This window comes from Pyrus communis, chromosome 8, assembly GCF_041283825.1.
Source record: "Pyrus communis isolate YQ-2024b chromosome 8, ASM4128382v1, whole genome shotgun sequence".
NCBI lineage: Eukaryota > Viridiplantae > Streptophyta > Magnoliopsida > Rosales > Rosaceae > Pyrus > Pyrus communis.
In genome coordinates, this window is record NC_142572.1 from 7,697,356 (window position 1) to 7,941,270 (window position 243,915).

Genomic DNA, 243,915 nt, shown 5'->3' on the forward strand with positions numbered 1-243,915 from the left:
CATGAATCTACACCGATTATCCTTGCATAATTGATAGATAGATAACAAGTGTTGTGAAATTTTTGGAACATGGAGAACATTTTTCAAGGCAAGTGTGGTATTAGAAACAGATAACCTTGATGTGCCAATATGAGAAATATTCAAACTTATACCACTTGCTGTGGTTATAGTGTCATTCCCTTGATATGGAGTAGCTAATTCCAAATTGGCTAACTCAGAGGTCATATGAGAAGTGGCGCCAGTGTCTGCAATCCAGAATTGTTGCTCAGGCGCAGAAGGTTGAGAATGAGCATGCATAGCTGTGAGATTTGGTGCAGGAGATTTGCCTTGGTATGCAAAGTTGCCTTGGTGATAGCACTGCAGAGCCGAATGTCCAAATTTCCAGCAAATTTGGCATTGAGTTGAGACATTGACACTAGAATTGGAAGTATGTCTTTGAAAACAGTCAGCAACAACATGTCCCTTCTTGTTACAGATTTGGCAGATAGGGATTTCAGAGGGATGTTCTGCACAAGTGGATTGATAGGGTTTTGGTGCACCAAGAATTCTAGGACTCCTATTTGGTGGAGGATTGTAGGATCTTAGACCATAGTGAAACGATATGCCTCATCTTTTGCCACGAAAATTGTTCCCTTCGTAACTACCATAATGATAAGAACCCTGATAGGAATTGGTATATCCTGGAGCATTTGACATTCCTCCATGACTGTGAAACTGTTGGCTGGAGATGCCAGAAGTAGAACCAACTTCATTAGATTGTGATGATTCTTGATCAAGAACCAATGCTTTCATTTTGCTTGACTGAGTACCAGCAACCATTGCAGTCCCAAATGGCAAAGAGGATGAGGAGTCAAAGAACTGCCCAATTATAGCTTCTTCTGCAATCAATTGTGGCCTGAAATCTTTGAGAGAAATACCATTTTCTCTGCCCCTTCTGACACAACGGAAAGTATTGAATTCTACAGGAAGTCATTTCAGCGCCAGAATTATGATATCATCACCTTTAAATATGACCCCTGCAGATGCAAGATGATCCTGTGCATCTTTGATCTTTTGTATATAAACAGAGACAGATTCAGACCCTTTCTTGATGTTTTGAAGCTCAGTTTTCATCTGAAAGATTGTGGCTTTGGTAACTGCAGAAAATCTTTCAGTGAGGTTCACCCACATCTCATAAGAACTTTGACTTCCAATTACACATGACATTGCTGTAGTAGACAACGTTGCAATCATTAGTTACATAAGTGCACGATCGTGCATCTTCCAAACCAAGTAATCATCTTTCTCAACTCCTTCAGCATCAAAATCATCATCAAATCTTGGAGGACAGTTTCTTGATCCATTAGCAAACCCCATGATGCCATGACTCTCGAAGAGTAACTTGATTTGGAAACTCCAAGTGAGATAATTAGAGTCATCAAGCTTCACCGTAACCGAAGTAGAAACCGTGGAAACAAGACTTGTGATAAGAGATTGAACAATCTTCAATTGATCAGCAGTCACCATTGTTGAAATTTTCACAAAAGCCTTTTATCAAACACTTAGAGGGGAGACAAAGAAGAACAAATTCTTGAGGATCTTGGAGAGTAGAGAAAACCCAATTTGCAGAATCACACAGAAGCTTTGCAAAATAGAGGATCAGAAGAAGAAATGAATGCTGTCAGTTGAGGTGCAGAAGCGCCAGATCACGATCTAGGTGATGATACCATGTAAACATTAAGGAAGCTTCAATGAATATGTTCTTGAGAATTACACAGAATGTAGAAGAAGAAGAGAGAGAGATCGAAAGAGAGAGAGAAAAGTATTGATTTCTTGTTAAGTTGTTATGATTACAATTTCAGTTATATATTCTCACTTTCCTTGGCTAATCTTCCACCTCCTTATCTCAACTATAATTCTAACAGCTTTTAACTACTTCTAACAGCTTATCTCTTTAATCTAGTGACAAGTGTCATTTAGTTTGACCCTTGATCTTCTCTTCACTTGGATAGCTGTTTTCTTCTTCACTTGGATCCTTATATATAACACCACATGGCATAACTAAAACCCCTTCAATACACATGTTATAGTTTGTTTGGACTTGTAATATCACGTGACATATTGACATGACATGATTGGAATTTTAAATTTGAATGGTAAGTCTTTCAATACCCATGCTATATTTATGTGGATTTGTAATATCACATGGCACATGTCGACTTGGCATGCCTAAAACTTTAAACTTGATAGTACACATGTTATAGTTTTTGTGGACTTATTATAACATCATGTGACATGTCGACATGGCATGATTGAAACCCTAAATATGAATGGTAAGTCTTTCAGTACACATTTGTGTGGACTTTGCATGGTCAAACGACTCTATATCTGAATGGTAAATCTTTCAATACATGTGTTATAATTTGTCTAGTCTCATAATATCACCAAGCAGAGTCACGCAAAATAATGTTTTCAAACTGTGATCACACACTGAAATAAGAATGGTCGACATATTCTAGAACATTTCCGCCATATGCAAAATGATGAAGGTCAAAACATAGTATTGTAATGGGAAAATCTGCAGTCAATATCAACTGGCCATGTAACCCTTAACATTGTGTACAGTTTGGTTACGAGACTATTGTGAATAGGGTTTTCGAACTTTTCAAACCACCACCCTGGCCATGTGGTCTGCTCGAACAACTTATATATATATACATCTCATCTTCTCATTTGCAGAAAGCAGGAAGTTATTGATTCCCAATTCATTCTTCTGAAACTATTTCTTTCTTATTTGTTATAAAAAATCAACATTTTTTCAGCTATGTCGATACATTCCATGTACATATGGCATATTTAAATACGAAAATTTTGGTATGAATAATAAACTATGAACACAGAGAGATGAGAGAGATTAAGAGCTAGGTCTTTTATTGAATGTCGAGCAGAGAATTGGTTTCTCCAATGATAATACGTGTGTGAAAAGAATAGTGTCGTCAATCCGTACGAGGGTCATCTCCCTTCTCCCTCCTTCCTTCCCTTCCCGTTTTGATTCTTTCACACACTTAACATAATCATGTTAGCATTAAAGGCATCTCCTTTTCTTAAAACGCAGGAGCATTCAATCCATAATTATACATTAATTCATTGAATTAAAAAAAAAATATATATATTTATATATATATAGTATTTCGATCATATACTATCAGGTGCAGCTGACAGTATGATTCTCCATGAATAATGTGAAATTTTTTAATGACCACTCTCACATGCCAATCCCACATTAGCTCTCCCATATTTAAAATTTTCGATTTGTCAGAAATCCTGGAAAACGAAACTTGTCCTTTCTTGGCAATTAGAAGGCAATTTCGCTACTATTATTATTATAATAGTTTAATTAGGATGAATTATATTCCACATTGTTTACCTAATACTTAAGTAAATGTCAAACAAAAAGGTCATAGTAATTTTATTTGACATGCATTGCGAGTGCTGAGATGGCGAGAAGATAATAGTAGAAGGGGAGCTTCTTAATATTATTATTTTAGTTACATGGAGTCTATTCTACTTATCACCCTGCCGACAAAACTAACCCTTCTGTTATTGATTACTTGAAATAAAGAGTATTTTTTATGGTGTTTTGCTTATGGAACAACCGAACAAGTAACAAGAGCCACAAGGGTCTCTTACTAAGAAGCTGCCCATATAGATGGGAAAGCAGGACTAATATCAATTTTGTTGGTCTGGATGTGAGTTGTATTCAATATTCATCATCATGGGACGATGTGATGTCTTCAAAATAAGCATGCAGATAATGAAATACATGATGTCATATGCTTATATTGTTTATTTTGTTTTTCATTCTGGAAGCCACTATGGTCTAGCGTGATCTATTGACACTTATAATTAAGAGGTTTTAGACTTAACTCTTACCATTGTATATAAAATATAAGGGAAATTAATGAAAAATGTTTGAAAACTTTGAGTTTTAATGATAAGGACAAAATAAAGGGTAAAGTGAATAGTACTAGGATTGACTTTTTAGTGTAAAAATGTGGTTTTTTGTTAAAGTGAACAATACCGTGAATTTTTTGTTAAAACTCCCAATATATATATTCCAAAAAAAAAAAAAAAAAAAAAAAAAATCTACTTTTGGAAACTTACAACTTTGATTGCCAAAGAACAAGCATCTTTTCAGTCAATATGGTCTGTAAACTACATCTATAGGAGAATAACTACATCTATCGACTTCTTAGACTCAAGTAGCTGGCTCCTTTGGCAAAAGCGGATCCACCTAGGGATAATGTGGTCAGGTGATCCTCCAAACTCAAAAATTCTCCATCGAAGAACTAGGTGTTACTCTTTGGAAATTTGAATGCCTTTCAAAGCTGCCCTCCAACTGTTCGACAAATTACCTCTCTGGCACTGGGCAAGGTAGCTGATAGCCTCATGCCTTTGTATGCTTTGAGATGGGCATCTTTCGATAAGTGCGTACTCGGCATATGTTTGTATCTGTCAGTATGCTCGCGCAAAAGTTATTGATATCAGTCTACTTACTTGTTTGGAAGCTGTTGGCATCTGTCGATAGAAGTGCAATATGACCTCAGGCCTACCAAAGCTCATTGAAATGCCAATTTTTATGTTATACCGTCCACAAAAATTTGTGAGCTACGCACACTTATTCTTATTGACCTTCCCAATAATTTGTGAGCTACGTCTACTTATTCTTATTAACCCTCCCAATAATATTTCTCAAATCTGCCACTATCCTTTGGTTAATAATATTTGACTTTTTACACATAAGAATTCAATTCATACTTATTTATAAATCACATGGGCACTTAACAGTCATTTCAGAAAAGGATAAATGGATCCTTCCAAGTAAGGAAACACGTATGTAGTTTCTTTTTTGTTATGCAAATGATTCAACTACCAACCACAATATATGAATGAAGATTCATTGCTCCTTCTTCTCTTCTCTCTCTCTATAAACTATATATATTTTAATAATTATTAAATAGTATCTGAAGAACTCAAATCCTCACTATCTCTTAACTGGCATGCACCGTACCAATTGGGTCTCTCTTCCCGTACCTTGCATATCGGTGAAATGAACACATCTAATAAAGAAGTCCCGCATTAAAAGGATGTAGGTCGAGCCCTGAGGAGGTAGGGACCAATTTGGTCGAGGCCAAAGTGTCATTGACCAAAATAGTTAGAGATCCCAAATTGTTGGTTTAATATATAAACGATACCACGTTTTTATCGGCCGACTGTTTGACAACATAAGATATTTTTATTGTAAGAGATCGATTGATTAATATGAACCTCAAGAGTGGTTGATCGTTTGTCATTCCTTTGTCTTGGAGGCTCTCCAGCCGTGGAGGAACTTGGAGTTGTAACCCTTTCTTCCAGTGTATGTGAAGAGATTGACAAAATCATATTTTCGGCCATAGGTTGGTCCAAAGAACGAGAGTCGCTAACTTGACCACTGACTATATGTTGATTGTTTTTTAGCCGTTTGAACATAAACATTTGCCTGACAATATAAGTCCGAGAAAATAATGTAAAAGTATAATAACATAGAGAAGAGAAAGAGATTGGGTTAGGAAGGATGGGCATGGGGCATATACGAAAGTGCAGTGAAGGTTTTCAAAGGTGGGAGTGCGTTGGATAATGAAGAGGCAAGATCCATGTGGGCTCGTAAGGTCTAAATATATGAGAATCAAATCCCCTGTTTTTGGTATCAACGAGAAAGTTCGAGGAAAAGGTCCATGGCATCAAAATTCAATCAAAATCCATACAATCCACTGTATAATATATAATAAATTATATAAACAAATATTTGGATCACGTAATTGTAACAAATGTTTGGTGGCTGTGTTTTGTGGGAACTAAATAATAATAATATTCCAGCTAGCAACTATATAAGTTTCTAACCTTGATGAGGTATGCATAATGCATGCACAGCTTCAAGATAGTGACTTTTAGCATGTCATATACTCCTCAGTTTGTCTATCCATCCATCCCACTTTCTATCCCAATTTCTGGAGATGTAGACAGGAGAGGCATTTTGAACCTAAAATATTACATGTACCTGGCATTCCAGTTTCTACCCCTATGGAATATAACGCGTCATTCACATTTGGATCCCATGCTAATCAATGCTTCGTATAAGCGTCATGCGGTCAGACGCGACTAAGGCTATACACATCATTAACATGTATATCCAATACTTATTCAGTTGCGAAGCCACTTAAGGAATCAAGTAGTCCTAAGCCTCTTACGCTTGAAACTCCCTTATTTTCTTCAGTCTTTATACCTTTTCTTAAGTTCTACCCTCAAATCCTAGTCGGCCAAGTGAGTAGTGATTTTAACTCTCCTTATCTTAGACAATCGATTAATCTATGAGCGTTGGATGACTTAGATTATTTGGATTATTACTTTTATTGTGGTCCCGTGAATTCAAACTAACAAATGCTACGTAGCATGAAAGTAAATCAATCTATATAATGCTTTGATGTGTATTAGAAGTTAAGAAAATGAAGGTTTATATTCCGTAAAAGGCAACCGTGATGTGAAATCTTGACTCCACAACTCTGCTGATCAGCGATACTTGATAGCATCATGACCCGTATGAAACTGAACTCAGGCTTGCAATTAAAGCTCTCTACCTTATTACATAATGTGAACTTGGCTGGAGGTTTTTGAGGCGTTGGATGAAGTTATAAATGACCACGGACAACCGTCGATCTTGCCAAACCTCTACTACCCCTAATATATAGTTAGAGTGGTGAAGGGCGTTTATATATACACCCGAAGCAATCTTATAAACTCAATTCTTCTCAGCTCTCTCAAAATTATTTGTATATATAATAAAAAACCTAGTTAAAGACTGACTATAGTAAGCACCAAGAAACTAAGTGCACTGCCAGGCGCGCAGGCTTGACAAAAACGACTTTGCTCCCTGATTTTGATTTTGTTTATCATTTCTTCCAATCATTGTAAAATCTCATGAGTGAATGTGATGATCCAGTCAAAGGTCTAATGCTTAATTTTCCTTAAATTAATGACATAACAAGTGACTATAATTAACGGTTAAGAGAGATGTTGAACAATTCAATTCACTGTTTTAGGACATAGGTATAACATGCGCATAGCTTAATCAAGGATAATTATGTTTATGTTAACCAACGTCATATGCTATCCATTTGCATATATAATCCAACTTCTAGTTATATTGCTACATGCACCACTGTAACATCATCAGTAATGGAATGTTTACTAATTACTTCGAATTAACAAGTCATGAATAATACAAATCAGAATATGTGAACGACGCAATGGGTCTAATATCAACTACCTCCCATTATCTAATTCCTAATTCTTTGTGTATTAGATTACGGTAAATAAATATGTCATTACATAAATTACGAGGAATTTTCCATAGAACACTGTCATTAACAGATTGCACAGTCGATTAACAAATTTTACAAACAGATCATACATTTACATTGACCAACAGTCTGCGGAATAGTTTTAAATAAATAAATAAATCAACTGATATCTAGATTCGTTCGTAGAACTAAGTAAATGAGTCTCGTTTTAAGGTGATACATGCCATAATTGACTTCGTGATCTCTCTAATTCAATCATATAAAGCATTTGATGGACGGACTTGCAATCGGTGGCAAATGTTGCACGCTCAAAGATGTCATTTTTTAGGAAATAGAGCAAAAATTTAGTAAGAAAGCTTGGAAAGGCTGGAACGCTTAGAGATGTTTCCCATAAGAAAATTTGGATGCATGAGGAAGTTGGACGAGAAATCCGGGCTATTTATATAAGATTTTTTTGGAATCATCTCATCATTGGATTCAGACCATTTCATCTCAAGATCTATGCGTCTGGCGGCCGGAATCACTTGGTAAACACAAAAAGTAGCTCATCATTTCTCGTGCACATAGCAATGTCTACCATCGTTGTTGTCTCTATGGAATAATTTTTGAGATCACGCGTTTGAATCTGATACGTCTCCACTACTTTGCAACGGTAACGAGACTGGATTGCCACATGTCAAAAGAATCTTTAACGATATGTATTTGGATTTAGCTCCAAAGACATGTTTTTTGGATAACTATCCATCCTAAAGCGGAACGCCATTTCAGATACATAGTTATTGGCAATTGTGGGATCATGATTTTTCAGGAGCAGAGTAAGACGGATCGAAATACAATACCTCAAGAGTCCTATCATAGACTCAACAACTTTGATTGAGTTGCTCAAACGGACCAGCAATGCCACCACATCCTACTGTAGTTTGAAAAGATAGGCGAAGTATGCTGACTTTGCTTACATTGACCATTCTTGTTTCCCCAAGACACGAAAACCTAATTCGATTGGGGATCCAACAGGTTTTCGATACTCTTGGAGTTTCTTACAATATATGGATTGACATTCGTTGAAACTATCACACTCCTAAGAAGACACAATATCTAATCTTATATATCCTGTTGGATTCTCCCGATTTAATATGATTATATATCCTAAAGGGTCTCCCTACTGGTATAAATATTCTCATATAGGGTTCATCTTGAAAAACGCTTTGATAACGCATACATTATTCTCTTGCTCATTACTTGAGTCACATATTGCTTACTAACTTTATTGTCGAAAAGCCTTTGACTAGTACCCCACCGATACCAAAGGTTAATCATGGTTGTTTGTTATTTTATAGGTAGTTGAATTTGCCCTGCTCCTCCATCTGCTGAAGTACGCAAAATTTGATTTTAATACAGACCACCCAATGCTCGTAGCATTTAATTCTACGTAGCATGGGAGTATAATCAATCTATATAATGCTTTGGTGTATATTAGAAATAAATGAGAGACTTTGGATGCGGTCTCTAATCACCAATGTTCTTTAACTGAAACCTTATTAATTTTCAGTTTTTTATCAAAGTCCATTGACTTTATACACATCGGCATATTAACATTACTATTACTGTTGAAAACACTGAAGTTAATTATCTAGGTAGTAGATAATTGTTCTCATTCAAATTTCGTACTAGAGATTACCCATAATTTGAATGAGTAATACTTGTACCCATACTTTGTTCTGTTTGATTTAATAAATTATGTGCCACAATTTTTGTTTTTGAAAGTGACGAGTATGATCATATGATGATTTACATGTGTTTGGGTACATTTTTCGGATTCGCACATACTCCATGCTTGGGTACATATTCCAAGCTTGGTTTAGGGTTTATGAAATAACTTGTACCCATTGATTATACCAAAAGATAAATTGTACCCATCGATTTTATTGACGAGTTTACAAATTTACAATGTAATCAGATATTTATGTTCTGACTTTTTAATGGTAGAGTTTAGATATTAGAGATTTTTTATGAAACCTTGAGACACCAAAGTACTCTTCTAGCTTTCTAATATTAGAGATATGTAATGAAGTTCTGTCACTGATCAAACCTAAGAAAAAAAACCTAAACATTTTAAATTATTTAGTAAATATCAAGTGCACGCGTATTAGAGCATCCCCAATGGAGGCTTTATCCTCCATGAGGCTATAACATTTCTAGCCTTAGCGAGAAATTTCATCCCCAATGAGCCAGAAAATAGGGCTAGATCCACCACTGGGGCTAGCAACTTCCTTTTTAGGTAGCATAAAATCGGTTTACATCTAGCCCAAAAAAACAGTGGGTCCCACAAAAAAAAGTAGCAACCATGTGAGCAAAATTTAATCACTTTCCCTCCACTTGCGAATACACTTATACTCTCCTTTTATTATTTTTAAATTCTTTTTTCTTACTTATTTTTCTTGCAATTTGGCTAATTAATGATTGTTTTAAATTCCATAAGAATTAAAATTTCAAATTGATTTAATGTTCATGGGCATTGATGGGTGAAATTTTCAAATATTTTTTTTTTCAAAATTGTATGATACTAATTTACCAATTGGTGCTAGGTAAATTGTTGTGTTATACTCTCCTTTTATTATTTTTAAATTCTTTTTTCTTACTTATTTTTCTTGCAATTTGGCTAATTAATGATTGTTTTAAATTCCATAAGAATTAAAATTTCAAATTGATTTAATGTTCATGGGCATTGATGGGTGAAATTTTCAAATATTTTTTTTTTCAAAATTGTATGATACTAATTTACCAATTGGTGCTAGGTAAATTGTTGTGTTATACGTGAAAATCAAATTATTTCAAAAGGCGAAGTGAGGGCTTGTTTCTTTCAACGGATGAGATTGAGATAAGGGAATCTAATCCAACGAACGATTCATAAGTGATGAAATCTAACTTTGTCACAATTTGAACTTTTTAGCTTGAAGGGTTCACAAAAAAAATTAAGATAGCAAGTCCAAAAATCAACTTAAGAAAAGCTAACACACAAAAAAAAAAAAAAAAAAAAAATCATCGCTTAATCAAATTACAACATAAATAAATATATATAGTCCCATATAGAGCCCGAAAGATATAGCCCCTCATTGGGAGAGATTCTTTTATAAAGCCCCAAAGATTCCTCGGAGCTCTAAAATAGACTATATTCACCACTTTTCCAGCCCCATATAGAGCCCCTCACTGGGGATGCTTATCCCTCTAGTTTTAACCCAATAAAAATAACTATATGGGAACAAATTAAACTTAAAATTATGGATGCAAATAAAAGATTACAAAAAATTATGGGTACAAAATTACAAATAAAAGTTTAAAATATGGGTACCAAAAAAAAAATATATGGATACAAATTAAAACTAAAAAGAAAATTTATACAGATTAAAAAAAAGATTGCAAATTAAAAAATGAGTAAAAATTAAAAATAGAAATATATGATAGGAAAGAGGGGGCAACTCCCATTGAGTTCTTAGGTTTTTTTTTTTTTTTTTTTTTTTTTTTTTTTGTTTAATAGGTTTGTCAAAATTGAAGGAGTTCAATATTGCTTAATAAATTGACCTATATTTATTTGTTCACTATTACTATGTTACATAAGAAATTTAAAAAGAGGTTATGATAATTTTTTTGTTATTAAAACAATGACGTGGAGAAAAACCAAAGAACTTTAATAAAAGATTGAAAAGAAATAACGTTTCAATCAATGTAATAGAAAAATAAGAAATAAGAATGTATTGCTCTGTATAAGTCTTTTACATTCAATAAAAGACCCCTCATGATGTGAAATCTTGAGTGAGTTCACTACTGCGCTCATCAATGGTATATGATAGCATCTTGCACCCACATGCAAATGAGGGTTGCAAAGCTCTAAAATGACGACGGACAATCATGCATCAATCTAGCCAAACCTTTACTTTGTGGCAACTACCCCTGATATATAGATCAGGCGGTGAAGTGCATTTATTTATATAGCCGAAGCGATCTTATATTTAATTCTTCTCAGCTCTCTCAGAATTATTTGTATTAAAAAAAAAAAAAAAAAAAAAAAAAAAAAAAACTTTTTAAAGACTGAATATAGTAAGCACCAAGAAACTAGGTGCATTGCCAGGCACACATTCTTGACAAAAACGACTTTGCTCCCCCGATTTTAATTTTGTTTATCATTTTCTTCCAATCGTTGTGAAATCTCATGAGTGAAAGTGACGATCCAGTCAAAAGTCTAATGCTTAATTTTCCTTAAGTTAATGACATAACAAGTGGCTATAATTAACGATTAAGAGAGATATTGAACAATTCAATTCACTGTTTTATGACATGAGGCATGGCATGCGCATTGCTTAATTAAGGATAATTACGCTTATGTTAACCAACGTCATCTGCTATCCATTTGCACATATAATCCAACTTCTAATTATATTACAAATGCACCACTGTAACATCAGCAATAATCGAATGTTTACTTACTTGAAATGAAGAAGTCATGAATCATACAAGTTAGAATATGTGAAGGAAGCAACGGGTATGAGACCAACTACCTCCCATTATCTAATTCCTGATTCTTCGTGTATTAGATTACGGTAAGTAAATATGTCATTATAGCAATTACGAGGAATTTGCCATAGAACACTGTCATTAACAGATTACACAATCGATTAACAAATTTTACAAACACGGATCATACATTTATATTGATCAACAGTCCACGAAATAATTTTAAACAAATAAATAATCAATCGATGTCTACATTCATTAGTGGAACTAAGCAAATGTGTCTCATTTTAAGGTGATACATATCATGATTAACTTCGTGATCTCTCTAATCCAATCATATATAGCATTTGAATGAATGTACAATAATGTTGTTACAGCAAGACGCGTGAAAAGTAGATCCAGTGCAACTAAAATGGCAGCTGCAGGACTTTTATTCAGTGTGGGCAATTTATAACGCTTTTCTCGAACAATTTGTAAATCTGTTAAATCAACACATAACCTTTCAGACGGCGCCCCTTACGTCTCCTGAGTGCAAAACGCCCGGAATGGTGCAGCACTGACACCATCTCAAGTTTAGCATATGATAATTGTCGTCTCCATTTGATACTGCGAGAGAGTGGCTATTGAGATGTTCGCTCACTCAAGGCACTGATTAGAGATTCATATACTTTGATGCCCTTCAAGAATATGGTATCCTTTAGGTGCTGCAAAACAGAGACGGAGTCAGGAAAAGATATTCATGATAAGTTCGTGCTAAAGGGATTGGTAAAAACATCAAACCTCATTATGGTCATGAAGTAAGATGGGAGTATTCGTCATTGGGGAGAAACCAAGCGTTGGAATGCCTTGCTGCCTCATGTATTGTGCATCGGTAGTTGATGACAAAATTTCAGGCTTTGCAAGTTTCCCTCCAGCTGATTCGATAGCTTGTTTGAAAACTGACCACCAAGGATTTGAATCATCGGTTGCTGTCGCTGATTCGATAGCTTGTTTGAAAACTGACCACCTTAAAGTAGAAAATGCATTTTTATCTTTGTATGACCCACCGTATGAAGCATTGAAGAGTTTTTGTAGTCATATTTAACCCTCTGAAAAATATATGCATTTGATCAGTACTGTTAATACCATAATGTGGACATTTTCTAATCAACTCTTTGAACCATTCCCACGCCTCATGAAACTCTTCATTTGGTTTTTGGGCAAAAGATAAAATTTGAGTTCTCATGTCAAGAGTCTTTGAAGCTGGATAATACTTGCTTAAGAATTTTTGATTGAGTTGGTTCCAAGTGCTAATGCTTCCAAATGGAAGTGTGTGGAGCCATCTCCTTGCTTGGTCTTTTAATGTGTAAGGAAATAATCGAAGTTTAATAGATTCGGTTGAAAATCCTCTCACCAAAATATTCTTGCAACCCATTAAAAATTTTGCAATGTGCATGTTAGGATTGTCGGTTGAGAACCCATGAAATGTAGGTAGAATATTCAACATGTGCTGCTTTATTTCAAATGTAGACCCTTCCTCCACTTCCGGATAAGGAATGCAACTTGATATGTTAGTGGCATGAGCTGTTAATGAATCCCCTAAAGGTTGACCAGACTTTGGAATAACAAAAGCTATTGTTTCCTTACTGTGTAGATCCCCAGAAAATAAAGACTGCAGAAAAATCCCCTGCAATGAAGGAATCCCCTGCAAATTTTGCTCCCTGCGTCTCCTTAAAATCTGCTCAAGTTCCAGATCAAATGGAATCATTTTTTGCACTACTAAACGGGTGCTGACCATGCACATATTGTTGTAATCTGCACTGTAGTATTGCTGTAATCCGTAAAAAAAAAATAAAAACGAAAAAAAAAAATTAATTTTTTTAATGTATATATACAGCAATAACTAACTGAAAATATGATTAGAACGAATTATTTTAAATAATCCTCGACAGCGGCGCCAATTTCTTGATAAGGATTTACCACACACACAAACGGGCTAAAAACTCCTATAATACTTGCAACAATGACAAGGTTATTGTAGTATAAACGGATCTTGCAAGATCGTTCTCCACAGGGATTATTAAATAATTCGAAACAAATCAAATTCCAACTAATTATTGTAAAATAGATATTTGAGATAATTGAGGAATTTGTCACCTTCTAGGTAATCATGAAGGATAATATTCCAAGAGCCCCTTGATGATTTATCTCCAGAAGTCTTTGGCCAAAGCAAGGAACAGAAGATGCATTAGGGCTATCATATTCATGCTTAGAGTTTGACAAATGTTCCATGCTCTAAAATATAAGATCGGAATATAGTAGACAAAGGAACTAAATTGCATTGTAACCATAACTAATGTTCTAAATATGTGTTGTATGAATTCAAACACATTATGCCAAATCTAGGTAGTCGAAAACCATTGCTAGATGTTACTATTTGGTTTGTGGATAATCCTACAAGGTTGAATTTTGAAGGGTTTCTAATTATGTAAAATATTGTTAAAAAATTATGTAAAATTAGATTAATCAAATTATCCACTGCTAGCTTTAATGGAATTAGAATGATATCGAAGGATAAAATTGGTGAATGTTGAATTTAATATAAATGGTTTATATTAAATGTTTTTTATGCATTAGGTTTATAGTAAATGTTTTTTATTTTAATTAACTGGTTTGGGCCTTCTATTTATTTTAGGTTACTCATTGAATCATCAAGGATACAAGTGTTTGGATTTTTCCACGAGACGAGTTTATTGGTCTCACCATGTCCTATTCGATGAGGACTCATTTCCTTTTAAGGAACTTACATTTCACAAGGAAACGAACTCCACACAAGGTAATTTATCTAACCTTGACCTCTTATTTACTTTTGATCTTCACCATTCTCATTTATCTACCCAATCAACAAATAATCCTAGTCTACCCAAGCCTAGCATTATCCCTATTCCCCACCTAGAATCCCAATCACACTCAGTCTCTCCACTGCCTGTATCAAATATAATCCCAAATATCTCTCCCATGCCTATCCCTTCACCGTTTCATATTGAACCAACCTCTAGCCTTCCCAGCCCTAGTGCGCCAAGTCCTAATGAACTATGCCATAGTGAACCATGTCCTAGTGACCCAATCCCAAATCAGCAAGAGTCTGTGCCTGTGAACCAAGAAACACAACATGTTTCCTAGTCATTTACATCCCAACAAAATGCATCGGTGTCTCTCCCAGCACATCCTATGATGATGAGGTCCAAAGCAGGGATTCGAAAGCCTAATCCTAAGGATGCATTACATGTTATTACTGACAAAAAAATGGTTGAACCCACTTGTTTTAGTCAGGCAATCAAGCACCAAGAATGGCAGAATGCAATGGCTTTGGAATTTAGTGCTCTGCAACGGTGTGGTACTTGGAGTCTTGTGCCTTATCATCCCAACATGAATCTCCTTCCTAACAAGTGGGTATTCAAGATAAAAAGAAGGGCAGATGGTTTGATAAAGAGGCATAAGGTCAGGTTAATGGCCCATAGGTTCCATAAAAAAACCAGGAATTGATTACAAGGAGACCTTCAGTCCAGTTGTAAAGCATAGCACAATTCGTCTCGTACTTAGCTTGGTAGTTTCGAAGAAATGGCATGAAAGGCAGTTGGATGTACAAAATGTTTTCTTGCACGGATACCTCACAGAGGAGGTTCATATGAAGCAACCTATGGGGTTTATTGACAAACAGTATCCACATCATGTTTGTAAGTTGCAGCGGAGTTTATATGGTTTAAAACAAGTGTTGAGAGCTTGGTTTCGGCGATTCTCTGATTTTTTTTTCTTGAATTGGGTTTTCAAGAATCTAAGTGTGATTATCTATGTTGATGATATATTGCTCACAGGGAACAATACGCATCAAATGGCTCGGTTAGTAAAGAAGTTGGGCACCTTGTTTTCTATGAAGGACTTGGGCCCTCTAAATTATTTTCTTGGTGTGGAAGTAACTCATTGTGGTGATAGTATGCATCTTACACAATCCAAGTATGCCCTCGATCTTCTCGAACGTACTAAGTTTACTAATGCTAAGCCAATCTTGACACCAGTTACTTCCGGACAGAAACTAAATGCATTTGGGGGTGAACCATTTGGCAATCCTGAGTTATATCGAAGTGTTGTACGTGCCCTTCAATATTTGACGATTACGTGACCTGATCTCTTGTATGCAGTGAACCAGGTGTGCCAGTTTATGCATTCACCTAACACCACTCATTGGATGGTAATCAAGAGAATTTTGCATTACTTGAAGGCTACATATGATTAAGGCTTGGTTTATAGACCTGGAGGTGTTCAACTGACCACATTTTCTTATGCGGATTATGCAAGGAATCAAGACACGGGTCATTCAACCGGAGGATTCTACATCTATTTGGGTAAAAATTTAATATCGTGGAGTTCAAAGAAACAGAAAACCGTTTCCAGGTCGAGTACGAAAGCTGAATACGAACAGCTTGCATACACGGCTACTGAATTATCTTGGTTACGTTCTTTGTTCAGAGACATGCATTTGAATCTTTTAAAACCCCATATGTGACAGCCCGTCCCAAAAACGTTTTAACGCACGTGTGAAAAGACTATTTTGCCCTTAGTTCGCTTCTTTTACGCCTATTGGTTGTTTTGTGTTGTGTTGGCATGTGTTGGGCCACACACTCACACTCTCATTCTCCCTAACCCTCTGTCCCTTTCCCTGTGATTGTCCCGAGCCCCATTCCTTCCCTTTTTCTTCGAAAACGTACGGACACACACACAAGCACACTAAATCTCCACAGATCGAAGGAACTGAGTACACATTCGAGCTCGTGAGGCTCGTGGGAGTCCAGTCGTACCATTTTCAGGTGAGAACTCCATCGTTTTCACGTTGATTCGACGACGTCCGATTTGGGTACTATTCATGCAAACGTGATTTCTCACGTTTTAAGGAAAATGAAGCTTGTAGGTAGCTTGGTGGAGTCCCAAGGAGACTCGGAGTAGTTCGTTTGAAGGAATTAGACGTCGGGATCGTTGGGTTCGAAGTTGGCCGGAGTTGGATCGATTTTGCAGGTGAGATTCCATGGTTTTTAACCCTTAAAAGTTGTATGGTTGTGTTCCCCTAGTCCTAGGCTTCATTTTGGTGCCAAAATTATGAAATTTGGATGAAAAATGGGCGAGATATCGAAGTTTAAAGTTTTCGCGATTTTCCGGCGCCGGCGACGGTGCCGGAGGTTCGCCGGGGAAGGAGACGGAATATTCCGTCAAGTCTGACGGAATATTCCTGACGCCGTTAACGGAATCCGTTAGAACTAACAGAATATTCCCTACGGCGTCAGTTGACGCCGTCAGCGTGCCAGGCACGTGCCTGCGCGTGCGGCGGTGAAAATTTTTTCTAAAAATTTGGGTGTGATCCTGAGGTTGTGTAGAGCACGTTGGTATATTCATTTGTCCAATTTGAGCAACGTATGAGAAGTTATTACGAGAAGTTGGTTATCTGCTTTAAAATTAACGTTTTTATAGTTGTTTCGCATATAGGTGATACGTATCCCGAGGACGAGCGTGGTCACTCGAGGCAGGGGGGCTACGACCCTTCCACATACCAGTGAGTGGGCTTTTGGTTTTCCGTATATACCTATATACTTATATTTTCCCAGAAATATATTTGAATTATTGTTTGCCATATGCCATGCATTACATTATCATTGGTTGTGCATTGTTAGTACATTATTAGTTGCATATATATACATATGCATATTGGGTGCTGTGGACGCACAGGTAAGTGCCAGGTGAGTGTTATTCACGTTTATGTTTCAGTAGTGGTTTGAGATGCTTAGAGAGCTCATAACCTGCACCCCCGGTGTTAGTGCTCCCGCCCAGTGTAGGGCACAGTCCTTCACGTGATGTTCACCTCCCGCACCACACGCTCAGCTTGGATCCAAGTTAGGTGCACAGTCCTGTCGTACAGACCACTTTAGGTGGTTCCGACTCGTAGGTGACCCGCGATTATTCGCACAGCCTTCACGTGATCGTAGCACTAGAGCGTTTATATGTATTACACCCAGGCCTGTCGTACAGACCACTTTAGGTGGTTCTGACTCGTGGGCAGGTTCAGTTATTGAGTTTGAGATTTGAGCTCTACATGCAGCCGTACAGGTCACGTTAGGTGACTCCGGCTACCAGATTATATGTTATTGTTATGATTTATACCTGAGCACTTGCATTTCATTCTGAGGTTCCGACATGGCATATTCTTGAGCATGATTGGCATATCTGTATATACGTATATATGTGTATTTTCTGGGAAGTATACAGGTTTTACGGCGAGGGGTTAGAATGTATTTTACTAAATGGTTTTCGAAAAGCTTTGTTTTTGCCCACTCACGCTTTTGTTTTGCGCCCCTCCAGGTTCTAGTTGTCTAGCGGGTCCGGTGGTTTCCCAGAGGGCTTTCCCGGCATTTCTGACAGACGATCACCAGCGTAGGGTCACCTTCGGGTGTATTGTTGTCAAATCATTTTTCTTTTGGACTGCTGTAGGCTTGCTGCTCTGAACTTAGTGTCTCACCTACGCTAGCACTTGTTTTATCACCTTATGTTGCTAGTTGTTTTTATTTATTCATACTATTTGTATTACTATTTTATTAGCTTCCGCACTGTGCACGTGGCTACGTCACTTCCACGTGACGGCCAGCACGCCCTGATCTCGGTCGGGGTGTGTCACCAAATATGGTGTGATAATGCTTCATCCATTGCACTAGCATCCAATCCAGTTTTTCATTCTAGAACCAAGCATTTAGAAGTGGATTATCATCATTTCAAGGAGAAGGTCATTAGAGGAGAACTTCTAGTTAATTTTATTTGTTCCCAAGATCAAACCACTGATTTATTCACGAAAGGGTTGTCTTCATCATGATTTAAATTGCTAGTATCCAAGCTTCCAGTTGTGCAAAGACCTGTTAGCTTGCGGGGGGATGTTAGACCAAGTTGGACTTCCCATTTACATTCAAACTCTCAAGTTTATTGTGTGCGTGATTCTTCTTTATCTCAAAGGGAATTTGATAAGTCTAGGAATATTTTGAATGTTTCTTAGCTAAGTTTATTATGCTGTTGTAAAGTTTGAATTTCAAACTAGCGTGTAAATATGGTATTTCAAACCCACTGATGTAATCTCTATGACCTTAGAAATACAATCAACCCTCGATTGAAAGGGTGTGCAAACACAACTGAAAACCTAGCCTACTAAAGTTTTATAGCCCGAAGCCCTGTGGCAAATGAGAGGGGAAGGAAAACCCAAGGAAGGGTTTCCTAGAGGTTGTAGCATAGTGTGGAAAATGAGGATTAAATTGTAATTCTAATGGCTTATGGATTTTTTTATATATAAGCCTAAAGGGTCTTTTGACCCAAATAAATCTTACACATTTGGAAATCAAATTTAGAGAGAAGGGAATTAGGTTTTCCAATTTAGAGAAAATGAAAAACAAAATGCAACACAAACACACCCTTGCCACCACACCTATTAGAGAAGGACCTAGTAGAGGGCTAATACTTGGAAGCCTTGATAATGAATTCGTCTTCATATGAAATCTAAAGGTTCGAATTCAAAACTTCATTTAAGTTTGTGCACATGTTCTTAAAATTATTTTACATAAACACAAGCACGTCAATTAACCTAGATCAATATTAACCCTTAATTTATTAAGATTAAACATAATACAACGTTCGACTAACTATGCATGTACATTGAATTATGTATGCTTATGTCACCTTGCCATCCTGCCTCACACATGTACTAAAGTAGTCCACAACCCACCACCTCCAACTAATTAGCCCTTTGGCCATAGTAAATAAGTAACCAGTAGTTGATCTTCTTTTATCCAAATCTCCAGCATAGTCGAAATCAATATATTCAACCACAAAATTCCCAAAATTACTATCACTTTACTGAAAACATAAGCCGACATCTCTAGTACCATGTAGATATCTTAGAATTCATTTAGCTGCTTGCTAATGTTCTTTTCCTGGATTGTGCATATAGTGACTAACCAAACCAATGACATGAGCGGTATTTGGTCGAGAACATTACCATAGTATACATTAAGCCACCAACCAATCATAATGTGGAATATTCTTCATTTGCAACTTCTTTTCATTGGTTCTTGGAGATCACAAAGCGCTCAACTTAAAATGAAGAGTCATTGGACTACTCACATGTTTGGTGCCATCATTAATACCAAAATGTCGAAGCACTTTACGCAACTATTGTTTTTATTTGAGATACACCAAGCATTTCTCTCGAATATGAATAATTTCCGTACTGAGTATATTTTTCACTTCATCAAGATCTTTCATCTCAAACTTGTCATTCATTTGTGTTTAACTTGTCAAATCATGCAACAAGGGCCAACATAATACAAATAGATGAATGCTTCACAATTGAAGAAAATACTCATTAAAATCAATATCTTCCTTTTGTGCATATTTTTCGCTACCACCTGTGCTTTGAATCTCACATTGTTATCTTCTGGACGACCTTTCTTCTTAGTATACACCCTTTTACAGCCAATAGCTTTCTTGCCGGAAAGTAATTGAACTCACTCTCATGTTTTGTTCATCACGACATAATTCATTCATCATCCATGGCTTTAACCTACTCAATATTTTTTGAGTTGTTCATGGCTTCCTTATAATTTTCTGGAATTTTTGCATTATTAAAAGGAAGGGCATAAACGACATAATCAATATATTTTGCTGATCTCTTTATGTTTCTTGTCAGTTGTTGGGTACAAGTATCTTCTTCATCTTCTTAACCTTCATTTACTTCTTATTCAATCAAAACACACATTGGAGTAGTGGAACAATCTTTTTCAAATTTCACCTCCTAAAAATTTCTCTTAGGAGCTTGAGTTGTATCCATTATTGTTTTTTAGTTGCTATGTAACATAGAAATTTCATCAAAAGTCACATCTCAATTGATTACTGAGTTTCTTCAAATTTGGAAACCACAAGTGATAACCTTTTCCAACGCTGTTAAAGCCCACAAAAATCGCCTTTTTGACTCTTGGGTCAAGCTTACTTTGAGTCACAAGAGAATAAAATAGGACAATAAAAATATGAAGCAAATCATAATCAAAAGTTGGTTTTCCAATCCACTTCTCAATAGGTATCTTACCCTCAATTGCAACTGAAGATAAATGATTGAAAATATGACAAGCATAAGAAACTGCTTTGCCGAAAATGCCTTGCTTAAACCAAATTGAGCCAACTTACAAATTTTGCAAGTAAACGTTATGTTCAACTTTTCACCAACTTCATTTTGTTGGGGAGTTCTTTATACAGGGAAATGCCTTATTATGCCTATTTCTCTATAAACTTTGGAAAATGGATCAGATGTGTAAACACCACCTTATACGACCTCAAAGATTTAGTTGTCTAACTAGTTTGGTTTTCAATCATTTTCTCCCAATTTAAGAAAATAGTTAACACATTATGTTTATGCTTCATTATATAAACTCAGGCTCTTCTAGAGTGGTCATCAACAAAAGTTACAAAGCGGTGCTTAACATTCAATGATGTAGTCTTGGTAGAACTCCAAATATTTGAAAGCACATAATCTAGGATTCCCCTAGTTTGATGCACAATAGTACCAATTTTAACTCTGGTTTGCTTTCCCAAAACACAATGCTCGAAGCCAAGCTTGCAAGTTTTGGGTCATTTCAACAATCTCTATTTCACAAACGCTTGAAGAGCTTTTTCACAAGCATGCCTAAGTTTCATATACCATAACATGCTAATGACATAATCTAGTTTTTTTTTTATTTTTTATTATTTAAATGGTTGCTGCTCCACCTAAAACTGTTTTGTCTGTAGGAAATATATATTATGCTTTTGGATTACCTTCATAACCAAAGTACCATTAGTAACTTTCATAACACCATTTAACATAGTCACATTAAACTCATTGGTTTCCAAATGACCTAAAGAAAATATACTTTCTTCAAAACAAAAACACACCACACATTAAACAACTCTTTAACAATGCCATTATGGTGTTTTCAACTTAACTGTTCATGCTCCCTTTTTATCATAAGGATAATCATTACCCAATAAAACAATTCCAATATTTACAAATTGTAGATTACTAAACCAATCTCGATTTGATGAGAACAACTAGAATCCAAAATTAATACATCACCACAAGCAGAATTAACAATCAAAGCATTGATTTATCATCACTAAGTGCAACATCAGCATTGGTGTTTTTGTTATTCTTTTGCAACTTAGGGCAATCCTTTTTTCAAAGTCCCCTTTTATGAAAAAAATGCACATTCATCTTTGTTTAATTGTCTCTATGTTAAAACCCAAGCAAAAATGCCCTCTACTTCCCTTGTGTTCTTTTCTTTCTTTTTCCTTTTTTTTTTTTTTTTTTTTTTTTTTTTACCATTTTATCATTTTACTAACAGTTTACGACTGGAAATGCCCTTCGATTCCTTTGTATTCTGATTTTTTTTTACCATTTTACCCTTTCATTCCGCTTGTTCGTCATTGGTTTTCCTTTTGCTTTGTTGTTGCGTTGAGTCTGACCTCTGGCTAGATCTCTTTTAGCATGTTCTTGGGTTTTTAAACCCACACACAAGGTTTTTGGCACAAAAAAAAAAAAGAAGGGTAAAGTACAAAAAACTACCTCAACTATTGATGTCACAACACTTTCATACCTCATCTTACGAATTTGTGCCAATGTTAGACCTCTGTCAATTTTTCTGTTAATTTTTCTGTTAAATGCTAACGTGGCCCAACACGTGTCCCACTCACTAATCCAATTGAATTAAAAAATAATAAAATATATTTTTAATAATTAAATATTCAAAATTAAAAAAAAAAAAAAATATATATATATATATATATATATATAAAATCTCTCTCACTCTCTCCTCTCTCTCCCCCCTTTCTCGCCTCTCTCCTCTGCAACCCAAAACCCGTTCCCACCCGTCCTCCACCACCCATTTCTCCATCATCACCATTGCCGTCACCTCAACCACCACGAATTGCTGCCGCGCTGTCATCAAGTCATCCGCAAGCTCTGAAATCGACATGGTGCAAAACAAACAGAGCATAGACATGCCGAAGCAGAAGAAAGTCGTGATCTTGTGGGACTTGGACAATAAACCCCCTCGCAAGCCGCCGTACCAGGCGACGATGACGCTGAAACAGCTAGCCCAATGCTTCGGTGAGGTTTTTAGTTTTGGGTTTGGGGAAGACGGGAGGGGGAAGAAAGGGTGAGGGGTGGATCTGGTTTTGGGGAATGGCGTCGGTTTTGAATAAAAAGGTAAATCAATGGTGGCAAAAGCAGAAGATGAAGAAGGCTGAGAACGAGGGCTTCGTGGCGAAGAAAATGAGGGAGACCCAGTCCGAAGTAGGAGAGTACGCATTGGGGAGAAGATCATGCTATACGAATCCCGATCCGGGTCGGATGTCACTGGACTGATGAACTAATGAACTGGACTGATGAACTGATGAACTAGATTGTTTTTTTTTTCTTTTCCTCTTCTTTTTTTTCTGGGTTGCGGGGAAGAATTGGACAGTTTTTTTTTTTTTTTCCTTTTCTGCTTCTTCTTCTTCCTTTTTCTTCTTCCTTCTTCTGGGTTGCGGGGATGAACTGATGAACTGGCCTATTTTTTTTTTTTTTTTTTTCCTCTTCTTCTTTTTCTGGGTTGTGGGGACGAATTGGACCATTTTTTATTTGTTTTATTTTTTATGCAAACGATAGCGTTTTAGTGGATTAAATTGCTAGTTGTTGGATGGTGGGGGAGGGAGGGGATCGGTAGGGATTGAACTCGCACCAAGATGCATAAGTATCTTTGTTTTTCTCCACTACGGTAAAGTGTCATTTGCTGGTATAAATTGTCTCAATGAGTATTTTGATTAGTTTGAACTAAACATATATTATTTCAAAATACTATTGAAATAGTTCACATTTTTGTATGACTACTGACAGCCCTGTAAGGCTATTTGTATATATGACTTACATTCGCGATTGAGTTTAAAATGCTCCTAATTTATTTCGATTCATAAATTATATTTTTATATTTCGTTTGACCTTGCTCAGAATACAATGAGATCAAAATTAAAAATTAAAAATTAAAATTGAAAATCCCACTTACAATGCTGCTAATATGTCATAAAAATTAGGAGACAAATAAAAAACATGGGCTAGGCCGAGTCGCTGACACTAAGCCTAAAGATGGTCCGGCCCGAGAAAAAGTTACACGGCTTCCGGTGCAGAAGACCAGAGAATTGGGCCAGTCCCACTTTGCTAAGCATTCGGAATCATGGCTATTGCAGCAGCAGCGACGGCGACAATGGCACTGGCGGCAAGGCCAGCCTCGAATTTGTTGCTAACAACACGCAGGGCGAGGTGGGTCTTCACCCCTTTTGCGGTTTCTTCTTCTTTCTCTTCTTCTTCTTCAAAGCCTTCAAGAGCACTCATTCTCTACTCCAAGCCCGGATGCTGTTTGTGCGATGGCCTCAAAGAAAAACTTCAGGCCGCTTTCTTACTTTCCGGTCCTGAGTCCCTCCACGATGTTGATTTTCAGGTAAACCCATCAAGGTTTTTTTTTATCTTTACTAACATTTACAATCTGAAGTTTTTTGTTTTTCTCTGTTTGGTAATGGAGTTTTCAGTGTTGGTTTTGTTCAGGTTAGGGATATTACAAGCAATCCAGAGTGGGAAAGTGCTTATCAGTTTGAGATACCAGTGTTGGCCAGAGTGTTATCTGATGGCACTGAGGTTTGTTTCTTCTATTTAGTTTGTTGGGTTGGCCTTAATTTGAAGATTAATTTGTGCAATGTGCTGGTTTTGCATTGGAAAATCTCACAAATTCAGTAACATATTTGCTCTGCTAAGTCACTTGGAACTTTTACTGCATTATTGTTTAAATAGAATACCGGGGGTATTATTCAGGTTGAGCAATGTTACTCAATTACATAGTAACATTGAACTTCCGTTCATGAACCTACGTTGGAGGCTTGGAACTAACTCGTTTTCTGTGAAGAATGCATTAAATGCAAAACATGCATATGAAGCTGTCGTACTGAGTTTATGTGTGCTTTCCGTGAATTTTAGAATAAACAAGGAAACTGCAAAATGAAATCACACAAGGAATGCAATTTAGGCAAACTATCGTGGCCGGGCCAGACCTTAAGCAACTATGCTTTGGTATTTTACAAACCTATGACAGGTTTGGTTTCAGAAATCCCAGTTGGAGTTTAGCTCATGCCAAATAAGGGTTGAGGTACCTGTTAAGCCTGATAGGCTGATTCATATCGTAACATGAGGCCTACTTCCAAAGTAGACTTCTTTCCTTCCGTACGTATTTTGTTATTAGTTTAATTTCTTGTCTTAATATCATTGTTCAACTTATCTTATTTTATTTAGTAATATAATTCAAAATGTCTTATCAACAAATATGTTATGATAATGCTCCCTTTTATTGGATTACTGTATCCTTTATAGTTTATATTGCATTTTTGCTTTCATAATAGTTTTCCAATATCCTGGCGCAATTTCTTAAAGTTTGATGGCCATCATGACACCAAAGACAGAGTTAATATCCTCCTATTGACCGTGAATGGTTGAATCACATCTTTGTTGACGAAGCTATTTTACGGATGGCCTCCATAATGCAGTCATTTGAGAAACAATAAATATGGCATTCAAATAAGATGATTTTAATGCCTGTATGTCTGTGATGCGATGAATCTCATAAATTATCTATTATGGGGATTATAATTTTTCAGAATCATATGGCTGAAAGGAATGGACATCCCATAAAATTTTCTGTATTATCAAGTGAACCATTTCATATGATAGTCTGTTGTGTCATAGATTGTGAGCTAGCCCTTATAATTGAGGCAAAGTCTCCATTTCAGTTTGGTTCAATCCTAAGCTGAGTGATTTGTAACTGTAATTTGTAAATGCTACCTAGGGTTTGTTGTCGATTATATTATTTTTGGTTGTTTTGGAACTTTGTTCTGATGAACTTTTTTTGTGCAAAAATATCATTCAATACCAGCAGATTAATTAGATGCTGAAACCAATTATCCTTCTTTGAGATTGATTAAAATTGGCATAGGCATCATATGCACATGCAACAATTAGATAACGTGTTCCATTACCCTTTGATATTTTTTTTTTTACTTTTGAATCGATGTGTACATGCCCTTATCTTTCCATAACTTTTTTGTAGTTGGTCGTCCCAGAGGACATATACCTTTTGTAATCAATTCTAAAGACATTATTTTCAAATATCATTCTTCGTTTTTGCTTTCTTGCTTTTCTCTTTTCCTGCTGCTTTGAACTGTCTTGTGACACATATGATTCTGACTCTAAATGCCTGCTGACGGATACAGAACCCCTTTGCTATCTGGTGTCTCAGATTTTTTTTCCCTTCTCTTTGTCGTAAGATCCATGATCAAATTTTCTCAGTCATAGTTATATGATTAGAGTTTGCATTTTTCCCTCTGCTGTTGTGCATGATTGCAATGATATGGCTTTAGTTGTTAATCTCTTTTCAAGATATATAAATTTTTTGCTTTGCCAAGTATCAAGCAATTACTTTGCTTTAGATAGTGGATTGACTATCAAATCAACACCCAACTCAATAATAGATGGAATTGCGTCTATGAGGTGGCCTATCTTGCTTGAATCATCGCAAGTTTACTTATCCCATTCGTTTCCTTTTAGCATGGCTTAGATATTTTGTAGAGATAGTACAAGACTTGCGCTTGTTTCCTCACTCTGCAATTTGATGATTAGCATGTTAACATTATTTTTCTGAAACAATCTAGAATTTTTTGGTTTCGCAGGTCACATTTGTAGTTTCATCTGACTAAATATTGTTTTCCCGTTCAGGAAACTCTACCCAGATTATCTCCCCGTCTTGGAGTGGAGCTTGTTCAGAAGAAAATATCTGCTGCCTTGAAATATTAGTGGGGTTTTGGAGCCCCTTCGTAAAAGTGCGAGTTATTTTTCGTTGAATGTACATCTTTGATCGTTTAAAACTTGTGAGAACTTTTTATCAACGTCGAGTGAATGGTCAGAAAATGTTTCTTTGACTCTCCTTTCCTGATGCCTTTTGTTGTCTTTACATTTGTTTCTGTCAATGAAAAATGCACTTCAATTCCATCACTGCGTATGCAAAGATGGACACTTTTTCCCTTTTTTATCTTCCTCTGTCGATAATTGGTCCCCGATGGTCTATGGAAGGAGAGTTTAGACTAACGCACAATCAACAGCAATGTGATATTTCTAAAAAGCAAAAAAAAAAAAAAAAAAAACACAAAAGAAAAAAAGATAAAAAAAAGCATGTCATATGTTTTTTGTATTTGTGTTGCGTTGGTATGAAATTATCTTGCATTTAAACCACGACCTGTTAACTGAATGTGTCAAGATATATGAATACATTCGCACAATTATTATTTGGTGTCACTAGCTTGTTAAAACTTGTTTCGCAAATAAACACTAACCTAACCCTTTAAGGAACATGCACTTATTGTGTCAATATAGATCCGCCACGATACAACTCAACCCAAATTCTTAATTTTTTTTGCAGAATCATGTCGCTTGTAAATCATTATACGTCTATTTCCATCATCTATAAAAAGAAATAAGAAGAATGTCACTACGTTTCAAAGTTGAATGATTTTTAAAGAACCAGACCAATTTTCAAAGTCTCTGGCTTTTGTTGAAGCAGACGGCTCTGTAGTTGTTAGTTCGATAATACGTAGCAATTGCAGGGTCCTGCCTTACGTGCCCCATTTTGCATTGCAATTAAAGAAAAGGAAAGAAAGCAACTATATTTAACAACGATTTCCCAACTTTGATCTACCACTTTAATGCATTATTGACATTATTGAACCAATAAACTACAATTCATGCAAAGGTTTTCCACACTTTAATTAGTCTCTCTTGCTTTCTCCTAAGAAGACAGATTTCTATCACTTTAATTTCCTTTACATGATCCTCCATTTTCTATATCTTTTTCTAGGGCATTACAAGGTGAGATCATAATCATCATCTTTAAATGAAAGTGATGTATTTATTTTTTCTGAGGAAAAGATAGGTCTAATTCAGATAAAATTCATCTAAATTATGTAAATTGAAGATTCTACTTGAGTCCATAAAGGAAATCAACATTGCTTTACTCAACTTAACTAAACATAGATCTGCATAATTAGGTATCCAGTTAACCGACGTTTTTTCAATTAATATATACCACCCAAATAATTTGACATAAAAAAACTTGTAAAGAAAGTATTATACTTTAATACATGATATTATATATATATATAAGGATTAGGTATATATCTAAAAAACCCCAACATTTTAGTGACATTCCAAATTTGTCTCAAACTTTTTAAACATTCAAAGTAAGTACCCAACCTATTGAAAATGTCACATCCTTTAAGCGCTAGTGAATTTTTCAAACATAAATTATATTCAAAACCCACCAACTAGGTATATGATGGTGTTAAGCCCCAGTGAATTTTTCAAACATTGGTTATATTCAAAACCCATCAACTAGATATATCATGGTCAACATTAATATATTAGTTGTCTGAAAATCTAAATTGCAAACATCGATTATAAAATATGGAACTCAATGATCAAACAGGTATTGAATTGAATTGAAAATGGACCCAAATTGAAAGTAGATCAGAAGAGAAATCTTCTACCATAGAATAGGGTTAAAAATTCAAAGAGTGTTTCAAGGAACTTGTTTTTGCTTACGTGATTTCCTCATTCGTCAATTCTTGGCTCATAAAGTTTCAAGTTCTTCTTTGTGGGAAATAAAGATGGTGGTGGCCACATCATGACAATCCATAACCTTCTTCTCGATGTTGGCAGCTTGAGTTGTAGGTTGGTAGTTTTGTGTTTCGAGGTGATGGCCTAATGGGGTGGTGGTGATCGTTAGTTGGTGGAGGCTATGCTTCCATGACCTTTTATTGATTTTGGAAACACAGTAAGCCTTAGTTAATTTAGCAAATTTTTAATTGGGACTTAACAGATATAACATTTTCAATAGGTTAGGTACTTGTTTGAAATGTTTAAAAAGGTTGAGACCAATTTAGAATGACACTAAAAGGTTTGACGATTTTAGGTACTTAATAAAAATAAAAATAAAACTTTTTAAAGAAATAATAAAACGTACGATGGATTTATTTTTGGTCAAGTTGCTAGTATAAATAAGAAGGAAAATTGAACAAACATCCTAAAGGGAGCAATCATTGATAATATATTGCATAATTATAGTTATCAACTCAACTTTGCTAGTCGCACTTGAAAAAGATGGTGAAAAGGAGGAATTATACGTAAAAGCCCTAGGTCTTGGACATGTTGCAGAACACAAGAAGGTCGATCGATGATGAAGTTTCAATCACAGAAAATGGAAAAGTAGTGATTATAGTAATGGCTGCTGATATTCTTTGACCAACTACATTTCATCCCTAATACAGTAATACTAATGCATGCTTTTTCAAGTTTGAAGTTAATTATGACTAACTTTTTTTTCCTGAATCTGATGAGGGATTAGTTGTTCCCAACACTTCTCAACTTGATTAGTAGCTACAAGCATCAATGATCTAGCTTCTAAATATCTCTTAAGCTTGTTTCTGCTACTTTAACTTCCCTTTCTTTTTTAAAATGAGGTAATTGGTATTCAGATTTTTCAAAAACTAGTTTAAGTGGAACTTGCTTTATGGCACACGGTTGTTTAATTTTGCCTTAAAATTTAGCAGTTTGGACCTATTATAACACATTATAGTCATGTATGAATTGTATTCCTTATGATGAGTCAATTCTCTTTCTTTAAGCGCAGACGTGAGTTATGCCAATTGGTTAAGACATTGTGTGACACATTTTGACTCGATATGTCCATTAGGACTCCGAATCGAGCTGTGCTGGCCGATACCTGGAAGGTGACAAAGCCATAAAGTGTAGTGATATGGAAAAATGTGAGTAAATTTAAACCTAAAAGTGCCTAAGTATAAGAGTGCATTGTGAGCGGGAATGAACCCATTTCACACGTAATGTCAGAGCATAAGTACAGTACAATAAGATAGGGTGAGAATTATACCAGCAAAGGTAATCATCTGCTCCAAGATTTGCCAAGAATCCTCGTCGATGAGAAAGCTCAGCTACTAAAACCTAGAGAGGTGAAAAACAAGAGTGAGTGGGCCTGAAAATAAAGTTTTATAAAAACCTTTCTGAAAACATTGTAACCCCTTGCCATAAAACAAGTATAGTTTCTAAAATATACTTAATACGTATAGTATAAAAATACTTACCATAGCCTGCAAAATCTCAAGAATTCATTACGGCAGAGTATCTCGTAACTAAGGGCAGGATATCCAAAATGACAAAATCTCAACAGTAATATAAGTAAAATCAGGTGCTCAAAAAATTTATTCTAGCACACTAGTTGAAGTCGCCTAATGTGACCTATACGACTGAACTGATGCTCATCAATCCATGCTAGCACATGAGTCGGAGTTGCCTAATGCAACTTGTATGATAGGACTGGGTGTAATCATAATATATGCTCTAGTGCTACAATCACGTGAAAACTGGCGCTATTCGCAGTCACCTACGAATCGGAGTTGCTTAATGCAACCTGTACGACACGACTGGCACCAAATTGGATCCAAGGCGAGGGTGCGGTGCGAAGGTGAACATACACGTGAAACACTGGCCCTGGCCCTGGGCGAGCACTAACATCGGGGTGCAGCAATGATGAGCAGCCTACATAAATATAAGCATGCCATAATGATTCAATACTTTTAGTCAACATAATAAACTTACCTGCGCATCCCGTAGGATTTGGCATATTTCATAAATTCCATTTCGCTAATTCTTATAAACTTTAGTCTAATCCAGGGGTATATAAGAAATTATTTTTCAAATGCATAAATGGAAATCATATATATATAAGGAAAAGACCCACTCATATGAAGTCCGCGCTACAACTCCCTAGCATGAATATTAAGGCGTCTCGAACAATCGTCCCCTAGAACAATGATCAAATCATGTCTTAGAATTCTTATCAATAGAACATCTAACTTACATAAAACACATCCTCAAGGATGTTCTAGAATGATTTGTAACCCATTGACCAAAAATCAATCATTGGTCAAAGGTCGACGGTAGGGTCCACACCCCTACGTAACTCAATCTGGAAGATCCGCGTCTCTGATTTTCAATTTGTGACTTCCCAAGGGTTTCAATAAGCTTCTAGAACAACATCCTAAAGTTTCGAAATGATCTAACAGTCGGATCTCCGCCAATTGCTAAAATTAAGTGGCGGTCAACGTTTTATTTTATGAACTTACAAATCCAATTCGAGAAGATCCATACATTAGACTCCTAATCCGTAAGTTCCTACTGTCCTCAAATATTATGTACTATAATGTATTAAATTTTGGTGACGATCCAACGGTCGGATCGTCGATTGTTATAATAAGTGGCGGACCTTAACGAAATTATACCCAAACAATGGAATTCCGTCAATCAGATGTCAAATATGGAATCAGGGCATCCAAATTAGCCTAGGATGGGCAGCTCAGGTCTCGACCCACGCGCTACCACACATGGTGATTGGCCATCTCGACTCGCCAGAAAAATAAACTATTTCCAAAAATTACCAAAATTTTCAAAAATGAAGATCTCAATGAGTAGACAAAGTTTTGTACCTGTGGCCAAGTCCAATTTGGCCGGGAAAAGCTCTAATTTCCCTTGAACTCAACTGAAACCCTAGAAATAGGTGGCTTTGATCCGTCACCTCCGGTGCTCTGCGGCCCCTATAGTTGTTTGAGCTTTGTTCCAGGCCTCAAGGGGAGTCTAATGGTGGTGGTGATTCACATGATACCATTCAGAAATGGTGGGATTTATCGTTGTTTGGGCTTTGTTCCAGGCCTCAAGGGGAGTTTGAAGAATTTGGTCTCATTGCCGAGGTAGATGAGCATGTCTCCCCACTATGAATTTGTCAGACTATGGAAGAAAACTCGAATTACAAAGGTTGGTCGGGTAGACCATCAATTCGAAGTGTGAGTATTAACGATTTTTAATCATCACTTGACAGAATTCCTAAAATCCAAGTACAACCCTAAGGTTCGGCCCTTTGCCTTTGGGAATAGGTTAGAGGTTTCCTAGATAAGGTGTTTGGTTGGATAAATTCCTAATCGGTAAGCTTTAGTAACTAAGTTCTCTCAATGAAGTAAGACTTGTTCGAAAAGTCGCAAGGGAAAACTGGTATAGTACGAGAAAGTGGATCGATGGTGTACTCCACTTCACCATTTGGTGATATCTAAGGTAAAATTTGGAGAAATGATGCCAAAGATATGAGTTCTCGAAACGTACTATACTACTTCCTTTCACTACGATGCAAACTAAAAGGTCTTCACAGCTTTCTCTATATTCAAATCGCTCTTATAGCGAAAATTAACTCGTGCTTTAATTGTAGTGTTTGTCGGGCGGCAGTGACCACAAGGATGAATGGTCAAAATGTTCTGGTTACCTGGATGGGTAAAATAGTTAATAGAACTATGAGTTTAAACTATCCTCCAAAAGAGCTTGCTCCTAAGTGTCTACAATTTAGTTTCTTCGGCTCAAGTAGTCACTATTAATCAGTCTATCAGTCGTGCCACTAATTAACACATATACGATATTTTGATATTGTTCTCTACCCTGAAATTGTGAACCGACGTTCTGGCATAAGGGTATCATTCCTAGATAATAACATGTTTTCGGTATCAGAAATCATACCACCTCAATACTGGTTGACAACTTCTGCATATCGGACAACATCGTTAATTAGTAGTGCCACCGTAGGGTGATTATAGGTTAGAGCATGCTCAGGTAGATGGTCTCAAATGATTGGTAATGAATTGATCCTGAAAAGTGGTTTCAGTAATTCTAGGGAAGATGCTTACTACTTTGGGGATTTCTACTGACCATAGATATAACAATTCGTACTCCTGCGCCTATGCTCATCAAAATGACAAGTATAGCACCAAAAGATATTCAGGAAACTAGTATGGGTGGGAACGTCCAAAAACCGGAAAAGGAATTTGCTAATAATCTACTTTAGAACGGACTTAAACGGAAGTCGATTTTCCTCCTGAAGATCCAAAATGATCACTAGTGTGTTTGAAAAGATTAGTGTTATCGAGGACAAAAAGTGACTATCCCTCAGATGTTCTTCCGTCAAGTACTACCACTTTAGCACCACATTGTCGCTTATGACATTTCGGAAATTTCAACGAAAAGTAAAACTTCGTAGGAATCCAAGTAAGTGGTATACTAACAGGTACTGTAGAGGAATCAAAGCCATTTCTGGTTTCATATCTCGAAAGGGTTGGTAAAAATGACTAGATGATAGTATAATTGGTAGGTATATTCCCCCCGTGATGCACAACTATCAATATAGTAGCCCAGCTTCAAGGCCATCAACTTATCTTAAATCAGGATTTTCCTTGGCAGGGAGGTTCTTCGTTTAAATCTAGAGGCGTCCGCCAAAACATTATTCTCTAATGTTAATAAGTCGCCCAATCCGCCCAAAACTTAGGAAAACCAAACATGTTTTTCGTAGTTGATGAGGTTGCAAAATTCAACATTTAGGCTCAAGAATCAAGAATGCTTACATCATGCATATGATGAATGTAATACTGCCCAAACTTATGCTCTGATACCAAACTGACACACCCTGACCTGAAATGTCCATTAGGACTCCAAATCGAGCTGTGCTGGCCGACACTTAGAAGGTGATGAAGTCATAAAATACAGTGATTTGGAAAAATATGAGTAAATTTAAACCTAAAAGTGCCTAAGTATAAGAGTGCGTTGTGAGTAGGAATGAACCCATATCATACGTGATGTCAGAGTATAAGTACAGTACAATAGGATAGGGTGAGAATTATACCATCGAACGTAATCCTCGTCGATAAGAAAGCATAGCTACTAAAACCTAGAGAGGCTAAAAACAAGGGTGAGTGGGCCAGAAAATAAAGTTTTATAAAAACCTTTCTAAAAACATTGTAACCCCTTGCCATAAAACAAGTATAGTTTCCAAAATATTTTTACTGCGTATAGTATAAAAATACTCATCGTAGCCTGCAAAATCTCAATAATTCATTATGGCACAATATCTTGTAACCAAGGGCAAGATATCCAAAATCACAAAATCTCAACAGTAATATAAGTACAATAAGGTGCTCAAACAATCTATGCTAGCACATGAGTCAGAGTCGCCTAATGCGACCTGTACAACTGAACCAATGCTCATCAATCTATGCTAGCACACGAGTCGGAGTTGCCTAATGCAGCCTGACTGATAGAACTGAATGTAATTATCATATGCGCTCTAGTGATATAATCACGTGAAGACTGGTGCTATTCGTGGTCACCTATGAGTCAGAGTTGCCTAATGCAACTTGTACGACAGGACTAGCACCTACTTGGATCCAAGGCGAGTGTACAGTGCGAAGGTGAACATACACGTGAAAGACTTGCCTTGGCCTTGGGCGAGCACTAACACCTGGGTGCAGTAATGATGAGGAGACTACATAAATATAAGCATGCCATAACGATTTAATAATTTTAGTCAACGTAATAAACTTACGTTGTCTAATCCAGGGGTATGTAAGAAATTCTTTTTCAAATGCATAAATGGAAACTAGCAATCACACACACACACACACACACACACACATACTATAAAAAGGAAAAGACCCACTCACCTAAAGTTCGCGCTACAACTCCCTAGAACGAATATTAAGGCGTCACGAACAATCGTTCCCTAGAACAATGATCAAATCATGTCTTAGAATTCTTATCGATAAACCATCTAACTTACATAAAACACATACCCAAGGATGTTCTAAAATGATTTGTAACCTATTGACCAAAAATCAATCATCGGTCAAAGGTCGACGATAGGGTTCACAACCTTATGTAACTCGATCCGGAAGATTCGCATCTCTGATTTTCAATCCGTAACTTCCCAATGGCTTTTTCAATAAGCTTCTAGAACAACATCCTAAAGTTTCAAAACGATCCAACGGTTGAACCTCTGCCAATCGCTAAAATTAAGTAGCGGTCAACGTTTTATTTTATGAACTTACAAATCCAATTTGAGAAGATCCATACGTTACATTCCTAATCCGTAAGTTCCTACTATCCTCAAATATTATGTACTATAATGTATTAAAATTTGGTGACGATCCAACGGTCGGATCGTCGATTGCTATAATATTCAAGTGGTGCACCTTAACAAAATTATACCCAAACAATGGAATTACATTAATCAGATGTCAAATATGGAATCAGAGCATCCAAATTATCCTAGGATGGGCAAGTCGGGTCTCGACCCACGTGTCGCCGCATGCGGCGGTCGGCCGCCCTGACTCGCTGGAAAAATAAACTATTTCCAAAAATTACCAAATTTTATAGAAATGAAGATCTCAATTAGTAGAGAAAGTTTTATACTTGTGGTCAAGTCCAATTTGGTCAGGAAAAGCTCTAATTTCCCTCGAACTCGTCGGAAACCTTAAAAATTGGTGGCTTCGATCTGTCACCTCCAGTGCTCCGCAGGCCCTATAGTTGTTTGGGCTTTGTTCTAGGCCTCAAGGGGAGTCTAATGGTGCTGGTGATTGAGATGATACCAGAGGAAGATCTATTAAAGGACCTAGGTGGTCCCGGGACCACCCAAAAACCGGATAAGTGGATGTGAGAACCTCCGATGACCACCCAAGTCCGGGCAAATAAGGGAGAAGAGGGGTAACTGATGCACTCTTTTCTGGAATTCAACAAACCATAAGGAGAACAAGAAAAAGACTGATTATTCTTTTTTAAATGACTTGGCTAGACGAAGTCGTTTTACCTAAGCCATTTAAGTGAAATGGTGCAGTTTGTTATGGGTTTGAAAACAACCTCTAAGTCACGTGGGAGGCTGAGCTTCGTAGGGGCTAGACTTTCAAAAGAGCTCACTTTACCAATTGTTCTTATAACCCTTTAATTGCTTCCCATTGGGCCACTCCCCAATCCTTATCCCACCCAACTAAAGGCACCACCAGCTAACAATAATCACCTCTCTAGTCTTCACAAACCATGAATATCATGACACATTTTCAGGCATGACACTTTATGATAAACAAATTTAGTCTTTGTTGCTCGTAATGTTGTTGGTACAAAAATTATGAATGAAAATTTGTAGTTTATGGTTTGTTGATGCATAAAATAGGTGATGACTTTGGAACAACGTAAAGTGTCAAGTTTGCGACATTCGCTCGATTGCTCTGGTCACCTAGTGATGATGATGATGTGTAAAGAGATAAAGATAGGGAAGCAAACACAAGATGTACGTGGTTCACCCTAAGTTTGGCTACGTCCACGAAGTAGAGGAGTTCTCATTAACAGTGAAAGGTTTACATAAATACATAGGTTCAAACATCATCATCATTAGTGAGTTTTAATGACTAGTTTAAGTACAATGATGACATTATGGATTAATTGTAGGAGAATGGTCTCCTTTTATAGTTGAAGAGAGTCTTTAGCTTTTATCCGCGGTCGTTGTGGGACTCGATGAGCTTTATCCGCAGATCGGTTTGGAAGATGTGTTGAAATTTATAAAATTGTAAAATTAGGAATGGGTTGTCACAATCCTTCTTTTGTTGTCAAGTATAAATTGGAGTGATTTAGAATATCGTTTTGCTAAAGAAAGATTCTCCCTCTTTAACAGGAATCTGCCTAAAGAAAGATATCCTTTATTTGATAAGAATCTACCTAAACAAACATATCCATGTAAGCCTTTGCTTGACATACAGACAAGCATTACCAAACATTTCTATTCAAAAGGGGGGGGGGGTGAAATTGGATTTCTCCTTGCAAATTTATCACATTGATCAGAATTCAGAATGGATCAGGGACTGTCATATGCATTATTTTGCACAGGAATGTTGTTTTGCCCATTTGGGTAACTGAAGGGACCATTGGGAACAGCAACAAAATCATGTGGCAGACCTAATGTAGTTGGTAATTTTGAACTTCTCCAATGAAATGAGAGCTTCCAAATTCATACCATCTTAGCTGAATCTCAAATTTGATGGAAAAAAAACATCATAATTTACTGAATGTTTTAGTGGTTCCCTAAACATTAAGCCAGCACTTTCAGGGTATTGCGAATTTAGTTTAATTTGAGTAATATAAACCGTGTGATTATGACCATACAAGTATTTGCACCAGTAGTGTTCCACTGCCTCCTCGATCTTCTCTGCTACTTGTTTTCTTGTCCAAGTCTGCCAAGGGCGGAGCCAGGATTTTTTTTTTGATGGGCTAGCTGAAAATAGTAACATAAAATCATATGTTTATTTATTTATTTATTTTTTGCTTATATAAAATTATCAATATAAAAGAACAACAATATAATATAAATTGTTCTCAAAATCATAACCCTAACCTATAAATTCAAAGACCATATAAATAATTAACCTACTAATTAAATCAAGAATAAGTAAATAAAGAGATTAAGAACATACCAAAGGTGACATTCATTGGAAAATTGCAACGGAAAGTCAAGAATTATGGAGATAGGGATTTAATTGTGGATTTAAAGAACTTATGTTTCTTTTCTTGAGTAAGAAGCACATAGGCTCAATTACATAGGGTAAATGGTCTTTTTCCTTAAAGAGTAGGATAAAGGGGATTGGAGATAGAACTAATTTACAATTTTTAGCATAAAACGTATTATTTACTACCTCTCTTCTACTAAATATACATTAAAAAATAATTTGTATTGAAATTGAGTAGGCTATAAGCATGAGTTTACAAAAGAATAGATCTATTCACAAATTCATTTTTACTTCCAACACAGCCTAATTAATATTTTGTTAGTGATCATCTTCAATTCATTAGATCCGAACAACCGACAATTCAAAAAGGTGTACAAGAAGTAAAAATGAGTGAATGGATAGCACTACCTTTACAGAACACCTCCTTGGGCTACAAATCTAGCACCTTAGCCTTTTGGATGGCTACGCCATTGAAGTCTGCTGTCTGTCCCTTACTGGATAACATGAGCATAACAAACTCACTGACTTGTTGGGCCAGTACATTGCTGCAATGGTGTCCTCTTGCGCTAATGTATGATTCAATTTCAAATTAGTAAATTCTATGCATGACCAAATTGACTAAAGCAATACATTATGCCCCTTGAATCTAAGATCGAATCTCCTCCCTGATCTAGATTGTATTAGAATATCTCCCTCCCCTAGTTTTGATTGGTGAGTTAAACACAATGTTTCTTTCGCCTTGCTGCCTTAGTCTTTCGACTTTAGGACTAATTCAGTCTTCTTTAATAAATAGATATTCAGTGGGTGACTAAAGGTGGTACTCTTAAATACCCAATAATAAATAATGAAGGAGCATTACCTGTCCTCATCATGCATGCTGAATGGGTAGCAATTATGCATGCACAGAAGTTTATGATGATATATGGCTCTTTTCACAGCCACTAATAATTGGAAACCTTATAAAAAAAGTTAGGTGCATGTATACATCATCTTAATTATTCATGTTATCCAAACCAGATTTACGTTCATCTTATATCTTTGCTTAGCCCACAATTTAAGCAAAACCGTGTAACATTGACTAAATATGCAAAACCTAGTACCAATACACATTTACCCAAATTTTCAGTTAATGTTTAAGATGAGATCGACTCCTCTCCACTTAGCTGGCTAATGGCTATTTCCAGTGGACTTCTCTTCACAATGCATAACATCAGAAATCACATTTTCAAAACTTGTACAGGGTAGATAAACAGAGAATATTTGCCCTCCTTTGTGTATGTGTCTGAGTACCTAGTTAATCAGTTTAGTTGGGACTGTTTTGATAACTGTTTCGTTTTGTAGTTTTGGTTGAAACTAAAAACAATTATCAAACAAGATTTTAATTTTCAAAGAAAAAATAAAACTAACATAACAAAAAGTTAACGCTTTTTTCTTCAAGACTACGTAGAACACAATGATACGGGAAATGAATGACTAAGATTGAAAATAAAACCTCTAAACAGTTGTAGAAATCAAATCTAACGGCTAAAACATCCGTAACATGAATGATATGTAGCATTGAAGCCATGCCCAAAATAAAATAAAATAAAATAAAATCTAATAACTAAAATAGTTATAGTACACGAAACTTTTCAAAATTCTTTTTAATTTGTAATATATTGTTATGTGATATCTCTATTATGTAGTCAAAATAATACACAGTTCAAACCCCTTCTCCAGAGAGGGGGAAAAGGTTAAGAAAAAGTAAGAATTTTATGATTATAACTGCATGTAATTAATTATATTGCATTTAGTTGTTTACATAGTGATGTTATAATTACATCATGATCGATTAAGATTGTTATTCCATTTGTTAGGCAACCCAGCTGTGAGAGATGTATGTATCAAAGCTAATAGGTTCTTCAACCCTTATTGTTTTAGTGATTTAATGGTCATGTGTGATGCATAAAACTGGATAATATTCCTAATTAATTTATTGTTTATATCCAATAGATGTGATATTAGAGGTGATAATCTGGCTGGATCGGGTGTTCCACCTTTTAGATAAATTTTTAAGTCATTTAAAGGCATACAAACACCCAATCCCAAGGCTTCAATCTCTCACCCCTAAAGCCAAACACTCTCTATAGGACTTACTTTACATGCATATATAGTCACTTCAATACGAAACTCTCCAATAAATTTTAATCGATCATGAAGTAATTATAACATCAATGTCATCGTGATCAATAAGCTGTGAAAAATATACAACTGTTTCTTGATTGTATTTACTACTAATTAGAATTTATTTTTAAGAAAATCTATATCCCATCAAATGTTTCCAAATTATATCACAATTGAAGGAAAATAAAATCAACCATACAAAAAGAGGAACAAAAACCAAAAAAAGGGATCGTAAATGATGAGCAAAGAAACCATATATTAGTGTTTCAAGACAGGGCCATGCACGCAATCCACAAAGGTTGCAAGATAATACCCCTTTTCTTGAAGTGGGTTTGTTATCCTAACATAATTAATGTTTTTTTCCTCTATAAGAAGGAGCTTGCATTGCACCTCTTAGTTCCATCCCTAATTAAACTGTTCCATCTCTTGCACAAAGAAAAAATAATTGGGTTAAGTTAAATTGTTAGAGAGAGAGATGGGAGATGATGAGCAGAACAACTCAGGTGGGAGGTTTGGTGTGATGATGAAGAAGCTGAAACCTTATTTGCTGGTGGTGAGCTTGCAATTTGGGAGTGCAGGGATGTACATAATCAGCATGGCCACTCTCAATCATGGCATGAATCGATATGTTCTCATCGTCTATCGCAATGCTACTGCAGCACTTGTCCTCGCTCCTTTTGCCTTGGTTCTTGAAAGGTTACTAGCTAAAACTCCCATAAGATTAATTAATTAATCGCATGTAAGTAATAACCTTGAATAACCTTTAATCAATTAACTAATTAATTCTCGGTATAGTAATGATATTTTTTTTTTTTTTCAGGAAAACGAGGCCGAAAATGACAATTTCTACCTTTTTGCACATTATGGTGCTGGGATTTCTGGAGTAAAGATACTCTCATAGTCTCACTCACACGCATATACTATACTACATAGATGACTAACACAACACATATTAACTCTATGATTGACCATCAAGTGAATTTAACCTTTGTCACAAATGTAATCAATATATGGTGCATATAATATTTATGACAAAAACAAGCACTTGATTGTGCAGGCCAGTCATTGATCAGGGATTTACGTACTTGGGGATGAAATACACATCGGCCTCATTTGCATCTGCCATCATGAATGCCGTTCCGTCTGTCACCTTTGTAATCGCAGTTATTTTTAGGTAAGAATCAATTAATCAAATAGGTAGAATTCTCTCCAACGAAATGGTCTTCGAGCTTATAACTTCATAATATATAGTCTTAATCCATTCCTAGGTCATTGTATGACAAAATAAGTATATGTCGGTTACATCCCCTTCCATCTGTAGCTAGCTAGCATGTAAATCTATTTGCATGCATAAATTAATTAATAACTTATATAAACCTGAAACACATATGCACGCAGGGTCGAAACTGTAAAAATCAAAGAGGTGCGAAGTCAAGCCAAGGTGATAGGAACCCTAGTAACCTTTGCTGGTGCTTTGCTGATGACACTGTACAAAGGCCCTGTCATTGACCTCCTGTGGTCGCACAAAACCAGCAGCCACCATGAAAGTAGCAGCACCACTATAACCTCCAACCAACACTGGATAGCCGGGACACTCTTTATCCTCCTGGGTAGTGTTGCCTGGTCCTGTTTCTACGTATTGCAAGTAAGTATTAATTGAATTATGTTCCATGCATGCATGTGAGCTTGAATATATTAACAGTGAACTTAACTAACTTATATATTAATCCAGTCTATAACAGTGAAGAAATACCCAGCAAACATCTCACTTTCCTGCTTTATATGCTTGGCGGGAGCGTTGCAAGGCTCAGTTGTAGCATTTACTGTAGAGCGTTGCCCTAGTGCATGGGCGGTTGGATGGGATTCAAGGCTCCTTGCACCTCTCTACACGGTAATTATTACCACACAACTTAATACGAATTCAACCCTGACAAGAATTTTCATTTTAATTAGATGGTTTTAAGTTTAATCGAATTGGGGAAATGAAACTAATAAAGAAGCCTTTTCAATGGTTTAGGGACTAATTAGCTCTGGGATTACATATTACGTGCAAGGCTTGGTTATGAAGACTAGAGGCCCGGTTTTTGTAACGGCTTTTAACCCTCTCTGCATGATTATCGTGTCCATTCTGGGTTCCATTATTCTAGCTGAGAAACTTCACCTTGGCAGGTAAACATAAAGAGCTAATGTCGTATTTCCCCAGCAATTTTTCTCTTAATTCTAAATTCTAATCATCTCGTGTTACGCGATATTTCTTGGCAATATTTACGCATTATTCCTATATTTATTTTAATTATAAATTTTCTCCTAATGTGACAAATTCTGATTAAAAAGTATTGACAATGAGGAATAATGGAATGTACAATATGTTCTGATGTTGTACATCTTGTGACATAACTTTTGTTTGGAACAAATACTGCCTACTTTTACTAGAAGGTATCTTCGTGATGTAATCAATCAACTTTCAGCATGCATTTGATATGTATCATTCTTATCTTTTTGTAAATAGTACATCATACATTTTAATTCCCACTAATTTTTTTTTTTTTTTTTTTTAATTTAAACTTGACATATAGTATCATTGGAGGCATGGCCATCGCATTTGGCCTTTATTCTGTGGTGTGGGGTAAAAGCAAGGATTATGGCACTAACCCAGCTGTGCAATCCAATACTACTGTGAAGGATGAAGCTCAGGAGTTACCAATTATTAATGCAAACGCTATCAGTGGTGCAAAATTGGTGATTGATAAAAATAGCATCGACCAGCCATCCCAAATGCAATTAAAGACTGTCCAAATATAATGCTGATCAAGAACTTTTTATTTATCGTTTGAATTTTATCGGATGCTCTTGAAGGAACAAGTACTTTATATGTATAAAGAATCTGATAATGCCTCTGTATTATATTCCCATTTGATTGTAATTATGTAGTAAGTCTCTTTTCTCTAGCTCTTAGCTATAGCTTTATGTAGTAGTATGAATTGACACAAAGAACGGTGTCAACAAGCCACAATAAGAATATATCCCATGGGTCTATTCTTCCTTCTATATTGCCCAATGTTCTCCAATTGTTTATTCTTCTGCTTTTGGCATTTTTTAAGATCTGGAATGATGCTATGAAATACTCTATTTACTAATAGCATTACTTCTATGTAATCTGTTTTTATTGTTCGATCTTGTGTATTTACCAAAACCCATCTCCGTATGACGTACTTGTAATTAGTCCAAATCTTTGTATTTAGCAACTGTTTATCAATGACATCTACTATTGTTTGGAAGAAAGCATTACTTCTATAGGTGAACCACTTACACAGCTACATATATGAGTGAAATTTATATATACATTTTATAAGTAGAGAGCATGGGTGATATTACATTTTATCGAATGATATTTTTGTAATGTATAATATTATTGTAATAATAGTGTCGTTTGATTTTATTAATTATAACTTTACCTTTATCATATACCATTGGACTATAAATTATGAGGATTATAGTGTAATCTTACATTTCTTGTAATTTAGAGATTAAATGCTAGCATCATGTTGTAACAGGAATTAAAGTGAAGGTTGAAGAAATTTGAGATTTTACCATAAAACCAATTAGTAATATGAGGGTGTTGGGCTTGACATGTGGCCCCATCACCTTTGGAGAATATTCAAGTAAAGCACGTATACTACACAAATTGGGTGACGTGGAGCCATGAATGGAGCTACCTTGGGCCAGGGCGGGACGGATGCCCTCACTCAGTTTATTTTGTTGGAAAAAAAAAATGTACATGCTTGTGACATAAGTAAGGTCTGTCACTAGTTTATTTGCTTGTGACATTAGCCTTAGCTCTTCTAGTTGCTATTGCCAACATTGAAAGAGCATTTTTGGCCATGGGAGATCAATGGATGAATGATAACAGTCTTATAGAGAGAGGTTTGATGGTATTGGTACCAATGGCCGATCTAGGATTCGAATCTTGGGGGTTCGTTGGGTTAAAGGTTCAAGTTTTTTTATACGGAAACGGATCGCAAAGTGCACAAGAGATTTTCAGTTATTCACTGAGGCATATTCTCGAACACTGGGTGGACTTGTTGTTGTGAGTCATACCATGATGTGCATATGTCAACAGATATTGACATATATGGAAGCAAATAGATGAGTGATATCGATAGAATTCATTGAATGTTGTCGACGCATCATGTTGAAATATGCTTAGTAGGTATTTCATCAAACACTTGGTAGGTACACAAAGGACCTGTACAAAACATTCGGAGGGTCCTCAGAAGATCTTCACACACACACACACACACACACATTAACCTTTCTGCACGCGCTCACGCATATGTGAGAGGCACACGCACACACACTAGCCTTTCCGCACGCGCTCACGCGCATGTGAGAGGCTTTTTTGAATCACGGGTGCTACGCACCCTAGCTATGTTGTATGGAAAATCTTATGGATTATTATATAAGTATTTTGTTTATTAAATTCTTAGCTTTTTACTTTGTGACTTTATTGTTTGAAGATATCCCCATCTATATAGATCCCTAGCTTCGTCCTTGCATAGAGCGTGTGTGACCGTTGGGTTTCATACATGTATGAATATTCAAGTCAAGCACGTGGACAACACAAGTAGAGTCATGGAGCGTAAGTGACCATTGGGCTTCACATATGACCAACTGTTTATGCACAATTAGGATTTAGGGTGACCTGTGTACAAACAGTTAACCTATTCGTATAAACAATCGGTGCCATCAAAATTCAACTTACTTACAAAATGTTCATTGCCTCAATTTTTTTATGTTGTCTTTATTATTAATAAAAATTCTTCAAGTATTTTTGGTTGAAAAAAAATTCTGTGAGGTCCTTTTCATTAACTTTTTTTGTAAATGAAATTATGAAACTGGTGCACATGCATGCAAACATATAAATTTGATTCAGGATAATTGTCACGTCACTTTACAAATTCGTTTGTACACGTTATTAGTTGCAGCGGTCGGTGACTTTTTTCGCATATCTGATTAGATGACATTTTTGTGCTTCCGTTTACGATACGACACTTATTTTATGGCTGATTAAAACGGACTTGCAAATCCAAAATTTCCCAACTTACCTCTTTCCAAGCTCGATGAAGAAACTCGAAACAGTGAGGCAATCATATTCAAACCATGGAGCAATATAGTTAGTAGAAGTAGAATTGGTAGAGGACTCTTCAGATAGAAAATATCAGTACTGCGAACACAAACTTACAAACGGTGAGTGAGGATTGTCATGGCTACCGCCGAGGTTTTCTAATTAAAAAAAAATGATTTTGCTAATCTTGTAAAAAAATTGACGACCGTGTTTGTTAGTTTTTTTTCTTCTTCTATTACAATCAATATTACAACTCTAAGCTACCTGAAGAAGAAAGTGTTATCCCAACAGAACAATTTTACATTTATACTCTTTTGTTTCTTCCCCTATGACCATGTGCAATTGTCTGGGTTAATACCTAAAAGTTGCCCAAAAAATTTTAGACTCTAACTCAGAAATAGCTTTTCTTCTTCAATAATTACACTGACCTCATTTGTACACATATACATCGCATGAAAGTCATGGAAAACCCTTACAAATCTGAAACATATGAAAATTAGGCAAACTTGTAGGAAAGTGAAATTTATATGGATCTTTGAACAAATATATAGGTATTTATAGAGCTTTGGGTGAATTTTGATTTAAATAATTTTTTTTTAATTTTTTTAGCCGTCAGGTTTAATTTTGGGCCATTAAATCTTCTTTTTTTTACTGTTAGATTTGATCATATTAAATTTTAGCTGTTAGGATTACTGTATTTATAAATTAGACTTAAAAATAATAATTTGAATGATCGAATCATGTGAGCCGTCAGATGCAAAACTAGCCATTGGCCTTGGTTTGGTTTAGGTGGACGATAAAGCTGCCAGAGGTGGGTCCCACTCACTGCAATTATGTCGTGTGTGCAAGAATGAGGGGCGCATCATATTGCAGAAGTTGTCGAGACAAAGAGAGGAAGAAAGTTTAAACCTCAAATTTTAGATTTTAACCCAACATTGCAAATGTCACAACAACTAGCTAGTTCCACATTATAAAGCTTCATCTCACACATATTAATGACGTTACCCTTAGAAATTTTAAAGTTGGACAGGAAAAAACACAACCACACAAAAAAAGAGTCGGCCAAATACATATGTTGTTTTTTGTTTTTTGTTTTCTTTTTGCAATAATTATTAACCACAACCAATTCTCCTTTCAAAAACCAAAGATTTTAGGGTGGGATTCCACCAACCTGATTTAAATTTTGCGTGGAATCCAAACACGAAACCACCATCTTTATATGTTTGGACTTTATCTCCCCAAGTGTTTTACACTCATCCAGGAAAAATAATGGCAATAGTACTGTGCGTTTAATATATATATATATACACACACACACCCACACATATACATATATGAGTTATTGTGTTAATTAGCCTATGGTGAGGGTGAATATGGGTATAAATTAGGTCTAGTGTATGAAACTCACCAATTTAATTATTTCTCTCAAAGATTACTTCTACAAAAAATCATCTGAATTTCAAACCATTTAAACGTTGGATTAAATAGTATAATAGTGTTTCTCTTGAAAAACTATATTCCTCTATTTTATTCACTAGGATGTCTTAGTGGTTTTGAATTTGTCTAATTTTTTACAAAGATAATCCATGAATGATGTACTAAAATATATATGTTTTAAATCATTGAAAAAAAAAAATTGCAGAATAAGGCCCACAAGGTGTCGTTCAAATAAAATTATTATAGAAAAAAACCCTCAAATGTAAGGGGACTATACATATAAAAGTAGTTAAAATGGAAATACAGTGTGAGTTACATATTATATTATATATCTAAAAAATGCATATTGCACCTAATCGGTTGATTAATTTTTTTTTTCTTTTCCCATTCTGGTACATCATATAACCGGTAAGCTTGGCCACGAAGTACATGTTATGGCGATCTATAGTTTTGTGCGTTAATAAAAAAAAATGTAGTTTCGAAAAATATGCATGTACATTATTCAGAAATTCTCTCAAAAAAATACGATGAAATATTTGAACACATATGAGATTTAAATATTTATATTTGAAATATTTAATTTGTTTTAATTTTTCGATAATGATTAAATACACATATTTTATGTGAGTTTTACATGTAATATTAAAAAAAGTGTGACAAATACATGTACTAACGTGAAAATGTATATTATGTATAGGGCGTTTGGTTTAAACCAGCAAAGGGCTTTTCCATACCTTAATTATCTACAAAAGCGATGGAAGTATTAAATTAACAATTTTGTGTAGTTTGCACTAAATTAATCAAGGAAAGAATCAATAGTGGCGTATTTATAAGCCAAAACATGCCTGAATGTGGAGAATAGGTTTTCGATTATTATCCTCAAATTGTGGCCATACAAAATAAAGAATCATTAGTGTCTTTCTGATTGGCAAAGTTATATTATAGTATGAAAAGCCAGCCTCTACAAGAAATTTAGCTGAGTACCTTAACCACGTTTTAGGGATTGCTATAGGAGACATTATATAAAGACGATCGACAGATAGTGCGTAACCTTGACAAAATTTACCGTCCATGTCAATCCCACTAACATTACTTGATATGAATGAGACTTACTAATGGGAGAAACTTTATGGTATGATAACTGCCATACTACAACATACATGTTATTATTCATGCTTGTTATAACACATGTATTCATAAAATATCAATTTTATTGTTTACTCAAATTATAACACGTAAATTAATAACACACCACGTCAAGGGTGGATGGAAGTAGGGATCAAGGTGATCCCAGGACCACTCGGTGTCCGGAAAATATACATGTGAAGGTCCCCCAAGGACACTCTAAGTGTTTGGTATGGGTCATTGCCTACTAAATGTTTGATGTGTAATGCATGCTAGGCATACCTCCATAGGTTGTGTCGACAACACCAACAAATTCTCTTTATCACTCATCAGATTGTTTCGGTAGATGCCGTTATCTGTTGACATGTGCACAATATGGTTTGGTTGTCGACAACAAGCCCGTCAATAGTTCGACGAAATACGTTAATGAATAAATTTTTTCTTCGTGCTTTGTACTCTGTTTCTATCTCAAAAACTTGTATTTAACACCAAAACCACCCAAGATTGAAATCTTTGATCCACCACTACACCACGTCACACTCAAATTTTCTCCCATTTATTGAATTTGATCATCCCATAGTGAAAAAGTGCCCAAGTATGGTGAGTTAACTTGGCCATGGGTTAAGTACCTTAATATATTAAAGTGGTGTCCACTCTTCATAGCACCCGCTTCTACTATACCCAAGCACCACGTAAGTTTAGCCTCTTGCATGTATCATGCTGCACTCAACCTATATATGATTTGGTGGTCAATGAATCAAATCCCCACTTTAATAAATTAAGTATGGAAAGAAAAGGAAAAGCATTATTTTCATACAGATCCACTTAATTAAACTCCTCTCTCTCTCTCTCTCTCAAGTTTTGTTTGATTCCCACCCAATTGAGGATTGCTTGTATGTGGGTGTGCTTGGTTAATGGATAAGAGTATCGACACATTAGACACGCACAGAGAGAGAGAGAGAGAGAGAGAGAGAGAGAGAGAGAGAGAGAGAGATTGTATTTGTGTTTGAGTGGTTTAGACATGTACGTATCATTTTGAAAAGTGGCCGGGCTGCTGTCGCTTTATTTTTGCTTTTGAGGCTTATAAGAGGGACATTTCTCAGTTTAGTTTTCGCATCCTCTCACAAATTAATTAGTGGAGTGTGTAAGAGGTAGTAGAGAGAGCAACGCTACTACTAGTACTAGTAATAGCTAGCCAGTGCATAGAAAATTAATCATGGAAGAGTCTAAGTTGAGTTTATTTCTCATCAAGATAAAGCCTTACTTGGCTATGATCTCCCTTCAGTTTGGATACTCAGGCATGTACATCATTAGTATGGTCTCATTGAAGCATGGCATGAGTCACTTCGTTCTCTCCGTTTACCGTCACGTTGTTGCCTTCTGTGTCATTGCACCCTTCGCCTTTTTTCTTGAAAGGTCATCTCTCTCTACCATTTATTACCTCATATATTTCAAAAATGTATGCATTTATGCATATATAGATAGGCGTTTTGCTACTAAAATTACTTGTTATGAAAATGATACGTACGTTGTTACAACATGTAATATGACAATATAAATCGTACGGTATTATTACAAAATTTTACATGCGATTAATGGTTTAAATTTCTAGTTTAACATGTAATATGCCAACTTAGTGGCAAGTACCTGCATGTTAATGCCTGTATACATATTATATTTCCTTTTTTTGCCCTACTATTTTGACCACATTGTTTTGACCACATTGTTTTTACCTCTCTTTTACAGGAAAATAAGGCCAAGAATGACTCTCCCGATATTCCTCCGAATAGTTCTGCTTGGTTTTCTTGAGTAACACTCTCTAACTTTTTTATATTTTTCTTCCGAATGGCAATATATAATATGGTTGAAAGTATATATAGGTTAAGGGGTGAAACAAATAAATTTTCAGATTATTGCATGTACAATCATCATATACTAATATGATTAACATATGAATATATACAGGCCAGTTCTTGATCAAAACTTATACTTTCTGGGAATGAAGTACACCTCAGCAACATTTGCATCTGCTGTTGTCAATGTCCTTCCGGCCATTACCTTCATAATGGCACTTTGTTTCAGGTAAAGTTAATACTCACTCCTGAACTTATGCATGCATGATTAATGTTTTTAGTGCGCTTATGCAAATTAAACAAATAAAAAGGTTTGAGGTATGTTTGGGAGACAACACATTGGAAGGCACTACGGGGATTGGCATATACTGTTCCAATCACATCGTGCCACTTCATGTGTCTAGAGACTTTTTTCTTCCTCTTATTTTCGCTGAAATCATGGTGGACATGATGCTATCATAATCAGTTCACATATATAATATGAAAGAAGAAATATGGATTACTATGGAAAAGTTTTGTGAGACATGACGTAAGTCCTCACACGTGGCACTTGCATTAAAGAGGAAAAAAGTATAATTAATAATTAAAAGTAAGTTTGCTAATACGGGCAGCCAAGTTGGTTAAAGTAGTATACTCTTTCTTATCAATACATAAGTTTGAATCATTCTTCGTAGTTTATAGCATCTCTAATCTATTGAAGAATGACTCAAATCTTATATGAATCAAGCTTCATATTTGAGTTTCCGGGCAAAGTGAGACCCAAATTAAATGTGGGTTTCAACATGAAATTTGTGTCCAAGGTGGAACCCAACCAACAAGGATAAATTTTATTCAACCAAGAAAAATAAGACTTGAGCTTTGAGTCCAATCCTCTCGAATGCACAATTTTGAGTTTTGACTCAAATCTTACAACTCAAAATATAAATATATAGATCCAAGGATATAAGTCTTTGCATTGGAGGAGAAAATCAAAATACTAAAAAACACCACCCTTTTATTATGACAGAATATAAAGAATATAAGTATAACATTTGAGTCTTTGCATTAGATGCTCTTAGAATAGATTATAATATCATTTTGTCAAAATAAAAGCAATAATAAACCTGCTACTAATTAAATAGCTCATGATTGAGTGATACTTCTTCTTGCTCATAAATAGAAAAATGTAAACCAAGAAATTCGGATTCTCCACTTGTGGAGTCCAATGCTAGTTTGCTGTATAAAGTAGTGGTAAAATGGGTATAATTTATGTTTCCTAGTGGTAAAATGGATTAAGAGATTAATCCAGTGTTTACTCTGAATGACATAAGATGCTGCTCTCTTTCCTTCTGGTGCATTTTTCGTCCTTATCTGTCCACGAATAATTCCTCTCTATTTCCCATCCCACAAATTCATATTAATTTTGAGGAAAATCAGGATAAGACTAATAGGTCGGTCTCCCAAGAGAATTAGAGAAAATTCATTTGATAACAGAATGTCCAAATGTTATTTGATCGAAAATTATATGATATGCTCTTATAAACATTGCATGATACATTGACACTATCATATACAATCTTTCTAAGTTTACAGCATCTATATAATCTCATTCGATCGGTTGATATTAATATATATTTGATCTAATTAAAATCCTATTTTTCTTATGGAATTATGATATGTACAAATACAAAATAATAAAAAAGTTTACCTCACCGTTGTCCTAATTTTAACTATTGTCGTTTGATTAACTAGGCTAGAGACTGTGAACGTTAAGAAGCTACATAGCCTAGCGAAGGTGATTGGAACCGTAATCACAGTGGGAGGAGCAATGATCATGACATTGTACAAAGGCCCCATTGTGGATATCATACGAGGACACTCACACAGCCACAACAGCAGCACCACCGACTCCGGCGAACAGCATTGGGTTGCTGGCCCCTTGATGCTCATAGGCAGCTGCGGTGGTTGGGCAAGTTTCTTCATTCTTCAAGTGAGTACCTAGCTATTCACAATTAATATTTCTCACCTAGCTATTTTTACAGATATAGGTAATATTTTGTTGCCAAATAATGAGAAATCCTCTCTTGCGATTTTGGGAATTAGGATTATTGATTAGGTTGACTATTGTTTGAATTTTAAGTTCAAATTAACAATCTGACTAAGTATTTTTCGATCAATATAAGTTTGGCAAGAAAACTTTAATTGGCATGTGAAGTACTTATCAAATTATCAGTATAATGTCACGCATCAACATAAAAATACTAATCTATTTAAACTAAAAAATTTGACATCATTGCAAACATATTCTCTATTTTGCCGGGCCTAAAAGGGCGTTTTTGTAGTGCTTGAAGATTTCTTATATATTAATGTATATGATAATTAAGTTAATCCAAGCTTTTATGTGTTGCAATCAGTCATTTACGTTGAAGAAATACCCGGCAGAGCTCTCTCTCACGGCTTGGATATGCTTGATGGGTATGTTGGAAGGTGGAGTAATAACATTTGCAGTGGAACGCAAACTGAGTGTTTGGGTTATAGGTTGGGACTCAAGGCTTCTTGCTTCCGTTTACTCTGTGAGTACACATACCACACTGTATTCCCATATTCACAAACGAGCCTTTGTAACATATAATAAAATCATCTCACACGTTATATATTAATCTTGTGAATCATAATTAGGGAGTGGTTTGTTCTGGGATTGCATATTATGTGCAAGGAGTTGTGATTAGGGAACGAGGCCCCGTTTTTGTGACCGCTTTCAGCCCCCTCTGCATGATCATCACCGCTGGTCTAGGGGCTGTCGTTTTAGCTGAGCAAGTCCACCTCGGAAGGTATATAACGCTAAAATTTCTCTATAAATTGAATAAAACTATTTGTATCGTCTCAATTGATGATGTGTTGTACCATCTCTCTAATTAAATGAAAGACTGGTGAGTTTCTCTGCTAAAAGTACTAAAAATTATATATGACAGGTCATGTGGATAATTGTCACCTTAGATGCATATAAGTTATTTACTGAATCTCGCACGTACAGATGTACTATTAATAGCTAATAGTTGTTCAAGCATGCATAACTCTAGAAAACAAAGCAATCATCACATTTGTTTCACTTATTTTACTTATTTTGCCGGTTGTCTCCTTTGTTCTCTGTCTCAGTATAATTGGAGCCATTTGCATAGTGTTCGGGCTCTACACTGTGGTCTGGGGCAAAAGCAAGGACCCTCTAGCCTCAAGCGCACCGTTGAAAGATGAGAAAACTCGTAACCTTGAGCTGCCAGTGAGTGCCGATCCTCACAATAGCACAAATGAACGTACCTGATGACAAGATTTCATTACCAGGATTCCCAAAACCAAAGGAATCGACCATATCGATATACATATCGGTGTTCCAATTTATGTTCCTGCCAAGCCGCCGTGTTACAGTTACGAAAGGACCATGAAAGATTATGCACAAATCTTTTTTGGAACCTCCTTAATTATGTCATGTTGTATTTTGGCTATGTGCATGTGTTAATTTTTTTGACGTATGTTTTGATCGTATGCACCTTGAGAGTGAATGAAGTGATCAATGTAATATTTTAGCCAGTTATATATGTATGTTTGTCTTAGCCCTCCATGTTCTTCATGTTTTTCCTTTTCTCTTTTACAAATTTTTTGGTTCATTGGGTTTTATTAAATCCACAATTTTACTGGTGTGTAGTGTAAACTAAATACTTCTACTGCTTTAAGCTCCCCGTGAATTCATCCAAAGAAATTGAACGCTTGCTTGCGCACTTTTGGTGGAGGGATCAAAAACCTCAAATAGGGTTCCACTAGGTAGGCTTCAATGAACAACTCTTTTTCAACCTTGCCCATATGGTGGAAAAAATTGGTTGGAAGGTCATGTTATTCCCGGAGTCGGTCTTACCTCGAATTTTGAAAGCTAAATATTTTCCTAATACTTTAAGAGGTAAGTACTTAAGTGGGCTGAATTCCAATTTTCTCAAATGGCCAACTGGTAGGGTAGCTTGTAGCTCTTGGTGGGCTGTGGTTTATGGTGGTCAATTGTTGAAAAATGGTCTTATTTGGAGGGTTGGCTCAGGTGCTAATATTAGTTTTTGGTTTTATGCCTGGCTTGATGATGGCATTCTCGTTGATAAGGCCTTGATTCCTTTGGATGTTTATGCTAAAGCTTTAAAGGTTATAGACTTTTGCTATGGTAATTGTTGGAATGTTTCTGCCTTGAGAGCTGTTCTTCCGAAGGAATATGTTTGGAAGATTTCTGCAATTCCAATTGGTCTCAACGATGGAGATAGTGATTGTATTATTTTTGGAAGCATTCAAATGATGGAAATTTTAGTGTTAAATCAGCTTATCTTGCAAGTATTGATGATGAAGTTTTTGACGATCGGAGTTGGAGTGATATATGGAAGCTTAAGCTACCTCCTCAAGTGCTTCATTTTTTATGGCTGACTCTGCATGGGAGATTGCTTTTCAATGAGCAGAGAGCTAAGAGAGGTATGACTGATAATTCCTATTGTGACTTTTGTGATGGTTGTGTTGAATCTATTGATCATATTCTTCAACGGTGTGATCGTGCAAAGTTAGTGTGGAATGAATTGGGTATGCATTCAATTGTTCTGTCATCGGTTGATATTGACTTTCATGATTGGATGAGAGTGAATCTTTTTTTGAGAAGATTGCTTTGCCATAATCTGCGTTGGTGGGGTGTTTTTGCCTTTGCTTGTTGGTGGTTATGGGAATGGAGGAATGTAAGCAATTTTGCGTCTAATTTCATTTTCCCAAGTGAACCTCATATTTTCCTTTTTAAAGCTGCTAAAGAGTGGTTTGAGCTGAAAAATTTTGGTGCTAAGCCTATGAAGAGTAGGATTTTTTTAGCCTGGGATCTGTTAGGATATATTAGTGTTATGTGATTATGACACTTGTCATCAGATTGTGCATTTAGTTAGTTAGTTTGTTACATATATTTGGCTACTATATAAGTCCAAGTGTGATGACTTCCTGTGTAAGAAATATACACATTAATACTTTCATCCTTCTCTCTCTATCTCTTCTTACTTTCTCTCTCTAAGTTCTTGATAATTCTCTCTGATATATCTGTATACATATTAACATGGTATCAGAGCTGGATCAGCTCGCGCTATGCTATTCGATCCTTCTGTTGCTTCCGCTTCTACAATTTGATTTAGCTTCTCCAATTACCGATCTTCTTCTTCCTCAATTTCTACTCGCGATCGTGTTCTTTCTCTGTACGATTGCCGCTCTTTCTCCTCTATCAATTTCTAGGGTTTGCTGCGACTTGGGATCTTTGAAGCTGTGTTGAAGATCAGCTGCACACCAGGTGTTTGTTTTGTTGTCTCAGTGGCAATTCTTCTTCGAAATTGCAAATATGGTATCTGCATCACAACTTCAGATTCTTCAATCTCCAATTACTGCTCTCATTTCCACAATTTCTACTTCTGTGAGTATTAAGCTTGATGATACGAATTACTTGAATTGGCACTTTCAAATGCAATTGTTGTTAGAAGGTCATGGAATTATGCAATTTGTTGATGGCTCTAATCTCTGTCCACCTCGATTTATTGCTAATTCGAGTGAATCTGGTGTAGTCCCTGGTGAGTCTTCTCAAATTGAGAATGATGCATATGTTGTTTGGAAAATGCATGATCGCGCATTAATGCAACTGATTACTGCGACTTTATCACCTGCTGCCCTTTCTTGTGCTATTGGTAGTTCTAGTGCATGTGATCTTTGGAATAGATTGAAAGAACAATTCTCTACTGTTTCAAGAGCCAGCATATTTCAGATGAAATCTAATCTGCAAACCATTAAGAAAGGTTCAGATTCTGTGTCTCAATATTTGCAGCGAATTAAGGAGGCTCGCGATTACTTGTCTGCTGCTGGAGTTTACTTTGCTGATGAGGATATTGTCATATTGGCACTCAATGGCTTACCTCCTGAGTACAATATTTTTCGATGTGTTATTCGAGGCCGGGAGAGTGTAATTTCTCTTAAAGACTTTAGGTCTCAGTTACTAGCAGAAGAACTAATTGTGGAGAGCAATGTCTCATCTCAGTTTTTGTCTGCCATGGTTGCTAATACCAATACCATTTCTGTACCTAAGTCTCCCTCTTATCCTACTCAATCTACTCCTGGTTCTATGCACTATACTTCATCTGCTGGATCATCTAATGGGCCTACTGGTGGTTTTCGACAGTTTAACAATAATAAGCAGAAGGGTAAAGGAAAGTTTCATCAAGGGTATAGGTATCCTGCACCAAGACAACAGTTCTTTAATTTGAATCATGTCCCTACTTCAGGTGTTCTTGGTCCATCTCCAACTGTGCCTTTTGCTCATTCTGTTTTGTGTCAGTTGTGTAATGCATATGGTCATACTGCACCATTTTGCCATTCCAAGACAGTGGATAAATCTGGTTGCCAGATTTGTGGGAAGCACAACCACACGACTTGGTTTTGTTTTTACAATGATAAGGGGCCTTCATACATTGGTCCACAGCAACCATCCTTGGCTCATTCTTCCTATGCTCCTTCAGCACCTCAGTTCTCATCTCAGCCTGCAATGCAAGCCATGCATACTATGATTCCATCGTCTTCTCAAGCATCTTCATCTCAGCCTTCTAATCAACTTTGGCTTGTTGATTCTGGGGCCACGAATCACATGACCACTGATCTCAGTAACTTGACTTTAGCCTCTCCATATCCAACAAATGAGACAGTTCAAACTGCTAATGGAGAAGGTTTGAGCGTATCCCATGTTGGCATCACTGTTATTCATACTCCAGTACATCCTATTCAATTAAAGTCTGTTTTATATGTGCCTAAGTTGTCTCAGAATCTATTATCCGTACATAGACTTTGTCTTGATAACAACTGCTGGTTGATTTTTTATGCCTTTTGTTTTTGGATTCAGGACAAGGCCACAGGGAGGATTCTTTACAAAGGGATGTGCAGTAATGGACTTTACCCCATCCCATCCCTTGCCAAACATCCTGCTTCTTATTCACCAAGTAATATCAAGGCCTCTGCATATCTGGGACAGCTTATCAGTTCATCTCTTTGGCATAGTAGGTTAGGTCACCCTACCAATAACATTGTTTCCACTATGCTAAGTAAAGCTAATATTAGGTGTTCCAAGGATGATGTACCAATAGTCTGTAATAGTTGCCTAGAAGGGAAATTTACTAAACTGCCTTTTCAATCTAGTACTCATCAATCTCAAATACCTTTTGAAGTTGTTCACAGTGACCTTTGGGGTCCTGCACCATGTAATTCAATTGATGGTTTCAAATTCTATGTAACTATCATTGATAAATGTACTAGATTCTGTTGGGTGTTCCCACTTATAAATAAATCTGATTTTTTTGATACTTTTGTCTCCTTTTATGCATTTGTTCAAGCTCAGTTTTCTGCAACCATCAAGATTTTACAATCTGATGGTGGGGGAGAGTATATAAATCATAAACTACAAGCTTTTCTCAAAGTCAAAGGGGTGGTACATCACATTTCCTGTCCATACACTCCTGAGCAAAACGGCTTAGCCGAAAGAAAACATAGGCATCTTATCGAAACCACTGTTACCCTGCTGCAATATGCCCAGCTTCCCTGTCAGTTTTGGTCTTTTGCTTGTCAGGCTGCTGCCTATTTAATCAATTGGATGCCTGCACCAATTTTAAAACACAAGTCTCCTTTTGAGTTACTCTTTGGTACATCTCCTGTCATTACTCATCTTAGAGTTTTTGGGTGTTCGTGTTTTCCTTTACTAAAGCCCTATAACACTTCCAAATTACAACCTAAAACTACTGAGTGCGTGTTTCTGGGGTATGCCTCTAAATATAAGGGCTTCATTTGTTATGATGTCTTGAAGGGTAGGATATATATATCTAGGCATGTTGTGTTTGATGAATCCATTTTTCCGTATCAATCATTGCTAGCTCAGTCTGCCAAGTGTGCCATATCCTGTGACTCATCCCCTGCATCTTCCATTGTTTCTCCTTCAATGCTCTTAGTAGTGGAACCCACACCCTCTCTCATACCTTATCCACCACTTTCCACTCCTATAACCCCCTTGACTCCCACAGATACTTCCTCTCCTCCATCCATTACTGTCTCAGCAAGCTCATCATCATTACTCCCTGTGGATCCTGAGTTTAGTCCTAATCAACTCCAACCAGTGTTGCCTATTGCTCCTTTAAATATGCATCCTATGCAAACTCGGAGTAAGAATGGTATTATTAAGAAGAAAGTATTTCTCAGCACTCTCAGTGATTCCAGTTATGTGGATTTGTCAAAGTGTGAGCCTGCAACTTATAAATCTGCTCTTAAGGTCCCTGTTTGGTATAAGGCCATGCAAGAAGAGATTGAAGCACTGCATTCGCAGGGCACTTGGAGTTTGGTTCCATTACCTTTTCAGAAAAACTTAGTGGGCTGCAAATGGATTTTCAAGCTTAAGAAGAATTCTGATGGTTCTATTTCCAGGCATAAAGCTAGGCTAGTAGCCAAGGGCTTTAGTCAAGAACCGGGACTGGATTATGGGGAAACTTTTAGCCCTGTCATCAAACCTACTACTATTCGATTAGTTCTTGCTTTGGCTTCGCATTTTAAATGGCAGTTAAGGCAGCTCGATGTTAAAAATGCGTTCTTACATGGCTTGTTGCACGAAGAGGTATATATGGCTCAGCCTCCGGGGTTTGCAGATTCCAATCATCCTGAGTTAGTATGTAAGTTGCACAAATCTTTATATGGGTTGAAACAGGCCCCACGGGCATGGAATGAAAGGTTCACCACTTTTCTGCCTTCTCTTGGTTTTGCTTCCACTTATGCTGATTCTTCTCTATTTGTTAAGCATATTGGTACTGAGATTGTGATTTTACTCCTCTACGTTGATGACATCATTGTCACTGGAAGTGCTTCTTCTATCATTCAACAAGTAATTGATTCTCTTACAGTTGAATTTGATATTAAAGATCTGGGACATTTGCACTACTTCCTTGGCATCCAAATTGATAGAACTGGTACAGGTTTTTTCTTGTCTCAGACCAAGTATATACAAGAGTTATTACAGAAAGTAGAAATGGTTGACTGCAAGCCTTGTGATACACCATGTTTGCCTTACAATCGCTTACTCAAGGATGATGGTTCTCCTTTTCACAATCCTGCAGCATATCGAAGTATAGTAGGTGCATTGCAGTATCTCACTTTCACCAGGCCGGACATTGCATTTTCTGTTCATCAAGTGTGTCAGTTTATGCAGGCCCCTATGGTTTCTCACTACACTGCCGTTAAGCGCATATTGCGCTACTTAAAGGGTACTATGACCTTTGGTATCTCCTACTCTGCTAGTGACTTACAGTTAAAAGCTTTTAGTGATGCAGATTGGGCTGGTGACCCTAATGGTCGTAGGTCTACCACGGGCTTAATTATGTTTCTAGGTGGCAATCCCATTTCCTGGTCCTCCAAAAAGCAGAATACCGTGTCACGATCCTCTACAGAAGCTGAGTATCGAGCTATGTCTTCCACTTCTGCTGAACTTGATTGGATACAACAGCTTCTTGAGTTTCTGCACATCAAACTTCCAGCAGCTCCAGTTCTCTTTTGTGACAATTTGTCTGCCATAGCCCTGTCATTCAATCCTGTTCAACATCAGCGTACGAAACACATTGAGATCGATGTTCATTTTGTGCGTGAACGGGTTGCCCAACATCGTCTCTTGGTTCAGTTTGTCTCTTCCAGGGAGCAGTTTGCAGATATATTAACCAAAGGCCTTAGTTCTCCTTTGTTTCGGTCTCATTGTACCAATCTCATGCTTGGTTCATCCAACCATGAGATTGAGGGGGAATGTTAGGATATATTAGTGTTATGTGATTATGACACTTGTCATCAGATTGTGCATTTAGTTAGTTAGTTTGTTACATATATTTGGCTACTATATAAGTCCAAGTGTGATGACTTCCTGTGTAAGAAATATGCACATTAATACTTTCATCCTTCTCTCTCTATCTCTTCTTACTTTCTCTCTCTAAGTTCTTGATAATTCTCTCTGATATATCTGTATACATATTAACAGGATCCTCCTCCTCCTAATTATGTCAAGTTGAATGTGGATGGCAGTAGGAAGAGTGGTTTGCTGGTGGGATTTTATGTGCTGCTGTAGGTGTGTGGATTGCTGGTTTGACTATGAATATTGGTGTGGGGAATGTGCTTAATGGTGAGTTATGGGGTCTTTTTCATGGTTTGTCTCTTGCTTGGAGATTGGGTTATAGAAAAGTGCTTGTTGAATTGGACTCCGATGCGGCTGTTACTTTAGTAATGGATTTTAATTCCTCTATGCAACCTTTTGCTCATCTCATTACCGCTTGCCGGGAGTTAATGCGCAGGGATTGGATTTGCTTGGTTTGTCATGTTTATCGTGAGAAGAATATGGCAGATTTAGGCCATAAGTTTGACATTGGTCTTCATGTTTTTTATGAGCCTCCTCCTCTTGTGGATAGATTGATCTTTGAGGATGCTGTTGGGTTTCGTCATACTCGTTTTGTTAATAGTTAGTTGTTTTTCTTGGGTCTTTTGACCCCCAATTTTACCAAAAAAAAAGTGGAGCAGCAGTTTGGTGACTATGAGTGCTGGGGATGGATCAGGTTTATTCCTTTGGTGGGGCATTTAGGATTTGATTTTCCAGATACATTCAATTTTATGTATACCTACTGTTTAGGAAGACAAATACTTTATACCTATAAAGCAGATTTATTCTACTTAATACATACCAAAAAACTGAAGAAGAAAATAATCGTGAGAGCCTGCAATTATATATGCATAAACGAGAATCATAAGAGTCGTGGAAGAAAGAAGAAGTGATTTGGTGGAGGAGGAAGAAAAAGATGGAATAGAAGAACTAGAAGACCACGCACAAGAGACTGGCTGTACGGGAGTAACTATTTGGAAGAACAGATAATATTATTTAAAACTAATCCTACAATTAAGATGAAGTGGACAATGAATCACTGGATCTAACCTAATAATTAAGTAAAACTGGACTATATCTAATAATTGCTTACAAAAATTGGACCTATATCAAGTTTCCCCTTCTAACAATTATACACATTATTTTTTTTCGATGCAAGCTTTAATGGGGACGGGAGAGTCGAATTCATAACCTTGGCTGCAGGGGGCAACAGTGTACCCCTCATTTGGTAACAATGTGAAGACAAGTTCTTTGTTATAGGTATGAGTGGTTTGGTATGGGATACCATACTGAAACTAGTATCCCGAATCCCAAACCAAAATTTCGGGAATCCCGAAAAAATTTCGGGATTTTGGGACAAATCGGGAATCCCAAATTGAAATATGAAATTATGAATTGTTCTTCAAATATATAATTCAAGAACACATTCATGAACTAGGAATTTAATTTCATTCACACTACCATTTAATTGAACACTGGCATGCTTGACTGTTTTTATCATAGTCAAAATTCAAATTAATTAAACCCTTTTTGCAATATGTTGAGAGACAAAAGAATCAAGCCTTCTAAAATCATCAGCCATGACAGCAGCAATAATAAAATCCACATAAATATCAAACAAAACATGAAAAATATGCAAGGTGTAGGGCATTCCATGTTGCAGAGCATGAATTAGAAACTACTAGCATTAATTATAAAAGAATAATATATATATAATAATTAATATTATATATTTTTGGTTCGGTATGGGATTCCCGAAATATCGAGAAGCCAATCCCGAATCCCATACCGAAATTTTGGGATCGGTTCGGGATAGCATTCCGAAAATTTCGGGAATTTCGGTTTGGGAAATTTTTGGTTTGGGATCGGGATTTTTTCGGTTCGGTTCGGGATTTTTGGGAATTTTTTCCACCCCTAGTTATAGGTGGTGGTATGCCTTTTGAGAATTTGATGTCTCACTGTCTTTGAGAATTCATCTTTACAAACAATGAACTAGTATCGATGCTCTTCGGAGTCTCTGTAATTTCAAAACATTCCTTCCGTTCGTTATAGACGAACATTATATCCGACCTTTGGATTGGTGTCGAAGGCACACATGCCGTGGCGGTTTCTGTAGCTTTTCGAGCAGAAAAGTTGCTGTGCCGACCCTGTATTCTTGAATCCACTATGCTCTCAATTTCCATTCTCTCAAATTTAGAAGCCACCCATTGAGATAAGTGCGAAGGTCAGGTGCTACATCTCTTACTATTGCTGATGTACCAGTTATGAGCTCTAGAAAAATAATCCTAAAACTGGATATATCGCTCTTACGCTCAGCTTTCCAGTGTAGTAATATCTGCACAAAATAAGAAATAAAACAATCCATACTTTAATACAAGACGTAATGGTTTTATCCCTTGTACAACATGCATTAATACAGACTGTATAACATCATTTGGGCACAACACCTGAGAGAAGATTAAAGGGAAGTTCCAACAAAATATATAGTCATTCAACTGACAAAACTCAGAATCCATGTATGTTTGCAAATCGAACAAAATGTACAAAATATCAAAATATAAAAATAAAAAAAATAAAAAAAACAGATAGGAAGGGACTTGTGCACAATAATTAGAATTGAAGTAGCTAATATGAAGATCCCAGACTACGTCCCCTATACACCTGGAATTTTTCTAACTTTTCCCTATATAGATTATATTAGGAGCTCCAATTAGAGATGATCTGACGAGTTTTGTTTTTTTATTTGAAGCAAGGATTCATTACCAAGGCACAAAGGCCAGCCAATAACAAAGAAAGCCACAGAAGGCTTACAGAAGTAAGAAACCAACAGCGCACATGAGGCACGGGATTACATAAGACGCTGCCACAACTGGCGAACACGTCGTCCCCAAAAAAGCAACAACCTTAACTAACAACTGGAGGGGCAAGGCAAGCCATCTTTGTTCAAAATTCTAACAAATGAAGATGGGGGCATGTCGATCCACACAGGGTTGCACATCTCTGGAATATAATTCTTCGCAATGAAGTCCGCCGCATAATTTGCTGATCTTGGAACCCAAGACCAGGAGCAAGCATGAAAAGTCTTCCCAATTACAGATTGGGAAGATTTCCCAAGCACAGCTCAAAGAACTGTCATTCAGACTTGGAATGACTTGTTTCGAATCCGATTCTACCACCACCCGAGGGATATTCAAACTCTTCGCCAGATTGCACCCCTCCAAGACCGCCTAAGATTCAGCCACAGTCGCGCTAGATTTCTGGGACCAAAAGAACAAATGAACATGTAATTTATTTGAACCCCAATGTTAAAGTTTTTAAACATAGTAGAAATTTACATTGTAAGCTTGCTTTGGGAGTGTCGTCTGCCATGCTTTGTTTGCAGCGCTTCCTAGTTCAGCTGGTGGAAGGAGTGACATCGGCCATTCACACTCACCGGGATATCGGTAGGGCATAAGCTTGCTTTGGAGTTAGGTAGCTCCACTGTTGCATATAAAAGTTGCATATTATAACAATTTGAAAGGAAAGAAAACGTAGTCCCACATTGACAAATTCAAGCTCCAACAAGCGCGTTATAAGTGATAGCGTAAATACAAAACCAGGAATAACATCATGCACGTCAAATGGAATAATTAAAAAATCAAAGATGGGCCTTGGGCCTTGGGGATCTTGGGAGATGAAAGAAATAGAGTAGTCGCACTAATTTTATTTAATTATTTTTGAATTTCGTGCAAACGGCAAAGAAATGGTTAAATACAATTACAAGTCGTAGACTAACGGATGCGATCATACCAACTCACATGCACCGGATCCCATCAGAACTCCGAAGTTAAGCGAGTTTGGGCGAGAGTAGTACTAGGATGGGTGACCTCCTGGGAAGTCCTCGTGTTGCATCCCCCAATCTTTTTTTTTTTTTTTTTTTTGTTTTGGTTTTTTGTTTTTTGGGAAGCGCGTCGTATATAACCGAGCCTCGATCTTATACGACGAGCCTCGATCTTGGGAGATAAAAGAAATAGAGTAGTCGTACTAATTTTATTTAATTATTTTTGAATTTCGTGCAAACGGCAAAGAAATGGTTAAATACAATTACAAGTCGTAGACTAACGGATGCGATCATACCAACTCACATGCACCGGATCCCATCAGAACTCCGAAGTTAAGCGAGTTTGGGCGAGAGTAGTACTAGGATGGGTGACCTCCTGGGAAGTCCTCGTGTTGCATCCCCCAATCTTTTTTTTTTTTTTTTTTTTGTTTTGGTTTTTTGTTTTTTGGGAAGCGCGTCGTATATAACCGAGCCTCGATCTTATACGACGAGCCTCGATCTTGGGAGATAAAAGAAATAGAGTAGTCGTACTAATTTTATTTAATTATTTTTGAATTTCGTGCAAACGGCAAAGAAATGGTTAAATACAATTACAAGTCGTAGACTAACGGATGCGATCATACCAACTCACATGCACCGGATCCCATCAGAACTCCGAAGTTAAGCGAGTTTGGGCGAGAGTAGTACTAGGATGGGTGACCTCCTGGGAAGTCCTCGTGTTGCATCCCCCAATCTTTTTTTTTTTTTTTTTTTTGTTTTGGTTTTTTGTTTTTTGGGAAGCGCGTCGTATATAACCGAGCCTCGATCTTATACGACGAGCCTCGATCTTGGGAGATAAAAGAAATAGAGTAGTCGTACTAATTTTATTTAATTATTTTTGAATTTCGTGCAAACGGCAAAGAAATGGTTAAATACAATTACAAGTCGTAGACTAACGGATGCGATCATACCAACTCACATGCACCGGATCCCATCAGAACTCCGAAGTTAAGCGAGTTTGGGCGAGAGTAGTACTAGGATGGGTGACCTCCTGGGAAGTCCTCGTGTTGCATCCCCCAATCTTTTTTTTTTTTTTTTTTTTGTTTTGGTTTTTTGTTTTTTGGGAAGCGCGTCGTATATAACCGAGCCTCGATCTTATACGACGAGCCTCGATCTTGGGAGATAAAAGAAATAGAGTAGTCGTACTAATTTTATTTAATTATTTTTGAATTTCGTGCAAACGGCAAAGAAATGGTTAAATACAATTACAAGTCGTAGACTAACGGATGCGATCATACCAACTCACATGCACCGGATCCCATCAGAACTCCGAAGTTAAGCGAGTTTGGGCGAGAGTAGTACTAGGATGGGTGACCTCCTGGGAAGTCCTCGTGTTGCATCCCCCAATCTTTTTTTTTTTTTTTTTTTGTTTTGGTTTTTTGTTTTTTGGGAAGCGCGTCGTATATAACCGAGCCTCGATCTTATACGACGAGCCTCGATCTTGGGAGATAAAAGAAATAGAGTAGTCGTACTAATTTTATTTAATTATTTTTGAATTTCGTGCAAACGGCAAAGAAATGGTTAAATACAATTACAAGTCGTAGACTAACGGATGCGATCATACCAACTCACATGCACCGGATCCCATCAGAACTCCGAAGTTAAGCGAGTTTGGGCGAGAGTAGTACTAGGATGGGTGACCTCCTGGGAAGTCCTCGTGTTGCATCCCCCAATCTTTTTTTTTTTTTTTTTTTTGTTTTGGTTTTTTGTTTTTTGGGAAGCGCGTCGTATATAACCGAGCCTCGATCTTATACGACGAGCCTCGATCTTGGGAGATAAAAGAAATAGAGTAGTCGTACTAATTTTATTTAATTATTTTTGAATTTCGTGCAAACGGCAAAGAAATGGTTAAATACAATTACAAGTCGTAGACTAACGGATGCGATCATACCAACTCACATGCACCGGATCCCATCAGAACTCCGAAGTTAAGCGAGTTTGGGCGAGAGTAGTACTAGGATGGGTGACCTCCTGGGAAGTCCTCGTGTTGCATCCCCCAATCTTTTTTTTTTTTTTTTTTTTGTTTTGGTTTTTTGTTTTTTGGGAAGCGCGTCGTATATAACCGAGCCTCGATCTTATACGACGAGCCTCGATCTTGGGAGATAAAAGAAATAGAGTAGTCGTACTAATTTTATTTAATTATTTTTGAATTTCGTGCAAACGGCAAAGAAATGGTTAAATACAATTACAAGTCGTAGACTAACGGATGCGATCATACCAACTCACATGCACCGGATCCCATCAGAACTCCGAAGTTAAGCGAGTTTGGGCGAGAGTAGTACTAGGATGGGTGACCTCCTGGGAAGTCCTCGTGTTGCATCCCCCAATCTTTTTTTTTTTTTTTTTTTTGTTTTGGTTTTTTGTTTTTTGGGAAGCGCGTCGTATATAACCGAGCCTCGATCTTATACGACGAGCCTCGATCTTGGGAGATAAAAGAAATAGAGTAGTCGTACTAATTTTATTTAATTATTTTTGAATTTCGTGCAAACGGCAAAGAAATGGTTAAATACAATTACAAGTCGTAGACTAACGGATGCGATCATACCAACTCACATGCACCGGATCCCATCAGAACTCCGAAGTTAAGCGAGTTTGGGCGAGAGTAGTACTAGGATGGGTGACCTCCTGGGAAGTCCTCGTGTTGCATCCCCCAATCTTTTTTTTTTTTTTTTTTTTGTTTTGGTTTTTTGTTTTTTGGGAAGCGCGTCGTATATAACCGAGCCTCGATCTTATACGACGAGCCTCGATCTTGGGAGATAAAAGAAATAGAGTAGTCGTACTAATTTTATTTAATTATTTTTGAATTTCGTGCAAACGGCAAAGAAATGGTTAAATACAATTACAAGTCGTAGACTAACGGATGCGATCATACCAACTCACATGCACCGGATCCCATCAGAACTCCGAAGTTAAGCGAGTTTGGGCGAGAGTAGTACTAGGATGGGTGACCTCCTGGGAAGTCCTCGTGTTGCATCCCCCAATCTTTTTTTTTTTTTTTTTTTGTTTTGGTTTTTTGTTTTTTGGGAAGCGCGTCGTATATAACCGAGCCTCGATCTTATACGACGAGCCTCGATCTTGGGAGATAAAAGAAATAGAGTAGTCGTACTAATTTTATTTAATTATTTTTGAATTTCGTGCAAACGGCAAAGAAATGGTTAAATACAATTACAAGTCGTAGACTAACGGATGCGATCATACCAACTCACATGCACCGGATCCCATCAGAACTCCGAAGTTAAGCGAGTTTGGGCGAGAGTAGTACTAGGATGGGTGACCTCCTGGGAAGTCCTCGTGTTGCATCCCCCAATCTTTTTTTTTTTTTTTTTTTTGTTTTGGTTTTTTGTTTTTTGGGAAGCGCGTCGTATATAACCGAGCCTCGATCTTATACGACGAGCCTCGATCTTGGGAGATAAAAGAAATAGAGTAGTCGTACTAATTTTATTTAATTATTTTTGAATTTCGTGCAAACGGCAAAGAAATGGTTAAATACAATTACAAGTCGTAGACTAACGGATGCGATCATACCAACTCACATGCACCGGATCCCATCAGAACTCCGAAGTTAAGCGAGTTTGGGCGAGAGTAGTACTAGGATGGGTGACCTCCTGGGAAGTCCTCGTGTTGCATCCCCCAATCTTTTTTTTTTTTTTTTTTTTGTTTTGGTTTTTTGTTTTTTGGGAAGCGCGTCGTATATAACCGAGCCTCGATCTTATACGACGAGCCTCGATCTTGGGAGATGAAAGAAATAGAGTAGTCGTACTAATTTTATTTAATTATTTTTGAATTTCGTGCAAACGGCAAAGAAATGGTTAAATACAATTACAAGTCGTAGACTAACGGATGCGATCATACCAACTCACATGCACCGGATCCCATCAGAACTCCGAAGTTAAGCGAGTTTGGGCGAGAGTAGTACTAGGATGGGTGACCTCCTGGGAAGTCCTCGTGTTGCATCCCCCAATCTTTTTTTTTTTTTTTTTTTTTGTTTTGGTTTTTTGTTTTTTGGGAAGCGCGTCGTATATAACCGAGCCTCGATCTTATACGACGAGCCTCGATCTTGGGAGATGAAAGAAATAGAGTAGTCGTACTAATTTTATTTAATTATTTTTGAATTTCGTGCAAACGGCAAAGAAATGGTTAAATACAATTACAAGTCGTAGACTAACGGATGCGATCATACCAACTCACATGCACCGGATCCCATCAGAACTCCGAAGTTAAGCGAGTTTGGGCGAGAGTAGTACTAGGATGGGTGACCTCCTGGGAAGTCCTCGTGTTGCATCCCCCAATCTTTTTTTTTTTTTTTTTTTTGTTTTGGTTTTTTGTTTTTTGGGAAGCGCGTCGTATATAACCGAGCCTCGATCTTATACGACGAGCCTCGATCTTGGGAGATAAAAGAAATAGAGTAGTCGTACTAATTTTATTTAATTATTTTTGAATTTCGTGCAAACGGCAAAGAAATGGTTAAATACAATTACAAGTCGTAGACTAACGGATGCGATCATACCAACTCACATGCACCGGATCCCATCAGAACTCCGAAGTTAAGCGAGTTTGGGCGAGAGTAGTACTAGGATGGGTGACCTCCTGGGAAGTCCTCGTGTTGCATCCCCCAATCTTTTTTTTTTTTTTTTTTTTGTTTTTGGTTTTTTGTTTTTTGGGAAGCGCGTCGTATATAACCGAGCCTCGATCTTATACGACGAGCCTCGATCTTGGGAGATAAAAGAAAATAGAGTAGTCGTACTAATTTTATTTAATTATTTTTGAATTTCGTGCAAACGGCAAAGAAATGGTTAAATACAATTACAAGTCGTAGACTAACGGATGCGATCATACCAACTCACATGCACCGGATCCCATCAGAACTCCGAAGTTAAGCGAGTTTGGGCGAGAGTAGTACTAGGATGGGTGACCTCCTGGGAAGTCCTCGTGTTGCATCCCCCAATCTTTTTTTTTTTTTTTTTTTTTGTTTTGGTTTTTTGTTTTTTGGGAAGCGCGTCGTATATAACCGAGCCTCGATCTTATACGACGAGCCTCGATCTTGGGAGATAAAAGAAATAGAGTAGTCGTACTAATTTTATTTAATTATTTTTGAATTTCGTGCAAACGGCAAAGAAATGGTTAAATACAATTACAAGTCGTAGACTAACGGATGCGATCATACCAACTCACATGCACCGGATCCCATCAGAACTCCGAAGTTAAGCGAGTTTGGGCGAGAGTAGTACTAGGATGGGTGACCTCCTGGGAAGTCCTCGTGTTGCATCCCCCAATCTTTTTTTTTTTTTTTTTTTTGTTTTGGTTTTTTGTTTTTTGGGAAGCGCGTCGTATATAACCGAGCCTCGATCTTATACGACGAGCCTCGATCTTGGGAGATAAAAGAAATAGAGTAGTCGTACTAATTTTATTTAATTATTTTTGAATTTCGTGCAAACGGCAAAGAAATGGTTAAATACAATTACAAGTCGTAGACTAACGGATGCGATCATACCAACTCACATGCACCGGATCCCATCAGAACTCCGAAGTTAAGCGAGTTTGGGCGAGAGTAGTACTAGGATGGGTGACCTCCTGGGAAGTCCTCGTGTTGCATCCCCCAATCTTTTTTTTTTTTTTTTTTTTGTTTGGTTTTTTGTTTTTTGGGAAGCGCGTCGTATATAACCGAGCCTCGATCTTATACGACGAGCCTCGATCTTGGGAGATAAAAGAAATAGAGTAGTCGTACTAATTTTATTTAATTATTTTTGAATTTCGTGCAAACGGCAAAGAAATGGTTAAATACAATTACAAGTCGTAGACTAACGGATGCGATCATACCAACTCACATGCACCGGATCCCATCAGAACTCCGAAGTTAAGCGAGTTTGGGCGAGAGTAGTACTAGGATGGGTGACCTCCTGGGAAGTCCTCGTGTTGCATCCCCCAATCTTTTTTTTTTTTTTTTTTTTTGTTTTGGTTTTTTGTTTTTTGGGAAGCGCGTCGTATATAACCGAGCCTCGATCTTATACGACGAGCCTCGATCTTGGGAGATAAAGAAATAGAGTAGTCGTACTAATTTTATTTAATTATTTTTGAATTTCGTGCAAACGGCAAAGAAATGGTTAAATACAATTACAAGTCGTAGACTAACGGATGCGATCATACCAACTCACATGCACCGGATCCCATCAGAACTCCGAAGTTAAGCGAGTTTGGGCGAGAGTAGTACTAGGATGGGTGACCTCCTGGGAAGTCCTCGTGTTGCATCCCCCAATCTTTTTTTTTTTTTTTTTTTTGTTTTGGTTTTTTGTTTTTGGGAAGCGCGTCGTATATAACCGAGCCTCGATCTTATACGACGAGCCTCGATCTTGGGAGATGAAAGAAATAGAGTAGTCGTACTAATTTTATTTAATTATTTTTGAATTTCGTGCAAACGGCAAAGAAATGGTTAAATACAATTACAAGTCGTAGACTAACGGATGCGATCATACCAACTCACATGCACCGGATCCCATCAGAACTCCGAAGTTAAGCGAGTTTGGGCGAGAGTAGTACTAGGATGGGTGACCTCCTGGGAAGTCCTCGTGTTGCATCCCCCAATCTTTTTTTTTTTTTTTTTTTTGTTTTGGTTTTTTGTTTTTTGGGAAGCGCGTCGTATATAACCGAGCCTCGATCTTATACGACGAGCCTCGATCTTGGGAGATGAAAGAAATAGAGTAGTCGTACTAATTTTATTTAATTATTTTTGAATTTCGTGCAAACGGCAAAGAAATGGTTAAATACAATTACAAGTCGTAGACTAACGGATGCGATCATACCAACTCACATGCACCGGATCCCATCAGAACTCCGAAGTTAAGCGAGTTTGGGCGAGAGTAGTACTAGGATGGGTGACCTCCTGGGAAGTCCTCGTGTTGCATCCCCCAATCTTTTTTTTTTTTTTTTTTTTGTTTTGGTTTTTTGTTTTTTGGGAAGCGCGTCGTATATAACCGAGCCTCGATCTTATACGACGAGCCTCGATCTTGGGAGATAAAAGAAATAGAGTAGTCGTACTAATTTTATTTAATTATTTTTGAATTTCGTGCAAACGGCAAAGAAATGGTTAAATACAATTACAAGTCGTAGACTAACGGATGCGATCATACCAACTCACATGCACCGGATCCCATCAGAACTCCGAAGTTAAGCGAGTTTGGGCGAGAGTAGTACTAGGATGGGTGACCTCCTGGGAAGTCCTCGTGTTGCATCCCCCAATCTTTTTTTTTTTTTTTTTTTTGTTTTGGTTTTTTGTTTTTTGGGAAGCGCGTCGTATATAACCGAGCCTCGATCTTATACGACGAGCCTCGATCTTGGGAGATAAAAGAAATAGAGTAGTCGTACTAATTTTATTTAATTATTTTTGAATTTCGTGCAAACGGCAAAGAAATGGTTAAATACAATTACAAGTCGTAGACTAACGGATGCGATCATACCAACTCACATGCACCGGATCCCATCAGAACTCCGAAGTTAAGCGAGTTTGGGCGAGAGTAGTACTAGGATGGGTGACCTCCTGGGAAGTCCTCGTGTTGCATCCCCCAATCTTTTTTTTTTTTTTTTTTTGTTTTGGTTTTTTGTTTTTTGGGAAGCGCGTCGTATATAACCGAGCCTCGATCTTATACGACGAGCCTCGATCTTGGGAGATAAAAGAAATAGAGTAGTCGTACTAATTTTATTTAATTATTTTTGAATTTCGTGCAAACGGCAAAGAAATGGTTAAATACAATTACAAGTCGTAGACTAACGGATGCGATCATACCAACTCACATGCACCGGATCCCATCAGAACTCCGAAGTTAAGCGAGTTTGGGCGAGAGTAGTACTAGGATGGGTGACCTCCTGGGAAGTCCTCGTGTTGCATCCCCCAATCTTTTTTTTTTTTTTTTTTTTGTTTTGGTTTTTTGTTTTTTGGGAAGCGCGTCGTATATAACCGAGCCTCGATCTTATACGACGAGCCTCGATCTTGGGAGATAAAAGAAATAGAGTAGTCGTACTAATTTTATTTAATTATTTTTGAATTTCGTGCAAACGGCAAAGAAATGGTTAAATACAATTACAAGTCGTAGACTAACGGATGCGATCATACCAACTCACATGCACCGGATCCCATCAGAACTCCGAAGTTAAGCGAGTTTGGGCGAGAGTAGTACTAGGATGGGTGACCTCCTGGGAAGTCCTCGTGTTGCATCCCCCAATCTTTTTTTTTTTTTTTTTTTTGTTTTGGTTTTTTGTTTTTTGGGAAGCGCGTCGTATATAACCGAGCCTCGATCTTATACGACGAGCCTCGATCTTGGGAGATAAAAGAAATAGAGTAGTCGTACTAATTTTATTTAATTATTTTTGAATTTCGTGCAAACGGCAAAGAAATGGTTAAATACAATTACAAGTCGTAGACTAACGGATGCGATCATACCAACTCACATGCACCGGATCCCATCAGAACTCCGAAGTTAAGCGAGTTTGGGCGAGAGTAGTACTAGGATGGGTGACCTCCTGGGAAGTCCTCGTGTTGCATCCCCCAATCTTTTTTTTTTTTTTTTTTTTGTTTTGGTTTTTTGTTTTTTGGGAAGCGCGTCGTATATAACCGAGCCTCGATCTTATACGACGAGCCTCGATCTTGGGAGATAAAAGAAATAGAGTAGTCGTACTAATTTTATTTAATTATTTTTGAATTTCGTGCAAACGGCAAAGAAATGGTTAAATACAATTACAAGTCGTAGACTAACGGATGCGATCATACCAACTCACATGCACCGGATCCCATCAGAACTCCGAAGTTAAGCGAGTTTGGGCGAGAGTAGTACTAGGATGGGTGACCTCCTGGGAAGTCCTCGTGTTGCATCCCCCAATCTTTTTTTTTTTTTTTTTTTTGTTTTGGTTTTTTGTTTTTTGGGAAGCGCGTCGTATATAACCGAGCCTCGATCTTATACGACGAGCCTCGATCTTGGGAGATAAAAGAAATAGAGTAGTCGTACTAATTTTATTTAATTATTTTTGAATTTCGTGCAAACGGCAAAGAAATGGTTAAATACAATTACAAGTCGTAGACTAACGGATGCGATCATACCAACTCACATGCACCGGATCCCATCAGAACTCCGAAGTTAAGCGAGTTTGGGCGAGAGTAGTACTAGGATGGGTGACCTCCTGGGAAGTCCTCGTGTTGCATCCCCCAATCTTTTTTTTTTTTTTTTTTTTGTTTTGGTTTTTTGTTTTTTGGGAAGCGCGTCGTATATAACCGAGCCTCGATCTTATACGACGAGCCTCGATCTTGGGAGATAAAAGAAATAGAGTAGTCGTACTAATTTTATTTAATTATTTTTGAATTTCGTGCAAACGGCAAAGAAATGGTTAAATACAATTACAAGTCGTAGACTAACGGATGCGATCATACCAACTCACATGCACCGGATCCCATCAGAACTCCGAAGTTAAGCGAGTTTGGGCGAGAGTAGTACTAGGATGGGTGACCTCCTGGGAAGTCCTCGTGTTGCATCCCCCAATCTTTTTTTTTTTTTTTTTTTTGTTTTGGTTTTTTGTTTTTTGGGAAGCGCGTCGTATATAACCGAGCCTCGATCTTATACGACGAGCCTCGATCTTGGGAGATAAAAGAAATAGAGTAGTCGTACTAATTTTATTTAATTATTTTTGAATTTCGTGCAAACGGCAAAGAAATGGTTAAATACAATTACAAGTCGTAGACTAACGGATGCGATCATACCAACTCACATGCACCGGATCCCATCAGAACTCCGAAGTTAAGCGAGTTTGGGCGAGAGTAGTACTAGGATGGGTGACCTCCTGGGAAGTCCTCGTGTTGCATCCCCCAATCTTTTTTTTTTTTTTTTTTTTGTTTTGGTTTTTTGTTTTTTGGGAAGCGCGTCGTATATAACCGAGCCTCGATCTTATACGACGAGCCTCGATCTTGGGAGATAAAAGAAATAGAGTAGTCGTACTAATTTTATTTAATTATTTTTGAATTTCGTGCAAACGGCAAAGAAATGGTTAAATACAATTACAAGTCGTAGACTAACGGATGCGATCATACCAACTCACATGCACCGGATCCCATCAGAACTCCGAAGTTAAGCGAGTTTGGGCGAGAGTAGTACTAGGATGGGTGACCTCCTGGGAAGTCCTCGTGTTGCATCCCCCAATCTTTTTTTTTTTTTTTTTTTTGTTTTGGTTTTTTGTTTTTTGGGAAGCGCGTCGTATATAACCGAGCCTCGATCTTATACACGAGCCTCGATCTTGGGAGATAAAAGAAATAGAGTAGTCGTACTAATTTTATTTAATTATTTTTGAATTTCGTGCAAACGGCAAAGAAATGGTTAAATACAATTACAAGTCGTAGACTAACGGATGCGATCATACCAACTCACATGCACCGGATCCCATCAGAACTCCGAAGTTAAGCGAGTTTGGGCGAGAGTAGTACTAGGATGGGTGACCTCCTGGGAAGTCCTCGTGTTGCATCCCCCAATCTTTTTTTTTTTTTTTTTTTTGTTTTGGTTTTTTGTTTTTTGGGAAGCGCGTCGTATATAACCGAGCCTCGATCTTATACGACGAGCCTCGATCTTGGGAGATAAAAGAAATAGAGTAGTCGTACTAATTTTATTTAATTATTTTTGAATTTCGTGCAAACGGCAAAGAAATGGTTAAATACAATTACAAGTCGTAGACTAACGGATGCGATCATACCAACTCACATGCACCGGATCCCATCAGAACTCCGAAGTTAAGCGAGTTTGGGCGAGAGTAGTACTAGGATGGGTGACCTCCTGGGAAGTCCTCGTGTTGCATCCCCCAATCTTTTTTTTTTTTTTTTTTTTGTTTTGGTTTTTTGTTTTTTGGGAAGCGCGTCGTATATAACCGAGCCTCGATCTTATACGACGAGCCTCGATCTTGGGAGATAAAAGAAATAGAGTAGTCGTACTAATTTTATTTAATTATTTTTGAATTTCGTGCAAACGGCAAAGAAATGGTTAAATACAATTACAAGTCGTAGACTAACGGATGCGATCATACCAACTCACATGCACCGGATCCCATCAGAACTCCGAAGTTAAGCGAGTTTGGGCGAGAGTAGTACTAGGATGGGTGACCTCCTGGGAAGTCCTCGTGTTGCATCCCCCAATCTTTTTTTTTTTTTTTTTTTTGTTTTGGTTTTTTGTTTTTTGGGAAGCGCGTCGTATATAACCGAGCCTCGATCTTATACGACGAGCCTCGATCTTGGGAGATAAAAGAAATAGAGTAGTCGTACTAATTTTATTTAATTATTTTTGAATTTCGTGCAAACGGCAAAGAAATGGTTAAATACAATTACAAGTCGTAGACTAACGGATGCGATCATACCAACTCACATGCACCGGATCCCATCAGAACTCCGAAGTTAAGCGAGTTTGGGCGAGAGTAGTACTAGGATGGGTGACCTCCTGGGAAGTCCTCGTGTTGCATCCCCCAATCTTTTTTTTTTTTTTTTTTTTGTTTTGGTTTTTTGTTTTTTGGGAAGCGCGTCGTATATAACCGAGCCTCGATCTTGGGAGATAAAAGAAATAGAGTAGTCGTACTAATTTTATTTAATTATTTTTGAATTTCGTGCAAACGGCAAAGAAATGGTTAAATACAATTACAAGTCGTAGACTAACGGATGCGATCATACCAACTCACATGCACCGGATCCCATCAGAACTCCGAAGTTAAGCGAGTTTGGGCGAGAGTAGTACTAGGATGGGTGACCTCCTGGGAAGTCCTCGTGTTGCATCCCCCAATCTTTTTTTTTTTTTTTTTTTTGTTTTGGTTTTTTGTTTTTTGGGAAGCGCGTCGTATATAACCGAGCCTCGATCTTATACGACGAGCCTCGATCTTGGGAGATAAAAGAAATAGAGTAGTCGTACTAATTTTATTTAATTATTTTTGAATTTCGTGCAAACGGCAAAGAAATGGTTAAATACAATTACAAGTCGTAGACTAACGGATGCGATCATACCAACTCACATGCACCGGATCCCATCAGAACTCCGAAGTTAAGCGAGTTTGGGCGAGAGTAGTACTAGGATGGGTGACCTCCTGGGAAGTCCTCGTGTTGCATCCCCCAATCTTTTTTTTTTTTTTTTTTTTGTTTTGGTTTTTTGTTTTTTGGGAAGCGCGTCGTATATAACCGAGCCTCGATCTTATACGACGAGCCTCGATCTTGGGAGATAAAAGAAATAGAGTAGTCGTACTAATTTTATTTAATTATTTTTGAATTTCGTGCAAACGGCAAAGAAATGGTTAAATACAATTACAAGTCGTAGACTAACGGATGCGATCATACCAACTCACATGCACCGGATCCCATCAGAACTCCGAAGTTAAGCGAGTTTGGGCGAGAGTAGTACTAGGATGGGTGACCTCCTGGGAAGTCCTCGTGTTGCATCCCCCAATCTTTTTTTTTTTTTTTTTTTTGTTTTGGTTTTTTGTTTTTTGGGAAGCGCGTCGTATATAACCGAGCCTCGATCTTATACGACGAGCCTCGATCTTGGGAGATAAAAGAAATAGAGTAGTCGTACTAATTTTATTTAATTATTTTTGAATTTCGTGCAAACGGCAAAGAAATGGTTAAATACAATTACAAGTCGTAGACTAACGGATGCGATCATACCAACTCACATGCACCGGATCCCATCAGAACTCCGAAGTTAAGCGAGTTTGGGCGAGAGTAGTACTAGGATGGGTGACCTCCTGGGAAGTCCTCGTGTTGCATCCCCCAATCTTTTTTTTTTTTTTTTTTTTGTTTTGGTTTTTTGTTTTTTGGGAAGCGCGTCGTATATAACCGAGCCTCGATCTTATACGACGAGCCTCGATCTTGGGAGATAAAAGAAATAGAGTAGTCGTACTAATTTTATTTAATTATTTTTGAATTTCGTGCAAACGGCAAAGAAATGGTTAAATACAATTACAAGTCGTAGACTAACGGATGCGATCATACCAACTCACATGCACCGGATCCCATCAGAACTCCGAAGTTAAGCGAGTTTGGGCGAGAGTAGTACTAGGATGGGTGACCTCCTGGGAAGTCCTCGTGTTGCATCCCCCAATCTTTTTTTTTTTTTTTTTTTTGTTTTGGTTTTTTGTTTTTTGGGAAGCGCGTCGTATATAACCGAGCCTCGATCTTATACGACGAGCCTCGATCTTGGGAGATAAAAGAAATAGAGTAGTCGTACTAATTTTATTTAATTATTTTTGAATTTCGTGCAAACGGCAAAGAAATGGTTAAATACAATTACAAGTCGTAGACTAACGGATGCGATCATACCAACTCACATGCACCGGATCCCATCAGAACTCCGAAGTTAAGCGAGTTTGGGCGAGAGTAGTACTAGGATGGGTGACCTCCTGGGAAGTCCTCGTGTTGCATCCCCCAATCTTTTTTTTTTTTTTTTTTTTGTTTTGGTTTTTTGTTTTTTGGGAAGCGCGTCGTATATAACCGAGCCTCGATCTTATACGACGAGCCTCGATCTTGGGAGATAAAAGAAATAGAGTAGTCGTACTAATTTTATTTAATTATTTTTGAATTTCGTGCAAACGGCAAAGAAATGGTTAAATACAATTACAAGTCGTAGACTAACGGATGCGATCATACCAACTCACATGCACCGGATCCCATCAGAACTCCGAAGTTAAGCGAGTTTGGGCGAGAGTAGTACTAGGATGGGTGACCTCCTGGGAAGTCCTCGTGTTGCATCCCCCAATCTTTTTTTTTTTTTTTTTTTTGTTTTGGTTTTTTGTTTTTTGGGAAGCGCGTCGTATATAACCGAGCCTCGATCTTATACGACGAGCCTCGATCTTGGGAGATAAAAGAAATAGAGTAGTCGTACTAATTTTATTTAATTATTTTTGAATTTCGTGCAAACGGCAAAGAAATGGTTAAATACAATTACAAGTCGTAGACTAACGGATGCGATCATACCAACTCACATGCACCGGATCCCATCAGAACTCCGAAGTTAAGCGAGTTTGGGCGAGAGTAGTACTAGGATGGGTGACCTCCTGGGAAGTCCTCGTGTTGCATCCCCCAATCTTTTTTTTTTTTTTTTTTTTGTTTTGGTTTTTTGTTTTTTGGGAAGCGCGTCGTATATAACCGAGCCTCGATCTTATACGACGAGCCTCGATCTTGGGAGATAAAAGAAATAGAGTAGTCGTACTAATTTTATTTAATTATTTTTGAATTTATTTAATTATTTTTGAATTTCGTGCAAACGGCAAAGAAATGGTTAAATACAATTACAAGTCGTAGACTAACGGATGCGATCATACCAACTCACATGCACCGGATCCCATCAGAACTCCGAAGTTAAGCGAGTTTGGGCGAGAGTAGTACTAGGATGGGTGACCTCCTGGGAAGTCCTCGTGTTGCATCCCCCAATCTTTTTTTTTTTTTTTTTTTGTTTTGGTTTTTTGTTTTTTGGGAAGCGCGTCGTATATAACCGAGCCTCGATCTTATACGACGAGCCTCGATCTTGGGAGATAAAAGAAATAGAGTAGTCGTACTAATTTTATTTAATTATTTTTGAATTTCGTGCAAACGGCAAAGAAATGGTTAAATACAATTACAAGTCGTAGACTAACGGATGCGATCATACCAACTCACATGCACCGGATCCCATCAGAACTCCGAAGTTAAGCGAGTTTGGGCGAGAGTAGTACTAGGATGGGTGACCTCCTGGGAAGTCCTCGTGTTGCATCCCCCAATCTTTTTTTTTTTTTTTTTTTTGTTTTGGTTTTTTGTTTTTTGGGAAGCGCGTCGTATATAACCGAGCCTCGATCTTATACGACGAGCCTCGATCTTGGGAGATAAAAGAAATAGAGTAGTCGTACTAATTTTATTTAATTATTTTTGAATTTCGTGCAAACGGCAAAGAAATGGTTAAATACAATTACAAGTCGTAGACTAACGGATGCGATCATACCAACTCACATGCACCGGATCCCATCAGAACTCCGAAGTTAAGCGAGTTTGGGCGAGAGTAGTACTAGGATGGGTGACCTCCTGGGAAGTCCTCGTGTTGCATCCCCCAATCTTTTTTTTTTTTTTTTTTTTGTTTTGGTTTTTTGTTTTTTGGGAAGCGCGTCGTATATAACCGAGCCTCGATCTTATACGACGAGCCTCGATCTTGGGAGATAAAAGAAATAGAGTAGTCGTACTAATTTTATTTAATTATTTTTGAATTTCGTGCAAACGGCAAAGAAATGGTTAAATACAATTACAAGTCGTAGACTAACGGATGCGATCATACCAACTCACATGCACCGGATCCCATCAGAACTCCGAAGTTAAGCGAGTTTGGGCGAGAGTAGTACTAGGATGGGTGACCTCCTGGGAAGTCCTCGTGTTGCATCCCCCAATCTTTTTTTTTTTTTTTTTTTTGTTTTGGTTTTTTGTTTTTTGGGAAGCGCGTCGTATATAACCGAGCCTCGATCTTATACGACGAGCCTCGATCTTGGGAGATAAAAGAAATAGAGTAGTCGTACTAATTTTATTTAATTATTTTTGAATTTCGTGCAAACGGCAAAGAAATGGTTAAATACAATTACAAGTCGTAGACTAACGGATGCGATCATACCAACTCACATGCACCGGATCCCATCAGAACTCCGAAGTTAAGCGAGTTTGGGCGAGAGTAGTACTAGGATGGGTGACCTCCTGGGAAGTCCTCGTGTTGCATCCCCCAATCTTTTTTTTTTTTTTTTTTTTTGTTTTGGTTTTTTGTTTTTTGGGAAGCGCGTCGTATATAACCGAGCCTCGATCTTATACGACGAGCCTCGATCTTGGGAGATAAAAGAAATAGAGTAGTCGTACTAATTTTATTTAATTATTTTTGAATTTCGTGCAAACGGCAAAGAAATGGTTAAATACAATTACAAGTCGTAGACTAACGGATGCGATCATACCAACTCACATGCACCGGATCCCATCAGAACTCCGAAGTTAAGCGAGTTTGGGCGAGAGTAGTACTAGGATGGGTGACCTCCTGGGAAGTCCTCGTGTTGCATCCCCCAATCTTTTTTTTTTTTTTTTTTTTGTTTTGGTTTTTTGTTTTTTGGGAAGCGCGTCGTATATAACCGAGCCTCGATCTTATACGACGAGCCTCGATCTTGGGAGATAAAAGAAATAGAGTAGTCGTACTAATTTTATTTAATTATTTTTGAATTTCGTGCAAACGGCAAAGAAATGGTTAAATACAATTACAAGTCGTAGACTAACGGATGCGATCATACCAACTCACATGCACCGGATCCCATCAGAACTCCGAAGTTAAGCGAGTTTGGGCGAGAGTAGTACTAGGATGGGTGACCTCCTGGGAAGTCCTCGTGTTGCATCCCCCAATCTTTTTTTTTTTTTTTTTTTTTGTTTTGGTTTTTTGTTTTTTGGGAAGCGCGTCGTATATAACCGAGCCTCGATCTTATACGACGAGCCTCGATCTTGGGAGATAAAAGAAATAGAGTAGTCGTACTAATTTTATTTAATTATTTTTGAATTTCGTGCAAACGGCAAAGAAATGGTTAAATACAATTACAAGTCGTAGACTAACGGATGCGATCATACCAACTCACATGCACCGGATCCCATCAGAACTCCGAAGTTAAGCGAGTTTGGGCGAGAGTAGTACTAGGATGGGTGACCTCCTGGGAAGTCCTCGTGTTGCATCCCCCAATCTTTTTTTTTTTTTTTTTTTTGTTTTGGTTTTTTGTTTTTTGGGAAGCGCGTCGTATATAACCGAGCCTCGATCTTATACGACGAGCCTCGATCTTGGGAGATAAAAGAAATAGAGTAGTCGTACTAATTTTATTTAATTATTTTTGAATTTCGTGCAAACGGCAAAGAAATGGTTAAATACAATTACAAGTCGTAGACTAACGGATGCGATCATACCAACTCACATGCACCGGATCCCATCAGAACTCCGAAGTTAAGCGAGTTTGGGCGAGAGTAGTACTAGGATGGGTGACCTCCTGGAAGTCCTCGTGTTGCATCCCCCAATCTTTTTTTTTTTTTTTTTTTTGTTTTGGTTTTTTGTTTTTTGGGAAGCGCGTCGTATATAACCGAGCCTCGATCTTATACGACGAGCCTCGATCTTGGGAGATAAAAGAAATAGAGTAGTCGTACTAATTTTATTTAATTATTTTTGAATTTCGTGCAAACGGCAAAGAAATGGTTAAATACAATTACAAGTCGTAGACTAACGGATGCGATCATACCAACTCACATGCACCGGATCCCATCAGAACTCCGAAGTTAAGCGAGTTTGGGCGAGAGTAGTACTAGGATGGGTGACCTCCTGGGAAGTCCTCGTGTTGCATCCCCCAATCTTTTTTTTTTTTTTTTTTTTGTTTTGGTTTTTTGTTTTTTGGGAAGCGCGTCGTATATAACCGAGCCTCGATCTTATACGACGAGCCTCGATCTTGGGAGATAAAAGAAATAGAGTAGTCGTACTAATTTTATTTAATTATTTTTGAATTTCGTGCAAACGGCAAAGAAATGGTTAAATACAATTACAAGTCGTAGACTAACGGATGCGATCATACCAACTCACATGCACCGGATCCCATCAGAACTCCGAAGTTAAGCGAGTTTGGGCGAGAGTAGTACTAGGATGGGTGACCTCCTGGGAAGTCCTCGTGTTGCATCCCCCAATCTTTTTTTTTTTTTTTTTTTTGTTTTGGTTTTTTGTTTTTTGGGAAGCGCGTCGTATATAACCGAGCCTCGATCTTATACGACGAGCCTCGATCTTGGGAGATAAAAGAAATAGAGTAGTCGTACTAATTTTATTTAATTATTTTTGAATTTCGTGCAAACGGCAAAGAAATGGTTAAATACAATTACAAGTCGTAGACTAACGGATGCGATCATACCAACTCACATGCACCGGATCCCATCAGAACTCCGAAGTTAAGCGAGTTTGGGCGAGAGTAGTACTAGGATGGGTGACCTCCTGGGAAGTCCTCGTGTTGCATCCCCCAATCTTTTTTTTTTTTTTTTTTTTGTTTTGGTTTTTTGTTTTTTGGGAAGCGCGTCGTATATAACCGAGCCTCGATCTTATACGACGAGCCTCGATCTTGGGAGATAAAAGAAATAGAGTAGTCGTACTAATTTTATTTAATTATTTTTGAATTTCGTGCAAACGGCAAAGAAATGGTTAAATACAATTACAAGTCGTAGACTAACGGATGCGATCATACCAACTCACATGCACCGGATCCCATCAGAACTCCGAAGTTAAGCGAGTTTGGGCGAGAGTAGTACTAGGATGGGTGACCTCCTGGGAAGTCCTCGTGTTGCATCCCCCAATCTTTTTTTTTTTTTTTTTTTTGTTTTGGTTTTTTGTTTTTTGGGAAGCGCGTCGTATATAACCGAGCCTCGATCTTATACGACGAGCCTCGATCTTGGGAGATAAAAGAAATAGAGTAGTCGTACTAATTTTATTTAATTATTTTTGAATTTCGTGCAAACGGCAAAGAAATGGTTAAATACAATTACAAGTCGTAGACTAACGGATGCGATCATACCAACTCACATGCACCGGATCCCATCAGAACTCCGAAGTTAAGCGAGTTTGGGCGAGAGTAGTACTAGGATGGGTGACCTCCTGGGAAGTCCTCGTGTTGCATCCCCCAATCTTTTTTTTTTTTTTTTTTTTGTTTTGGTTTTTTGTTTTTTGGGAAGCGCGTCGTATATAACCGAGCCTCGATCTTATACGACGAGCCTCGATCTTGGGAGATAAAAGAAATAGAGTAGTCGTACTAATTTTATTTAATTATTTTTGAATTTCGTGCAAACGGCAAAGAAATGGTTAAATACAATTACAAGTCGTAGACTAACGGATGCGATCATACCAACTCACATGCACCGGATCCCATCAGAACTCCGAAGTTAAGCGAGTTTGGGCGAGAGTAGTACTAGGATGGGTGACCTCCTGGGAAGTCCTCGTGTTGCATCCCCCAATCTTTTTTTTTTTTTTTTTTTTGTTTTGGTTTTTTGTTTTTTGGGAAGCGCGTCGTATATAACCGAGCCTCGATCTTATACGACGAGCCTCGATCTTGGGAGATAAAAGAAATAGAGTAGTCGTACTAATTTTATTTAATTATTTTTGAATTTCGTGCAAACGGCAAAGAAATGGTTAAATACAATTACAAGTCGTAGACTAACGGATGCGATCATACCAACTCACATGCACCGGATCCCATCAGAACTCCGAAGTTAAGCGAGTTTGGGCGAGAGTAGTACTAGGATGGGTGACCTCCTGGGAAGTCCTCGTGTTGCATCCCCCAATCTTTTTTTTTTTTTTTTTTTTGTTTTGGTTTTTTGTTTTTTGGGAAGCGCGTCGTATATAACCGAGCCTCGATCTTATACGACGAGCCTCGATCTTGGGAGATAAAAGAAATAGAGTAGTCGTACTAATTTTATTTAATTATTTTTGAATTTCGTGCAAACGGCAAAGAAATGGTTAAATACAATTACAAGTCGTAGACTAACGGATGCGATCATACCAACTCACATGCACCGGATCCCATCAGAACTCCGAAGTTAAGCGAGTTTGGGCGAGAGTAGTACTAGGATGGGTGACCTCCTGGGAAGTCCTCGTGTTGCATCCCCCAATCTTTTTTTTTTTTTTTTTTTTGTTTTGGTTTTTTGTTTTTTGGGAAGCGCGTCGTATATAACCGAGCCTCGATCTTATACGACGAGCCTCGATCTTGGGAGATAAAAGAAATAGAGTAGTCGTACTAATTTTATTTAATTATTTTTGAATTTCGTGCAAACGGCAAAGAAATGGTTAAATACAATTACAAGTCGTAGACTAACGGATGCGATCATACCAACTCACATGCACCGGATCCCATCAGAACTCCGAAGTTAAGCGAGTTTGGGCGAGAGTAGTACTAGGATGGGTGACCTCCTGGGAAGTCCTCGTGTTGCATCCCCCAATCTTTTTTTTTTTTTTTTTTTTGTTTTGGTTTTTTGTTTTTTGGGAAGCGCGTCGTATATAACCGAGCCTCGATCTTATACGACGAGCCTCGATCTTGGGAGATAAAAGAAATAGAGTAGTCGTACTAATTTTATTTAATTATTTTTGAATTTCGTGCAAACGGCAAAGAAATGGTTAAATACAATTACAAGTCGTAGACTAACGGATGCGATCATACCAACTCACATGCACCGGATCCCATCAGAACTCCGAAGTTAAGCGAGTTTGGGCGAGAGTAGTACTAGGATGGGTGACCTCCTGGGAAGTCCTCGTGTTGCATCCCCCAATCTTTTTTTTTTTTTTTTTTTTGTTTTGGTTTTTTGTTTTTTGGGAAGCGCGTCGTATATAACCGAGCCTCGATCTTATACGACGAGCCTCGATCTTGGGAGATAAAAGAAATAGAGTAGTCGTACTAATTTTATTTAATTATTTTTGAATTTCGTGCAAACGGCAAAGAAATGGTTAAATACAATTACAAGTCGTAGACTAACGGATGCGATCATACCAACTCACATGCACCGGATCCCATCAGAACTCCGAAGTTAAGCGAGTTTGGGCGAGAGTAGTACTAGGATGGGTGACCTCCTGGGAAGTCCTCGTGTTGCATCCCCCAATCTTTTTTTTTTTTTTTTTTTTGTTTTGGTTTTTTGTTTTTTGGGAAGCGCGTCGTATATAACCGAGCCTCGATCTTATACGACGAGCCTCGATCTTGGGAGATAAAAGAAATAGAGTAGTCGTACTAATTTTATTTAATTATTTTTGAATTTCGTGCAAACGGCAAAGAAATGGTTAAATACAATTACAAGTCGTAGACTAACGGATGCGATCATACCAACTCACATGCACCGGATCCCATCAGAACTCCGAAGTTAAGCGAGTTTGGGCGAGAGTAGTACTAGGATGGGTGACCTCCTGGGAAGTCCTCGTGTTGCATCCCCCAATCTTTTTTTTTTTTTTTTTTTGTTTTGGTTTTTTGTTTTTTGGGAAGCGCGTCGTATATAACCGAGCCTCGATCTTATACGACGAGCCTCGATCTTGGGAGATAAAAGAAATAGAGTAGTCGTACTAATTTTATTTAATTATTTTTGAATTTCGTGCAAACGGCAAAGAAATGGTTAAATACAATTACAAGTCGTAGACTAACGGATGCGATCATACCAACTCACATGCACCGGATCCCATCAGAACTCCGAAGTTAAGCGAGTTTGGGCGAGAGTAGTACTAGGATGGGTGACCTCCTGGGAAGTCCTCGTGTTGCATCCCCCAATCTTTTTTTTTTTTTTTTTTTGTTTTGGTTTTTTGTTTTTTGGGAAGCGCGTCGTATATAACCGAGCCTCGATCTTATACGACGAGCCTCGATCTTGGGAGATAAAAGAAATAGAGTAGTCGTACTAATTTTATTTAATTATTTTTGAATTTCGTGCAAACGGCAAAGAAATGGTTAAATACAATTACAAGTCGTAGACTAACGGATGCGATCATACCAACTCACATGCACCGGATCCCATCAGAACTCCGAAGTTAAGCGAGTTTGGGCGAGAGTAGTACTAGGATGGGTGACCTCCTGGGAAGTCCTCGTGTTGCATCCCCCAATCTTTTTTTTTTTTTTTTTTTTGTTTTGGTTTTTTGTTTTTTGGGAAGCGCGTCGTATATAACCGAGCCTCGATCTTATACGACGAGCCTCGATCTTGGGAGATAAAAGAAATAGAGTAGTCGTACTAATTTTATTTAATTATTTTTGAATTTCGTGCAAACGGCAAAGAAATGGTTAAATACAATTACAAGTCGTAGACTAACGGATGCGATCATACCAACTCACATGCACCGGATCCCATCAGAACTCCGAAGTTAAGCGAGTTTGGGCGAGAGTAGTACTAGGATGGGTGACCTCCTGGGAAGTCCTCGTGTTGCATCCCCCAATCTTTTTTTTTTTTTTTTTTTGTTTTGGTTTTTTGTTTTTTGGGAAGCGCGTCGTATATAACCGAGCCTCGATCTTATACGACGAGCCTCGATCTTGGGAGATAAAAGAAATAGAGTAGTCGTACTAATTTTATTTAATTATTTTTGAATTTCGTGCAAACGGCAAAGAAATGGTTAAATACAATTACAAGTCGTAGACTAACGGATGCGATCATACCAACTCACATGCACCGGATCCCATCAGAACTCCGAAGTTAAGCGAGTTTGGGCGAGAGTAGTACTAGGATGGGTGACCTCCTGGGAAGTCCTCGTGTTGCATCCCCCAATCTTTTTTTTTTTTTTTTTTTTGTTTTGGTTTTTTGTTTTTTGGGAAGCGCGTCGTATATAACCGAGCCTCGATCTTATACGACGAGCCTCGATCTTGGGAGATAAAAGAAATAGAGTAGTCGTACTAATTTTATTTAATTATTTTTGAATTTCGTGCAAACGGCAAAGAAATGGTTAAATACAATTACAAGTCGTAGACTAACGGATGCGATCATACCAACTCACATGCACCGGATCCCATCAGAACTCCGAAGTTAAGCGAGTTTGGGCGAGAGTAGTACTAGGATGGGTGACCTCCTGGGAAGTCCTCGTGTTGCATCCCCCAATCTTTTTTTTTTTTTTTTTTTTGTTTTGGTTTTTTGTTTTTTGGGAAGCGCGTCGTATATAACCGAGCCTCGATCTTATACGACGAGCCTCGATCTTGGGAGATAAAAGAAATAGAGTAGTCGTACTAATTTTATTTAATTATTTTTGAATTTCGTGCAAACGGCAAAGAAATGGTTAAATACAATTACAAGTCGTAGACTAACGGATGCGATCATACCAACTCACATGCACCGGATCCCATCAGAACTCCGAAGTTAAGCGAGTTTGGGCGAGAGTAGTACTAGGATGGGTGACCTCCTGGGAAGTCCTCGTGTTGCATCCCCCAATCTTTTTTTTTTTTTTTTTTTGTTTTGGTTTTTTGTTTTTTGGGAAGCGCGTCGTATATAACCGAGCCTCGATCTTATACGACGAGCCTCGATCTTGGGAGATAAAAGAAATAGAGTAGTCGTACTAATTTTATTTAATTATTTTTGAATTTCGTGCAAACGGCAAAGAAATGGTTAAATACAATTACAAGTCGTAGACTAACGGATGCGATCATACCAACTCACATGCACCGGATCCCATCAGAACTCCGAAGTTAAGCGAGTTTGGGCGAGAGTAGTACTAGGATGGGTGACCTCCTGGGAAGTCCTCGTGTTGCATCCCCCAATCTTTTTTTTTTTTTTTTTTTTGTTTTGGTTTTTTGTTTTTTGGGAAGCGCGTCGTATATAACCGAGCCTCGATCTTATACGACGAGCCTCGATCTTGGGAGATAAAAGAAATAGAGTAGTCGTACTAATTTTATTTAATTATTTTTGAATTTCGTGCAAACGGCAAAGAAATGGTTAAATACAATTACAAGTCGTAGACAAACGGATGCGATCATACCAACTCACATGCACCGGATCCCATCAGAACTCCGAAGTTAAGCGAGTTTGGGCGAGAGTAGTACTAGGATGGGTGACCTCCTGGGAAGTCCTCGTGTTGCATCCCCCAATCTTTTTTTCTTTTTCTTTTTTTTTTTGGTTTTTTGTTTTTTGGGAAGCGCGTCGTATATAACCGAGCCTCGACCTTATACGACGAGCCTCGATCTTGGGAGATAAAAGAAATAGAGTAGTCGTACTAATTTTATTTAATTATTTTTGAATTTCGTGCAAACGGCAAAGAAATGGTTAAATACAATTACAATTCGTAGACTAACGGATGCGATCATACCAACTCACATGCACCGGATCCCATCAGAACTCCGAAGTTAAGCGAGTTTGGGCGAGAGTAGTACTAGGATGGGTGACCTCCTGGGAAGTCCTCGTGTTGCATCCCCCAATCTTTTTTTTTTTTTTTTTTTTGTTTTGGTTTTTTGTTTTTTGGGAAGCGCGTCGTATATAACCGAGCCTCGATCTTATACGACGAGCCTCGATCTTGGGAGATAAAAGAAATAGAGTAGTCGTACTAATTTTATTTAATTATTTTTGAATTTCGTGCAAACGGCAAAGAAATGGTTAAATACAATTACAAGTCGTAGACTAACGGATGCGATCATACCAACTCACATGCACCGGATCCCATCAGAACTCCGAAGTTAAGCGAGTTTGGGCGAGAGTAGTACTAGGATGGGTGACCTCCTGGGAAGTCCTCGTGTTGCATCCCCCAATCTTTTTTTTTTTTTTTTTTTTGTTTTGGTTTTTTGTTTTTTGGGAAGCGCGTCGTATATAACCGAGCCTCGATCTTATACGACGAGCCTCGATCTTGGGAGATAAAAGAAATAGAGTAGTCGTACTAATTTTATTTAATTATTTTTGAATTTCGTGCAAACGGCAAAGAAATGGTTAAATACAATTACAAGTCGTAGACTAACGGATGCGATCATACCAACTCACATGCACCGGATCCCATCAGAACTCCGAAGTTAAGCGAGTTTGGGCGAGAGTAGTACTAGGATGGGTGACCTCCTGGGAAGTCCTCGTGTTGCATCCCCCAATCTTTTTTTTTTTTTTTTTTTTGTTTTGGTTTTTTGTTTTTTGGGAAGCGCGTCGTATATAACCGAGCCTCGATCTTATACGACGAGCCTCGATCTTGGGAGATAAAAGAAATAGAGTAGTCGTACTAATTTTATTTAATTATTTTTGAATTTCGTGCAAACGGCAAAGAAATGGTTAAATACAATTACAAGTCGTAGACTAACGGATGCGATCATACCAACTCACATGCACCGGATCCCATCAGAACTCCGAAGTTAAGCGAGTTTGGGCGAGAGTAGTACTAGGATGGGTGACCTCCTGGGAAGTCCTCGTGTTGCATCCCCCAATCTTTTTTTTTTTTTTTTTTTGTTTTGGTTTTTTGTTTTTTGGGAAGCGCGTCGTATATAACCGAGCCTCGATCTTATACGACGAGCCTCGATCTTGGGAGATAAAAGAAATAGAGTAGTCGTACTAATTTTATTTAATTATTTTTGAATTTCGTGCAAACGGCAAAGAAATGGTTAAATACAATTACAAGTCGTAGACTAACGGATGCGATCATACCAACTCACATGCACCGGATCCCATCAGAACTCCGAAGTTAAGCGAGTTTGGGCGAGAGTAGTACTAGGATGGGTGACCTCCTGGGAAGTCCTCGTGTTGCAACCCCCAATCTTTTTTTTTTTTTTTTTTTTGTTTTGGTTTTTTGTTTTTTGGGAAGCGCGTCGTATATAACCGAGCCTCGATCTTATACGACGAGCCTCGATCTTGGGAGATAAAAGAAATAGAGTAGTCGTACTAATTTTATTTAATTATTTTTGAATTTCGTGCAAACGGCAAAGAAATGGTTAAATACAATTACAAGTCGTAGACTAACGGATGCGATCATACCAACTCACATGCACCGGATCCCATCAGAACTCCGAAGTTAAGCGAGTTTGGGCGAGAGTAGTACTAGGATGGGTGACCTCCTGGGAAGTCCTCGTGTTGCATCCCCCAATCTTTTTTTTTTTTTTTTTTTTGTTTTGGTTTTTTGTTTTTTGGGAAGCGCGTCGTATATAACCGAGCCTCGATCTTATACGACGAGCCTCGATCTTGGGAGATAAAAGAAATAGAGTAGTCGTACTAATTTTATTTAATTATTTTTGAATTTCGTGCAAACGGCAAAGAAATGGTTAAATACAATTACAAGTCGTAGACTAACGGATGCGATCATACCAACTCACATGCACCGGATCCCATCAGAACTCCGAAGTTAAGCGAGTTTGGGCGAGAGTAGTACTAGGATGGGTGACCTCCTGGGAAGTCCTCGTGTTGCATCCCCCAATCTTTTTTTTTTTTTTTTTTTTTGTTTTGGTTTTTTGTTTTTTGGGAAGCGCGTCGTATATAACCGAGCCTCGATCTTATACGACGAGCCTCGATCTTGGGAGATAAAAGAAATAGAGTAGTCGTACTAATTTTATTTAATTATTTTTGAATTTCGTGCCAACGGCAAAGAAATGGTTAAATACAATTACAAGTCGTAGACTAACGGATGCGATCATACCAACTCACATGCACCGGATCCCATCAGAACTCCGAAGTTAAGCGAGTTTGGGCGAGAGTAGTACTAGGATGGGTGACCTCCTGGGAAGTCCTCGTGTTGCATCCCCCAATCTTTTTTTTTTTTTTTTTTTTGTTTTGGTTTTTGTTTTTTGGGAAGCGCGTCGTATATAACCGAGCCTCGATCTTATACGACGAGCCTCGATCTTGGGAGATAAAAGAAATAGAGTAGTCGTACTAATTTTATTTAATTATTTTTGAATTTCGTGCAAACGGCAAAGAAATGGTTAAATACAATTACAAGTCGTAGACTAACGGATGCGATCATACCAACTCACATGCACCGGATCCCATCAGAACTCCGAAGTTAAGCGAGTCCGGGCGAGAGTAGTACTAGGATGGGTGACCTCCTGGGAAGTCCTCGTGTTGCATCCCCCAATCTTTTTTTTTTTTTTTTTTTTGTTTTGGTTTTTTGTTTTTTGGGAAGCGCGTCGTATATAACCGAGCCTCGATCTTATACGACGAGCCTCGATCTTGGGAGATAAAAGAAATAGAGTAGTCGTACTAATTTTATTTAATTATTTTTGAATTTCGTGCAAACGGCAAAGAAATGGTTAAATACAATTACAAGTCGTAGACTAACGGATGCGATCATACCAACTCACATGCACCGGATCCCATCAGAACTCCGAAGTTAAGCGAGTTTGGGCGAGAGTAGTACTAGGATGGGTGACCTCCTGGGAAGTCCTCGTGTTGCATCCCCCAATCTTTTTTTTTTTTTTTTTTTTGTTTTGGTTTTTTGTTTTTTGGGAAGCGCGTCGTATATAACCGAGCCTCGATCTTATACGACGAGCCTCGATCTTGGGAGATAAAAGAAATAGAGTAGTCGTACTAATTTTATTTAATTATTTTTGAATTTCGTGCAAACGGCAAAGAAATGGTTAAATACAATTACAAGTCGTAGACTAACGGATGCGATCATACCAACTCACGTGCACCGGATCCCATCAGAACTCCGAAGTTAAGCGAGTTTGGGCGAGAGTAGTACTAGGATGGGTGACCTCCTGGGAAGTCCTCGTGTTGCATCCCCCAATCTTTTTTTTTTTTTTTTTTTTGTTTTGGTTTTTTGTTTTTTGGGAAGCGCGTCGTATATAACCGAGCCTCGATCTTATACGACGAGCCTCGATCTTGGGAGATAAAAGAAATAGAGTAGTCGTACTAATTTTATTTAATTATTTTTGAATTTCGTGCAAACGGCAAAGAAATGGTTAAATACAATTACAAGTCGTAGACTAACGGATGCGATCATACCAACTCACATGCACCGGATCCCATCAGAACTCCGAAGTTAAGCGAGTTTGGGCGAGAGTAGTACTAGGATGGGTGACCTCCTGGGAAGTCCTCGTGTTGCATCCCCCAATCTTTTTTTTTTTTTTTTTTTTGTTTTGGTTTTTTGTTTTTTGGGAAGCGCGTCGTATATAACCGAGCCTCGATCTTATACGACGAGCCTCGATCTTGGGAGATAAAAGAAATAGAGTAGTCGTACTAATTTTATTTAATTATTTTTGAATTTCGTGCAAACGGCAAAGAAATGGTTAAATACAATTACAAGTCGTAGACTAACGGATGCGATCATACCAACTCACATGCACCGGATCCCATCAGAACTCCGAAGTTAAGCGAGTTTGGGCGAGAGTAGTACTAGGATGGGTGACCTCCTGGGAAGTCCTCGTGTTGCATCCCCCAATCTTTTTTTTTTTTTTTTTTTTGTTTTGGTTTTTTGTTTTTTGGGAAGCGCGTCGTATATAACCGAGCCTCGATCTTATACGACGAGCCTCGATCTTGGGAGATAAAAGAAATAGAGTAGTCGTACTAATTTTATTTAATTATTTTTGAATTTCGTGCAAACGGCAAAGAAATGGTTAAATACAATTACAAGTCGCAGACTAACGGATGCGATCATACCAACTCACATGCACCGGATCCCATCAGAACTCCGAAGTTAAGCGAGTTTGGGCGAGAGTAGTACTAGGATGGGTGACCTCCTGGGAAGTCCTCGTGTTGCATCCCCCAATCTTTTTTTTTTTTTTTTTTTTGTTTTGGTTTTTTGTTTTTTGGGAAGCGCGTCGTATATAACCGAGCCTCGATCTTATACGACGAGCCTCGATCTTGGGAGATAAAATAAATAGAGTAGTCGTACTAATTTTATTTAATTATTTTTGAATTTCGTGCAAACGGCAAAGAAATGGTTAAATACAATTACAAGTCGTAGACTAACGGATGCGATCATACCAACTCACATGCACCGGATCCCATCAGAACTCCGAAGTTAAGCGAGTTTGGGCGAGAGTAGTACTAGGATGGGTGACCTCCTGGGAAGTCCTCGTGTTGCATCCCCCAATCTTTTTTTTTTTTTTTTTTTGTTTTGGTTTTTTGTTTTTTGGGAAGCGCGTCGTATATAACCGAGCCTCGATCTTATACGACGAGCCTCGATCTTGGGAGATAAAAGAAATAGAGTAGTCGTACTAATTTTATTTAATTATTTTTGAATTTCGTGCAAACGGCAAAGAAATGGTTAAATACAATTACAAGTCGTAGACTAACGGATGCGATCATACCAACTCACGTGCACCGGATCCCATCAGAACTCCGAAGTTAAGCGAGTTTGGGCGAGAGTAGTACTAGGATGGGTGACCTCCTGGGAAGTCCTCGTGTTGCATCCCCCAATCTTTTTTTTTTTTTTTTTTTTGTTTTGGTTTTTTGTTTTTTGGGAAGCGCGTCGTATATAACCGAGCCTCGATCTTATACGACGAGCCTCGATCTTGGGAGATAAAAGAAATAGAGTAGTCGTACTAATTTTATTTAATTATTTTTGAATTTCGTGCAAACGGCAAAGAAATGGTTAAATACAATTACAAGTCGTAGACTAACGGATGCGATCATACCAACTCACATGCACCGGATCCCATCAGAACTCCGAAGTTAAGCGAGTTTGGGCGAGAGTAGTACTAGGATGGGTGACCTCCTGGGAAGTCCTCGTGTTGCATCCCCCAATCTTTTTTTTTTTTTTTTTTTTTGTTTTGGTTTTTTGTTTTTTGGGAAGCGCGTCGTATATAACCGAGCCTCGATCTTATACGACGAGCCTCGATCTTGGGAGATAAAAGAAATAGAGTAGTCGTACTAATTTTATTTAATTATTTTTGAATTTCGTGCAAACGGCAAAGAAATGGTTAAATACAATTACAAGTCGTAGACTAACGGATGCGATCATACCAACTCACGTGCACCGGATCCCATCAGAACTCCGAAGTTAAGCGAGTTTGGGCGAGAGTAGTACTAGGATGGGTGACCTCCTGGGAAGTCCTCGTGTTGCATCCCCCAATCTTTTTTTTTTTTTTTTTTTTGTTTTGGTTTTTTGTTTTTTGGGAAGCGCGTCGTATATAACCGAGCCTCGATCTTATACGACGAGCCTCGATCTTGGGAGATAAAAGAAATAGAGTAGTCGTACTAATTTTATTTAATTATTTTTGAATTTCGTGCAAACGGCAAAGAAATGGTTAAATACAATTACAAGTCGTAGACTAACGGATGCGATCATACCAACTCACATGCACCGGATCCCATCAGAACTCCGAAGTTAAGCGAGTTTGGGCGAGAGTAGTACTAGGATGGGTGACCTCCTGGGAAGTCCTCGTGTTGCATCCCCCAATCTTTTTTTTTTTTTTTTTTTTGTTTTGGTTTTTTGTTTTTTGGGAAGCGCGTCGTATATAACCGAGCCTCGATCTTATACGACGAGCCTCGATCTTGGGAGATAAAAGAAATAGAGTAGTCGTACTAATTTTATTTAATTATTTTTGAATTTCGTGCAAACGGCAAAGAAATGGTTAAATACAATTACAAGTCGTAGACTAACGGATGCGATCATACCAACTCACGTGCACCGGATCCCATCAGAACTCCGAAGTTAAGCGAGTTTGGGCGAGAGTAGTACTAGGATGGGTGACCTCCTGGGAAGTCCTCGTGTTGCATCCCCCAATCTTTTTTTTTTTTTTTTTTTTGTTTTGGTTTTTTGTTTTTTGGGAAGCGCGTCGTATATAACCGAGCCTCGATCTTATACGACGAGCCTCGATCTTATACGACGAGCCTCGATCTTGGGAGATAAAAGAAATAGAGTAGTCGTACTAATTTTATTTAATTATTTTTGAATTTCGTGCAAACGGCAAAGAAATGGTTAAATACAATTACAAGTCGTAGACTAACGGATGCGATCATACCAACTCACATGCACCGGATCCCATCAGAACTCCGAAGTTAAGCGAGTTTGGGCGAGAGTAGTACTAGGATGGGTGACCTCCTGGGAAGTCCTCGTGTTGCATCCCCCAATCTTTTTTTTTTTTTTTTTTTTGTTTTGGTTTTTTGTTTTTTGGGAAGCGCGTCGTATATAACCGAGCCTCGATCTTATACGACGAGCCTCGATCTTGGGAGATAAAAGAAATAGAGTAGTCGTACTAATTTTATTTAATTATTTTTGAATTTCGTGCAAACGGCAAAGAAATGGTTAAATACAATTACAAGTCGTAGACTAACGGATGCGATCATACCAACTCACATGCACCGGATCCCATCAGAACTCCAAAGTTAAGCGAGTTTGGGCGAGAGTAGTACTAGGATGGGTGACCTCCTGGGAAGTCCTCGTGTTGCATCCCCCAATCTTTTTTTTTTTTTTTTTTTTGTTTTGGTTTTTTGTTTTTTGGGAAGCGCGTCGTATATAACCGAGCCTCGATCTTATACGACGAGCCTCGATCTTGGGAGATAAAAGAAATAGAGTAGTCGTACTAATTTTATTTAATTATTTTTGAATTTCGTGCAAACGGCAAAGAAATGGTTAAATACAATTACAAGTCGTAGACTAACGGATGCGATCATACCAACTCACATGCACCGGATCCCATCAGAACTCCGAAGTTAAGCGAGTTTGGGCGAGAGTAGTACTAGGATGGGTGACCTCCTGGGAAGTCCTCGTGTTGCATCCCCCAATCTTTTTTTTTTTTTTTTTTTTGTTTTGGTTTTTTGTTTTTTGGGAAGCGCGTCGTATATAACCGAGCCTCGATCTTATACGACGAGCCTCGATCTTATACGACGAGCCTCGATCTTGGGAGATAAAAGAAATAGAGTAGTCGTACTAATTTTATTTAATTATTTTTGAATTTCGTGCAAACGGCAAAGAAATGGTTAAATACAATTACAAGTCGTAGACTAACGGATGCGATCATACCAACTCACATGCACCGGATCCCATCAGAACTCCGAAGTTAAGCGAGTTTGGGCGAGAGTAGTACTAGGATGGGTGACCTCCTGGGAAGTCCTCGTGTTGCATCCCCCAATCTTTTTTTTTTTTTTTTTTTTTGTTTTGGTTTTTTGTTTTTTGGGAAGCGCGTCGTATATAACCGAGCCGCGATCTTATACGACGAGCCTCGATCTTGGGAGATAAAAGAAATAGAGTAGTCGTACTAATTTTATTTAATTATTTTTGAATTTCGTGCAAACGGCAAAGAAATGGTTAAATACAATTACAAGTCGTAGACTAACGGATGCGATCATACCAACTCACATGCACCGGATCCCATCAGAACTCCGAAGTTAAGCGAGTTTGGGCGAGAGTAGTACTAGGATGGGTGACCTCATGGGAAGTCCTCGTGTTGCATCCCCCAATCTTTTTTTTTTTTTTTTTTTTTGTTTTGGTTTTTTGTTTTTTGGGAAGCGCGTCGTATATAACCGAGCCTCGATCTTATACGACGAGCCTCGATCTTGGGAGATAAAAGAAATAGAGTAGTCGTACTAATTTTATTTAATTATTTTTGAATTTCGTGCAAACGGCAAAGAAATGGTTAAATACAATTACAAGTCGTAGACTAACGGATGCGATCATACCAACTCACATGCACCGGATCCCATCAGAACTCCGAAGTTAAGCGAGTTTCGGCGAGAGTAGTACTAGGATGGGTGACCTCCTGGGAAGTCCTCGTGTTGCATCCCCCAATCTTTTTTTCTTTTTTTTTTTTTTTTGGTTTTTTGTTTTTTGGGAAGCGTGTCGTATATAACCGAGCCTCGATCTTATACGACGAGCATCGATCTTGGGAGATGAAAGAAATAGAGTAGTCGTACTAATTTTATTTAATTATTTTTTAATTTCGTGCAAACGGCAAAGAAATGGTTAAATACAATTACAAGTCGTAGACTAACGGATGCGATCATACCAACTCACATGCACCGGATCCCATCAGAACTCCGAAGTTAAGCGAGTTTGGGCGAGAGTAGTACTAGGATGGGTGACCTCCTGGGAAGTCCTCGTGTTGCATCCCCCAATCTTTTTTTCTTTTTTTTTTTTTTTTGGTTTTTTGTTTTTTGGGAAGCGCGTCGTATATAACCGAGCCTCGATCTTATACGACGAGCCTCGATCTTGGGAGATGAAAGAAATAGAGTAGTCGTACTAATTTTATTTAATTATTTTTGAATTTCGTGCAAACGGCAAAGAAATGGTTAAATACAATTACAAGTCGTAGACTAACGGATGCGATCATACCAACTCACATGCACCGGATCCCATCAGAACTCCGAAGTTAAGCGAGTTTGGGCGAGAGTAGTACTAGGATGGGTGACCTCCTGGGAAGTCCTCGTGTTGCATCCCCCAATCTTTTTTTCTTTTTTTTTTTTTTTTGGTTTTTTGTTTTTTGGGAAGCGCGTCGTATATAACCGAGCCTCGATCTTATACGACGAGCCTCGATCTTGGGAGATAAAAGAAATAGAGTAGTCGTACTAATTTTATTTAATTATTTTTGAATTTCGTGCAAACGGCAAAGAAATGGTTAAATACAATTACAAGTCGTAGACTAACGGATGCGATCATACCAACTCACATGCACCGGATCCCATCAGAACTCCGAAGTTAAGCGAGTTTGGGCGAGAGTAGTACTAGGATGGGTGACCTCCTGGGAAGTCCTCGTGTTGCATCCCCCAATCTTTTTTTCTTTTTTTTTTTTTTTTGGTTTTTTGTTTTTTGGGAAGCGCGTCGTATATAACCGAGCCTCGATCTTATACGACGAGCCTCGATCTTGGGAGATAAAAGAAATAGAGTAGTCGTACTAATTTTATTTAATTATTTTTGAATTTCGTGCAAACGGCAAAGAAATGGTTAAATACAATTACAAGTCGTAGACTAACGGATGCGATCGTACCAACTCAAATGCACCGGATCCCATCAGAACTCCGAAGTTAAGCGAGTTTGGGCGAGAGTAGTACTAGGATGGGTGACCTCCTGGGAAGTCCTCGTGTTGCATCCCCCAATCTTTTTTTTTTTTTTTTTTTTGTTTTGGTTTTTTGTTTTTTGGGAAGCGCGTCGTATATAACCGAGCCTCGATCTTATACGACGAGCCTCGATCTTGGGAGATAAAAGAAATAGAGTAGTCGTACTAATTTTATTTAATTATTTTTGAATTTCGTGCAAACGGCAAAGAAATGGTTAAATACAATTACAAGTCGTAGACTAACGGATGCGATCATACCAACTCACATGCACCGGATCCCATCAGAACTCCGAAGTTAAGCGAGTTTGGGCGAGAGTAGTACTAGGATGGGTGACCTCCTGGGAAGTCCTCGTGTTGCATCCCCCAATCTTTTTTTTTTTTTTTTTTTTTGTTTTGGTTTTTTGTTTTTTGGGAAGCGCGTCGTATATAACCGAGCCTCGATCTTATACGACGAGCCTCGATCTTGGGAGATAAAAGAAATAGAGTAGTCGTACTAATTTTATTTAATTATTTTTGAATTTCGTGCAAACGGCAAAGAAATGGTTAAATACAATTACAAGTCGTAGACTAACGGATGCGATCGTACCAACTCAAATGCACCGGATCCCATCAGAACTCCGAAGTTAAGCGAGTTTGGGCGAGAGTAGTACTAGGATGGGTGACCTCCTGGGAAGTCCTCGTGTTGCATCCCCCAATCTTTTTTTCTTTTTTTTTTTTTTTTGGTTTTTTGTTTTTTGGGAAGCGCGTCGTATATAACCGAGCCTCGATCTTATACGACGAGCCTCGATCTTGGGAGATGAAAGAAATAGAGTAGTCGTACTAATTTTATTTAATTATTTTTGAATTTCGTGCAAACGGCAAAGAAATGGTTAAATACAATTACAAGTCGTAGACTAACGGATGCGATCATACCAACTCACATGCACCGGATCCCATCAGAACTCCGAAGTTAAGCGAGTTTGGGCGAGAGTAGTACTAGGATGGGTGACCTCCTGGGAAGTCCTCGTGTTGCATCCCCCAATCTTTTTTTCTTTTTTTTTTTTTTTTGGTTTTTTGTTTTTTGGGAAGCGCGTCGTATATAACCGAGCCTCGATCTTATACGACGAGCCTCGATCTTGGGAGATGAAAGAAATAGAGTAGTCGTACTAATTTTATTTAATTATTTTTGAATTTCGTGCAAACGGCAAAGAAATGGTTAAATACAATTACAAGTCGTAGACTAACGGATGCGATCATACCAACTCACATGCACCGGATCCCATCAGAACTCCGAAGTTAAGCGAGTTTGGGCGAGAGTAGTACTAGGATGGGTGACCTCCTGGGAAGTCCTCGTGTTGCATCCCCCAATCTTTTTTTCTTTTTTTTTTTTGTTTTGGTTTTTTGTTTTTTGGGAAGCGCGTCGTATATAACCGAGCCTCGATCTTATACGACGAGCCTCGATCTTGGGAGATAAAAGAAATAGAGTAGTCGTACTAATTTTATTTAATTATTTTTGAATTTCGTGCAAACGGCAAAGAAATGGTTAAATACAATTACAAGTCGTAGACTAACGGATGCGATCATACCAACTCACATGCACCGGATCCCATCAGAACTCCGAAGTTAAGCGAGTTTGGGCGAGAGTAGTACTAGGATGGGTGACCTCCTGGGAAGTCCTCGTGTTGCATCCCCCAATCTTTTTTTTTTTTTTTTTTTTGTTTTGGTTTTTTGTTTTTTGGGAAGCGCGTCGTATATAACCGAGCCTCGATCTTATACGACGAGCCTCGATCTTGGGAGATAAAAGAAATAGAGTAGTCGTACTAATTTTATTTAATTATTTTTGAATTTCGTGCAAACGGCAAAGAAATGGTTAAATACAATTACAAGTCGTAGACTAACGGATGCGATCATACCAACTCACATGCACCGGATCCCATCAGAACTCCGAAGTTAAGCGAGTTTGGGCGAGAGTAGTACTAGGATGGGTGACCTCCTGGGAAGTCCTCGTGTTGCATCCCCCAATCTTTTTTTCTTTTTTTTTTTTTTTTGGTTTTTTGTTTTTTGGGAAGCGCGTCGTATATAACCGAGCCTCGATCTTATACGACGAGCCTCGATCTTGGGAGATAAAAGAAATAAAGTAGTCGTACTAATTTTATTTAATTATTTTTGAATTTCGTGCAAACGGCAAAGAAATGGTTAAATACAATTACAAGTCGTAGACTAACGGATGCGATCATACCAACTCACATGCACCGGATCCCATCAGAACTCCGAAGTTAAGCGAGTTTGGGCGAGAGTAGTACTAGGATGGGTGACCTCCTGGGAAGTCCTCGTGTTGCATCCCCCAATCTTTTTTTCTTTTTTTTTTTTTTTTGGTTTTTTGTTTTTTGGGAAGCGCGTCGTATATAACCGAGCCTCGATCTTATACGACGAGCCTCGATCTTGGGAGATGAAAGAAATAGAGTAGTCGTACTAATTTTATTTAATTATTTTTGAATTTAGTGCAAACGGCAAAGAAATGGTTAAATACAATTACAAGTCGTAGACTAACGGATGCGATCATACCAACTCACATGCACCGGATCCCATCAGAACTCCGAAGTTAAGCAAGTTTGGGCGAGAGTAGTACTAGGATGGGTGACCTCCTGGGAAGTCCTCGTGTTGCATCCCCCAATCTTTTTTTCTTTTTTTTTTTTTTTTGGTTTTTTGTTTTTTGGGAAGAGCGTCGTATATAACCGAGCCTCGATCTTGGGAGATGAAAGAAATAGAGTAGTCGTACTAATTTTATTTAATTATTTTTGAATTTCGTGCAAACGGCAAAGAAATGGTTAAATACAATTACAAGTCGTAGACTAACGGATGCGATCATTCCAACTCACATGCACCGGATCCCATCAGAACTCCGAAGTTAAGCGAGTTTGGGCGAGAGTAGTACTAGGATGGATGACCTCCTGGGAAGTCCTCGTGTTGCATCCCCCAATCTTTTTTTCTTATTTTTTTTTTTTGGTTTTTTGTTTTTTGGGAAGCGCGTCGTATATAACCGAGCCTCGATCTTGGGAGATGAAAGAAATAGAGTAGTCGTACTAATTTTATTTAATTATTTTTGAATTTCGTGCAAACGGCAAAGAAATGGTTAAATACAATTACAAGTCGTAGACTACCGGATGCGATCATACCAACTCACATGCACCGGATCCCATCAGAACTCCGAAGTTAAGCGAGTTTGGGCGAGAGTAGTACTAGGATGGGTGACCTCCTGGGAAGTCCTCGTGTTGCATCCCCCAATCTTTTTTTCTTTTTTTTTTTTTTTTGGTTTTTTGTTTTTTGGGAAGCGCGTCGTATATAACCGAGCCTCGATCTTATACGACGAGCCTCGATCTTGGGAGATGAAAGAAATAGAGTAGTCGTACTAATTTTATTTAATTATTTTTGAATTTCGTGCAAACGGCAAAGAAATGGTTAAATACAATTACAAGTCGTAGACAAACGGATGCGATCATACCAACTCACATGCACCGGATCCCATCAGAACTCCGAAGTTAAGCGAGTTTGGGCGAGAGTAGTACTAGGATGGGTGACCTCCTGGGAAGTCCTCGTGTTGCATCCCCCAATCTTTTTTTCTTTTTCTTTTTTTTTTGGTTTTTTGTTTTTTGGGAAGCGCGTCGTATATAACCGAGCCTCGACCTTATACGACGAGCCTCGATCTTGGGAGATAAAAGAAATAGAGTAGTCGTACTAATTTTATTTAATTATTTTTGAATTTCGTGCAAACGGCAAAGAAATGGTTAAATACAATTACAATTCGTAGACTAACGGATGCGATCATACCAACTCACATGCACCGGATCCCATCAGAACTCCGAAGTTAAGCGAGTTTGGGCGAGAGTAGTACTAGGATGGGTAACCTCCCCAATCTTTTTTTCTTTTTTTTTTTTTTTGGTTTTTTGTTTTTTGGGAAGCGCGTCGTATATAACCGAGCCTCGATCTTATACGACGAGCCTCGATCTTGGGAGATAAAAGAAATAGAGTAGTCGTACTAATTTTATTTAATTATTTTTGAATTTCGTGCAAACGGCAAAGAAATGGTTAAATACAATTACAAGTCGTAGACTAACGGATGCGATCATACCAACTCACATGCACCGGAACCCATCAGAACTCCGAAGTTAAGCGAGTTTGGGCGAGAGTAGTACTAGGATGGGTGACCTCCTGGGAAGTCCTCGTGTTGCATCCCCCAATCTTTTTTTTTTTTTTTTTTTTTTTGGTTTTTTGTTTTTTGGGAAGCGCGTCGTATATAACCGAGTCTCGATCTTATACGACGAGCCTCGATCTTGGGAGATAAAAGAAATAGAGTAGTCGTACTAATTTTATTCAATTATTTTTGAATTTCGTGCAAACGGCAAAGAAATGGTTAAATACAATTACAAGTCGTAGACTAACGGATGCGATCATACCAACTCACATGCACCGGATCCCATCAGAACTCCGAAGTTAAGCGAGTTTGGGCGAGAGTAGTACTAGGATGGGTGACCTCCTGGGAAGTCCTCGTGTTGCATCCACCAATCTTTTTTTTTTTTTTTTTTTTTTTTGGTTTTTTGTTTTTTGGGAAGCGCGTCGTATATAACCGAGCCTCGATCTTATACGACGAGCCTCGATCTTGGGAGATAAAAGAAATAGAGTAGTCGTACTAATTTTATTTAATTATTTTTGAATTTCGTGCAAACGGCAAAGAAATGGTTAAATACAATTACAAGTCGTAGACTAACGGATGCGATCATACCAACTCACATGCACCGGATCCCATCAGAACTCCGAAGTTAAGCGAGTTTGGGCGAGAGTAGTACTAGGATGGGTGACCTCCTGGGAAGTCCTCGTGTTGCATCCCCCAATCTTTTTTTCTTTTTTTTTTTTTTTTGGTTTTTTGTTTTTTGGGAAGCGCGTCGTATATAACCGAGCCTCGATCTTATACGACGAGCCTCGATCTTGGGAGATAAAAGAAATAGAGTAGTCGTACTAATTTTATTTAATTATTTTTGAATTTCGTGCAAACGGCAAAGAAATGGTTAAATACAATTACAAGTCGTAGAAAAACGGATGCGATCATACCAACTCACATGCACCGGATCCCATCAGAACTCCGAAGTTAAGCGAGTTTGGGCGAGAGTAGTACTAGGATGGGTGACCTCCTGGGAAGTCCTCGTGTTGCATCCCCCAATCTTTTTTTCTTTTTCTTTTTTTTTTGGTTTTTTGTTTTTTGGGAAGCGCGTCGTATATAACCGAGCCTCGACCTTATACGACGAGCCTCGATCTTGGGAGATAAAAGAAATAGAGTAGTCGTACTAATTTTATTTAATTATTTTTGAATTTCGTGCAAACGGCAAAGAAATGGTTAAATACAATTACAATTCGTAGACTAACGGATGCGATCATACCAACTCACATGCACCGGATCCCATCAGAACTCCGAAGTTAAGCGAGTTTGGGCGAGAGTAGTACTAGGATGGGTAACCTCCCCAATCTTTTTTTCTTTTTTTTTTTTTTTGGTTTTTTGTTTTTTGGGAAGCGCGTCGTATATAACCGAGCCTCGATCTTATACGACGAGCCTCGATCTTGGGAGATAAAAGAAATAGAGTAGTCGTACTAATTTTATTTAATTATTTTTGAATTTCGTGCAAACGGCAAAGAAATGGTTAAATACAATTACAAGTCGTAGACTAACGGATGCGATCATACCAACTCACATGCACCGGAACCCATCAGAACTCCGAAGTTAAGCGAGTTTGGGCGAGAGTAGTACTAGGATGGGTGACCTCCTGGGAAGTCCTCGTGTTGCATCCCCCAATCTTTTTTTCTTTTTTTTTTTTTTTTGGTTTTTTGTTTTTTGGGAAGCGCGTCGTATATAACCGAGTCTCGATCTTATACGACGAGCCTCGATCTTGGGAGATAAAAGAAATAGAGTAGTCGTACTAATTTTATTCAATTATTTTTGAATTTCGTGCAAACGGCAAAGAAATGGTTAAATACAATTACAAGTCGTAGACTAACGGATGCGATCATACCAACTCACATGCACCGGATCCCATCAGAACTCCGAAGTTAAGCGAGTTTGGGCGAGAGTAGTACTAGGATGGGTGACCTCCTGGGAAGTCCTCGTGTTGCATCCACCAATCTTTTTTTCTTTTTTTTTTTTTTTTGGTTTTTTGTTTTTTGGGAAGCGCGTCGTATATAACCGAGCCTCGATCTTATACGACGAGCCTCGATCTTGGGAGATAAAAGAAATAGAGTAGTCGTACTAATTTTATTTAATTATTTTTGAATTTCGTGCAAACGGCAAAGAAATGGTTAAATACAATTACAAGTCGTAGACTAACGGATGCGATCATACCAACTCACATGCACCGGATCCCATCAGAACTCCGAAGTTAAGCGAGTTTGGGCGAGAGTAGTACTAGGATGGGTGACCTCCTGGGAAGTCCTCGTGTTGCATCCCCCAATCTTTTTTTCTTTTTTTTTTTTTTTTGGTTTTTTGTTTTTTGGGAAGCGCGTCGTATATAACCGAGCCTCGATCTTATACGACGAGCCTCGATCTTGGGAGATAAAAGAAATAGAGTAGTCGTACTAATTTTATTTAATTATTTTTGAATTTCGTGCAAACGGCAAAGAAATGGTTAAATACAATTACAAGTCGTAGACTAACGGATGCGATCATACCAACTCACATGCACCGGATCCCATCAGAACTCCGAAGTTAAGCGAGTTTGGGCGAGAGTAGTACTAGGATGGGTGACCTCCTGGGAAGTCCTCGTGTTGCATCCCCCAATCTTTTTCTCTTTTTTTTTTTTTTTTTGGTTTTTTGTTTTTTGGGAAGCGCGTCGTATATAACCGAGTCTCGATCTTATACGACGAGCCTCGATCTTGGGAGATAAAAGAAATAGAGTAGTCGTACTAATTTTATTCAATTATTTTTGAATTTCGTGCAAACGGCAAAGAAAAGGTTAAATACAATTACAAGTCGTAGACTAACGGATGCGATCATACCAACTCACATGCACCGGATCCCATCAGAACTCCGAAGTTAAGCGAGTTTGGGCGAGAGTAGTACTAGGATGGGTGACCTCCTGGGAAGTCCTCGTGTTGCATCCACCAATCTTTTTTTCTTTTTTTTTTTTTTTTTGGTTTTTTGTTTTTTGGGAAGCGCGTCGTATATAACCGAGCCTCGATCTTATACGACGAGCCTCGATCTTGGGAGATAAAAGAAATAGAGTAGTCGTACTAATTTTATTTAATTATTTTTGAATTTCGTGCAAACGGCAAAGAAATGGTTAAATACAATTACAAGTCGTAGACTAACGGATGCGATCATACCAACTCACATGCACCGGATCCCATCAGAACTCCGAAGTTAAGCGAGTTTGGGCGAGAGTAGTACTAGGATGGGTGACCTCCTGGGAAGTCCTCGTGTTGCATCCCCCAATCTTTTTTTCTTTTTTTTTTTTTTTTGGTTTTTTGTTTTTTGGGAAGCGCGTCGTATATAACCGAGTCTCGATCTTATACGACGAGCCTCGATCTTGGGAGATAAAAGAAATAGAGTAGTCGTACTAATTTTATTCAATTATTTTTGAATTTCGTGCAAACGGCAAAGAAATGGTTAAATACAATTACAAGTCGTAGACTAACGGATGCGATCATACCAACTCACATGCACCGGATCCCATCAGAACTCCGAAGTTAAGCGAGTTTGGGCGAGAGTAGTACTAGGATGGGTGACCTCCTGGGAAGTCCTCGTGTTGCATCCACCAATCTTTTTTTCTTTTTTTTTTTTTTTGGTTTTTTGTTTTTTGGGAAGCGCGTCGTATATAACCGAGCCTCGATCTTATACGACGAGCCTCGATCTTGGGATATAAAAGAAATAGAGTAGTCGTACTAATTTTATTTAATTATTTTTGAATTTCGTGCAAACGGCAAAGAAATGGTTAAATACAATTACAAGTCGTAGACTAACGGATGCGATCATACCAACTCACATGCACCGGATCCCATCAGAACTCCGAAGTTAAGCGAGTTTGGGCGAGAGTAGTACTAGGATGGGTGACCTCCTGGGAAGTCCTCGTGTTGCATCCCCCAATCTTTTTTTCTTTTTTTTTTTTTTTTGGTTTTTTGTTTTTTGGGAAGCGCGTCGTATATAACCGAGCCTCGATCTTATACGACGAGCCTCGATCTTGGGAGATGAAAGAAATAGAGTAGTCGTACTAATTTTATTTAATTATTTTTGAATTTCGTGCAAACGGCAAAGAAATGGTTAAATACAATTACAAGTCGTAGACTAACGGATGCGATCATACCAACTCACATGCACCGGATCCCATCAGAACTCCGAAGTTAAGCGAGTTTGGGCGAGAGTAGTACTAGGATGGGTGACCTCCTGGGAAGTCCTCGTGTTGCATCCCCCAATCTTTTTTTCTTTTTTTTTTTTTTTTGGTTTTTTGTTTTTTGGGAAGCGCGTCGTATATAACCGAGCCTCGATCTTATACGACGAGCCTCGATCTTGGGAGATAAAAGAAATAGAGTAGTCGTACTAATTTTATTTAATTATTTTTGAATTTGGTGCAAACGGCAAAGAAATGGTTAAATACAATTACAAGTCGTAGACTAACGGATGCGATCATACCAACTCACATGCACCGGATCCCATCAGAACTCCGAAGTTAAGCGAGTTTGGGCGAGAGTAGTACTAGGATGGGAGACCTCCTGGGCAGTCCTCGTGTTGCATCCCCCAATCTTTTTTTCTTTTTTTTTTTTTTTTGGTTTTTTGTTTTTTGGGAAGCGCGTCGTATATAACCGAGCCTCGATCTTATACGACGAGCCTCGATCTTGGGAGATGAAAGAAATAGAGTAGTCGTACTAATTTTATTTAATTATTTTTGAATTTCGTGCAAACGGCAAAGAAATGGTTAAATACAATTACAAGTCGTAGACTAACGGATGCGATCATACCAACTCACATGCACCGGATCCCATCAGAACTCCGAAGTTAAGCGAGTTTGGGCGAGAGTAGTACTAGGATGGGTGACCTCCTGGGAAGTCCTCGTGTTGCATCCCCCAATCTTTTTTTCTTTTTTTTTTTTTTTTGGTTTTTTGTTTTTTGGGAAGCGCGTCGTATATAACCGAGCCTCGATCTTATACGACGAGCCTCGATCTTGGGAGATAAAAGAAATAGAGTAGTCGTACTAATTTTATTTAATTATTTTTGAATTTGGTGCAAACGGCAAAGAAATGGTTAAATACAATTACAAGTCGTAGACTAACGGATGCGATCATACCAACTCACATGCACCGGATCCCATCAGAACTCCGAAGTTAAGCGAGTTTGGGCGAGAGTAGTACTAGGATGGGTGACCTCCTGGGCAGTCCTCGTGTTGCATCCCCCAATCTTTTTTTCTTTTTTTTTTTTTTTTGGTTTTTTGTTTTTTGGGAAGCGCGTCGTATATAACCGAGCCTCGATCTTATACGACGAGCCTCGATCTTGGGAGATGAAAGAAATAGAGTAGTCGTACTAATTTTATTTAATTATTTTTGAATTTCGTGCAAACGGCAAAGAAATGGTTAAATACAATTACAAGTCGTAGACTAACGGATGCGATCATACCAACTCACATGCACCGGATCCCATCCGAACTCCGAAGATAAGCGAGTTTGGGCGAGAGTAGTACTAGGATGGGTGACCTCCTGGGAAGTCCTCGTGTTGCATCCCCCAATCTTTTTTTTTTTTTTTTTTTTTTTTGGTTTTTTGTTTTTTGGGAAGCGCGTCGTATATAACCGAGCCTCGATCTTATACGACGAGCCTCGATCTTAGGAGATGGAAGAAATAGAGTAGTCGTACTAATTTTATTTAATTATTTTTGAATTTCGTGCAAACGGCAAAGAAATGGTTAAATACAATTACAAGTCGTAGACTAACGGATGCGATCATACCAACTCACATGCACCGGATCCCATCAGAACTCCGAAGTTAAGCGAGTTTGGGCGAGAGTAGTACTAGGATGGGTGACCTCCTGGGAAGTCCTCGTGTTGCATCCCCCAATCTTTTTTTCTTTTTTTTTTTTTTTTGGTTTTTTGTTTTTTGGGAAGCGCGTCGTATATAACCGAGCCTCGATCTTATACGACGAGCCTCGATCTTGGGAGATGAAAGAAATAGAGTAGTCGTACTAATTTTATTTAATTATTTTTGAATTTCGTGCAAACGGCAAAGAAATGGTTAAATACAATTACAAGTCGTAGACTAACGGATGCGATCATACCAACTCACATGCACCGGATCCCATCAGAACTCCGAAGTTAAGCGAGTTTGGGCGAGAGTAGTACTAGGATGGGTGACCTCCTGGGAAGTCCTCGTGTTGCATCCCCCAATCTTTTTTTCTTTTTTTTTTTTTTTTTGGTTTTTTGTTTTTTGGGAAGCGCGTCGTATATAACCGAGCCTCGATCTTATACGACGAGCCTCGATCTTGGGAGATAAAAGAAATAGAGTAGTCGTACTAATTTTATTTAGTTATTTTTGAATTTCGTGCAAACGGCAAAGAAATTGTTAAATACAATTACAAGTCGTAGACTAACGGATGCGATCATACCAACTCACATGCACCGGATCCCATCCGAACTCCGAAGATAAGCGAGTTTGGGCGAGAGTAGTACTAGGATGGGTGACCTCCTGGGAAGTCCTCGTGTTGCATCCCCCAATCTTTTTTTTTTTTTTTTTTTTTTTTGGTTTTTTGTTTTTTGGGAAGCGCGTCGTATATAACCGAGCCTCGATCTTATACGACGAGCCTCGATCTTAGGAGATGAAAGAAATAGAGTAGTCGTACTAATTTTATTTAATTATTTTTGAATTTCGTGCAAACGGCAAAGAAATGGTTAAATACAATTACAAGTCGTAGACTAACGGATGCGATCATACCAACTCACATGCACCGGATCCCATCAGAACTCCGAAGTTAAGCGAGTTTGGGCGAGAGTAGTACTAGGATGGGTGACCTCCTGGGAAGTCCTCGTGTTGCATCCCCCAATCTTTTTTTCTTTTTTTTTTTTTTTTGGTTTTTTGTTTTTTGGGAAGCGCGTCGTATATAACCGAGCCTCGATCTTATACGACGAGCCTCGATCTTGGGAGATAAAAGAAATAGAGTAGTCGTACTAATTTTATTTAATTATTTTTGAATTTCGTGCAAACGGCAAAGAAATGGTTAAATACAATTACAAGTCGTAGACTAACGGATGCGATCATACCAACTCACATGCACCGGATCCCATCAGAACTCCGAAGTTAAGCGAGTTTGGGCGAGAGTAGTACTAGGATGGGTGACCTCCTGGGAAGTCCTCGTGTTGCATCCCCCAATCTTTTTTTCTTTTTTTTTTTTTTTTGGTTTTTTGTTTTTTGGGAAGCGCGTCGTATATAACCGAGCCTCGATCTTATACGACGAGCCTCGATCTTGGGAGATAAAAGAAATAGAGTAGTCGTACTAATTTTATTTAATTATTTTTGAATTTCGTGCAAACGGCAAAGAAATGGTTAAATACAATTACAAGTCGTAGACTAACGGATGCGATCGTACCAACTCAAATGCACCGGATCCCATCAGAACTCCGAAGTTAAGCGAGTTTGGGCGAGAGTAGTACTAGGATGGGTGACCTCCTGGGAAGTCCTCGTGTTGCATCCCCCAATCTTTTTTTCTTTTTTTTTTTTTTTTGGTTTTTTGTTTTTTGGGAAGCGCGTCGTATATAACCGAGCCTCGATCTTATACGACGAGCCTCGATCTTGGGAGATGAAAGAAATAGAGTAGTCGTACTAATTTTATTTAATTATTTTTGAATTTCGTGCAAACGGCAAAGAAATGGTTAAATACAATTACAAGTCGTAGACTAACGGATGCGATCATACCAACTCACATGCACCGGATCCCATCAGAACTCCGAAGTTAAGCGAGTTTGGGCGAGAGTAGTACTAGGATGGGTGACCTCCTGGGAAGTCCTCGTGTTGCATCCCCCAATCTTTTTTTCTTTTTTTTTTTTTTTTGGTTTTTTGTTTTTTGGGAAGCGCGTCGTATATAACCGAGCCTCGATCTTATACGACGAGCCTCGATCTTGGGAGATGAAAGAAATAGAGTAGTCGTACTAATTTTATTTAATTATTTTTGAATTTCGTGCAAACGGCAAAGAAATGGTTAAATACAATTACAAGTCGTAGACTAACGGATGCGATCATACCAACTCACATGCACCGGATCCCATCAGAACTCCGAAGTTAAGCGAGTTTGGGCGAGAGTAGTACTAGGATGGGTGACCTCCTGGGAAGTCCTCGTGTTGCATCCCCCAATCTTTTTTTCTTTTTTTTTTTTGTTTTGGTTTTTTGTTTTTTGGGAAGCGCGTCGTATATAACCGAGCCTCGATCTTATACGACGAGCCTCGATCTTGGGAGATAAAAGAAATAGAGTAGTCGTACTAATTTTATTTAATTATTTTTGAATTTCGTGCAAACGGCAAAGAAATGGTTAAATACAATTACAAGTCGTAGACTAACGGATGCGATCGTACCAACTCACATGCACCGGATCCCATCAGAACTCCGAAGTTAAGCGAGTTTGGGCGAGAGTAGTACTAGGATGGGTGACCTCCTGGGAAGTCCTCGTGTTGCATCCCCCAATCTTTTTTTTTTTTTTTTTTTTGTTTTGGTTTTTTGTTTTTTGGGAAGCGCGTCGTATATAACCGAGCCTCGATCTTATACGACGAGCCTCGATCTTGGGAGATAAAAGAAATAGAGTAGTCGTACTAATTTTATTTAATTATTTTTGAATTTCGTGCAAACGGCAAAGAAATGGTTAAATACAATTACAAGTCGTAGACTAACGGATGCGATCATACCAACTCACATGCACCGGATCCCATCAGAACTCCGAAGTTAAGCGAGTTTGGGCGAGAGTAGTACTAGGATGGGTGACCTCCTGGGAAGTCCTCGTGTTGCATCCCCCAATCTTTTTTTCTTTTTTTTTTTTTTTTGGTTTTTTGTTTTTTGGGAAGCGCGTCGTATATAACCGAGCCTCGATCTTATACGACGAGCCTCGATCTTGGGAGATAAAAGAAATAAAGTAGTCGTACTAATTTTATTTAATTATTTTTGAATTTCGTGCAAACGGCAAAGAAATGGTTAAATACAATTACAAGTCGTAGACTAACGGATGCGATCATACCAACTCACATGCACCGGATCCCATCAGAACTCCGAAGTTAAGCGAGTTTGGGCGAGAGTAGTACTAGGATGGGTGACCTCCTGGGAAGTCCTCGTGTTGCATCCCCCAATCTTTTTTTCTTTTTTTTTTTTTTTTGGTTTTTTGTTTTTTGGGAAGCGCGTCGTATATAACCGAGCCTCGATCTTATACGACGAGCCTCGATCTTGGGAGATGAAAGAAATAGAGTAGTCGTACTAATTTTATTTAATTATTTTTGAATTTCGTGCAAACGGCAAAGAAATGGTTAAATACAATTACAAGTCGTAGACTAACGGATGCGATCATACCAACTCACATGCACCGGATCCCATCAGAACTCCGAAGTTAAGCAAGTTTGGGCGAGAGTAGTACTAGGATGGGTGACCTCCTGGGAAGTCCTCGTGTTGCATCCCCCAATCTTTTTTTCTTTTTTTTTTTTTTTTGGTTTTTTGTTTTTTGGGAAGCGCGTCGTATATAACCGAGCCTCGATCTTGGGAGATGAAAGAAATAGAGTAGTCGTACTAATTTTATTTAATTATTTTTGAATTTCGTGCAAACGGCAAAGAAATGGTTAAATACAATTACAAGTCGTAGACTAACGGATGCGATCATTCCAACTCACATGCACCGGATCCCATCAGAACTCCGAAGTTAAGCGAGTTTGGGCGAGAGTAGTACTAGGATGGATGACCTCCTGGGAAGTCCTCGTGTTGCATCCCCCAATCTTTTTTTCTTATTTTTTTTTTTTGGTTTTTTGTTTTTTGGGAAGCGCGTCGTATATAACCGAGCCTCGATCTTGGGAGATGAAAGAAATAGAGTAGTCGTACTAATTTTATTTAATTATGTTTGAATTTCGTGCAAACGGCAAAGAAATGGTTAAATACAATTACAAGTCGTAGACTACCGGATGCGATCATACCAACTCACATGCACCGGATCCCATCAGAACTCCGAAGTTAAGCGAGTTTGGGCGAGAGTAGTACTAGGATGGGTGACCTCCTGGGAAGTCCTCGTGTTGCATCCCCCAATCTTTTTTTCTTTTTTTTTTTTTTTTGGTTTTTTGTTTTTTGGGAAGCGCGTCGTATATAACCGAGCCTCGATCTTATACGACGAGCCTCGATCTTGGGAGATGAAAGAAATAGAGTAGTCGTACTAATTTTATTTAATTATTTTTGAATTTCGTGCAAACGGCAAAGAAATGGTTAAATACAATTACAAGTCGTAGACAAACGGATGCGATCATACCAACTCACATGCACCGGATCCCATCAGAACTCCGAAGTTAAGCGAGTTTGGGCGAGAGTAGTACTAGGATGGGTGACCTCCTGGGAAGTCCTCGTGTTGCATCCCCCAATCTTTTTTTCTTTTTCTTTTTTTTTTGGTTTTTTGTTTTTTGGGAAGCGCGTCGTATATAACCGAGCCTCGACCTTATACGACGAGCCTCGATCTTGGGAGATAAAAGAAATAGAGTAGTCGTACTAATTTTATTTAATTATTTTTGAATTTCGTGCAAACGGCAAAGAAATGGTTAAATACAATTACAATTCGTAGACTAACGGATGCGATCATACCAACTCACATGCACCGGATCCCATCAGAACTCCGAAGTTAAGCGAGTTTGGGCGAGAGTAGTACTAGGATGGGTAACCTCCCCAATCTTTTTTTCTTTTTTTTTTTTTTTGGTTTTTTGTTTTTTGGGAAGCGCGTCGTATATAACCGAGCCTCGATCTTATACGACGAGCCTCGATCTTGGGAGATAAAAGAAATAGAGTAGTCGTACTAATTTTATTTAATTATTTTTGAATTTCGTGCAAACGGCAAAGAAATGGTTAAATACAATTACAAGTCGTAGACTAACGGATGCGATCATACCAACTCACATGCACCGGAACCCATCAGAACTCCGAAGTTAAGCGAGTTTGGGCGAGAGTAGTACTAGGATGGGTGACCTCCTGGGAAGTCCTCGTGTTGCATCCCCCAATCTTTTTTTCTTTTTTTTTTTTTTTTGGTTTTTTGTTTTTTGGGAAGCGCGTCGTATATAACCGAGTCTCGATCTTATACGACGAGCCTCGATCTTGGGAGATAAAAGAAATAGAGTAGTCGTACTAATTTTATTCAATTATTTTTGAATTTCGTGCAAACGGCAAAGAAATGGTTAAATACAATTACAAGTCGTAGACTAACGGATGCGATCATACCAACTCACATGCACCGGATCCCATCAGAACTCCGAAGTTAAGCGAGTTTGGGCGAGAGTAGTACTAGGATGGGTGACCTCCTGGGAAGTCCTCGTGTTGCATCCACCAATCTTTTTTTCTTTTTTTTTTTTTTTTGGTTTTTTGTTTTTTGGGAAGCGCGTCGTATATAACCGAGCCTCGATCTTATACGACGAGCCTCGATCTTGGGAGATAAAAGAAATAGAGTAGTCGTACTAATTTTATTTAATTATTTTTGAATTTCGTGCAAACGGCAAAGAAATGGTTAAATACAATTACAAGTCGTAGACTAACGGATGCGATCATACCAACTCACATGCACCGGATCCCATCAGAACTCCGAAGTTAAGCGAGTTTGGGCGAGAGTAGTACTAGGATGGGTGACCTCCTGGGAAGTCCTCGTGTTGCATCCCCCAATCTTTTTTTCTTTTTTTTTTTTTTTTGGTTTTTTGTTTTTTGGGAAGCGCGTCGTATATAACCGAGCCTCGATCTTATACGACGAGCCTCGATCTTGGGAGATAAAAGAAATAGAGTAGTCGTACTAATTTTATTTAATTATTTTTGAATTTCGTGCAAACGGCAAAGAAATGGTTAAATACAATTACAAGTCGTAGAAAAACGGATGCGATCATACCAACTCACATGCACCGGATCCCATCAGAACTCCGAAGTTAAGCGAGTTTGGGCGAGAGTAGTACTAGGATGGGTGACCTCCTGGGAAGTCCTCGTGTTGCATCCCCCAATCTTTTTTTCTTTTTCTTTTTTTTTTGGTTTTTTGTTTTTTGGGAAGCGCGTCGTATATAACCGAGCCTCGACCTTATACGACGAGCCTCGATCTTGGGAGATAAAAGAAATAGAGTAGTCGTACTAATTTTATTTAATTATTTTTGAATTTCGTGCAAACGGCAAAGAAATGGTTAAATACAATTACAATTCGTAGACTAACGGATGCGATCATACCAACTCACATGCACCGGATCCCATCAGAACTCCGAAGTTAAGCGAGTTTGGGCGAGAGTAGTACTAGGATGGGTAACCTCCCCAATCTTTTTTTCTTTTTTTTTTTTTTTGGTTTTTTGTTTTTTGGGAAGCGCGTCGTATATAACCGAGCCTCGATCTTATACGACGAGCCTCGATCTTGGGAGATAAAAGAAATAGAGTAGTCGTACTAATTTTATTTAATTATTTTTGAATTTCGTGCAAACGGCAAAGAAATGGTTAAATACAATTACAAGTCGTAGACTAACGGATGCGATCATACCAACTCACATGCACCGGAACCCATCAGAACTCCGAAGTTAAGCGAGTTTGGCCGAGAGTAGTACTAGGATGGGTGACCTCCTGGGAAGTCCTCGTGTTGCATCCCCCAATCTTTTTTTCTTTTTTTTTTTTTTTTGGTTTTTTGTTTTTTGGGAAGCGCGTCGTATATAACCGAGTCTCGATCTTATACGACGAGCCTCGATCTTGGGAGATAAAAGAAATAGAGTAGTCGTACTAATTTTATTCAATTATTTTTGAATTTCGTGCAAACGGCAAAGAAATGGTTAAATACAATTACAAGTCGTAGACTAACGGATGCGATCATACCAACTCACATGCACCGGATCCCATCAGAACTCCGAAGTTAAGCGAGTTTGGGCGAGAGTAGTACTAGGATGGGTGACCTCCTGGGAAGTCCTCGTGTTGCATCCACCAATCTTTTTTTCTTTTTTTTTTTTTTTTGGTTTTTTGTTTTTTGGGAAGCGCGTCGTATATAACCGAGCCTCGATCTTATACGACGAGCCTCGATCTTGGGAGATAAAAGAAATAGAGTAGTCGTACTAATTTTATTTAATTATTTTTGAATTTCGTGCAAACGGCAAAGAAATGGTTAAATACAATTACAAGTCGTAGACTAACGGATGCGATCATACCAACTCACATGCACCGGATCCCATCAGAACTCCGAAGTTAAGCGAGTTTGGGCGAGAGTAGTACTAGGATGGGTGACCTCCTGGGAAGTCCTCGTGTTGCATCCCCCAATCTTTTTTTCTTTTTTTTTTTTTTTTGGTTTTTTGTTTTTTGGGAAGCGCGTCGTATATAACCGAGCCTCGATCTTATACGACGAGCCTCGATCTTGGGAGATAAAAGAAATAGAGTAGTCGTACTAATTTTATTTAATTATTTTTGAATTTCGTGCAAACGGCAAAGAAATGGTTAAATACAATTACAAGTCGTAGACTAACGGATGCGATCATACCAACTCACATGCACCGGATCCCATCAGAACTCCGAAGTTAAGCGAGTTTGGGCGAGAGTAGTACTAGGATGGGTGACCTCCTGGGAAGTCCTCGTGTTGCATCCCCCAATCTTTTTCTCTTTTTTTTTTTTTTTTTGGTTTTTTGTTTTTTGGGAAGCGCGTCGTATATAACCGAGTCTCGATCTTATACGACGAGCCTCGATCTTGGGAGATAAAAGAAATAGAGTAGTCGTACTAATTTTATTCAATTATTTTTGAATTTCGTGCAAACGGCAAAGAAATGGTTAAATACAATTACAAGTCGTAGACTAACGGATGCGATCATACCAACTCACATGCACCGGATCCCATCAGAACTCCGAAGTTAAGCGAGTTTGGGCGAGAGTAGTACTAGGATGGGTGACCTCCTGGGAAGTCCTCGTGTTGCATCCACCAATCTTTTTTTCTTTTTTTTTTTTTTTTTGGTTTTTTGTTTTTTGGGAAGCGCGTCGTATATAACCGAGCCTCGATCTTATACGACGAGCCTCGATCTTGGGAGATAAAAGAAATAGAGTAGTCGTACTAATTTTATTTAATTATTTTTGAATTTCGTGCAAACGGCAAAGAAATGGTTAAATACAATTACAAGTCGTAGACTAACGGATGCGATCATACCAACTCACATGCACCGGATCCCATCAGAACTCCGAAGTTAAGCGAGTTTGGGCGAGAGTAGTACTAGGATGGGTGACCTCCTGGGAAGTCCTCGTGTTGCATCCCCCAATCTTTTTTTCTTTTTTTTTTTTTTTTGGTTTTTTGTTTTTTGGGAAGCGCGTCGTATATAACCGAGCCTCGATCTTATACGACGAGCCTCGATCTTAGGAGATGAAAGAAATAGAGTAGTCGTACTAATTTTATTTAATTATTTTTGAATTTCGTGCAAACGGCAAAGAAATGGTTAAATACAATTACAAGTCGTAGACTAACGGATGCGATCATACCAACTCACATGCACCGGATCCCATCAGAACTCCGAAGTTAAGCGAGTTTGGGCGAGAGTAGTACTAGGATGGGTGACCTCCTGGGAAGTCCTCGTGTTGCATCCCCCAATCTTTTTTTCTTTTTTTTTTTTTTTTGGTTTTTTGTTTTTTGGGAAGCGCGTCGTATATAACCGAGTCTCGATCTTATACGACGAGCCTCGATCTTGGGAGATAAAAGAAATAGAGTAGTCGTACTAATTTTATTCAATTATTTTTGAATTTCGTGCAAACGGCAAAGAAATGGTTAAATACAATTACAAGTCGTAGACTAACGGATGCGATCATACCAACTCACATGCACCGGATCCCATCAGAACTCCGAAGTTAAGCGAGTTTGGGCGAGAGTAGTACTAGGATGGGTGACCTCCTGGGAAGTCCTCGTGTTGCATCCACCAATCTTTTTTTCTTTTTTTTTTTTTTTGGTTTTTTGTTTTTTGGGAAGCGCGTCGTATATAACCGAGCCTCGATCTTATACGACGAGCCTCGATCTTGGGATATAAAAGAAATAGAGTAGTCGTACTAATTTTATTTAATTATTTTTGAATTTCGTGCAAACGGCAAAGAAATGGTTAAATACAATTACAAGTCGTAGACTAACGGATGCGATCATACCAACTCACATGCACCGGATCCCATCAGAACTCCGAAGTTAAGCGAGTTTGGGCGAGAGTAGTACTAGGATGGGTGACCTCCTGGGAAGTCCTCGTGTTGCATCCCCCAATCTTTTTTTCTTTTTTTTTTTTTTTTGGTTTTTTGTTTTTTGGGAAGCGCGTCGTATATAACCGAGCCTCGATCTTATACGACGAGCCTCGATCTTGGGAGATGAAAGAAATAGAGTAGTCGTACTAATTTTATTTAATTATTTTTGAATTTCGTGCAAACGGCAAAGAAATGGTTAAATACAATTACAAGTCGTAGACTAACGGATGCGATCATACCAACTCACATGCACCGGATCCCATCAGAACTCCGAAGTTAAGCGAGTTTGGGCGAGAGTAGTACTAGGATGGGTGACCTCCTGGGAAGTCCTCGTGTTGCATCCCCCAATCTTTTTTTCTTTTTTTTTTTTTTTTGGTTTTTTGTTTTTTGGGAAGCGCGTCGTATATAACCGAGCCTCGATCTTATACGACGAGCCTCGATCTTGGGAGATAAAAGAAATAGAGTAGTCGTACTAATTTTATTTAATTATTTTTGAATTTGGTGCAAACGGCAAAGAAATGGTTAAATACAATTACAAGTCGTAGACTAACGGATGCGATCATACCAACTCACATGCACCGGATCCCATCAGAACTCCGAAGTTAAGCGAGTTTGGGCGAGAGTAGTACTAGGATGGGAGACCTCCTGGGCAGTCCTCGTGTTGCATCCCCCAATCTTTTTTTCTTTTTTTTTTTTTTTTGGTTTTTTGTTTTTTGGGAAGCGCGTCGTATATAACCGAGCCTCGATCTTATACGACGAGCCTCGATCTTGGGAGATGAAAGAAATAGAGTAGTCGTACTAATTTTATTTAATTATTTTTGAATTTCGTGCAAACGGCAAAGAAATGGTTAAATACAATTACAAGTCGTAGACTAACGGATGCGATCATACCAACTCACATGCACCGGATCCCATCCGAACTCCGAAGATAAGCGAGTTTGGGCGAGAGTAGTACTAGGATGGGTGACCTCCTGGGAAGTCCTCGTGTTGCATCCCCCAATCTTTTTTTTTTTTTTTTTTTTTTTTGGTTTTTTGTTTTTTGGGAAGCGCGTCGTATATAACCGAGCCTCGATCTTATACGACGAGCCTCGATCTTAGGAGATGAAAGAAATAGAGTAGTCGTACTAATTTTATTTAATTATTTTTGAATTTCGTGCAAACGGCAAAGAAATGGTTAAATACAATTACAAGTCGTAGACTAACGGATGCGATCATACCAACTCACATGCACCGGATCCCATCAGAACTCCGAAGTTAAGCGAGTTTGGGCGAGAGTAGTACTAGGATGGGTGACCTCCTGGGAAGTCCTCGTGTTGCATCCCCCAATCTTTTTTTCTTTTTTTTTTTTTTTTGGTTTTTTGTTTTTTGGGAAGCGCGTCGTATATAACCGAGCCTCGATCTTATACGACGAGCCTCGATCTTAGGAGATGAAAGAAATAGAGTAGTCGTACTAATTTTATTTAATTATTTTTGAATTTCGTGCAAACGGCAAAGAAATGGTTAAATACAATTACAAGTCGTAGACTAACGGATGCGATCATACCAACTCACATGCACCGGATCCCATCAGAACTCCGAAGTTAAGCGAGTTTGGGCGAGAGTAGTACTAGGATGGGTGACCTCCTGGGAAGTCCTCGTGTTGCATCCCCCAATCTTTTTTTCTTTTTTTTTTTTTTTTGGTTCATTGTTTTTTGGGAAGCGCGTCGTATATAACCGAGTCTCGATCTTATACGACGAGCCTCGATCTTGGGAGATAAAAGAAATAGAGTAGTCGTACTAATTTTATTCAATTATTTTTGAATTTCGTGCAAACGGCAAAGAAATGGTTAAATACAATTACAAGTCGTAGACTAACGGATGCGATCATACCAACTCACATGCACCGGATCCCATCAGAACTCCGAAGTTAAGCGAGTTTGGGCGAGAGTAGTACTAGGATGGGTGACCTCCTGGGAAGTCCTCGTGTTGCATCCACCAATCTTTTTTTCTTTTTTTTTTTTTTTTGGTTTTTTGTTTTTTGGGAAGCGCGTCGTATATAACCGAGCCTCGATCTTATACGACGAGCCTCGATCTTGGGATATAAAAGAAATAGAGTAGTCGTACTAATTTTATTTAATTATTTTTGAATTTCGTGCAAACGGCAAAGAAATGGTTAAATACAATTACAAGTCGTAGACTAACGGATGCGATCATACCAACTCACATGCACCGGATCCCATCAGAACTCCGAAGTTAAGCGAGTTTGGGCGAGAGTAGTACTAGGATGGGTGACCTCCTGGGAAGTCCTCGTGTTGCATCCCCCAATCTTTTTTTCTTTTTTTTTTTTTTTTGGTTTTTTGTTTTTTGGGAAGCGCGTCGTATATAACCGAGCCTCGATCTTATACGACGAGCCTCGATCTTGGGAGATGAAAGAAATAGAGTAGTCGTACTAATTTTATTTAATTATTTTTGAATTTCGTGCAAACGGCAAAGAAATGGTTAAATACAATTACAAGTCGTAGACTAACGGATGCGATCATACCAACTCACATGCACCGGATCCCATCAGAACTCCGAAGTTAAGCGAGTTTGGGCGAGAGTAGTACTAGGATGGGTGACCTCCTGGGAAGTCCTCGTGTTGCATCCCCCAATCTTTTTTTCTTTTTTTTTTTTTTTTGGTTTTTTGTTTTTTGGGAAGCGCGTCGTATATAACCGAGCCTCGATCTTATACGACGAGCCTCGATCTTGGGAGATGAAAGAAATAGAGTAGTCGTACTAATTTTATTTAATTATTTTTGAATTTCGTGCAAACGGCAAAGAAATGGTTAAATACAATTACAAGTCGTAGACTAACGGATGCGATCATACCAACTCACATGCACCGGATCCCATCAGAACTCCGAAGTTAAGCGAGTTTGGGCGAGAGTAGTACTAGGATGGGTGACCTCCTGGGAAGTCCTCGTGTTGCATCCCCCAATCTTTTTTTCTTTTTTTTTTTTTTTTTGGTTTTTTGTTTTTTGGGAAGCGCGTCGTATATAACCGAGCCTCGATCTTATACGACGAGCCTCGATCTTGGGAGATAAAAGAAATAGAGTAGTCGTACTAATTTTATTTAGTTATTTTTGAAATTCGTGCAAACGGCAAAGAAATTGTTAAATACAATTACAAGTCGTAGACTAACGGATGCGATCATACCAACTCACATGCACCGGATCCCATCCGAACTCCGAAGATAAGCGAGTTTGGGCGAGAGTAGTACTAGGATGGGTGACCTCCTGGGAAGTCCTCGTGTTGCATCCCCCAATCTTTTTTTTTTTTTTTTTTTTTTTTGGTTTTTTGTTTTTTGGGAAGCGCGTCGTATATAACCGAGCCTCGATCTTATACGACGAGCCTCGATCTTAGGAGATGAAAGAAATAGAGTAGTCGTACTAATTTTATTTAATTATTTTTGAATTTCGTGCAAACGGCAAAGAAATGGTTAAATACAATTACAAGTCGTAGACTAACGGATGCGATCATACCAACTCACATGCACCGGATCCCATCAGAACTCCGAAGTTAAGCGAGTTTGGACGAGAGTAGTACTAGGATGGGTGACCTCCTGGGAAGTCCTCGTGTTGCATCCCCCAATCTTTTTTTCTTTTTTTTTTTTTTTTGGTTTTTTGTTTTTTGGGAAGCGCATCGTATATAACCGAGCCTCGATCTTATACGACGAGCCTCGATCTTGGGAGATGAAAGAAATAGAGTAGTCGTACTAATTTTATTTAATTATTTTTAAATTTCGTGCAAACGGCAAAGAAATGGTTAAATACAATTACAAGTCGTAGACTAACGGATGCGATCATACCAACTCACATGCACCGGATCCCATCAGAACTCCGAAGTTAAGCGAGTTTGGGCGAGAGTAGTACTAGGATGGGTGACCTCCTGGGAAGTCCTCGTGTTGCATCCCCCAATCTTTTTTTCTTTTTTTTTTTTTTTTTGGTTTTTTGTTTTTTGGGAAGCGCGTCGTATATAACCGAGCCTCGATCTTATACGACGAGCCTCGATCTTGGGAGATAAAAGAAATAGAGTAGTCGTACTAATTTTATTTAATTATTTTTGAATTTCGTGCAAACGTCAAAGAAATTGTTAAATACAATTACAAGTCGTAGACTAACGGATGCGATCATACCAACTCACATGCACCGGATCCCATCAGAACTCCGAAGTTAAGCGAGTTTGGGCGAGAGTAGTACTAGGATGGGTGACCTCCTGGGAAGTCCTCGTGTTGCATCCCCCAATCTTTTTTTTTTTTTTTTTTTTTTTTGGTTTTTTGTTTTTTGGGAAGCGCGTCGTATATAACCGAGCCTCGATCTTATACGACGAGCCTCGATCTTGGGAGATGAAAGAAATAGAGTAGTCGTACTAATTTTGTTTAATTATTTTTGAATTTCGTGCAAACGGCAAAGAAATGGTTAAATACAATTACAAGTCGTAGACTAACGGATGCGATCATACCAACTCACATGCACCGGATCCCATCAGAACTCCGAAGTTAAGCGAGTTTGGGCGAGAGTAGTACTAGGATGGGTGACCTCCTGGGAAGTCCTCGTGTTGCATCCCCCAATCTTTTTTTTTTTTTTTTTTTTTTTTGGTTTTTTGTTTTTTGGGAAGCGCGTCGTATATAACCGAGCCTCGATCTTATACGACGAGCCTCGATCTTGGGAGATGAAAGAAATAGAGTAGTCGTACTAATTTTGTTTAATTATTTTTGAATTTCGTGCAAACGGCAAAGAAATGGTTAAATACAATTACAAGTCGTAGACTAACGGATGCGATCATACCAACTCACATGCACCGGATCCCATCAGAACTCCGAAGTTAAGCGAGTTTGGGCGAGAGTAGTACTAGGATGGGTGACCTCCTGGGAAGTCCTCGTGTTGCATCCCCCAATCTTTTTTTCTTTTTTTTTTTTTTTTGGTTTTTTGTTTTTTGGGAAGCGCGTCGTATATAAACGAGCCTCGATCTTGGGAGTTGAAAGAAATAGAGTAGTCGTACTAATTTTATTTAATTATTTTTGAATTTCGTGCAAACGGCAAAGAAATTGTTAAATACAATTACAAGTCGTAGACTAACGGATGCGATCATACCAACTCACATGCACCGGATCCCATCAGAACTCCGAAGTTAAGCGAGTTTGGGCGAGAGTAGTACTAGGATGGGTGACCTCCTGGGAAGTCCTCGTGTTGCATCCCCCAATCTTTTTTTTTTTTTTTTTTTTGTTTTGGTTTTTTGTTTTTTGGGAAGCGCGTCGTATATAACCGAGCCTCGATCTTATACGACGAGCCTCGATCTTGGGAGATAAAAGAAATAGAGTAGTCGTACTAATTTTATTTAATTATTTTTGAATTTCGTGCAAACGGCAAAGAAATGGTTAAATACAATTACAAGTCGTAGACTAACGGATGCGATCATACCAACTCACATGCACCGGATCCCATCAGAACTCCGAAGTTAAGCGAGTTTGGGCGAGAGTAGTACTAGGATGGGTGACCTCCTGGGAAGTCCTCGTGTTGCATCCCCCAATCTTTTTTTTTTTTTTTTTTTTGTTTTGGTTTTTTGTTTTTTGGGAAGCGCGTCGTATATAACCGAGCCTCGATCTTATACGACGAGCCTCGATCTTGGGAGATAAAAGAAATAGAGTAGTCGTACTAATTTTATTTAATTATTTTTGAATTTCGTGCAAACGGCAAAGAAATGGTTAAATACAATTACAAGTCGTAGACTAACGGATGCGATCATACCAACTCACATGCACCGGATCCCATCAGAACTCCGAAGTTAAGCGAGTTTGGGCGAGAGTAGTACTAGGATGGGTGACCTCCTGGGAAGTCCTCGTGTTGCATCCCCCAATCTTTTTTTTTTTTTTTTTTTTTTTTGGTTTTTTGTTTTTTGGGAAGCGCGTCGTATATAACCGAGCCTCGATCTTATACGACGAGCCTCGATCTTGGGAGATGAAAGAAATAGAGTAGTCGTACTAATTTTGTTTAATTATTTTTGAATTTCGTGCAAACGGCAAAGAAATGGTTAAATACAATTACAAGTCGTAGACTAACGGATGCGATCATACCAACTCACATGCACCGGATCCCATCAGAACTCCGAAGTTAAGCGAGTTTGGGCGAGAGTAGTACTAGGATGGGTGACCTCCTGGGAAGTCCTCGTGTTGCATCCCCCAATCTTTTTTTTTTTTTTTTTTTTTTTTGGTTTTTTGTTTTTTGGGAAGCGCGTCGTATATAACCGAGCCTCGATCTTATACGACGAGCCTCGATCTTGGGAGATGAAAGAAATAGAGTAGTCGTACTAATTTTGTTTAATTATTTTTGAATTTCGTGCAAACGGCAAAGAAATGGTTAAATACAATTACAAGTCGTAGACTAACGGATGCGATCATACCAACTCACATGCACCGGATCCCATCAGAACTCCGAAGTTAAGCGAGTTTGGGCGAGAGTAGTACTAGGATGGGTGACCTCCTGGGAAGTCCTCGTGTTGCATCCCCCAATCTTTTTTTCTTTTTTTTTTTTTTTTGGTTTTTTGTTTTTTGGGAAGCGCGTCGTATATAAACGAGCCTCGATCTTGGGAGTTGAAAGAAATAGAGTAGTCGTACTAATTTTATTTAATTATTTTTGAATTTCGTGCAAACGGCAAAGAAATGGTTAAATACAATTACAAGTCGTAGACTAACGGATGCGATCATACCAACTCACATGCACCGGATCCCATCAGAACTCCGAAGTTAAGCGAGTTTGCGCGAGAGTAGTACTAGGATGGGTGACCTCCTGGGAAGTCCTCGTGTTGCATCCCCCAATCTTTTTTTCTTTTTTGTTTTTTTTTGGTTTTTGTTTTTTGGGAAGCGCGTCGTATATAACCGAGCCTCGATCTTATACGACGAGCCTCGATCTTGGGAGATGAAAGAAATAGAGTAGTCGTACTAATTTTATTTAATTATTTTTGAATTTCGTGCAAACGGCAAAGAAATGGTTAAATACAATTACAAGTCGTAGACTAACGGATGCGATCATACCAACTCACATGCACCGGATCCCATCAGAACTCCGAAGTTAAGCGAGTTTGGGCGAGAGTAGTACTAGGATGGGTGACCTCTTGGGAAGTCCTCGTGTTGCATCCCCCAATCTTTTTTTCTTTTTTGTTTTTTTTTGGTTTTTGTTTTTTGGGAAGCGCGTCGTATATAACCGAGCCTCGATCTTATACGACGAGCCTCGATCTTGGGAGATGAAAGAAATAGAGTAGTCGTACTAATTTTATTTAATTATTTTTGAATTTCGTGCAAACGGCAAAGAAATGGTTAAATACAATTACAAGTCGTAGACTAACGGATGCGATCATACCAACTCACATGCACCGGATCCCATCAGAACTCCGAAGTTAAGCGAGTTTGCGCGAGAGTAGTACTAGGATAGGTGACCTCCTGGGAAGTCCTCGTGTTGCATCCCCCAATCTTTTTTTCTTTTTTTTTTTTTTTTGGTTTTTTGTTTTTTGGGAAGCGCGTCGTATATTACCGAGCCTCGATCTTATACGACGAGCCTCGATCTTGGGAGATAAAAGAAATAGAGTAGTCGTACTAATTTTATTTAATTATTTTTGAATTTCGTGCAAACGGCAAAGAAATGGTTAAATACAATTACAAGTCGGAGACTAACGGATGCGATCATACCAACTCACATGCACCGGATCCCATCAGAACTCCGAAGTTAAGCGAGTTTGGGCGAGCGTAGTACTAGGATGGGTGACCTCCTGGGAAGTCCTCGTGTTGCATCCCCCAATCTTTTTTTCTTTTTTTTTTTTTTTTGGTTTTTTGTTTTTTGGGAAGCGCGTCGTATATAACCGAGCCTCGATCTTATACGACGAGCCTCGATCTTGGGAGATAAAAGAAATAGAGTAGTCGTACTAATTTTATTTAATTATTTTTGAATTTCGTGCAAACGGCAAAGAAATGGTTAAATACAATTACAAGTCGTAGACTAACGGATGCGATCATACCAACTCACATGCACCGGATCCCATCAGAACTCCGAAGTTAAGCGAGTTTGGGCGAGAGTAGTACTAGGATGGGTGACCTCCTGGGAAGTCCTCGTGTTGCATCCCCCAATCTTTTTTTCTTTTTTTTTTTTTTTTGGTTTTTTCTTTTTTGGGAAACGCGTCGTATATAACCGAGCCTCGATCTTATACGACGAGCCTCGATCTTGGGAGATGAAAGAAATAGAGTAGTCGTACTAATTTTATTTAATTATTTTTGAATTTCGTGCAAACGGCAAAGAAATGGTTAAATACAATTACAAGTCGTAGACTAACGGATGCGATCATACCAACTCACATGCACCGGATCCCATCAGAACTCCGAAGTTAAGCGAGTTTGGGCGAGCGTAGTACTAGGATGGGTGACCTCCTGGGAAGTCCTCGTGTTGCATCCCCCAATCTTTTTTTCTTTTTTGTTTTTTTTTGGTTTTTGTTTTTTGGGAAGCGCGTCGTATATAACCGAGCCTCGATCTTGGGAGATGAAAGAAATAGAGTAGTCGTACTAATTTTATTTAATTATTTTTGAATTTCGTGCAAACGGCAAAGAAATGGTTAAATACAATTACAAGTCGTAGACTAACGGATGCGATCATACCAACTCACATGCACCGGATCCCATCAGAACTCCGAAGTTAAGCGAGTTTGCGCGAGAGTAGTACTAGGATGGGTGACCTCCTGGGAAGTCCTCGTGTTGCATCCCCCAATATTTTTTTTTTTTTTTTTTTTGTTTTGGTTTTTTGTTTTTTGGGAAGCGCGTCGTATATAACCGAGCCTCGATCTTATACGACGAGCCTCGATCTTATACGACGAGCCTCGATCTTGGGAGATAAAAGAAATAGAGTAGTCGTACTAATTTTATTTAATTATTTTTGAATTTCGTGCAAACGGCAAAGAAATGGTTAAATACAATTACAAGTCGTAGACTAACGGATGCGATCATACCAACTCACATGCACCGGATCCCATCAGAACTCCGAAGTTAAGCGAGTTTGGGCGAGAGTAGTACTAGGATGGGTGACCTCCTGGGAAGTCCTCGTGTTGCATGCCCCAATCTTTTTTTTTTTTTTTTTTTTTTTTGGTTTTTTGTTTTTTGGGAAGCGCGTCGTATATAACCGAGCCTCGATCTTATACGACGAGCCTCGATCTTGGGAGATAAAAGAAATAGAGTAGTCGTACTAATTTTATTTAATTATTTTTGAATTTCGTGCAAACGGCAAAGAAATGGTTAAATACAATTACAAGTCGTAGACTAACGGATGCGATCATACCAACTCACATGCACCGGATCCCATCAGAACTCCGAAGTTAAGCGAGTTTGGGCGAGAGTAGTACTAGGATGGGTGACCTCCTGGGAAGTCCTCGTGTTGCATCCCCCAATCTTTTTTTTTTTTTTTTTTTTGTTTTGGTTTTTTGTTTTTTGGGAAGCGCGTCGTATATAACCGAGCCTCGATCTTATACGACGAGCCTCGATCTTGGGAGATAAAAGAAATAGAGTAGTCGTACTAATTTTATTTAATTATTTTTGAATTTCGTGCAAACGGCAAAGAAATGGTTAAATACAATTACAAGTCGTAGACTAACGGATGCGATCATACCAACTCACATGCACCGGATCCCATCAGAACTCCGAAGTTAAGCGAGTTTGGGCGAGAGTAGTACTAGGATGGGTGACCTCCTGGGAAGTCCTCGTGTTGCATCCCCCAATCTTTTTTTTTTTTTTTTTTTTGTTTTGGTTTTTTGTTTTTTGGGAAGCGCGTCGTATATAACCGAGCCTCGATCTTATACGACGAGCCTCGATCTTGGGAGATAAAAGAAATAGAGTAGTCGTACTAATTTTATTTAATTATTTTTGAATTTCGTGCAAACGGCAAAGAAATGGTTAAATACAATTACAAGTCGTAGACTAACGGATGCGATCATACCAACTCACATGCACCGGATCCCATCAGAACTCCGAAGTTAAGCGAGTTTGGGCGAGAGTAGTACTAGGATGGGTGACCTCCTGGGAAGTCCTCGTGTTGCATCCCCCAATCTTTTTTTTTTTTTTTTTTTTGTTTTGGTTTTTTGTTTTTTGGGAAGCGCGTCGTATATAACCGAGCCTCGATCTTATACGACGAGCCTCGATCTTGGGAGATAAAAGAAATAGAGTAGTCGTACTAATTTTATTTAATTATTTTTGAATTTCGTGCAAACGGCAAAGAAATGGTTAAATACAATTACAAGTCGTAGACTAACGGATGCGATCATACCAACTCACATGCACCGGATCCCATCAGAACTCCGAAGTTAAGCGAGTTTGGGCGAGAGTTGTACTAGGATGGGTGACCTCCTGGGAAGTCCTCGTGTTGCATCCCCCAATCTTTTTTTTTTTTTTTTTTTTGTTTTGGTTTTTTGTTTTTTGGGAAGCGCGTCGTATATAACCGAGCCTCGATCTTATACGACGAGCCTCGATCTTGGGAGATAAAAGAAATAGAGTAGTCGTACTAATTTTATTTAATTATTTTTGAATTTCGTGCAAACGGCAAAGAAATGGTTAAATACAATTACAAGTCGTAGACTAACGGATGCGATCATACCAACTCACATGCACCGGATCCCATCAGAACTCCGAAGTTAAGCGAGTTTGGGCGAGAGTAGTACTAGGATGGGTGACCTCCTGGGAAGTCCTCGTGTTGCATCCCCCAATCTTTTTTTTTTTTTTTTTTTTGTTTTGGTTTTTTGTTTTTTGGGAAGCGCGTCGTATATAACCGAGCCTCGATCTTATACGACGAGCCTCGATCTTGGGAGATAAAAGAAATAGAGTAGTCGTACTAATTTTATTTAATTATTTTTGAATTTCGTGCAAACGGCAAAGAAATGGTTAAATACAATTACAAGTCGTAGACTAACGGATGCGATCATACCAACTCACATGCACCGGATCCCATCAGAACTCCGAAGTTAAGCGAGTTTGGGCGAGAGTAGTACTAGGATGGGTGACCTCCTGGGAAGTCCTCGTGTTGCATCCCCCAATCTTTTTTTTTTTTTTTTTTTTGTTTTGGTTTTTTGTTTTTTGGGAAGCGCGTCGTATATAACCGAGCCTCGATCTTATACGACGAGCCTCGATCTTGGGAGATAAAAGAAATAGAGTAGTCGTACTAATTTTATTTAATTATTTTTGAATTTCGTGCAAACGGCAAAGAAATGGTTAAATACAATTACAAGTCGTAGACTAACGGATGCGATCATACCAACTCACATGCACCGGATCCCATCAGAACTCCGAAGTTAAGCGAGTTTGGGCGAGGGTAGTACTAGGATGGGTGACCTCCTGGGAAGTCCTCGTGTTGCATCCCCCAATCTTTTTTTTTTTTTTTTTTTTGTTTTGGTTTTTTGTTTTTTGGGAAGCGCGTCGTATATAACCGAGCCTCGATCTTATACGACGAGCCTCGATCTTGGGAGATAAAAGAAATAGAGTAGTCGTACTAATTTTATTTAATTATTTTTGAATTTCGTGCAAACGGCAAAGAAATGGTTAAATACAATTACAAGTCGTAGACTAACGGATGCGATCATACCAACTCACATGCACCGGATCCCATCAGAACTCCGAAGTTAAGCGAGTTTGGGCGAGAGTAGTACTAGGATGGGTGACCTCCTGGGAAGTCCTCGTGTTGCATCCCCCAATCTTTTTTTTTTTTTTTTTTTTGTTTTGGTTTTTTGTTTTTTGGGAAGCGCGTCGTATATAACCGAGCCTCGATCTTATACGACGAGCCTCGATCTTGGGAGATAAAAAAAATAGAGTAGTCGTACTAATTTTATTTAATTATTTTTGAATTTCGTGCAAACGGCAAAGAAATGGTTAAATACAATTACAAGTCGTAGACTAACGGATGCGATCATACCAACTCACATGCACCGGATCCCATCAGAACTCCGAAGTTAAGCGAGTTTGGGCGAGAGTAGTACTAGGATGGGTGACCTCCTGGGAAGTCCTCGTGTTGCATCCCCCAATCTTTTTTTTTTTTTTTTTTTTGTTTTGGTTTTTTGTTTTTTGGGAAGCGCGTCGTATATAACCGAGCCTCGATCTTATACGACGAGCCTCGATCTTGGGAGATAAAAGAAATAGAGTAGTCGTACTAATTTTATTTAATTATTTTTGAATTTCGTGCAAACGGCAAAGAAATGGTTAAATACAATTACAAGTCGTAGACTAACGGATGCGATCATACCAACTCACATGCACCGGATCCCATCAGAACTCCGAAGTTAAGCGAGTTTGGGCGAGAGTAGTACTAGGATGGGTGACCTCCGGGGAAGTCCTCGTGTTGCATCCCCCAATCTTTTTTTTTTTTTTTTTTTTGTTTTGGTTTTTTGTTTTTTGGGAAGCGCGTCGTATATAACCGAGCCTCGATCTTATACGACGAGCCTCGATCTTGGGAGATAAAAGAAATAGAGTAGTCGTACTAATTTTATTTAATTATTTTTGAATTTCGTGCAAACGGCAAAGAAATGGTTAAATACAATTACAAGTCGTAGACTAACGGATGCGATCATACCAACTCACATGCACCGGATCCCATCAGAACTCCGAAGTTAAGCGAGTTTGGGCGAGAGTAGTACTAGGATGGGTGACCTCCTGGGAAGTCCTCGTGTTGCATCCCCCAATCTTTTTTTTTTTTTTTTTTTTGTTTTGGTTTTTTGTTTTTTGGGAAGCGCGTCGTATATAACCGAGCCTCGATCTTATACGACGAGCCTCGATCTTGGGAGATAAAAGAAATAGAGTAGTCGTACTAATTTTATTTAATTATTTTTGAATTTCGTGCAAACGGCAAAGAAATGGTTAAATACAATTACAAGTCGTAGACTAACGGATGCGATCATACCAACTCACATGCACCGGATCCCATCAGAACTCCGAAGTTAAGCGAGTTTGGGCGAGAGTAGTACTAGGATGGGTGACCTCCTGGGAAGTCCTCGTGTTGCATCCCCCAATCTTTTTTTTTTTTTTTTTTTTTTTTGGTTTTTTGTTTTTTGGGAAGCGCGTCGTATATAACCGAGCCTCGATCTTATACGACGAGCCTCGATCTTGGGAGATAAAAGAAATAGAGTAGTCGTACTAATTTTATTTAATTATTTTTGAATTTCGTGCAAACGGCAAAGAAATGGTTAAATACAATTACAAGTCGTAGACTAACGGATGCGATCATACCAACTCACGTGCACCGGATCCCATCAGAACTCCGAAGTTAAGCGAGTTTGGGCGAGAGTAGTACTAGGATGGGTGACCTCCTGGGAAGTCCTCGTGTTGCATCCCCCAATCTTTTTTTTTTTTTTTTTTTTGTTTTGGTTTTTTGTTTTTTGGGAAGCGCGTCGTATATAACCGAGCCTCGATCTTATACGACGAGCCTCGATCTTGGGAGATAAAAGAAATAGAGTAGTCGTACTAATTTTATTTAATTATTTTTGAATTTCGTGCAAACGGCAAAGAAATGGTTAAATACAATTACAAGTCGTAGACTAACGGATGCGATCATACCAACTCACATGCACCGGATCCCATCAGAACTCCGAAGTTAAGCGAGTTTGGGCGAGAGTAGTACTAGGATGGGTGACCTCCTGGGAAGTCCTCGTGTTGCATCCCCCAATCTTTTTTTTTTTTTTTTTTTTGTTTTGGTTTTTTGTTTTTTGGGAAGCGCGTCGTATATAACCGAGCCTCGATCTTATACGACGAGCCTCGATCTTGGGAGATAAAAGAAATAGAGTAGTCGTACTAATTTTATTTAATTATTTTTGAATTTCGTGCAAACGGCAAAGAAATGGTTAAATACAATTACAAGTCGTAGACTAACGGATGCGATCATACCAACTCACATGCACCGGATCCCATCAGAACTCCGAAGTTAAGCGAGTTTGGGCGAGAGTAGTACTAGGATGGGTGACCTCCTGGGAAGTCCTCGTGTTGCATCCCCCAATCTTTTTTTTTTTTTTTTTTTTGTTTTGGTTTTTTGTTTTTTGGGAAGCGCGTCGTATATAACCGAGCCTCGATCTTATACGACGAGCCTCGATCTTGGGAGATAAAAGAAATAGAGTAGTCGTACTAATTTTATTTAATTATTTTTGAATTTCGTGCAAACGGCAAAGAAATGGTTAAATACAATTACAAGTCGTAGACTAACGGATGCGATCATACCAACTCACATGCACCGGATCCCATCAGAACTCCGAAGTTAAGCGAGTTTGGGCGAGAGTAGTACTAGGATGGGTGACCTCCTGGGAAGTCCTCGTGTTGCATCCCCCAATCTTTTTTTTTTTTTTTTTTTTGTTTTGGTTTTTTGTTTTTTGGGAAGCGCGTCGTATATAACCGAGCCTCGATCTTATACGACGAGCCTCGATCTTGGGAGATAAAAGAAATAGAGTAGTCGTACTAATTTTATTTAATTATTTTTGAATTTCGTGCAAACGGCAAAGAAATGGTTAAATACAATTACAAGTCGTAGACTAACGGATGCGATCATACCAACTCACATGCACCGGATCCCATCAGAACTCCGAAGTTAAGCGAGTTTGGGCGAGAGTAGTACTAGGATGGGTGACCTCCTGGGAAGTCCTCGTGTTGCATCCCCCAATCTTTTTTTTTTTTTTTTTTTTGTTTTGGTTTTTTGTTTTTTGGGAAGCGCGTCGTATATAACCGAGCCTCGATCTTATACGACGAGCCTCGATCTTGGGAGATAAAAGAAATAGAGTAGTCGTACTAATTTTATTTAATTATTTTTGAATTTCGTGCAAACGGCAAAGAAATGGTTAAATACAATTACAAGTCGTAGACTAACGGATGCGATCATACCAACTCACGTGCACCGGATCCCATCAGAACTCCGAAGTTAAGCGAGTTTGGGCGAGAGTAGTACTAGGATGGGTGACCTCCTGGGAAGTCCTCGTGTTGCATCCCCCAATCTTTTTTTTTTTTTTTTTTTTGTTTTGGTTTTTTGTTTTTTGGGAAGCGCGTCGTATATAACCGAGCCTCGATCTTATACGACGAGCCTCGATCTTGGGAGATAAAAGAAATAGAGTAGTCGTACTAATTTTATTTAATTATTTTTGAATTTCGTGCAAACGGCAAAGAAATGGTTAAATACAATTACAAGTCGTAGACTAACGGATGCGATCATACCAACTCACGTGCACCGGATCCCATCAGAACTCCGAAGTTAAGCGAGTTTGGGCGAGAGTAGTACTAGGATGGGTGACCTCCTGGGAAGTCCTCGTGTTGCATCCCCCAATCTTTTTTTTTTTTTTTTTTTTGTTTTGGTTTTTTGTTTTTTGGGAAGCGCGTCGTATATAACCGAGCCTCGATCTTATACGACGAGCCTCGATCTTATACGACGAGCCTCGATCTTGGGAGATAAAAGAAATAGAGTAGTCGTACTAATTTTATTTAATTATTTTTGAATTTCGTGCAAACGGCAAAGAAATGGTTAAATACAATTACAAGTCGTAGACTAACGGATGCGATCATACCAACTCACGTGCACCGGATCCCATCAGAACTCCGAAGTTAAGCGAGTTTGGGCGAGAGTAGTACTAGGATGGGTGACCTCCTGGGAAGTCCTTGTGTTGCATCCCCCAATCTTTTTTTTTTTTTTTTTTTTGTTTTGGTTTTTGGTTTTTTGGGAAGCGCGTCGTATATAACCGAGCCTCGATCTTATACGACGAGCCTCGATCTTGGGAGATAAAAGAAATAGAGTAGTCGTACTAATTTTATTTAATTATTTTTGAATTTCGCGCAAACGGCAAAGAAATGGTTAAATACAATTACAAGTCGTAGACTAACGGATGCGATCCTACCAACTCACATGCACCGGATCCCATCAGAACTCCGAAGTTAAGCGAGTTTGGGCGAGAGTAGTACTAGGATGGGTGACCTCCTGGGAAGTCCTCGTGTTGCATCCCCCAATCTTTTTTTCTTTTTTTTTTTTTTTTGGTTTTTTGTTTTTTGGGAAGCGCGTCGTATATAACCGAGCCTCGATCTTATACGACGAGCCTCGATCTTGGGAGATGAAAGAAATAGAGTAGTCGTACTAATTTTATTTAATTATTTTTGAATTTCGTGCAAACGGCAAAGAAATGGTTAAATACAATTACAAGTCGTAGACTAACGGATGCGATCATACCAACTCACATGCACCGGATCCCATCAGAACTCCGAAGTTAAGCGAGTTTGGGCGAGAGTAGTACTAGGATGGGTGACCTCCTGGGAAGTCCTCGTGTTGCATCCCCCAATCTTTTTTTCTTTTTTTTTTTTTTTTGGTTTTTTGTTTTTTGGGAAGCGCGTCGTATATAACCGAGCCTCGATCTTATACGACGAGCCTCGATCTTGGGAGATAAAAGAAATAGAGTAGTCGTACTAATTTTATTTAATTATTTTTGAATTTCGTGCAAACGGCAAAGAAATGGTTAAATACAATTACAAGTCGTAGACTAACGGATGCGATCATACCAACTCACATGCACCGGATCCCATCAGAACTCCGAAGTTAAGCGAGTTTGGGCGAGAGTAGTACTAGGATGGGTGACCTCCTGGGAAGTCCTCGTGTTGCATCCCCCAATCTTTTTTTCTTTTTTTTTTTTTTTTGGTTTTTTGTTTTTTGGGAAGCGCGTCGTATATAACCGAGCCTCGATCTTATACGACGAGCCTCGATCTTGGGAGATAAAAGAAATAGAGTAGTCGTACTAATTTTATTTAATTATTTTTGAATTTCGTGCAAACGGCAAAGAAATGGTTAAATACAATTACAAGTCGTAGACTAACGGATGCGATCATACCAACTCACATGCACCGGATCCCATCAGAACTCCGAAGTTAAGCGAGTTTGGGCGAGAGTAGTACTAGGATGGGTGACCTCCTGGGAAGTCCTCGTGTTGCATCCCCCAATCTTTTTTTCTTTTTTTTTTTTTTTTGGTTTTTTGTTTTTTGGGAAGCGCGTCGTATATAACCGAGCCTCGATCTTATACGACGAGCCTCGATCTTGGGAGATGAAAGAAATAGAGTAGTCGTACTAATTTTATTTAATTATTTTTGAATTTCGTGCAAACGGCAAAGAAATGGTTAAATACAATTACAAGTCGTAGACTAACGGATGCGATCATACCAACTCACATGCACCGGATCCCATCAGAACTCCGAAGTTAAGCGAGTTTGGGCGAGAGTAGTACTAGGATGGGTGACCTCCTGGGAAGTCCTCGTGTTGCATCCCCCAATCTTTTTTACTTTTTTTTTTTTTTTTGGTTTTTTGTTTTTTGGGAAGCGCGTCGTATATAACCGAGCCTCGATCTTATACGACGAGCCTCGATCTTGGGAGATGAAAGAAATAGAGTAGTCGTACTAATTTTATTTAATTATTTTTGAATTTCGTGCAAACGGCAAAGAAATGGTTAAATACAATTACAAGTCGTAGACTAACGGATGCGATCATACCAACTCACATGCACCGGATCCCATCAGAACTCCGAAGTTAAGCGAGTTTGGGCGAGAGTAGTACTAGGATGGGTGACCTCCTGGGAAGTCCTCGTGTTGCATCCCCCAATCTTTTTTTCTTTTTCTTTTTTTTTTGGTTTTTTTTTTTTTGGGAAGCGCGTCGTATATAACCGAGCCTCGATCTTATACGACGAGCCTCGATCTTGGGAGATAAAAGAAATAGAGTAGTCGTACTAATTTTATTTAATTATTTTTGAATTTCGTGCAAACGGCAAAGAAATGGTTAAATACAATTACAAGTCGTAGACTAACGGATGCGATCATACCAACTCACATGCACCGGATCCCATCAGAACTCCGAAGTTAAGCGAGTTTGGGCGAGAGTAGTACTAGGATGGGTGACCTCCTGGGAAGTCCTCGTGTTGCATCCCCCAATCTTTTTTTTTTTTTTTTTTTTGTTTTGGTTTTTTGTTTTTTGGGAAGCGCGTCGTATATAACCGAGCCTCGATCTTATACGACGAGCCTCGATCTTATACGACGAGCCTCGATCTTGGGAGATAAAAGAAATAGAGTAGTCGTACTAATTTTATTTAATTATTTTTGAATTTCGTGCAAACGGCAAAGAAATGGTTAAATACAATTACAAGTCGTAGACTAACGGATGCGATCATACCAACTCACATGCACCGGATCCCATCAGAACTCCGAAGTTAAGCGAGTTTGGGCGAGAGTAGTACTAGGATGGGTGACCTCCTGGGAAGTCCTCGTGTTGCATCCCCCAATCTTTTTTTTTGTTTTTTTTTTTGTTTTGGTTTTTTGTTTTTTGGGAAGCGCGTCGTATATAACCGAGCCTCGATCTTATACGACGAGCCTCGATCTTGGGAGATAAAAGAAATAGAGTAGTCGTACTAATTTTATTTAATTATTTTTGAATTTCGTGCAAACGGCAAAGAAATGGTTAAATACAATTACAAGTCGTAGACTAACGGATGCGATCATACCAACTCACATGCACCGGATCCCATCAGAACTCCGAAGTTAAGCGAGTTTGGGCGAGAGTAGTACTAGGATGGGTGACCTCCTGGGAAGTCCTCGTGTTGCATCCCCCAATCTTTTTTTTTTTTTTTTTTTTGTTTTGGTTTTTTGTTTTTTGGGAAGCGCGTCGTATATAACCGAGCCTCGATCTTATACGACGAGCCTCGATCTTGGGAGATAAAAGAAATAGAGTAGTCGTACTAATTTTATTTAATTATTTTTGAATTTCGTGCAAACGGCAAAGAAATGGTTAAATACAATTACAAGTCGTAGACTAACGGATGCGATCATACCAACTCACATGCACCGGATCCCATCAGAACTCCGAAGTTAAGCGAGTTTGGGCGAGAGTAGTACTAGGATGGGTGACCTCCTGGGAAGTCCTCGTGTTGCATCCCCCAATCTTTTTTTTTTTTTTTTTTTTTGTTTTGGTTTTTTGTTTTTTGGGAAGCGCGTCGTATATAACCGAGCCGCGATCTTATACGACGACCCTCGATCTTGGGAGATAAAAGAAATAGAGTAGTCGTACTAATTTTATTTAATTATTTTTGAATTTCGTGCAAACGGCAAAGAAATGGTTAAATACAATTACAAGTCGTAGACTAACGGATGCGATCATACCAACTCACATGCACCGGATCCCATCAGAACTCCGAAGTTAAGCGAGTTTGGGCGAGAGTAGTACTAGGATGGGTGACCTCATGGGAAGTCCTCGTGTTGCATCCCCCAATCTTTTTTTTTTTTTTTTTTTTGTTTTGGTTTTTTGTTTTTTGGGAAGCGCGTCGTATATAACCGAGCCTCGATCTTATACGACGAGCCTCGATCTTGGGAGATAAAAGAAATAGAGTAGTCGTACTAATTTTATTTAATTATTTTTGAATTTCGTGCAAACGGCAAAGAAATGGTTAAATACAATTACAAGTCGTAGACTAACGGATGCGATCATACCAACTCACATGCACCGGATCCCATCAGAACTCCGAAGTTAAGCGAGTTTCGGCGAGAGTAGTACTAGGATGGGTGACCTCCTGGGAAGTCCTCGTGTTGCATCCCCCAATCTTTTTTTCTTTTTTTTTTTTTTTTGGTTTTTTGTTTTTTGGGAAGCGTGTCGTATATAACCGAGCCTCGATCTTATACGACGAGCATCGATCTTGGGAGATGAAAGAAATAGAGTAGTCGTACTAATTTTATTTAATTATTTTTGAATTTCGTGCAAACGGCAAAGAAATGGTTAAATACAATTACAAGTCGTAGACTAACGGATGCGATCATACCAACTGACATGCACCGGATCCCATCAGAACTCCGAAGTTAAGCGAGTTTGGGCGAGAGTAGTACTAGGATGGGTGACCTCCTGGGAAGTCCTCGTGTTGCATCCCCCAATCTTTTTTTCTTTTTTTTTTTTTTTTGGTTTTTTGTTTTTTGGGAAGCGCGTCGTATATAACCGAGCCTCGATCTTATACGACGAGCCTCGATCTTGGGAGATGAAAGAAATAGAGTAGTCGTACTAATTTTATTTAATTATTTTTGAATTTCGTGCAAACGGCAAAGAAATGGTTAAATACAATTACAAGTCGTAGACTAACGGATGCGATCATACCAACTCACATGCACCGGATCCCATCAGAACTCCGAAGTTAAGCGAGTTTGGGCGAGAGTAGTACTAGGATGGGTGACCTCCTGGGAAGTCCTCGTGTTGCATCCCCCAATCTTTTTTTCTTTTTTTTTTTTTTTTGGTTTTTTGTTTTTTGGGAAGCGCGTCGTATATAACCGAGCCTCGATCTTATACGACGAGCCTCGATCTTGGGAGATAAAAGAAATAGAGTAGTCGTACTAATTTTATTTAATTATTTTTGAATTTCGTGCAAACGGCAAAGAAATGGTTAAATACAATTACAAGTCGTAGACTAACGGATGCGATCATACCAACTCACATGCACCGGATCCCATCAGAACTCCGAAGTTAAGCGAGTTTGGGCGAGAGTAGTACTTGGATGGGTGACCTCCTGGGAAGTCCTCGTGTTGCATCCCCCAATCTTTTTTTCTTTTTTTTTTTTTTTTGGTTTTTTGTTTTTTGGGAAGCGCGTCGTATATAACCGAGCCTCGATCTTATACGACGAGCCTCGATCTTGGGAGATAAAAGAAATAGAGTAGTCGTACTAATTTTATTTAATTATTTTTGAATTTCGTGCAAACGGCAAAGAAATGGTTAAATACAATTACAAGTCGTAGACTAACGGATGCGATCGTACCAACTCAAATGCACCGGATCCCATCAGAACTCCGAAGTTAAGCGAGTTTGGGCGAGAGTAGTACTAGGATGGGTGACCTCCTGGGAAGTCCTCGTGTTGCATCCCCCAATCTTTTTTTCTTTTTTTTTTTTTTTTGGTTTTTTGTTTTTTGGGAACCGCGTCGTATATAACCGAGCCTCGATCTTATACGACGAGCCTCGATCTTGGGAGATGAAAGAAATAGAGTAGTCGTACTAATTTTATTTAATTATTTTTGAATTTCGTGCAAACGGCAAAGAAATGGTTAAATACAATTACAAGTCGTAGACTAACGGATGCGATCATACCAACTCACATGCACCGGATCCCATCAGAACTCCGAAGTTAAGCGAGTTTGGGCGAGAGTAGTACTAGGATGGGTGACCTCCTGGGAAGTCCTCGTGTTGCATCCCCCAATCTTTTTTTCTTTTTTTTTTTTTTTTGGTTTTTTGTTTTTTGGGAAGCGCGTCGTATATAACCGAGCCTCGATCTTATACGACGAGCCTCGATCTTGGGAGATAAAAGAAATAGAGTAGTCGTACTAATTTTATTTAATTATTTTTGAATTTCGTGCAAACGGCAAAGAAATGGTTAAATACAATTACAAGTCGTAGACTAACGGATGCGATCATTCCAACTCACATGCACCGGATCCCATCAGAACTCCGAAGTTAAGCGAGTTTGGGCGAGAGTAGTACTAGGATGGATGACCTCCTGGGAAGTCCTCGTGTTGCATCCCCCAATCTTTTTTTCTTTTTTTTTTTTTTTTGGTTTTTTGTTTTTTGGGAAGCGCGTCGTATATAACCGAGCCTCGATCTTGGGAGATGAAAGAAATAGAGTAGTCGTACTAATTTTATTTAATTATTTTTGAATTTCGTGCAAACGGCAAAGAAATGGTTAAATACAATTACAAGTCGTAGACTAACGGATGCGATCATTCCAACTCACATGCACCGGATCCCATCAGAACTCCGAAGTTAAGCGAGTTTGGGCGAGAGTAGTACTAGGATGGATGACCTCCTGGGAAGTCCTCGTGTTGCATCCCCCAATCTTTTTTTCTTATTTTTTTTTTTTGGTTTTTTGTTTTTTGGGAAGCGCGTCGTATATAACCGAGCCTCGATCTTGGGAGATGAAAGAAATAGAGTAGTCGTACTAATTTTATTTAATTATTTTTGAATTTCGTGCAAACGGCAAAGAAATGGTTAAATACAATTACAAGTCGTAGACTACCGGATGCGATCATACCAACTCACATGCACCGGATCCCATCAGAACTCCGAAGTTAAGCGAGTTTGGGCGAGAGTAGTACTAGGATGGGTGACCTCCTGGGAAGTCCTCGTGTTGCATCCCCCAATCTTTTTTTCTTTTTTTTTTTTTTTTGGTTTTTTGTTTTTTGGGAAGCGCGTCGTATATAACCGAGCCTCGATCTTATACGACGAGCCTCGATCTTGGGAGATGAAAGAAATAGAGTAGTCGTACTAATTTTATTTAATTATTTTTGAATTTCGTGCAAACGGCAAAGAAATGGTTAAATACAATTACAAGTCGTAGACAAACGGATGCGATCATACCAACTCACATGCACCGGATCCCATCAGAACTCCGAAGTTAAGCGAGTTTGGGCGAGAGTAGTACTAGGATGGGTGACCTCCTGGGAAGTCCTCGTGTTGCATCCCCCAATCTTTTTTTCTTTTTCTTTTTTTTTTGGTTTTTTGTTTTTTGGGAAGCGCGTCGTATATAACCGAGCCTCGACCTTATACGACGAGCCTCGATCTTGGGAGATAAAAGAAATAGAGTAGTCGTACTAATTTTACTTAATTATTTTTGAATTTCGTGCAAACGGCAAAGAAATGGTTAAATACAATTACAATTCGTAGACTAACGGATGCGATCATACCAACTCACATGCACCGGATCCCATCAGAACTCCGAAGTTAAGCGAGTTTGGGCGAGAGTAGTACTAGGATGGGTAACCTCCCCAATCTTTTTTTCTTTTTTTTTTTTTTTGGTTTTTTGTTTTTTGGGAAGCGCGTCGTATATAACCGAGCCTCGATCTTATACGACGAGCCTCGATCTTGGGAGATAAAAGAAATAGAGTAGTCGTACTAATTTTATTTAATTATTTTTGAATTTCGTGCAAACGGCAAAGAAATGGTTAAATACAATTACAAGTCGTAGACTAACGGATGCGATCATACCAACTCACATGCACCGGAACCCATCAGAACTCCGAAGTTAAGCGAGTTTGGGCGAGAGTAGTACTAGGATGGGTGACCTCCTGGGAAGTCCTCGTGTTGCATCCCCCAATCTTTTTTTCTTTTTTTTTTTTTTTTGGTTTTTTGTTTTTTGGGAAGCGCGTCGTATATAACCGAGTCTCGATCTTATACGACGAGCCTCGATCTTGGGAGATAAAAGAAATAGAGTAGTCGTACTAATTTTATTCAATTATTTTTGAATTTCGTGCAAACGGCAAAGAAATGGTTAAATACAATTACAAGTCGTAGACTAACGGATGCGATCATACCAACTCACATGCACCGGGTCCCATCAGAACTCCGAAGTTAAGCGAGTTTGGGCGAGAGTAGTACTAGGATGGGTGACCTCCTGGGAAGTCCTCGTGTTGCATCCACCAATCTTTTTTTCTTTTTTTTTTTTTTTTGGTTTTTTGTTTTTTGGGAAGCGCGTCGTATATAACCGAGCCTCGATCTTATACGACGAGCCTCGATCTTGGGAGATAAAAGAAATAGAGTAGTCGTACTAATTTTATTTAATTATTTTTGAATTTCGTGCAAACGGCAAAGAAATGGTTAAATACAATTACAAGTCGTAGACTAACGGATGCGATCATACCAACTCACATGCACCGGATCCCATCAGAACTCCGAAGTTAAGCGAGTTTGGGCGAGAGTAGTACTAGGATGGGTGACCTCCTGGGAAGTCCTCGTGTTGCATCCCCCAATCTTTTTTTCTTTTTTTTTTTTTTTTGGTTTTTTGTTTTTTGGGAAGCGCGTCGTATATAACCGAGCCTCGATCTTATACGACGAGCCTCGATCTTGGGAGATAAAAGAAATAGAGTAGTCGTACTAATTTTATTTAATTATTTTTGAATTTCGTGCAAACGGCAAAGAAATGGTTAAATACAATTACAAGTCGTAGACTAACGGATGCGATCATACCAACTCACATGCACCGAATCCCATCAGAACTCCGAAGTTAAGCGAGTTTGGGCGAGAGTAGTACTAGGATGGGTGACCTCCTGGGAAGTCCTCGTGTTGCATCCCCCAATCTTTTTCTCTTTTTTTTTTTTTTTTTGGTTTTTTGTTTTTTGGGAAGCGCGTCGTATATAACCGAGTCTCGATCTTATACGACGAGCCTCGATCTTGGGAGATAAAAGAAATAGAGTAGTCGTACTAATTTTATTCAATTATTTTTGAATTTCGTGCAAACGGCAAAGAAATGGTTAAATACAATTACAAGTCGTAGACTAACGGATGCGATCATACCAACTCACATGCACCGGATCCCATCAGAACTCCGAAGTTAAGCGAGTTTGGGCGAGAGTAGTACTAGGATGGGTGACCTCCTGGGAAGTCCTCGTGTTGCATCCACCAATCTTTTTTTCTTTTTTTTTTTTTTTTTGGTTTTTTGTTTTTTGGGAAGCGCGTCGTATATAACCGAGCCTCGATCTTATACGACGAGCCTCGATCTTGGGAGATAAAAGAAATAGAGTAGTCGTACTAATTTTATTTAATTATTTTTGAATTTCGTGCAAACGGCAAAGAAATGGTTAAATACAATTACAAGTCGTAGACTAACGGATGCGATCATACCAACTCACATGCACCGGATCCCATCAGAACTCCGAAGTTAAGCGAGTTTGGGCGAGAGTAGTACTAGGATGGGTGACCTCCTGGGAAGTCCTCGTGTTGCATCCCCCAATCTTTTTTTCTTTTTTTTTTTTTTTTGGTTTTTTGTTTTTTGGGAAGCGCGTCGTATATAACCGAGCCTCGATCTTATACGACGAGCCTCGATCTTAAGATATGAAAGAAATAGAGTAATCGTACTAATTTTATTTAATTATTTTTGAATTTCGTGCAAACGGCAAAGAAATGGTTAAATACAATTACAAGTCGTAGACTAACGGATGCGATCATACCAACTCACATGCACCGGATCCCATCAGAACTCCGAAGTTAAGCGAGTTTGGGCGAGAGTAGTACTGGGATGGGTGACCTCCTGGGAAGTCCTCGTGTTGCATCCCCCAATCTTTTTTTCTTTTTTTTTTTTTTTTGGTTTTTTGTTTTTTGGGAAGCGCGTCGTATATAACCGAGTCTCGATCTTATACGACGAGCCTCGATCTTGGGAGATAAAAGAAATAGAGTAGTCGTACTAATTTTATTCAATTATTTTTGAATTTCGTGCAAACGGCAAAGAAATGGTTAAATACAATTACAAGTCGTAGACTAACGGATGCGATCATACCAACTCACATGCACCGGATCCCATCAGAACTCCGAAGTTAAGCGAGTTTGGGCGAGAGTAGTACTAGGATGGGTGACCTCCTGGGAAGTCCTCGTGTTGCATCCACCAATCTTTTTTTCTTTTTTTTTTTTTTTTGGTTTTTTGTTTTTTGGGAAGCGCGTCGTATATAACCGAGCCTCGATCTTATACGACGAGCCTCGATCTTGGGATATAAAAGAAATAGAGTAGTCGTACTAATTTTATTTAATTATTTTTGAATTTCGTGCAAACGGCAAAGAAATGGTTAAATACAATTACAAGTCGTAGACTAACGGATGCGATCATACCAACTCACATGCACCGGATCCCATCAGAACTCCGAAGTTAAGCGAGTTTGGGCGAGAGTAGTACTAGGATGGGTGACCTCCTGGGAAGTCCTCGTGTTGCATCCCCCAATCTTTTTTTCTTTTTTTTTTTTTTTTGGTTTTTTGTTTTTTGGGAAGCGCGTCGTATATAACCGAGCCTCGATCTTATACGACGAGCCTCGATCTTGGGAGATGAAAGAAATAGAGTAGTCGTACTAATTTTATTTAATTATTTTTGAATTTCGTGCAAACGGCAAAGAAATGGTTAAATACAATTACAAGTCGTAGACTAACGGATGCGATCATACCAACTCACATGCACCGGATCCCATCAGAACTCCGAAGTTAAGCGAGTTTGGGCGAGAGTAGTACTAGGATGGGTGACCTCCTGGGAAGTCCTCGTGTTGCATCCCCCAATCTTTTTTTTTTTTTTTTTTTTTTTTGGTTTTTTGTTTTTTGGGAAGCGCGTCGTATATAACCGAGCCTCGATCTTATACGACGAGCCTCGATCTTATACGACGAGCCTCGATCTTGGGAGATAAAAGAAATAGAGTAGTCGTACTAATTTTATTTAATTATTTTTGAATTTGGTGCAAACGGCAAAGAAATGGTTAAATACAATTACAAGTCGTAGACTAACGGATGCGATCATACCAACTCACATGCACCGGATCCCATCAGAACTCCGAAGTTAAGCGAGTTTGGGCGAGAGTAGTACTAGGATGGGAGACCTCCTGGGCAGTCCTCGTGTTGCATCCCCCAATCTTTTTTTCTTTTTTTTTTTTTTTTGGTTTTTTGTTTTTTGGGAAGCGCGTCGTATATAACCGAGCCTCGATCTTATACGACGAGCCTCGATCTTGGGAGATGAAAGAAATAGAGTAGTCGTACTAATTTTATTTAATTATTTTTGAATTTCGTGCAAACGGCAAAGAAATGGTTAAATACAATTACAAGTCGTAGACTAACGGATGCGATCATACCAACTCACATGCACCGGATCCCATCCGAACTCCGAAGATAAGCGAGTTTGGGCGAGAGTAGTACTAGGATGGGTGACCTCCTGGGAAGTCCTCGTGTTGCATCCCCCAATCTTTTTTTTTTTTTTTTTTTTTTTTGGTTTTTTGTTTTTTGGGAAGCGCGTCGTATATAACCGAGCCTCGATCTTATACGACGAGCCTCGATCTTAGGAGATGAAAGAAATAGAGTAGTCGTACTAATTTTATTTAATTATTTTTGAATTTCGTGCAAACGGCAAAGAAATGGTTAAATACAATTACAAGTCGTAGACTAACGGATGCGATCATACCAACTCACATGCACCGGATCCCATCAGAACTCCGAAGTTAAGCGAGTTTGGGCGAGAGTAGTACTAGGATGGGTGACCTCCTGGGAAGTCCTCGTGTTGCATCCCCCAATCTTTTTTTCTTTTTTTTTTTTTTTTGGTTTTTTGTTTTTTGGGAAGCGCGTCGTATATAACCGAGCCTCGATCTTATACGACGAGCCTCGATCTTAGGAGATGAAAGAAATAGAGTAGTCGTACTAATTTTATTTAATTATTTTTGAATTTCGTGCAAACGGCAAAGAAATGGTTAAATACAATTACAAGTCGTAGACTAACGGATGCGATCATACCAACTCACATGCACCGGATCCCATCAGAACTCCGAAGTTAAGCGAGTTTGGGCGAGAGTAGTACTAGGATGGGTGACCTCCTGGGAAGTCCTCGTGTTGCATCCCCCAATCTTTTTTTCTTTTTTTTTTTTTTTTGGTTCATTGTTTTTTGGGAAGCGCGTCGTATATAACCGAGTCTCGATCTTATACGACGAGCCTCGATCTTGGGAGATAAAAGAAATAGAGTAGTCGTACTAATTTTATTCAATTATTTTTGAATTTCGTGCAAACGGCAAAGAAATGGTTAAATACAATTACAAGTCGTAGACTAACGGATGCGATCATACCAACTCACATGCACCGGATCCCATCAGAACTCCGAAGTTAAGCGAGTTTGGGCGAGAGTAGTACTAGGATGGGTGACCTCCTGGGAAGTCCTCGTGTTGCATCCACCAATCTTTTTTTCTTTTTTTTTTTTTTTTGGTTTTTTGTTTTTTGGGAAGCGCGTCGTATATAACCGAGCCTCGATCTTATACGACGAGCCTCGATCTTGGGAGATGAAAGAAATAGAGTAGTCGTACTAATTTTATTTAATTATTTTTGAATTTCGTGCAAACGGCAAAGAAATGGTTAAATACAATTACAAGTCGTAGACTAACGGATGCGATCATACCAACTCACATGCACCGGATCCCATCCGAACTCCGAAGATAAGCGAGTTTGGGCGAGAGTAGTACTAGGATGGGTGACCTCCTGGGAAGTCCTCGTGTTGCATCCCCCAATCTTTTTTTTTTTTTTTTTTTTTTTTTGGTTTTTTGTTTTTTGGGAAGCGCGTCGTATATAACCGAGCCTCGATCTTATACGACGAGCCTCGATCTTAGGAGATGAAAGAAATAGAGTAGTCGTACTAATTTTATTTAATTATTTTTGAATTTCGTGCAAACGGCAAAGAAATGGTTAAATACAATTACAAGTCGTAGACTAACGGATGCGATCATACCAACTCACATGCACCGGATCCCATCAGAACTCCGAAGTTAAGCGAGTTTGGGCGAGAGTAGTACTAGGATGGGTGACCTCCTGGGAAGTCCTCGTGTTGCATCCCCCAATCTTTTTTTCTTTTTTTTTTTTTTTTGGTTTTTTGTTTTTTGGGAAGCGCGTCGTATATAACCGAGCCTCGATCTTATACGACGAGCCTCGATCTTGGGAGATAAAAGAAATAGAGTAGTCGTACTAATTTTATTTAATTATTTTTGAATTTGGTGCAAACGGCAAAGAAATGGTTAAATACAATTACAAGTCGTAGACTAACGGATGCGATCATACCAACTCACATGCACCGGATCCCGTCAGAACTCCGAAGTTAAGCGAGTTTGGGCGAGAGTAGTACTAGGATGGGTGACCTCCTGGGCAGTCCTCGTGTTGCATCCCCCAATCTTTTTTTCTTTTTTTTTTTTTTTTGGTTTTTTGTTTTTTGGGAAGCGCGTAGTATATAACCGAGCCTCGATCTTATACGACGAGCCTCGATCTTGGGAGATGAAAGAAATAGAGTAGTCGTACTAATTTTATTTAATTATTTTTGAATTTCGTGCAAACGGCAAAGAAATGGTTAAATACAATTACAAGTCGTAGACTAACGGATGCGATCATACCAACTCACATGCACCGGATCCCATCCGAACTCCGAAGATAAGCGAGTTTGGGCGAGAGTAGTACTAGGATGGGTGACCTCCTGGGAAGTCCTCGTGTTGCATCCCCCAATCTTTTTTTTTTTTTTTTTTTTTTTTGGTTTTTTGTTTTTTGGGAAGCGCGTCGTATATAACCGAGCCTCGATCTTATACGACGAGCCTCGATCTTAGGAGATGAAAGAAATAGAGTAGTCGTACTAATTTTATTTAATTATTTTTGAATTTCGTGCAAACGGCAAAGAAATGGTTAAATACAATTACAAGTCGTAGACTAACGGATGCGATCATACCAACTCACATGCACCGGATCCCATCAGAACTCCGAAGTTAAGCGAGTTTGGGCGAGAGTAGTACTAGGATGGGTGACCTCCTGGGAAGTCCTCGTGTTGCATCCCCCAATCTTTTTTTCTTTTTTTTTTTTTTTTGGTTTTTTGTTTTTTGGGAAGCGCGTCGTATATAACCGAGCCTCGATCTTATACGACGAGCCTCGATCTTGGGAGATGAAAGAAATAGAGTAGTCGTACTAATTTTATTTAATTATTTTTAAATTTCGTGCAAACGGCAAAGAAATGGTTAAATACAATTACAAGTCGTAGACTAACGGATGCGATCATACCAACTCACATGCACCGGATCCCATCAGAACTCCGAAGTTAAGCGAGTTTGGGCGAGAGTAGTACTAGGATGGGTGACCTCCTGGGAAGTCCTCGTGTTGCATCCCCCAATCTTTTTTTCTTTTTTTTTTTTTTTTGGTTTTTTGTTTTTTGGGAAGCGCGTCGTATATAACCGAGCCTCGATCTTATACGACGAGCCTCGATCTTGGGAGATGAAAGAAATAGAGTAGTCGTACTAATTTTATTTAATTATTTTTGAATTTCGTGCAAACGGCAAAGAAATGGTTAAATACAATTACAAGTCGTAGACTAACGGATGCGATCATACCAACTCACATGCACCGGATCCCATCAGAACTCCGAAGTTAAGCGAGTTTGGGCGAGAGTAGTACTAGGATGGGTGACCTCCTGGGCAGTCCTCGTGTTGCATCCCCCAATCTTTTTTTCTTTTTTTTTTTTTTTTGGTTTTTTGTTTTTTGGGAAGCGCGTAGTATATAACCGAGCCTCGATCTTATACGACGAGCCTCGATCTTGGGAGATGAAAGAAATAGAGTAGTCGTACTAATTTTATTTAATTATTTTTGAATTTCGTGCAAACGGCAAAGAAATGGTTAAATACAATTACAAGTCGTAGACTAACGGATGCGATCATACCAACTCACATGCACCGGATCCCATCCGAACTCCGAAGATAAGCGAGTTTGGGCGAGAGTAGTACTAGGATGGGTGACCTCCTGGGAAGTCCTCGTGTTGCATCCCCCAATCTTTTTTTTTTTTTTTTTTTTTTTTGGTTTTTTGTTTTTTGGGAAGCGCGTCGTATATAACCGAGCCTCGATCTTATACGACGAGCCTCGATCTTAGGAGATGAAAGAAATAGAGTAGTCGTACTAATTTTATTTAATTATTTTTGAATTTCGTGCAAACGGCAAAGAAATGGTTAAATACAATTACAAGTCGTAGACTAACGGATGCGATCATACCAACTCACATGCACCGGATCCCATCAGAACTCCGAAGTTAAGCGAGTTTGGGCGAGAGTAGTACTAGGATGGGTGACCTCCTGGGAAGTCCTCGTGTTGCATCCCCCAATCTTTTTTTCTTTTTTTTTTTTTTTTGGTTTTTTGTTTTTTGGGAAGCGCGTCGTATATAACCGAGCCTCGATCTTATACGACGAGCCTCGATCTTGGGAGATGAAAGAAATAGAGTAGTCGTACTAATTTTATTTAATTATTTTTAAATTTCGTGCAAACGGCAAAGAAATGGTTAAATACAATTACAAGTCGTAGACTAACGGATGCGATCATACCAACTCACATGCACCGGATCCCATCAGAACTCCGAAGTTAAGCGAGTTTGGGCGAGAGTAGTACTAGGATGGGTGACCTCCTGGGAAGTCCTCGTGTTGCATCCCCCAATCTTTTTTTCTTTTTTTTTTTTTTTTGGTTTTTTGTTTTTTGGGAAGCGCGTCGTATATAACCGAGCCTCGATCTTATACGACGAGCCTCGATCTTGGGAGATGAAAGAAATAGAGTAGTCGTACTAATTTTATTTAATTATTTTTGAATTTCGTGCAAACGGCAAAGAAATGGTTAAATACAATTACAAGTCGTAGACTAACGGATGCGATCATACCAACTCACATGCACCGGATCCCATCAGAACTCCGAAGTTAAGCGAGTTTGGGCGAGAGTAGTACTAGGATGGGTGACCTCCTGGGAAGTCCTCGTGTTGCATCCCCCAATCTTTTTTTCTTTTTTTTTTTTTTTTTGGTTTTTTGTTTTTTGGGAAGCGCGTCGTATATAACCGAGCCTCGATCTTATACGACGAGCCTCGATCTTGGGAGATAAAAGAAATAGAGTAGTCGTACTAATTTTATTTAATTATTTTTGAATTTCGTGCAAACGGCAAAGAAATTGTTAAATACAATTACAAGTCGTAGACTAACGGATGCGATCATACCAACTCACATGCACCGGATCCCATCCGAACTCCGAAGATAAGCGAGTTTGGGCGAGAGTAGTACTAGGATGGGTGACCTCCTGGGAAGTCCTCGTGTTGCATCCCCCAATCTTTTTTTTTTTTTTTTTTTTTTTTGGTTTTTTGTTTTTTGGGAAGCGCGTCGTATATAACCGAGCCTCGATCTTATACGACGAGCCTCGATCTTAGGAGATGAAAGAAATAGAGTAGTCGTACTAATTTTATTTAATTATTTTTGAATTTCGTGCAAACGGCAAAGAAATGGTTAAATACAATTACAAGTCGTAGACTAACGGATGCGATCATACCAACTCACATGCACCGGATCCCATCAGAACTCCGAAGTTAAGCGAGTTTGGGCGAGAGTAGTACTAGGATGGGTGACCTCCTGGGAAGTCCTCGTGTTGCATCCCCCAATCTTTTTTTCTTTTTTTTTTTTTTTTGGTTTTTTGTTTTTTGGGAAGCGCATCGTATATAACCGAGCCTCGATCTTATACGACGAGCCTCGATCTTGGGAGATGAAAGAAATAGAGTAGTCGTACTAATTTTATTTAATTATTTTTAAATTTCGTGCAAACGGCAAAGAAATGGTTAAATACAATTACAAGTCGTAGACTAACGGATGCGATCATACCAACTCACATGCACCGGATCCCATCAGAACTCCGAAGTTAAGCGAGTTTGGGCGAGAGTAGTACTAGGATGGGTGACCTCCTGGGAAGTCCTCGTGTTGCATCCCCCAATCTTTTTTTCTTTTTTTTTTTTTTTTGGTTTTTTGTTTTTTGGGAAGCGCGTCGTATATAACCGAGCCTCGATCTTATACGACGAGCCTCGATCTTGGGAGATGAAAGAAATAGAGTAGTCGTACTAATTTTATTTAATTATTTTTGAATTTCGTGCAAACGGCAAAGAAATGGTTAAATACAATTACAAGTCGTAGACTAACGGATGCGATCATACCAACTCACATGCACCGGATCCCATCAGAACTCTGAAGTTAAGCGAGTTTGGGCGAGAGTAGTACTAGGATGGGTGACCTCCTGGGAAGTCCTCGTGTTGCATCCCCCAATCTTTTTTTCTTTTTTTTTTTTTTTTTGGTTTTTTGTTTTTTGGGAAGCGCGTCGTATATAACCGAGCCTCGATCTTATACGACGAGCCTCGATCTTGGGAGATAAAAGAAATAGAGTAGTCGTACTAATTTTATTTAATTATTTTTGAATTTCGTGCAAACGGCAAAGAAATTGTTAAATACAATTACAAGTCGTAGACTAACGGATGCGATCATACCAACTCACATGCACCGGATCCCATCAGAACTCCGAAGTTAAGCGAGTTTGGGCGAGAGTAGTACTAGGATGGGTGACCTCCTGGGAAGTCCTCGTGTTGCATCCCCCAATCTTTTTTTTTTTTTTTTTTTTTTTTGGTTTTTTGTTTTTTGGGAAGCGCGTCGTATATAACCGAGCCTCGATCTTATACGACGAGCCTCGATCTTGGGAGATGAAAGAAATAGAGTAGTCGTACTAATTTTGTTTAATTATTTTTGAATTTCGTGCAAACGGCAAAGAAATGGTTAAATACAATTACAAGTCGTAGACTAACGGATGCGATCATACCAACTCACATGCACCGGATCCCATCAGAACTCCGAAGTTAAGCGAGTTTGGGCGAGAGTAGTACTAGGATGGGTGACCTCCTGGGAAGTCCTCGTGTTGCATCCCCCAATCTTTTTTTTTTTTTTTTTTTTTTTTTGGTTTTTTGTTTTTTGGGAAGCGCGTCGTATATAACCGAGCCTCGATCTTATACGACGAGCCTCGATCTTGGGAGATGAAAGAAATAGAGTAGTCGTACTAATTTTGTTTAATTATTTTTGAATTTCGTGCAAACGGCAAAGAAATGGTTAAATACAATTACAAGTCGTAGACTAACGGATGCGATCATACCAACTCACATGCACCGGATCCCATCAGAACTCCGAAGTTAAGCGAGTTTGGGCGAGAGTAGTACTAGGATGGGTGACCTCCTGGGAAGTCCTCGTGTTGCATCCCCCAATCTTTTTTTCTTTTTTTTTTTTTTTTGGTTTTTTGTTTTTTGGGAAGCGCGTCGTATATAAACGAGCCTCGATCTTGGGAGTTGAAAGAAATAGAGTAGTCGTACTAATTTTATTTAATTATTTTTGAATTTCGTGCAAACGGCAAAGAAATGGTTAAATACAATTACAAGTCGTAGACTAACGGATGCGATCATACCAACTCACATGCACGGGATCCCATCAGAACTCCGAAGTTAAGCGAGTTTGGGCGAGAGTAGTACTAGGATGGGTGACCTCCTGGGAAGTCCTCGTGTTGCATCCCCCAATCTTTTTTTTTTTTTTTTTTTTTTTTGGTTTTTTGTTTTTTGGGAAGCGCGTCGTATATAACCGAGCCTCGATCTTATACGACGAGCCTCGATCTTGGGAGATGAAAGAAATAGAGTAGTCGTACTAATTTTGTTTAATTATTTTTGAATTTCGTGCAAACGGCAAAGAAATGGTTAAATACAATTACAAGTCGTAGACTAACGGATGCGATCATACCAACTCACATGCACCGGATCCCATCAGAACTCCGAAGTTAAGCGAGTTTGGGCGAGAGTAGTACTAGGATGGGTGACCTCCTGGGACGTCCTCGTGTTGCATCCCCCAATCTTTTTTTCTTTTTTTTTTTTTTTTGGTTTTTTGTTTTTTGGGAAGTGCGTCGTATATAACCGAGCCTCGATCTTATACGACGAGCCTCGATCTTGGGAGATGAAAGAAATAGAGTAGTCGTACTAATTTTATTTAATTATTTTTGAATTTCGTGCAAACGGCAAAGAAATGGTTAAATACAATTACAAGTCGTAGACTAACGGATGCGATCATACCAACTCACATGCACCGGATCCCATCAGAACTCCGAAGTTAAGCGAGTTTGGGCGAGAGTAGTACTAGGATGGGTGACCTCCTGGGAAGTCCTCGTGTTGCATCCCCCATTCTTTTTTTCTTTTTTTTTTTTTTTGGTTTTTTGTTTTTTGCGAAGCGCGTCGTATATAACCGAGCCTCGATCTTATACGACGAGCCTCGATCTTTGGAGATGAAAGAAATAGAGTAGTCGTACTAATTTTATTTAATTATTTTTGAATTTCGTGCAAACGGCAAAGAAATGGTTAAATACAATTACAAGTCGTAGACTAACGGATGCGATCATACCAACTCACATGCACCGGATCCCATCAGAACTCCGAAGTTAAGCGAGTTTGCGCGAGAGTAGTACTAGGATGGGTGACCTCCTGGGAAGTCCTCGTGTTGCATCCCCCAATCTTTTTTTCTTTTTTGTTTTTTTTTGGTTTTTGTTTTTTGGGAAGCGCGTCGTATATAACCGAGCCTCGATCTTATACGACGAGCCTCGATCTTGGGAGATGAAAGAAATAGAGTAGTCGTACTAATTTTATTTAATTATTTTTGAATTTCGTGCAAACGGCAAAGAAATGGTTAAATACAATTACAAGTCGTAGACTAACGGATGCGATCATACCAACTCACATGCACCGGATCCCATCAGAACTCCGAAGTTAAGCGAGTTTGGGCGAGAGTAGTACTAGGATGGGTGACCTCTTGGGAAGTCCTCGTGTTGCATCCCCCAATCTTTTTTTCTTTTTTGTTTTTTTTTGGTTTTTGTTTTTTGGGAAGCGCGTCGTATATAACCGAGCCTCGATCTTATACGACGAGCCTCGATCTTGGGAGATGAAAGAAATAGAGTAGTCGTACTAATTTTATTTAATTATTTTTGAATTTCGTGCAAACGGCAAAGAAATGGTTAAATACAATTACAAGTCGTAGACTAACGGATGCGATCATACCAACTCACATGCACCGGATCCCATCAGAACTCCGAAGTTAAGCGAGTTTGCGCGAGAGTAGTACTAGGATAGGTGACCTCCTGGGAAGTCCTCGTGTTGCATCACCCAATCTTTTTTTCTTTTTTTTTTTTTTTTGGTTTTTTGTTTTTTGGGAAGCGCGTCGTATATTACCGAGCCTCGATCTTATACGACGAGCCTCGATCTTGGGAGATAAAAGAAATAGAGTAGTCGTACTAATTTTATTTAATTATTTTTGAATTTCGTGCAAACGGCAAAGAAATGGTTAAATACAATTACAAGTCGTAGACTAACGGATGCGATCATACCAACTCACATGCACCGGATCCCATCAGAACTCCGAAGTTAAGCGAGTTTGGGCGAGCGTAGTACTAGGATGGGTGACCTCCTGGGAAGTCCTCGTGTTGCATCCCCCAATCTTTTTTTCTTTTTTTTTTTTTTTTGGTTTTTTGTTTTTTGGGAAGCGCGTCGTATATAACCGAGCCTCGATCTTATACGACGAGCCTCGATCTTGGGAGATAAAAGAAATAGAGTAGTCGTACTAATTTTATTTAATTATTTTTGAATTTCGTGCAAACGGCAAAGAAATGGTTAAATACAATTACAAGTCGTAGACTAACGGATGCGATCATACCAACTCACATGCACCGGATCCCATCAGAACTCCGAAGTTAAGCGAGTTTGGGCGAGAGTAGTACTAGGATGGGTGACCTCCTGGGAAGTCCTCGTGTTGCATCCCCCAATCTTTTTTTCTTTTTTTTTTTTTTTTGGTTTTTTCTTTTTTGGGAAACGCGTCGTATATAACCGAGCCTCGATCTTATACGACGAGCCTCGATCTTGGGAGATGAAAGAAATAGAGTAGTCGTACTAATTTTATTTAATTATTTTTGAATTTCGTGCAAACGGCAAAGAAATGGTTAAATACAATTACAAGTCGTAGACTAACGGATGCGATCATACCAACTCACATGCACCGGATCCCATCAGAACTCCGAAGTTAAGCGAGTTTGGGCGAGCGTAGTACTAGGATGGGTGACCTCCTGGGAAGTCCTCGTGTTGCATCCCCCAATCTTTTTTTCTTTTTTGTTTTTTTTTGGTTTTTGTTTTTTGGGAAGCGCGTCGTATATAACCGAGCCTCGATCTTGGGAGATGAAAGAAATAGAGTAGTCGTACTAATTTTATTTAATTATTTTTGAATTTCGTGCAAACGGCAAAGAAATGGTTAAATACAATTACAAGTCGTAGACTAACGGATGCGATCATACCAACTCACATGCACCGGATCCCATCAGAACTCCGAAGTTAAGCGAGTTTGCGCGAGAGTAGTACTAGGATGGGTGACCTCCTGGGAAGTCCTCGTGTTGCATCCCCCAATCTTTTTTTCTTTTTTTTTTTTTTTTGGTTTTTTGTTTTTTGGGAAGCGCGTCGTATATAACCGAGCCTCGATCTTATACGACGAGCCTCGATCTTGGGAGATAAAAGAAATAGAGTAGTCGTACTAATTTTATTTAATTATTTTTGAATTTCGTGCAAACGGCAAAGAAATGGTTAAATACAATTACAAGTCGTAGACTAACGGATGCGATCATACCAACTCACATGCACCGGATCCCATCAGAACTCCGAAGTTAAGCGAGTTTGGGCGAGAGTAGTACTAGGATGGGTGACCTCCTGGGAAGTCCTCGTGTTGCATCCCCCAATCTTTTTTTCTTTTTTTTTTTTTTTGGTTTTTTGTTTTTTGCGAAGCGCGTCGTATATAACCGAGCCTCGATCTTATACGACGAGCCTCGATCTTTGGAGATGAAAGAAATAGAGTAGTCGTACTAATTTTATTTAATTATTTTTGAATTTCGTGCAAACGGCAAAGAAATGGTTAAATACAATTACAAGTCGTAGACTAACGGATGCGATCATACCAACTCACATGCACCGGATCCCATCAGAACTCCGAAGTTAAGCGAGTTTGCGCGAGAGTAGTACTAGGATGGGTGACCTCCTGGGAAGTCCTCGTGTTGCATCCCCCAATCTTTTTTTCTTTTTTGTTTTTTTTTGGTTTTTGTTTTTTGGGAAGCGCGTCGTATATAACCGAGCCTCGATCTTATACGACGAGCCTCGATCTTGGGAGATGAAAGAAATAGAGTAGTCGTACTAATTTTATTTAATTATTTTTGAATTTCGTGCAAACGGCAAAGAAATGGTTAAATACAATTACAAGTCGTAGACTAACGGATGCGATCATACCAACTCACATGCACCGGATCCCATCAGAACTCCGAAGTTAAGCGAGTTTGGGCGAGAGTAGTACTAGGATGGGTGACCTCTTGGGAAGTCCTCGTGTTGCATCCCCCAATCTTTTTTTCTTTTTTGTTTTTTTTTGGTTTTTGTTTTTTGGGAAGCGCGTCGTATATAACCGAGCCTCGATCTTATACGACGAGCCTCGATCTTGGGAGATGAAAGAAATAGAGTAGTCGTACTAATTTTATTTAATTATTTTTGAATTTCGTGCAAACGGCAAAGAAATGGTTAAATACAATTACAAGTCGTAGACTAACGGATGCGATCATACCAACTCACATGCACCGGATCCCATCAGAACTCCGAAGTTAAGCGAGTTTGCGCGAGAGTAGTACTAGGATAGGTGACCTCCTGGGAAGTCCTCGTGTTGCATCACCCAATCTTTTTTTCTTTTTTTTTTTTTTTTGGTTTTTTGTTTTTTGGGAAGCGCGTCGTATATTACCGAGCCTCGATCTTATACGACGAGCCTCGATCTTGGGAGATAAAAGAAATAGAGTAGTCGTACTAATTTTATTTAATTATTTTTGAATTTCGTGCAAACGGCAAAGAAATGGTTAAATACAATTACAAGTCGTAGACTAACGGATGCGATCATACCAACTCACATGCACCGGATCCCATCAGAACTCCGAAGTTAAGCGAGTTTGGGCGAGCGTAGTACTAGGATGGGTGACCTCCTGGGAAGTCCTCGTGTTGCATCCCCCAATCTTTTTTTCTTTTTTTTTTTTTTTTGGTTTTTTGTTTTTTGGGAAGCGCGTCGTATATAACCGAGCCTCGATCTTATACGACGAGCCTCGATCTTGGGAGATAAAAGAAATAGAGTAGTCGTACTAATTTTATTTAATTATTTTTGAATTTCGTGCAAACGGCAAAGAAATGGTTAAATACAATTACAAGTCGTAGACTAACGGATGCGATCATACCAACTCACATGCACCGGATCCCATCAGAACTCCGAAGTTAAGCGAGTTTGGGCGAGAGTAGTACTAGGATGGGTGACCTCCTGGGAAGTCCTCGTGTTGCATCCCCCAATCTTTTTTTCTTTTTTTTTTTTTTTTGGTTTGTTCTTTTTTGGGAAACGCGTCGTATATAACCGAGCCTCGATCTTATACGACGAGCCTCGATCTTGGGAGATGAAAGAAATAGAGTAGTCGTACTAATTTTATTTAATTATTTTTGAATTTCGTGCAAACGGCAAAGAAATGGTTAAATACAATTACAAGTCGTAGACTAACGGATGCGATCATACCAACTCACATGCACCGGATCCCATCAGAACTCCGAAGTTAAGCGAGTTTGGGCGAGCGTAGTACTAGGATGGGTGACCTCCTGGGAAGTCCTCGTGTTGCATCCCCCAATCTTTTTTTCTTTTTTGTTTTTTTTTGGTTTTTGTTTTTTGGGAAGCGCGTCGTATATAACCGAGCCTCGATCTTGGGAGATGAAAGAAATAGAGTAGTCGTACTAATTTTATTTAATTATTTTTGAATTTCGTGCAAACGGCAAAGAAATGGTTAAATACAATTACAAGTCGTAGACTAACGGATGCGATCATACCAACTCACATGCACCGGATCCCATCAGAACTCCGAAGTTAAGCGAGTTTGCGCGAGAGTAGTACTAGGATGGGTGACCTCCTGGGAAGTCCTCGTGTTGCATCCCCCAATCTTTTTTTCTTTTTTTTTTTTTTTTGGTTTTTTGTTTTTTGGGAAGCGCGTCGTATATAACCGAGCCTCGATCTTATACGACGAGCCTCGATCTTGGGAGATAAAAGAAATAGAGTAGTCGTACTAATTTTATTTAATTATTTTTGAATTTCGTGCAAACGGCAAAGAAATGGTTAAATACAATTACAAGTCGTAGACTAACGGATGCGATCATACCAACTCACATGCACCGGATCCCATCAGAACTCCGAAGTTAAGCGAGTTTGGGCGAGCGTAGTACTAGGATGGGTGACCTCCTGGGAAGTCCTCGTGTTGCATCCCCCAATCTTTTTTTCTTTTTTTTTTTTTTTTGGTTTTTTGTTTTTTGGGAAGCGCGTCGTATATAACCGAGCCTCGATCTTATACGACGAGCCTCGATCTTGGGAGATAAAAGAAATAGAGTAGTCGTACTAATTTTATTTAATTATTTTTGAATTTCGTGCAAACGGCAAAGAAATGGTTAAATACAATTACAAGTCGTAGACTAACAGATGCGATCATACCAACTCACATGCACCGGATCCCATCAGAACTCCGAAGTTAAGCGAGTTTGGGCGAGAGTAGTACTAGGATGGGTGACCTCCTGGGAAGTCCTCGTGTTGCATCCCCCAATCTTTTTTTTTTTTTTTTTTTTTTTTGGTTTTTTCTTTTTTGGGAAACGCGTCGTATATAACCGAGCCTCGATCTTATACGACGAGCCTCGATCTTGGGAGATGAAAGAAATAGAGTAGTCGTACTAATTTTATTTAATTATTTTTGAATTTCGTGCAAACGGCAAAGAAATGGTTAAATACAATTACAAGTCGTAGACTAACGGATGCGATCATACCAACTCACATGCACCGGATCCCATCAGAACTCCGAAGTTAAGCGAGTTTGGGCGAGAGTAGTACTAGGATGGGTGACCTCCTGGGAAGTCCTCGTGTTGCATCCCCCAATCTTTTTTTTTTTTTTTTTTTTTTTGGTTTTTTGTTTTTTGCGAAGCGCGTCGTATATAACCGAGCCTCGATCTTATACGACGAGTTTCGATCTTGGGAGATGAAAGAAATAGAGTAGTCGTACTAATTTTATTTAATTATTTTTGAATTTCCTGCAAACGGCAAAGAAATCGTTAAATACAATTACAAGTCGTAGACTAACCGATGCGATCATACCAACTCACATGCACCGGATCCCATCAGAACTCCGAAGTTAAGCGAGTTTGGTCGAGAGTAGTACTAGGATGGGTGACCTCCTGGGAAGTCCTCGTGTTGCATCCCCCAATCTTTTTTTTTTTTTTTTTTTTTTTGGTTTTTTGTTTTTTGGGAAGCGCGTCGTATATAACCGAGCCTCGATCTTGGGAGATGAAAGAAATAGAGTAGTCGTACTAATTTTATTTATTTATTTTTGAATTTCGTGCAAACGGCAAAGAAATGGTTAAATACAATTACAAGTCGTAGACTAACGGATGCGATCATACCAACTCACATGCACCGGATCCCATCAGAACTCCGAAGTTAAGCGAGTTTGGGCGAGAGTAGTACTAGGATGGGTGACCTCCTGGGAAGTCCTCGTGTTGCATCCCCCAATCTTTTTTTCTTTTGTTTTTTTTTTTGGTTTTTTGTTTTTTGGGAAGCGCGTCGTATATAACCGAGCCTCGATCTTATACGACGAGCCTCGATCTTGGGAGATGAAAGAAATAGAGTAGTCGTACTAATTTTATTTAATTATTTTTGAATTTCGTGCAAACGGCAAAGAAATGGTTAAATAGAATTACAAGTCGTAGACTAACGGATGCGATCATACCAACTCACATGCAACGGATCCCATCAGAACTCCGAAGTTAAGCGAGTTTGGGCGAGAGTAGTACTAGGATGGGTGACTTCCTGGGAAGTCCTCGTGTTGCATCCCCCAATCTTTTTTTCTTTTTTTTTTTTTTTGGTTTTTTGTTTTTTGGGAAGCGCGTCGTATATAACCGAGCCTCGATCTTATACGACGAGCCTCGATCTTGGGAGATGAAAGAAATAGAGTAGTCGTACTAATTTTATTTATTTATTTTTGAATTTCGTGCAAACGGCAAAGAAATGGTTAAATACAATTACAAGTCGTAGACTAACGGATGCGATCATACCAACTCACATGCACCGGATCCCATCAGAACTCCGAAGTTAAGCGAGTTTGGGCAAGAGTAGTACTAGGATGGGTGACCTCCTGGGAAGTCCTCGTGTTGCATCCCCCAATCTTTTTTTTTTTTTTTTTCTTTTTTGGTTTTTTGTTTTTTGGGAAGCGCGTCGTATATAACCGAGCCTCGATCTTATACCACGAGCCTCGATCTTGGGAGATGAAAGAAATAGAGTAGTCGTACTAATTTTATTTATTTATTTTTGAATTTCGTGCAAACGGCAAAAAAATGGTTAAATACAATTACAAGTCGTAGACTAACGGATGCGATCATACCAACTCACATGCACCGGATCCCATCAGAACTCCGAAGTTAAACGAGTTTGGGCGAGAGTAGTACTAGGATGGGTGACCTCCTGGGAAGTCCTCGTGTTGCATCCCCCAATCTTTTTTTCTTTTTTTTTTTTCTTGGTTTTTTGTTTTTTGGGAAGCGCGTCGTATATAACCGAGCCTCGATCTTATACGACGAGCCCCGATCTTGGGAGATGAAAGAAATAGAGTAGTCGTACTAATTTTATTTATTTATTTTTGAATTTCATGCAAACGGCAAAGAAATGGTTAAATACAATTACAAGTCGTAGACTAACGGATGCGATCATACGAACTCACATGCACCGGATCCCATCAGAACTCCGAAGTTAAGCGAGTTTGGGCGAGAGTACTACTAGGATGCGTGACCTCCTGGGAAGTCCTCGTGTTGCATCCCCGAATCTTTTTTTCTTTTTTTTTTTTTTTTGGTTTTTTGTTTTTTGGGAAGCGCGTCGTATATAACCGACCCTCGATCTTATACGACGAGCCTCGATCTTGGGAGATGAAAGAAATAGAGTAGTCGTACTAATTTTATTTATTTATTTTTGAATTTCGTGCAAACGGCAAAGAAATGGTTAAATACAATTACAAGTCGTAGACTAACGGATGCGATCATACCAACTCACATGCACCGGATCCCATCAGAACTCCGAAGTTAAGCGAGTTTGGGCGAGAGTAGTACTAGGATGGGTGACCTCCTGGGAAGTCCTCGTGTTGCATCCCCCAATCTTTTTTTTTTTTTTTTTTTTTTTTGGTTTTTTGTTTTTTGGGAAGCGCGTCGTATATAATCGAGCCTCGATCTTATACGACGAGCCTCGATCTTGGGAGATGAAAGAAATAGAGTAGTCGTACTAATTTTATTTATTTATTTTTGAATTTCGTACAAACGGCAAAGAAATGGTTAAATACAATTACAAGTCGTAGACTAACGGATGCGATCGTACCAACTCACATGCACCGGATCCCATCAGAACTCCGAAGTTAAGCGAGTTTGGGCGAGAGTAGTACTAGGATGGGTGACCTCCTGGGAAGTCCTCGTGTTGCATCCCCCAATCTTTTTTTCTTTTTTTTTTTTTCTTGGTTTTTTGTTTTTTGGGAAGCGCGTCGTATATAACCGAGCCTCGATCTTATACGACGAGCCTCGATCTTGGGAGATGAAAGAAATATAGTAGTCGTACTAATTTTATTTATTTATTTTTGAATTTCGTGCAAACGGCAAAGAAATGGTTAAATACAATTACAAGTCGTAGACTAACGGATGCGATCATACCAACTCACATGCACCAGATCCCATCAGAACTCCGAAGTTAAGCGAGTTTGGGCGAGAGTAGTACTAGGATGGGTGACCTCCTGGGAAGTCCTCGTGTTGCATCCCCCAATCTTTTTTTCTTTTTTTTTTTTTTTTGGTTTTTTGTTTTTTGGGAAGCGCGTCGTATATAACCGAGCCTCGATCTTATACGACGAGCCTCGATCTTGGGAGATGAAAGAAATAGAGTAGTCGTACTAATTTTATTTATTTATTTTTGAATTTCGTGCAAACGGCAAAGAAATGGTTAAATACAATTACAAGTCGTAGACTAACGGATGCGATCATACCAACTCACATGTACCGGATCCCATCAGAACTCCGAAGTTAAGCGAGTTTGGGCGAGAGTAGTACTAGGATGGGTGACCTCCTTGGAAGTCCTCGTGTTGCATCCCCCAATCTTTTTTTCTTTTTTTTTTTTTTTTGGTTTTTTGTTTTTTGGGAAGCGCGTCGTATATAACCGAGCCTCGATCTTATACGACGAGCCTCGATCTTGGGAGATGAAAGAAATAGAGTAGTCGTACTAATTTTATTTATTTATTTTTGAATTTCGTGCAAACGGCAAAGAAATGGTTAAATACAATTACAAGTCGTAGACTAACGGATGCGATCGTACCAACTCACATGCACCGGATCCCATCAGAACTCCGAAGTTAAGCGAGTTTGGGCGAGAGTAGTACTAGGATGGGTGACCTCCTGGGAAGTCCTCGTGTTGCATCCCCCAATCTTTTTTTCTTTTTTTTTTTTTCTTGGTTTTTTGTTTTTTGGGAAGCGCGTCGTATATAACCGAGCCTCGATCTTATACGACGAGCCTCGATCTTGGGAGATGAAAGAAATAGAGTAGTCGTACTAATTTTATTTATTTATTTTTGAATTTCGTGCAAACGGCAAAGAAATGGTTAAATACAATTACAAGTCGTAGACTAACGGATGCGATCATACCAACTCACATGCACCGGATCCCATCAGAACTCCGAAGTTAAGCGAGTTTGGGCGAGAGTAGTACTAGGATGGGTGACCTCCTGGGAAGTCCTCGTGTTGCATCCCCCAATCTTTTTTTCTTTTTTTTTTTTTTTTGGTTTTTTGTTTTTTGGGAAGCGCGTCGTATATAACCGAGCCTCGATCTTATACGACGAGCCTCGATCTTGGGAGATGAAAGAAATAGAGTAGTCGTACTAATTTTATTTATTTATTTTTGAATTTCGTGCAAACGGCAAAGAAATGGTTAAATACAATTACAAGTCGTAGACTAACGGATGCGATCATACCAACTCACATGCACCAGATCCCATCAGAACTCCGAAGTTAAGCGAGTTTGGGCGAGATTGCTTCTTTTACTTTGCCATGCGAGTAAGAACAAGGACAAAGAAAAAGACAGGGAAAGAGCATGATATGAGATACTTTTGCTTTTGACCTTGATGATATGAGATACCTTTGCTTTGAAGAAGCGGTGAATGAATCAGCACATGCTTCAATCCGCCGTTTCCTCCTGGGTCATATGTACTCCAGGCATCTGGTATCATCTTTGGGGAAGAAGAAAGAATTGAGTATTTTGAAAGGCTTTGCTGGGAGTGCACCCTCAGAGGTGAGGGAGAGTTGGGCATTTTCTTCAGGTTTGCCCTGCCATAAAAGACGAAGGTCGACATATATAGAGATAATATCAAGTGGTGGTACTTTTTACCCTTGTCGACAAACGTTTTGATCCCGCAATTCCGGCTTTTTGAAATAGTGGCGCCTCTTCGATCTTTGAATACGCCTCTTCGATTTCTGAGCAGGCGCCCCTTCGATTTCTGAACGACGCCCCTTCTCTTTCTGAACGACACGTGGTAGTGAAGATGCGGCTCCTTTTGACAAAGCTGCACGCGTTTTCTGAAAAGCAGAGAAAGCGTCGCCGAACTTTGCGCTTGTCGGCTAAAGACGTGTAGTTGCGATGATGGCCTCCACGTGTTTTCAGCTTTGTCAGAAATCTTTTGACAAAGTTGAACGCGTTTTCTGAAAAGCCGAGGGAGCGTCGCCTAACTTTCGCCGGAAAATCCGGCTCTTTGAATCGGTGGACGCGTCGCCTTGGCATTTTATAGAGCTATCGATCACCGCCAACATACACACTCTGAAGATTTCCCATTCCTGAAACTCGACTCCGGCCCTTTGTGAAATTTTTAACTCCATCCACCCCTTCTCTTTGAACACTTTTGAAAAAAAATGGCAAACTCATCGAACCTTAGCTTAGATTTGAGTCTCAGCAGCGATCCGGTTGCGCCCCGTCAAGGTAATGTATGGCGCCCTTCTTTTTTATCTTCTAACGGTCCTCTTTCAGGTGAAGACTCTGTGATGCAGGACGCCACAACAGCTACAATAGTAGCTAAAAACCTCCTCACTCCAAAAGATAGTAGGCTGCTGTCAGGACGGTCCGATGAGTTGGCCGTTCAAGAGTCCCTCGCACTTAGTGTTCAGTGTGCGAGCTCTGTGTCCAACATGGGCCTACGCCTGCTTGCCCGCTCCCGTCAGGTGGAATCGTTGATGGCAGAGGTGGAAAGACTTAAGCAAGAGATCCAGCAGCTTAAGTACGAGAATAGAAGTTTGCATGTGCTTGCAAATAACTATTCGTCGGGGATGAAGAGGAAGCTTGATGAGCTGCAAGAATCTGAGGGTCGAATTCACAGTGACCGTCAAAGGCTTGCGTCTTATCTCCAGAGGCACCTTTTTCCTGGGTCATCCAGCGCTTGGCCAAGTATTGAGGCCTGGAATGCTCTAGCTCCGATGCCTCCCGCTCCGATGCCTTCCGCTTCGATGCCTCCCGCTTCTATGCCTCCCGCTTCTGCGCCTTCCGCTTCTGCGCCTCGTAGTGGGACTTCACGCAAACAACCTTTGTGAAGCTCCACCTTTCTCCATGTTTAGTATCTTTCTTTTTTTCTTTTTCTTTTTCTTTTTTTTTTTTTTTTTTTTTTTTTTTTTTTGTTTTTATTAGCATAAATAAAATCAAACGGCATGGAATTGGTCCTTGAATGGAAGGTGATACTTGAAGTGAACCGGCATTGGTTTGAATTCTAGTGTAGGTGCCTGATTAAAAAAAAATAGCAAGTTAGTATAAAATCTAATGGAATTTGGAAAAAAATACTTACTTGTTTTGTCCGACAAGAACTCAATGACAAATACCACTCCTTTGAAAGTTTCAGGGATATTGGACTTGGCCAGATTGCAAGTGATGGTTATTACTTGTCCAATGTCATCAAATTTAACTTCTTTGGATTTTGTGGTTTCAAGAACGTCCTCTTTGATGGATTCATGACATTCCCTACTTGTCACCTTTGGAAGGGCTTCCAAGATGTCTTTTTCACCTTCTTCTTCCTTGGAAGTCATGAATCTGCAAGGAATAGGGTTAAAAATAATGAAATTTGGAACAACCATACCTGTATTAGATGGCATAGGAGCAATAGGAGCCTCCGGTAAAGGTGTTTCCACCCTTTCCGTGGGTTGGGTGTATTCCTCTTCCTTGTGATTTGATTTTGATGGTTGAGGGTCCGTTCCAACCTCCTTGTCACTTCTCAACATGATTTCCTTGGCAGTTTCAAAATCTCTCTTCTGATTTGCAATGGTTGAACTAGGGAGTTCGCCTTGGTCGCAAAATTGTCCTTCGAACTCCGTTATCTGCCCGATTTGCTTTTCCAGAGTAGTAAGTAATTGAAAAATCGTATCATTATCATTTGAATTACCTACATTACTTTGGGCAGGTTGTGGTGGCTGCATAGGCGTTGAATAGAACTCCTCATACGGCTGCCAATATCCTTCTTGTTGAGCCTCATTGTCTTGATTTTGTAAGCCCTGCACCAAACAAATTAATTCATCAAGCTTTTGGTTATAATTTATTGACGAACTTAAATTTGGTTGGGCATATTGAATATGAGGTTGTGGTGGCTGCCAATATCCTCCTTGTTGAGCATTTTGAGGTTCCCACCACATAGAGTTTGAATGATCACTCCAATCCGAATTGTAAGTATTGGAAAACACGTTATTCCTTGATTGAAGATTAAATATATCAACTCTTTGCATTTGGGACCTTTCCATGAGTTGTGACAAAAGAGAAGCATTATTAAGTGCCATCTTGTTCTTAACAAACAAAACACAAATAAAAAAAAACTAAATCTAAAAGACAATACAGAAACAAACAATCCAAGGGATTAGCAAATTTTCTAATCCCCGGCAACGGCGCCAAAATTTGATGCGTGGTTTATACGCACACAAATTAAACCCTCTTTTTATCAATTGTAGTATAGGTGCAAGTAGGGATCGTTCTGGACCGGGGATTAGGAGGGATTGTTAATCACTTGGATTTGACTTAAAAACGTAAAAACATAATATAAAACACTAAACTAGACTCAAAGAATGTAAAACTAAACTTTAAAACACTAAAACAAATCAAAAGACTCAAAATGCTTTTAAAAACACAAACTAAAATGCTATACTAAACTCGAAGAATTCAAAACTAAAAATAAGAAAGATTAAGACTAAGACTTAAACGAAATATGGGGGGATTGATTTTGGACGAATTTAAACTAAAATGGATAGATTGTAAAGAAAACAAATTGTAAATATGAAATTGACGGAAATGAATGGATGGTATGGCTAGCTAAGGGGTTCATCTCCATACATGTTACACTTGCATAATAAAATGATTTCCAATTGCACTTCAATAAACCATGAATTCTCAACACCCCGGGTTAATTAGGTCCGCTTAAATTAACCGTCAAGTTTTCCTTAAGTTAATGAATTGGATGATTGCATACGACAACCCAAAGCATTCCTCACAAGTTCCCTACATGAATTGCATAATAGAGAAACAAGCAAGAATCATTAAGCATCATGAAAACTATAAGTGTTGACGAGGCATTCGTTACTATGATTGCATGAAACTTATGCCAAGAATTCGTTTAACGCGATTGTTTATAAGCAACCTCCACTACTTGTGAATATAAGTTCATAACGATTAGGTGAAACTCACTTATATTCTAGCGTCATATTCATGCATGAAAATTAAGCGCGCATTCTTAATAAACATACATAAATAAGTTATCAATCAAACGGTTAAACAAATTGAATCCACAACTTATGAAACGCAATTAGAAGTAATCAAATCAAAATGCAAGCATAAACATATATTTCGAATCCCCCCCTAGCTAAAGGGGGGTTTAGTTCCTCATACAAAACAAAGAGAATTGAATTTAAACTTTGAAATCAAAGAAACACCTAAACATTCCAACAACTCACACTTGAATTGTATGAACGTTTAGGCCCTCTTATCTTCCTCGTTGTTGTAGCACAAGGTCTAAGGTGAGGTTTGGGGGATTATGGAAATGGATGAGGAGTGGTGTTTGGATTATAAGGGAATGGATGGGAAGCTCACGGCTAGGGAAGGGAGAATGTGTTTGTAATGTGTTGTGTATGAAATGAGATGTCCATGAATGAATGAATGCAAGGGTATTTATAGGAGTAGTGGAGGGAACATATGGCTATGTCATTTGTAGGTGAAGTAGGTGGATGTTGTAGGTGAAGTAGGTGGATGTTGTAGGTGAAGTGGATGTTGTAGGTGAAGTAGGTGGATGTTGTAGGTGAAGTAGGTGGATGATATGTTAAGTGATAAGTGATAAGTGATATGATATGTGGTTATGATATGATAAGTGGTTAAGTGGTGATGATAAGTGATAAGTGATTAAGTGATATGATATGTGGTGATGATAAGTGATAAGTGCATGTGAGTTAACTAATGAAGGAAATGCATGTGCAATGACAATGTGTTAGAATGGATGTGTGTTATGCATGGCATGATTGGGATTAGGAAAGGTTTAAATGTCCTAAAACTAAAGAGAACAAGGTTCCAACACTTTGGCTCCAATTAGGTCTTCAATTTCGTCCAACACTTTGGCTCCAAGCATAAGCTATCCATCCTTAGCCCAAAAGTGCTCCAAAAGTCTCCAAAATGCATCTTTTTGCTCCTTTAGCCCTTTGGACCTATAAACACACGAAAATAGCTTAAAGTACTAAAATAACTAAAGAAACATAACGTAAATGCACGAGAACAAGCCATTTAAGTCGCATGAATATGCTCCTATCAAAGCGCGTCGTATATAACCGAGCCTCGATCTTATACGACGAGCCTCGATCTTGGGAGATGAAAGAAATAGAGTAGTCGTACTAATTTTATTTATTTATTTTTGAATTTCGTGCAAACGGCAAAGAAATGGTTAAATACAATTACAAGTCGTAGACTAACGGATGCGATCATACCAACTCACATGCACCGGATCCCATCAGAACTCCGAAGTGAAGCGAGTTTGGGCGAGAGTAGTACTAGGATGGGTGACCTCCTGGGAAGTCCTCGTGTTGCATCCCCCAATCTTTTTTTCTTTTTTTTTTTTTTTTTGGTTTTTTGTTTTTTGGGAAGCGCGTCGTATATAACCGAGCCTCGATCTTATACGACGAGCCTCGATCTTGGGAGATGAAAGAAATAGAGTAGTCGTACTAATTTTATTTATTTATTTTTGAATTTTGTGCAAACGGCAAAGAAATGGTTAAATACAATTACAAGTCGTAGACTAACGGATGCGATCATACCAACTCACATGCACCGGATCCCATCAGAACTCCGAAGTTAAGCGAGTTTGGGCGAGAGTAGTACTAGGATGGGTGACCTCCTGGGAAGTCCTCGTGTTGCATCCCCCAATCTTTTTTTCTTTTTTTTTTTTTTTGGTTTTTTGTTTTTTGGGAAGCGCGTCGTATATAACCGAGCCTCGATCTTATACGACGAGCCTCGATCTTGGGAGATGAAAGAAATAGAGTAGTCGTACTAATTTTATTTATTTATTTTTGAATTTCGTGGAAACGGCAAAGAAATGGTTAAATACAATTACAAGTCGTAGACTAACGGATGCGATCATACCAACACACATGCACCGGATCCCATCAGAACTCCGAAGTTAAGCGAGTTTGGGCGAGAGTAGTACTAGGATGGGTGACCTCCTGGGAAGTCCTCGTGTTGCATCCCCCAATCTTTTTTTCTTTTTTTTTTTTTTTGGTTTTTTGTTTTTTGGGAAGCGCGTCGTATATAACCGAGCCTCGATCTTATACGACGAGCCTCGATCTTGGGAGATGAAAGAAATAGAGTAGTCCTACTAATTTTATTTATTTATTTTTGAATTTCGTGCAAACGGCAAAGAAATGGTTAAATACAATTACAAGTCGTAGACTAACGGATGCGATCATACCAACTCACATGCACCGGATCCCATCAGAAGTCCGAAGTTAAGCGAGTTAGGGCGAGAGTAGTACTAGGATGGGTGACCTCCTGGGAAGCCCTCGTGTTGCATCCCCCGATCTTTTTTTCTTTTTTTTTTTTTTTGGTTTTTTGTTTTTTGGGAAGCGCGTCGTATATAACCGAGCCTCGATCTTATACGACGAGCCTCGATCTTATACGACGAGCCTCGATCTTGGGAGATGAAAGAAATAGAGTAGTCGTACTAATTTTATTTATTTATTTTTGAATTTTGTGCAAACGGCAAAGAAATGGTTAAATACAATTACAAGTCGTAGACTAACGGATGCGATCATACCAACTCACATGCACCGGATCCCATCAGAACTCCGAAGTTAAGCGAGTTTGGGCGAGAGTAGTACTAGGATGGGTGACCTCCTGGGAAGTCCTCGTGTTGCATCCCCCAATCTTTTTTTCTTTTTTTTTTTTTTTGGTTTTTTGTTTTTTGGGAAGCGCGTCGTATATAACCGAGCATCGATCTTATACGACGAGCCTCGATCTTGGGAGATGAAAGAAATAGAGTAGTCGTACTATTTTTATTTATTTATTTTTGAATTTCGTGCAAACGGCAAAGAAATGGTTAAATACAATTACAAGTCGTAGACTAACGGATGCGATCATACCAACTCACATGCACCGGATCCCATCAGAACTCCGGAGTTAAGCGAGTTTGGGCGAGAGTAGTACTAGGATGGGTGACCTCCTGGGAAGTCCTCGTGTTGCATCCCCCAATCTTTTTTTCTTTTTTTTGTTTTTTTGGTTTTTTGTTTTTTGGGAAGCGCGTCGTATATAACCGAGCCTCGATCTTATACGACGAGCCTCGATCTTGGGAGATGAAAGAAATAGAGTAGTCGTACTAATTTTATTTATTTATTTTTGAATTTCGTGCAAACGGCAAAGAAATGGTTAAAGACAATTACAAGTCGTAGACTAACGAATGCGATCATACCAACTCACATGCACCGGATCCCATCAGAACTCTGAAGTTAAGCGAGTTTGGGCGAGAGTAGTACTAGGATGGGTGACCTCCTGGGATGTCCTCGTGTTGCATCCCCCAATCTTTTTTTCTTTTTTTTTTTTTTTGGTTTTTTGTTTTTTGGGAAGCGCGTCGTATATAACCGAGCATCGATCTTATACGACGAGCCTCGATCTTGGGAGATGAAAGAAATAGAGTAGTCGTACTATTTTTATTTATTTATTTTTGAATTTCGTGCAAACGGCAAAGAAATGGTTAAATACAATTACAAGTCGTAGACTAACGGATGCGATCATACCAACTCACATGCACCGGATCCTATCAGAACTCCGGAGTTAAGCGAGTTTGGGCGAGAGTAGTACTAGGATGGGTGACCTCCTGGGAAGTCCTCGTGTTGCATCCCCCAATCTTTTTTTCTTTTTTTTTTTTTTTGGTTTTTTGTTTTTTGGGAAGCGCGTCGTATATAACCGAGCCTCGATCTTATACGACGAGCCTCGATCTTGGGAGATGAAAGAAATAGAGTAGTCGTACTAATTTTATTTATTTATTTTTGAATTTCGTGCAAACGGCAAAGAAATGGTTAAAGACAATTACAAGTCGTAGACTAACGAATGCGATCATACCAACGCACATGCACCGGATCCCATCAGAACTCTGAAGTTAAGCGAGTTTGGGCGAGAGTAGTACTAGGATGGGTGACCTCCTGGGATGTCCTCGTGTTGCATCCCCCAATCTTTTTTTCTTTTTTTTTTTTTTTGGTTTTTTGTTTTTTGGGAAGCGCGTCGTATATAACCGAGCCTCGATCTTATACGACGAGCCTCGATCTTGGGAGATGAAAGAAATAGAGTAGTCATACTAATTTTATTTATTTATTTTTGAATTTCGTGCAAACGGCAAAGAAATGGTTAAATACAATTACAAGTCGTAGACTAACGGATGCGATCATACCAACTCACATGCACCGGATCCCATCAGAACTCCGAAGTTAAGCGAGTTTGGGCGAGAGTAGTACTAGGATGGGTGACCTCCTGGGAAGTCCTCGTGTTGCATCCGCCAATCTTTTTTTTTTTTTTTTTTTTTTTGGGTTTTTGTTTTTTGGGAAGCGCGTCGTATATATGTTGGAAGTATGCCCACAAAGCCACTCATTTGATGTAATAGCTTTTTGGAATACTTATTGTGTTATACTTTTATATGTTTAATAGAGGGCAAAGCTTATTGTTAATCACTATTTATAGTATCTTGTGTTTAAGCAATAAGGGAATCCAAGGAATGTATTTGATCTAAGAGACAAGTGATTTAAGTTAGTTAAATTAACGAGACCTTTCTCTTATGTTCCTTCCTAAAACGTTCCTAGCCATAGGATTGCCAATTGGGCATTGACAATCCGCTAAGGTTAGTATGTGTTATGTCGACTCAAGCGTGAGTATGAACTAGTCTCAAGTCATTTGGTGTTGGACACTAAGGCAAACACATAGGTGCTCGAAAGAGTAATCGAGTACACTGAACAACGATCAAACGAGAGTTCGAACATACATGTCATGTGAGAACTCAATAGTTGCAATATGCAAAGTAGTCCTTTGACCTGAGGCATCATTGATGTCTAATGGTTAGGTCCTTGATCTTTGATTATGTCAACGGCATTCCATTGGAGTGTCCACGGCATTGTTGGGGTCAAGCTATCTAGTCATGTAGGCATATGAATGTACAACAAGGGATCTCTAACCTTCAATGATGGAAGGAGAATACTCTAAGATATGATTCGAGAGTCTTTGGCCAAAGCATATGAATATGACTAAGGAAGATGTTCCAAATCTTATTCAATTGAATCATATAGAGAAGTATCACATTGGATAGTAGACATGAAACAAACTATCACTTAAACAATGTGATTAAGAGTATTGTATTAGAGAATGACCGTATTGCATTGTAGTTGTAACTGGATAGGTTCTCCAACCACTTCTACTTAGCTTGGGTAACCATGACATGCTGCTAGGCGTCACCCATGGTTTGTGGAAGCCCTAAAGATTAGCAAACACTAATTTTAAGGGAGAATTGAAATGTGGTTTCAATTCACAATCGATCGTTAAGAGTAACATCGCCCACTACCTCGCTAATTGGAACCTAATGGATCGTACACCGAGTAAGGATATAAGTGAAGAAATTATATGAAATGGATCAGCAATTAAATGGTTTAATTGAAGAATGGTCAAGATTAATTAAATAGTTAATTAATTATACGAAACGTTCGTATTAGGCGTTTAAGTTAGTTTTGGGCTTCGGGGCGCAAAAACGTTTTGGTCCACAAGGCCCATTATGTTTAAGTTGTATGACAACTAAAACAAAATGGGCAATTAAGCCCAATAACAACATATGGCCGGCCATAAGGGTGGAGGGTAGTGAACTTGGCTTAATTGCAAGTTTGCCACTCCATTGTGAGGTGGTATAAAGACATCTTTATAACCATTTCATCCTAAGGGGTTTTCTAAGGGAATTTGGGTGAAACCTATTCTCTCATTTTCTACATAGAGGCCGGCCACCTTAGGGGAAGAACATCTAGCAATCTTTCTTCCCTAAGTCATCCATTTCATCTTCACACAACATCTTTGGTGTGGAGACTTAGAGACACCAAACTTTTGGTGTTTTGGAGAACAAATCCTCAAATCCTCAAAGAAGAAAAAGGAGCACTAAAAGGGAGGAAATCACAAGGAAGATCCAAGGAGCAAGGAGGTGACTTGAAGGCCCTCCACTTGGGTGAATCCCTTGTGCAATCAAGGATGAGCTTCAAGGGTAAAGAATCTCTAAATTCTTATTCTCTTTAATATTGTTAAAGAGTCTTATGGTTCACCGTATACTAGGCTTTGAAAGTCATGGGTTTTATGAATTGTTTTTGAATGCATGCCTACTTTAAAGTGTTATTAGTATGCCTATGTATTCAAATGTTCATGCATGTTCTTAGCTAGGACAAGATTTTTCCTTCAATATAACCGAGCCTCGATCTCATACGACGAGCCTCGATCTTGGGAGATGAAAGAAATAGAGTAGTCGTACTAATTTTATTTATTTATTTTTGAATTTCGTGCAAACGGCAAAGAAATGGTTAAATACAATTACAAGTCGTAGACTAACGGATGCGATCATACCAACTCACATGCACCGGATCCCATCAGAACTCCGAAGTTAAGCGAGTTTGGGCGAGAGTAGTACTAGGATGGGTGACCTCCTGGGAAGTCCTCGTGTTGCATCCCCCAATCTTTTTTTCTTTTTTTTTTTTTTTGGTTTTTTGTTTTTTGGGAAGCGCGTCGTATATAACCGAGCCTCGATCTTATACGACGAGCCTCGATCTTGGGAGATGAAAGAAATAGAGTAGTCGTACTAATTTTATTTATTTATTTTTGAATTTCGTGCAAACGGCAAAGAAATGGTTAAATACAATTACAAGTCGTAGACCAACGGATGCGATCATACCAACTCACATGCACCGGATCCCATAAGAACTCCAAAGTTAAGCGAGTTTGGGCAAGTGTAGTACTAGGATGGGAGACCTCCTGGGAAGTCCTCGTGTTGCATCCCCTAATCTTTTTTTTTTTTTTTTTTTTTTTGATTTTTTTTTTGTTTTTTGGGAAGAGCGTCGTATATAACCGAGCCTCGTGTTTGGGTGATGAAAGAAATAGAGTAGTAGTACTAATTTTATTTCTTTTTTTTTAATTTCGTGCAAATCGAATTACAAGTCGTAGACTAACGGATGCGATCATACCAACTCACATGCACCAGATCCCATAAGAACTCCAAACTTAAGCGAGTTTCGGCGAGAGTAGTACTAGGATGGGAGACCTCCTGGGAAGTCCTCGTGTTGCATCCCCCAATCTTTTTTTTGTTTTTTGGGAAGAGCGTCGTATATAACCGAGCCTCGTGTTTGGGAGATGAAAGAAATAGAGTAGTAGTACTAATTTTATTTCTTTTTTTTTAATTTCGTGCAAACGGCAAAGAAATGGTTAAATACAATTACAAGTCGTAGACTAACGGATATGATCATACCAACTCACATGCACCGGATCCCATCAGAACTCCGAAGTTAAGCAAGTTTGGGCGAGAGTAGTACTAGGATGGGTGACCTCCTGGGAAGTTCTCGTGCCGCATTCCCCAATCTTTTTTTTTTTTTTTTTTTTTTGGGAAGCGCGTCGTATATAACTGAGCCTCGTGTTTGGGAGATGAAAGAAATAGAGTAGTCGTAAAAATTTTATTTCTTTTTTTTGAATTTCGTGCAAATCGAATTACAAGTCGTAGACCAACGGATGCGATCATACCAACTCACATGCACCGGATCCCATAAGAACTCCAAAGTTAAGCGAGTTTGGGTAAGTGTAGTACTAGGATGGGAGACCTCCTGGGAATTCCTCGTGTTGCATCCCCCAATCTTTTTTTTTTTTTTTTTTTTTTTTGTTTTTTTTTTGTTTTTTGGGAAGAGCGTCGTATATAACCGAGCCTCGTGTTTGGGAGATGAAAGAAATAGAGTAGTAGTACTAATTTTATTTCTTTTTTTTTTAATTTCGTGCAAACGGCAAAGAAATGGTTAAATACGATCATACCAACTCACATGCATCCAAAGTTTGGGCGAGAGTAGTACTAGGATGGGTGACCTCCTGGGAAGTTCTCGTGTTGCAACCCCCAATCTTTTTTTTTTTTTTTTTGTTTTTTGGGAAGCGCTTCGCATATAACCGAGCCTCGCGTTTGGGAGATGAAAGAAATAGAGTAGTAGTACTAAATTTATTTCTTTTTTTTGAATTTCGTGCAAATCGAATTACAAGTCGTAGACTAACGGATGCGATCATACCAACTCACATGCACCAGATCCCATCAGAACTCCAAACTTAAGCGAGTTTGGGCGACAGTAGTACTAGGATGGGAGATCTCCTGGGAAGTCCTCGTGTTGCATCCCCCAATCTTTTTTTTTTTTTTGGGAAGAGCGTCGTATATAACCGAGCCTCGTGTTTGGGAGATGAAAGAAATAGAGTAGTAGTACTAATTTTATTTCTTTTTTTTGAATTTCGTGCAAACGGCAAAGAAATGGTTAAATACAATTACAAGTCGTAGACTAACGGATGCGATCATAGCAACTCACATGCACCGGATCCCATCAGAACTCTGAAGTTAAGCAAGTTTGGGCGAGAGTAGTACTAGGATGGGTGACTTCCTTGGAAGTCCTCGTGTTGCATTCCCCAATCTTTTTTTTTTTTTTTTTTGTTTTTAGGGAAGCGCGTCGTATATAACCGAGCCTCGTGTTTGGGAGATGAAAGAAATAGAGTAGTAGTACTAATTTTATTTCTTTTTTTTGAATTTCGTGCAAATCGAATTACAAGTCGTAGACTAACGGATGCGATCATACCAACTCACATGCACCAGATCCCATAAGAACTCCAAACTTAAGCGAGTTTGGGCGAGAGTAGTACTAGGATGGGAGACCTCCTGGGAAGTCCTCGTGTTGCATCCCCCAATCTTTTTTTTTTTGTTTTTTTTTTGTTTTTTTTTTGTTTTTTGGGAAGAGCGTCGTATATAACCGAGCCTCGTGTTTGGGAGATGAAAGAAATAGAGTAGTAGTACTAATTTTATCTCTTTATTTTTAATTTCGTGCAAACGGCAAAGAAGTGGTTAAATACAATTACAAGTCGTAGACTAACGGATACGATCATACCAACTCACATGCACCGGATCCCATCAGAACTCCGAAGTTAAGCAAGTTTGGGCGAGAGTAGTACTAGGATGGGTGACCTCCTGGGAAGTCCTCGTGCTGCATTCCCCAATCTTGTTTTTTTTTTGTTTTTTTTGATTTTTGGGAAGCGCGTCGTATATAACCGAGCCTCGTGTTTGGGAGATGAAAGAAATAGAGTAGTCGTACTAGTTTTATTTCTTTTCTTTGAATTCCGTGCAAACGGCAAGGAAATGGTTAAATACGATTACAAGTCGCAGACTAAACGATGCGATCATACCAACTCACATGCACCGGATCCCATAAGAACTCTGAAGTTAAGCAAGTTTGGGCAAGAGTAGTACTAGGATGGGAGACCTCCTAGGAAGTCCTCGTGTTGCATCCCCCAATCTTTTTTTTTTTTTTTTTTTTTGCTTTGTTTTTTTTTTTTTTTGGGATGCGCGTCGTATATAACCGAGCCTCGTGCTTGGGAGATGAAAGAAATAGAGTAGTAGTACTAATTTTATTTCTTTTTTTTTAATTTCGTGCAAACGGCAAAGAAATGGTTAAATAGAATTACAAGTCGTAGACTAACGGATACGATCATACCAACTCACATGCACCGGATCCCATAAGAACTCTGAAGTTAAGCAAGTTTGGGCGAGGGTGGTACTAGAATGGGTGACCTCCTGGGAAGTTCTCGTGTTGCATCCCCCAATCTTTTTTTTTTTTTGGGAAGCGCGTCGCATATAACCGAGCCTCGTGTTTTGGAGATGAAAGAAATAGAGTAGTAGTACTAATTTTATTTCTCTTTTTTGAATTTCGTGCAAATCGAATTACAAGTCGTAGACTAACGGATGCGATCATACCAACTCACATGCACCGGATTCCATCAGAACTCCAAACTTAAGCGAGTTTGGGCGAGAGTAGTAATAGGATGGGAGACCTCCTGGGAAGTCCTCGTGTTGCATCCCCCAATCTTTTTTTTCTTTTTTTGTTTTTTTTTTTTTTTTTGGGAAGAGCGTCGTATATAACCGAGCCTTGTGTTTGGGAGATGAAAGAAATAGAGTAGTAGTACTAATTTTATTTCTTTTTTTTGAATTTCGTGAAAACGGCAAAGAAATGGTTAAATACAATTACAAGCGGTAGACTAACGGATACGATCATACCAACTCACATGCACCGGATCCCATCAGAACTCCGAAGTTAAGCAAGTTTGGGCGAGAGTAGTACTAGGATGGGTGACCTCCTGGGAAGTTCTCGTGTTGCAACCCCCAATCTTTTTTTTTTTTTTTTTTTTTTTGGGAAGCGGTTCGCATATAACCGAGCCTCGCGTTTGGGAGATGAAAGAAATAGAGTAGTAGTACTAAATTTATTTCTTTTTTTTGAATTTCGTGCAAATTGAATTACAAGTCGTAGACTAACGGATGCGATCATACCAACTCACATGCACCAGATCCCATCAGAACTCCAAACTTAAGCGAGTTTGGGCGAGAGTAGTACTAGGATGGGAGATCTCCTGGGAAGTCCTCGTGTTGCATCCCCCAATCTTTTTTTTTTTTTTTGGGAAGAGCGTCGTATATAACCGAGCCTCGTGTTTGGGAGATGAAAGAAATAGAGTAGTAGTACTAATTTTATTTCTTTTTTTTGAATTTCGTGCAAACGGCAAAGAAATGGTTAAATACAATTACAAGTCGTAGACTAACGGATGCGATCATAGCAACTCACATGCACCGGATCCCATCAGAACTCTGAAGTTAAGCAAGTTTGGGCGAGAGTAGTACTAGGATGGGTGACCTCCTTGGAAGTCCTCGTGTTGCATTCCCCAGTCTTTTTTTTTTTTTGTTTTTTTGTTTTTTGGGAAGCGCGTCGTATATAACCGAGCCTCGTGTTTGGGAGATGAAAGAAATAGAGTAGTAGTACTAATTTTATTTCTTTTTTTTGAATTTTGAGCAAATCGAATTACAAGTCGTAGACTAACGGATGCGATCATACCTACTCACATGCACCGGATCCCATAAGAACTCCAAAGTTAAGCGAGTTTGGGCAAGAGTAGTACTAGGATGGGAGACCTCCTAGGAAGTCCTCGTGTTGCATCCCCGAATGTTTTTTTTGTTTTTTGTTTTTTGGGAAGCGCGTCGTATATAACCCCGCCTCGTGTTTGGGAGATGAAAGAAATAGAGTAGTAGTACTAATTTTATTTCTTTTTTTTGAATTTCGTGCAAACGGCAAAGAAATGGTTAAATACAATTACAAGTCGTAGACTAACGGATACGATCATACCAACTCACATGCACCGGATCCCATCAGAACTCCGAAGTTAAGCAAGTTTGGGCGAGAGTAGTACTAGGATGGGTGACCTCCTGGGAAGTCCTCGTGCTGCATTCCCCAATCTTTTTTTTTTTTGTTTTTTTTGTTTTTTGGGAAGCGCGTCGTATATAACCGAGCCTCGTGTTTGGGAGATGAAAGAAATAGAGTAGTCGTACTAGTTTTATTTCTTTTCTTTGAATTCCGTGCAAACGGCAAAGAAATGGTTAAATACGATTACAAGTCGCAGACTAAAGGATGCGATCATACCAACTCACATCCACCGGATGCCAACAGAACTCTGAAGTTAAGCGAGTTTGGGCAAGAGAAGTACTAGGATGGGAGACCTCCTGGGAAGTCCTCGTGTTGCATCCCCTAATCTTTTTTTTTTTTTTGTTTTTTGGGAAGCGCGTCGTATATAACCGAGCCTCGTGTTTGGGAGATGAAAGAAATAGAGTAGTCGTACTAGTTTTATTTCTTTTCTTTGAATTCCGTGCAAACGGCAAAGAAATGGTTAAATACGATTACAAGTCGCAGACTAAAGGATGCGATCATACCAACTCACATCCACCGGATGCCAACAGAACTCTGAAGTTAAGCGAGTTTGGGCAAGAGAAGTACTAGGATGGGAGACCTCCTGGGAAGTCCTCGTGTTGCATCCCCTAATCTTTTTTTTTTTTTTGTTTTTTGGGAAGCGCGTCGTATATAACCGAGCCTCGTGTTTGGGAGATGAAAGAAATAGAGTAGTAGTACTAATTTTATTTCTTTTTTTTGAATTTCGTGCAAATCGAATTACAAGTCGTAGACTAACGGATGCGATCATACCAACTCACATGCACCAGATCCCATAAGAACTCCAAACTTAAGCGAGTTTGGGCGAGAGTAGTACTAGGATGGGAGACCTCCTGGGAAGTCCTCATGTTGCATCCCCCAATCTTTTTTTTTTTTTTTTTTTTGTTTTTTTTTTGTTTTTTGGGAAGAGCGTCGTATATAACCGAGCCTCGTGTTTGGGAGATGAAAGAAATAGAGTAGTAGTACTAATTTTATTTCTTTTATTTTAATTTCGTGCAAACGGCAAAGAAGTGGTTAAATACAATTACAAGTCGTAGCCTAACGGATACGATCATACCAACTCACATGCACCGGATCCCATAAGAACTCCGAAGTTAAGCAAGTTTGGGCGAGAGTAGTACTAGGATGGGTGACCTCCTGGGAAGTCCTCGTGCTGCATTCCCCAATCTTTTTTTTTTTTGTTTTTTTTGTTTTTTGGGAAGCGCGTCGTATATAACCGAGCCTCGTGTTTGGGAGATGAAAGAAATAAAGTAGTCGTACTAGTTTTATTTCTTTTCTTTGAATTCCGTGCAAACGGCAAAGAAATGGTTAAATACGATTACAAGTCGCAGACTAAAGGATGCGATCATACCAACTCACATCCACCGGATCCCAACAGAACTCTGAAGTTAAGCGAGTTTGGGCAAGAGAAGTACTAGGATGGGAGACCTCCTGGGAAGTCCACGTGTTGCATCCCCCAATCTTTTTTTTTTTTTTTTTTTTTGCTTTGTTTTTTTTTTTTTTGGGATGCGCGTCGTACATAACCGAGCCTCGTGCTTGGGAGATGAAAGAAATAGAGTAGTAGTACTAATTTTATTTCTTTTTTTTTCATTTCGTGCAATCGGCAAAGAAATGGTTAAATACAATTACAAGTCGTAGACGAACGGATACGATCATACCAACTCACATGCACCGGATCCCATCAGAACTCTGAAGTTAAGCAAGTTTGGGCGAGGGTGGTACTAGAATGGGTGACCTCCTGGGAAGTTCTCGTGTTGCATCCCCCAATCTTTTTTTTTTTTGGGAAGCGCGTCGCATATAACCGAGCCTCGTGTTTGGGAGATGAAAGAAATAGAGTAGCAGTACTAATTTTATTTCTCTTTTTTGAATTTCGTGCAAATCGAATTACAAGTCGTAGACTAACGGATGCGATCATACCAACTCACATGCACCGGATCCCATCAGAACTCCAAACTAAAACGAGTTTGGGCGAGAGTAGTACTAGGATGGGAGACCTCCTGGGAAGTCCTCGTGTTGCATCCCCCAATCTTTTTTTTCTTTTTTTGTTTTTTTTTTGTTTTTTGGGAAGAGCGTCGTATATAACCGAGCCTCGTGTTTGGGAGATGAAAGAAATAGACTAGTAGTACTAATTTTATTTCTTTTTTTTGAATTTCGTGCAAACGCCAAAGAAATGGTTATATACAATTACAAGTCGTAGACTAACGGATGCGATTATACCAACTCACATGCACCGGATCCCATCAGAACTCCGAAGTTAGGCGAGTTTGGGCGAGAGTAGTACTAGGATGGGTGACCTCCTGGGAAGTCCTCGTGTTGCATCCCCCAATCTTTTTTTTTTTTTTTTTGGAAGCGCGTCGTATATAACCGAGCGTCTTGTTTGGGAGATGAAAGAAATAGAGTAGTAGTACTAATTTTATTTCTTTTTTTTGAATTTCGTGCAAACGGCAAAGAAATGGTTAAATAGAATTACAAGTCGAAGACTAACGGATGCGATCATACCAACTCACATGCACCGTATCCCATCAGAACTCCGAAGTTAAGCGAGTTTGGGCAAGAGTAGTACTAGGATAGGTGACCTCCTGGGAAGTCCTCGTGTTGCATCCCCCAATCATTTTTTTTTTGTTTTTTGGGAAGCGCGTCGCATATAACCGAGCCTCGTGTTTGGGAGATGAAAGAAATAGAGTAGTAGTACTAATTTTATTTCTTTTTTTTGAATTTCGTGCAAATCGAATTACAAGTCGTAGACTAACGGATGCGATCATACCAACTCACATGCACCGGATCCCATCAGAACTCCAAAGTTAAGCGAGTTTGGGCGAGAGTAGTACTAGGATGGGAGACCTTCTGGGAACTCCTCGTGTTGCATCCCCCAATCTTTTTTTTTTTTGTTTTTTGGGAAGCGCGTCGCATATAACCGAGCCTCGTGTTTGGGAGATGAAAGAAATAGAGTAGTAGTACTAATTTTATTTCTTTTTTTTGAATTTCGTGCAAACGGGAAAGAAATGGTTATATACAATTACAAGTCGTAGACTAACGGATGCGATTATACCAACTCACATGCACCGGATCCAATCAGAACTCCGAAGTTAGGCGAGTTTGGGCGAGAGTAGTACTAGGATGGGTGACCTCCTGGGAAGTCCTCGTGTTGCATCCCCCAATGTTTTTGTTTTTTTTTGTTTTTTGGGAAGCGCGTCATATATAACCGAGCCTCATGTTTGGGAGATGAAAGAAATAGAGTAGTAGTACTAATTTTATTTCTTTTTTTTGAATTTCGTGCAAATCGAATTACAAGTCGTAGACTAACGGATGCGATCATACCAACTCACATGCACCGGATCCCATCAGAACTCCGAAGTTAAGCGAGTTTGGGCGAGAGTAGTACTAGTATGGGAGACCTCCTGGGAAGTCCTCGTGTTGCATCCCCCAATCTTTTTTTTCTTTTTTTGTTTTTTTTTTGTTTTTTGGGAAGAGCGTCGTATATAACCGAGCCTCGTGTTCGGGAGATGAAAGAAATAGAGTAGTAGTACTAATTTTATTTCTTTTTTTTGAATTTCGTGCAAACGGCAAAGAAATGGTTATATACAATTACAAGTCGTAGACTAGCGGATGCGATTATACCAACTCACATGCATTGGATCCCATCAGAACTCCGAAGTTAGGCGAGTTTGGGCGAGAGTAGTACTAGGATGGGTGACCTCCTGGGAAGTCCTCGTGTTGCATCCCCTAATCTTTTTTTTTTTTTTGTTTTTTGGGAAGCGCGTCGCATATAGCCGAGCCTCGTGTTTGGGAGATGAAAGAAATAGAGTAGTAGTACTAATTTTATTTCTTTTTTTTGAATTTCGTGCAAATCGAATTACAAGTCGTAGACTAACGGATGCGATCATACCAACTCACATGCACCGGATCCCATCAGAACTCCAAAGTTAAGCGAGTTTGGGCGAGAGTAGTGCTAGGATGGGAGACCTCCCTGGAAGTCGTCGTGTTGCATCCCCCAATCTTTTTTTTCTTTTTTTTTTGTTTTTTTTTTTTGTTTTTTTGGAAGCGCGTCGTATATAACCAAGCCTCGTGTTTGGGAGATGAAAGAAATAGAGTAGTAGTACTAATTTTATTTCTTTTTTTTGAATTTCGTGCAAACGGCAAAGAAATGGTTAAATACAATTACAAGTCGTAGACTAACGGATGCGAACATACCAACTCACATGCACCGGATCTCATCAGAACTTCAAAGGTAAGCGAGTTTGGGCGAGAGTAGTACTAGGATGGGTGACCTCCTGGGAAGTCCTCGTGTTGCATCCCGCTATCTTTTTTTTTTTTTTTTTTTTTTGTTTTTTGGGAAATGCGTCGTATATACCAGAGCCTTGTGTTTGGGAGATGAAAGAAATAGAGTAGTAGTACTAATTTTATTTCTTTTTTTTGAATTTCGTGCAAACGGCAAAGAAATGGTTAAATACAATTACAAGTCGTAGACTAACGGATGCGATCATACCAACTCAGATGCACCGAATCCCAGCAGAACTCCGAAGTTAAGCTAGTTTGGGCGAGAGTAGTACTAGGATGGGTGACCTCCTGGGAAGTCGTCGTGTTGCATCTCCCAATCTTTTTTTTTTTTTTTTTTTTTTTGGGAAGCGCGTCGTATATAACCGAGCCTCGTGTTTGGGAGATGAAAGAAATAGAGTAGTAGTACTAATTTTATTTCTTTTTTTTGAATTTCGTGCAAATCGAATTACAAGTCGTAGACTAACGGATGCGATCATACCAACTCACATGCACCAGATCCCATAAGAACTCCAAACTTAAGCGAGTTTGGGCGAGAGTAGTACTAGGATGGGAGACCTCCTGGGAAGTCCTCATGTTGCATCCACCAATCTTTTTTTTTTTTTTTTTTTTGTTTTTTTTTTGTTTTTTGGGAAGAGCGTCGTATATAACCGAGCCTCGTGTTTGGGAGATGAAAGAAATAGAGTAGTAGTACTAATTTTATTTCTTTTTTTTTAATTTCGTGCAAACGGCAAAGAAGTGGTTAAATACAATTACAAGTCGTAGCCTAACGGATACGATCATACCAACTCACATGCACCGGATCCCATAAGAACTCCGAAGTTAAGCAAGTTTGGGCGAGAGTAGTACTAGGATGGGTGACCTCCTGGGAAGTCCTCGTGCTGCATTCCCCAATCTTTTTTTTTTTTGTTTTTTTTGTTTTTTGGGAAGCGCGCCGTATATAACCGAGCCTCGTGTTTGGGAGATGAAAGAAATAGAGTAGTCGTACTAGTTTTATTTCTTTTCTTTGAATTCCGTGCAAACGGCAAAGAAATGGTTAAATACGATTACAAGTCGCAGACTAAAGGATGCGATCATACCAACTCACATCCACCGGATCCCAACAGAACTCTGAAGTTAAGCGAGTTTGGGCAAGAGAAGTACTAGGATGGGAGACCACCTGGGAAGTCCACGTGTTGCATCCCCCAATCTTTTTTTTTTTTTTTTTTTTTGCTTTGTTTTTTTTTTTTTTTGGGATGCGCGTCGTACATAACCGAGCCTCGTGCTTGGGAGATGAAAGAAATAGAGTAGTAGTACTAATTTTATTTCTTTTTTTTTAATTTCGTGCAATCGGCAAAGAAATGGTTAAATACAATTACAAGTCGTAGACGAACGGATACGATCATACCAACTCACATGCACCGGATCCCATCAGAACTCTGAAGTTAAGCAAGTTTGGGTGAGGGTGGTACTAGAATGGGTGACCTCCTGGGAAGTTCTCGTGTTGCATCCCCCAATCTTTTTTTTTTTTGGGAAGCGCGTCGCATATAACCGAGCCTCGTGTTTGGGAGATGAAAGAAATAGAGTAGCAGTACTAATTTTATTTCTCTTTTTTGAATTTCGTGCAAATCGAATTACAAGTCGTAGACTAACGGATGCGATCATACCAACTCACATGCACCGGATCCCATCAGAACTCCAAACTTAAGCGAGTTTGGGCGAGAGTAGTACTAGGATGGGAGACCTCCTGGGAAGTCCTCGTGTTGCATCCCCCAATCTTTTTTTTCTTTTTTTGTTTTTTTTTTGTTTTTTGGGAAGAGCGTCGTATATAACCGAGCCTCGTGTTTGGGAGATGAAAGAAATAGACTAGTAGTACTAATTTTATTTCTTTTTTTTGAATTTCGTGCAAACGCCAAAGAAATGGTTATATACAATTACAAGTCGTAGACTAACGGATGCGATTATACCAACTCACATGCACCGGATCCCATCAGAACTCCGAAGTTAGGCGAGTTTAGGCGAGAGTAGTACTAGGATGGGTGACCTCCTGGGAAGTCCTCGTGTTGCATCCCCCAATCTTTTTTTTTTTTTTTTTTGGAAGCGCGTCGTATATAACCGAGCGTCTTGTTTGGGAGATGAAAGAAATAGAGTAGTAGTACTTATTTTATTTCTTTTTTTTGAATTTCGTGCAAACGGCAAAGAAATGGTTAAATAGAATTACAAGTCGTAGACTAACAGATGCGGTCATACCAACTCACATGCATCGGATCCCATCAGAACTCCGAAGTTAAGCGAGTTTAGGCGAGAGTAGTACTAGGATGGGTGACCTCCTGGGAAGTCCTTGTGTTGTATCCCCCAATCCTTTTTTTTTTTTTGTTTTTTGGGAAGCGCGTCGTATATAACCGAGCCTCGTGTTTGGGAGATGAAAGAAATGGAGTAGTAGTACTAATTTTATTTCTTTTTTTTTAATTTCGTGCAAACGGCAAAGAAATGGTTAAATACAATTACAAGTCGTAGACTAACGGATGAGATCATACCAACTCACATGCACCGGATCCCATCAGAACTCCGAAGTTAAGCTAGTTTGGGCGAGAGTAGTACTAGAATGGGTGACCTTTTGGGAAGTCCCGGTGTTGCATCCCCCAATCTTTTTTTTTTTGTTTTTTGGGAAGCGCGTCGTATATATTCGAGCGGCCGATCCTCGTGTTTGGGAGATGAAAGAAATAGAGTAGTAGTACTAATTTTATTTCTTTTTTTTGAATTTCGTGCAAACGGCAAAGAAATGGTTATATACAATTACAAGTCATAGACTAACGGATGCGATCATACCAACTCACATGCACCGGATCCCATCAGAACTCCGAAGTTAAGCGAGTCTGGGCGAGAGTAGTACTAGGATGGGTGACCTCCTGGGTAGTCCTTGTGTTGCATCCCCCAATCTTTTTTTTTTTTTTTTTTGTTGTTTTTTTTGTTTTTTGGGAAGCGCGTCGTATATAACCAAGCCTCTTGTTTGGGAGATGGAAGAAATAGAGTACTAATTTTATTTCATTTTTTTTGAATTTCGTGGAAACGGCAAAGAAATGGTTATATACAATTACAAGTCGTAGACTAACGGATGCGATCATACCAACTCACATGCACCAGATTCCATCAGAACTCCGAAGTTAAGCGAGTTTGGGCAAGAGTAGTACTAGGATGTGTGACCTCCTGTGAAGTCCTCGTGTTTCATCCCCCAATCTTACTTTTTTTTTTTTTTTTTTTTTTTTGTCTTTTGGAAGGCGCATCGTATATAACCGAGCCTCGTGTTTGGGAGATGAAAGAAATAGAGTATTAATTTTATTTCATTTTTTTTGAATTTTGTGCAAACGGCAAAGAAATGGTTATATACAATTACAAGTCGTAGACTAACGGATGCGATCATACCAACTCACATGCACCGGATCAAAACAGAACTCCGAAGTTACGCGAGTGTAGTACTTGGATGGGTGACTTCCTGGGAAGTCCTCGTGTTGCATGCCCCCACCTATTTGTTTTTTTGTGACACGCATCGTATATAACCGAGCCTTGTGTCTGGGAGATGAAAGAAATAGTGTATTACTTTTATTTTATCTTTTTAAATTTCGTAATATTTTTGAATTTCGTGGGCAAAGAAATGGTTATATACAATTACAAGTCATAGACTAACGGATGCGATCAAACCAACTCAAAAGCATTGGATCCCATCAGAACTCTGAAGTTAAGTGAGTTTGGGTGAGAGTAGTACTAGGATGGGTGACCCTTTAGGAAGTTCTTGTGTTGCATCCCCGCACTTCTTTTTTTATTTATTTTTTTTTTTTTTTGGGACACACGTCGTATATGACCGAGCCTCATGTCCGGGAGATGAAAGAAATAAAGTATTAATTTTATTTTATCTTTTTAAATTTCGTAATATTTTTGAATTTCGTGCCAACGGCAACGAAATGGTTATATACAATTACAAGGCGTAGACCAACGGATGCGATCATACCAACTCACATGTACCGGATCCCATCAGAACTCTGAAGTTAAATGAGTTTGGGCGAGAGTAGTACTAGGATGGGTTACCTCTTGGGAAGTCCTCGTGTTGCATCCTCCCACCTATTTTTTTTTATTTTTTATTTTTTTGCAACACGCGTCATTTATAACCGAGCCTCGTGTCTGGGAGATGAAAGAAATGGAGTATTAATTTTATTTTATCTTTTTAAATTTCGTAATATTTTTGAATTTCGTGCAGAGGACAAGGAAATGGTTATATACAATTACAAGTCGTAGACTAACGGATGCGATCAAACCAACTCACATGCACCGGATCCCATCAGAACTTCGTAGTTAAGCAAGTTTAGGAGAGAGTATTACTAGGATGGGGGACCTCCTGGGAAGTCCTCGTGTTGCATCCTGTTACTGGAGATGGCCAAAGAATATGTTATATACAATTACAAATCGTAGATTAACAGATGCGATCATACCAACTCATGTGCACTGGATCCCATCAGAACTCTAAAGTTAAGCGAGTTTGGGCGAGAGTAGTACGAGGATAGGTGACCTCCTGGGAAGTCCTCGTGTTGCATCCCCCCAACCTATTTTTTTTTTTTTTTTTTTTTTTTTTTGGGATGCACGTCGTTCATAACCAAGTCTCGTGTCTGGGAGATGAAAGAAATAGAGTATTTATTTTATTTTATCTTTTTAAATTTCAAGGGATCATGTTGATTAATATTTTTGAATTTTGTGCGGACGTTTGGAGCCGATATGGTTTGCACAAGCTTAAAAGTTACGGGATGATGGGCAAAGAAATGGTTATATATAATTACAAGTTGTAGAGTAACGGATGCGATCATACCAACTCACATGCACCGGATCCCATCAGAACTCCGAAGTTAAGCGAGTTTGGACGAGAGTAATACTAGAATGTGTGACCTCCTGGGATGTCCTCGTGTTGCATCCCCCCACATTTTTTTTTTCAAATTCTTTTATTTGCTACACAAGTAGTTTATAACCGAGTCTCGTGTCTGGGAGATGAAAGAAATAGAGTATTAATTTTACTTTATCTTTTGAAAGTTGTCTTCTAAGTTGCTAGAAGATTTGATGCAAACGCAAAGAAAAGATGAGAGGGAAACAAAAGCTCTTCCAAAACTTTCCACTCACGTGAGTATTATGAGCATGGCCCCCATAGATTAAATTTTGTGCACAAAACAAGAATTATATTAGCGGCAGCTGCTCTACGACACCAAAGATTGAAAAAGATCATTATTTCAAAAAGAAATAACGTGGAGATGACTCACAAAATTTGCATGCAAAAAGAAGATTGTGTTCGTCCCACAAGTAAACAAAGACATGCAACAACTCTCATTGACTTTGTTCTAAAAGCATTGCCACATCCTCAAATAGATAGCCATCTTCCTGACTCAATGAAAAAAAAAAAAATCCTATTTGGACTTGGAAAGATAAGAGAAGGAAAAGGCTTGCTGACAACTCCCCAAATCAAATGGGAAAGACACTCAGGTGGCAACTTTAAAATGCCACAGCTCTCCAACATAAAATCATGTGGTTTCCTTTGAAAGAAAGTCCAACTATAAAAGCTTGACAAAAGCATTTATATAAAAAAAAAAATGTTGCTCTGCCGCTTTCTTTTATCAAACAATATGACAGCAAAGACTTGCTGTGTTGTTGTGCAAAGATAAAAGGCGACAACAAAGTGACAGGTATGACGACAAAATGAAATGGGTTTAAAGACAAAGTAAAGTAAGGCAAATCAAAGAAAGAAAGGTCGCCCATCACATGGGAGTCTAGGTCTCACCCTAAATGCACTGGGCTTTGATTATTAAAAGAAAAGACATGGGTCATTCTTGTCAAAACCCATCAATTCATTTTTCGCTAATCATCATCTTTTGGTTCAAATAAATCAAATGGGCACCTTGCTTTTGCCAAAGTCTTAAGCCAAGTCTCCAAAACCCCAAATCGATGACAACAGCACCGCTCTCATCTCCTTTGCAGCCTCATTGCCGCATCAAATAGAAGACAACTTCGAACCACTTCAAAATCCGTAGACGTGAACCACCTCAAAGTACCAAGCTCGATGGACTTACATTACGTCAAATTTAATTTCAAATTCCCAAACTGGTCAAATGGCACAAAGCCGCTCTAAATTCAGATGGCACGAAGCACATCAAGTTTCAAATGGCACGAAGTCGAAGAAAAGTCTCAAATGGCATAAAGTCATATCAAATATCAAATAGCACAAAGCTGCATCAAATTTCAAACTTTCTCCAACAGTTTAAAGTCCTTGCCCGCACGAGCTAAAACTGCATAAGGAATCAAAAGCTCCAACGGCTCAAAGTCCTCGCCCGCACAAGCTAAAACTGCACAAGGCATCAAATTCTTCAACTGTTTAAAGTCCTCGCCCGCACGAGCTAAAACTGCACAAGGCATCAAAAGCTCCAACGGCTCAAAGTCCTTGTCCACACGAGCTAAAATTGCACAAGGCATCAAACCCCAACAAATACATCAGGAACTACGAGTGACTTAATCCCTCAACGAGGGTACGTAGGCAATCTAAGGCTCGACCTAGGTGTAGTCGCAAAATGAAATAAACACCCAAATCCCCAAATTACGATTTATTCAAGTTGGAATCAAAGGGTATTCCTTTCCCAAAAGAAGAGTTGTAATTAATAGGCGCGTAGCCTAGAATGGGTCGAACTCGAATTAATAAAAACCCTCTTCGGAAAAATGAATGAGGGTGAAATTGTGTCGAGTGAATTATTTGTTTACATATTGTGTACAATTTTTGCTCAACATGATTTTTGGCACGCCTAGTGGGACCCATTCACCTTTTCATCTGTCTATGAATAAATGAAATCTTATGTGCTACTTATTTTTTTTTCGCAGGAAACGAGATGGCACCACAAGTTATTGTTTACTTCCATGAGCTTCCGACAACTCATACCAAGGCAAGATGTGTAAGGCGCACTGGTTACCGAATGTCATTCATCATTGATCAAGCACTAGCCTCACTCAATATCCAAAAGCCGAATCATGGAGTCGAAGCCAACAAGGCAACTGCCAAAGTCGCAAAGACTGTGTAGAAGAAGACTCCATCACAGAACACCACCAAAAATGTGAAGAAACGAGTTGCTAAAGTTCTTAGGAAGAAGTGAAGATGCTACCATGGAAGCTACTGAAGGCATCCCAAACGTAGTTGCTAAGGCTCCACTTGCATTAACCAAAGCTGTGAAGACCAAAAAGCAAAGAGTCATCAAGACTAACGCATTTGCAGTTGATAAAACTTGCACCACAACTAAAATCATGATTGGCTTAATTTCAATCACGTTAATCAATGCGGAGCCTGCAAGGGTGGTTTCTTTTAAAGAAGAAAAGAAAGTTTCAAGAAAAAATACCACAAGGCGTATACAACCTGCCAAGAAAGACAATACCGTCTCAAATATCAAATCACAAGCCCGGTACATTGAAGGTAAAGTCAAGGTTGCTAACACACACTGCCTATGGAGGCACTCCAAAGTGACAAATATGTCAAGTCCAAGAAGACGAATCCGAAAATAGACGACAATGAGGAAATGAGAGTTCAAGCCCACATATTACAGGGGGCATCTTCAAAATCTCAAGTCAAGTTTAAAAACCAAGTCTTGGGGCTTCACGCTAGCTCGAAATCACAGGGGGCATTCCCCGATCTCCAAGCCAAGTCACGACCATGTATTGGTCATATTAAATAATCAATGGCTCAAGCAAGACAACATTAGCCCTGTTCCAAGGCATTTGCCTCAAACAACATCCCTAAATGGTTGAAGAGCAAAAATGAAGATGTGGAGTCTATGTCAATCATGGTAATTGGCACATCAAGTCTAGAAGAGCAGCTTCAAGAAATGCAAAGGACGCTAGCTGAATAAGACGTCGAAATTGCAGCATTAACTGCACAGCTAGCCGTTAAGGCTAACATTGTTGGTGGTAGTGAGACGAAAAAAGAAGAAAGTTCCTCAAATCAAATCACACGACAAGAAATCAAGGAAATATTTGATGAGAACATTCGTAATTCCATATATCCATAACTCCACCAATCTTAGGGTACCAAAGACCATACCCTGCAAACTACGATGCCATGCCATTCCCCAAAAGTTATCAAGGACCAAGCTTCGAAAAATTTGATGGCATAAATGGCACCCCACAAGAACATCTAGCTCATTTCTACTCAGCCTGTGGAGAGACATCACAATGCGATGCCTTGCTAATAAGGCAATTTATGCAGTCCCTAAGGTACCGTTTGGTACGTAGGACGGGACGGAACAAAGTGGGACAAGGCGTTCCTTCCCACGTTTGGTGCGCCTAAAACTAGTGGAACGAGCTGTTCCACGGGACAAGTTTTGGGTGAATTTTCGTTCCACCTCACCCTCCTGGAACGACTCGTTCCACATCCGTGGAACACAAAATTATAACATCTCCGTATCCTTCTTCTTCCTCCTTGTTTCCATCCGAGGGCATCTTTGCTCCCGCTCCGTTCCGTTCCGTTGGTCCCGTCCCGTCCCGTCCCTTCCCATTTCGTTCCGTCTCGTCCCGTCTGCATACCAAACGATACCTAAAAGGACCAGCTTTCACTTGGTACACACAATTGCCTCCAAGTTCTATCCATACATGGGACGATATGCAGAAGTCATTTCTTGCACACTTTGTCAGCTCCAAAAGAAAATGCTCCGTAGTGGATTTGGCTAATTGCATGCAAAGGCATAACGAAAGCGTAAATGATTTCATCGCAAGATGGAGAAGCCTAAAACTACAACGCACAGAGAATTTGACCGAGGTGATGGCAGTACTAATGTGCTCACATAACCTTATACCCGAGATCGGAACTTTTGTTGCTGTTGCAGAGCCTCACACATTTGATGAGCTAGTCTCGATGGCATGCAATGTTGAAAAGCAAATTGCTTGAAAGTGATTTGGGTCTCGAGCGTGGTCAGAAATTGAAGAGACCGACAAAGGAATTGAAGAAGAGTGAGCTCTTTAGGTAAATCCCTATAAGGTGGTCTAAAAAAATGCACTTTAAACTACGTATGACTTGATCCTTCAAAATGGGTACATAGGCAGCCTAGCATTAAAAGCTGGGTGCAGTCATAAAAACAAAAACAAAAATCCTGAAAAGTAAGGGATGAGCTATGTTTGACTTGATCCTTTCATAAGGTACGTAGGCAATCTGATCTCCAATATTAGATATAGCCATGAATCATGAAAAATACATTTTCCCACCAATTGTATTTCACGTGGATAAAGTACTACATACTAATGTTCTTAGAATTCCTAGGCCACTCGAGTGACTTGAAAAAGAAAAATCACTACTGGGATGTCAAGTCACTGTTGATTCAAAACATAGAATAAAGCCAGAGAAGAGAAAAATTTTCAAGCCTCGCATGTGTCAAAACCGTTTCCACGCACGATGCTTAAGGGGGCAACTGTTGAGCCATATTTAAAGAGGCCCAGAAGAAAAACAGCCCAAGTTCATTCCGAAAAGTAAGATTGGGCTGGCTCCTTTAAAAGTCTATAGTTGTTTGCAATCCATTAAATAAATAAGAATAAAAGATGGTGGGATAAAATCACTTTCTGAAACTTCAAGAAGTGGGTTGCTTCCAGAACAATCCCATAGTCCCACGTCTTCAACTAGATCAACGTAGTGGCTCTTCCAAACCGCTCCACTTCGTGAAAATGGCAAGCAACTGCTCCATGTCTTCTCTCTATAAAAGGATGTGATCCAAAAGCAAGGGGGAAGAAAAAAGAAAAGAGGAGGAGGTACTCTGCAGGAATTGAGAGGGAAAAGAAGCAACAAAATACTACTTTCACGGAGGAGATCGACAAAAAAAAAGAGGACGATAGAGAAGAGCACAGAGGAAAAAAAACAGGAAGAAGAGCAGGACAGGGAGAAGACAGCAGAGAAGCACAGACGGCAAAGAAGAACAAAGCAAGAAAGCAAGGGAGAAACATAAAGAAACAGAAAGAAAAAAAAGAAACAACAAAGGGCAGCAAGGTATAAATTTATTTTAAATTTGTTCTTTATTGTTTTCTTTCCTCTCGACTTTTGCAGGAGAGAATGAAGAAAATTTGCTTTCTTCTTCATCTTTCACCAAAGCCAAAAATGGAGACTAGGCCCACCGGCTCACCATGGCAGCATCAACAAACAGTCGACAGAAGTTCTGAAAACAGAACCGTCCTTGCCACTGCCGTCAACTCCTTGAATTTCTTCGGGGTGGTCTAAACCACCCCGTGAAGCTCCAATCAAGTCTACGTGATCGGCTCCCAGCCGCTGCCGTCAACTCCATGAATTTCTTCGGGGTGGTCCAAACCAACCCGTGAAGTTCCAATCAAGTCTACATGATCCGCTCCTTGCCGCTGTCATCAACTCCATGAATTTCTTGTGGGTGGTCTAAACCACCCCATGAAGTTCCAACCAAGTCTAAGTGATCCATGCTCGCCGGTCCGCAAGTGCTGCTTCAAAGTGCCAAGCTTCGTCCCTGTGGAAAAGGCAGGAAGGAAGCAATATACCAAGATGCAACTCGAGAGAAAAGAAATTGTCCTCTTTGTAAATTCTTGTCTTCAGTGTTTTCTTTGCTACTCAAGGGTACAAGACATGGAGGCTACCCTTTTATATAAGAGTTCCACCAAAAGCTTTGTGTGCTAGGGATTCCCATTAGAACTCCAATGTTAATCAAGTTTGGCCGAGAGTTGTACTAGGATTGTTGACCTCCTGGGAAGTCCTCGTGTTGCATCCCCCCACCTCTTTTTTATTTTTATAACTCTTTTTTGCGTATTTTAGTGGCTTATTTGTGGCGCGCGTCGTTTATAACCGGGTCTCATGCTTTGGGAGATGAAAGAAAAGAATGGGAAAGACTATTAATTCTATTTTTTGAATTTCGTGGGATTGTCTTGATTAATATTTTTGAATTTCATGTGATCATTTTGAGCCGGTGTGATTTGCACTTGCATAAGGTTATGGGGTCATGGCCAAAGAAATGGGTATATAAAAGTACAAGTCATAGACTAATGGATGCAATCATACCAACTCACATGCACCGAATCCCATAAGAACTTCAAAGTTAACCGAGTTTGGGTGGAGAGTAGTACTAGGATAGGTGACCTCTTGGGACGTCCTCGTGTTGCATCCCCCAACCTCTTTTTTATTTTTCGTAATTCTTTTTTGCATATTTCTAACAACTTATTTGTGGCGCGCGTCATTTATAACCAAGTCTCATGCTTGGGAGATGAAAGAAAAGAATGGGAATGACACGCCCCGATTCCGGTGTCCGAAGGACAACGGGATGGCCAGGTGTTGGCCGACACCCGAGGGTGACGCAAGCCAATTTAAGAATGCATATGCCGAGAACATGTGAAACATGCATAAAAATTTTGTGCATAACTGCGCAAAGTTTATGAAAACTGAATAGTATAATATGTAATAGCTTTTCCAAAAACTCTAGCATGCCATAAAACTTCATTAAACATATATTATATGTAGTGTGCTTAGTAGTGGTATCAAAATTGCCTGAAGGCCTTGATTCGCCCATACGCCCTACATCACCCGACCAAAGCCGTATATAGATATCATTCACCCATAAGCTCCTACATCACCCGACCAAAGCCATATATAGATATCATTTGCCAGTAGGCACATAGTATGAGTAACCACTGAATAAGCACATAAAAATCATCGAACATAATCTTTCCAAATTATATCTCATCAGAGCTTAATAGCTTAAACATCATATCATAAATCATATTCATAAATATCTCAGTAAACATAAATCCATTAAAGCACGATATTTCATGAAGCGTAAATCAAATTTATTCATAAATGTTTCATAAAACATAGCTAATTGAGGTTTTCCTTCTTCGTGCTAGAATATGTTTAGTATAATGGCACAAGTAAGGGTGTCGAATCCACAGGGACTAATTGGACCTATATAATCACTTGTTTTGCAAGAACTTTTTACTAGAGAAATAAAACTAATCAATGTAGGCAGATTTGTTGTTGTAACTTGAAAGCATAAGGAAATGAAGTAAACACAAATAAATGAATCAACAACTAATAAAATGAGATAGTACCAATGGAGATGAAGCTAGGGATTCGATTTTACCATTGCTAACCCAAGGCCATGTTTGTTAAATCAGTTTATACTCAGTCATCTACCTATTTCTTGAGTTTGTTTCACTTAGATATGATCAACCATATGATGTGTGGATTTGATCAAATGTCTCTAATCATGAGCCTAATTGTGATGTGTAACTTTGGTTCCTAATCAAGAATATGTAGTGCACAAGAAACTTTCACAAAACCAAAGGGAACACTCAGCAGGATGTTTGCAAAACATTCCCTTCATTCATTCACATATCCACCAAGATTATGCATGATGTGTGCTTTAATCTTGGCTAAACAACCTGTGGTTAATTCAAATGATGATCAAGCATTAAAATCAACACACTAAGTCACAATTAAATCGGAGAATGAAACAAGAAATAGATAAATTAAATGAGAATTCTGAATTAACTACATGGCAATCTTGCAAGGCTACATCGAATCCCTAGAGAGAGATTAGTTACACTTCATGTTTACAAAAGGTTTGACATAAAAATATATAACATGAGTGAACATAGGATTAAGAAGAAAGAACCCTTGAAGCAAAACTGATGTTGAAATCCCTTAAGAGTTGCCTTCGGTGTTGGTGCTCCAAGTGTGTTGTAAATGAAGGTGGAGCGGCTAAGGTTGAATGGTTTCTGCAAATGGGAGAGTGTATGGAATGGAATGAAACCGAGAAGAGATTGTGTAGAAATGGAATGGGAGCTTGCGGCAAAGGGGAAGATTGGATGTGTTTGTGGTGTCTTGTGTATGAAAATGAGATGTGATTTTTGTGTATGAATGCATGGGTTTTTATAGGGGGAATGGGAGAATATGTGGGTGATTGTTTAAGAGTGAATGTGGTTGTTATGATTGAGAGTGCATGTGGATGAAATAATGATGGAAAAAGAGCTAGGTTGTTGGTGTGTGAATGCATGTGTTGAATTTGTGATGCAATGATGAAAGAGTAAGTGCATGTGTGTGTGAATGGTGGTGCAATGATGAAAGAGTAAGTGCATGTGTGTGTGAATAGTGGTGCAATGATGAAATGATGAAGTAGGAAGGTGGAAATGCATGTGGCTAAGGGTTGTTGATTGGGCTAGAGGTTTTGCATGGCTCAAAGGATTGTTTGATTGGGCTAGGCCCTTTGTTTTATGTCCAAAGTGCATGCTTTCAAATTCGTCTAACACTTTGGCTCCAAGCATATGCTATCCGTTCCAAGCCCAATTTTGCTCCAAAATGCTCCAAAATGCATCTTTTTGCTTCCTTAGCCATATGAACCTAAAAACACACGAAAATGGCTTAAACTACTAAAACAACTATGAATTAACAACATAGATGCACGAAAACAAGCTAAGTAAGTCGCCTAAATATGCTCCTATCAAATTCCCCCATACTTAGCTTTTGCTAGTCCTCGAGCAAAACAAAATAATAACAAATAAACAAAACGACACTAAACAAGTAAAACCAACCTAAACCTTCCAACAACCGTCTTAGGGATGTCCAATGCACATGACAAGTTAAAAATCATTATTCTCACAGATTTTAGCCATCTTTACACTTAAGTACATTCTTAATCATAGTCACCACATACTAGTTCACAATTAAGCAATTAAAACACATTTCAAATGTAGTAACATGCTTTAGAGAATTTACTCAATTCCTTACTAGAATGCACTCTATTTTCACACAGATTTTCTGACTACACACCCTACACTAGTTATATGTGAGAGATTGATGTAAACATGAAAGACTAGTATCTCACATATGTTATAACAAAGAAAGCATTTTCTGGATTTACAATAATGACATGAATATGATCTCATGAATGGAATGCTACTACTTAGAATGAGAACCAGTGATTCCATAAGCTCATATCAAATCCAAACTCCACATTATTGAACACATAACGATCAAGATAGAAGTCAAAGGGGTGTAACGGGGCTAGGGTATTGGTTAACAATGAAAGGTGAAGGATAAACAAACATTCTTAAAGCAATAGTGAGCAAAGTATTGAATTAGGCACTTAGAATTCCCTTTAGAGCGCGGAAAACAACTTTTAGACTAATAGGGGAAATTCAAACAACTCTTATTTTTCTTTTCTTTTTTTTTTTTTTTCAATTTTTTTTTTTTTTTTTTTTTTTTAGCCGTGCCTATGGCACAACAACTCTCATCAATAATCCTTCCCCCACACTTATTTTCTGCAACATATTAATCAAAAAGGAATTCATTTTCCGTCATGCTTACTATGCTTTAAGAACAAAGGCATGGATGGTCCTATTCTAGGCTAGGTAAGGATAACATGGGTTAACAAAGAACATAGGCTAAACAAGGCTCAAAGGGGTTAAAACTTACAACAAATACGAAATATGGGAAGTAAGGCTATTTGGCTATGGTGGCAACTACACAACTTTATCTTGATATATGTTATGCAATTCAATGCTTTGAATGAAATGGATATAAGTTCTAGCATTTAGTTCTAGCATGATACAATTGCATTCTAAGTAGCAACCAAGCAAGGAATAATGAGATCATGCAACAACTTTAGAAAACAAAGAATCACAGAAAATAACTCTCCAAAGAATGTTTAGGCTCAAGTCTCACAAGGTTGTAGCGTTTGTTTGAGTTCCTTCCTTCAAGCATGTTACAAAAACAAATTTTTCTTTTATGATTGCATGTGAAGTCATACATTATAACCATAACCAAGCATATACCAAGAGTAAATCAAACTTTCATCCATGTTTATAACTCTTTTTAACCGTCATGCAATTACAAACCAAATCCTTATCATTGTGTTGGAAGGTACCCTAAGACACAAACACACAAAAACGACTCAAAACACTCTTTTTAGGCTTTTCAAAACATTTTTTTCAAATTTTTATGTGATTTTCGGAGTTATAAAACAAAACACACTAAAACACTCTAAAACAATTTAAAAACACCTTAAAACAGCAAGGAACAACATTTGAAGTTATGGGTGATAAAATCCCACGAATTTGCATTAACAACATTAGTTACCCCCCCACACTTAAATCAAACATTGTCCTCAATGCTTTAAGCATAGATTCACACAAAACATAAGTAAACACACAAAAAACACTTAAACATACTAAACATGGCAAAATGTAATTAACAAAGAGAAGAGTTTAGGGACGCAAATCTGGTTATGGAGTGTAAATTCCCTCTTCTCCTTGGTGATTGCATTGAGGCATTGATCTTGGTGATTCCACAGGCTTTCTCTTGAACTGGTTTCCGCCCATCGTTGATTTTCCTTTGTGCTACATAATCTTGAACTGGGCAGCAGGATTCTTTTGGTCTTCCCCGAAGGTCTGAGCTTACCCCTTTTATCTGTTTCTTTGTTCAATCTTTGCAGGAGTGGTCCCTTCTCTGGAAGTGTATCAACCGTTGAAGATGACTACTCGAGAGCAATGCTAGGTAAGCAATCAGGAATAGATTCCAGGCAGTTGGCTCCAGAACAGAAGACTGACTCCAAGTGCTGGCTGATTGCTTCTTTCACTTTGCCATGCGAGTAAGAACAAGGACAAAGAAAAAGACAGGGAAATAGCATGATATGAGATACTTTTGCTTTTGACCTTGATGATATGAGATACCTTTGCTTTTGAAGAAGCGGTGAATGAATCAGCACACTTCAATCCGCCGTTTCCTCCTGGGTCATCTGTACTCCAGGCATCCGGTATCATCTTTGGGGAAGAAGAAAGAATTGAGTATTTCGAAAGGCTTTGCTGGGAGTGCGCCCTCAGAGGTGAGGGAGAGTTGGGCATTTTCTTCAGGTTTTCCTTGCCATAAAAGATGAAGGTCGACATATATAGAGATAATAACAAGTGGTGGTACCATTCTTTTACCCTTGTCGACAGACGTTTTGATCCCGCAAATCCGGCTTTTTGAAATATTGGCGCCTCTTCGATTTCTGAGCAGGCGCCCCTTCGATTTCTGAACGACGCCCCTTCGCTTTCTGAATGACACGTGGTAGTGCAGATGCGGCTCCTTTTGACAAAGCTGCACGCGTCTTCTGAAAAGCAGAGAAAGCGTTGCCGAACTTTGCGCCTGTCGGCTAAAGATGTGTAGTTGTGATGATGGCCTCCACGTGTTTTCTGAAAAGAAGAAATCTTTTGACAAAGTTGAACACGTCTTCTGAAAAGCCGAGAAAACGTCGCCAAAATTACGCCGGAAATTCCGGCTTTTTGAATCGGTGGACGCGTCGCCTTGGCTTTTTATAGAGGTATCGATCACCGCCAACAAACACACACTGAAGATTTCCCATTCTTGAAAATCGACTCCGGCCCTTTGAAATTTAACTCCATCCCTTCTCTTTGAACACTTTTGAAAAATGGCAAACCCATCGAACCTCAGCTTGGAATTGAGCCTTAGCAGTGATACGGGCGCGCCGCGTCAAGGTAACGTATGGCGCCCTTCTTTCTTATCTTCTAACGGTCTTCTTACAGGTGAAGACTCCGTGATGCAGGACGCCACAACAGCTACAATAGTAGCTAGGAACCTCCTCACTCCAAAAGATAGTAGGCTGCTGTCAGGACGGTCCGATGAGTTGGCCGTTCAAGAGTCCCTCGCACTTAGTGTTCAGTGTGCGAGTTCTGTGTCCAACATGGGCCAACGCCTGCTTGCCCGCTCCCGTCAGGTGGAATCATTGATGGCAGAGGTGGAAAGTCTTAAACAAGAGATCCAGCAGCTTAAGTACGAGAATAGAAGTTTGCATGTGCTTGCAAATAACTATTCTTCGGGCATGAAGAGGAAGCTTGATGAGCTGCAAGAATCTGAGGGTCGAATTCACAGTGACCGTCAAAGGCTTGCGGCTTATCTCCAGAGGCACCTTTTTCCTGGGTCATCCAGCGCTTGGCCAAGTATTGAGGCCTGGAATGCTCTAGCTCCGATGCCTTCCGCTCCGATGGCTTCTGCTCCGATGCCTCCCGCTTCTATGCCTCCCGTTTCTATGCCTTCCGCTCCGACGCCTCGTAGTGGGGCTTCACGTAAACAACCTTTGTGAAGCTCCATCTTTCTCCATGTTTATTTTTATTCTTTTTTTTTTTCCACACCATTTTTTTTTTTTTTTATAATTTTTTTTTTTAATCAAATCAAACGGCATGGAATTGATCTTTGGATGGAGGGTGATACTTGAAATGATCCAGTAATGGTTTAAATTCTAGAGTGGATGCCTGAATCATTAACAACATATTAGTATAAAAGAAAATTGAAATTCGGGGAGGCGGCTTACCTTTGTGCTCCGACATGAACTTACAAATAAACACCCCCTCGAAAGTTATGACATGTCCCGTGTCATAAAACCCTTTTTCAAAGCAACCCAATAGTTTGTCTACAAACATAGCCCTCATATACATTCGTGTAAGCAAAAACACACTTAACCACAACTAACACAAGGCAAGTAGGCAAAGAATATGGAATGGTGACAACATAAACACAAAATGAGGAAAGAACACAAACCACACTAGGTTGCCTCCTAGTAAGCGCTTTATTTAATGTCTAGGCAAGACATGGTAGCTTGTTCATGATGTTGTAAACTCAAGAAAATCTACAACTTGATAAACTTGCTCTTCCTCCACTTTCTCCAAATATGGTTTCAATCGCTGCCCATTGACTTTAAAAGAGGTGTCATTCTTCATGTTCTCTATCTCCACAGCTCCGTGGGGAAATGTTTGCAGCACCTTAAATGGTCCCACCCACCTAGACTTCAATTTACCTGGAAAAAGTCTCAAACGTGAGTCATACAACAGTACTTTCATACCTTGGTGAAACTCCTTCCGTAGGATGGCCTTGTCATGATAGAGCTTAGTCCGTTCCTTGTAGATTTTGGCATTCTCATATGCTTCATTTCTGAGTTCTTCCAACTCATTAAGTTGGAGCTTCCTTGCTATTCCAGCATCCTTGTAATCAAAGTTGAACTTCTTGATGGCCCAATATGCACGGTGTTCAAGCTCCATTGGCAAATGACAAGCTTTCCCAAACACAAGGCGATAAGGACTCATGCCAATGGGGGTCTTATATGTTGTTCTATATGCCCATAGTGCATCATTCAACCTTAGTGACCAATCCTTCCTTGTAGGGCTTACGGTCTTCATCAAAATGTTCTTGATCTCCCTATTGCTAATCTCCACTTGTCCTGAGGTTTGAGGATGGTACGGGGTTGCCACTTTGTGGTTGATGTTGTACTTCTTCATCAAGGATTCAAAGGGTTTGTTGCAGAAATGGCTGCCACCATCACTAATAATAGCTCTTGGGGTTCCAAACCTACAAAAAATCACATCTTTAAGAAAATTCAAAACAACCTTAAGATCATTAGTTATTGTAGCAATGGCTTCAACCCATTTGGATACATAATCTACTGCCACTAATATGTATAAGTAACCAAAAGAGGATGGAAATGGTCCCATGAAATCGATTCCCCAAACATCAAAGAGCTCTACCACCAAAATGTTGTTCAATGGCATCTCATTTCTTCGGCTAATGTTCCCCATTTTCTGGCACCTATCACACTTAGAACAAAAATCAAAAGCATCTTTGAATAAAGTAGGCCAAAAGAAACCAGATTGTAAAACCTTTAGAGATGTCTTTTTGGCACCAAAATGTCCTCCACATGCCAATGTATGGCTGAACATTAGAATGCTTTGTTGCTCACTCTCTAGGACACACCTCCTAATGATTTGGTCAGGGCAATATTTAAACAAATATGGTTCGTCCCAAACGTAGTGCTTTACCATGGCAAGGAACTTCTTTCTTTCCTGAAAAGAAAGGTCATTTCTAATTATACCACAAACAAGATAATTAACAAAATCAGCATACCATGGTTCTTTTTCTTGAATAACAAGGAGTTGTTCATCTGGAAATGATTCATTTAGAGGCAAAGGTTGTCCAACTCCATGGTTTTCATTGAGCCGTGACAAATGGTCAGCCACAACATTATCACTTCCCTTCTTATCTCGAATTTCCAAGTCAAACTCTTGTAGTAAGAGTATCCATCTAATTAAGCGTGGCTTAGCATCTTTTTTTGTCATCAAGTACCTAAGGGCTGCATGATCAGAAAACACAATAACTTTAGATCCAACAAGATATGACCGAAACTTCTCTAAGGCAAAAAAAATAGCAAGCAACTCCTTTTCAGTTGTGGAATAGTTAAGTTGAGCATCATTTAGAGTCCGGCTTGCATGATCACGTGTGGGAGCTTGTTCACCCTTTGCCCTAAAACTGCACCAATAGCATAGTCAGAGGCATCACACATTAGTTCAAAAGGTAAAGACCAATCTGGTGCCATAATAATAGGGGCCGAGGTTAATTCATGTTTCAAAGTATTAAATGCATCCATACAAGCTTTATCAAAATGAAATACAACATCTTTAGCTAACAGATTGCATAATGGACGAGTGATCATTGAAAAGTTCTTAATGAAACGACGATAAAAACCCGCATGTCCCAAAAAACTTCTTACTCCCTTCACGGTTGTGGGAGCTGCCATATTGGTGATGATGTCAATTTTGGCTTTGTCCACCTCCATTCCTTGGCTAGAGATTACATGCCCCAACACAATTCCTTGTTTCACCATAAATTGGCACTTTTCCCAATTGAGAACCAAATTTGTTTCCTGACATCTTTGAAGTACTAAAGAGAGATGGTTAAGACATTCATCAAAAGAGGAACCAAACACTGAAAAGTCATCCATAAATACCTCAATGAATCTTTCTACCATGTCAGAAAAGATTGCCAACATGCATCTTTGGAATGTTGCTGGAGCATTGCAAAGTCCAAAAGGCATTCTTCTATATGCAAATGTGCCAAACGGGCAAGTAAAGGTAGTTTTCTCTTGATCCTCCGGAGCAATTGCAATTTGATTGTAACCTGAGTAACCATCAAGAAAACAATAGTGTGAGTAACCTGCCAATCTCTCAAGCATTTGATCTATGAAAGGCATAGGAAAGTAATCTTTTCTAGTGCTAGAATTCAACTTCCTGTAATCGGTGCAAACACGCCAACTAGCCGTGGGTTTTGTGGGCACAAGCTCTTTGTTTTCATTCTTCATCACTGTGATTCCCACCTTCTTAGGTACCACCTGAATAGCACTCACCCATTTGCTATCAGAAATGGGATATATGATCCCCACATCTAACAACTTCAACACTTCATTCCTCACAACTTCCTTCATGTGTGGATTGAGCCTCCTTTGTGGTTCACGGGTTGACTTTGCTCCTTCTTCCAAAAGAATCCTATGCATGCACATGGTAGGGCTTATTCCCTTGATATCTGCAATAGACCAACCAATAACTGATTTGAACTCTTTTAACACCTTAATTAGTTTATCTTCTTCATTTGGGGTGAGGTCAGAAGTTATGATAACTGGAAGAGTTTCAAATTCAGCTAGATATGCATACTTTAGATGTGGTGGAAGTGGTTTAAGTTCAAGTTTTGGTGCCTTAACAGTGGAAGGGGTTAAATGTGACCTCGATGGTTTTAAAGGCTCTAAAAGAGGTAAAATATTCAAAGGATACGGTGCCAATGCTTTCAAGGCAGCTACCTCTTCCATGAGTGCATCTTCTTCATCAAACTCATCTTAAGATTGACTCAAAACAGTTTGTAATGGTTCATTAGATTGTGCCTGCAAGAACTTAGAGAAAACAAGCGAATCAAGCACATCAATGGCATAACAATCAAGAGATGAAGAAGGATGTGAAAGAGACTCAAACACTTTGAATTGAACGGTCTCTCCTAGCACTGTCATAGTGAGGAGTCCATTTTGCACATCAATGATGGTCTTGGCCGTGGCCATAAACGGTCTCCCAAGCAAAATAGGCAATTCTCGGTCATGTATAGGAGCTTCTTCCATGTCCAACACTACAAAATCCGCAGGCAAGATTAGTTTATCAATTTGAACTACAATATCCTCTACTATACCTCTTAGATATTTCACGGATCTGTCCGCAAGTTGTAATGAGATGGTGGTGGCTTTCAATTCCCCCAAACCTAGTTGAAGGTATACGGAATAAGGCATTAAGTTGATGCTAGCACCTAAGTCAAGCATCGCCTTCTCTACCTTCTTGTCTCCTATGGTGATGTTGATAGAAAAACTTCCTGGATCCTTGAGCTTTGGTGGAAGTTTTCTTTGCAACACGGCACTTACATTCTCGGACACCACTACCTTCTCATGTGGTCCATACTTCCTTTTGTAGTTGTTTAACTCTTTGAAGAACTTCCCATAAGCTGGCATGTTCCTAATGACATCAAGCAAAGGTAAGTTAACATTCACCTTACTTAGAATATCAAAAATCTCCTTAAATGACTTATCCTGCTTGCTCTTGGCAAGTCTTCCAGGGAATGGTATTGGTGGAGTGTAAGGTTTCTCGGCCTTGTGAAGATTTGGTGTTTCAAACGAGGGAGTAGCATGACTTGGTTCCTCATTTGGTTTCTCATTTTCTCCTTGAGTAACCCCTGCATTCACATAATCAGATTCATTAGTAACTTCATTGCCAACTCTATTATTGATAACCTTACCACTTTTAAGTGTAGTGATTGCTTTGGCTTGCTCTTGGTTCCTTTGGAGTATCACAGGTTGGCTTGGAAACTTTCCAACCTCTCTTTGGCTCAAGGCATCTGCAATCTGCCCCAATTGTGTCTCCATTTTGGTTAGAGCCGCCGAATGCTGTTGGAGAGTGCTATTGGTGGTTTGTTGGAATTGCAAGGTATTTTGGGCTAACAATTTAACCGTATCCTCAAGAGTAGGTTTTGGTTGGAAGTTTTGGAATTGATTGTTGTTCTTCCACGAAAGATTGGGATGATCTCTCCAACTTGGGTTATATGTATTGGAATACACATCATTCCTTGGCCTTTGATTGTAAGAATTCATGAGGTTCACTTGCTCTTGGACATACTCGGGGTAAGCCTCCCTAGATGGACATTGATGAGTAAGGTGGCTTGGTATGTTGCAAATGGCACACACTTCACTTGCTTTTGGCACCATGTTGAGCACGGATTCAAGCTTCTTTTCTAGGTTAGCTACCTGCAAAGAAAGATCATGATTAGAGCTTGTTTCATATACTCCAACTCTCTTACCCCTTACATCTTTGTGTTGAGCATTAGATCCCAACATCTCATAAATGTTATATGACTCTTGAGCATTCTTTTTCTTCAAAGCTCCACCTGCTGCATTATCAACAGTTGATTGACATGTTTGGGTTAGTCCATCGTAGAAAATTTGCATTTGTAAGTGAAGAGGTAACCCATGGTGTGGACATTGCAACAAAAGGCCTTTAAAGCGCTCCCAACACTCATTGAAAGGTTCTCCATCATCTTGTTTGAAGTTGAAGATTTGTCCCCTTAATGTGGCTGTCTTTTGAGTGGAAAAGAACTTTTCCAAAAACTTCTTAGCCACGGCATCCCATGTGGTGAGTGAACCAGGTACTAGAGTCATTAACCAACCCTTGGCCCTATCTTTCAAGGTGTAAGGGAACACTCTCATCCTCAGATTTGCTTCACTTACTCCCTGTAAAGGTAAACCACTCACAACATTGTAAAATTCTTTAATATGAGCTAAAGGATCTTCATTAGGTAAGCCATAAAAAGAAGGAAACATATGGAAATGTGAAGATTTAAGATCATAGTTTCTAGCTTCTGTGGGCAGCAAGATGCATGAAGGTGAATTTGGTATGATTGGTTGAGCAAAATCCTCCAAAGCTCGAAGATCATCTTGGTCGCCCGCCATCTCTTCTTCTCTTTCCCAATTAAAGTGCTCCGATCCTTCACTTGTTGGACTAGACGGTTTCCCTTCCTCTTCTTCACGGACAATGGAGGAACTTGTTGGCACAAAGCTTTCCAAAGTGTTGCCCTTTAACCGTTCAATTCTTTGGCCTAATTCAGCAAGTCTATTTGACATATACTACCTGAAACAAGATAAAACAAGTTTGAATAAAAATCAGAAATCTACTTAAAATGAAAAGAACAAGGTTTAATATCAAAACAAGCAATTATAAGGGACTGAAATCAGTCCCCGGCAACGGCGCCATTTTAATTGAGGTTTTCCTTCTTCGTGCTAGAATATGTTTAGTATAATGGCACAAGTAAGGGTGTCGAATCCACAGGGACTAATTGGACCTATATAATCACTTGTTTTGCAAGAACTTTTTACTAGAGAAATAAAACTAATCAATGTAGGCAGATTTGTTGTTGTAACTTGAAAGCATAAGGAAATGAAGTAAACACAAATAAATGAATCAACAACTAATAAAATGAGATAGTACCAATGGAGATGAAGCTAGGGATTCGATTTTACCATTGCTAACCCAAGGCCATGTTTGTTAAATCAGTTTATACTCAGTCATCTACCTATTTCTTGAGTTTGTTTCACTTAGATATGATCAACCATATGATGTGTGGATTTGATCAAATGTCTCTAATCATGAGCCTAATTGTGATGTGTAACTTTGGTTCCTAATCAAGAATATGTAGTGCACAAGAAACTTTCACAAAACCAAAGGGAACACTCAGCAGGATGTTTGCAAAACATTCCCTTCATTCATTCACATATCCACCAAGATTATGCATGATGTGTGCTTTAATCTTGGCTAAACAACCTGTGGTTAATTCAAATGATGATCAAGCATTAAAATCAACACACTAAGTCACAATTAAATCGGAGAATGAAACAAGAAATAGATAAATTAAATGAGAATTCTGAATTAACTACATGGCAATCTTGCAAGGCTACATCGAATCCCTAGAGAGAGATTAGTTACACTTCATGTTTACAAAAGGTTTGACATAAAAATATATAACATGAGTGAACATAGGATTAAGAAGAAAGAACCCTTGAAGCAAAACTGATGTTGAAATCCCTTAAGAGTTGCCTTCGGTGTTGGTTCTCCAAGTGTGTTGTAAATGAAGGTGGAGCGGCTAAGGTTGAATGGTTTCTGCAAATGGGAGAGTGTATGGAATGGAATGAAACCGAGAAGAGATTGTGTAGAAATGGAATGGGAGCTTGCGGCAAAGGGGAAGATTGGATGTGTTTGTGGTGTCTTGTGTATGAAAATGAGATGTGATTTTTGTGTATGAATGCATGGGTTTTTATAGGGGGAATGGGAGAATATGTGGGTGATTGTTTAAGAGTGAATGTGGTTGTTATGATTGAGAGTGCATGTGGATGAAATAATGATGGAAAAAGAGCTAGGTTGTTGGTGTGTGAATGCATGTGTTGAATTTGTGATGCAATGATGAAAGAGTAAGTGCATGTGTGTGTGAATGGTGGTGCAATGATGAAAGAGTAAGTGCATGTGTGTGTGAATGGTGGTGCAATGATGAAATGATGAAGTAGGAAGGTGGAAATGCATGTGGCTAAGGGTTGTTGATTGGGCTAGAGGTTTTGCATGGCTCAAAGGATTGTTTGATTGGGCTAGGCCCTTTGTTTTATGTCCAAAGTGCATACAAGGCTTTCAAATTCGTCCAACACTTTGGCTCCAAGCATATGCTATCCGTTCCAAGCCCAATTTTGCTCCAAAATGCTCCAAAATGCATCTTTTTGCTTCCTTAGCCATATGAACCTAAAAACACACGAAAATGGCTTAAACTACTAAAACAACTATGAATTAACAACATAGATGCACGAAAACAAGCTAAGTAAGTCGCCTAAATATGCTCCTATCAATAGCCATTAAAGCATGTTTTTCATGTATGCATCTCTAATAGTAAAATCATGCATTTTAGAAGGGGTCCACTCATAGATACTCCGTCGTCGAAGAGCCTTGCGAATTAAGGGAGGACGGAAACGCCACTAACAAATGCACCTAAGCTCATAAAGGGACCAATTAATAAAACTATACTAAAATGATTGAATTTCGGAAAAAGGGACGTCATAAATGGATTTAGGACGTCGAAAAACCTAAGGGGAGAACCTCAGTTACCCCCATGGGCTGCCACACACAGAGTTGGGTCGCCGGAAAGTTGGCCAGAAAAGTTGCCTGGGACGAAGCACAGTACCTCTAATGGAAGCACGTATCATCTATGCGTAAGCCAAGACTGGCGCCCACGCACTGACTGGGAACTAGGATCCGGCCAAGTCGGGTCAATCCAGTTGCAGGCCATACGTCAGTCGGTTTTTGGGCAAACCTTGAAACGCTCATAACTTCCTCAATACTTAACCAAATCAAGTGATTCAAAAATGAAAGTCATAGTTCTCAACGAGATAAAAAGAATGGTACCTTGCAGGATGGCTAACTCACTGTGATTTGGCTGAAAAACGCCTAAAAAATGGTGGTGCTCACTGGAAAACTAGGGAAGCTTTCCCCGTGACATTCCTATGTCCAAATATCACCAAAACTTCTCAAAACTAGTTCCAAACATACATTAAGACATGATCCACAACTTTTAGACGAGGTTCGAAGGCTTACCTTCGCCGGAGGACGTGGAAACTCATCGAAAAACTTAACGAACAATGAATGTACTGTGCAGTGAGTTTGGAAAGGTTTGAAGGCTTCTCCTTCGATTCTGAGTTCACCAGGGTGATGGGGATGCTATTGTCGTTGTTGTATTGTTTATTTGTGTGGAAAGCCCTCGGAGAGGATGGTTTGAGAGAGAGCCGAGAGTGTAGATAGGGAGAAAGAGATAAGAGTGTTGTGAGAAAGAAAGAAAGTGTTTTTTAGAAATGGAATGAGGAATGAAGTCACGGGGAGGTAAAAAGGGAGGAAACATGTGGGCCCTAGGTGGTCATAAAACAAGGTCACTAAGGACAAAACACGAAAATATCCTAAAAACTTTCGACATTTTGTTACATAAAATCTTCGTTATAACTCCAAATTTGAATTTGTTCATGCCTACGCGTTCGTGGCAATGAGTACAATAAAGACAAATTAATAAAAATTGAAATACGCATTTCGACGAGACGGTCAACAAAAGTCAACTCAAGGGTAAATTGGTAATTCAAAAGTCTGACAATATAAAAATACAACAAATTAGGGATGGGGTTTCACATGGAAAGACTATTAATTCTATTTTTTCAATTTCGTGGGATCGTCTTCATTACTATTTTCGAATTTCCTGTGTTTGTTTTAGGCCGGTGTGATTTGCACATGCATAAAGTTTATGGGGCCATGGCCGAAGAAATAGTTATATACAATTTCAAGTCATAGACTAACTAATGCAATCACACCAACTCACATGCACCGAATACCATCAGAACTCCGAAGTCAAGTGAGTTTGGGCGAGAGTAGTTCTCAGATGAGTGACCTCCTCAGAAGTCCTTGTGTTGCATGCCCCCACCTCTTTTTTATTTTTCATAATTTTATTTATGGTGCTCATCGTTTCTTACCGAGTTTCATGCATGGAAGATGAAAGAAAAGAATGGGAAAGACTATTAATTTTATTTTTTAATTTTTGTGGGATCGTCTAGATTAATATTTTTGAATTTGTGTGATCATTTTAGGCCGTTGTTATTTGCACATGTATAAAAGTTACAGGGTCCGGGCCAAAGAAATGATCCTATACAATTACAAGTCATAGACTAACGGATGCGATCATACCAACTCACGTGCACCGGATCCCTTCAGAAGTCCGAAGTTAATCGAGTTTGGGCGAGAGTAGTACTAGGATGGGTGATCTCCTTGGAAGTCTTTGTGTTGCATCCTCCCACCTCTTTTTTATTTTTTGTAATTCTTGTTTGTGTATTTCTAGTGGCTTATTTGTTGTGTGCGTCATTTATAACCAAGTCTCATACTTGAGAGATGAAAGAAAAGAATGGGAAAGACTCTGAATTTCTATTTTTGAATTTCATGTGATTGTTTTTATTTATATTTTTGAATTTTGCTTGATCGTTTTGGGGCCTGTGTGGTTGACATGTGACTAAGGTTGCAAAGTCATGGTTCAAAGAAATGGTTTTATACAATTACAAGTCATAGACTAACAGATGCGATCATACCAGGTCACATGCACTGGATCCCATCAGAACTCCAACGTCAAGCGAGTTTGGGTGAGAGCAGTACTAGGATGCGTGACCTTCTCAGAAATCTTCGTGTTGCATCCTCCCACGTCTTTTTTACTTTTCATAATTCTTTTATGTGTATTTCTAGAGGCTTATTTGTGGTGCGCATCGTGGATAACCGAGTCTCATGCTTGGGGGGTATTTCTAGCTGCTTACTTATGGTGCACGTCGTTTATAACCGAGTCTCATGCTTGGAAGATGAAAGAAAACGATGGGAAAGACTATTAATTCTATTTTTTGAATTTCAAGTGATAATTTTGGGCCGGTGTGATTTGCACATGCATAAGGTTACAGGGTCATGGTTAAGAGAAATGGTTATATACAATTACAAGTTGTAGATTAACAGTTGGATCATACCAACTCACATGCACAGGATCCCATCAGAATTTCGAAGTCAAGCTAGTTTGGGCAAGAGTAGTACTAAGATGGGTGACTTCCTTGGAAGTCCTCGTGTTGCGTGCCCCCACCTCTTTTTTATTTTACATAATTGTTTTTCGCGTATAGTACTAGGATGGGTGATCTCCTTGGAAGTCTTCGTGTTGCATCCTCCCACCTCCTTTTTATTTTATTTTTCATAATTCTTTTTTGCATATTTCTAGCGGCTTATTTGTTGCGTGGGTCGTTTATAACCGAGTTTCGTAATTGAGAGATGAAAGAAAAGAATGGGAAATACTCTAAATTCCTATTTTTGAATTTCATGTAATCGTTTGGGGGCCGGTGTGATTTGCATGTGCCTGAGGTTGTAGGGTCATGGTTTAAAGAAATGGTTATATACAATTACAAGTCATACACTAACGGATGCAATTGTACCAGCCCATATACCTCAAATCCCATAAGAACTTCGAAGTCAAGTGAGTTTGGACGAGAGTTGCACTAGGATGGCTAACCTCCTAGGAAGTCCTCGTGTTGCATCCCCCCCCCCCCCCCAACCTCTTTTTAATGTTTCATAGTTCCTTTTTTTTTTGCGTCTTTCTTGCTTCGTATTTGTGGAGTACGTCGTTTATAACCAAGTCTCATGCTTAGGAGATGAAGGAAAAGAATGGAAAGGACTCTGAATTCCTATTTTTGAATTTTGTGCGATTGTTTTGATTAATATTTTTGAATTTCACATGGTCGTTTGGGGGCCGGTATGATTTACGCATGCAAAAGGTTCCGGGGTCATGGTTCATAGAAATGGTTATACACAATTACAGGTCATAGACTAACGGATGCAATCATACCAACTCACTTGCTCGTGTTGCCTCTTGGGAAGTGCTCGTGTTGCCTCCCCTACCTCTTTTTTATTTTTCATGATTCTTTTTTGCATATTTCTAGCAACTTATTTGTGATGCGGGTCATTTATAATTGAGTCTCGTGCTTGGAAGATGAAATAAAAGAATGGGAAAGACCACTTATTCCTATTTTTGAATTTCGTGTGATCGTTTTGATTAATATTTTTGAATTTCGCGTGTTCATTTAGGGGCCGGTGTGATTTGCACATGCATAAGGTAACGGGGTCATGGTTAAAAGAAATGGTTATATATTATTACAAGTCATAGACTAACGGATGAGATCATACCAACTCACTTGCATCTGATCGTATCAGAACTCCGAAGTTAAACAAGTTTGGGAGAGAGTACTACTAGGATGGGTGACCTCTTGGGAAGTCTTCATGTTGCATTCTCCCACCTCTTTTTAATTTTTCATAATTATTTTTTGCGTATTTTTAGCAGCTTATTTGTCACGCACGTTGTTGATGACTGAGTCTCATGCTTAGGAGATGAAAGAAAAAAAATGAGAAAACAATTAATTCCTATTTTTTAATTTCTGTGATTGTTTTGATTAATATTTTTGAATTTCGCTTGAACGTTTAGGGGCCAGTATGATTTGCACATGCATAAGGTTACAAGGCCATGGTTAAAAGAAATGGTTATATACATTTACAAGTAATAGACTAACAGATGTGATCATGCCAATTTATATGCATCGGATCCCAACAGAACTTCAAAGTTAATTGAGTTTGGGCAAGAGCGGTACTATGATGGGTGACCTTCGGGGAAGTCCTTGTGTTGCATTCCCCCATGTCTTTTTTATTTTTCATAATCATTTTTTTGCGTATTTTTAGCGGCTTATTTGTGACACCCGTTGTTTATAACCGTTTTTGCTTATTTTTAGCAGCTTATTTGTGACATGTGTCATTTATAACTGAGTCTCGTGCTTGGGAGACAGAAGAAAAGAATGGGAAAGACTATTAATTCCTATTTTTAAATTTCATGTGATCATTTTGATTAGTATTTTTGAATTTCGTGTGTTTTATAACCAAGTCTCATGCTTGGGAGATGAAGTAAAAGAATGGAAAAGACTATTAATTCCTATTTTTGAATTTCGTGTGATCGTTTTGATTAATATTTTTGAATTTCGCATGGTCGTTTAGGGGCCAATGTAATTTGCTCATGCACAAGGTTACAGGGTCATCTGAAGCTAACGTTGGGTTAGAAGGGAGTCAAGGATGGAGCCAATGGAGGCTCACTGGGGGCATATGCCCCCCACTCAAGTGATTTGCTTGTTAAGTTGCATACTATAATTATATAATACACACGCATTATTTTTGAAGAAAATATATGTACCTAGTATCCAACATAGTTTCATACTGCGTATACTCCATATCAAATATTATATGAGCAAAAGTGCTCTTGTTCTGTCATTCAAACTGAAAAACCTCACTCTTGCGTAATTATGTATTAACATTTTTCTTATCACTTTGCCACTTTCCACTACTACACTAAAATTTGTAACATTGGAATTGTGATACATTATCATTTGAAATCGTCCCTATTTTCATATTGGTTATAAGTCATACTATAATAAGGTTTTCTTAATTGATTTTTGGGTTGCCCCCACTAAAAGAAATTTCTAGCTCCATCCCTGCAGGGAGTCATCTGAAACTAACATTGGCCAGGATCCCGCAACTAGAAAAGGATCTTTAGCTCCCTCGGAGATGGTTATGGATGATGATGATGATGGAGAGGTGAAGGCATCTGAATGGGTTAGAAGGGATGTTAGAACCAATCAAATGTTAAGTATATATTATACAACAATTGCATAGTTTATTTCAAATAGAAATTTCACAAGGATACAATATATATATATATATATATATATATATATATATATATATATATCTTACAATATAAACAATTAATAAAATTGAATTAATAAACCACAAAACACTGACTTGGTTAGGAAGATAGAGGCTTGCAGTAGCAATCTCCTAAGACAGAAATACGCCCATACACCAGTGCAGTAGTTCAAATGGACGTCTATCTTGCAAGATACAACTATCTAACCCAAGTTCTTGCACACGAACTTGGATTCTTGGCGAATTGATTGAGCGTTTCTCTGTGAAATATGGAGGAAGGAAAATAAAATTGATGATCGGTTTCTGATTTTATTGCCATATATATAATGGCATAAATTGAACAAATACAACCGTTCATGCTTATCAGTTTTTAAAAAATAAAAACCGAATGTAACTAAATGTAACTGTTCAATCAGTTTTATCCTTTCGGAAAAAACTGAATCCAAAAAATAAAAAACGTAACTTGTGCTTTTCGTCCATCCGAGCCCAAGAGCCCCAAGGCCCAAGGCCCATCTTTGACATTTAATATATACACCCAAACCCTCCAAGTCTAAGGCCCAAGGTCCATGGCTTTGGCCCAATTCAATTCAAACTATAAGTGAGTTCACTCACTTATAAAGGTGATGTCAAAGAAGGTTTGGGCGATGTGGGACTCCAAGTCCCACATAAAACACAAATTCCAACAATACCCCACATTTTCTATTCAAACTTTAGCAATACGCCACATTTGAATTGAAAATAAGATACTAGCTAAATTAGTAATGTCTTTCTAGAGAACTTAGATATGATACGCATCGGGATAGGTGTCTTTTGGACTTGAACCTTCTCTAGTGAGTACTTATCGGTTTTACCTAATGAAGCAGTGAATTTACTATCTTGAACTGATCATTCTTAGTAGTAAAATCGAAACAATAAGTATCACACATATCACATCTGAACACACGTCAATTCATACGGTTGTGTTCATTTTGGTCCTGAACATATCCTGATTTCATGAGACCTTTAGAGAATTGTAGCCATACCAATTCTCAAAGATGTGATCCCACATCAATCTCATATAGGTAATGCTAATAAAGAATATGTTGTTCTATTCATCTTAATCATAAGATATTAGCATTATTAAGAATAGTTATTCACCATTTTCGTCTTACAGGCAACACACAGTTTTCCATCATAAGAATAAGTAAAGATATTGTGTTGTTTACTTTGAGTTTTCCTCATCTAGTTTGCCTATTGAACCTAGACCATGGGATCTCCAATTAGCTAGGTTAGGTTTTCGTCAAGTTATAGCTCATTGAGTTGGCTTTAAACCCATTCCCCTCGATGTAAATGCCACTTGATCCTTGGATAGGCCTTTTGTCAAAGGATCGGCAATATTCTCCTTAGATTTAATATAATCAATGGAAATAGTTCCATTCTTGAGTAGTTGTCTAATGGTTTTATGTCGTCGCCTTATATGTCTTGACTTCCCATTATATTCAGCGTTTTTGGCTCAACCTTGTGCAACCATGCTGTCACAATGTATACATATTGCAGTCACAAGCTTGGGCCATAATGGAATATCTTCCAGAAAATGTTTAAGCCATTTAGCTTCATCAGCAGCTATATCTAAGGCTATAAACTCTAATTCCATTGTCGAACGTGCTATACATGTTTGCTTGGATGATTTCCATAACACAGCTGCTCCACCAAGTGTAAGTACATATCCACTTTTGGATTTACTGTCTGTGCTCCCTGAAATCCAATTTGCATCACTATATCCTTCTAATACTGGGGGATATTAAGTGTAATGCAAACCATAGTTCATTGTATGCTTTAAGTATCTTAATACCCTTATTAAAGCATTCCAATGATCTCTTCCAGGATTACTTGAATACCTACTTAGTCGGCTTATTGAATAAGCAAGATCAGGTCTTGTACAATTCATAATGTACATCAAGCAACCTATAACTTGGGTATACTCCAATTGAGATACACTCTCTTCTTCGTTTTTAGTAAGTTTATGAATAGGATCAAAAGGAGTTACTGCAGGTTTACAATCATAATGTCCAAACCTTTTTAGAACTTTTTCCACATAATGTGATTGAGATAAGACATATCCATCTGAATTCTTAGAATTCGAACTTCAAGAATCACATCAGCTAATCCCATATCTTTCATATCAAAACTAGAATTTAGCATTTTCTTTGTGGAGTTAATCACATCTTTGTTTGTTCCCATTATAAGCATGTCATCAACATATAGACATACAATAACACAAGCATTTTTCGTTTTCTTAACTTAAATGCATTTTTCTGATCCTTCTTGTGGCGGCAGTCCTTTGCCCTATGACCTGTCTTTCCACAAACCCAGCAACCTCTTTTGATTTTCTTGAAGGTTTTCCCTTTCACAGCAGTCATTGCTTTCTTTGCAGCATCCTTGCCTTTGTTTTTCTGATGGTGCCTTGCCTTGTGTGCGTCACCTCCTTCCACAACATTGGCTTTTGCCTCCAGCAATGAGACATCATACTTCTCATTTTTGCGATGATCCTCCTCCACACGCAGTTTGAGAATCAACCGATCCATGCTCATGTCTTCAGTTAGATGCTTCAAATAAATCTTGAAGTCCTTCCAATTCGAAGGCAGTTTCTCTATGATAGAGCCAACCACAAAACCTTCTTTCAAACCAAGGTTTTCTTCATCTAACTCATGAAGAATCACTTGGAGTTCTTCAACTTGCTTGACAACAGACTTGGTGTCACTCATCTTGTATATACACCCAAACCCTCCAAGTTTAAGGCCCAAGGTTCATGCCTTTGGCCCAATTCAATTCAAATTATAAGTGAGTTCACTCACTTATAAAGGTGATGTTCAAAGAAGGTTTGGGCGATGTGGGACTCCAAGTCCCACATAAAACACAAATTCCAACAAGGGAGTCATCAAACTAAAGTGCAACTCAAGCTCATTCTAATTAATCATCCGCATGTAGAAGTAGGAGAGAAAGGCCGAGCAAAGTTTTGGATGGCTTGGGCAAAATTGCTAGTGTACTAGAGAATATGGTGGAGGGTCATGATTCTAAACTGCACAAGTTGGCTGATGGGTTGAAGGAGAAAGGCGTAAATGATGACCATAAGTTTGAGGGAGAAGAGCTCAAAGAGGTTGGGTTTTCAATTGGAGATCGGATTACCTTCCCTTGTTTACGGATCTGGCAAAAGTGTGTGTAGTCGAGAACACTAGATGAAAGTGAAGATAAGTTCAAGTATGTGAGGACACTCCATGAAGATCGATCGTCGAGCTCATGACTTTTTTTTTATCGTAGAGCTCATGACTTAGATGTAGTTGCTTTTTATATTCTCTAGTTGAATTTTAAGAATTAAAATTTGGATTTTGTTCTATTTTCTAGTTGGTTTTTTAAGAATTTAACTTTGTTATGGAATTTTAATTTGGACTTTGTTATATTCCAAAAATCGTACCTTTTGGATGAACATATAGATGTATCTTCATATGATTTTCTTATTATCAAATTTGCGGTTCTTTTATTTGCTTTGATTAATTATACGTGATATTGAATAAATGAAAATTAAAAAAACAAATAAAATTTTTAAGTCCAATTTAGTCATGTACCAAATAGTCGACTGGATTTAAGTCCAATCCAATCTCATCCAACTTAGTGTTTCACCAAACAATGGAGTGAGATTCAAAGCCTAACCAATCCATGTCAATCCAATCTTATTCTAAGGTTCAATCTCATCTAGCCCACCAAACGGATCTTCATTGGGGGCAAATCGGGGATGTCCCAGATGGAAGGGCAAGCAAACTCAATCCGCTCCCCTCCATTGTCATCCCTAATCATACAAGTCGAGTTTTCTAAGACGAACCGTTCATGTAAAATTCAATTTGGATTTATCGCAATCTTCTTTCCTTTTTTTCTCAGATCATATATGGATTCTGCCTATATTCTAAATTCCAGATCTTAACATACGCAGCTGAAGAACAAATATAATATCTGATTCCTCAGTGTAAAAGATAGTTGCAAGACCAACAAACAGGAGAGGTTCAAAATACTAACAAAGTCTACTTCCATAAAATAAAAAATATTCAAAAAAAAAATATTAACCAGTATATACATTGTGTAGTTTACATGCACACCGGCACACGTACGTACGTACGTTAAAACTACTTTCTTACTGGAGTTGGAGGGAGCGTGTTGTTATTTATGAGAAAAGAGCTGCCTCTTGATCTGCTCGAAAAAGATGTAGTTGATGCCTTCTTACTCTTAGAAATCGCGGCCTTCGGATGTGTGTACGATCTGTAAGAACCCAAGCCACCGCCATAGCTCTCGCTTCCTTTTAGTGCCTGTCTTTGATTATATGGAGACTCTTTCTTTGCAAGATCTTGAATGCTCTTTACCTTTGATAAACATGTAAAGGATTGGCACTTGCCTTCAAAATACTTTGAAAGTCCTCTACTGTACATGTATAATAAGAAATTTAGCTGAAAATTAACAAAATCCTTTGAAAGAGGATATTCTAAACTATTCAGATATGGGAGGAGAGATTTAAATTTGGATTTCAGAGCTCGATTATACTGTCCGAACCAACTGATCTAATCTATGTTCTGCCTACTTAATCAAATGTTTCATTCTTTCATGCATTGTGTGGAAAATGGAAGATTATGGTACTAATTAAATTAGATGTTTCTTTTCTTTTTTCATAACACAATATAAACTTTATCGTGGATATATATACTAATATACCTGAATGCTAAAACTATCCAACATCCAAAACAATGCAAAACTATCCAACATCCAAAACCTAAAACTAAATATCGTGCGTGGTTATAAATTAATGGAAAAGAAATTATAAATATAGTCATGATGAGAATTGAGATGGGCTTTCTTTTTCTCTTCTTACTTGATGGGTAGCTGAGTCATGAGATCTGTCAAGTCGAGCAACGATCCATGAGAATGAAAGGAAGAAGAACATGATGATGATGTTGATGGTGAAGATGCATCATCTACTAAGTCCGATGAAGATGTCGATGATCTATTCGAAATCGACGTCAAGGATGTTGTGTCGTACATATCATCATGATCATCATGATCTCCTTCCATCACCCAGCTATCTTCCCTTTTTGTGTAGTTGTCATAATTTGTGATCGAGCTTCCACCCTGAAGCATTTGTTCGTCACTACCTGCACCCATAGATTTTGAGGAAGAAAAAGAGGAGGAGAAGAAGAAGAGCAAAAGAAACTTACGGATAATAAGTTCGAAGAAGTTTCGTGTAAATGTAATTAATTTTGAGCTAATTGGCACATTCCTTTGGGGAAGATATACATACAAAAGAATATATAACACATGTACATAAAGAGTTTAGTGGATCAGATTGCTTGCTTCCTATAAATGTGTATAACTATGACAGGCAATTACATGGAAATTCTATGATTTTTACGTAAAGAAGCAACACATACACTGGTTTTTAATCTAAAAAATTGGAAAGGATGGTATTTCAGACTTTTTGCGAATAACGTATCTTAATAGAATAAAGTTTATAATCAGAATCGTGTGATTTCTTAATCTTCATTTGAAAATTATCTCTACAAAGAACCATTCTAATCAATTATTTTTTATGCATCCAAATATAAAACAAATCTACAGTACGAATATCAAATAACATATTCATGAACCGTCCATTTATTTGAAACATTTGAATGACCAAATGATCTCTTATTTAAATTTTGTGAATAAATATTAAATGAAGATTAAGAAATTGAACTGTTCTGATGGTAGAACATGCAATTGAAGTATTATTAAATAAAAATACACTATTGGTAACGAGTGGGACATGAATTCAAGTATTATTAAAAAAAAAAAAAAAAACTAAACATGCAATTGACAATTTTTCTTACATTTTAAATTATGGGTGCAATTATCGACCACAGCTAATCTAGACAACATGCAAGAATCCATGCACTCGACTGTTTCTCAATTCTTTTTTTTTTTTTTTAAATAAAATTTAAAAACTTGGTTTTTGAAATTATACCTAGGTTGTTTCCCTTTCATACATTGCCTTATCTTAAGATTCTTCATTATCTTCTCATACATGGTTTGAAATATTGACTTATAATTATGGTACGAACAAAAGAGGATAAGTTCTATATCCTTTAAGCCACCCATCCACCCACCCACATACGTAACTGAGTCACCATTAATTGGACAATAGTGTCTAATTTAATAATGTAATTTTCAATGATTGTAACTTCTAAGAGTGGGTCAAAAATGAAGGTCGTTCTAGATGTACCAACATTAGGACACATTGCTTGGATAGGTATGGACTTACTCCAACATATCCCCAAAACCTACTTCTTTATTCAGAGAAAATATATATATATATATATATAATATAAATAAACTTGGAGGACTTAAATACTCATTTCTGTTGCAGTTCTAATTAAGTTAAAAATGTAATTACATAAATCCTAGAAAATCCTTATAGGATTCAATCATATCTTTTAGGTAGTATCATATTTAAGCTGTAATACCTCTTGAGTAAAAAATTTACCTTCTTACTACTATAAATAGATGCACAATGAGATGAGATAATACAACATTAGAATGACACCAAATTCTCTCTCCCTCTTACTTGCCGAACTCCTCTCTCTCCCGCTTAATAATTTTTTAGTTAAATAGGCACACAACACGTTATCAGCACGATTTTGTCTGACGCTAAGGAACTGAAGGTTCATGGAGGAGGTTCTTGTACACATTTAAAGGCTCAGTTTAGTTTTTTGCCAATCAGGTTCTCCTAAAACACAAATGTGATATTTCATACACCATGTTGCATGAAAACATTCCCCATCATGCATGAAGTCTCAATCTATTATTTATTTTTTAACAATTATATATTTTGTGTGTGTGTGTATATGTTCATGCATACGCAATTGATATTTTCTATATAGATTTTTGTGAGTAAAAAAGACGAAAGAAAATAAAAGCATGAATTTTTGGATTCTAAAAACCCTAAAACCCAAAAAAAAGAATCAGGTCGAGCCGTGCCGTGCTGGCCTGCAGCCAAGCATCGCTGAGCAGTGTCGCACCGAGCCCGTTCGCCACGACGACATCATTTTAAAGTCCGGATCATGGCAGCATCCCCCCAGCTTTGCTGCGCGCGTGCCACAGAGCATGCTTGATGCTTGGGTCCCCCTCTGATTAGCCTGACGTCCTCGGCCCGCGTTCGAGTACCAAGCCTGCAGCTTTTGGATAGCCCACTTCTAGCCTTCTGTGCTATTGGGCCTTTGTTTTTCCTCGGCCCGTGACTACAGCACGCCTGCTGCTGGCTTTGCAGAAAATTGGGCTGCTTGCAGTAGCCTGCACCGAGCCCACAATGCCTAGCCTTTGCTGTAGGCCGTGCCTTGACAACAGCCAACAATCCTTATTAGGCTGGAAGTTTATTATTAATTTTTTTTTTACCAAAGGCTAACGTTTTCGGCCCCGTTGCTTCTTAACCACACGCAATTATTTTGGGGTGTGCTCAGTTAAAGCCTTATCAGGTCATAGTTTCTTAATTGCTTGGCCCGAAGCCTACCAACGCTAATATGTTTATTTTTTCTTCAACAATCGATTCTATATGGTCTCGATTTATTGAATATTAATTTAAGTGACCAACAATCCATTACTTCGACAAAAGTCTAAAATTATTGGCCCACATTCCACCTTTTGGAATTACAATTCAATATTTTATTTATTTTCTTTTGACGTCTTTCATAGTCCCGAAGCTGCTCACACTTGGGTTCCTGAAGCAACTACAAATTCACCACATTTGAATAGGATATTGTATTATGAGTTCTTACAGGTACCCCTTTTTATGAACCCGAAGTTCATAATAAACTCAAACCTATAGTTTCGAACTTTGCGCCTTTGAAAATGCAAATTTTCAATCAAAACATACACCATGAATCCTGAATGCTCTATAGAACCCCGAATGCTCTAACTGTATGTTTATCAATCTTTGATTTTCCATAAGACTAACCATGATCTTATTCCCACCATTGCAGCGACATGTTGAACTTGAATAAACTCGACTATATCGCTCTGGAAGTATTCGAAGAAACTCCCTGAAGTGTGCTCAAGACGTGAAGATCAATCTCACTGCCAAAAGTCTTAGACCCACCTTTCAAAAGGCTACGGACTTTCCAGTAGGCAAATCTGACAACGCCATTGCCATGATCTTCATCCGAAGACATATGCACGATGTACTGCAAACTGAGTACCTTGTTGAAAAGGATCCCAACACTCTTTAGCTCGCTCTGGCAAGCACTTTGATCACCAGAAATATATTGTTGCCTAAATCAAGACATGACTAGCAGCAATTATGCTACCAAGACTTTGAGGCTGTGAATGAATACAACTTTGAAGTTTGTTGAATCTGATCACTGCTCAAGTTCTATAGATAAAACTTCACTAAACAGGATCTCCTGGAGAAGACCTATTCAACCTTCCATAACACCAATATTGGCATACAGTAACAATATTAGGCACAAAGGTTTTTCAAATTTTCAGATTTGATTTTCGTTTTATTTATCGCTCAAAATCAAAACCAATAGTTGATGAAAAATCACTAAACTCGACCCACTGACTCAAACACTATGCTTGAAGCGCAAGCAATCACTTCTCAAAGCCACAAACAAGGACGCCTTCATGGCTGCAGCAAAGGACGCAAATTCCCAGCCATAGGCCCAAGGCAGAAGCCCAATCAAGGGACGAAATTTGGCCTCGAAGCTCTATTCCCTCACCCCTAATGCTTCTAACTTTAAGAACAAGGGCAAAAGCTAGTTGTAGTTAATTCAGATTCCATTGAATTGAACATGTGTTGTTGGAAATGTGCCCTAAAGCCAACCATATGATGATACTTTATGGACATTTCACATGTTAAACTAATCTAGTATAATATAAAGATAAAAGATTATTGTTTAAAGCCATGTCATATAAATGTTATATGCTTAAACGATAAGTCCAAGGAATATGTAATTGGGAGAATGTGATCTAAAGAAGTTAGATTCATGAGACCATTCTTTTTCATATACATATCCTAAACGTTCCTGATCATAAGATTGCCAATTGGGCATTGACAGTCTGTTAAGATCAGTATGTGTTACGTCTTCTCTTAGAGATAGTGACTGGTCTCAAGTCATTCGTGCGATTGACACCAAGACAAGCATGTAGGTGCTCAATAGAGAATGAGTTCACTAAATGCGATCAACAAGGAGTTCTCATACTCATGTCACATGAGAACTCATGGTTGGGATAATGCAAAGTAATCCTTTGACCCGAGGCATCATAATTGTCTTGTGGTTAGGTCCTTGATTTTTGACTACGTCAAAGTCACTCCGTCAAAGGGTGTCCACGACATAGTTGGGGTTAAGCCACTTAGCCATGGAGGCAAGTGAATGCGCAACAAACGATCTCTAACCTTCAAATCGTTTGAGGGAGAATACTCTATGATATGATTAAGAATCTCTGGCCAAAGTATGAATGAGATTTAGGAAGTTGTTCCAAATCACATTCAAGGTAATCATATAAATAAAATCAATCACATTGGATAGTAAACATGAATAAACTATCAAACCAAACAATGTGGTCAAGAGTATTGTATTAGAGAAAGACTGTATTGCATTGTAATACCAAACTGAATAGGTTTTCCAACCTCTTCTGATTAGCTTAAGTACCCATGACATATTGCTAGGTGTCACTCATGGTTTGTGGAAGCCCTAAAGGTGTATAATCGCTAAACGGAGAATTGAAAATAAGTTTCAATTCACAATCGATTTGAAGAGTTATAATCGTCCACTGCCTCGCTAAAAGAAACCTAATGGATCGCACATCGTGTAAGGTAATGTTTGAAGGATTTAATGGAGATGAGTAAGGATAATTAAATGGTTTAATTATTTATGGCTAAGATTAATTAATATGTTAATTAATCAAACAAATAAGTTAGTTATAGACCTCGGGTTAGTTTTGGGCCACAAGGCCCAATAGGATTTGAATGTCAAGCCCATTAACATAAATTGTATGACAACTTATTAACTAAAAACCCAAAAGGGCCCAAACAGCCCATAGCCTTAAGGAGGCCGGCCATATAGAGAAGGAAAGGGTTAGTGGTTCTTTTAGTCACTTAATTGAAGGAACTATATAAAGGACTTTATAACCTTTTCATCATTAGGGTTTTCTAAGGGAAGAAAAGAGAACAACTCTCTCTCTCTTTTCTCTCTAGAACAGCAAGCCACCATGGGAAAATTTACTAGCATCTAATTTTTCCATGGTCACTCATCTTCTTCCTCAACCATCCTTGGTGTCCAAACTTAGAAGTCTCCAACTTTGGTGACTTTTGGAGAACCCAATTCTTCCATTCATATCCAAGAAGACATGGAGCCAAGAAGCAAAGTTCCTCCATCCAAATCCATGGAGCCAAGGAGCAAGGTGACAAAGGAAGAAGGCCCTCACATGGGTGATTTACCTTTGCTAAGAAAAGAGGTGTTTCAAAGGTATAAAGTTTCTTAACTCACTTTGTTTTAAGTTGAGTCTTGATTCACCACAACTATTAGGCCTTGAATTTCATGGGTAAAGTTTTGTTTTTGAGTGCATACAAACATGATTCTGCCTTTTAATTGTTAATAGCATGCATAGATGTTTCTCAAATGAACTAGTTTTCACAAATATTTCCTTATGTGTTATCGCCATGGATCAAGAGCACATTGGTCACACGTCTTCCAAGCTTCTCCTAAGGTCATTGCCAAGTATAATTCATGTCATGTGAAAGTGGAGACTAATTTTGCACAAGTGGAAAATCCCGAAGATACCACCACCACCATAAAGATTTTAGATTTTCAAGAGGCATCCGCTCCTATAGAAGATTAAACTTTATTTTTCGTGACATGTAGGGTTAGGATTCCACTAGTTACCAAAGCCACAAGCTTTGGCCAAACTCCCTTTTTAAATTTTCTTGTCACTTAATTTTCGAACAGTTTTCTATGTACTTGGATTATTTGTTTGATGTTTTGTTTTGAATTTTTTATATTAAATTTATATATATATTATTTCTCGAATGATTATTTGAATGAATGAAATTATATTTATGTATGTGTTGAGTTCAATTAATTTATTTCTAGGTATGTCTTGTGGAGAAGTTAGTTGTCTGGTAGATAGTGCAACTACGCACACCATATTGCATGAGCAACACTGTTTCACTAACTTTGTACATGAAAATGCACCTCTGACAACCCTCTTAGGCTCATCCAACCTAATTGAATAATACATAGACCTTCTATTCTCCCCATTCCTAAGCATGCTCCTTGAGGAAGTTGAACCCTACCCTCAATTACAAAGATTATTCAAACGACCCGCCCCTAAGTTTCTTCAAATGATTCAAGGGGATTGTTATGGACGTATCCAACCAACATACTGACCATTCAGATACTTTATGGTATTGATTGATGTATCGACATGTTGGTCACACATCTATTTATTGTCCACACATAATAGTGCCTTTGCAAAACTCTTAGCTCAATCATAAAGCTTAGGGCTCACTACCCTGATTATCTGATTAAGTTGATTCGACTAGATAATGCTAGAGAGTATACGTCGCGGTCTTCCGACAATTATTGCATCTCAGTTGGATTGAAGTTGAACAGTACCCTTATTTTCACACCCAAAGTGGCCTGACAAAAGAGTTCATAAAGCTCCTTCAAGTGATCACTCAGACCTTGGTCATGCAAACCAACATGCCAGTATCTGCTAAAGGCCATGCAATATTGCATGCAACCATGTCGGTCCGCCTGAGGCCCATTGTTACATAATCCTATTGATGCGACAATTAACTTAACACACAAGTTAAACCCTCTTTTGACAATTGTAGTATATAGGTAAGTAGAGATCGTTCTTAAACCGGAGATTAGGAGGGATTGCTAAACACTTTAAGCTGACTCAAATAAATAAAACTAAACTTTAAAACACTTAACTTAACTTAAAAGACTCAAAACAAGTTCACAAGACTCAAAATGAACTAAGAACACTGCCTAAAAACACAAATTGGGCGGATTTGACTCTAAACACAATTTTGGATGAATTTTGGTTTTAACTTGACTCAAAACACTTGAAAACACACTCTAAAACATATCCTAGCTAGTTAGACACTCTAAAATAAAGGGGGATTTGGTTTTGGACGAAAATAAAGTAAACAAAACAAAAACTTGAACTAGGCAAATTTGCACGAATTTGGTGGAAATAAATGGATGATGGGCTAGCTAGGAGGTCTTTCTCCACACATGACACACTTGCATACAAAACAATCTCCAATTGCTTGTTCAATGAACCATGAACCTCAACACCCCAAGTTAATTAGGTACGCTTAAATTAACCCTCAGATTTTCCTTAAGTCATTGAATTGAATGGAATTAGCTCATTGCAATCAAATTATTCCTCAAAAGTTCTCTACATGAAAGCACATAAAGAGAAACAATTAAAGATCATTAAATTCTATGAAAATCATAAGTGTTGACGAGGCATTTGTAACTATGAAAGCGCATGATACTTATGCCAAGAATTTACTTAACATGATTATGACTAACAACCTTTACTACTTCTGAATATAAGTTCACAACGATTAGGTGAAGCTCCCTTATATCCTAGCATCAGATTTATGCATGCAAATTAAGTGTGCACTCTCAAACCACATACACAAACAAGTTTTAATTCAAATAGATAAGTAAATTGAATTCACAATTCATGAAATCACAATTGGAAGTAATCAAATCATAATGAAAATATAGCCATGGTTTCAAAATTCCCCCTAGCTAAGAGGGGATTAGTTCCTCATACTCACAAAGCAAAGATTCTTGAATTTAAACATTGAAAAACACAAGAAAGATTACACCTAAAACGTTCCAACAACTCCAAGTCGAATGGCATGCACATCTAGGGCTTTCCTCCTTCTTCCTTGTTGCGGCACAAGGTGTGGGTGATGGTTTTGGGGGTTATGAACAATGTATTCTTGCTTAGGATGGTTGATTAGGGTGAAAGGGTGCGGCAGATTGTGTATGGAGGTGTAGGGATTGAATGAATGATGGAGAAATAGGGTGGAAGGTTGGGGCAAGGGTTTTCTGAATAGCATAAAGGGTTGATGCGAATTTGTGGCTGAAAATATGAATATATAGTTCGGCCAACCCTAGGGTTAATTAGATTAGGGTTACAACTTAGCAGATTTTTAAGGATTAGGGCCCTAGGTTTCGGCACAAGTCATAAATCCACTTAGGAAGAGGTTTGGCCTAATTAATTTCGGAAAAGGATTTGTATAACCCAAATCCACAAGGAATAAGGCCTAATAAATCAGAATCCATAAGGGAAAAGGCCTAGAGGGGTGCAGCAACAATTGGAGGGAAAGGAAAGTGGCTTGCAAGGCAAGTCAAGGCATTCTAGAAGGAAATAGACGCCACATTTGTAGGGTTTCTAGAAACAATATACTTTGTGGCTGATTTGGCCCTTCTAGAAGAGAATACTTCAAGAAATCGGTTCTAGAAATATACATTTAGGTCCCCTTGCAACTAAGATTAAGGCATGATAAGGTTAGGATAGGATAAGATAAGATTGGATAAGGTTGGATAAGGTTTTGGATAATGTTTCCTCTTTTGAGCTGATTCCTTACCCTCTTTGTCTTGACTTTAATTTCTTCCTCTACTTATCAGATTCCTAGCGTTTTGAACTCCAAATTCGTCCATCCATCTTGGCCCATACATGTGTTATCCATTTAGTGCCCAAAACTGCTCCAAAATGCACCAAAATGCACTTTCTTGGTACTTTAACCCTTTGGACACTTTAACCCTTTGGACCTACAAACACACGAAAATGACTTGAAATACTACATTAACTAAGAAATAACAACACAAATGCACAAGAACAAGCTAACTAAGTCACATAAATATGCTCCTATCACCTATTCATCTGGTCCTTAGAGAATAATGAAAATATATGTCGGTTATAATTTACCATCCTTTATTCACTACTTAGAGAACTTAACAGATGATCTTTTTACCACACGTTTTGCGGATTATTAGATGAGACAGTCTTCCTGTTATTATGGGGAATAATAATGCAACGCTCTTGAAGAATGTCGTGAATTGTTGTGGATTACCCCACTATGTGTCATTTAGATCCTTGCACTGCCCATTCTGAAATTGAAGTGTGTCATATTCTAGATCTACAAACCATTGCTCAAAGTATGTCATATGCTTTTACCGATCTAGCAAAGGTAAAGAGATCATATATACCTACTACAAACATGCCTACAAGGATAAAGTACCAAAAGTATGCGGTAACATCGCCACAAAAAAATGAGTCGTTCCCGAAGGAAGGTCGGTCTCACCTAGTGCACGACAAGGTACATTGGCAGCTAGCCAATCATCTGCTCTAACGCTAAAGCATGGCAAACCAGTTGGTTCAAAAGATTCACAACCCCGGAAGAGGAAATCGGCACAAACTAGTCAATCTAGTATGAATCTGACCATCACCTGCTCAATTGTTTAAACGTATGAGGTTATTCTAATTACGAAGGCGTCCTGAACGAGACGTCTCCGCTCCCTAAGAATAGTGACATTTCAGTCCATTATGCAAGCTTAGATGAGTTGCCTTTACATACACAGTAGCTACTGATGTCATACTAACCAATTACAATGAACCACGTTTCGTTGACGAGTGTCGACGTAAAACATATTGGTTAAACTAGAAATAAGCAATCCAGGTCAAACTTGACTCACTTGCAAAACCCATGGTGTTTAGGCCCGTATTTCCTACACTTCTACATGTGAAGCCAGTTGGCTACAAGTGGGTTTTCTTATGAAAACGTAATGAGAAGAATGAAATAATGTAATAGAAGGCACACCTCGTAGCGCAAGGCTTCTCTCGACGCCCTGGGATTAATTACGAGGATACGTATTCCCTCGTAATTGACATCATAATGTTCCACTACCTTATCAGTTTGTTAGTTTCTGAAAAACTGAACATGCAGCTCATACACGTGGTAACTGCGTACCTCTATGGGGATCATGATACAACAATCAATATGTAAGTTTCCGAATGACTTACATTCACTAGATCAAATAGTTCTAGAGCCAGAACACCTTCTCAATTCGTTTGAAGATATCACTCTACAGATTGAAACAATCTTGGCAAATGTGGTATAACCATCTAAATAAGTATTTGGTAAGTCACAAAGAAAACAAAAAAAAAAAAAAAAAACCTAAACCTTCCAACAATTACCTCAGGGATTTCCAATGAAACATAACATATTAAAAATCACTACTTACATAGATTTTAGCCATCCTTAATCTAGAGCTTGTACTTAACCACAGTAACCACTCACTAGCTCGCATTTAATTTATTAAAACATTTGAAAGTAGTAACATGCCTTACATAATTCACTCAATTCCTCACCAGATATGCTCTCTATTTTCAGACAGATTTTCTGACTACATTCCCTATACTAAGTATTTGTGAGAAGATTGATGTAAACATGTAGAGTAGCACTCATATATGTTATAACAAAGAAGGCACTTTCTAGAATTTTTAATACAAATATGTATATATCTCATGAACGGAATGCCACTACTTAGAAGCGAGAACCAGGGATTCCATATGCTCGTATCAATTTCAAACTCCGTATATTGAAACACATAACAATCAGGATAAAAGTCTAAGGGTTGTAACGGGGCTAAGGTATTGGGTAACAAAAAAAGTTTAAGGATAAACAAAAGTTCTTAAAGTGAGCAAAGTAATGAAATTAACTCTTAGAATTCAACTTTTGATTGCAACACCGAACTATAACACAAAGGGGAGTTTCATACAACTTTAGGGTCAGATTCACATTTTTGGACCCTTCTTCAACAACCAACACTTATGAACTCATTCTCACCTTTTTCAACCTTTTTTCTGCTTTTTTTTTTCTTTTCTTTTTTTTCTTTTCTCAACTTTTTCTTCAACGTTTTTCTTCTTTCTTTGAAACATAAAACATAAACACTACTTCACTAGATTCAAAAGAACAAATCTTTCCCCCACACTTGTTTTTTTGCAAATCGTAGATCAAAAGGAATTCCCAATAAGTCATGCTTCACTATTCTTTCAGAACAAGGGTATCGATATTCCTATACTAGGCTAGGTAGGGATAATGCAGGCTAACAAAGAAAATAGGCTAAATAAGGCTCAAAGGAGTTAAACCTAGATACATATGCAAGGGATAAGGCTTTTTGGCTCTAGTGGTAACTAGACACCTTCATCTTGCTATTTGTTATGAAATCAATTTTATGCTTTGAACGAAACGGGCATGAATTCTAGTATTTGGAACTAAAATTATGAAAAAGCATTCTAAGTAGCAACCAAGCAAAGAAATAATGAGATCATGCAACAACTTTAGAAAACAAGAATATCACACATTAATAATTGTCCAATCAAGTCTCATAGGGTTGTAGCGTTAGTTTGAGTTCCTTCCTTCAAGCATGTTACAAAAACTGATTTTTTTCCCCTTCTTTGTGATTACATAAGATTCGTAAATGAGAACTACAACTAAGTATTAACCAAAGAGCATATCAAACTTCCACCCATGCTTGTAAATTTCTTAAACAATCATGCAATTAAAAACCAAATCCTCATCATTGTGTTGGAATGTACCCTAAGACACAAACAAGCAACAAAAACGACTCTTTTTGGTTTTTTTCTCAAATCCTCATCTAGATATTCCCCAACCACTTCTTTCTCTTGAATCCTTCTTCTTGTTGTACAAAGCTCTTTAAAAAAAATAGCACATTCTGGAACTTGCTTTATTGTATCAAGAATCGGGATATTAACTTGCACCTTTGGAAAGGTTTCGAAGATGTTTTTCTCATTCTCTTCTTTCTTGGATTGCAAAGATCTACAAGGAAAAGGTACATTTGGTGGAATAAGGTTAGAAAAAATCAAATTCGGAACAACCTTACTAGAATTGGATGGTGGTGGAGCTAGGGTGGTGGCGGTACTAGGATTCAAGATGATTTGGTGCTGCAGCAAGGCTTCTTCTAAGCTTACCGTGGCTGAGTTTTCCTCCTCCTCTTCAAATAGCTCATCTTTTTCTATTTCTAGGCTATGGCTAGACACCTTCAAATCACCTACAACCTCCATACCACTTCTCAAAGTGATAGCTTCAGCAATTTCAAAATCTTCCATCAGATTGACAATGGTTAAGCTAGGGAGTTCGCTTTGTTCTCGAATTTGTCCAATGAATTCCGTGATTTGTCCAAGTTGTTTCTTTAATTCAACCACCTCTTCAGCTTGGTTTTCTAAATCCTGAGTCAAAGAAGAACATAAAGTATTTAGTGATTGAAGAATTTTAACATGATCCATGGACATACTTGAATTTGGTTGGAATTGGTGTGGGGGGAATTTATGGTGGCTAGATAGATCTTGGAAAGAACTCCTGAGATGGCTGCCAACATCCTTCATGTTAAACTTGTTAAGGTTCCCTCCACATAAAATTTGAATGGTCTCTCCAACCTAGATTGTAAGTGTTGGAAAACAAGTGGTTCCTTGATTGATTATGGCCTTGATAACCCCAGGCATTGACACTATCCCAACCTCCATTCTCAATGAATTGAGGACGTTGACTAGTTTGATATCCTTGCCTAGAGGATACACCAAATGTAGCCACATTTTGCATTGTGGACCTTTCGATATACTAAGACATAAGAGACATAAGATTTGCCATTTGAGCTTGAAGATTGGCAATTGCCATGTCTTACTTCTCTAGTACCTAAAATCAAAGAAATAAAACTAAATCAAATATCAGAAGAAAAACAAACAAAGAACATAGACTGATTAGCAATTTTACTAATCCCCGGCAACGGTGCCAAAATTTGATGTGGTAGAAACTAACACACAAATTAATCGCTATAAATTATGCAATCATAGTACAAGTAAGTAGGGATTGTTCTATTCCAGGGATTAGAAGGGATGCTAATCAACACAAATTAAACTTATAAAACTAAAAACTAAGTTAAACTAACAACAAAACAGTGACTGGGGGATTTTGGACGAATTTAATTAAAACAAGAGTAAATGGTAGCAAGTAAATTAAGTTGTGAATGAAATATGGATGAAATGATAGCTAAAGGATTCTTCTCCACACATGAAACATATGCATATAAATCGATTTCCAGTTATTCTTCCTATAAACCATGAATGACAATGCTCCAAATTAACCGTGAAAAGCACTAATTAACTCTTAGATTTTCCTAAGTTCTTTGAATTGGACTTAGCAACGCAACCAAATTATTCTTCTCAAGTTCCTTAACTATGAAAAGCATGATAGAGATACATCTCAAAGATCATTAAGTTCTATGAAAATCATAAGCATTGACAAAACATTTGTAACTATGAAAAGCATGATACCTCTACCAAGAATTTACTTAACTCAATCATGACAAGTGACTTTTACTACTTGCAAACATAAGTTCATAACGATTAGGTGAAATTCCCTTATATTCTAGCATCCAATCCCTACATGCAAACTAAGTATGCATCGTTAATAAACATACAAGAATAAGTTTTCTATAAAGCAGATAAGTAATAGCATTCATGTTTTATAAAACAATAACTAGATGTAATCAATTTATATAAAACATATGATCATAGCTTCGAATTCACCTCTAGCTAAAAAGAAACTTAGTTACGCATGTTCATCATAATTGAAAAGCTATCTAAAATAAACATTGAAACTTAAAACAAAGATAGAAAGAACTCTAAAAATTCTAGTAACTTCAATGGATGAATGGTAGGTGTGGCACACTTCTAAAATGTTGCAAGACACTTTATATATAAGGCACGGCTAAATCCAAGGAGGAAAGGGATTAGGAGTTTTGCATTATTTTAGGACTCTAAGAAATAGTTGGAGAGTGTTGGAATGTGATTAGGATTCTTCCTTGCAACTGGAGATAAGATAAGATAAGACAAGATAAGATAGGATAATGTTTTACTTCAACTAGGATTCCTCTTTCTTGTGCAATTGCTTGTCTTCCAAGCCTTAACTTTAATTTCTCCAGATTTTAACACATGTTTAACACCTTTTAAACACCAAAAACGTTCATCCCATATGCTATACACGCATGCTATCCAATCCAAGTCCAAAACTGCTCCAAATTGCTCTATTTGATCTCTAATTGTCAACTTTAGCAACCAGACCTACAATAAAACCAAAATAACTTAAATTACTATAATAAATGGAAATTAACTAAGTAAATGCAAAGAAATAAGATAACAAAGTTGCATAAATATGCTCATATCAAGGGTTATGTAAACAACGAACTATGCCTATGCGTGTTTATGATAAGAAGTCACATTCTAGATTTTCAAATGTTGTAGTTTATGTTAATGACATGATTCTCATTGGGACTCCTCATGAGCTTGAGAAAACTACCGCGCACTTAAAGTCGAAATTTGAGATGAAAGATCTTAGGAAAATTCGATATTGTCCTGGCCTGAAGATCGAGGATTGTTCAGATGGATTTCTAGTACATCAATTGAACTACACTTGGAAGGTGTTACGTCATTTTACTGAGGATAAAGGGAAGCCTTCGAGCACTCCCATGGTCGTTTGGACAATAAATGTTAAACGAGATCATTTCCTTCGAAGGAGGATAAGGAAAAGGTTTTTGAGCCTGAAGTTTCATACTTGAGTGCAATTAGTGCTTTATTGTACTTAAGAGTGCACTAAACTGGACATCTTCTTGGCTGCATATCTTTTGGAAAAATGCAGCAATACACCCACGTGCAAACACTGAACTAGTGTTAAAGACAACTTCTGCTACCTCAAGGGTATGCTGGATTTAGGTTTGTTTTACCTATACAAATCCTTGAGAGCAATCCCCGCCCCATCAATCCTAGGGTTCGTTCTCGCCTTGTTGGTTACGATGATGCAGGTTACTTATTCGATTCATATAAGGCATGTTCTCAAATGGTTACGTCTTTACCATTAGTGACACCATAATATCTTGGACATCCACTAAACAGTCCTTAATTGTGACTTCTTTGGACCATGCTGAGATCTTCGCCCTACATGAAGATACTCGTGAATGCTACTGGCTGAGAGCAGTAATGGAACATATTTGAAGCACCTGTTGTCTTTATTTCGTCATTGACATCCCTACAACGATTTATGAAGACAACGCAACATGTATCGACTAGATTAAGAAGGGCTACATCAAAGAAGAGAACACCAAGCATATTGCACCAAAATTCTTCTTTTTACATCAAAAACAAAAGCATCAGAACATTAAAATCAATGAAATCTATACCCAGGACAACCTAGCCAATCTCTTCACGAAGTCAATACCAAAGTCCACATTTTAGAACCTCATCCAAGGAGTTCGTATGTGTAAATTATTTGATCTGAATTGCTTGTAGTTCTCATTTTTGGAAGTTTTGTCAAACTCAGGGAGAGTATCCAGAATGTGGGACCATGATTTTTTGAGCCTGAGAATGATCGGAATGCCCAAAGCCCATGGAGCGTAGTCTGGTTGGATAAGCTTAGGCCTATTAAAGATATTACTAGTCTCCCAAGTAAAGGAAGCCCTAGTTAAAGTCAAATTAAGATATCTTAGGGATTAGGCAATATAATCATGATTCTAGGGAGATTGGATATTTTATCCTAGATTTCCTCCTAGATAGTCTCCCGATTTGATAAAGATTATTTTTCCTACGAGAACTCTTAAGATCCCTATATATACACTAGCCTAGGTATTTATCAAGAGACTTCGATTACTCTTTCTCGGATCTATCTCCCTCTAGGACGATCATTTTATTCTCTACAAGACTACCATAGATATTCACCTACACTTCTATCTCTCTTTCAGACTTCTCTACACATATTCTCTTAATGCCTAACAGAGGCCCTTACGTTGTCGTCCACACGTAGATACATGCATAGAGAACTCATCTCCCAATGCCCCACAATAGGTTATTTATCAAGGATGGTTCACACCATTCTTTTGTAGAACTACACCCGTGGTTTTATTATCCTTCCTGAAGATATGTAGGCAATCATTTTCGGATTCAACCACACCCCCAATCAACCTCTTCTACCCTCACCGATGATCATGGATAATTTCGACTTGGTTCTCGCCTCCGTCTGTGGAAGTGCATGAATTTAATTCCAACACAGAAGTATAATCACTTGATTAATGTACTTTTTTTCTCTACGATTATTAGCATTTTTCTCACTGGATTTTTGCTACTAAACTAGGTTTTAACAAGGCACCCCACCTGAGTTGGTCGTACCCTTATGAGGTTTTTCTACTTTCGTCCCATAAACATTTAATGTTGACATTATGCGTACTTCTTACGTCTAGAGAGAGAATGAAAGGAATTCAAGGTTGTACTGCACCAAGTAAGGGAAATCACTCTCTAAGTGCAAGCAACCTTGAATCCTGGAGATAGTCATCTTCATACAATCTTAGTGGTTCCTCTAAGCTTCCTTTGATCTTCCTCAGTCAATAAAAGCTCTCTAAGAACCCTAGGAAACCCAGATCACCTCACTTTGAACATCATGCAATCAAGCAAAGTTCTCTCTCACGCTAAGCCGACAAGCTTCTAGCATCCACGCCACGCTTTGCTTAGGCAAGTCATTATTTGTCCAAGTGTGCTGTCTTCGAACCATTAATCGAACCGATCAAGAGAGACACGCTTATCCTTTCGAGGTATCCTTGGACTCGGTATTCAAATTGACTAGGAGAACAAATGGTGTATACCCCAACTCTAGTTCGACCTAAAAATCCCCCAACACATGTTTACCAAAAAGTCACCAAAATAAGAAACCGTATGAATGTTGGATCAAATTGTAGCCATTTTAGTTTTCTTTGAAGTACTATATTCGTCTATTTTCTTCATTTTAATTGGAAGTTCTTTGTGATCTTGAATCTGTCTAACTTTTTATAAAAAGAATATATAACTACATGAATTATAATATAAACTATTCAAATCATCAAAGAAAGTTAAAAGTAAACCACAACAAGGTGCCACCTCTTGTGTCTTAGCACACCAGAAATCAAACTCCTTGTAAGATTTGAGCTTCATATTATGTATATAATATAAATCGATATACAAGAGATATAGATAGGACTTGATGGGCGAACAAACCTTCTCACATCAATTCAGAATTAGTGATCGCCAGTCGTGGCCTACCAACCATTATCTCCCTCCCCTTTATCCATCCATATTTATTTTTCTATCTTCAACCACCCATCAATATCATATTTTACGATGGTCGTAGAGGATTAAGGGTTTCTACTAATTTATCTTATTTTGTGTCTATCTTAACATATTTTTAGAGTGTGGCAGAAATAGTCAATTTCAGAGACAGAGTTGAGATTTTATCAGGTGGTTTATAACTTTAAGCTAAGCTATAAAAATTATGATATATGATGAATGCAAATCAATAAGGAAAGTGGTAATTTTACCATAAACTTGCTTGAATTTTATTTTTCTCTCGTTCGATATTTGATACTTACCCACGTTGAATGAATACCCTGTGAGATTAAGGCCAAACTCAACCAAACTCATACCAACTAATACATGGATCAACTATTGTATGAGGTATTTTGTCGAGTACTTGGAGCACATTGCTGAAATCGGTCCACAGATGTGCAAAGGGCCTGCCAAGAGGAGATGAGTTGGGCATTGACGAGTTAGACTCCAATCTCCACCTAGGCTCATTTTTGTCCAACTTGCATCCAATTGTTGGTTACGGTTTAGAATTTTTATTTTTAAACCAACGATATTACTATATTAAGGGGATGAGAGAGTGCTAAACCTCACAATAAGTTAACAATAATGTGGTTCAAAGACACTAACATTTTTTGCCACTGCATATATAATACAAGAACATTTCTTCTTTGGCATAGAAAAAATAATTTTTACCACACTGTCATAAGGTGAAAATTCCAAAAGGATACTCAGAACTTAAAGAAAACAGAAAAATCGAACAAATGAACAAATCCTAGAACACGAAAAGACAATCCTTCCGTCACGGTTATTTTCAGTAACACTACCAACAAGTATATGCAAGCCAAAAAAGAGAACTTAAGGATATGAAAATCATGACGGTGATATGAGTTATAGGCCCTGATCAATCAAGTAGCCTCCCAACCTTTCCACAATCATATTACATTGTCCTGGAGTCAAGGGCTCCTCATATATACCAAAAACAAGAGCTTGGCCGGTTTTCTTCACTGTAACGCCACCAGAGCCCTGCAGAGGAAATCGAATCAGATTGAACTTTACTATATTCTGAATGACTCAATCCATTTAAAAGATCCATCATGTCGATAACACATAGACCAAACAACAAGCAATACATCATTCGGTGGAAATTAGCTTCAGTGGTTGCAACTGCATATACCTGCATCTGCAAAGTTACGAACCTCATAATTCATAAGGGGTGATGTATTATAAACTAGCACTCAAATTAAACCCTCTTATTGACAATTGTAGTAAAGATGTAAGTAGGGATTGTTCTAGGCCGAGGATTAGGAGGGATTGCTAATCTACTTAAAACTGACTCAAAAACACAAAACTAGGCTTAAAAACACTTAACTAGACTCAAAGAACTCAAAACAAACTAAAGAGACTCAAAACAACACAAAATAATCAAATAGACTCAAACTAGACACTAAAGGTTGATTTGGGCGAAAATTGATTTTAACTTGACTCAAAACACTTAAAAACACAAGTTTTGACAGATTCTAACTAATTTGACACAACAAAGTAAAGGGGATTGGGTTTTTGACGAATCTAAAACTTAAACAAACAAATTGCAGAAACTAAGTAAAGGGATACGAATTTGGGTGAATTGATGGGTGATTAGCTAGCTAAAGGGTCCTTCTCCACACGTAACACACTTGCATACAAATCGATTTCCAATTGCTTTTCCCATAAACCATGAACCTCAACGCCCCAGATTAACCGTGAACAGCACTAATTAACCCTCAAATTTTCCTTAAGTCATTGAATTGGATGGACAACGCATCGGCAACCAAATTATTCTTCAATAGTTCCCTACATGAACAGCATAATAGAGATACAATCAAAGATCATTAAGCTTTGTGAAAATCATAAGCATTAACAAGGCATTTGTAACTATGAACATCATGATACTTCTACCAAGAATTTACTTAACACGATTGTGACTAGCAACCTCCACTACTTGCAAATATAAGTTCATAATGATTAAGTGAAACTTCCTTATATTCTAGCATCAAATTCATGCATGCAAACTAAGCGGGCCCTCTTAATCAACATACAAGAATACGTTATCAATCAAACAGTTAAGTGAATTGCATTCACGATTTATGAAATCACAACTGGAAGTAATCAATTCATATTGCAAATATGTTCATGGCTTTGAATTCTCCTCTAGCTAAAACGAGTTTAGCACCTCATGTTTGCAATTAAACAAAGAAAACTTAAATTAAACATTGAAAACAAAAGATTGAATACACCTAGAAACGTTCCAACAATCCAATAAATCTTGAATGGCAGGTACGACTCTAAGCTATCCTCTCCTTCCTTGCAAAATTGTGGCACAAGGGTGGTTGTGGTTGAAATTGGGTTATTGTGTATTAGGGATGGGTGGTGCGGAATTGTGTTGAAGGATGAATGGCTGAATGAATGAATGGTTAGGGATTTGCGGCAAGAACATATATATAAAGACAAGGCATTAATTAAATGTTTTGAGAAAGATTTGGACTCCAAATCCTCAAGGAAAAAGGCTAATTAAATCAGAATCCAAGAGAGAAAAGGGTAACAAGGGTGTGGCAAGGAATAGAAAAGGGGAAAAGTGGTGCCTTGCACAGCAAGGGAAAAGGAAAGGGAAAATTGGTGTGGCAAGGAATGGGAAATAGGACTAGGTCTTCTAGAATCATTATTTAAGTGTCCTAAAATAATTAGGGATCCTCCTTGCTGCTGGAACTCTAGGTAGTGAAGGATTAGGATTGACTTAGTCAAAATAAGGAAGTTTGACTCATGTTTCCTTCTTTCTTGCTAATTCCTTATCTTTCAAGTCTTGAATTAATTTCTTCAACTCTTTAGCATATTCCTAGCCTTCTTGAACTTCAATTTCATCCATCCACCTTGCTCCATGCATGAGCTATCTATTCCAAGTCCAAAACTGCTCCAAATTGCCTTTTCTTGCCACTTTAGTCAATTGAACCTACAAACACACGAAAATAGCTTAAATTACTATAATAACTAGAAACTAACTACATAAATGCCAAGAAACAAGCTAACTAAGTCGCATAAATATGCTCCTATCAAGGGGCATTCTGTTGTTGGGAATAGTTTGTTACTAAACTAGCACATGAGACAAATCATATGCAATTAGGCAACCATGTGTTTTTGTACTTTAGCTATGTGAGACTATTGTCAACGACGACTGTGGGACTCTTGAAGCTCAAGCTCTATTATAGAACAAGGAACCCAAAAGGAAATTTGAATACACAAAAGAGGAAATTTAAGGCGATTCACCGGTATAACTCTTGACGATCTATTACTATTCTTTTAAGGACATACTATTATCTAAAGTCTTTTAATTAGGAGCAGATGAGAAGGCAGAATGTTGACTACAACATGAAGAAACTTCAACAGATGGAATCGATGGTGAACAATTTTATAAGTCAAAAAGCTAAAACAATAGATGGTGAACAGTTTTAGAATCTATTGCATGATTTTGATATGTAATTAGATAGTATCTGTTACATTAAGCTCGAACTTAGGATCATTTCTACAAGCTTTCATTCTGCCTAAAAGCACACATGGTGAAGATTAAGTTGTTCATATGTGAATTAATTTATTTATGCTTCACAACAAGATCCATCACTTGAACATAAATTGTCCACATTTCATGTTCACTTGTCATTTGAGAAAGCAATCATAATCTTAGACGTGATTTCATGAACATGTAGGGTTCTTAGAGGTTACATTAGATAATGCATTGTCTTAGTGGTTTCTTTATTCGTTAAAAAATTACTATTTACTTGTTTCTTCTTCTTCTTCTTCTTCTTCTTCTTATTATTATTATTATTATGAAATTGAGACTTGAAACCTTTTGCAGACATTGTGTTAGTCATGGACTGAAATCCTAATCAAGTAAAACACTTTCGAAGGGGAATTTTCTCGAAATGATCATTTTCATCTAAAACAAATATACCTAACTTGAATTACTCCAAAATGAATTCAAACAATGTTATCAATGACCTATTAGTATATGATGAAGGAAAGGAGCAACATAAACAAACCTTGCCACGAATAACAGCTCCGCTCTCGCCCTTAATAACCACGTCCTTTGTTCCACCAAGGTGTAATTGGGTTGGAGCAAGAGACCCGGGCTCATCGAAATCTTTCATTATTGCCGTAATTTCTTCTGGCTTAAACTGCACATAAATAATGAAACAAGCAAACCAATCTGTCTCCATCACTCACTACCTACAATAGCAGAGAACTTTTTCTCAGCAACCAAACAGAAAGTATGAATCACAATTCACAAACTATATCGGTCAATCACTAAAAAAACAAAAACAAAAATTGATTCTTATCAGAATCTCAATTGAAATGTCAAAATTAGTATCCATTAGTTTTACAAGTCCTCACATCTGCAATCCAATTACTTCACTTTTCCGTGAAAATTGAAAATTTTCTGAGGAACCAAACCGAGCTATGTGCACAGATCAAATGAAGAAACGAAAACGAAAAGTAATCGGAGAGAGGAAAGAAAAGAAGGAGGGAGAACCTTAGGAAAGGTAGAGCTCTAGGCCCACACACTACAGTGGTGACCGAGGATGGCCGCGACGGTCAGGTGGTGACCTTCAATGTCGCACATCAAGTGATCGTCGACATACGCCTGCCACAACATTTTCTGATTCAATCGTGATCGTCGAATTTATATCTTATAAAATTTGATAAATTTTTTGCAAATTTTCTCCTACTCCTGGTTCGTAGGAAGGAGGTATGCATGCACACGCGGAGTCAACCTGAAACTTGAAAGAGAAAAGGAAGAGGAATTTGGTGGGCCCTACTGCATCTCGGTGTAAACATATGCACGTTGGTGTTGGGAAGGTGCTCTTCTCAGCCGTTGGATAAGAACGTGATTGATTGAGTGCTTTTTTCGTTGAACGAAATTGATTGGGTGCCTTAAAAGTCCTGCTACTGCATATAGTTGGGCGGTACATCAATTTGGTATGGACCAAACCGGCCGATCAAAATAAGAGTGGCCCGTTTATTATTATTTTTCAAGGAAAGTCAAATGGTCCAAAATCTAACCGATTCATATGATAAATTGGTTCGCTTGTTGTATTATGAATTTAGTGAGGGAAGAAAGAGGGAGATCGGCTAGAAAGAAGAAAGAGAGAGAAGAGTTAGAGGAATTTGTGCTTTTATTTGTACTAAAAATGGAGAGAGAAACTCTTTCTAAGTAACACAAGTTGCACAAGGAAAGTCTACATCTCATAAGATTCATATACTTAATCTACTAGAATTTACGCAGTCACACTTCTAATGGAGTTATGACTACAACACTTCCCCTTAAGTGTGTAAATACTCAAATAAGTTGCACATCAGGTCTTCATGTGATGGTATATAAATAGTTGATGAAGTCGCCTCTTCTAGTCAGCACAATGAGCCAATGTGAGTCTAAAAAATAAATAAAATAATACATAAGTAGTTAAACTCAGAAAACCTGGTAATGTTAAAGCTCAAGGTAGGATAAAACTCATAGTCTAAGAAGAAAAGTGAGAAATTGCATTAAGTCAAAACTAGACGCCTTCACGACGCAAGTAAAATGCACACAAGCGTATGACCAGCCCTTAACAGATGCCTCGTCAAAATCTCGTTAGATAGGAAAAAAATTTGAAAAAGAGTACATTAAGGTCAAGTGACTATACTTCTGGTAATTCCTCATCTATTTGACAAAACTTTCAATTGAGAACTACAAACATTGCAAATGAGATAATTTCTCATGTTTGGCTTCAACAATGACTTCATGAAGAGATTGGCAAGGTTGTCTTAGGATCAGGTTTGTTTGACTTCAATCTCCGAAGGCTTTGTTGATGTGATGAAGGCGCAATATGCTTGGTGTTGACTTTGTTGATATATCATGCCTTAGTCTAGTTGATACATGCGACATTCTCTTCATAGATTGTCATTAAAACTCAGGGATGGATGAAAACCACAGGTACTTCGAATATGCTCAACGTAAGCTCTCAAACATATCTCTCAAGTGTGATGTAATGAGGTGCAGTAAGCTTGGAACGATTCAAAGATGTTGCAACTAAGGTCTATTTCATGGACTTTCAAGATATTACTGTGTCCCTAACAATAAAAACATAACCATTTGCAAACGTGCCTTGTATGGGTTTGATAAGTAATATGCGTCAACATAATAAATAAGGCAAGCATTATTCTAAGGATCAAGAAGTTGGATCTGCTCGGGATGCGTAGGGATAAGCCTAAATTCGTAGTAACTTTATGCTAGTAGAAAAACGTCTTTAATGCAATTCGTTGTATGTAGGCACAATGTTGTATATTGTCAATAGATCAACTCAACATGAAAAAGATGTGCTACCTAATGTAATGAGCAAACTACAACAAAGTGCAACGTGGAACTTAGATATGGAACTTCGGGTTCCACAACCTCTTCAAGGGTCTCATTTACATCTAGTGTATGGATGATCAAGGGCATACTTAAAATGTAACACCTTAAGGGTGTGGCTCGACTTATGGACTAGAATATTGTCAAAGCAATGCTCAAACTTCAGGTCAAGGCATAAATATGTTTTCCTAAGATCATTCATCTCAAAATCCGTCTTCATGTGCGAGGCAATTTTCTCAAGCTCTTCTAAAGTTTTAGTAAGATTTATGTTATCGACAAAAACTACGACTCTAGCAATTTGGAATACTTCATAGTTAACACGCAAGGGCTTAATGTAATTTCATATCCCTAATTGATCAAATAATCACTTAGACCTGTATAGCACACCCACCTGGATTGCTTCAATCCGTAAAGTGAACACCTTATTTGAATTGAGAAAGTGTATTCTTTGGAAATTTACACATAAATTTCCATATCATATCCCTATGAAGAAATGCTTTGACCGCTACAATCAATCACATGGCGTTTGAGAGAAAACTTGTGCCATAAGGCGTGCAGTCCATCGCACTATTTCTTTAGTCTCATTACGCTTCCTTTCTCACTTGTAACACGATATGGTTATTATTTATCTCAATAATCTGATATTCTCTACAACACACATATTATCTTTGTGAGTACAATTCCCTATGAGGGCTTTGCAATGAATCAATGAAGGAACGAATGAGGCTCTTAAATCTCTCTAATCTACCACAACTGAAGATATATCTCCCTTATACTCTCCCTACGCCTAACACAGACTCATCTTGCATATACGTGATCGTCTACACGTATACACAATCATGAAAAACACATCTCCTTAACAACTAGTATAGTCTATTTTTCAAGGATGGTTCAAAATGTATTGCACACATCACACCAATCTTCGTTAGAACTACATCAGTGGTTTGATTCTCCTTTCCAAAGATATGTAGGCAGTTTAATTTGGATTCAACCACCCCCAATCAACGTCATTCTCGCCTCACTAAGATCTTGGGCAATTTCGACTGGATGTTGCCCTCATCCGTGGATGTGCGCAATTCTAGTCAATCCAACAATTCCCCAATGCTTCATAAAATATGAATGAATAAAACAACTCGAAAGCCCATCCGACGAGTGAACAACCTTATTCCAAACCATGGTAGCATTCCAATAGATAGATACTTTTGATTATTTAATTATATACTTGATTAAATGTGACTGGACAAAAAAACCCAAAACTGGGACTAATCTTTTTAGATCTTCACACGCCCTTGTTTGTTCTTCTTACACCATTCACTGCGGTACAGGGAATGCCTTAAATTCCCAAATACTGCACAACCTTTGTAACTATGCAAACATCGCCATAGTCTAACTTACTCAAAATGTTAGTGTTAAAGTAGTCTCTTATAGCCCATTCCGTTGTGTTTGATAACAGTTTAGGAGGCTTGAGTTTTATTAAGCGCTGTTATGATAGAAAGGTTACAGATACAAGGAAATGGGCCCCTAATCTGGAAGTCCAGCGCATCATCCAGCCTCTGGAAAGATTAAACAATCTAAGAGTTGTGGGTTATAACATTCAAAACAGGGTTTACGTCATAAGATGGAATGATTGAAAGGGCGATATGAAAATCAGTCGATTGGTGGCTTTGAACTCCAACCCTTAATATAATTACTTCTATGCCAGACTAACGTACTAAGTCAAGTATGTTTTGTGGCACCATGTGTCTAATCAAGTCTAAAAAGGCATCCAGGCTAGGAAATCCTTAATTTTATTCTAACGGAGTTTGTAGACTCGAAAGTGCCTTAGCCTAGTTAGCTAAGTGTAAACTGATTAGAAATGCTCAGGTTCAACGCATAAAGTGACAAAAGAATTTTAAAGGTGTTTTTGACCCATATGCAAGCGACCAAGTCCTAAATAACTTTTGTTTAAGATTCACGAGCGATGGACACGCAATTTAAACTGAGAAGGAAACATTTTTATTGGTGACACGTTGCGACAAATTCTCATAACCAGAATGGGGAAAGGTGAAAGAACAAACAAAATCAAAGTCATGCTTGATGAAAAAAAGATTAAACTGAAACAAAAATCTGGAGAACATTCTAGATACTTGTCCATTTCTCATCCTTAATCCCATCAATTCTTGGAAGTTAGGAGCAAATAGTTTTTCATGGGTCTTAAACTTGGTATTGGAGTAGGGTAGTATTCCGACTATCGTAGTACAAATCTTTACAAACACTAAGTTTGGGAGGTAACATTTTTCCGAATCAATGTTACCAAGGGTGCTTTGAGCTTTTGATAGGAGCATATTTATGCGACTTTGTTAGCTTATTTCCTTGCATTTACTTACTTAGTTTCTATTTATTATAATGATTTAAGCTATTTTCGTGTGTTTGTAGGTCCAATTAGCTAAAGTGGCAAGAAAAGGCAATTTGGAGCATTTTAGAGCAGTTTTGGGCTTGGAATGGATAGCACATGCATGGAGTAAGGTGGATGGACGAATTTGAAATAAAGGCTAAGAATATGCTAAAGAGATGGAAGAATTAATTCAAGACAAAGAAGATATGAAGCCCAGCAAGAAAGAAGGAAATAAGAGCCAAACTACCTTATTTTGTCCTAGTCAATCCTAATCCTTCTCTACCTAAGTTCTAACTGTTAGGGGTCCCTAATTAATTTAGGAAACCTAAATATATGTTTCTAGAAGTCCTAATCCCATTCCTAAATGGAGCCGCACCTTTTCCCTTCTAGAACACCTTTTCCCTTGCCGCAAATCACTTTCCCTTTCTCTCTAGGTCCTGCCGTATATTTCCTTCCCTTTCCCTCTTGGATTTTGACATTTAATTATCCTTTTTCCTTGAGGATTTGGGGAGCAAATCTTTCCTAAAATTATTTAATTAATGCCGTGCCTTCTTTTCTTATTTTTAGTTTTCTGCGGCACATAAGGGAGAAAACCATATAACCATTCATTCATTCAGCCATCCATCACACAATTCCGCACCAACCACTCATCCCTATTCCTGACCACAATTTTGCACCACCCTATCCACAACACACAATAACCCAATTTCAGAGAAAAACCCCTTGTGACGCAGCTTTGCAAGGAAAAATGAGAGGAGACCCTTGGAGCCATGCCTGCCATTTAAGTTTTGGATTGTAGGAACGTTCTTAGGTGTATTCTATCTTTTGTTTTCAATGTTTAATTTAAGTTATCTTTGTTTAAGTGTGAACATGAGGAACTAATTTCGTTTTGGCTAGAGGAGAATTCAAAGCCATGAATATATATGTGATATGAATTGATTTCATCCAATTATTGTTTCATAAATCGTGAATGCAATTTGCTTAGTTTGCATTCATGAATTTGATGCTAAAATATAAGGGATTTTCACCTAATCGTTATGAACTTATATTTGCAAGTAGTGAAGGTCGCTAGTCACGATTGTGTTAAGTAAATTCCTGGCAAGAGTATCATGCTTTTTATAGTTACAAATGCCATGTCAATGCTTATGATTTCCATAGAACTTAATGATCTTTGATATGTATCTCTATCATGCTGTTCATCTAGGGAACTTGATAAGAATAATTTGATTGCATCGCTGAGTCCAATTCAATAAGATTAGGGAAATCTGATGGTTAATTTGTGCAGTTCACGATTAACTTGGGGCATTGTCATTCATGGTTTATCGAAATAATAATTGGAAATCGATTTGTATGCATATGTGTCATGTGTGGAGAAGAACCCTCTAGCTAGCCTATCACCCATCCATTCACCTAAATTCATATCAATTTACTTAGTTTCTGGAAGTTTGCTTGTTAAGTTTAAATTCATCAAAACAAATCCCCCTTTAAATATTTTGTGTTTATTTAGTTAGAACATGTTTAAATTTGTTTCTTTTAGTGTTTTGAGTTAAAGTTAAGTTAGAATTCGTCCAAAATCACCCTTAGTTTTTGTTTTGAGTCAATTTGCTAGTTTTGTGCTGTTTTGAGTCATTTTAGTTTGTTTTGAGTTATTAGAGTCTAGTTTTCTGTTTTTGAGTCTAGTTTAGTGTAATTGAGTCTAATTTGAGTAGATTAGCAATCCCTCCTAATCCCCGGCCTAGAACGATCCTTACTTATTCATACTACAATTGTCAACAAGAGGGTTTAATTTGTGTGCTATTATATATCACATCAGCTTTGTCCCAAGTCTACAAGCTTATTCGTTTTTTGCTTTGTTACTCATTTCTCCAAAGTTGGTTTACTTTGGAAAGATTGTCAGGTTAAACTATAGTCTGCGATAAGGAAACAAAGGATTAAAATTTGCAAGTGTTTTACTCTAACAGGCTTGATGAGTTAAGTAAAATACATGTAGCAAAAACTTTTCTAAAGTACCTAAGTCCTTCTAGGAATATATAGGCGCATTCCACCTCGCATCCAACTTTTCAACTATGCATTAGAAACTCCAACTAAGGATTTACAACATGGTTCGAACTTCAAAAGATCAAATCTTTGATAAACAAGCAAGTAGGACTAGCCAGAATTGGCTAACTCCAAATCAAACAAACAATTCAAAGGTCATTTTACTACGCATTCTAGATAAGTTATTATAGGGAGATTTGCTAATGGTCCATTGGTAACTATCCATCTTTGAAGTGGAGCGCATTCAGTGAATCATAGTTAGTGGCAATTGTGGGACTATGATTTTCTATGACCATGATGTTCTGTGATTATGACATGTGATACCTTGGGTGGCAAGAAGGACCAGAATGTCCACAGCCCATGAAGTGTAGTCCGACAACTTTAGTCAGACAAACAAAGCTTAAACTCATTGAAGATATTACTTGTTTCCCAAGTAAGAAAACACAATTCAAATTAAATTAGGACATCTTAGGGATTAAGCAACGTAATAGTAGGAGGATGGGATATCTTATCCTAGATTCCCTAATAGATAGTCTCTCGATTTAATTGGGATTATTTCTATACAATGACTCTCAAGATCTCTGTAAGTACTCTAGCCTGAGTATTTATCTCAGTAATCTGATACCCTCTACAACACACATATTATCTCTACGAGTACAAATCCCTACAAGGGCTCTATAATGAATCAATGAAGGAACGAATAAGGTTCTTGGATTTCTCTGATCTACCACAACTGAAGATACATCTATCACACACTCTCCCTACACCTAACATAGGCTCATCTTGCATATACATTGCCCTCTATCCGTAAGCACGTCCATGGAGAACTCATCTCGTTAATGTCCAATCATGGGCTACTCGTCAACGATGGTTCATAATGTATTGCAACCTTTATACCATTCTTTCTTAGAAATACACTAGGGGTTTGATTCTGTCCTCGAGATATGTAGGCAGTCCAGTTCGGATTCAAACATTACCTCAATCAACCTCATTCTCCTTTCACCCAA

General features: G+C 38.5%; 5 protein-coding genes, 1 long non-coding RNA gene, 310 other non-coding genes and 49 pseudogenes across 317 annotated transcripts; 363 read left to right on the plus strand and 2 right to left on the minus strand.

Annotated features, from left to right (window-relative positions):
* The first annotated feature begins 13,006 nt into the window (after positions 1 to 13,006).
* On the plus strand, positions 13,007 to 13,106 carry LOC137718895 (small nucleolar RNA R71; annotated as a pseudogene).
* Positions 13,107 to 24,082: 10,976 nt separating this feature from the next.
* Positions 24,083 to 27,074, plus strand: LOC137718431 (uncharacterized). 2 transcript variants are annotated; one of them, XM_088698179.1, is made up of 3 exons: positions 24,083 to 24,451; positions 24,556 to 24,645; positions 25,109 to 25,227. In XM_088698179.1, exons 1-3 carry the CDS (start codon positions 24,188 to 24,190, stop codon positions 25,190 to 25,192), a joined length of 438 nt encoding a protein of 145 aa, XP_088554305.1. In that variant the 5' UTR covers positions 24,083 to 24,187; the 3' UTR covers positions 25,193 to 25,227. The 2 variants fall into 2 exon arrangements, with proteins under 2 accessions (XP_088554305.1, XP_068314082.1); XM_068457981.2 differs by lacking the exon at positions 25,109 to 25,227 and adding an exon at positions 26,770 to 27,074 and having other exon boundaries at positions 24,091 to 24,451.
* Positions 27,075 to 39,994: 12,920 nt separating this feature from the next.
* On the plus strand, positions 39,995 to 42,689 carry LOC137716798 (WAT1-related protein At4g08290). Its single transcript, XM_068456173.2, has 7 exons — positions 39,995 to 40,337; positions 40,462 to 40,524; positions 40,699 to 40,815; positions 41,040 to 41,286; positions 41,374 to 41,532; positions 41,659 to 41,810; positions 42,218 to 42,689. The coding sequence occupies exons 1-7, from the start codon at positions 40,117 to 40,119 to the stop codon at positions 42,441 to 42,443; spliced, it is 1,185 nt and encodes a 394-aa protein (XP_068312274.2). The 5' UTR covers positions 39,995 to 40,116; the 3' UTR covers positions 42,444 to 42,689.
* A 5,746-nt stretch (positions 42,690 to 48,435) lies between these two features.
* On the plus strand, positions 48,436 to 52,770 carry LOC137717681 (WAT1-related protein At1g21890). Its single transcript, XM_068457119.2, has 7 exons — positions 48,436 to 48,744; positions 49,075 to 49,137; positions 49,294 to 49,410; positions 50,913 to 51,150; positions 51,575 to 51,733; positions 51,840 to 51,991; positions 52,317 to 52,770. The coding sequence occupies exons 1-7, from the start codon at positions 48,545 to 48,547 to the stop codon at positions 52,477 to 52,479; spliced, it is 1,092 nt and encodes a 363-aa protein (XP_068313220.2). The 5' UTR covers positions 48,436 to 48,544; the 3' UTR covers positions 52,480 to 52,770.
* Positions 52,771 to 54,549: 1,779 nt separating this feature from the next.
* Positions 54,550 to 56,135, plus strand: LOC148694694 (uncharacterized). The gene is made up of 2 exons (XM_088698525.1): positions 54,550 to 55,918; positions 56,092 to 56,135. Exons 1-2 carry the CDS (start codon positions 54,550 to 54,552, stop codon positions 56,133 to 56,135), a joined length of 1,413 nt encoding a protein of 470 aa, XP_088554651.1.
* Positions 56,136 to 62,911: 6,776 nt separating this feature from the next.
* Positions 62,912 to 63,030, plus strand: LOC137719156 (5S ribosomal RNA). The gene has a single exon (XR_011066222.2). It is a non-coding gene; the product is annotated as a 5S ribosomal RNA (ribosomal RNA).
* A 208-nt stretch (positions 63,031 to 63,238) lies between these two features.
* LOC137719155 (5S ribosomal RNA) lies at positions 63,239 to 63,357 on the plus strand. Its single transcript, XR_011066221.2, has one exon. It is a non-coding gene; the product is annotated as a 5S ribosomal RNA (ribosomal RNA).
* Positions 63,358 to 63,565: 208 nt separating this feature from the next.
* LOC148694695 (5S ribosomal RNA) lies at positions 63,566 to 63,684 on the plus strand. The gene has a single exon (XR_015965884.1). It is a non-coding gene; the product is annotated as a 5S ribosomal RNA (ribosomal RNA).
* A 208-nt stretch (positions 63,685 to 63,892) lies between these two features.
* LOC148694696 (5S ribosomal RNA) lies at positions 63,893 to 64,011 on the plus strand. Its single transcript, XR_015965895.1, has one exon. It is a non-coding gene; the product is annotated as a 5S ribosomal RNA (ribosomal RNA).
* A 208-nt stretch (positions 64,012 to 64,219) lies between these two features.
* On the plus strand, positions 64,220 to 64,338 carry LOC148694697 (5S ribosomal RNA). The gene has a single exon (XR_015965906.1). It is a non-coding gene; the product is annotated as a 5S ribosomal RNA (ribosomal RNA).
* Positions 64,339 to 64,545: 207 nt separating this feature from the next.
* On the plus strand, positions 64,546 to 64,664 carry LOC148694698 (5S ribosomal RNA). Its single transcript, XR_015965917.1, has one exon. It is a non-coding gene; the product is annotated as a 5S ribosomal RNA (ribosomal RNA).
* Positions 64,665 to 64,872: 208 nt separating this feature from the next.
* LOC148694699 (5S ribosomal RNA) lies at positions 64,873 to 64,991 on the plus strand. The gene has a single exon (XR_015965928.1). It is a non-coding gene; the product is annotated as a 5S ribosomal RNA (ribosomal RNA).
* A 208-nt stretch (positions 64,992 to 65,199) lies between these two features.
* Positions 65,200 to 65,318, plus strand: LOC148694700 (5S ribosomal RNA). Its single transcript, XR_015965939.1, has one exon. It is a non-coding gene; the product is annotated as a 5S ribosomal RNA (ribosomal RNA).
* Positions 65,319 to 65,526: 208 nt separating this feature from the next.
* LOC148694701 (5S ribosomal RNA) lies at positions 65,527 to 65,645 on the plus strand. The gene has a single exon (XR_015965950.1). It is a non-coding gene; the product is annotated as a 5S ribosomal RNA (ribosomal RNA).
* Positions 65,646 to 65,853: 208 nt separating this feature from the next.
* LOC148694702 (5S ribosomal RNA) lies at positions 65,854 to 65,972 on the plus strand. Its single transcript, XR_015965961.1, has one exon. It is a non-coding gene; the product is annotated as a 5S ribosomal RNA (ribosomal RNA).
* A 207-nt stretch (positions 65,973 to 66,179) lies between these two features.
* On the plus strand, positions 66,180 to 66,298 carry LOC148694703 (5S ribosomal RNA). The gene has a single exon (XR_015965972.1). It is a non-coding gene; the product is annotated as a 5S ribosomal RNA (ribosomal RNA).
* Positions 66,299 to 66,506: 208 nt separating this feature from the next.
* Positions 66,507 to 66,625, plus strand: LOC148694704 (5S ribosomal RNA). Its single transcript, XR_015965983.1, has one exon. It is a non-coding gene; the product is annotated as a 5S ribosomal RNA (ribosomal RNA).
* Positions 66,626 to 66,833: 208 nt separating this feature from the next.
* LOC148694705 (5S ribosomal RNA) lies at positions 66,834 to 66,952 on the plus strand. The gene has a single exon (XR_015965994.1). It is a non-coding gene; the product is annotated as a 5S ribosomal RNA (ribosomal RNA).
* Positions 66,953 to 67,161: 209 nt separating this feature from the next.
* LOC148694706 (5S ribosomal RNA) lies at positions 67,162 to 67,280 on the plus strand. The gene has a single exon (XR_015966005.1). It is a non-coding gene; the product is annotated as a 5S ribosomal RNA (ribosomal RNA).
* Positions 67,281 to 67,488: 208 nt separating this feature from the next.
* On the plus strand, positions 67,489 to 67,607 carry LOC148694707 (5S ribosomal RNA). Its single transcript, XR_015966017.1, has one exon. It is a non-coding gene; the product is annotated as a 5S ribosomal RNA (ribosomal RNA).
* Positions 67,608 to 67,817: 210 nt separating this feature from the next.
* Positions 67,818 to 67,936, plus strand: LOC148694708 (5S ribosomal RNA). Its single transcript, XR_015966028.1, has one exon. It is a non-coding gene; the product is annotated as a 5S ribosomal RNA (ribosomal RNA).
* Positions 67,937 to 68,145: 209 nt separating this feature from the next.
* LOC148694709 (5S ribosomal RNA) lies at positions 68,146 to 68,264 on the plus strand. Its single transcript, XR_015966040.1, has one exon. It is a non-coding gene; the product is annotated as a 5S ribosomal RNA (ribosomal RNA).
* Positions 68,265 to 68,472: 208 nt separating this feature from the next.
* On the plus strand, positions 68,473 to 68,591 carry LOC148694710 (5S ribosomal RNA). The gene has a single exon (XR_015966052.1). It is a non-coding gene; the product is annotated as a 5S ribosomal RNA (ribosomal RNA).
* Positions 68,592 to 68,798: 207 nt separating this feature from the next.
* Positions 68,799 to 68,917, plus strand: LOC148694711 (5S ribosomal RNA). The gene has a single exon (XR_015966064.1). It is a non-coding gene; the product is annotated as a 5S ribosomal RNA (ribosomal RNA).
* Positions 68,918 to 69,125: 208 nt separating this feature from the next.
* On the plus strand, positions 69,126 to 69,244 carry LOC148694712 (5S ribosomal RNA). Its single transcript, XR_015966075.1, has one exon. It is a non-coding gene; the product is annotated as a 5S ribosomal RNA (ribosomal RNA).
* A 207-nt stretch (positions 69,245 to 69,451) lies between these two features.
* Positions 69,452 to 69,570, plus strand: LOC148694713 (5S ribosomal RNA). Its single transcript, XR_015966086.1, has one exon. It is a non-coding gene; the product is annotated as a 5S ribosomal RNA (ribosomal RNA).
* Positions 69,571 to 69,778: 208 nt separating this feature from the next.
* LOC148694714 (5S ribosomal RNA) lies at positions 69,779 to 69,897 on the plus strand. The gene has a single exon (XR_015966090.1). It is a non-coding gene; the product is annotated as a 5S ribosomal RNA (ribosomal RNA).
* Positions 69,898 to 70,105: 208 nt separating this feature from the next.
* LOC148694715 (5S ribosomal RNA) lies at positions 70,106 to 70,224 on the plus strand. The gene has a single exon (XR_015966091.1). It is a non-coding gene; the product is annotated as a 5S ribosomal RNA (ribosomal RNA).
* Positions 70,225 to 70,432: 208 nt separating this feature from the next.
* LOC148694716 (5S ribosomal RNA) lies at positions 70,433 to 70,551 on the plus strand. The gene has a single exon (XR_015966092.1). It is a non-coding gene; the product is annotated as a 5S ribosomal RNA (ribosomal RNA).
* Positions 70,552 to 70,758: 207 nt separating this feature from the next.
* LOC148694717 (5S ribosomal RNA) lies at positions 70,759 to 70,877 on the plus strand. The gene has a single exon (XR_015966093.1). It is a non-coding gene; the product is annotated as a 5S ribosomal RNA (ribosomal RNA).
* Positions 70,878 to 71,085: 208 nt separating this feature from the next.
* Positions 71,086 to 71,204, plus strand: LOC148694718 (5S ribosomal RNA). The gene has a single exon (XR_015966095.1). It is a non-coding gene; the product is annotated as a 5S ribosomal RNA (ribosomal RNA).
* Positions 71,205 to 71,412: 208 nt separating this feature from the next.
* LOC148694719 (5S ribosomal RNA) lies at positions 71,413 to 71,531 on the plus strand. Its single transcript, XR_015966096.1, has one exon. It is a non-coding gene; the product is annotated as a 5S ribosomal RNA (ribosomal RNA).
* Positions 71,532 to 71,739: 208 nt separating this feature from the next.
* LOC148694720 (5S ribosomal RNA) lies at positions 71,740 to 71,858 on the plus strand. The gene has a single exon (XR_015966097.1). It is a non-coding gene; the product is annotated as a 5S ribosomal RNA (ribosomal RNA).
* A 208-nt stretch (positions 71,859 to 72,066) lies between these two features.
* Positions 72,067 to 72,185, plus strand: LOC148694721 (5S ribosomal RNA). The gene has a single exon (XR_015966098.1). It is a non-coding gene; the product is annotated as a 5S ribosomal RNA (ribosomal RNA).
* A 208-nt stretch (positions 72,186 to 72,393) lies between these two features.
* Positions 72,394 to 72,512, plus strand: LOC148694722 (5S ribosomal RNA). Its single transcript, XR_015966099.1, has one exon. It is a non-coding gene; the product is annotated as a 5S ribosomal RNA (ribosomal RNA).
* Positions 72,513 to 72,720: 208 nt separating this feature from the next.
* Positions 72,721 to 72,839, plus strand: LOC148694723 (5S ribosomal RNA). The gene has a single exon (XR_015966100.1). It is a non-coding gene; the product is annotated as a 5S ribosomal RNA (ribosomal RNA).
* A 208-nt stretch (positions 72,840 to 73,047) lies between these two features.
* Positions 73,048 to 73,166, plus strand: LOC148694724 (5S ribosomal RNA). The gene has a single exon (XR_015966108.1). It is a non-coding gene; the product is annotated as a 5S ribosomal RNA (ribosomal RNA).
* A 207-nt stretch (positions 73,167 to 73,373) lies between these two features.
* On the plus strand, positions 73,374 to 73,492 carry LOC148694725 (5S ribosomal RNA). Its single transcript, XR_015966113.1, has one exon. It is a non-coding gene; the product is annotated as a 5S ribosomal RNA (ribosomal RNA).
* A 208-nt stretch (positions 73,493 to 73,700) lies between these two features.
* On the plus strand, positions 73,701 to 73,819 carry LOC148694726 (5S ribosomal RNA). The gene has a single exon (XR_015966115.1). It is a non-coding gene; the product is annotated as a 5S ribosomal RNA (ribosomal RNA).
* A 208-nt stretch (positions 73,820 to 74,027) lies between these two features.
* LOC148694727 (5S ribosomal RNA) lies at positions 74,028 to 74,146 on the plus strand. Its single transcript, XR_015966116.1, has one exon. It is a non-coding gene; the product is annotated as a 5S ribosomal RNA (ribosomal RNA).
* Positions 74,147 to 74,354: 208 nt separating this feature from the next.
* On the plus strand, positions 74,355 to 74,473 carry LOC148694728 (5S ribosomal RNA). Its single transcript, XR_015966117.1, has one exon. It is a non-coding gene; the product is annotated as a 5S ribosomal RNA (ribosomal RNA).
* Positions 74,474 to 74,661: 188 nt separating this feature from the next.
* On the plus strand, positions 74,662 to 74,780 carry LOC148694729 (5S ribosomal RNA). Its single transcript, XR_015966118.1, has one exon. It is a non-coding gene; the product is annotated as a 5S ribosomal RNA (ribosomal RNA).
* Positions 74,781 to 74,988: 208 nt separating this feature from the next.
* On the plus strand, positions 74,989 to 75,107 carry LOC148694730 (5S ribosomal RNA). Its single transcript, XR_015966119.1, has one exon. It is a non-coding gene; the product is annotated as a 5S ribosomal RNA (ribosomal RNA).
* Positions 75,108 to 75,315: 208 nt separating this feature from the next.
* LOC148694731 (5S ribosomal RNA) lies at positions 75,316 to 75,434 on the plus strand. Its single transcript, XR_015966120.1, has one exon. It is a non-coding gene; the product is annotated as a 5S ribosomal RNA (ribosomal RNA).
* A 208-nt stretch (positions 75,435 to 75,642) lies between these two features.
* LOC148694732 (5S ribosomal RNA) lies at positions 75,643 to 75,761 on the plus strand. The gene has a single exon (XR_015965794.1). It is a non-coding gene; the product is annotated as a 5S ribosomal RNA (ribosomal RNA).
* A 208-nt stretch (positions 75,762 to 75,969) lies between these two features.
* Positions 75,970 to 76,088, plus strand: LOC148694733 (5S ribosomal RNA). Its single transcript, XR_015965795.1, has one exon. It is a non-coding gene; the product is annotated as a 5S ribosomal RNA (ribosomal RNA).
* Positions 76,089 to 76,296: 208 nt separating this feature from the next.
* LOC148694734 (5S ribosomal RNA) lies at positions 76,297 to 76,415 on the plus strand. Its single transcript, XR_015965796.1, has one exon. It is a non-coding gene; the product is annotated as a 5S ribosomal RNA (ribosomal RNA).
* A 208-nt stretch (positions 76,416 to 76,623) lies between these two features.
* On the plus strand, positions 76,624 to 76,742 carry LOC148694735 (5S ribosomal RNA). Its single transcript, XR_015965797.1, has one exon. It is a non-coding gene; the product is annotated as a 5S ribosomal RNA (ribosomal RNA).
* Positions 76,743 to 76,950: 208 nt separating this feature from the next.
* LOC148694736 (5S ribosomal RNA) lies at positions 76,951 to 77,069 on the plus strand. Its single transcript, XR_015965798.1, has one exon. It is a non-coding gene; the product is annotated as a 5S ribosomal RNA (ribosomal RNA).
* A 228-nt stretch (positions 77,070 to 77,297) lies between these two features.
* LOC148694737 (5S ribosomal RNA) lies at positions 77,298 to 77,416 on the plus strand. Its single transcript, XR_015965800.1, has one exon. It is a non-coding gene; the product is annotated as a 5S ribosomal RNA (ribosomal RNA).
* A 207-nt stretch (positions 77,417 to 77,623) lies between these two features.
* LOC148694738 (5S ribosomal RNA) lies at positions 77,624 to 77,742 on the plus strand. Its single transcript, XR_015965801.1, has one exon. It is a non-coding gene; the product is annotated as a 5S ribosomal RNA (ribosomal RNA).
* Positions 77,743 to 77,950: 208 nt separating this feature from the next.
* LOC148694739 (5S ribosomal RNA) lies at positions 77,951 to 78,069 on the plus strand. Its single transcript, XR_015965802.1, has one exon. It is a non-coding gene; the product is annotated as a 5S ribosomal RNA (ribosomal RNA).
* A 208-nt stretch (positions 78,070 to 78,277) lies between these two features.
* On the plus strand, positions 78,278 to 78,396 carry LOC148694740 (5S ribosomal RNA). Its single transcript, XR_015965803.1, has one exon. It is a non-coding gene; the product is annotated as a 5S ribosomal RNA (ribosomal RNA).
* Positions 78,397 to 78,604: 208 nt separating this feature from the next.
* On the plus strand, positions 78,605 to 78,723 carry LOC148694741 (5S ribosomal RNA). Its single transcript, XR_015965804.1, has one exon. It is a non-coding gene; the product is annotated as a 5S ribosomal RNA (ribosomal RNA).
* A 209-nt stretch (positions 78,724 to 78,932) lies between these two features.
* On the plus strand, positions 78,933 to 79,051 carry LOC148694742 (5S ribosomal RNA). The gene has a single exon (XR_015965805.1). It is a non-coding gene; the product is annotated as a 5S ribosomal RNA (ribosomal RNA).
* Positions 79,052 to 79,259: 208 nt separating this feature from the next.
* LOC148694743 (5S ribosomal RNA) lies at positions 79,260 to 79,378 on the plus strand. The gene has a single exon (XR_015965806.1). It is a non-coding gene; the product is annotated as a 5S ribosomal RNA (ribosomal RNA).
* Positions 79,379 to 79,587: 209 nt separating this feature from the next.
* Positions 79,588 to 79,706, plus strand: LOC148694744 (5S ribosomal RNA). Its single transcript, XR_015965807.1, has one exon. It is a non-coding gene; the product is annotated as a 5S ribosomal RNA (ribosomal RNA).
* Positions 79,707 to 79,914: 208 nt separating this feature from the next.
* On the plus strand, positions 79,915 to 80,032 carry LOC148694745 (5S ribosomal RNA). Its single transcript, XR_015966047.1, has one exon. It is a non-coding gene; the product is annotated as a 5S ribosomal RNA (ribosomal RNA).
* Positions 80,033 to 80,240: 208 nt separating this feature from the next.
* LOC148694746 (5S ribosomal RNA) lies at positions 80,241 to 80,359 on the plus strand. Its single transcript, XR_015965808.1, has one exon. It is a non-coding gene; the product is annotated as a 5S ribosomal RNA (ribosomal RNA).
* Positions 80,360 to 80,567: 208 nt separating this feature from the next.
* On the plus strand, positions 80,568 to 80,686 carry LOC148694747 (5S ribosomal RNA). The gene has a single exon (XR_015965809.1). It is a non-coding gene; the product is annotated as a 5S ribosomal RNA (ribosomal RNA).
* Positions 80,687 to 80,894: 208 nt separating this feature from the next.
* LOC148694748 (5S ribosomal RNA) lies at positions 80,895 to 81,013 on the plus strand. Its single transcript, XR_015965810.1, has one exon. It is a non-coding gene; the product is annotated as a 5S ribosomal RNA (ribosomal RNA).
* A 208-nt stretch (positions 81,014 to 81,221) lies between these two features.
* LOC148694749 (5S ribosomal RNA) lies at positions 81,222 to 81,340 on the plus strand. Its single transcript, XR_015965811.1, has one exon. It is a non-coding gene; the product is annotated as a 5S ribosomal RNA (ribosomal RNA).
* Positions 81,341 to 81,548: 208 nt separating this feature from the next.
* On the plus strand, positions 81,549 to 81,667 carry LOC148694750 (5S ribosomal RNA). Its single transcript, XR_015965812.1, has one exon. It is a non-coding gene; the product is annotated as a 5S ribosomal RNA (ribosomal RNA).
* Positions 81,668 to 81,875: 208 nt separating this feature from the next.
* LOC148694751 (5S ribosomal RNA) lies at positions 81,876 to 81,994 on the plus strand. The gene has a single exon (XR_015965813.1). It is a non-coding gene; the product is annotated as a 5S ribosomal RNA (ribosomal RNA).
* Positions 81,995 to 82,202: 208 nt separating this feature from the next.
* LOC148694752 (5S ribosomal RNA) lies at positions 82,203 to 82,321 on the plus strand. The gene has a single exon (XR_015965814.1). It is a non-coding gene; the product is annotated as a 5S ribosomal RNA (ribosomal RNA).
* Positions 82,322 to 82,529: 208 nt separating this feature from the next.
* Positions 82,530 to 82,648, plus strand: LOC148694753 (5S ribosomal RNA). Its single transcript, XR_015965815.1, has one exon. It is a non-coding gene; the product is annotated as a 5S ribosomal RNA (ribosomal RNA).
* Positions 82,649 to 82,856: 208 nt separating this feature from the next.
* Positions 82,857 to 82,975, plus strand: LOC148694754 (5S ribosomal RNA). Its single transcript, XR_015965816.1, has one exon. It is a non-coding gene; the product is annotated as a 5S ribosomal RNA (ribosomal RNA).
* Positions 82,976 to 83,183: 208 nt separating this feature from the next.
* LOC148694755 (5S ribosomal RNA) lies at positions 83,184 to 83,302 on the plus strand. Its single transcript, XR_015965817.1, has one exon. It is a non-coding gene; the product is annotated as a 5S ribosomal RNA (ribosomal RNA).
* Positions 83,303 to 83,510: 208 nt separating this feature from the next.
* Positions 83,511 to 83,629, plus strand: LOC148694756 (5S ribosomal RNA). The gene has a single exon (XR_015965818.1). It is a non-coding gene; the product is annotated as a 5S ribosomal RNA (ribosomal RNA).
* Positions 83,630 to 83,837: 208 nt separating this feature from the next.
* On the plus strand, positions 83,838 to 83,956 carry LOC148694757 (5S ribosomal RNA). Its single transcript, XR_015965819.1, has one exon. It is a non-coding gene; the product is annotated as a 5S ribosomal RNA (ribosomal RNA).
* Positions 83,957 to 84,163: 207 nt separating this feature from the next.
* On the plus strand, positions 84,164 to 84,282 carry LOC148694758 (5S ribosomal RNA). The gene has a single exon (XR_015965821.1). It is a non-coding gene; the product is annotated as a 5S ribosomal RNA (ribosomal RNA).
* A 207-nt stretch (positions 84,283 to 84,489) lies between these two features.
* On the plus strand, positions 84,490 to 84,608 carry LOC148694759 (5S ribosomal RNA). The gene has a single exon (XR_015965822.1). It is a non-coding gene; the product is annotated as a 5S ribosomal RNA (ribosomal RNA).
* Positions 84,609 to 84,816: 208 nt separating this feature from the next.
* Positions 84,817 to 84,935, plus strand: LOC148694760 (5S ribosomal RNA). Its single transcript, XR_015965823.1, has one exon. It is a non-coding gene; the product is annotated as a 5S ribosomal RNA (ribosomal RNA).
* A 207-nt stretch (positions 84,936 to 85,142) lies between these two features.
* Positions 85,143 to 85,261, plus strand: LOC148694761 (5S ribosomal RNA). The gene has a single exon (XR_015965824.1). It is a non-coding gene; the product is annotated as a 5S ribosomal RNA (ribosomal RNA).
* Positions 85,262 to 85,469: 208 nt separating this feature from the next.
* LOC148694762 (5S ribosomal RNA) lies at positions 85,470 to 85,588 on the plus strand. Its single transcript, XR_015965825.1, has one exon. It is a non-coding gene; the product is annotated as a 5S ribosomal RNA (ribosomal RNA).
* Positions 85,589 to 85,796: 208 nt separating this feature from the next.
* On the plus strand, positions 85,797 to 85,915 carry LOC148694763 (5S ribosomal RNA). The gene has a single exon (XR_015965826.1). It is a non-coding gene; the product is annotated as a 5S ribosomal RNA (ribosomal RNA).
* A 207-nt stretch (positions 85,916 to 86,122) lies between these two features.
* LOC148694764 (5S ribosomal RNA) lies at positions 86,123 to 86,241 on the plus strand. The gene has a single exon (XR_015965827.1). It is a non-coding gene; the product is annotated as a 5S ribosomal RNA (ribosomal RNA).
* A 208-nt stretch (positions 86,242 to 86,449) lies between these two features.
* LOC148694765 (5S ribosomal RNA) lies at positions 86,450 to 86,568 on the plus strand. Its single transcript, XR_015965828.1, has one exon. It is a non-coding gene; the product is annotated as a 5S ribosomal RNA (ribosomal RNA).
* Positions 86,569 to 86,776: 208 nt separating this feature from the next.
* On the plus strand, positions 86,777 to 86,895 carry LOC148694766 (5S ribosomal RNA). The gene has a single exon (XR_015965829.1). It is a non-coding gene; the product is annotated as a 5S ribosomal RNA (ribosomal RNA).
* A 208-nt stretch (positions 86,896 to 87,103) lies between these two features.
* On the plus strand, positions 87,104 to 87,222 carry LOC148694767 (5S ribosomal RNA). The gene has a single exon (XR_015965830.1). It is a non-coding gene; the product is annotated as a 5S ribosomal RNA (ribosomal RNA).
* Positions 87,223 to 87,430: 208 nt separating this feature from the next.
* Positions 87,431 to 87,549, plus strand: LOC148694768 (5S ribosomal RNA). The gene has a single exon (XR_015965831.1). It is a non-coding gene; the product is annotated as a 5S ribosomal RNA (ribosomal RNA).
* A 208-nt stretch (positions 87,550 to 87,757) lies between these two features.
* On the plus strand, positions 87,758 to 87,876 carry LOC148694769 (5S ribosomal RNA). The gene has a single exon (XR_015965832.1). It is a non-coding gene; the product is annotated as a 5S ribosomal RNA (ribosomal RNA).
* Positions 87,877 to 88,083: 207 nt separating this feature from the next.
* On the plus strand, positions 88,084 to 88,202 carry LOC148694770 (5S ribosomal RNA). The gene has a single exon (XR_015966024.1). It is a non-coding gene; the product is annotated as a 5S ribosomal RNA (ribosomal RNA).
* Positions 88,203 to 88,410: 208 nt separating this feature from the next.
* LOC148694771 (5S ribosomal RNA) lies at positions 88,411 to 88,529 on the plus strand. Its single transcript, XR_015965834.1, has one exon. It is a non-coding gene; the product is annotated as a 5S ribosomal RNA (ribosomal RNA).
* Positions 88,530 to 88,737: 208 nt separating this feature from the next.
* Positions 88,738 to 88,856, plus strand: LOC148694772 (5S ribosomal RNA). Its single transcript, XR_015965835.1, has one exon. It is a non-coding gene; the product is annotated as a 5S ribosomal RNA (ribosomal RNA).
* Positions 88,857 to 89,065: 209 nt separating this feature from the next.
* On the plus strand, positions 89,066 to 89,184 carry LOC148694773 (5S ribosomal RNA). The gene has a single exon (XR_015965836.1). It is a non-coding gene; the product is annotated as a 5S ribosomal RNA (ribosomal RNA).
* Positions 89,185 to 89,391: 207 nt separating this feature from the next.
* On the plus strand, positions 89,392 to 89,510 carry LOC148694774 (5S ribosomal RNA). Its single transcript, XR_015965992.1, has one exon. It is a non-coding gene; the product is annotated as a 5S ribosomal RNA (ribosomal RNA).
* A 208-nt stretch (positions 89,511 to 89,718) lies between these two features.
* Positions 89,719 to 89,837, plus strand: LOC148694775 (5S ribosomal RNA). Its single transcript, XR_015965837.1, has one exon. It is a non-coding gene; the product is annotated as a 5S ribosomal RNA (ribosomal RNA).
* Positions 89,838 to 90,045: 208 nt separating this feature from the next.
* On the plus strand, positions 90,046 to 90,164 carry LOC148694776 (5S ribosomal RNA). The gene has a single exon (XR_015966001.1). It is a non-coding gene; the product is annotated as a 5S ribosomal RNA (ribosomal RNA).
* A 208-nt stretch (positions 90,165 to 90,372) lies between these two features.
* Positions 90,373 to 90,491, plus strand: LOC148694777 (5S ribosomal RNA). The gene has a single exon (XR_015965838.1). It is a non-coding gene; the product is annotated as a 5S ribosomal RNA (ribosomal RNA).
* Positions 90,492 to 90,699: 208 nt separating this feature from the next.
* Positions 90,700 to 90,818, plus strand: LOC148694778 (5S ribosomal RNA). Its single transcript, XR_015965839.1, has one exon. It is a non-coding gene; the product is annotated as a 5S ribosomal RNA (ribosomal RNA).
* A 208-nt stretch (positions 90,819 to 91,026) lies between these two features.
* Positions 91,027 to 91,145, plus strand: LOC148694779 (5S ribosomal RNA). Its single transcript, XR_015965840.1, has one exon. It is a non-coding gene; the product is annotated as a 5S ribosomal RNA (ribosomal RNA).
* A 208-nt stretch (positions 91,146 to 91,353) lies between these two features.
* Positions 91,354 to 91,472, plus strand: LOC148694780 (5S ribosomal RNA). Its single transcript, XR_015965841.1, has one exon. It is a non-coding gene; the product is annotated as a 5S ribosomal RNA (ribosomal RNA).
* A 207-nt stretch (positions 91,473 to 91,679) lies between these two features.
* LOC148694781 (5S ribosomal RNA) lies at positions 91,680 to 91,798 on the plus strand. The gene has a single exon (XR_015966002.1). It is a non-coding gene; the product is annotated as a 5S ribosomal RNA (ribosomal RNA).
* Positions 91,799 to 92,006: 208 nt separating this feature from the next.
* On the plus strand, positions 92,007 to 92,125 carry LOC148694782 (5S ribosomal RNA). Its single transcript, XR_015965843.1, has one exon. It is a non-coding gene; the product is annotated as a 5S ribosomal RNA (ribosomal RNA).
* Positions 92,126 to 92,334: 209 nt separating this feature from the next.
* LOC148694783 (5S ribosomal RNA) lies at positions 92,335 to 92,453 on the plus strand. Its single transcript, XR_015966003.1, has one exon. It is a non-coding gene; the product is annotated as a 5S ribosomal RNA (ribosomal RNA).
* A 208-nt stretch (positions 92,454 to 92,661) lies between these two features.
* Positions 92,662 to 92,780, plus strand: LOC148694784 (5S ribosomal RNA). The gene has a single exon (XR_015965844.1). It is a non-coding gene; the product is annotated as a 5S ribosomal RNA (ribosomal RNA).
* A 208-nt stretch (positions 92,781 to 92,988) lies between these two features.
* Positions 92,989 to 93,107, plus strand: LOC148694785 (5S ribosomal RNA). The gene has a single exon (XR_015966004.1). It is a non-coding gene; the product is annotated as a 5S ribosomal RNA (ribosomal RNA).
* A 228-nt stretch (positions 93,108 to 93,335) lies between these two features.
* On the plus strand, positions 93,336 to 93,454 carry LOC148694786 (5S ribosomal RNA). The gene has a single exon (XR_015965845.1). It is a non-coding gene; the product is annotated as a 5S ribosomal RNA (ribosomal RNA).
* Positions 93,455 to 93,662: 208 nt separating this feature from the next.
* LOC148694787 (5S ribosomal RNA) lies at positions 93,663 to 93,781 on the plus strand. Its single transcript, XR_015966048.1, has one exon. It is a non-coding gene; the product is annotated as a 5S ribosomal RNA (ribosomal RNA).
* A 208-nt stretch (positions 93,782 to 93,989) lies between these two features.
* Positions 93,990 to 94,108, plus strand: LOC148694788 (5S ribosomal RNA). The gene has a single exon (XR_015965846.1). It is a non-coding gene; the product is annotated as a 5S ribosomal RNA (ribosomal RNA).
* A 228-nt stretch (positions 94,109 to 94,336) lies between these two features.
* Positions 94,337 to 94,455, plus strand: LOC148694789 (5S ribosomal RNA). Its single transcript, XR_015965847.1, has one exon. It is a non-coding gene; the product is annotated as a 5S ribosomal RNA (ribosomal RNA).
* A 209-nt stretch (positions 94,456 to 94,664) lies between these two features.
* On the plus strand, positions 94,665 to 94,783 carry LOC148694790 (5S ribosomal RNA). Its single transcript, XR_015965964.1, has one exon. It is a non-coding gene; the product is annotated as a 5S ribosomal RNA (ribosomal RNA).
* A 209-nt stretch (positions 94,784 to 94,992) lies between these two features.
* LOC148694791 (5S ribosomal RNA) lies at positions 94,993 to 95,111 on the plus strand. Its single transcript, XR_015966076.1, has one exon. It is a non-coding gene; the product is annotated as a 5S ribosomal RNA (ribosomal RNA).
* Positions 95,112 to 95,318: 207 nt separating this feature from the next.
* LOC148694792 (5S ribosomal RNA) lies at positions 95,319 to 95,437 on the plus strand. The gene has a single exon (XR_015965848.1). It is a non-coding gene; the product is annotated as a 5S ribosomal RNA (ribosomal RNA).
* A 207-nt stretch (positions 95,438 to 95,644) lies between these two features.
* On the plus strand, positions 95,645 to 95,763 carry LOC148694793 (5S ribosomal RNA). Its single transcript, XR_015965849.1, has one exon. It is a non-coding gene; the product is annotated as a 5S ribosomal RNA (ribosomal RNA).
* A 207-nt stretch (positions 95,764 to 95,970) lies between these two features.
* Positions 95,971 to 96,089, plus strand: LOC148694794 (5S ribosomal RNA). Its single transcript, XR_015965850.1, has one exon. It is a non-coding gene; the product is annotated as a 5S ribosomal RNA (ribosomal RNA).
* A 207-nt stretch (positions 96,090 to 96,296) lies between these two features.
* On the plus strand, positions 96,297 to 96,415 carry LOC148694795 (5S ribosomal RNA). The gene has a single exon (XR_015965995.1). It is a non-coding gene; the product is annotated as a 5S ribosomal RNA (ribosomal RNA).
* Positions 96,416 to 96,623: 208 nt separating this feature from the next.
* On the plus strand, positions 96,624 to 96,742 carry LOC148694796 (5S ribosomal RNA). The gene has a single exon (XR_015965851.1). It is a non-coding gene; the product is annotated as a 5S ribosomal RNA (ribosomal RNA).
* Positions 96,743 to 96,951: 209 nt separating this feature from the next.
* Positions 96,952 to 97,070, plus strand: LOC148694797 (5S ribosomal RNA). Its single transcript, XR_015965996.1, has one exon. It is a non-coding gene; the product is annotated as a 5S ribosomal RNA (ribosomal RNA).
* A 207-nt stretch (positions 97,071 to 97,277) lies between these two features.
* On the plus strand, positions 97,278 to 97,396 carry LOC148694798 (5S ribosomal RNA). Its single transcript, XR_015965852.1, has one exon. It is a non-coding gene; the product is annotated as a 5S ribosomal RNA (ribosomal RNA).
* Positions 97,397 to 97,603: 207 nt separating this feature from the next.
* LOC148694799 (5S ribosomal RNA) lies at positions 97,604 to 97,722 on the plus strand. The gene has a single exon (XR_015965854.1). It is a non-coding gene; the product is annotated as a 5S ribosomal RNA (ribosomal RNA).
* Positions 97,723 to 97,930: 208 nt separating this feature from the next.
* LOC148694800 (5S ribosomal RNA) lies at positions 97,931 to 98,049 on the plus strand. Its single transcript, XR_015965855.1, has one exon. It is a non-coding gene; the product is annotated as a 5S ribosomal RNA (ribosomal RNA).
* Positions 98,050 to 98,257: 208 nt separating this feature from the next.
* Positions 98,258 to 98,376, plus strand: LOC148694801 (5S ribosomal RNA). Its single transcript, XR_015965856.1, has one exon. It is a non-coding gene; the product is annotated as a 5S ribosomal RNA (ribosomal RNA).
* A 207-nt stretch (positions 98,377 to 98,583) lies between these two features.
* LOC148694802 (5S ribosomal RNA) lies at positions 98,584 to 98,702 on the plus strand. The gene has a single exon (XR_015965857.1). It is a non-coding gene; the product is annotated as a 5S ribosomal RNA (ribosomal RNA).
* Positions 98,703 to 98,909: 207 nt separating this feature from the next.
* Positions 98,910 to 99,028, plus strand: LOC148694803 (5S ribosomal RNA). The gene has a single exon (XR_015966034.1). It is a non-coding gene; the product is annotated as a 5S ribosomal RNA (ribosomal RNA).
* Positions 99,029 to 99,215: 187 nt separating this feature from the next.
* Positions 99,216 to 99,334, plus strand: LOC148694804 (5S ribosomal RNA). Its single transcript, XR_015966059.1, has one exon. It is a non-coding gene; the product is annotated as a 5S ribosomal RNA (ribosomal RNA).
* A 186-nt stretch (positions 99,335 to 99,520) lies between these two features.
* Positions 99,521 to 99,639, plus strand: LOC148694805 (5S ribosomal RNA). The gene has a single exon (XR_015965858.1). It is a non-coding gene; the product is annotated as a 5S ribosomal RNA (ribosomal RNA).
* Positions 99,640 to 99,846: 207 nt separating this feature from the next.
* Positions 99,847 to 99,965, plus strand: LOC148694806 (5S ribosomal RNA). The gene has a single exon (XR_015965859.1). It is a non-coding gene; the product is annotated as a 5S ribosomal RNA (ribosomal RNA).
* A 508-nt stretch (positions 99,966 to 100,473) lies between these two features.
* Positions 100,474 to 100,592, plus strand: LOC148694807 (5S ribosomal RNA). The gene has a single exon (XR_015966026.1). It is a non-coding gene; the product is annotated as a 5S ribosomal RNA (ribosomal RNA).
* A 206-nt stretch (positions 100,593 to 100,798) lies between these two features.
* LOC148694808 (5S ribosomal RNA) lies at positions 100,799 to 100,917 on the plus strand. Its single transcript, XR_015965969.1, has one exon. It is a non-coding gene; the product is annotated as a 5S ribosomal RNA (ribosomal RNA).
* A 207-nt stretch (positions 100,918 to 101,124) lies between these two features.
* Positions 101,125 to 101,243, plus strand: LOC148694809 (5S ribosomal RNA). The gene has a single exon (XR_015965860.1). It is a non-coding gene; the product is annotated as a 5S ribosomal RNA (ribosomal RNA).
* A 207-nt stretch (positions 101,244 to 101,450) lies between these two features.
* On the plus strand, positions 101,451 to 101,569 carry LOC148694810 (5S ribosomal RNA). Its single transcript, XR_015965861.1, has one exon. It is a non-coding gene; the product is annotated as a 5S ribosomal RNA (ribosomal RNA).
* Positions 101,570 to 102,077: 508 nt separating this feature from the next.
* On the plus strand, positions 102,078 to 102,196 carry LOC148694811 (5S ribosomal RNA). Its single transcript, XR_015966027.1, has one exon. It is a non-coding gene; the product is annotated as a 5S ribosomal RNA (ribosomal RNA).
* A 207-nt stretch (positions 102,197 to 102,403) lies between these two features.
* LOC148694812 (5S ribosomal RNA) lies at positions 102,404 to 102,522 on the plus strand. Its single transcript, XR_015965970.1, has one exon. It is a non-coding gene; the product is annotated as a 5S ribosomal RNA (ribosomal RNA).
* A 207-nt stretch (positions 102,523 to 102,729) lies between these two features.
* Positions 102,730 to 102,848, plus strand: LOC148694813 (5S ribosomal RNA). Its single transcript, XR_015965862.1, has one exon. It is a non-coding gene; the product is annotated as a 5S ribosomal RNA (ribosomal RNA).
* Positions 102,849 to 103,055: 207 nt separating this feature from the next.
* Positions 103,056 to 103,174, plus strand: LOC148694814 (5S ribosomal RNA). The gene has a single exon (XR_015965863.1). It is a non-coding gene; the product is annotated as a 5S ribosomal RNA (ribosomal RNA).
* Positions 103,175 to 103,382: 208 nt separating this feature from the next.
* LOC148694815 (5S ribosomal RNA) lies at positions 103,383 to 103,501 on the plus strand. The gene has a single exon (XR_015965971.1). It is a non-coding gene; the product is annotated as a 5S ribosomal RNA (ribosomal RNA).
* Positions 103,502 to 103,709: 208 nt separating this feature from the next.
* LOC148694816 (5S ribosomal RNA) lies at positions 103,710 to 103,828 on the plus strand. The gene has a single exon (XR_015965864.1). It is a non-coding gene; the product is annotated as a 5S ribosomal RNA (ribosomal RNA).
* Positions 103,829 to 104,035: 207 nt separating this feature from the next.
* LOC148694817 (5S ribosomal RNA) lies at positions 104,036 to 104,154 on the plus strand. The gene has a single exon (XR_015965973.1). It is a non-coding gene; the product is annotated as a 5S ribosomal RNA (ribosomal RNA).
* A 206-nt stretch (positions 104,155 to 104,360) lies between these two features.
* Positions 104,361 to 104,479, plus strand: LOC148694818 (5S ribosomal RNA). The gene has a single exon (XR_015965865.1). It is a non-coding gene; the product is annotated as a 5S ribosomal RNA (ribosomal RNA).
* A 207-nt stretch (positions 104,480 to 104,686) lies between these two features.
* Positions 104,687 to 104,805, plus strand: LOC148694819 (5S ribosomal RNA). Its single transcript, XR_015965866.1, has one exon. It is a non-coding gene; the product is annotated as a 5S ribosomal RNA (ribosomal RNA).
* Positions 104,806 to 105,012: 207 nt separating this feature from the next.
* LOC148694820 (5S ribosomal RNA) lies at positions 105,013 to 105,131 on the plus strand. Its single transcript, XR_015966053.1, has one exon. It is a non-coding gene; the product is annotated as a 5S ribosomal RNA (ribosomal RNA).
* A 207-nt stretch (positions 105,132 to 105,338) lies between these two features.
* On the plus strand, positions 105,339 to 105,457 carry LOC148694821 (5S ribosomal RNA). The gene has a single exon (XR_015965867.1). It is a non-coding gene; the product is annotated as a 5S ribosomal RNA (ribosomal RNA).
* A 207-nt stretch (positions 105,458 to 105,664) lies between these two features.
* Positions 105,665 to 105,783, plus strand: LOC148694822 (5S ribosomal RNA). The gene has a single exon (XR_015966049.1). It is a non-coding gene; the product is annotated as a 5S ribosomal RNA (ribosomal RNA).
* Positions 105,784 to 105,990: 207 nt separating this feature from the next.
* Positions 105,991 to 106,109, plus strand: LOC148694823 (5S ribosomal RNA). Its single transcript, XR_015965982.1, has one exon. It is a non-coding gene; the product is annotated as a 5S ribosomal RNA (ribosomal RNA).
* A 207-nt stretch (positions 106,110 to 106,316) lies between these two features.
* On the plus strand, positions 106,317 to 106,435 carry LOC148694824 (5S ribosomal RNA). Its single transcript, XR_015965868.1, has one exon. It is a non-coding gene; the product is annotated as a 5S ribosomal RNA (ribosomal RNA).
* Positions 106,436 to 106,642: 207 nt separating this feature from the next.
* On the plus strand, positions 106,643 to 106,761 carry LOC148694825 (5S ribosomal RNA). Its single transcript, XR_015965869.1, has one exon. It is a non-coding gene; the product is annotated as a 5S ribosomal RNA (ribosomal RNA).
* A 208-nt stretch (positions 106,762 to 106,969) lies between these two features.
* On the plus strand, positions 106,970 to 107,088 carry LOC148694826 (5S ribosomal RNA). The gene has a single exon (XR_015965984.1). It is a non-coding gene; the product is annotated as a 5S ribosomal RNA (ribosomal RNA).
* A 207-nt stretch (positions 107,089 to 107,295) lies between these two features.
* On the plus strand, positions 107,296 to 107,414 carry LOC148694827 (5S ribosomal RNA). Its single transcript, XR_015965870.1, has one exon. It is a non-coding gene; the product is annotated as a 5S ribosomal RNA (ribosomal RNA).
* A 207-nt stretch (positions 107,415 to 107,621) lies between these two features.
* On the plus strand, positions 107,622 to 107,740 carry LOC148694828 (5S ribosomal RNA). The gene has a single exon (XR_015965871.1). It is a non-coding gene; the product is annotated as a 5S ribosomal RNA (ribosomal RNA).
* Positions 107,741 to 107,947: 207 nt separating this feature from the next.
* On the plus strand, positions 107,948 to 108,066 carry LOC148694829 (5S ribosomal RNA). The gene has a single exon (XR_015965997.1). It is a non-coding gene; the product is annotated as a 5S ribosomal RNA (ribosomal RNA).
* A 207-nt stretch (positions 108,067 to 108,273) lies between these two features.
* Positions 108,274 to 108,392, plus strand: LOC148694830 (5S ribosomal RNA). Its single transcript, XR_015965872.1, has one exon. It is a non-coding gene; the product is annotated as a 5S ribosomal RNA (ribosomal RNA).
* A 207-nt stretch (positions 108,393 to 108,599) lies between these two features.
* LOC148694831 (5S ribosomal RNA) lies at positions 108,600 to 108,718 on the plus strand. Its single transcript, XR_015965873.1, has one exon. It is a non-coding gene; the product is annotated as a 5S ribosomal RNA (ribosomal RNA).
* A 208-nt stretch (positions 108,719 to 108,926) lies between these two features.
* Positions 108,927 to 109,045, plus strand: LOC148694832 (5S ribosomal RNA). The gene has a single exon (XR_015966036.1). It is a non-coding gene; the product is annotated as a 5S ribosomal RNA (ribosomal RNA).
* Positions 109,046 to 109,253: 208 nt separating this feature from the next.
* LOC148694833 (5S ribosomal RNA) lies at positions 109,254 to 109,372 on the plus strand. Its single transcript, XR_015965874.1, has one exon. It is a non-coding gene; the product is annotated as a 5S ribosomal RNA (ribosomal RNA).
* A 207-nt stretch (positions 109,373 to 109,579) lies between these two features.
* Positions 109,580 to 109,698, plus strand: LOC148694834 (5S ribosomal RNA). The gene has a single exon (XR_015965875.1). It is a non-coding gene; the product is annotated as a 5S ribosomal RNA (ribosomal RNA).
* A 207-nt stretch (positions 109,699 to 109,905) lies between these two features.
* LOC148694835 (5S ribosomal RNA) lies at positions 109,906 to 110,024 on the plus strand. The gene has a single exon (XR_015966035.1). It is a non-coding gene; the product is annotated as a 5S ribosomal RNA (ribosomal RNA).
* Positions 110,025 to 110,211: 187 nt separating this feature from the next.
* LOC148694836 (5S ribosomal RNA) lies at positions 110,212 to 110,330 on the plus strand. Its single transcript, XR_015966060.1, has one exon. It is a non-coding gene; the product is annotated as a 5S ribosomal RNA (ribosomal RNA).
* A 186-nt stretch (positions 110,331 to 110,516) lies between these two features.
* On the plus strand, positions 110,517 to 110,635 carry LOC148694837 (5S ribosomal RNA). Its single transcript, XR_015965876.1, has one exon. It is a non-coding gene; the product is annotated as a 5S ribosomal RNA (ribosomal RNA).
* A 207-nt stretch (positions 110,636 to 110,842) lies between these two features.
* Positions 110,843 to 110,961, plus strand: LOC148694838 (5S ribosomal RNA). Its single transcript, XR_015965877.1, has one exon. It is a non-coding gene; the product is annotated as a 5S ribosomal RNA (ribosomal RNA).
* A 508-nt stretch (positions 110,962 to 111,469) lies between these two features.
* Positions 111,470 to 111,588, plus strand: LOC148694839 (5S ribosomal RNA). The gene has a single exon (XR_015966029.1). It is a non-coding gene; the product is annotated as a 5S ribosomal RNA (ribosomal RNA).
* A 207-nt stretch (positions 111,589 to 111,795) lies between these two features.
* LOC148694840 (5S ribosomal RNA) lies at positions 111,796 to 111,914 on the plus strand. Its single transcript, XR_015965974.1, has one exon. It is a non-coding gene; the product is annotated as a 5S ribosomal RNA (ribosomal RNA).
* A 207-nt stretch (positions 111,915 to 112,121) lies between these two features.
* Positions 112,122 to 112,240, plus strand: LOC148694841 (5S ribosomal RNA). Its single transcript, XR_015965878.1, has one exon. It is a non-coding gene; the product is annotated as a 5S ribosomal RNA (ribosomal RNA).
* Positions 112,241 to 112,447: 207 nt separating this feature from the next.
* On the plus strand, positions 112,448 to 112,566 carry LOC148694842 (5S ribosomal RNA). Its single transcript, XR_015965879.1, has one exon. It is a non-coding gene; the product is annotated as a 5S ribosomal RNA (ribosomal RNA).
* Positions 112,567 to 113,074: 508 nt separating this feature from the next.
* On the plus strand, positions 113,075 to 113,193 carry LOC148694843 (5S ribosomal RNA). The gene has a single exon (XR_015966083.1). It is a non-coding gene; the product is annotated as a 5S ribosomal RNA (ribosomal RNA).
* Positions 113,194 to 113,400: 207 nt separating this feature from the next.
* Positions 113,401 to 113,519, plus strand: LOC148694844 (5S ribosomal RNA). The gene has a single exon (XR_015965975.1). It is a non-coding gene; the product is annotated as a 5S ribosomal RNA (ribosomal RNA).
* A 207-nt stretch (positions 113,520 to 113,726) lies between these two features.
* LOC148694845 (5S ribosomal RNA) lies at positions 113,727 to 113,845 on the plus strand. The gene has a single exon (XR_015965880.1). It is a non-coding gene; the product is annotated as a 5S ribosomal RNA (ribosomal RNA).
* Positions 113,846 to 114,052: 207 nt separating this feature from the next.
* LOC148694846 (5S ribosomal RNA) lies at positions 114,053 to 114,171 on the plus strand. Its single transcript, XR_015965881.1, has one exon. It is a non-coding gene; the product is annotated as a 5S ribosomal RNA (ribosomal RNA).
* Positions 114,172 to 114,379: 208 nt separating this feature from the next.
* LOC148694847 (5S ribosomal RNA) lies at positions 114,380 to 114,498 on the plus strand. The gene has a single exon (XR_015965976.1). It is a non-coding gene; the product is annotated as a 5S ribosomal RNA (ribosomal RNA).
* A 208-nt stretch (positions 114,499 to 114,706) lies between these two features.
* Positions 114,707 to 114,825, plus strand: LOC148694848 (5S ribosomal RNA). Its single transcript, XR_015965882.1, has one exon. It is a non-coding gene; the product is annotated as a 5S ribosomal RNA (ribosomal RNA).
* Positions 114,826 to 115,032: 207 nt separating this feature from the next.
* Positions 115,033 to 115,151, plus strand: LOC148694849 (5S ribosomal RNA). The gene has a single exon (XR_015965883.1). It is a non-coding gene; the product is annotated as a 5S ribosomal RNA (ribosomal RNA).
* Positions 115,152 to 115,358: 207 nt separating this feature from the next.
* LOC148694850 (5S ribosomal RNA) lies at positions 115,359 to 115,477 on the plus strand. Its single transcript, XR_015965977.1, has one exon. It is a non-coding gene; the product is annotated as a 5S ribosomal RNA (ribosomal RNA).
* A 206-nt stretch (positions 115,478 to 115,683) lies between these two features.
* On the plus strand, positions 115,684 to 115,802 carry LOC148694851 (5S ribosomal RNA). The gene has a single exon (XR_015965885.1). It is a non-coding gene; the product is annotated as a 5S ribosomal RNA (ribosomal RNA).
* A 207-nt stretch (positions 115,803 to 116,009) lies between these two features.
* LOC148694852 (5S ribosomal RNA) lies at positions 116,010 to 116,128 on the plus strand. Its single transcript, XR_015965886.1, has one exon. It is a non-coding gene; the product is annotated as a 5S ribosomal RNA (ribosomal RNA).
* A 207-nt stretch (positions 116,129 to 116,335) lies between these two features.
* Positions 116,336 to 116,454, plus strand: LOC148694853 (5S ribosomal RNA). Its single transcript, XR_015966054.1, has one exon. It is a non-coding gene; the product is annotated as a 5S ribosomal RNA (ribosomal RNA).
* Positions 116,455 to 116,661: 207 nt separating this feature from the next.
* On the plus strand, positions 116,662 to 116,780 carry LOC148694854 (5S ribosomal RNA). The gene has a single exon (XR_015965985.1). It is a non-coding gene; the product is annotated as a 5S ribosomal RNA (ribosomal RNA).
* A 207-nt stretch (positions 116,781 to 116,987) lies between these two features.
* Positions 116,988 to 117,106, plus strand: LOC148694855 (5S ribosomal RNA). The gene has a single exon (XR_015965887.1). It is a non-coding gene; the product is annotated as a 5S ribosomal RNA (ribosomal RNA).
* A 207-nt stretch (positions 117,107 to 117,313) lies between these two features.
* Positions 117,314 to 117,432, plus strand: LOC148694856 (5S ribosomal RNA). The gene has a single exon (XR_015965888.1). It is a non-coding gene; the product is annotated as a 5S ribosomal RNA (ribosomal RNA).
* Positions 117,433 to 117,639: 207 nt separating this feature from the next.
* On the plus strand, positions 117,640 to 117,758 carry LOC148694857 (5S ribosomal RNA). Its single transcript, XR_015965978.1, has one exon. It is a non-coding gene; the product is annotated as a 5S ribosomal RNA (ribosomal RNA).
* A 207-nt stretch (positions 117,759 to 117,965) lies between these two features.
* Positions 117,966 to 118,084, plus strand: LOC148694858 (5S ribosomal RNA). Its single transcript, XR_015965889.1, has one exon. It is a non-coding gene; the product is annotated as a 5S ribosomal RNA (ribosomal RNA).
* Positions 118,085 to 118,291: 207 nt separating this feature from the next.
* Positions 118,292 to 118,410, plus strand: LOC148694859 (5S ribosomal RNA). The gene has a single exon (XR_015965890.1). It is a non-coding gene; the product is annotated as a 5S ribosomal RNA (ribosomal RNA).
* A 207-nt stretch (positions 118,411 to 118,617) lies between these two features.
* LOC148694860 (5S ribosomal RNA) lies at positions 118,618 to 118,736 on the plus strand. The gene has a single exon (XR_015965891.1). It is a non-coding gene; the product is annotated as a 5S ribosomal RNA (ribosomal RNA).
* A 208-nt stretch (positions 118,737 to 118,944) lies between these two features.
* LOC148694861 (5S ribosomal RNA) lies at positions 118,945 to 119,063 on the plus strand. The gene has a single exon (XR_015965986.1). It is a non-coding gene; the product is annotated as a 5S ribosomal RNA (ribosomal RNA).
* A 207-nt stretch (positions 119,064 to 119,270) lies between these two features.
* LOC148694862 (5S ribosomal RNA) lies at positions 119,271 to 119,389 on the plus strand. The gene has a single exon (XR_015966009.1). It is a non-coding gene; the product is annotated as a 5S ribosomal RNA (ribosomal RNA).
* Positions 119,390 to 119,596: 207 nt separating this feature from the next.
* LOC148694863 (5S ribosomal RNA) lies at positions 119,597 to 119,715 on the plus strand. The gene has a single exon (XR_015965892.1). It is a non-coding gene; the product is annotated as a 5S ribosomal RNA (ribosomal RNA).
* A 208-nt stretch (positions 119,716 to 119,923) lies between these two features.
* Positions 119,924 to 120,042, plus strand: LOC148694864 (5S ribosomal RNA). Its single transcript, XR_015965893.1, has one exon. It is a non-coding gene; the product is annotated as a 5S ribosomal RNA (ribosomal RNA).
* A 207-nt stretch (positions 120,043 to 120,249) lies between these two features.
* LOC148694865 (5S ribosomal RNA) lies at positions 120,250 to 120,368 on the plus strand. The gene has a single exon (XR_015965894.1). It is a non-coding gene; the product is annotated as a 5S ribosomal RNA (ribosomal RNA).
* Positions 120,369 to 120,575: 207 nt separating this feature from the next.
* Positions 120,576 to 120,694, plus strand: LOC148694866 (5S ribosomal RNA). Its single transcript, XR_015965896.1, has one exon. It is a non-coding gene; the product is annotated as a 5S ribosomal RNA (ribosomal RNA).
* A 187-nt stretch (positions 120,695 to 120,881) lies between these two features.
* On the plus strand, positions 120,882 to 121,000 carry LOC148694867 (5S ribosomal RNA). Its single transcript, XR_015965897.1, has one exon. It is a non-coding gene; the product is annotated as a 5S ribosomal RNA (ribosomal RNA).
* Positions 121,001 to 121,208: 208 nt separating this feature from the next.
* LOC148694868 (5S ribosomal RNA) lies at positions 121,209 to 121,327 on the plus strand. Its single transcript, XR_015965898.1, has one exon. It is a non-coding gene; the product is annotated as a 5S ribosomal RNA (ribosomal RNA).
* A 208-nt stretch (positions 121,328 to 121,535) lies between these two features.
* Positions 121,536 to 121,654, plus strand: LOC148694869 (5S ribosomal RNA). Its single transcript, XR_015965899.1, has one exon. It is a non-coding gene; the product is annotated as a 5S ribosomal RNA (ribosomal RNA).
* Positions 121,655 to 121,861: 207 nt separating this feature from the next.
* On the plus strand, positions 121,862 to 121,980 carry LOC148694870 (5S ribosomal RNA). The gene has a single exon (XR_015965900.1). It is a non-coding gene; the product is annotated as a 5S ribosomal RNA (ribosomal RNA).
* A 207-nt stretch (positions 121,981 to 122,187) lies between these two features.
* LOC148694871 (5S ribosomal RNA) lies at positions 122,188 to 122,306 on the plus strand. The gene has a single exon (XR_015965901.1). It is a non-coding gene; the product is annotated as a 5S ribosomal RNA (ribosomal RNA).
* A 187-nt stretch (positions 122,307 to 122,493) lies between these two features.
* On the plus strand, positions 122,494 to 122,612 carry LOC148694872 (5S ribosomal RNA). The gene has a single exon (XR_015966067.1). It is a non-coding gene; the product is annotated as a 5S ribosomal RNA (ribosomal RNA).
* A 206-nt stretch (positions 122,613 to 122,818) lies between these two features.
* LOC148694873 (5S ribosomal RNA) lies at positions 122,819 to 122,937 on the plus strand. Its single transcript, XR_015965966.1, has one exon. It is a non-coding gene; the product is annotated as a 5S ribosomal RNA (ribosomal RNA).
* A 206-nt stretch (positions 122,938 to 123,143) lies between these two features.
* Positions 123,144 to 123,262, plus strand: LOC148694874 (5S ribosomal RNA). Its single transcript, XR_015966085.1, has one exon. It is a non-coding gene; the product is annotated as a 5S ribosomal RNA (ribosomal RNA).
* A 207-nt stretch (positions 123,263 to 123,469) lies between these two features.
* On the plus strand, positions 123,470 to 123,588 carry LOC148694875 (5S ribosomal RNA). Its single transcript, XR_015966010.1, has one exon. It is a non-coding gene; the product is annotated as a 5S ribosomal RNA (ribosomal RNA).
* A 207-nt stretch (positions 123,589 to 123,795) lies between these two features.
* Positions 123,796 to 123,914, plus strand: LOC148694876 (5S ribosomal RNA). The gene has a single exon (XR_015965902.1). It is a non-coding gene; the product is annotated as a 5S ribosomal RNA (ribosomal RNA).
* A 207-nt stretch (positions 123,915 to 124,121) lies between these two features.
* Positions 124,122 to 124,240, plus strand: LOC148694877 (5S ribosomal RNA). Its single transcript, XR_015966011.1, has one exon. It is a non-coding gene; the product is annotated as a 5S ribosomal RNA (ribosomal RNA).
* Positions 124,241 to 124,426: 186 nt separating this feature from the next.
* LOC148694878 (5S ribosomal RNA) lies at positions 124,427 to 124,545 on the plus strand. The gene has a single exon (XR_015966068.1). It is a non-coding gene; the product is annotated as a 5S ribosomal RNA (ribosomal RNA).
* A 228-nt stretch (positions 124,546 to 124,773) lies between these two features.
* Positions 124,774 to 124,892, plus strand: LOC148694879 (5S ribosomal RNA). The gene has a single exon (XR_015966032.1). It is a non-coding gene; the product is annotated as a 5S ribosomal RNA (ribosomal RNA).
* A 207-nt stretch (positions 124,893 to 125,099) lies between these two features.
* LOC148694880 (5S ribosomal RNA) lies at positions 125,100 to 125,218 on the plus strand. The gene has a single exon (XR_015965903.1). It is a non-coding gene; the product is annotated as a 5S ribosomal RNA (ribosomal RNA).
* A 208-nt stretch (positions 125,219 to 125,426) lies between these two features.
* LOC148694881 (5S ribosomal RNA) lies at positions 125,427 to 125,545 on the plus strand. Its single transcript, XR_015965904.1, has one exon. It is a non-coding gene; the product is annotated as a 5S ribosomal RNA (ribosomal RNA).
* Positions 125,546 to 125,753: 208 nt separating this feature from the next.
* LOC148694882 (5S ribosomal RNA) lies at positions 125,754 to 125,872 on the plus strand. Its single transcript, XR_015965905.1, has one exon. It is a non-coding gene; the product is annotated as a 5S ribosomal RNA (ribosomal RNA).
* Positions 125,873 to 126,080: 208 nt separating this feature from the next.
* LOC148694883 (5S ribosomal RNA) lies at positions 126,081 to 126,199 on the plus strand. Its single transcript, XR_015966020.1, has one exon. It is a non-coding gene; the product is annotated as a 5S ribosomal RNA (ribosomal RNA).
* A 208-nt stretch (positions 126,200 to 126,407) lies between these two features.
* Positions 126,408 to 126,526, plus strand: LOC148694884 (5S ribosomal RNA). Its single transcript, XR_015965907.1, has one exon. It is a non-coding gene; the product is annotated as a 5S ribosomal RNA (ribosomal RNA).
* A 208-nt stretch (positions 126,527 to 126,734) lies between these two features.
* Positions 126,735 to 126,853, plus strand: LOC148694885 (5S ribosomal RNA). Its single transcript, XR_015965908.1, has one exon. It is a non-coding gene; the product is annotated as a 5S ribosomal RNA (ribosomal RNA).
* A 208-nt stretch (positions 126,854 to 127,061) lies between these two features.
* LOC148694886 (5S ribosomal RNA) lies at positions 127,062 to 127,180 on the plus strand. Its single transcript, XR_015965842.1, has one exon. It is a non-coding gene; the product is annotated as a 5S ribosomal RNA (ribosomal RNA).
* Positions 127,181 to 127,388: 208 nt separating this feature from the next.
* Positions 127,389 to 127,507, plus strand: LOC148694887 (5S ribosomal RNA). The gene has a single exon (XR_015965909.1). It is a non-coding gene; the product is annotated as a 5S ribosomal RNA (ribosomal RNA).
* Positions 127,508 to 127,715: 208 nt separating this feature from the next.
* LOC148694888 (5S ribosomal RNA) lies at positions 127,716 to 127,834 on the plus strand. The gene has a single exon (XR_015965910.1). It is a non-coding gene; the product is annotated as a 5S ribosomal RNA (ribosomal RNA).
* A 208-nt stretch (positions 127,835 to 128,042) lies between these two features.
* LOC148694889 (5S ribosomal RNA) lies at positions 128,043 to 128,161 on the plus strand. The gene has a single exon (XR_015966022.1). It is a non-coding gene; the product is annotated as a 5S ribosomal RNA (ribosomal RNA).
* Positions 128,162 to 128,369: 208 nt separating this feature from the next.
* On the plus strand, positions 128,370 to 128,488 carry LOC148694890 (5S ribosomal RNA). Its single transcript, XR_015965911.1, has one exon. It is a non-coding gene; the product is annotated as a 5S ribosomal RNA (ribosomal RNA).
* A 208-nt stretch (positions 128,489 to 128,696) lies between these two features.
* On the plus strand, positions 128,697 to 128,815 carry LOC148694891 (5S ribosomal RNA). Its single transcript, XR_015965912.1, has one exon. It is a non-coding gene; the product is annotated as a 5S ribosomal RNA (ribosomal RNA).
* A 207-nt stretch (positions 128,816 to 129,022) lies between these two features.
* Positions 129,023 to 129,141, plus strand: LOC148694892 (5S ribosomal RNA). Its single transcript, XR_015966006.1, has one exon. It is a non-coding gene; the product is annotated as a 5S ribosomal RNA (ribosomal RNA).
* A 208-nt stretch (positions 129,142 to 129,349) lies between these two features.
* On the plus strand, positions 129,350 to 129,468 carry LOC148694893 (5S ribosomal RNA). The gene has a single exon (XR_015965913.1). It is a non-coding gene; the product is annotated as a 5S ribosomal RNA (ribosomal RNA).
* A 208-nt stretch (positions 129,469 to 129,676) lies between these two features.
* On the plus strand, positions 129,677 to 129,795 carry LOC148694894 (5S ribosomal RNA). Its single transcript, XR_015965914.1, has one exon. It is a non-coding gene; the product is annotated as a 5S ribosomal RNA (ribosomal RNA).
* Positions 129,796 to 130,003: 208 nt separating this feature from the next.
* LOC148694895 (5S ribosomal RNA) lies at positions 130,004 to 130,122 on the plus strand. Its single transcript, XR_015965915.1, has one exon. It is a non-coding gene; the product is annotated as a 5S ribosomal RNA (ribosomal RNA).
* Positions 130,123 to 130,330: 208 nt separating this feature from the next.
* On the plus strand, positions 130,331 to 130,449 carry LOC148694896 (5S ribosomal RNA). The gene has a single exon (XR_015965916.1). It is a non-coding gene; the product is annotated as a 5S ribosomal RNA (ribosomal RNA).
* A 208-nt stretch (positions 130,450 to 130,657) lies between these two features.
* Positions 130,658 to 130,776, plus strand: LOC148694897 (5S ribosomal RNA). Its single transcript, XR_015966007.1, has one exon. It is a non-coding gene; the product is annotated as a 5S ribosomal RNA (ribosomal RNA).
* A 208-nt stretch (positions 130,777 to 130,984) lies between these two features.
* Positions 130,985 to 131,103, plus strand: LOC148694898 (5S ribosomal RNA). Its single transcript, XR_015966008.1, has one exon. It is a non-coding gene; the product is annotated as a 5S ribosomal RNA (ribosomal RNA).
* Positions 131,104 to 131,331: 228 nt separating this feature from the next.
* On the plus strand, positions 131,332 to 131,450 carry LOC148694899 (5S ribosomal RNA). The gene has a single exon (XR_015966045.1). It is a non-coding gene; the product is annotated as a 5S ribosomal RNA (ribosomal RNA).
* Positions 131,451 to 131,658: 208 nt separating this feature from the next.
* Positions 131,659 to 131,777, plus strand: LOC148694900 (5S ribosomal RNA). The gene has a single exon (XR_015966043.1). It is a non-coding gene; the product is annotated as a 5S ribosomal RNA (ribosomal RNA).
* A 207-nt stretch (positions 131,778 to 131,984) lies between these two features.
* LOC148694901 (5S ribosomal RNA) lies at positions 131,985 to 132,103 on the plus strand. The gene has a single exon (XR_015965918.1). It is a non-coding gene; the product is annotated as a 5S ribosomal RNA (ribosomal RNA).
* A 207-nt stretch (positions 132,104 to 132,310) lies between these two features.
* LOC148694902 (5S ribosomal RNA) lies at positions 132,311 to 132,429 on the plus strand. Its single transcript, XR_015965919.1, has one exon. It is a non-coding gene; the product is annotated as a 5S ribosomal RNA (ribosomal RNA).
* A 207-nt stretch (positions 132,430 to 132,636) lies between these two features.
* LOC148694903 (5S ribosomal RNA) lies at positions 132,637 to 132,755 on the plus strand. Its single transcript, XR_015965920.1, has one exon. It is a non-coding gene; the product is annotated as a 5S ribosomal RNA (ribosomal RNA).
* Positions 132,756 to 132,962: 207 nt separating this feature from the next.
* On the plus strand, positions 132,963 to 133,081 carry LOC148694904 (5S ribosomal RNA). Its single transcript, XR_015965921.1, has one exon. It is a non-coding gene; the product is annotated as a 5S ribosomal RNA (ribosomal RNA).
* A 207-nt stretch (positions 133,082 to 133,288) lies between these two features.
* LOC148694905 (5S ribosomal RNA) lies at positions 133,289 to 133,407 on the plus strand. Its single transcript, XR_015965922.1, has one exon. It is a non-coding gene; the product is annotated as a 5S ribosomal RNA (ribosomal RNA).
* Positions 133,408 to 133,614: 207 nt separating this feature from the next.
* On the plus strand, positions 133,615 to 133,733 carry LOC148694906 (5S ribosomal RNA). The gene has a single exon (XR_015965923.1). It is a non-coding gene; the product is annotated as a 5S ribosomal RNA (ribosomal RNA).
* Positions 133,734 to 133,961: 228 nt separating this feature from the next.
* On the plus strand, positions 133,962 to 134,080 carry LOC148694907 (5S ribosomal RNA). The gene has a single exon (XR_015965924.1). It is a non-coding gene; the product is annotated as a 5S ribosomal RNA (ribosomal RNA).
* Positions 134,081 to 134,289: 209 nt separating this feature from the next.
* Positions 134,290 to 134,408, plus strand: LOC148694908 (5S ribosomal RNA). The gene has a single exon (XR_015965925.1). It is a non-coding gene; the product is annotated as a 5S ribosomal RNA (ribosomal RNA).
* A 208-nt stretch (positions 134,409 to 134,616) lies between these two features.
* LOC148694909 (5S ribosomal RNA) lies at positions 134,617 to 134,735 on the plus strand. Its single transcript, XR_015965926.1, has one exon. It is a non-coding gene; the product is annotated as a 5S ribosomal RNA (ribosomal RNA).
* Positions 134,736 to 134,944: 209 nt separating this feature from the next.
* Positions 134,945 to 135,063, plus strand: LOC148694910 (5S ribosomal RNA). The gene has a single exon (XR_015965965.1). It is a non-coding gene; the product is annotated as a 5S ribosomal RNA (ribosomal RNA).
* A 208-nt stretch (positions 135,064 to 135,271) lies between these two features.
* On the plus strand, positions 135,272 to 135,390 carry LOC148694911 (5S ribosomal RNA). The gene has a single exon (XR_015966077.1). It is a non-coding gene; the product is annotated as a 5S ribosomal RNA (ribosomal RNA).
* Positions 135,391 to 135,597: 207 nt separating this feature from the next.
* LOC148694912 (5S ribosomal RNA) lies at positions 135,598 to 135,716 on the plus strand. The gene has a single exon (XR_015966041.1). It is a non-coding gene; the product is annotated as a 5S ribosomal RNA (ribosomal RNA).
* A 207-nt stretch (positions 135,717 to 135,923) lies between these two features.
* On the plus strand, positions 135,924 to 136,042 carry LOC148694913 (5S ribosomal RNA). Its single transcript, XR_015965927.1, has one exon. It is a non-coding gene; the product is annotated as a 5S ribosomal RNA (ribosomal RNA).
* Positions 136,043 to 136,249: 207 nt separating this feature from the next.
* LOC148694914 (5S ribosomal RNA) lies at positions 136,250 to 136,368 on the plus strand. Its single transcript, XR_015965963.1, has one exon. It is a non-coding gene; the product is annotated as a 5S ribosomal RNA (ribosomal RNA).
* A 207-nt stretch (positions 136,369 to 136,575) lies between these two features.
* On the plus strand, positions 136,576 to 136,694 carry LOC148694915 (5S ribosomal RNA). The gene has a single exon (XR_015965998.1). It is a non-coding gene; the product is annotated as a 5S ribosomal RNA (ribosomal RNA).
* A 207-nt stretch (positions 136,695 to 136,901) lies between these two features.
* LOC148694916 (5S ribosomal RNA) lies at positions 136,902 to 137,020 on the plus strand. The gene has a single exon (XR_015965929.1). It is a non-coding gene; the product is annotated as a 5S ribosomal RNA (ribosomal RNA).
* A 207-nt stretch (positions 137,021 to 137,227) lies between these two features.
* LOC148694917 (5S ribosomal RNA) lies at positions 137,228 to 137,346 on the plus strand. Its single transcript, XR_015966061.1, has one exon. It is a non-coding gene; the product is annotated as a 5S ribosomal RNA (ribosomal RNA).
* Positions 137,347 to 137,533: 187 nt separating this feature from the next.
* Positions 137,534 to 137,652, plus strand: LOC148694918 (5S ribosomal RNA). Its single transcript, XR_015966062.1, has one exon. It is a non-coding gene; the product is annotated as a 5S ribosomal RNA (ribosomal RNA).
* A 186-nt stretch (positions 137,653 to 137,838) lies between these two features.
* Positions 137,839 to 137,957, plus strand: LOC148694919 (5S ribosomal RNA). Its single transcript, XR_015965930.1, has one exon. It is a non-coding gene; the product is annotated as a 5S ribosomal RNA (ribosomal RNA).
* A 207-nt stretch (positions 137,958 to 138,164) lies between these two features.
* On the plus strand, positions 138,165 to 138,283 carry LOC148694920 (5S ribosomal RNA). The gene has a single exon (XR_015965931.1). It is a non-coding gene; the product is annotated as a 5S ribosomal RNA (ribosomal RNA).
* A 508-nt stretch (positions 138,284 to 138,791) lies between these two features.
* Positions 138,792 to 138,910, plus strand: LOC148694921 (5S ribosomal RNA). The gene has a single exon (XR_015966030.1). It is a non-coding gene; the product is annotated as a 5S ribosomal RNA (ribosomal RNA).
* A 207-nt stretch (positions 138,911 to 139,117) lies between these two features.
* LOC148694922 (5S ribosomal RNA) lies at positions 139,118 to 139,236 on the plus strand. Its single transcript, XR_015966044.1, has one exon. It is a non-coding gene; the product is annotated as a 5S ribosomal RNA (ribosomal RNA).
* Positions 139,237 to 139,443: 207 nt separating this feature from the next.
* Positions 139,444 to 139,562, plus strand: LOC148694923 (5S ribosomal RNA). Its single transcript, XR_015965932.1, has one exon. It is a non-coding gene; the product is annotated as a 5S ribosomal RNA (ribosomal RNA).
* A 207-nt stretch (positions 139,563 to 139,769) lies between these two features.
* On the plus strand, positions 139,770 to 139,888 carry LOC148694924 (5S ribosomal RNA). The gene has a single exon (XR_015966066.1). It is a non-coding gene; the product is annotated as a 5S ribosomal RNA (ribosomal RNA).
* Positions 139,889 to 140,096: 208 nt separating this feature from the next.
* On the plus strand, positions 140,097 to 140,215 carry LOC148694925 (5S ribosomal RNA). Its single transcript, XR_015965979.1, has one exon. It is a non-coding gene; the product is annotated as a 5S ribosomal RNA (ribosomal RNA).
* Positions 140,216 to 140,423: 208 nt separating this feature from the next.
* LOC148694926 (5S ribosomal RNA) lies at positions 140,424 to 140,542 on the plus strand. Its single transcript, XR_015965933.1, has one exon. It is a non-coding gene; the product is annotated as a 5S ribosomal RNA (ribosomal RNA).
* A 207-nt stretch (positions 140,543 to 140,749) lies between these two features.
* LOC148694927 (5S ribosomal RNA) lies at positions 140,750 to 140,868 on the plus strand. Its single transcript, XR_015965853.1, has one exon. It is a non-coding gene; the product is annotated as a 5S ribosomal RNA (ribosomal RNA).
* Positions 140,869 to 141,075: 207 nt separating this feature from the next.
* On the plus strand, positions 141,076 to 141,194 carry LOC148694928 (5S ribosomal RNA). Its single transcript, XR_015965980.1, has one exon. It is a non-coding gene; the product is annotated as a 5S ribosomal RNA (ribosomal RNA).
* Positions 141,195 to 141,401: 207 nt separating this feature from the next.
* Positions 141,402 to 141,520, plus strand: LOC148694929 (5S ribosomal RNA). Its single transcript, XR_015965934.1, has one exon. It is a non-coding gene; the product is annotated as a 5S ribosomal RNA (ribosomal RNA).
* A 207-nt stretch (positions 141,521 to 141,727) lies between these two features.
* On the plus strand, positions 141,728 to 141,846 carry LOC148694930 (5S ribosomal RNA). Its single transcript, XR_015965935.1, has one exon. It is a non-coding gene; the product is annotated as a 5S ribosomal RNA (ribosomal RNA).
* Positions 141,847 to 142,073: 227 nt separating this feature from the next.
* On the plus strand, positions 142,074 to 142,192 carry LOC148694931 (5S ribosomal RNA). Its single transcript, XR_015966055.1, has one exon. It is a non-coding gene; the product is annotated as a 5S ribosomal RNA (ribosomal RNA).
* Positions 142,193 to 142,399: 207 nt separating this feature from the next.
* LOC148694932 (5S ribosomal RNA) lies at positions 142,400 to 142,518 on the plus strand. Its single transcript, XR_015965987.1, has one exon. It is a non-coding gene; the product is annotated as a 5S ribosomal RNA (ribosomal RNA).
* Positions 142,519 to 142,725: 207 nt separating this feature from the next.
* LOC148694933 (5S ribosomal RNA) lies at positions 142,726 to 142,844 on the plus strand. The gene has a single exon (XR_015965936.1). It is a non-coding gene; the product is annotated as a 5S ribosomal RNA (ribosomal RNA).
* Positions 142,845 to 143,051: 207 nt separating this feature from the next.
* LOC148694934 (5S ribosomal RNA) lies at positions 143,052 to 143,170 on the plus strand. Its single transcript, XR_015965937.1, has one exon. It is a non-coding gene; the product is annotated as a 5S ribosomal RNA (ribosomal RNA).
* A 207-nt stretch (positions 143,171 to 143,377) lies between these two features.
* LOC148694935 (5S ribosomal RNA) lies at positions 143,378 to 143,496 on the plus strand. The gene has a single exon (XR_015965981.1). It is a non-coding gene; the product is annotated as a 5S ribosomal RNA (ribosomal RNA).
* Positions 143,497 to 143,703: 207 nt separating this feature from the next.
* On the plus strand, positions 143,704 to 143,822 carry LOC148694936 (5S ribosomal RNA). The gene has a single exon (XR_015965988.1). It is a non-coding gene; the product is annotated as a 5S ribosomal RNA (ribosomal RNA).
* A 208-nt stretch (positions 143,823 to 144,030) lies between these two features.
* Positions 144,031 to 144,149, plus strand: LOC148694937 (5S ribosomal RNA). The gene has a single exon (XR_015965938.1). It is a non-coding gene; the product is annotated as a 5S ribosomal RNA (ribosomal RNA).
* A 207-nt stretch (positions 144,150 to 144,356) lies between these two features.
* LOC148694938 (5S ribosomal RNA) lies at positions 144,357 to 144,475 on the plus strand. The gene has a single exon (XR_015966063.1). It is a non-coding gene; the product is annotated as a 5S ribosomal RNA (ribosomal RNA).
* Positions 144,476 to 144,682: 207 nt separating this feature from the next.
* On the plus strand, positions 144,683 to 144,801 carry LOC148694939 (5S ribosomal RNA). The gene has a single exon (XR_015965989.1). It is a non-coding gene; the product is annotated as a 5S ribosomal RNA (ribosomal RNA).
* A 207-nt stretch (positions 144,802 to 145,008) lies between these two features.
* LOC148694940 (5S ribosomal RNA) lies at positions 145,009 to 145,127 on the plus strand. The gene has a single exon (XR_015965940.1). It is a non-coding gene; the product is annotated as a 5S ribosomal RNA (ribosomal RNA).
* Positions 145,128 to 145,334: 207 nt separating this feature from the next.
* On the plus strand, positions 145,335 to 145,453 carry LOC148694941 (5S ribosomal RNA). The gene has a single exon (XR_015965941.1). It is a non-coding gene; the product is annotated as a 5S ribosomal RNA (ribosomal RNA).
* Positions 145,454 to 145,660: 207 nt separating this feature from the next.
* Positions 145,661 to 145,779, plus strand: LOC148694942 (5S ribosomal RNA). Its single transcript, XR_015966050.1, has one exon. It is a non-coding gene; the product is annotated as a 5S ribosomal RNA (ribosomal RNA).
* A 207-nt stretch (positions 145,780 to 145,986) lies between these two features.
* Positions 145,987 to 146,105, plus strand: LOC148694943 (5S ribosomal RNA). The gene has a single exon (XR_015965990.1). It is a non-coding gene; the product is annotated as a 5S ribosomal RNA (ribosomal RNA).
* Positions 146,106 to 146,312: 207 nt separating this feature from the next.
* On the plus strand, positions 146,313 to 146,431 carry LOC148694944 (5S ribosomal RNA). Its single transcript, XR_015965942.1, has one exon. It is a non-coding gene; the product is annotated as a 5S ribosomal RNA (ribosomal RNA).
* A 207-nt stretch (positions 146,432 to 146,638) lies between these two features.
* LOC148694945 (5S ribosomal RNA) lies at positions 146,639 to 146,757 on the plus strand. The gene has a single exon (XR_015965943.1). It is a non-coding gene; the product is annotated as a 5S ribosomal RNA (ribosomal RNA).
* A 207-nt stretch (positions 146,758 to 146,964) lies between these two features.
* LOC148694946 (5S ribosomal RNA) lies at positions 146,965 to 147,083 on the plus strand. The gene has a single exon (XR_015965944.1). It is a non-coding gene; the product is annotated as a 5S ribosomal RNA (ribosomal RNA).
* Positions 147,084 to 147,291: 208 nt separating this feature from the next.
* On the plus strand, positions 147,292 to 147,410 carry LOC148694947 (5S ribosomal RNA). The gene has a single exon (XR_015965991.1). It is a non-coding gene; the product is annotated as a 5S ribosomal RNA (ribosomal RNA).
* A 207-nt stretch (positions 147,411 to 147,617) lies between these two features.
* Positions 147,618 to 147,736, plus strand: LOC148694948 (5S ribosomal RNA). Its single transcript, XR_015965945.1, has one exon. It is a non-coding gene; the product is annotated as a 5S ribosomal RNA (ribosomal RNA).
* A 207-nt stretch (positions 147,737 to 147,943) lies between these two features.
* Positions 147,944 to 148,062, plus strand: LOC148694949 (5S ribosomal RNA). The gene has a single exon (XR_015965946.1). It is a non-coding gene; the product is annotated as a 5S ribosomal RNA (ribosomal RNA).
* A 207-nt stretch (positions 148,063 to 148,269) lies between these two features.
* Positions 148,270 to 148,388, plus strand: LOC148694950 (5S ribosomal RNA). Its single transcript, XR_015966021.1, has one exon. It is a non-coding gene; the product is annotated as a 5S ribosomal RNA (ribosomal RNA).
* A 208-nt stretch (positions 148,389 to 148,596) lies between these two features.
* On the plus strand, positions 148,597 to 148,715 carry LOC148694951 (5S ribosomal RNA). Its single transcript, XR_015965947.1, has one exon. It is a non-coding gene; the product is annotated as a 5S ribosomal RNA (ribosomal RNA).
* A 207-nt stretch (positions 148,716 to 148,922) lies between these two features.
* LOC148694952 (5S ribosomal RNA) lies at positions 148,923 to 149,041 on the plus strand. The gene has a single exon (XR_015965948.1). It is a non-coding gene; the product is annotated as a 5S ribosomal RNA (ribosomal RNA).
* A 208-nt stretch (positions 149,042 to 149,249) lies between these two features.
* LOC148694953 (5S ribosomal RNA) lies at positions 149,250 to 149,368 on the plus strand. Its single transcript, XR_015965949.1, has one exon. It is a non-coding gene; the product is annotated as a 5S ribosomal RNA (ribosomal RNA).
* Positions 149,369 to 149,555: 187 nt separating this feature from the next.
* LOC148694954 (5S ribosomal RNA) lies at positions 149,556 to 149,674 on the plus strand. The gene has a single exon (XR_015966051.1). It is a non-coding gene; the product is annotated as a 5S ribosomal RNA (ribosomal RNA).
* Positions 149,675 to 149,881: 207 nt separating this feature from the next.
* Positions 149,882 to 150,000, plus strand: LOC148694955 (5S ribosomal RNA). The gene has a single exon (XR_015966056.1). It is a non-coding gene; the product is annotated as a 5S ribosomal RNA (ribosomal RNA).
* Positions 150,001 to 150,207: 207 nt separating this feature from the next.
* On the plus strand, positions 150,208 to 150,326 carry LOC148694956 (5S ribosomal RNA). Its single transcript, XR_015965951.1, has one exon. It is a non-coding gene; the product is annotated as a 5S ribosomal RNA (ribosomal RNA).
* Positions 150,327 to 150,532: 206 nt separating this feature from the next.
* LOC148694957 (5S ribosomal RNA) lies at positions 150,533 to 150,651 on the plus strand. Its single transcript, XR_015966070.1, has one exon. It is a non-coding gene; the product is annotated as a 5S ribosomal RNA (ribosomal RNA).
* Positions 150,652 to 150,857: 206 nt separating this feature from the next.
* On the plus strand, positions 150,858 to 150,976 carry LOC148694958 (5S ribosomal RNA). Its single transcript, XR_015965967.1, has one exon. It is a non-coding gene; the product is annotated as a 5S ribosomal RNA (ribosomal RNA).
* Positions 150,977 to 151,182: 206 nt separating this feature from the next.
* LOC148694959 (5S ribosomal RNA) lies at positions 151,183 to 151,301 on the plus strand (annotated as a pseudogene).
* Positions 151,302 to 151,508: 207 nt separating this feature from the next.
* Positions 151,509 to 151,627, plus strand: LOC148694960 (5S ribosomal RNA). Its single transcript, XR_015966012.1, has one exon. It is a non-coding gene; the product is annotated as a 5S ribosomal RNA (ribosomal RNA).
* Positions 151,628 to 151,834: 207 nt separating this feature from the next.
* Positions 151,835 to 151,953, plus strand: LOC148694961 (5S ribosomal RNA). Its single transcript, XR_015965952.1, has one exon. It is a non-coding gene; the product is annotated as a 5S ribosomal RNA (ribosomal RNA).
* Positions 151,954 to 152,160: 207 nt separating this feature from the next.
* Positions 152,161 to 152,279, plus strand: LOC148694962 (5S ribosomal RNA). Its single transcript, XR_015966013.1, has one exon. It is a non-coding gene; the product is annotated as a 5S ribosomal RNA (ribosomal RNA).
* A 186-nt stretch (positions 152,280 to 152,465) lies between these two features.
* On the plus strand, positions 152,466 to 152,584 carry LOC148694963 (5S ribosomal RNA). Its single transcript, XR_015966071.1, has one exon. It is a non-coding gene; the product is annotated as a 5S ribosomal RNA (ribosomal RNA).
* A 207-nt stretch (positions 152,585 to 152,791) lies between these two features.
* Positions 152,792 to 152,910, plus strand: LOC148694964 (5S ribosomal RNA). Its single transcript, XR_015965953.1, has one exon. It is a non-coding gene; the product is annotated as a 5S ribosomal RNA (ribosomal RNA).
* A 206-nt stretch (positions 152,911 to 153,116) lies between these two features.
* LOC148694965 (5S ribosomal RNA) lies at positions 153,117 to 153,235 on the plus strand. Its single transcript, XR_015966072.1, has one exon. It is a non-coding gene; the product is annotated as a 5S ribosomal RNA (ribosomal RNA).
* Positions 153,236 to 153,441: 206 nt separating this feature from the next.
* On the plus strand, positions 153,442 to 153,560 carry LOC148694966 (5S ribosomal RNA). Its single transcript, XR_015965968.1, has one exon. It is a non-coding gene; the product is annotated as a 5S ribosomal RNA (ribosomal RNA).
* A 206-nt stretch (positions 153,561 to 153,766) lies between these two features.
* On the plus strand, positions 153,767 to 153,885 carry LOC148694967 (5S ribosomal RNA; annotated as a pseudogene).
* A 207-nt stretch (positions 153,886 to 154,092) lies between these two features.
* LOC148694968 (5S ribosomal RNA) lies at positions 154,093 to 154,211 on the plus strand. The gene has a single exon (XR_015966014.1). It is a non-coding gene; the product is annotated as a 5S ribosomal RNA (ribosomal RNA).
* Positions 154,212 to 154,418: 207 nt separating this feature from the next.
* Positions 154,419 to 154,537, plus strand: LOC148694969 (5S ribosomal RNA). Its single transcript, XR_015965954.1, has one exon. It is a non-coding gene; the product is annotated as a 5S ribosomal RNA (ribosomal RNA).
* A 207-nt stretch (positions 154,538 to 154,744) lies between these two features.
* LOC148694970 (5S ribosomal RNA) lies at positions 154,745 to 154,863 on the plus strand. The gene has a single exon (XR_015966016.1). It is a non-coding gene; the product is annotated as a 5S ribosomal RNA (ribosomal RNA).
* Positions 154,864 to 155,049: 186 nt separating this feature from the next.
* On the plus strand, positions 155,050 to 155,168 carry LOC148694971 (5S ribosomal RNA). Its single transcript, XR_015966073.1, has one exon. It is a non-coding gene; the product is annotated as a 5S ribosomal RNA (ribosomal RNA).
* A 207-nt stretch (positions 155,169 to 155,375) lies between these two features.
* Positions 155,376 to 155,494, plus strand: LOC148694972 (5S ribosomal RNA). Its single transcript, XR_015966018.1, has one exon. It is a non-coding gene; the product is annotated as a 5S ribosomal RNA (ribosomal RNA).
* Positions 155,495 to 155,701: 207 nt separating this feature from the next.
* Positions 155,702 to 155,820, plus strand: LOC148694973 (5S ribosomal RNA). Its single transcript, XR_015966025.1, has one exon. It is a non-coding gene; the product is annotated as a 5S ribosomal RNA (ribosomal RNA).
* Positions 155,821 to 156,027: 207 nt separating this feature from the next.
* Positions 156,028 to 156,146, plus strand: LOC148694974 (5S ribosomal RNA). The gene has a single exon (XR_015965955.1). It is a non-coding gene; the product is annotated as a 5S ribosomal RNA (ribosomal RNA).
* Positions 156,147 to 156,352: 206 nt separating this feature from the next.
* On the plus strand, positions 156,353 to 156,471 carry LOC148694975 (5S ribosomal RNA). The gene has a single exon (XR_015966082.1). It is a non-coding gene; the product is annotated as a 5S ribosomal RNA (ribosomal RNA).
* Positions 156,472 to 156,657: 186 nt separating this feature from the next.
* Positions 156,658 to 156,776, plus strand: LOC148694976 (5S ribosomal RNA). The gene has a single exon (XR_015965956.1). It is a non-coding gene; the product is annotated as a 5S ribosomal RNA (ribosomal RNA).
* Positions 156,777 to 156,983: 207 nt separating this feature from the next.
* Positions 156,984 to 157,102, plus strand: LOC148694977 (5S ribosomal RNA). The gene has a single exon (XR_015966081.1). It is a non-coding gene; the product is annotated as a 5S ribosomal RNA (ribosomal RNA).
* A 206-nt stretch (positions 157,103 to 157,308) lies between these two features.
* On the plus strand, positions 157,309 to 157,427 carry LOC148694978 (5S ribosomal RNA). The gene has a single exon (XR_015966046.1). It is a non-coding gene; the product is annotated as a 5S ribosomal RNA (ribosomal RNA).
* A 207-nt stretch (positions 157,428 to 157,634) lies between these two features.
* LOC148694979 (5S ribosomal RNA) lies at positions 157,635 to 157,753 on the plus strand. The gene has a single exon (XR_015965993.1). It is a non-coding gene; the product is annotated as a 5S ribosomal RNA (ribosomal RNA).
* Positions 157,754 to 157,959: 206 nt separating this feature from the next.
* On the plus strand, positions 157,960 to 158,078 carry LOC148694980 (5S ribosomal RNA; annotated as a pseudogene).
* A 207-nt stretch (positions 158,079 to 158,285) lies between these two features.
* Positions 158,286 to 158,404, plus strand: LOC148694981 (5S ribosomal RNA). The gene has a single exon (XR_015965957.1). It is a non-coding gene; the product is annotated as a 5S ribosomal RNA (ribosomal RNA).
* A 207-nt stretch (positions 158,405 to 158,611) lies between these two features.
* LOC148694982 (5S ribosomal RNA) lies at positions 158,612 to 158,730 on the plus strand. The gene has a single exon (XR_015966037.1). It is a non-coding gene; the product is annotated as a 5S ribosomal RNA (ribosomal RNA).
* Positions 158,731 to 158,937: 207 nt separating this feature from the next.
* LOC148694983 (5S ribosomal RNA) lies at positions 158,938 to 159,056 on the plus strand. The gene has a single exon (XR_015966039.1). It is a non-coding gene; the product is annotated as a 5S ribosomal RNA (ribosomal RNA).
* A 207-nt stretch (positions 159,057 to 159,263) lies between these two features.
* On the plus strand, positions 159,264 to 159,382 carry LOC148694984 (5S ribosomal RNA). Its single transcript, XR_015966074.1, has one exon. It is a non-coding gene; the product is annotated as a 5S ribosomal RNA (ribosomal RNA).
* A 207-nt stretch (positions 159,383 to 159,589) lies between these two features.
* LOC148694985 (5S ribosomal RNA) lies at positions 159,590 to 159,708 on the plus strand. The gene has a single exon (XR_015966038.1). It is a non-coding gene; the product is annotated as a 5S ribosomal RNA (ribosomal RNA).
* Positions 159,709 to 159,915: 207 nt separating this feature from the next.
* LOC148694986 (5S ribosomal RNA) lies at positions 159,916 to 160,034 on the plus strand. The gene has a single exon (XR_015965958.1). It is a non-coding gene; the product is annotated as a 5S ribosomal RNA (ribosomal RNA).
* A 5,218-nt stretch (positions 160,035 to 165,252) lies between these two features.
* LOC148694987 (5S ribosomal RNA) lies at positions 165,253 to 165,371 on the plus strand. Its single transcript, XR_015966000.1, has one exon. It is a non-coding gene; the product is annotated as a 5S ribosomal RNA (ribosomal RNA).
* Positions 165,372 to 165,579: 208 nt separating this feature from the next.
* Positions 165,580 to 165,698, plus strand: LOC148694988 (5S ribosomal RNA). The gene has a single exon (XR_015965959.1). It is a non-coding gene; the product is annotated as a 5S ribosomal RNA (ribosomal RNA).
* A 206-nt stretch (positions 165,699 to 165,904) lies between these two features.
* Positions 165,905 to 166,023, plus strand: LOC148694989 (5S ribosomal RNA). Its single transcript, XR_015966033.1, has one exon. It is a non-coding gene; the product is annotated as a 5S ribosomal RNA (ribosomal RNA).
* Positions 166,024 to 166,229: 206 nt separating this feature from the next.
* LOC148694990 (5S ribosomal RNA) lies at positions 166,230 to 166,348 on the plus strand. The gene has a single exon (XR_015966057.1). It is a non-coding gene; the product is annotated as a 5S ribosomal RNA (ribosomal RNA).
* Positions 166,349 to 166,574: 226 nt separating this feature from the next.
* LOC148694991 (5S ribosomal RNA) lies at positions 166,575 to 166,693 on the plus strand. The gene has a single exon (XR_015965960.1). It is a non-coding gene; the product is annotated as a 5S ribosomal RNA (ribosomal RNA).
* Positions 166,694 to 166,899: 206 nt separating this feature from the next.
* Positions 166,900 to 167,018, plus strand: LOC148694992 (5S ribosomal RNA). The gene has a single exon (XR_015966019.1). It is a non-coding gene; the product is annotated as a 5S ribosomal RNA (ribosomal RNA).
* A 207-nt stretch (positions 167,019 to 167,225) lies between these two features.
* LOC148694993 (5S ribosomal RNA) lies at positions 167,226 to 167,344 on the plus strand. The gene has a single exon (XR_015966087.1). It is a non-coding gene; the product is annotated as a 5S ribosomal RNA (ribosomal RNA).
* Positions 167,345 to 167,550: 206 nt separating this feature from the next.
* Positions 167,551 to 167,669, plus strand: LOC148694994 (5S ribosomal RNA). Its single transcript, XR_015966080.1, has one exon. It is a non-coding gene; the product is annotated as a 5S ribosomal RNA (ribosomal RNA).
* Positions 167,670 to 167,875: 206 nt separating this feature from the next.
* On the plus strand, positions 167,876 to 167,994 carry LOC148694995 (5S ribosomal RNA; annotated as a pseudogene).
* Positions 167,995 to 168,200: 206 nt separating this feature from the next.
* Positions 168,201 to 168,319, plus strand: LOC148694996 (5S ribosomal RNA). Its single transcript, XR_015965999.1, has one exon. It is a non-coding gene; the product is annotated as a 5S ribosomal RNA (ribosomal RNA).
* Positions 168,320 to 170,392: 2,073 nt separating this feature from the next.
* LOC148694997 (5S ribosomal RNA) lies at positions 170,393 to 170,511 on the plus strand. The gene has a single exon (XR_015965962.1). It is a non-coding gene; the product is annotated as a 5S ribosomal RNA (ribosomal RNA).
* Positions 170,512 to 170,717: 206 nt separating this feature from the next.
* On the plus strand, positions 170,718 to 170,836 carry LOC148694998 (5S ribosomal RNA; annotated as a pseudogene).
* Positions 170,837 to 171,006: 170 nt separating this feature from the next.
* LOC148694999 (5S ribosomal RNA) lies at positions 171,007 to 171,125 on the plus strand (annotated as a pseudogene).
* A 162-nt stretch (positions 171,126 to 171,287) lies between these two features.
* LOC148695000 (5S ribosomal RNA) lies at positions 171,288 to 171,406 on the plus strand (annotated as a pseudogene).
* A 150-nt stretch (positions 171,407 to 171,556) lies between these two features.
* On the plus strand, positions 171,557 to 171,675 carry LOC148695001 (5S ribosomal RNA; annotated as a pseudogene).
* A 408-nt stretch (positions 171,676 to 172,083) lies between these two features.
* On the plus strand, positions 172,084 to 172,202 carry LOC148695002 (5S ribosomal RNA; annotated as a pseudogene).
* Positions 172,203 to 172,363: 161 nt separating this feature from the next.
* Positions 172,364 to 172,482, plus strand: LOC148695003 (5S ribosomal RNA; annotated as a pseudogene).
* Positions 172,483 to 172,635: 153 nt separating this feature from the next.
* On the plus strand, positions 172,636 to 172,754 carry LOC148695004 (5S ribosomal RNA; annotated as a pseudogene).
* A 187-nt stretch (positions 172,755 to 172,941) lies between these two features.
* Positions 172,942 to 173,060, plus strand: LOC148695005 (5S ribosomal RNA; annotated as a pseudogene).
* Positions 173,061 to 173,236: 176 nt separating this feature from the next.
* On the plus strand, positions 173,237 to 173,355 carry LOC148695006 (5S ribosomal RNA; annotated as a pseudogene).
* A 189-nt stretch (positions 173,356 to 173,544) lies between these two features.
* LOC148695007 (5S ribosomal RNA) lies at positions 173,545 to 173,663 on the plus strand (annotated as a pseudogene).
* Positions 173,664 to 173,804: 141 nt separating this feature from the next.
* Positions 173,805 to 173,923, plus strand: LOC148695008 (5S ribosomal RNA; annotated as a pseudogene).
* A 181-nt stretch (positions 173,924 to 174,104) lies between these two features.
* LOC148695009 (5S ribosomal RNA) lies at positions 174,105 to 174,223 on the plus strand. The gene has a single exon (XR_015966088.1). It is a non-coding gene; the product is annotated as a 5S ribosomal RNA (ribosomal RNA).
* Positions 174,224 to 174,374: 151 nt separating this feature from the next.
* LOC148695010 (5S ribosomal RNA) lies at positions 174,375 to 174,493 on the plus strand (annotated as a pseudogene).
* A 162-nt stretch (positions 174,494 to 174,655) lies between these two features.
* On the plus strand, positions 174,656 to 174,774 carry LOC148695011 (5S ribosomal RNA; annotated as a pseudogene).
* A 156-nt stretch (positions 174,775 to 174,930) lies between these two features.
* LOC148695012 (5S ribosomal RNA) lies at positions 174,931 to 175,049 on the plus strand (annotated as a pseudogene).
* A 169-nt stretch (positions 175,050 to 175,218) lies between these two features.
* Positions 175,219 to 175,337, plus strand: LOC148695013 (5S ribosomal RNA; annotated as a pseudogene).
* Positions 175,338 to 175,512: 175 nt separating this feature from the next.
* LOC148695014 (5S ribosomal RNA) lies at positions 175,513 to 175,631 on the plus strand (annotated as a pseudogene).
* Positions 175,632 to 175,799: 168 nt separating this feature from the next.
* LOC148695015 (5S ribosomal RNA) lies at positions 175,800 to 175,918 on the plus strand (annotated as a pseudogene).
* Positions 175,919 to 176,067: 149 nt separating this feature from the next.
* Positions 176,068 to 176,186, plus strand: LOC148695016 (5S ribosomal RNA; annotated as a pseudogene).
* A 185-nt stretch (positions 176,187 to 176,371) lies between these two features.
* LOC148695017 (5S ribosomal RNA) lies at positions 176,372 to 176,490 on the plus strand (annotated as a pseudogene).
* Positions 176,491 to 176,665: 175 nt separating this feature from the next.
* Positions 176,666 to 176,784, plus strand: LOC148695018 (5S ribosomal RNA; annotated as a pseudogene).
* A 188-nt stretch (positions 176,785 to 176,972) lies between these two features.
* LOC148695019 (5S ribosomal RNA) lies at positions 176,973 to 177,091 on the plus strand (annotated as a pseudogene).
* A 140-nt stretch (positions 177,092 to 177,231) lies between these two features.
* LOC148695020 (5S ribosomal RNA) lies at positions 177,232 to 177,350 on the plus strand (annotated as a pseudogene).
* A 181-nt stretch (positions 177,351 to 177,531) lies between these two features.
* LOC148695021 (5S ribosomal RNA) lies at positions 177,532 to 177,650 on the plus strand. The gene has a single exon (XR_015966079.1). It is a non-coding gene; the product is annotated as a 5S ribosomal RNA (ribosomal RNA).
* A 163-nt stretch (positions 177,651 to 177,813) lies between these two features.
* On the plus strand, positions 177,814 to 177,932 carry LOC148695022 (5S ribosomal RNA; annotated as a pseudogene).
* Positions 177,933 to 178,078: 146 nt separating this feature from the next.
* LOC148695023 (5S ribosomal RNA) lies at positions 178,079 to 178,197 on the plus strand. The gene has a single exon (XR_015966065.1). It is a non-coding gene; the product is annotated as a 5S ribosomal RNA (ribosomal RNA).
* Positions 178,198 to 178,363: 166 nt separating this feature from the next.
* LOC148695024 (5S ribosomal RNA) lies at positions 178,364 to 178,482 on the plus strand (annotated as a pseudogene).
* A 150-nt stretch (positions 178,483 to 178,632) lies between these two features.
* LOC148695025 (5S ribosomal RNA) lies at positions 178,633 to 178,751 on the plus strand. Its single transcript, XR_015966023.1, has one exon. It is a non-coding gene; the product is annotated as a 5S ribosomal RNA (ribosomal RNA).
* A 181-nt stretch (positions 178,752 to 178,932) lies between these two features.
* On the plus strand, positions 178,933 to 179,051 carry LOC148695026 (5S ribosomal RNA; annotated as a pseudogene).
* Positions 179,052 to 179,200: 149 nt separating this feature from the next.
* On the plus strand, positions 179,201 to 179,319 carry LOC148695027 (5S ribosomal RNA; annotated as a pseudogene).
* A 186-nt stretch (positions 179,320 to 179,505) lies between these two features.
* On the plus strand, positions 179,506 to 179,624 carry LOC148695028 (5S ribosomal RNA; annotated as a pseudogene).
* A 176-nt stretch (positions 179,625 to 179,800) lies between these two features.
* On the plus strand, positions 179,801 to 179,919 carry LOC148695029 (5S ribosomal RNA; annotated as a pseudogene).
* A 151-nt stretch (positions 179,920 to 180,070) lies between these two features.
* On the plus strand, positions 180,071 to 180,189 carry LOC148695030 (5S ribosomal RNA; annotated as a pseudogene).
* A 185-nt stretch (positions 180,190 to 180,374) lies between these two features.
* LOC148695031 (5S ribosomal RNA) lies at positions 180,375 to 180,493 on the plus strand (annotated as a pseudogene).
* Positions 180,494 to 180,668: 175 nt separating this feature from the next.
* Positions 180,669 to 180,787, plus strand: LOC148695032 (5S ribosomal RNA; annotated as a pseudogene).
* A 189-nt stretch (positions 180,788 to 180,976) lies between these two features.
* LOC148695033 (5S ribosomal RNA) lies at positions 180,977 to 181,095 on the plus strand (annotated as a pseudogene).
* Positions 181,096 to 181,235: 140 nt separating this feature from the next.
* Positions 181,236 to 181,354, plus strand: LOC148695034 (5S ribosomal RNA). Its single transcript, XR_015966084.1, has one exon. It is a non-coding gene; the product is annotated as a 5S ribosomal RNA (ribosomal RNA).
* A 181-nt stretch (positions 181,355 to 181,535) lies between these two features.
* On the plus strand, positions 181,536 to 181,654 carry LOC148695035 (5S ribosomal RNA). The gene has a single exon (XR_015966089.1). It is a non-coding gene; the product is annotated as a 5S ribosomal RNA (ribosomal RNA).
* Positions 181,655 to 181,818: 164 nt separating this feature from the next.
* On the plus strand, positions 181,819 to 181,937 carry LOC148695036 (5S ribosomal RNA; annotated as a pseudogene).
* A 168-nt stretch (positions 181,938 to 182,105) lies between these two features.
* LOC148695037 (5S ribosomal RNA) lies at positions 182,106 to 182,224 on the plus strand (annotated as a pseudogene).
* A 173-nt stretch (positions 182,225 to 182,397) lies between these two features.
* On the plus strand, positions 182,398 to 182,516 carry LOC148695038 (5S ribosomal RNA). Its single transcript, XR_015966078.1, has one exon. It is a non-coding gene; the product is annotated as a 5S ribosomal RNA (ribosomal RNA).
* Positions 182,517 to 182,695: 179 nt separating this feature from the next.
* Positions 182,696 to 182,814, plus strand: LOC148695039 (5S ribosomal RNA; annotated as a pseudogene).
* Positions 182,815 to 183,267: 453 nt separating this feature from the next.
* LOC137719317 (5S ribosomal RNA) lies at positions 183,268 to 183,386 on the plus strand (annotated as a pseudogene).
* Positions 183,387 to 183,574: 188 nt separating this feature from the next.
* On the plus strand, positions 183,575 to 183,693 carry LOC137719302 (5S ribosomal RNA). Its single transcript, XR_011066358.2, has one exon. It is a non-coding gene; the product is annotated as a 5S ribosomal RNA (ribosomal RNA).
* A 185-nt stretch (positions 183,694 to 183,878) lies between these two features.
* Positions 183,879 to 183,997, plus strand: LOC137719321 (5S ribosomal RNA; annotated as a pseudogene).
* Positions 183,998 to 184,052: 55 nt separating this feature from the next.
* LOC137719319 (5S ribosomal RNA) lies at positions 184,053 to 184,171 on the plus strand (annotated as a pseudogene).
* A 252-nt stretch (positions 184,172 to 184,423) lies between these two features.
* Positions 184,424 to 184,542, plus strand: LOC137719320 (5S ribosomal RNA; annotated as a pseudogene).
* A 4,646-nt stretch (positions 184,543 to 189,188) lies between these two features.
* Positions 189,189 to 190,504, plus strand: LOC148695040 (uncharacterized). Its single transcript, XR_015965650.1, has 2 exons — positions 189,189 to 189,618; positions 189,721 to 190,504. It is a non-coding gene; the product is annotated as an uncharacterized LOC148695040 (long non-coding RNA).
* Positions 190,505 to 190,633: 129 nt separating this feature from the next.
* On the plus strand, positions 190,634 to 190,753 carry LOC137719322 (5S ribosomal RNA; annotated as a pseudogene).
* An 11,197-nt stretch (positions 190,754 to 201,950) lies between these two features.
* LOC148695041 (small nucleolar RNA R71) lies at positions 201,951 to 202,061 on the plus strand. Its single transcript, XR_015966111.1, has one exon. It is a non-coding gene; the product is annotated as a small nucleolar RNA R71 (small nucleolar RNA).
* A 4,165-nt stretch (positions 202,062 to 206,226) lies between these two features.
* LOC137719324 (5S ribosomal RNA) lies at positions 206,227 to 206,345 on the plus strand (annotated as a pseudogene).
* A 276-nt stretch (positions 206,346 to 206,621) lies between these two features.
* LOC137719325 (5S ribosomal RNA) lies at positions 206,622 to 206,740 on the plus strand (annotated as a pseudogene).
* A 1,896-nt stretch (positions 206,741 to 208,636) lies between these two features.
* Positions 208,637 to 208,755, plus strand: LOC137719326 (5S ribosomal RNA; annotated as a pseudogene).
* Positions 208,756 to 213,849: 5,094 nt separating this feature from the next.
* Positions 213,850 to 215,444, minus strand: LOC148695042 (uncharacterized). Its single transcript, XM_088698373.1, has 2 exons — positions 214,708 to 215,444; positions 213,850 to 214,262 (listed from the first exon to the last, which is right to left on the minus strand). The coding sequence occupies exons 1-2, from the start codon at positions 214,995 to 214,997 to the stop codon at positions 213,971 to 213,973; spliced, it is 582 nt and encodes a 193-aa protein (XP_088554499.1). The 5' UTR covers positions 214,998 to 215,444; the 3' UTR covers positions 213,850 to 213,970.
* A 17,526-nt stretch (positions 215,445 to 232,970) lies between these two features.
* On the minus strand, positions 232,971 to 236,763 carry LOC137718840 (profilin-like; annotated as a pseudogene).
* Between the last annotated feature and the right edge of the window lie 7,152 nt (positions 236,764 to 243,915).

Coding starts and splice junctions, on each gene's coding strand:
- LOC137718431 (XM_088698179.1), top strand. CDS start 24,188: ATGGCTATTGCAGCAGCAGCGACGGCGACAATGGCACTGGCGGCAAGG. Junction 24,452..24,555: donor TCCACGATGTTGATTTTCAG/GTAAACCCATCA, acceptor GGTTTTGTTCAG/GTTAGGGATATTACAAGCAA. Junction 24,646..25,108: donor TGTTATCTGATGGCACTGAG/GTTTGTTTCTTC, acceptor GTTTGGTTTCAG/AAATCCCAGTTGGAGTTTAG.
- LOC137716798 (XM_068456173.2), top strand. CDS start 40,117: ATGGGAGATGATGAGCAGAACAACTCAGGTGGGAGGTTTGGTGTGATG. Junction 40,338..40,461: donor TTTGCCTTGGTTCTTGAAAG/GTTACTAGCTAA, acceptor TTTTTTTTTCAG/GAAAACGAGGCCGAAAATGA. Junction 40,816..41,039: donor GTAATCGCAGTTATTTTTAG/GTAAGAATCAAT, acceptor ATATGCACGCAG/GGTCGAAACTGTAAAAATCA.
- LOC137717681 (XM_068457119.2), top strand. CDS start 48,545: ATGGAAGAGTCTAAGTTGAGTTTATTTCTCATCAAGATAAAGCCTTAC. Junction 49,411..50,912: donor ATAATGGCACTTTGTTTCAG/GTAAAGTTAATA, acceptor TTGATTAACTAG/GCTAGAGACTGTGAACGTTA. Junction 51,992..52,316: donor GAGCAAGTCCACCTCGGAAG/GTATATAACGCT, acceptor TCTCTGTCTCAG/TATAATTGGAGCCATTTGCA.
- LOC148694694 (XM_088698525.1), top strand. CDS start 54,550: ATGGTATCTGCATCACAACTTCAGATTCTTCAATCTCCAATTACTGCT. Junction 55,919..56,091: donor TCAAACTGCTAATGGAGAAG/GTTTGAGCGTAT, acceptor TTTTGGATTCAG/GACAAGGCCACAGGGAGGAT.
- LOC148695042 (XM_088698373.1), bottom strand. CDS start 214,997: ATGGGTGCAGGTAGTGACGAACAAATGCTTCAGGGTGGAAGCTCGATC. Junction 214,263..214,707: donor ATGACTCAGCTACCCATCAA/GTAAGAAGAGAA, acceptor ATACATGTACAG/TAGAGGACTTTCAAAGTATT.